The 251,116-nt window shown below is 36.4% G+C and overlaps 1 protein-coding gene across 2 annotated transcripts; it reads right to left on the bottom strand.

Moving 5' to 3' along the window:
- Window positions 1–77,147: 77,147 nt before the first annotated feature.
- On the bottom strand, window positions 77,148–216,134 carry LOC106843326 (sodium channel protein type 2 subunit alpha). Of its 2 annotated transcripts, none has more exons than XM_014860312.3 (27): window positions 215,893–216,134; window positions 161,355–161,672; window positions 160,330–160,448; window positions 151,574–151,663; window positions 150,708–150,836; window positions 150,050–150,141; window positions 148,900–149,172; window positions 146,026–146,089; window positions 144,358–144,499; window positions 144,010–144,216; window positions 142,140–142,427; window positions 137,177–137,524; window positions 133,157–133,289; window positions 128,291–128,529; window positions 122,358–122,531; window positions 119,820–120,176; window positions 114,467–114,946; window positions 105,859–105,979; window positions 101,653–101,807; window positions 99,888–100,061; window positions 95,308–95,430; window positions 92,679–92,960; window positions 91,059–91,112; window positions 87,995–88,132; window positions 87,526–87,630; window positions 82,438–82,708; window positions 77,148–80,549 (listed from the first exon to the last, which is right to left on the bottom strand). In XM_014860312.3, the coding sequence occupies exons 2-27, from the start codon at window positions 161,619–161,621 to the stop codon at window positions 79,354–79,356; spliced, it is 6,021 nt and encodes a 2,006-aa protein (XP_014715798.1). In that variant the 5' UTR covers window positions 161,622–161,672; window positions 215,893–216,134; the 3' UTR covers window positions 77,148–79,353. The 2 variants fall into 2 exon arrangements, with proteins under 2 accessions (XP_014715798.1, XP_044624717.1); XM_044768782.2 differs by lacking the exon at window positions 150,050–150,141 and adding an exon at window positions 150,234–150,325 and having other exon boundaries at window positions 215,893–216,109.
- Between the last annotated feature and the right edge of the window lie 34,982 nt (window positions 216,135–251,116).

The raw sequence follows: 251,116 nt of genomic DNA, 5'->3' as shown, positions 1-251,116 counted from the left end.
GTCCCAAACCACTACCCCCAACATCCTCTTTTATCTTTAGCTGAAGAAGGTATTTAGGTTGTGGCTTCAGCCATTTTGGACAGTTACTCAATTTTCTTGGGTTTCTCCTGTGTATACATGTTATTAAACTTTGTTTGATTTTCTCCTGTTAATCTGTCTCACGTCAATTTAATTCTTAGACCAGCCAGAAGAACCTAGAAGGGTAGAGGAAAATTTCTTCTTCCCCTACAGTGAAATTGAACAACAGCTGTCCTGTCCCCCTAACTCCCATGCCTTGGTAGCCACCATTTTATTCTCTGTTTTTACAAGTATGCTTTTTAAGAGTCCACATATAAGTGATATCATACAGTGCTTGTCTTTCTCTGCTGACTTAATTTTTAGAACCCTGTTGTTGTCTATTGAATTTGACTTTTAGTTCTTGGTGAACTGAAAGAAAACAGTTTCAGGGGAGTAGTTGAGGCAGGAGGCATACTGAAGTGGTTTTAAGAATGAATGAGAAATAAAGAAATGAAGACAAGTTCAGTGCTTCACAAACACCCAGAACAAGGATTTTCTAGCACATTGCTCACCAGGCTGTTTCTTCAGTCTGAAGAATCTGAATATGAACAGAGGCATAAAGTGGCCTTGTGTGCTGTGGCAGGTCTCTACCTTGACCGCTCTTCTGACAGAAGTGATGGGGATAACAGAGGATGATGGTGAGAGAGAAAGATGCTTTCCTAAGGACCAGTGACAGTGGGAGCCTTGACCACGGGAACTCAGCTGCATGTTACCAAAAGCAAAGGGAACACACCTTCTGGGAGTAGTCTCAGTAACTTTAAAAATCTTTTATGACAAAGAAATCTTGTAAAATCTCTAAGGTTAAATACCATTATTAAATAATTGAACAATTCTTAAAAGCTGGAAAATGAAGATAACCTGAAGGAGTAAAAGAATTGCCAGCAGGTTGTAAAAGGAAGAGACTTCAATATTTTATGTATTAAATGAGTGAAGATTCCTCCAGTTGAGCTGTAGAGGTAAGGTTCTAGGATACTACAAATGACCACTAAGGAAATAGATGAGGCTTGGCACAGACCAAATGCTTAAACAAAAATTTCTCGTGCTTATCTGGCTAAATAGACATCTTATAAAACCAGTATTTTTGAGAGTCAAGATCTTGCCAAGTGAATGGAATCGAGATGATCTTGGGGAGAGGTAGTACACATGTGTCCAAAATTATGTCGTTCAGGAGCAAGAAAACCCTTGCAAGGAATCAAGCTGTCAAAGATAAAAGACCTTCAAATATATTAACATAAGCTGAAGGATCAGTGGAACTATTTCATGTCTGTGGTCTCATAAAAATATCAAGGAATAGAAAAAATATAGAAAGTCATTTTTTCATTCCAGTCTTCACTGAGGAAACCATTAAAGAATTCCTAAACTGCCTTTTGAAAATGAGATTCAGAAGTATCAAATCAAAAGGTGATAAAGAGTACTAAGACAACCCTTGAGCTAACTGAGCCACACATGTCAGCAAGACTTGTTGGCAAGCCCCCAAAGGTTTAAGAACTCAAGGATAAAATTTGGTGTAAGTGGCCAAAGTATTATGCAAGTTGCTATAAATTGTCTGGGTGCCAGGAGGCTATTAGACCATCATTGTGGCCTCTGCCCATGTGAGAGGAAAGCCAGAATAATCATCAGACAGCAAGGGATGCTCAAAGACACAATAAAATCACTTAGGTACCAACGCAACGTAATAAAAATCTATTCATTAGTTGCCTGTAAGAGATTAACAATGTACTTCTACAAGTATGAATTCACAAATATTTATTGAGCATTTTTATGTGAAAGACACTGTTCTTGGTATTAAAATACTGTGATAAAAAATGATTAAAGAAGACCATTTAGGGGGCCGGCCCGGTAGCACAGCAGTTAATTGCTCACGTTCTGCGTCAGTGTCCAGGGCCTCGCCAGTTCGGATCCCAGGTGCAGACATGGCACCACTTGTCAAGCCATGCTGTGGTAAGCATCCCACATATAAAGTAGAGGAAGATGGGCACGGATGTTAGCTCAGGGCCAGTCTTCCTCAGCAAAAAGAGGAGGATTGGCAGCAGATGTTAGCTCAGGGCTAATCTTCCTCAAAAATAAAGAAGACAATTTAGTTGATATAAACAAACTTTATTTACCACTTCATGAAGTGGACAATTTCAGTTTGAAGAACTGCCAAATGGGGCAGAAGACAGGAAGATTTTACAAGACAAAGAACCAAGAACAGGGGCCAACCCAGTTGTGGAGTGGTTAAATTCTCATGCTCTGCTCAGGGGCCTTGGATTTGCTGGTTCAGATCCTGGGTGTGGACCTACACACTGCTCATCAAGCCATGCTGTGGCAGCATCCCACGTATAAAATAGAGGAAGATTGACACAGATGTTAGCTTAGTGACAATCTTCCTCAAGTAAAAAGAGGAAGATTGGCAAGGGATGTTAGCTCAGGGCCAATCTTCCTCACCACAAAAAGAAAACAAAAAAGAATAAAGAGCAAGGAAGAGAAAAATAGAAAATATATGATTGGCCTAGCCCACATACCTTGTTAGGGTGAGAAGGTGCAAAGAAATAAGGATAGAGCCCACAGTTGGCTTGATGTTTCTGGACTGACTGACTGGATATACTCTGTTTCTGGTCAAGTGAAGAATTTCCAGGGATGCAAAAGTTATCTAAGTTTCGGTTTTCTGGTGTAGCACCCTGGGCAGAAGTGGCTTCATCTTGGGCCTCAAAAGTTATTTTAACACTGCGGTACAAAACGAAGTCTCTGACTTTGTGAACCTTCCATTCCAATGAAGCAAATTATATTCTCTATATATACATTCATGGTCTACACTACAGAACTGGAGTGCTGAACTAGTCCATGTGTAGAGCCCCAAATTAAACCACAGATGTAATTCCTGCCCGTGATGCATCCCAGCAGACTGCATAACAAAGAGGAGGATCATGAACTATAGCAAAAAGTAGGGGAGCAAATGTAACAAAGTATTTTTGTGAGAAAAAAATGTGCTTTATGATCTCTTTGTTAAAGAGCTTTTTTCTTTCTTTTTTAAGATTGACACCTGAGCTAACAATTGTTGCCAATCTTTTTTTTTCCCTTGAGTACATAGTTGTATATTGTAGTCGTGAGTGCCTCTGGTTGTGCTATGTGGGATACTCTCTCAGCACGGCCTGATGCGGAGCCATGTCCGCACCTGGGATCCCAACCAAGGAAACCCTGGGCCGCGGAAGCCAAGCACGTGAACTTAACCACTCGGCCACAGGCCAGCCCCTGTTAAAGAACTTTAAGAGTATAAGGTTTTATGTGGGTAAGTGATCCTTTAAAAGATTGCTTACAAAACCATCAAAAAGTATGACATTTCAGTTAGAAGAGGCTCTGAAAATTGACGTATCAAAAATAAAGAATTTGCTGGGCTGCCCCATGCTCGAGTGGTTAAGTTCACAGGTTAAGTTCGGCATCCCAGGGTTTCACCAGTTCACGGATCCTGGGCATGGACATGGCACCACTTGTCAGGCCATGCTGAGGTGGCGTCCCACATAGCACAACCAGAAGGACCACAACTACGGTATACAACTATGTTTGGGGGGCATTCAGGAGAAGAAGAAGAAAAGGAAAAAAAAAGAGATTGGCAACAGTTGTTAGCTCAGGTGCCAATCTTTAAAAAAAAAATTTAAAGAAAATAAAGAATTTGCCTAGTAATGAGATGCTCTCGATAAAAATAAGAATGATAACAGTGGTTTTCTCGGAGATTCTTGCCAAAAACAGCTGTGATTAAGACTGTTAATTTTATAAAAATTAAGCAGTATTGATAAAATGTTCTTGAGGAACAGTAAACTGGTAAGTGTTCTGATTCCACTCACATATCCTGGGGAGGACCACAATAAATAAATGAGAATCAACTACAGAAAACTCTACAGGTCAGCATGAATGGACAGTAAAGTAGTAGGCAATTTTCATTAGGGGTAGATACAAAGTTATAAGTTAAGAACGAGTAATTCAAACTTTAAAATATGATGATGTTTGAACATCAGTTGTAAATTGGGAAAAGATTGATATCACTTTAGACTGGTTTTTAAACACATTATTTTATGTTGCCGAAAAGTGCTCACAAACCTGCTTGCCTTCCGGAAATATAGTAAATGAGAAATTGAAAAAGAAGTGTGCATTTATTTTATATAAAAGTGCAGATTGAAACATGGTTGTGACATATCAAGAAAAACATAAAATAACTAAAAAATATCTGGAGAAAGACAAGTCAAGTGATCATTGGAATTAAGGGGTTTCAGATGAGTTTGACCCTGAGAGTTGGATATCTTGAAACTGGTAAGACGAAAATGGAAAAAGGACATGATCCAAACCTTTAAAATAGTAATGATTATGGATAATGTAAACAAAAATTTCTTCACCAAATGGTAGGCAGCTTGAGCATCTGAGAAGAAATCATTTTATGATCAATAAAAATAAGGAATTGTTTCCACTTCCTCTCCTCCCAAACATTCTACATCTTAATTATCCAACATGGATGGGAAATGCGATGATTTAGACTGGACTGGTTTCAAAATAATTTAAGGTTTACCTTTAAGATTTGGAGATCCTGGAAGAACTGTATTTTAATTAATATTTAAATATGCAAAGCATAGCACAGTGACTGGCAAGTAATGTGTTCAATAAATGTGGGAGATACAAATCCACAGGAAGAATGGGAGTGGAGTCAGGAGAAAATGTGGAGAAAAAAGGAGAAAACAAAAAAGATTGAGAAAAAGAGAGAGAGAAGGAGCATGTGCAAATCAGCACTATACAGATAAATGGATCTTGTCTTAAATTTGCCTACCCTTTAGAATTATATAGAATAAACATTTCAAACTCTATCAGTAATGCCAACTTGTGGAACAAGGAGGTGAGATAGAGATCTTAGAAATAAACAAGCAGTAACAGGCTCGTGAACCAGACCTGAAACTGCTACTCTCCTTTGGTATTCATCTATCTAATGATTCTCTGTCCGGAATATTCTGAGATGAATAGAAGTAGAGGAAAAGCAAAATTATGCCAAACTCCTTAATAGGAAACAATTTGGCAGGTGATAGTGAGAGAGAGCCCAACTAACACGGAAACATGCAAAGCATCTCTAAGATCCCTGCTGATTTTTTGGTTAGGTATCTGAGCCAAGAATTTGAAAGGATGCTTGCATTTACGGCTGGTGAAGACTACAGAGAAAGCCTTTACTAAAGTGTGAGTTGGCTTTCCCCCAAACATTACATTACCCTTGAATGGAAAATTGATCGGATGACATATGGTGATAACATCTGCCACCCATGGATAAAGCCGTAGTGCCATGTGGGTGGTAATGGAAGCTGTAATAGTGAGGGTGGAGAATTTAATGACAGTATGTAACGTGGAGGAAAGTAACAGCAATCTGAAAGAAAGGAACAATTTGTGTAAATCTCTACGATGGGTACTACAGAACTATACATCCTGTTCTTCTGCAGTCATTTCAGAGGGAATGATAGAAATGAAAGATGCTTTGTCATTTCATTACCTCAAAGTTGATCTCAGCCATAACCCCCAGGGAGACATTTCTCCCAGACAGTATTGTGGGTAGGCACTTCTTCCTTATCAGTAAATAGATATTTATTACAAATAATAGCAAGAAATCATAGCAATTTAGGGCTATTTATATTAAAGACAAAATTGAGGGCAAACACATTACTTCTAAGAATTTCTGAAAAATATTATTTAAATGTGAATTTTCAGGAAGTAAAAGAAAACAAGTAGCAAAATAATTAATAATGTTTTATAAATGAAATATTTAAGTTCATTTGTTTTGTCCTACTCATACCGGAAGAAAATAAATGTATCTACAGCTGTGCATTGCAAACAGAAGAGTTTTATTTGCACAACAGAAAAAGAACAAGGAAAACCTTGCTATGGTTATACAATAATGTGAGGTTTGGCTGAAGTTTTCTATGGAATTCAAATATTTGAAACAACAGCAGGAGTTCAGACAGACTTGGGCAGTAAAAATTTTTCATGTGAATTTTCTGGGTCTCGAAATGGCCTTAAAAACTAAGAATTCTAATGTAATTTTTAGAAGTGTTCTTGATTAATTCAAAGGTAGTTCTACGTTTCCTTGAATTTCAAAGAATGGCTTTTGGTTTTTCTCTTTCCGAAAGTAAAAGAAAGCAGTGGCTGGTTTCCGGTGCAGCTCTCATTCTCAGCAGACTCCACGCTGACTCTGTAAAGAAGTCCACAGGGGACAATGGGAAGCCCGGGCCAATTTTTTCATCCAGTTTAAATTTTTCGTTCAGTTTAAGCCGGTCCAGTTTAAATGGCTACGTTTGCTTACCGCTCACACACACATGTATAGTCCTTTCAGTTTTTCTCCCTATCTCCATTTGTGGGAACAAAAACAGCATCAAGATTTTAAGTTCTGATCTTGCCAAGGCAGATGCTGTGGGGTGCTTTATTATCATCGTTTTCTGATAAAGATCAATTTGCAGTTGTGAACTTATTTAAAGCAAAGGATTAAAAATAAACTCTTACACTTACAAAAGGGTAAAAATGAATAGGGTATGTTTTATGATATTTTTCTCATCTAAGTGTTTGAAGCAAGTCGCAATTGATTGATGAGAGGCGTATATAATCAGCCTTAAAATGTCTCTGCATTATACCTTGGTTTTGTGGATTTCAGGAAAAATTCTTTTGGATTAAGGCATATACACTCTCTTCAGGAGGAATAAAAGAAGTTACTATGTTTGAAGATCTGTCAAATAAAGCACTTGTACTAGAGAAATAGTGAGAAAAACAGGAATAAATGTTAATTGTTGTCTAGTTGTGAAGATGAAAACACAGCTTAAAATCGCAGCAAATCTACATGCCAAGTACTATTTCATACTTCAAGTTCTGAGGAGACACAAAAGTGTATATTTTTGGTAACCTACATGAGAAGCGTTTGACACCTAAACTAAAAACAAATTCCTGTCTCTCATCTCAGGCTTGCAGAATGAAAATCATGGAGCCTTTGGCCCAAGATCTATATTCTCATAAGGTAAATTACGGTACATTCTTTAACTTCTTATTAAAGATAATTTCAAACAGATACAAATTTAAGAGAATATATAAAATAACTCCAATGTCCTCATTACCCAGCTTCAACAATGATCAAGTCATAACTGTTATTGTTTCATTCATACGCCCATCCACTTCTCATACTAAAGCATACTGTCAATGTAAATAAGGAGGTAAACTGTGGCAAGCTCAAATTACCAGAAATTGAGTTTATTTGGGAATAGTAGAGGAGTTATAATTCAGGAAATGCATGCTTTAGCAAGCTACAGGCTGGTGCATTGAGGCTTTGGAGTGGGATGTTATGGACAAGAAGTGCAAACAGGGAGAAGTCCAGTCAGAGTGCAAGCAGCAAGTTTATTGGCTTGAGGATGAGGAGAGATTCTTGGCAAATGTTCATTGATCAGGAGATGATTCTTGGTCTTCTATGTGTCAGGCATTCATGGGAAATCATTCTCTCAGTTCTCATGTTCCATTCTTCGGGCATGTGCATGAGATTCTCCATTTCATCTCCTCCGGTTCCATATTAGAGTGAAATCCTCTCACAATAGAATAGTGTAGGGGAGGAAAAATAATTTTCCCTCTACCCTTCTGAGTTCTTGGCTGAGACCCTTGTAAAAAAAGACAGATTAACAAAAGAAGAACAAACAGAAGTTTATTAACAAGTATCGCTCATGTATACCTGAGAGATACCCAGGGAAAGAAAGGTGTGAGGAGGCGGTTCTGGGAAGGTTTCCAGAAAAGCACAGTAAACAAGGGTAAGTCTTTGTGTGCAGATTTGTTGGTGCCTTCTCCATTGACAAGAGTTTCTTGTGATTTAATCATCCTCTCTTCCTGGTATGGAGGGGGAGACATTCTAATAAACGGAAATTTCCTTTTTAAATGTAAATTTCCTTTATGAAAGGGTAACTTCTACTGTTTTTAGAGCTTCTCCTGTGTCTGCTGTTTCTCAAAATAATCAGCCCAAAATAATCCCTATGCCAAAGAGGCATATTTTGAGCGGCGTATTCTGCTACCCTTCATTCTCAGCCTTTGAAACTTCCCCAAAAAGTTTCATAGTCTAGAAGTTGAATTGGTGGATCGCCCCATAGCTCACCGAGCCAGTCTCTTCGTCCTGAGAGTAGGTCAGTTCAGTTAAGCAGTTGTGTCTCATTTCAGAAGGTGGTGATGCAGGTGGGCTCCCAAAGTTGGGTTTATACGGTATGAGCAATCAGGTATTTAATAGGAGACATTTCTATGGAAACAAAAGAAAAACAAAAGTTAATAATTGTAGCCAACTATAAACCCAGTTTGAGTCCAGAGGGCACGCAGTCGAGATTTCTAGATGTTGGGTTCAAATCTTCTTTTGCTGTTTGAATGCCTCTGTGATGTCATCAGGTATTCTGGTGAACTTTCTGAGTGGGCCACACAGCAACAGGCATGAAGATTACCTATACATGAACTCTTGTGATTTCCCTTTATTTATATCAAGTTGTCTAATTTCAGCTTGCAGGGCTTTGAGAAAAGAGAAATTTTTGTTCTTAGTTATTCCAACACAGAAGGGTGGGAGAAAATTGGAAATGTTAGTTTGGAGAGTCACAACCAGATATTTGAGGAAACTAAGAGAATTCGGGATCCAGTCTGGCTTACTAGTAAGTAACAAAACCTCAAAGAAAATGCACAGCACTAGAATCTGATATCCACAAAAGTGTACAATAGTTTTCCAATGAAATATATTTTTTCTGTCTACAGTCATCCCCATTTCTATCAAACATAACCACAATAAGACTAATTTTTTTGCAAAATAGTCTCATTAAACTTGGCGTGACTAATTACACAAGTGCAACGAAAATAGTGATGACCATATAGGATTTTTTAGTGTCTGCTTTGCTGGAGTTTTTTATAAGTAATCTCAGATTGGACTTTTAAGAGCCTCTTGAGGGTAGGAAGCCAAGCCAAGGACTCACCATCAGACTTCACCTATAATACCTATAGATTTGAGCGAATTTCTCTTTTCAAGATCCCCAAAATATCCTGAGGTTCCTGGGCCTGCCAAGAAGTGATCTTTCTTACTCACCTCTAAGGGTGCCAGAAACTTGGACAGCAAGAGACTAGGCAGTTTTTTTGAAGGGGGATTTATTGACTCAACCTAGTTCCTTAAAACTGTCTGGTCATATCTTATTCCACATGCATCACTCTCAAATATGACGTTCCAGTCAAAACCTTGGTAATATAACCAACACTTCCAATTGTGTGCTGTTACAAGGAGAACAGATTCTTATTGAACTAATGCAAATAACTATATAGTGTTATTATTTTTTTTTTAAGATTTTATTTTTTTCCTTTTTCTCCCCAAAGCCCCCCAGTACATGGTTGTATATTCTTCGTTACGGGTCCTTCTAGTTGTGGCATGTGGGACGCTGCCTCAGTGTGGTTTGATGAGCAGTGCCATGTCCGCGCCCAGGATTCGAACCAACGAAACACTGGGCCACCTGCAGCGGAGCGTGCGAACTTAACCACTTGGCCACAGGGCCAGCCCCAACTATATAGTGTTATTTAACATGTGTCTCTGTTACTTGGATCTAGAGGTTTGATAACCTTCAGGCTTTTACTTCCTAGGTTATGTATGTACTTCTATCAGTATAAGGTTAGGTTGGCTTTTTCTATGTGATATTAGGTGTTCATAGTCATAACTTTGTTAAAAACAAGACAACAGGCCCAAAATGGAGTCACTTATGCTAAGCCTCATGTCACGAAACCAAGGCTTAACTTACAGTTCAGCTCTTTCAGAAATGGAATCTTAAACCAGTCAATTAGGAATCTCCTAATTAGCACTAGTTAGGTAATCTGCCTAATAGACCCCTGCCATCCCCTGAAGGAATGTGACTTTGCCATAACCCGTCTGATTTTTTGTCTAGTATAACTTTCTTGTTCCTGTTCCCTTCTCCCTATAAAAGTCTTTCATTTTGTACTGCTCCCTTCTATCTGCTAACTTGGATGCTGGCTGATTCCTGAATTGTTAAATAAAGCCAATAAGATCTTTAAAATTTACTCAGTTGAATTTTGTTTTTTAACAACTTAATTCATTGCTTTATTAGAAACAGAAAATTAGTGACAATCTAATCCTATCATTCCTTGTACATTTATTAATTAGAATCGAGAGACTTACTTTCTTGAGTTTTTACTCTGAGTTAACAGTTCATATAGGAAAGGCAGGATAAATCTTATTTTTCACTTTATTGACCACTTTTCAAAATAATGAGATATAATAGGTTAAAGATTATATGTGTGCAATTTTGCCAGAATTTAACAAATTACTTAGAAGCTTCTGCCGTTTTGTACCACCACCAGAAGCCATGTTTAGAGTGTTTGTTTTGCCATATCCTTGCCAACAGAGTATTTTGTCAAACTTTTGAATTTTTGTCAATCAGACAGGTGATAAATGAAATACAGATTTTTTTTTTTTTTTTGGTGAGGAAGATTAGCCCTGAGCTAACATCTGCTGCCAATCCTCCTCTTTTTGCTGAGGAAGACTGGCCCTAAGCCAACATGTGTGCCCATCTTCCTCTACTTTGTATGTGGGATGCCTGCCACAGCATGGCGTGCCAAGCAGTGCCATGTCTGCACCTGGGATCTGAACCGGCAAGCCCTGGGCCGCCAAAGTGGAACGTGTGCACTTAACTGCTGCACCACCGGGCTGGCCCCTGAAATACAGAATTTTTGAATATAGAATTAATAATACATGATTAGATCTAGCATATCTTAGATATTTTCCTGAAAGAGTTGAGATATGTGCTGGAAATTTAAGTAGAATGGGATGGAAGATGCCTTTGGTTTCTGTGATAGAGTTTGGGAGATATGTTCAAAGGCAGAAATTGAAAGAAGCTAATTGTAAGAAATGGTAAGAGATAAGCTTAGCAAAATCTAAAGATCAAAATCTATTTCCTTTTAAAAATGGGGTTTTCTCCTTAAAGGAATATTACTCTCATTAAAGAGAAGAAATGGAGAGGCGTGGATCTTGGCTTGCAGATGAAGGGGAATTTCTCCCGGGCTGTAGGAATAAGGGAGCAGAGGCAAAGGGAGCCAGGGCGGTTTCTGAACAGCTGAAGGTGTGGTTGGAGCCTCTTTGGACTCAGGCCATGGCTGCTGTTGCAACTGGGCAACAGGGTATAAATAAGTTAAGTCCTAGGTCATTGTCAGTCTCCGGGACCTCTACCTGACATGGATCCCAGACTAACCTGTTGGTCCTCTTTGCTTCTGACCTACTCATTTGGCTCAAATAGCTGCAAAGAGAAACCTTTATCTTGCCTCTAACTTCTAGGCCTTTCCTTAGGGTTACCCAAATATCAGTGGTCATGTTGTATATGGGCATTTTAAGAGATCCTTAGTTCTACATCCCTTCCTTTGACCATGCCCTTCACTTCTACCGCGACGGATCTGATCCAACGAACCTACTCACAGTTGTATAACAGACAACACTTCTCATTTTTCTTTCCTAATCATTCTGTCTGTGCCTCCTCTTCCAACCAAAGTGGGATCTTGGATTGGAAATTCTGAGAGTTCCTCTGGAAAACCTGATTAAAATTTTTTTTCTTCAGCCTGCCAAGGCGCACATTTCATGAGCTTCCTAGATAATTGGGCCTGAGAAATAACTTTTTGGCATAGAGTAAGTTGGTCTTTGGCCAATACTGAATCTCCAGGAAAGATTGCTTAAAAAGGAAATTCCAAGATAGTTATAAAGTGGGAGTGGTCAGTAACCAAATAGGCATGTTCCCCTTTAAACGCCATTACTAGTATAGAAAAATATGCATTTGTCCACAGATGAAAACACTGTTATGTCATGGTTTACTCTTTTTTTAAGGAGAGAGAAAGAAAACCCCACTCCATTTTCATGAGATGTTGCCCAGTGTGTTCCATCCTCTACTTTAAATTCTGATGTGTGAAACAAACATTCATAGCCAGATATCTCCCTAGTTACCACACAGGTGCAGCTGCTGAACATAGCGCTATTGCAACTAGTTTTGACACCAGCCGTTTGTGCTTGAAGAAATGTCTAATTTTTTGCTTCCCTCAGATGGTTTCACACTCCTGTAGCAAGCGGGGGCTTTTATTATAACACTCGTTTTGGGTCAGACTACAACCATTTTTGGGAACCCACCAATACAAATGTTAATGATATGCAGATCTGGCCTTTCCTAAGATGGCATTGCATCAGCCAAACTTCATTTCCTGGGAGGTTGCTAAGACAATTCATAGATCTTGCCAAATTTCATTAATGTGCTGAGTAGACCCGACGTTATCATATGGGTGTTTATCAAGAGCCAAATCTCTGTACATACATATTGATCATCTTTTTGTGTGTTTTCCCTGACTATTAATTTCCATAGAAATAGAAAGTTTGGGGAATTGAAATGAGCATTCCCTTTTAACAATATCCATCACAATATTTTTACATAATTTCTCACATGAATGTCAAATAGCTTGCCATCCTTAGGAAATAGTCTCATGATTTAACCCAGACTGGTTTCTGTGTTGGTCATAGGTCCTCTGTTGTTATAGCTCATGATATCTACCTCTGTGAAAAGTAGATTTCTCTTCAAAAGTCAACAAACTAGACACTTCCATCTCAATGTCCCACGGCTGCATACCTGTCCTGTCTTATCACTTGCCGTGGCTTTGTTTGTTTTCTTAAATTCTAAGTTCATCATAACTTTGTAATTATGCAAAACTCTGATTTCTCTGCATTCATGCATTTTATTTCCTCTGTTCTCTTCCATTAAAAAACCTGGCAAAGTTCCACTTGGCTGTAGAGCCTCAGACAAGACATTGCCTGGTCTGAAGCTTTTCCTGTTTCTTTCAGCGGTATTTGGGAGGTCTCTTTTCCCTCTGCCCCTACTGTCTTTTATACTACTCTCCATTATAGAAATGATGTTATTGTCTGGCAATTGTTTGTCTCATGCCTTACTCATGCAATATGGGTATATATGGCTTATTCTGCTTATACCCACCTCCCAATGCAGAAAAAAACAAACCTAATCATAAAAATAAAGTGCCTCCTTATAAGGAAATTAGGGGTTAGAATTATGTACACATTTTCTACAGAAATATGGATAGGCATCATCATATTTGTTACGGACTGAAAGTTTGGGTTCCCTCCCAAATTCATATGTTGTCATCCTGATCCCCAATGTGGTGGTTTTAGGAGGTGGGGCCTTTGGGAGGTGATTAGGTCATGAGAGTGGAGACCTCATGAATGATCTAAATTCCCTTATACTAGAGACCCCAGAGAGCTCGCCCATTCCTTTCACCATGTGAGGACACAGCAAGAAAATGGCCTTCTATAAACCAAGAAGCAGGCCCTCACCAGACACTGAATCTTCTTGTGCCTTGATCTTGACTTCCCAGCCTCCAGAACTATGAGAAATAAATTTCTTTTGTTTATAGGCCACTTGGTCTATGGTATTCTGTCATTAGCAGCCCAAATGGACTAAGACAATATCTATACTATAACATATACTAATCTTGAGGTAATATTTCAAAAATTATAGATCAAAAATATTATTGATGCAAACACTGGATATTCCAAATGGATAGGGTTAGCCAAAAATTCTACGACCAACTAAACAGGTAATGAAAATAAGCTAAAAGTAATTAAAATTTAAAAGTAATAAATAGCTTCAGATAAAAACCTCAGATAACTCAAGACATACTTATAACAAAATGTTCTTCACAAAAATTGAAAAAACTTCAAGTATGTCTTTGTGTTTATGTGCAGTAGGTCTGCAAAATTGTCAAGGGTTTTGAGGTAAATAGAAATTTTTGAAGCTAAAAATCATTGAATGGATTTCTAAAGCTCTTAGGAAAAGGACAAACATTCCTAACACTGCCTGAGTGGTCCAGCACAATCTGGCTTTAACACGTCACGGTTTTCACGCCAGTCTCTCCGTTACTAGAGTGTCTCAGTCACTTAGAATTTCCTTTAATTCCTCCAAACTCCCTCAGCCTCATGGCTTTGCTCTCTGTCTATGACTGCTTTCTTTGAACTCCAACCCCTTTTCCATTTCATTCATTGATTCAATTCTTGCTTATACTTTAGAAAGCAGCTCAAATCTAACTTTTTCAGGGATGTTTCCTCTTACCCTGTGAGGTTATGTCATGTTCCCCATTATAGTTTTGTTCATTCTAACATCATGTATTTGCACTTCCAAGTATGTATTAATATTTGTGTTTATATATTTGTGTGCTGACTCAGTTAATATCTCTCTCCCCAACTAGACTGAAAGCTCTGTGAGGTCAAGGGAAGTGCTCGATTTGCTCCTCATTCAATCCTCAATATCTAGTACAAAGTAATTAAAAGCATGGGCCCCACATACAGAGCTTTGATTCCTGTCCTGGCTGTATCATGTAAATCTCTCTAAACCTTAGTTTCTTCTTTTGTTTAATGGAATTAGTAATAGTACCTTATTGTAGGGTAGTTTTTGTGTTTAAAGAGACAATATTTATATTTATAACATTTGTACATGTGTCTATGTGGTACAATGCACATAACAATTATAAATAAACTCTAGATATTTCAAAAATAAATATTGGCTGAAAGAATAGATAAGAAAATGTTGATATAGATTTTTCAGTACATATCAGTAGCCCGCTGATTTTAATTTATAAATATTTAATTTTAGGAACCCTTAGCAACTCAGTTTTGAGTTTGTAATCTGACCCTTGGGTGTATGTGAAAGGGAAAGCCCATGGAAGTTTCTGTCATTCTCCCATCAGATGGGAGGAAACAGTTTAGCATCACTTAGCCCTGGAAGCTCCTGGAGGGCAGGGACTTTTGTTCATCATCAGGTCCCCATTGTGTAGCGTTGTGCCAGATGTGTGAAAAGGTGTTCCAAAATATAATTAAATAAACAACACTACTCTATGTCAATTTACATGGTGGTCTAAGACCAAATATATAGTTTTATTCCTATCAGTTTATCTCAATTTATAGGAAACAGGGAATTTGTTCAATGAGGGTAGGTAGGTAAAAGGGGTTATTATATTGACTACTTCAATAAAGTAACACAAATCCTTGCTAGGCTTTGAAATCATGGAACAGAGTCTAAATGCTTACATTTTTTTCTGTCAAAGTTCACAGAAAGGCAGAACCTAGTAAACTTCATGAACCAGATACAATAAGCAGCAAACTGAATTTAAGGTATATATTAAATATAATACTGTAGTCTGAATGAAATTTTCTTTTTCCAGAAGTGAGAATAAATACACTTAATAGAAAGAATTTAATAACAGAAATGAACACTTAATAACCAAGTAGTATCTGGTGAATATTAAGAGCTCCATAAATACTCATTGAGGAGAGGAACAGAATGTATTTCTTTTGACCTCTCTTTTAAGTGCTTGGGTCTTGATGTTACAGCAGTAGTGAACAGTAAAACAGCTTGAGCAAGTACAGCCTTAAATAGTAAAACAGCTTGAGCACTACAATTTGCACAGTACCCAAGGTAAAAGCAGACGTGTTTAGCACAGAAAGCAGAGATGAAAGTTGCCACCTACTAACTTCTTCTGGAGACATTTAGACAAGCCCACCTAGGGGAAAAAAGGAAGAAAGAAAAAAAAAAAAAGAATATGTCTGGTATTAGAAGAGCAAGCCTGGCAAATAGAGATTAACCAATTCCCACCTAGCTGGGATTTTTTTTTTCTTATTATTTTTAAAGGGCAGAGAAATTTTGAGAAATAAAGAACTGGATTTTTTTTAAAAGATTTTATTTTTTTCCTTTTTCTCCCCAAAGCCCCACAGTACATAGTTGTATATTCTTCGTTGTGGGTCCTTCTAGTTGTGGCATGTGGGACGCTGCCTCAGCGTGGTTTGATGAGCAGTGCCATGTCGGTGCCCAGGATCCGAACCAACGAAGCACTGGGCTGCCTGCAGCGGAGCGCGCGGACTAAACCACTCAGCCACGGGGCCAGCCCCAAGAACTGAATTTTGTGTATATAAAATCGTGTACGTTTATACGCATACACCAAGCACACACATTTGCTTCTATGCTAAGTCAAGATCAGTGGTGTTTTCTGTTTAGTAATATGACTGATAAAGAAACCACTTCTGATAAAGGTAATACGGTGAATCAATATAGCATTCCTTGCATACAATATCCTCCTGGGGAAACTTAAAAAGATGTGTGTGTGTGTGTGTGTTTACTAGTGAGAAGGGATAGGAGATTTCTTGCTTTGTTCCTTCACTTTCTGGATAGGCGCAAACAAAGCTGTGAGGCTTGACCAGTCTAGACAATAAAAAGCTTTGTCCGAGCCAGCCCTGATGGCCTAGTGATTAAAGTTCAGAACTCACTGCTTTGGCGGCCTGGGTTTGCTTCCTGGTCATGGAACCACACCACCCGTCTGTCAGTTGCCATGCTGTGGCAGTGGCTCACATAGAAGAATTAGAATGACTTACAACTAGGATATAAAACCATGTACTAGGCTTGAGAAAAAAAAAAAAAGAGGAAGATTGGCAATGGATGTTAGTCCAGGGCAAAACTTTCTCTGCAAAAAAAAAAAATGCTTTGTCAAAGAAAAACAACCTCTTCCTATTATTACTCAAGCTCATGTGGAAAGCGTATGGAGGGTGAGCTATCAGAGTATCATCTCTGATTTTTTCTTGCAAAATCAGAACAGTGTATACCATGAGCACATGGTGAATATCAACAGAAACTGAAATGGCATATTCATAACCCAGCAAGACTTATTTCATGACATCATTAGTCTGCCAGGTAGAAAAGGATAAAAGAGAGAGAAAAAAAGAAACAAGCATCAGAGGAAGACAAAAATTGTAAGGATGTCTGGTGCTTAAAGTCAATGGATCAAACATGGTTTACCCATAAATGTGCAGTTCAATAAAGTATGTTTAAGTATTTTACACAGTCAAAGATGTATTATTTACTCATCTACTTTATTGATGTAAGGAATCATGGATTACACTTCTGGAAAAGGGAAAGATCATTTAAATAAATAGAAAACAAACTCCTGGTGCTTTTACAAACCACGAGGTGTAAAAGCATGATCTCGTTTAATTCCAATGATGCTTCAAGGTAGATATCATGACTTCCAATTTACAGGTGGGAAAATGAGATCAGAGAAGTTAAATAAATTGCCTGAACTAACTCAGTAAGGAATCTGAAGACAGAAACACCTGGCTTTCAAGAATATATCACTAACATCTTTGAAAAACCTTGAAATCTATAGTCTCTTGCCAATAAAAGACATACATGCAATATTTTGCACACAATGCCTGTCCATGGATGCTCCCAGCCCCATCCAAAGTCAGATAAGAAACCTGTGCAATATCAGCCTTCCACATCAAACAAGTCATCATTTTTCTTGCTCAGAATTGAAAACTTAGAGGTAAACACAAATTTTTGTATTGAGTACTTAGATAAAAGTGGCTTACTATTACATATATATATTTTTTAATATAAACAATTCAAAGAGAAATGTTAAAATGGTTTAAGATTTGGTGATGTCATATACGTTAATATAAAACATGAGAAAAATACATTAAGGCTCATATCTTTTTGAACATATTAGGATCTCAAGCATATAGTATCAAGCATATTGATGAAATGGAACTGGTTAATAAATAATAGAATACTGTTCTGCCATTTAAGTGACTGCATATTCACAGTAAGAAATGTATTTAAGGACATGGAAAGAATTCATAATATGTACCTTATGAACCAGCCTTTTAGTGTTGTGTGTATATGTGTGTGTATGTGTGTAGAAAGAATTCTAGAAAAATATATCAAAATGTTCATAATTTTATTTGTGGAAGCAGGGTCATGTGATGTAGGGTTTTTTCTCTTTTCTTTTGCTTATTTGCATTTTTAAATTTCTTTATAGTAAATACGCACTATACACAATTACTTAATAGGTTAGCCTATATAGACATTTTCAAACTTCTTTATAGTAAATATGTGCTACATTCAGTTACCTAATAGGTTAGTGTAGTACATCATTGCTCAAATGTCAAAACTTCACGAACATTAAAAACCCTTTGGTTAAAGCCCAAAATTACTTTTATAACTTGGAATCATTTTCAACACACAGATATTCCACCAATTTAGGTTGGGGGGAAAATGAGAGTTCCCTGCCAGGAAGGAGAAGGCACTTTTCCTGCTCGTGTATTCTGTTAGAAAAACATTCATCCTGACTCGAGAGTGGAGTGACATCTAGTGAACTGTTTCTGCAGACAATTACCGGGTTGTCTCCTCTATGGCTCCCTCTCCTGCCTCTTTCCTTTCAGTACACAGTCCTCTATATCTGTTCTCTTATAAAGCATGCATGTTTCCCCAATGTAGAGAAGGAAATATTTGAGTCATGCATACAGATAAGAAGAGTCTTCATTTTGTGCACCTTGGGAAGAGAGAACTGTTCAGTTTGCTGTGTAAATAATACACACCTTTTTCTCTGGAAAACAATGGTAGAGCTTCAGACTTTGGATTATGACTCATCTAGCTTGTTATTAACTACGAGTATTTGTTAGTAGTTAATAAGACGACTTCATTTTTGCTGAGGCTTGGGACAGGCAGCAAGACAGTGTCTACAGTCAGTCAATAGGTCACAGACCAACACTCCACCTACCAACAGGCTTGAATTTACCAACAAGCAGACAACTATGCCTGTGGGGTGCCAATAGAGGCAAAACCAAGGCAATTCCATAATCACTGGGTTCAAGACAGATAAATTAGTTATCAGTACTGAAGTTCAAGACCGAGACTGGACTACCAGGACCTACAACTTAATGCCAAGTTATAGATTACTGAAATGGAACCTGATCTCTAAAGTCAGGATTGGTCCTAAAGAACAGAGTAGATAATGGTCAAGTGGCTTTGGCAATGGGGAAAAATACTGTATGCAGAGTTTGTTGTTATATGAAACAGTCCTCTGTAATGATCTCACACAATTTAGTCTAGTCCCTCTCAGTATTGATTTTGTTTTATTGAGTTCATTATAGTTTACAACATTGTGAGATTTCACTTGTACATTATTATTTGTCTGCCACCATATAAGTGCCCCTCTACACCCCCAGTGCCCACCCCCTAGACCCTTCCACTGGTAACCACTGAACTGTTCTCTCTGTCCGTGTGTTTATCTCCCACATATGAGTGAAATCATCTGATGTTTGTCTTTCTCTGGCTTATTTCGCTTAACATAATACCCTCCAGGTCCATCCATGTTGTTGCAAATGGGATAGTTTTTATCTTTTTTATGGCTGAGTAGTATTCCCTTGTATTTATACAGCACATCTTCTTTATCCAGTCATTGGTCAATGTGCACTTGGGTTGCTTCCATGTCTTGGCTGTTGTGAATAATGCTGCAATGAACATAGAGGTGCATACGTCACTTTGAATTGTTGATTTCAAGTTTTCTGGAGAGATACCCAGTAATGGAATAGCTGAGTCATATGGTATTTTCATTTTCTTGAGAAATCTCCATACTTTTCCATAGTGGCTGCACCTGTTTGCATTCCCACCAGCAGTGTATGAGGGTTCCCTTTTCTCCACAACCTCTCCAATCTGTTATTTTTTGTCTTAGTGATTATAGTCATTTTAACGGGTATAAGGTGATATCTCAGTGTAGTTTTGATTTGTATTTCCCTGATGATTGGTGATGTGGAATATCTTTTCATGGGCCTATTGGGCATCTGTATATCTTTTTTGGAGAAATGTCTGTTCATATCCTCTGCCTCTTTTTTGATCAGGTGGTTTGTTTTTTTGTTGTCGATTAACCTCTTGTCAGATAGGTGATTTTCAAATATTTTCTCCCTTTTGGTGGGTTTTTAAAATTTTGATCCTGGTTTCCTTTGCCTTGCGGAAGCTCTTTAGTGTGATGAAGTCCCACTTGTTTATTTGTTCTTTTCTTTTACTTGTCTGAGAAGACATATGGTATTCGAGAAGATCTTTTTAAAGATAGAGGTCAAGGAAAGTACTACCTATTTTCTTGTAGAAGTTTTATGGTTTCACGTCTTACCTTGAAGTCTTTGATCCATTTTGAGTCTATTTTTGTATATGCTGTAAGACAGTGGTCATTCTTTTGCATGTGGCTGCCCAGTTTTCCCAACACCCTTTATTGAAGAGACTCTTTTCTCCATTGTATGTTCTTATCACCTTTGTCAAAGGTTAGTTGTCCATACATGTGTAGTTTTATTTCTGGGCTTTCAATTCTGTTCCACTGATCTGTATGTCCGTTTTTGTACCAGTACCGTGCTGCTTTGATTACTATAGCTTTGTAACAAATTTTGAAGTCAGGGATTGTGATGCCTCCAGCTTTGTTCTTTTTTCTCAGGATTGCTTTAGCTATTCTGGGTCTTTTGTTGCCCCATATGAATTTTTTGTTCTGTTTCTGTGAATAATGTCATTGGGATTCTGATTGGGATTGCATTGAACCTGTAGATTGTTTTAGGTAGTATGGAAATTTTAACTATGTTAATTCCTCCAATCCATGTGCATGGAATATCTTTCCATTTCTTTATGTCATCACTGATTTCTTTCAATAATGTCTTATAGTTTTCATAGTATAGGTCTTTCACCTCCTTGATTAAATTTATTCCTAGATATTTTATTCTTTTTGTTGCAGTTGTAAATGGGATTGGATTCTTGAGTTCTCTTTCTGTTAGTTTGTTATTAGAGTACAGAAATTAAACTGATTTTTGTAAGTTGGTTTTATACCCTGCAACTTTACTGTAGTTGTTGATTATTTCTAATAGTTTTCCAATGGGTTCTTTAGGGCTTTCTATATATAAGATGACGTCGTCTGTAAACAGTGAGAGCTTCACTTCTTCATTTCCTATTTGGATTCCTTTTATTCCTTCTTCTTGCCTAATTGCTCTGGCCAAAACCTCCAGTGCTGTGTTGAATAAGAGTGTCGAGAATGGGCACCCTTGTCTTGTTCCTGTTCTCAGAGGGATGGCTTTCAGTTTTTCCCCATTGAGTATGATGTTGGCTATGGGCTTGTCATATATGGCCTTTATCATGTTGAGGTAATTTCCTTCCATCCCCATTTTGTTAAGTGTTTTTATCATGAATGGGGCTGTTGGATCTTGTCAAATGCTTTCTCTGAATCTATTAAGAGGATCATGTGTTTTTTATTCCCCATTTTGTTAATGTGGTGTATCACATTGATTGATTTGCAGATCTTGAACCAGCCCTTTGTCCCTGGTATAAATCCCACTTGATCATAGTGTATGATCTTTTTGAAGTATTCCTATATTTGGGTTACCAATATTTTGTTGAGGATTTTTGTGTCTATGCTCATCAGCAATATTGGCCTGTAGTTTTCCTTTTTTGCATTGTCCTTGTCTGGCTTTGGGATCAGGGTGATGTTGGCCTCATAGAATGACTCAGGAAGTATTCTGTCTTCCCTAATTTTTTGGAATAGTTTGAGGAGGATAGTTATTAAATCCTCTGTGAATGTTTGGTAGAATTCGCCAGAGAAACTGTCTGGTCCTGGACTTTTATATTCTGGGATGTTTTTGATTAATGTTTCAGTCCCTTTACTTGTGATTGGTCTATTCAGATTATCTATTTATTCTTGATTCAGCTTTGGGAGGTTGTAAGAGTCTACAAATTTGTCCATTTCTTTTAGATTGTCCAATTTGTTGACATATAGCTTTTCATGGTATTCTCCTATAATCATTTGTATTTCTGTGGTATCTGTTGTAATTTCTCCTCTTTCATTTTTTTCTTTTAAAGATTGGTACTTGAGCTAACATCTATTGCCAATCTTCTTATTTCTTCTTCTTCTTCTCCCCAAAGCCCTCCAGTATATAGTTGTATATTCTAGTTGTAGGTCCTTCTAGTTGTGCTATGTGGGACACTGTCTTGACATGGCTTGATGAGCAGTACCATGTCTGTGCCTAGGATCTGAACTGGCGAAACCCTGGGCCACTGTAGTGGAGCATGCAAACTTAACCACACAGCCACGGGTACAGGCCCTCTCCTCTTTCACCTCTAATTTTATTTATCTGAGCTTTCTTTCTTGTTTTCTTTGTAAGTCTGGCTAGAGGTTTGTCAATTTTGCTTATCTTCTCAAAGAAACAGCTTTTTGTTTCATTGATCCTGTCTACTCTCTTTTTTGTTTCAATTGCATTTATTTCTGCTCTGATGTTTATTATTTCTCTCCTTATGCTTATTTTGGGCTTTGTTCATTCTTCTTTTTCTAATTCAGTTAGCTGTAGTTTGAGATTGCCTATTTGGAATTTTTTTTTGTTTATTAAGGTAAGCCTATATTGTGATGAATTTCCCTCTTAGGACTGTTTTTGCTGCATCCTATATGAGTTGATATGGTATGTTTTCATTTTCATTTGCCTCCAGATGTTTTTTGATTTTTCCTTTGATTTCTTCAATAATCCATTGGTTGTTCAGTAGCATGTTGTTTAGTCTCCACATCTTTGTCCTTTACTCAGCTTTTTTATTGTAGTTGATTTCTAGTTTCATAGCATTGTGGTAAAAAAAGATGCTTGTTATTATTTCAATCTTCATAAATTTATTGAGGTTTGCCTTATTTCCCAACATATGGTCTATCCATGAGTACATTCAACGTACACTTTAGAAGAATATGTATTCTGCTGTTTTTGGATGGAGTGTTCTGTATATATCTATTCAGTCCATCTGGTCTAGTTTTTCATTTAATTCCACTGTTTCCTTGTTGACTTTCTGTCTGGATGATCTATCCATTGATGTGAGTGGAGTTTTGAGGTCCCCTACTATTATTGCATTGTTGTTAATATCTCCTTTTAGGTTTGTTAATAGTTGCTTTATGTACTTTGGTGCTCCTGAGTTGAGTGCATAGATAATTATAAGTGTTATGTCTTCTTTGTGTAGTGTCCCTTTGGTCATTATACACTACCCCTCTTTGTCTCTGTTTACCTGTCTTATGTTAAAGTCTACTTTGTCTGATATAAATGTTGCAACACCTGCTGCCTTTTGTTTGCCATTAGCTTGGAGTATCATCTTCCATCCCTTCACTCTGAGCCTGTGTTTTTCATTGGAGCTGAGATGTGTTTCCCAGAGGCAGCATATTCTTGGGTCTTGTTCTTTAATCCATCTTGCCACTCTGTGTCTTTTTATTGGAGAATTCAATCCATTTACATTTAGAGTGGTTATTGCTATATGAGGGCTTAATGCTGCCATTTTATCACTTGTTTTCTAGTTCTGCGTTTTCTTTGTTTCTCATCCCAGGTATTTCATACTGCCAATTTAGTTAGATAGTTTTTTTCTGCTGAATTTCTTAGTTTTTTTCTTCTCATTATTTGTGACTCTGATCTACTTTTTGTTCTGTGGTTACCCTGAGGTTTGTATGCAAAATCTCATAGACAAGATATTCCATTTTCTGATGACCTCTTATTTCCTTAGACTGAGCCGATTCAGTCCCTTTCTTCTTCCCATTCTAAGTTGTTTTTGTGACATCTTATTCCATCTTGTGCCATGAATTTGTGGTTAAAATGACAAAATTATCTTTGATTGTGTTGTTTTCCTTCCCTTTATCTTTAATGTTTTCCCTGAGTATTTGCTAACCTCTTCTACTGGATAGCTCCAATTTTCTGATTTTATTTACCTACTCATCTTCTTTCTTCTTCTTTTTTTTTTGAGGTAGTTTTGTTTTTCTCCATCACTTCTGAAAGATACTTTCACCAGATAGAGTATTCTCGGCTGAAAGTTTTTGGCTTTCAAAGATTTGAATATATCATTCTACTCTCTTCTAGCCTGTAAAGTTTCTACTGAGAAATCTGCTGAAAGCCTGGTAGGGGTTCCTTTGTAAGTTACTTTCTTCTGCCTTGCTGCCCTTAGTATTTTTTCTTTGTCATTGACTTTTGCCAGCTTCACTACTATATATCTTGCAGTAGGTCTTTTTACATTGACGTAGTTAGGAGATTTGGTGGCTTCATTCATGTGGATTTCCATCTCCTTCCCCAGGTTTGGAAAGTTCTCTGCTATTATTTCTTTGAACACGCTTTCTGTTCCATTCTCTTTCTCTTCTTCCTCTGGAATACCTATAATTCTTATGCTGCATTTCCTAATTGAATCTGATATTTCTGGGAGATTTTCTTCTTTTCTTTTTAGTCTTAGCTCTCTCTCTTCCTCCTTCTGAAGCATTTGCATGTTTCTATCTTGAATGATGCTGATTTGTTCCTCAATGTTATTAGCTCTACTATTCAGGGAATCTATATTCTGCTTCATCTCAGCCATTGTGTTTTTCATCTCCAATATTTCTGATTCTTTCTTCTTTATAGTTTCAATCTCTTGTGAAGTAGCTCCTGAACTCATTGTATTGTCTATCTACATTCTCTTTTAACTAATTGAGTTTTTTAATGATAGCTATTTTGAATTCTCTGTTATTTAGATTATAGATTTATCTGTCTTCAGGATTGATTTATGGGTACTTGTCATTTTCCTTCTGGTCCAGAGATTTAATATATTTTTTCATACCACTAACAGCATGTATTTGTGCTTCCGCATTGTGCTAGTATTTGATTGCCACTTCCACCTTTCGCCACTCTGTAGGGGTTAAGAACTGCATATTCTGAGCCCACTGGGATCCACAGGGACAGCTCCAAGGTGCTGGGCTGGGGTGCCAGGTGGGGAGAGGGGTGCTTTCTTCTCCTACATGATTTTGTGGGCTTCATGCTCTGCCCCTGCTATCTACTCTCTTGCAGTGTTGGCTTGATGAAGACATCCTCACAATAGCTAGTCCCTTCTGTGGAGGGTTTTCCCTGTGGCTGTGAGGGACCTCAGAGATCTATGGTGTTCCCATGAAGGGCTGCCGCTCCCTCCCCACTTTCCTCCTAGAGGCTGCAGGCACTCACTGGGTTGCTGTCCTTCAGGAAAGAAGAGAAGTGTTCTCTTACCTCATTCCACTTTCTCAGAGGGCTGGGGGCTCCAGCACCTCCACCTTCCTTTGTAAGGCTGCATGTATCTCTCAGACGTCTTTTATGTTTTGTGGATGTGCTCTGTTGGAATATGAATGTCCTTTTTGCTGTATCTTTGAGAGGAGAGTTTATGGGGAGAGCTCATTTGGCCATGATGCTGACATCACTCCTGTTTGACCCTCTCCTTATTAATTTAAAAATTATCAGATCCCATTTAAAGACTTGCCCATGGGTGTAAATTATTGATATAGGTTTGGCATCATGACTCTTCTGGGTTTTAAGACAAAGTTTGACATTGCAAAGCTCTCAACCAACCATAAACAGATATTTGAGCACTGGATATTTTGTGGTATCATTTTTATACTAAAAAAATTTGAGATTCACTAAGCTCTATAAAGTTCAGAGGGTAGGAGCGGGGAAGGGAAGTGGAGAAAGCAAAGGGTTAGAGTCATATGACAAAATTTGCTAGTCATCCTAAAGAAGCAGTTATTATATATTATCAATGTGTTTTAAAACGTAAGGTTGACTGGAGATCCTACAACCTGGAAATTCAAATTCTAGTCAACAAATATCAAAGAGTAGAATAAACGGCTTGCACAATTGCATAAAAATAAACAGAGTAAACCCAATACTCAAAAATCCACAGCATTCTGGAGATTAAGTAAAATTGCCCAGGCAATTTTAAAGTACCTGTGTGTACCCATTTAACTAGCAAAAGTAATAAAGATCCATTGGTGGCAGGTTAGGGTGAAAAGGTACACTTGTATATTTTAAGTGACATTGTAAATTGGTTCGAATTTTCTGTGGAGCTGTTTGTGACAAAAGGTATATAGTGATTTTTTTCCTTTGGCCTAGTAATTTCACTTTGGGGAATATGCTCCTAGAAAATAATCTAAAAGCAAGCAAGTAATTTGTTCTAAGCTGTTCATACGAAGATGTTTATGAAAGGGAAAATTTGATAATAACTCAAATGTCCAATAATAAGCAATTGTTCAAGGAAACTAGTGTTTAATACCATGGAATACTAGCTGGCCTGTTAAGTTGTATGGACTATGTTAGTACAAGCCCATATTTATAGTAAATCATTACATGCTGTAATAACAAGATCTATATGTGAAACCTGAGTAGAGTCATATAAATACATATGCCTTGCATGAAGGACCATCAGAAGAACTCTGAAATGAGGAGAGGGAGAGAATTGATTTATTGATATACTGAGGACCTCTGTGTCCTGAGGTCTGTACATAACTCATCTCTCTTGATCTCAGATCAATCTTGTGGGACAGATATTATTTATTCAATTTCTACTTAAGAAATTGAATAGTTTGCACAAGGCCACACAGCTGGACCAGTGAAAGAAATGGAATTCAAACCCTGTGTGGGATTCCAAAATCCATATTTTCTGGTTTATCGTATTGAACACATTTTCTGAAGTTCTTTTTTAGAAACATTGATCTCATCACATGATCCTCCAGAATTGATTGATTGGTTGAATAATTTTGAAAACGTGTTAAAATACATCCTCCTAATGTTAATTGGCATGAACTTTTGAAGTTTTAGAATAAATAAGCCAGTTTACATTTGTTTAAGACAGAATTTCCCAATCTAGTAACTCATGCCTGCGTGTGTGTGTGTTTACACCCATACGTGAGTGTATGTGCGGCAACTGTAACAAACCATAAAACTCAAGATCTGCAGAACACAGTTTGGGAAATACTGATTTAAAGTTTTGCACTCACTAAACATACTTTTTTGAGGATAAGTATTACAACTTAAAGTTTTAAAATTAAAACTTACAGGTATTAAAGTATTAAAATTTATGAAAGGTAGTTACCTGTACTGTATAAACCTCTATCTGAAAGCACTCAGAGGATTAAATGCAAATTAGGGAATTGCTCAGAGCTTAAAGGTAAATAAATGTATACACCCATATTTTCTCTCTTCCTTAAAGTGATAAGTGGCAACTCTTTAAATACTGGCACAGAAAATTACCATGGAATCCCTGAGGTTAGTTTCTCTTGGAGGAACAAGTTTGTGGCAAATTGTCCTAGTTATCCTATAGATAAGGATAATAAGAATTTTGATGTTTTGAGGGCAAAAAATTAGCTATCAGAGTGGACATTGAGGACGAAGTAGAAGATGAGAATTCTGAGTCCGCGAGGTGGTGTACTGGAAACAATATTGACCCAGCACCCTGGCAGGTGTCGGTGAATTTAAAGAAATGAACACTAGGAACTGTAACCCGCTGGCGTCAAGTCTAACCAGGAATGAAGGCCTCATCACTGAGTGCGATTCAGAGGACTGATGTTTTTCCCAAAAGCATCACTTTAAGGTCTGTGGCAGTGGCCATACTAGAGGATTCAGCCTCCTTCTCTGGGCCTAAACTTTGTGTTCAAGAATTGTTTTAACATCTAGTCATTCTAAAGTCATCACAGGAAGCACAAATAGATGGCTGGGGTATGTGGTTAATCCCACAATCTTCATCAGCCTCTCTTGGCTCCACTACTTCTTGTATTGCAAATAAACATATCACCTAGGTAAAACCAGTGTTTTTGTTTTGTTAATGTAACTTTAAGACAGTTTTCAGATGGCTGTGCTCATCCCTGCCAGCCAGAGGTCAGCCTCCTACATAGAAATGTTGATGCTACCTCTGGAATGCTCTTACATCTTCTGTTAGGAGAACTCTACTGAGACCATGTATCTGAGCATGTCCTGTAAGTGGTGCTTGGTTCCATCAATGCCCTAATCTCCTCTGCTGCTTACCTCTGAGTCTCCAGATAATTGAAAGTTCTTTAGTCTTACAGACACAGGCCATTTTATCTGGGTGCCCTTCTACTGGACAGGGAAAATTGACAACTGAATGGCAGTCATGAACTCAATCGGCTTTGGCACTTAGGATGAAACTAACCAAGGCTCTAGGTTCCCTTTTCAGTAGTCAGCACATCAATATGGGACTGAGATGGATTTGGCACTCCTCTCTAGATACTGATGCTGGATATCCCGATGCATGACAGATGCATGTGAGGATTCAGAGGAGGATTTACCCTAATTCTGGACCCATTGCTATTTCCACCATTTGATGGTACCACTACATGGAGACAGACTGGGATAAGATATCTATGTGCCCATTCCCACATCAATTAAATCAGAATTTCTGGTTGGGCATTGGTATTTTTTTAACTTTCCCAGATGATCTGGGCTGAGTCACTGATGTAGAAAGTCATCTTTATTAAACATTAGAATGTGCCTTGTGATTTTTTTTTTTGTAATGTGGACTTTCCTTAATCTTTGCAGCCATACTCTCTTCAGATTTTAGCCATTTCTGGACTGGTTGATCCTGTTTCCAATATTGTGTAGTTTGCGAAACAAGGAGCAAGGCATTTTGGGCCATCTGAATATAAAAATGTCATCAGTGGCCAAAATTTTATCTAAGGAAATGGAAATCTTACTTCTTATAAAAATGGTATGCTTGATACTATCAAAGATCTATTGGAAGTTTCTTGAACCTTTAGATAAAAGGCACTTTTAAATGCAGAAAACAAAATGCAATAAATGCAGGGAAAGAGATTATTCTTGCAATTCTGGTAGATCATTTTCTCATTCTCTAAATTACAACTAATCCCTAAGGGATCCATCAAAATAATAATCTAGTAGAAGCAACATAGAATATAGCAATTCCCTTGTCTTAGCAAAACCCTAACTGAAATTCAGAGATTGCTTTGTTTTTCTGCACAAAAGAGGTCGGAGTTGTAAAATAAAAAATTCAATGAACACAAATTAGACGTTACTATCTCACCTGACTCTCAGATGTTGGACCACATCACCTACTCTAACAAAGGCTTGTGGTCACTTCCCCATCCACAAGCACAAATGTATTTTTGCTTCCATGATCAAAGATATAAAACAGTTCCCAGAGACTCCATCCCACAGAGGACATGCTTGCAAGCTTCCTTCTTGACTTGTTAAGGAAATATCTGCATCAAGTCACCAACATCTATGGTTGAAGAGCCCTGGAATTTTTTGTCTAAGATCCATGATGATCTTAGGAAAGTGTTTGTATCAATCTGAACCTTGGTTTCCTCATCTGTGAAATGAAGAGTTTGATCTGACTGCATTTTGAAAATTAGCAGCTCATGTACTAATTTTGGCTTGAAGAAATGTTTTATTTGACAGGCAGTACTTTCTTTGTGTGCATCAGTTACCAAGATTTAAAAATTGTGACATTTACATAAAAGTTTACTTTTGGATTTTCTTGAAAAAATTGGTAGAGCTGGCCTGCATTCTCGTTTGGTAATAATGACTAGAGTTGAGTCTGCACTGCTCTCTTTGGTCTGGGCTTGTGTTCTGTAAGACATCACAGCCCCCAACAAGCCCACTTCACTAACTGCAGCACTGCCTGGCTTCAGCAGCAGTAGAAACTGGAGTCTGTGGTCTAATAGTCTCTTAGGTCCCTTCCAGTTCTGAAACCCTATGATTCTCCTTTTCCTAAAAGGCCAACACATAGAACAGCAAAAGATGAAAGGTGGGTAGAAAGGGATAGAACAGGATGAGGCGAGAGGGGGCCTTTTTGCTTCCCTTCTAACTGAGTGTGGATGTGTAATTTCTCTTGGATAAACAGGCTTAATCCCTTCAAAAATTTGATCCATAATTTCAGAGGGAGTGGAGGGTGAGAAAAACATATAAACACCACAGTCATATTTATCAGGTAATGTGGAACTGAGAGGAACACCAAGGCAGAAAAGTACGGACTGAATTTCATTTCTGCTATTTTAAAACTTAGATTAGTTTCCTTACAGATTGTAAAAACCATGTATATTAATTGTAGAATACTTGGAAAATTCAGAAAGGTATAAAGCAGTACCGGGTAATTCAATTCAATTCAATTCAAATCTACAAGGGGAAAAAACATTTTATTTCAATTGATTATAACAAGCATTTATTGAGCACCCATGTGTGTGTGTTAGTTACTATAGGGATATAAAGAGAAACCAAAGAAACAATATTGACCTTCAGGAAGCACGTAATCTACAAGGAGGAAATGATACACATACACTTATGCATACCACTGATACAAGGCGAAAAGGTACAACTGGTGAAAGAAAAATGCCAAATACAATAATCTCAAGGTCTATAATTCAGAGAAGCTTGCCTATGAAAGAATATAAAGAATTTTATATTTTCCAAGACAAGCAAAAAATAAAATATGTTCAAGTTTTCATTGTTATAACAAATAATGCAATTCAAAAAATAAAGAATTGGTTAAAATAGAACAATCGCCTACCACTGTGATGCATATATATGATTATGCTTAGTCAAAATTATTCCCAGACAAAATATATTAAAGCATTGCAAAAACAAGTAGAAAATGGAGCCTTTCCCTAATCACTGTTATAGTAGAAGAAATGGAGTTAGATTTCACAGCTTACTGGATGAACATTGTACTTTGACCCAGACTTCACGGGACCTAGTACTGAAAGAAATTACCACAATTTAAAATACCTCTGTTTGAAAGGTTTTCATTCTCATAACAGTCATAAACCAACAAGAACAGGATTTCAGTATGTTATGAATAATAGTTGAGAGAAAAATTATCATGTCCAGACAGAGACTGGGAGAGCGAAAAAAAACTTTCTCTTGATTTAATTTAAAAATGATAATTGGTTCATTTTTCAAAGGACCTTAATTCTGAAAATGTTTTGCCATTGCATTTTTGTGTATGTAAAATCTAATGATACCCTAGATAACAAGTTCCCAAATGAAATTACAAAAAGTTAGATGCTACATATATTGTTTTCAAGTCTACAATGTTAGTAAATTATCATTGCTTTGCAAATTAATACGTGCTCTCATTTTTGGAGTAAGTGACCAAGGGAAAATAAGGCTCAAAATGAATGTAAAACGTAGAGATGAATCACTAAAATTTGTGGCTATTTTTCCCTAGAATCTTTTCCTCCTACATGAAAAATACAGCTTATAATAATAATAAAACATTTCCCCCAGCTTTTTATAGTCTTAAAGACTGGTGCACTTACCATAGGATCTTCATTCATCTGGAAAATTTAGTGGAACCAGCAGACTGTCCACTGGATAAAGCATATATAATAAATGTGATCCTTCAAATTTACTGCTGATTTATCAAATGTACAGATGTCAACCTAATCAATTCCTTTGATGGATCAACATTTCCATTACTAAGAGAAAATGTACACCTCTGAGCTGTATACTATTCTCTGCAGATCAAAAAATGTGGTTGCCATGGCAACTGCAAACCGTGGAGAGTCTGTCATGACCCAGTAACAGGATAATGGAGAACATCTGCCGGGAAATCATGAACGGCACAAGGTCTTTGGGAGGAAGTATTTGTGAGAATTTAACCTTAAAAGATTTCCTCAATTCTGATCTCAGACTCTCCCAGTGCAAATATTTAAGATGGTGCTATTCTTGCCAACATTTGCAGCACACAACATAAAGGGAAATACAGCGAGAAAACATGAGGTTTTATTCATTGCCAATAATACAACTTTCAAGGAATTAAGTTAATTCTTGAATATGAAATTATTTATTCTAACTCCCCTCTCCTCTACCCAAAAAAGATAGGACAAATAATTTTCACTATTTGACCTCAATCCGTGGTCTCAAACTTAAGCATGCATCAGAACTACATTCAGGGCTTGTTAAAACGCAGATTGCTGGGCCCCATCCCAAAGTTTCTGATTCAGCAGCTTGGGGTGGGGACTGAGAATTTGTATTTCTAAAGTTCCCAGCTGATGCTGTTGCTGCTAACCTGGGCGCTGCATTTTGCGGATCACAGATCTAAACCAAGAACCTCAAAGAACTCTAAAAGCTTGCTAGCAATAGAATCTTGAGAGGAATAGGAAAAATGTCAGCTCTTATTACAAACCTCACTTCAACAATGTAGACTGCAGTGGTTTCTATACCTGGTCCTGCATGAGAAATCATTTTAAAAATGCAAAATTCCAGGTCCTACCCCTAGAGATTTAGTTTTAGCTGGTCTTGGATGGAATCCAGTGTCTGGATATGTTTAACAAGCATCCGAAGTTAATTCTGATGTAAACCTGTTCCTCTCCTTTGCTTGGAAATCACTGATTCAAGGCAACTTGTCACTTTCTGGTGTTCAGTAATGACCTGTAAAGCTTGTTTTAAATTCTGATCATTGCCCCAGCTACTCAGATTCAGTAGGTCTGGATGGGACTCAGGAACTGAAATTTTATCAAGAACCCCCAGGACTTGTTGAAGGTGATGACAAACGTTCGTCTTCAAAGTGAGTTGTTCAAGACATTTATTGAAGATGGGGGAAGAAAATACTAGAACTCTTATTTTTATTTTTTAAAATTTTTGTCTGAAAACTAAGAAAGGCATTAAGCTTTACTCATACTTTGGCCTTCATAATGAGTCCGTCTTCAGGGTCACTCACGGGTCACCTACTGTGGGAAGAAAGGTGGGCCTTTAACATGGAGGAAGGGTTGACAGCCATATTTTCATTCAAGTATTATTACAACACATAGCAGTTCACTGGGGCTTATTTAGGTGGACTTACGGATTTTTTTTTCCCCTAGTTTTCACTGACCCAAGCCTTCAGAAAATGGATTAGTGGCTTAAAAATAATTGCAATTGATTGAAGACATTACAAATAATGCAGCCACAAGTGAGCTACCTGAAAATGACACAGCTGACACATTTCCTACTCTTAGTGCAAGCTGTTTCCCAACCTAATTAAGAGAAACAATCTCCTAAGATCCAAGAAGTTGATCAATAAAAAGAAAATAACTCTTTTCTGCCAGAAATGCAGGCTGGGGAAAAAGCATTTTGAAAATGGATGTTTCTATCATTATATAATTTTGTTGCCAAAAATATGCACACTTAAAAACGTGGACACAAAATTTTCCACTTTGATTAAAAATCTTCAAAAGAGTTTCAGTAGATTTTGAACCATTATTTAAAGATAATTGTATCTTATAACACTTGCTTAGTTAACAAGAAAAACTGATGGACTTCAGGAAATATTGAAACTTGCTTGAATTTCAACAAAAATCGTTAGTGGACAACACAGAGAAATGAGTAGAATAATATGGTAAACAAAATCGAAAAACAGACATGTTTATTTCCACTTGAATCTGCATCTTTTTTTTGTCACTTAGGAGGGGCTACTAAACCGGAGTATCTAAGTAAGCTGCACTTAAACTCAGCCTTACAAATCTTTATATTATGAAGTATTTTATAAATAATGAGACATAGTAAATATAAATTTTGTCCCCTATTATTTTTAAAGAAAAAGCATTTTATTCCTTTTTAAATTAAAATAGTTTTAAGAGAATATTTATGCTATCCCTAGTTTACTTTTAAAAAAATTCTTTTGGATTCTTTGTAATATAAGGAATTTAGGAATATATTTCTTTATAATTTATAAAGAAATAAATATACATGTACTGGGGATATTTGCTTGAAAATATCTTACTGATTTGAGTATGCAAATAAAAATGTTTGGAGATCTGGCTTTTGAAAAGCTGGATTAGAGAAAATACTTTTCCTTAGAGATCTAGTGAATAAGTTAGAAATCCCTTTTTTCCTCATCTGTGAATTTAGGGGTAGGTACCAATTGATGATAATGATGTGAATATTAATTATCTAAGTGGTATTATAAGCATTGTATTAATCCCACCTGCTACAGACGTTAAAAACTTTTGTAACTATTAAATAATTATTGGGCTAAAAGTAACTGACATTTATTCCTTTTGTGAGTAAGTAGCATTTAGTGTCAGAAAAGGTTATGGCATTATAGTTGAATGGATGCTAATCAGGATCTTGAAATTGAAAGTCATAGAAATAAAATGAATATTTTTAACTAAATTGTATTAACCATCTTAGGAAATTGGTGAAGGATTCATCAATAAAAAAAATGTGATTTGATTTTCTATTATACACTGACTAGCCATTGAGTACTAAACACTATAAATACTTCTTAAATGGTTACAAAAATATACAACACGTGCTCCCCCTAAATGGAATGTGCAATCTAGCTGGAAATATAAGACATAAAATTGTACCCCGTACATCTTTTCACTTGAAGGGGAAGAATATCTAGCCTAGAGGTCTAGATAAATATCTAGAATAATTAGGTCTTGACAGTTTCCTCTACAGTTGATGGTGTACACTGTGACTAGCGAGTTCAGTTCTCACCACTACAAAGGTACGAATAGCACTGGCAACAAAGAAATGTTTTGCTGAAAGGTTATGTCAAAATTAGCAGAATGGAACTTCAGCACCTCCTCTAAACCAGCTGATTAGTTTTGTATTGCTGTGTAACAAATTATGACTGAGTTAGCAGCTTAAAACAACATCCATTTGTTATCTCAGTTTCTATAGGTACAAAGTCCAGGCGCCATGGTACTGTATTTTCTGCTTAGAGGCTGCAAAGCTGCAAACAAGCTGTCTGGCAGGATGGGAGTCTTATCTGAGGCTCAGGAATTCCCTCCTCCAAGCTCAGGTGGCTGTTGGCAGAATTCGTTTCTTTACAGCTGTAGAAGTCATGGTGGCTTCTTCTTCAAGGCCAGCTTGAGAACAGTTCTGTTAGACTTCACCTCTTTTTAAAGGGCTCACCTTGATTAAATCAGGTTCAGGAAAGATAATCTCCATTTTTATTAACTCAGAGTCAACTGGTTAGTAACCTGCTCACTGGAGTGCTGTGCCATTATATTCACTGGTCCTGTCCACACTCAAGGGGAGGGGAGTAGGTAGGATGTGTACATGAGGAGGCAGCACTATTAGAGACTATCTTAGAATTCTGCCTTCCCCGGCAGACACGGATACGATCTTTAGTCACCAGGTCTTTGGGAAGAAATAGCAACTTATTCACACATTTTTTGGCTTATATTTAGTATTGTTCTTTCAGTTATGCACTATTTTCAAGAAATTATTTCTTCTTTATAGTCAACAACCTAGTTTAGGAAAACCTTAGTCTATAACAATTTCAGTTAGTTTTTCAATCAAAAAGCAAATCGTACACTTCTTGGCAGAGAGACTTTAATGAAAATTAAGTTAAAGGTTCTGATTCCACCCTTATTTTGGAAGGATAGTTTTGCTGGTTATAGAATTCTAGGATGTAAGGGTGTTTTTTCTTCTTTTTTTAAGTATTTGAAGATATTACTCTATTGAGCTTCTGACTAGCATCTGCCATCATTCTTTTCTTTTGTCCATTGTATTCAGTCTATCTTTTTTCTCTGGCTATTTTCAAGACTTCCTTTTTATGATTTGGATTTGAAAAATTTCTTGATGATATACCTATCAAGTATATCATAATGTGATACACTTATTATTTTATGTTATTATATAATAGTTTTTTTTACTTTTATTCTGCTTGGGGTTGTTAAGCGTCTTTGAACTATTGATTCATAAGTTTCATTAAACTTGGAAAATTTCAGCCATTATATCTTCAAATATTTTTTCTGTTTCTCCCATCCTCCTTCTGGGACACCAATTACACATAAATTTGGCCAACAGGTGTCCCATAGGTCACCTATACTCTATTTATCTTTGTTGTTGTTGTTGTTTTAATCTTTATACTGTCTTTACCTATGATCACAGCTCCAATTAGCCAGTCCTTGCACCATGTCAACACTCGGTAGCTTTGATTTGGCTGCTTCTGCCAACCATGTTGACAGAGTAGCAGATAAAACTTCTTTGCAGAAAGGGGCTGGCGCCGTGGCGCACTCCACTGCAGACTGCCCTGTGTTTCGTTGGTTCGAATCCTGGGCGCAGACATGGCACTGCTCATCAAACCAGGCTGAGGCAGCGTCCCACATGCCACAACTAGAAGGACCCACAATGAAGAATATACACCTATGTACTGTGGGGCTTTGGGGAGAAAAAGGAAAAAATAAAATCTTTTAAAAAAAAACTTCTTTGCAGAAACAAACAAACCCTGTTCACTGAGAGCAATAGGACTGAGAAATAGAGAAAGAATATTCTCTGAACTCTTGACTTTTTTCCATTTCCTGAATTCAGCTCCTTTCTAAGGTTTTGTAAGTTCTCGTCATGGGAGTAACAGGCTCAATTTTTGCCCACATTTTTGTCCTTGGTTTCTGATAAATGCCCACTTTCTTTACAATAAATCATCTTTACCTTGCTTAAACTAGCTAAATTTAGTTTTCAACAACAATCCTTACAATGACAATTTTTCATTTGTTTGTTTCAGCAGTGGAAAACTTTTTCCAAAATGAATTATGTATGGAACCCAATATGTAAAGAAACAAAAATAGAAGTGCTCCAGTTTTTCAGGTGTTAAAGGGCTCTCTGAATATCCAATTACTTAACATTTCTTTCCATTTATCATGGCACTTAATTTACCTCCACACAACCTTAGGGCTTCCTGGAACACAGTTTGACAACCATTGTCCTATAAGATCACTCTTACTACTCATCAATTTCTGTACATGCCTTTTGATTCATCCTCTCTGTGTTTCAGCCCATGCTATTCATTTGTTCTGTAGTGTTCTTTCCCTCAACCTTTTCTTTATCTATGCTCTGGCCACTTCTCAGGGTCTATGTTGCTTAAATGGCCAATCATTCTGGAAGTCTTCCCTAATCATTCTTCTGTCTTCTGAACTCCTATTCTATCTAGTAACTCAAGGCAATTGCTCTGTTTATATTATAATCTAGGCTGTTTAGGTTTCAACTACATTGTGTAAATTCTGTGAGTGAGGATACCCTATGTTATACAGATCCTATTGTGGCAACTTATACTTGGAAGATACTTGATACATATTTCTTGATAATTTTCACCCCTTAATTACCCTTCTACATTTCTTTAGAAAAATCTTAGCATTACTTATAACACTACTCAATCTGGCACAAAATAATCAATTAATTGCAGTTACTGAGCTGTATAAGCCTCAATGACTGAAAAGCCAGTGTTAATCGAGCGTTTAAAAAATGAGTTAGTTAATATCACTTGAGATATGTAATATGAAAATAAAACTTCTCTTAAACATACATAAACATAGTGCAAAAGAAATTTTATTTTCATTCTTTTGTTCCTTTGGCATAGACATATTGATATACAGAAAATGAGATGCCACCTATTGCAATCATTTTCAGATTCTTTTCTGCAAAGTCTTTGGAGTTCTTTGGAGCCCCTTTAAAGGTCGCAGTTGTTGGTGGGCATAAGGATTTGTAGATAGAGAAGTGAGGACAAGCCAAGATTTGGCGTTGTTTTCACAAAATGTTCCTGGTTAATTTTTTCCAAAATGTTTGAAAACCAATTATTTAATTTCTCAGAGAGAAATGAACCAAAATAATCTCAGATAGATGTTATCTAATCTTTGTCATACTTTCTTTACAAAAGAAAACAACTACATGCTTACTTAAGTATTTGAACAGAAAACTTCCAGAGAGCAGTGTTAATTTTGTATATTTACAAAGGCCACAGAGCTATATTTCTAAAAGACTGTCAGAATTTAATGCTTTGAAAATTTCATGTGAAGCCTTACTTTGTCACATCGATAAGGGAATAAGAACGGAACTAGTATTGAATACACACTTACTATATACCAGTTGATATGTTAGATTTAATTTTCAAAAATCTTTGTAACATAATATATAGTCAGCTTTCTAAATTTTTGCAGTGGTTAAGTTGGGGAGACAGAATTCAATTGAATTCAGTTGTTAAATGAAACAAACAAGTAAAAATAATCCAGCACATTAGAATTTTTATGTTAACTTTTGCTTGGCATCCTAAGGTTTTTTATGTATTCTAAATCTGTTCTTTTTAAAGAGCAAAGGTGCTTCTAGCTAGTGTTTATTGTTAGAAGAAATGAAATAAAATTCTTGATTTACAGCAAGAATTGCTTCTTCCTAAAGGGTGTTTTATAAATCATACACATCTTATGTAAATCATTTAATATCAACACAGATCTTCAAGTAAGAGCAGGACATATCTTGTATGTGATGGCAATTTTGTGGTTGTTAGGTAACATATACCTAGGTTTCAACTGCAGACTTTTTCTTTCATTTGTTAATCAACATCAAAAATACTAAAATAGATGGTATAGTATCCTGTGTGATAATGGTTAGAGAGATGGTCTGTGCAATTATGTAGAAACATGTAAAATAAAATATCTGTAGACTTAGGATAATATAGCATAACTGCCAAACGATAAGCCCAATTATTCCAAATAGTGATAATTGAATTAATATGAATGTCCCATCTTTTATAAAAATATATTGTAATAATCATCTTTGGATTGTTCAGCCATCAACAGTACCTGTTAAAGCTTTCCAAATCCCTTAACAAATCAACTTCCCAGTCTGCCTGCATCTTTCAAATACAATTGTCAATATTAAAGATTAGGTGCAGCCACTATGGAAAGCAGTGTGGAGTATCCTCAGAAAATTAAGGATAGATCTACCATATGATCCAGCTATTCCACTGCTGGGTATTTATCCAAAGAACTTGAAAACACAAAGGCATAAAGATACTTGCACTCCTATGTTCATTGCGGCATTATACACAATAGCCAAGACTTGGAAGCAACCTAGGTGCCCATCAAGGGACGAATGGATAAAGAAGATGTGGTATTTATACACGATGGACTACTACTCAGCCGTAAGAAATGACGAAATCCGGCCATTTGTGACAACATGGATGGACCCTGAGGGTATTATGAGGGTATTATGCTGAGTGAAATAAGTCAGAAGAAGAAAGTCAAATACCATATGATCTCACTCATAAGTAGAAGATAAAAACGGCAAAAAAAAAGAAAACCACATAGCATTGGAGATTGGACTGGTGGTTACCATTGGGGAAGTGGGAAGGAGGGAGGGCAAAAGGGGTGAGTAGGGTCACATGTGAGGGGATGCACCATAATTAGTGTTCGAGTGGTGAACATGATGTAATGTATACAGAAGTCGAAATACGATGTACATCCGAAAAAAATAAAAATTAAAAAATAAAGATTAGGAATGCACAATTATTAGTAATAATATCAGGTGTGGAATTATGCTTTGCATTGGGAGAGATATAAATACAGCCCTTTCTCCAATAATTTGTAAACTAAAACATTAAATCTAAGAAGACAAAAATATGAAAAAAGTTCTGAGATCCACAACAATTTCACCATTACAGTAACACACAATGTAGTGGCTGGTTCAAAAGCTCAGTTTTTAAATGCAAGTTGTTTAATTTTTGCCATATTAAGTACTTACGGAAAAGGAATCTACAAATGAGTTTCAGGAAGCCCATAAACCACTTGAAACTGCTTGCAAAATATTTTGGAGGAGGGAGGAAGCATGGACATTTTGCTGGAAAAAAGGCATGTGGTTTTTATCAGATTCTCAATTAGTCTACAGCCCCTAAAAGTTTTGGAACTGTTAATACAAAAGGTCAATTTGAGCACTATTTTGTTGTCAAGGGGAATTATTGCTGTTTTTGTATAAGGTTGACATAGCAAAGGTCTGCTGAAATAAAATTTAATGGTATGGATTTAGATTTAGCTCTGTTTAGGATGATGTTATTCAGAATTTAGCAAATATCTTTCAGTTATCTTCAGCAATCTGATTAAAACTGGGAGACACTGACTCAATTGTCTTCAGAGACCAGGAAGACGTTAAAAATATGCAAAATGTAAGACAAACATGTAGGACACGAGGGAGTAGTGGGAATGATATAAAACCAGAGAGTACAGGCCTCCCCTAACGGTATTCAAATTTACTGTGTTTCTTTTAATACCATGGAGCCGAGGAAAACACCAGATGCGGAATGACCCCTGTTAGTTTGTAACCCTGAATAGCTACAGAATGAGGGTCAAGTAAACACACTCTTGGTGCTCCTGCCACCAGTCCATCCTTCCTATGGCTTTGCTGATTATGCCAAGTGAATTCATCTCATATTTTGTCAAAATTTTTATTAAGTAAATAAATGTATAATGGTTAAATCATACTAATTCTGGTTTGGATATGTCCACCATTTTAATACCAATTCAGATTGCCTCAGATTTGATTAGATTAAATATTGTAGACAAGCCAAAAAACTTTTCCTCTACCTATGTTAAGCATTTTAGGCCCTCTAATTAAACTGTCAAATGGCAAATTAACAAGAGAACAAAAACACAAATTTAATTATATATGTACACATGGGAGTTCACAAAGAAATGGGACTCAAGGAGACAGTTGAATTTGGGGCTTATATAGCATCTTAACAGGGGATGAGGAAGAGCAGAGTGGCACTTTTGGGAGAACAAATTATTTCATAGAAGCGGGTAAAAAGGACACTTACAGAGAAACAAATGACCTTTTGGAAAGATAAATGAGCCTTTACGACACTAGACGGGAGATATGGTAGTTTTGTAGCAATGTCTGTTGGGGTGTGGTACCAACTTCTGGTCTCGAAGGAGAGGATTAGAATTGCTCCTGGGGAGGTGATTTATGACAGTTGGGTTCTTTGGGAGGCTCTGTTTTTAAGCAGATAAGGGATTTCAGGAACTCGAATGCCTTCAGCTCAAAATAATTTTTACACCACATTGGCTTATTCTGGATCCCTTTAACATGAAACAACAAGCTATGAATATATGAAAAAACAAAGACTCCTTTCATTGTGAAATTGAACATCTGAGGCTTCTTAGATCATCTGTACCAGACTTTTATTGAAATTCATATTTTTGCTAAGTGTAGTGAGTTAGAACCACAAAATAGCAGCTTAACAAGCTTAGAGAAAAACACCTTTATTTCATAATAAAAAACACCTCTGCATTGCCAAATCACAGATCACAGACAGGTGAGCTGAAATAAAACACTTATAGCAAGTCAGTGGTTTATCCTTCTACTCTTTAAAGATCAGAGGCTTTAAAATGTTTTTCTGAACTCGTATGAATTTATCACCAACAGTGATTTAGTAGTTTTACTTTAATTAATATTATTGGCAAAAAGCTGAATCTGAGCAGAGTAATCTAGATTCTAATAGGTAAGTAGTTTTCTTCAAGAATGTACACTTTTTAAAAAATTAAAAATAAAATTTGTTCTGTTTTTCAGACAATATAACAAACCATGGATGTTCCAGAGCAAACCGCTTGTGCCTTCTATAAGCATCTTCCCTCTGCTGCTTTCATTCTTCCTCATCCTTCCCGGTACCCCTTTCTTCTCATCTTCACTGTCCTTCCTTCTTCTGTAGGAGGATAGGGATGAAGTGGGGTTTTGTTTTTCTTTCCAGCGTAGAGGAGGAAAGAACTTTTTCTCTACCTGTCTAAGGTCTTCTGACTGGTGTAAGAATTAAATTGAAATGAGATAGATGAACGAGAGAAAAAACAATTTAATTTCATATGTATAGGAGTCTCGCATAGGCATGAGAGGGTTAGAGAAGTAACCAAGGCAGGCAGCTTCTATGTGGTGTTTTTTTTTTTTTTTGGACAAAGAAACAATAAATTTTGTGAAGAACTGAGAAGACAAAGACGCTTAAGTTTGGGTACATAATTAGTGGACAGAGTGAGCAGAGTTTGTTTACACAGCCTTCTCGGCCCTGAATTCTCTATCTCCAGCAATAAACATGTCTCTTTACCTCCTGGTGCAAGGAGGGGACCTTTCACGTGGGAGATTTATTTCCTGCTTTCAGGGGGATCGAGGGGGTCAGGGTGTCCTTCTTGCACTGGCTGTTTCTCGAGTAACTTTAATTCAAAATAATCAATATGTGACTTTGGCATATTTTGGGGCAGCCTGCTCTGAGCCCCAACACCAGAAATGTTTTCATCACCCATTGACAGAATTTTAGAATCACAAAACACTGAAGGATCAGAAATATGTGAACAGCTGCTCTGAAGATGCTGAAAACGGGAGAAGTGGATGAAGTGATTTTTAAGACGTCAGATCAGTGCTTTCCAATCATTAACAAGCATGCAAATCTCCTGGGGATTTTGTTAAAATACATACTTTGGTGGTAGGACATGACATTTGGCATTTCTAACACGCTCACAGTGATGCTACTGCTGCTGGTCCATGGACCACAGTTTGCTGCAGGACAAGGAGTTGGACTGTTGTCTTTATGAATGTACTCTTTCTTTGAAGTTTCTGGAAAACACTGAGGAATTAAACTGCTTTTCATGATTGTTCTTGCTTCTTTATTTTATTTTATTTTTTTTTGCATTTGCTCAAGGCAGGACTGAGCCACCCATTGCCGGGATTTATATAACATTTTGTGAAATCTACACTTTCTCCCAGGCAATAAAACTGTACTGGGGCATGTATCAACATGTATCTGTAGGGTAATCATAAGATAAAACAACTTTGCTGTGATTGTCTCAACAGGATAATAATGTTGCCTTTAAAAAAAACCCCCAAAGACCACTTGTTAATCATCTACTCTGTTCCAGGCACTGGACCAGCTGTGGGGGACCAAAAGTTAAAAAATTACACTGTCTCTGCTGGTAAAGATCTAAAATTCATTGTGATAAGTGCTACAGTCAAGTATGTATAAATAACAGGGGGAAACAGATGGAAACATGACTTGCATATGGGGAAGAGTAAAGACCATAGAGAAGAGGTAAGACTTGAATTAAGGCTTGATTGACAGGTAAAGTTTTACCTGTCAGGAGGGGGGAGATGACATTTGCTGCAGAGAAAACAGTGTGTACAAAGGTGTGGAAGCACTTGCCTTTGCAGCATGGCTTTTGATGGCGGGTGTTATGCACTCCATCTGGCAAGTTCACTGCTGAACAAATAAAATTAGAATTGCAGTGAGAAATAATATATTATTCACAGCAACTCATAATTGACATAAGAAGCAGGTATTTCTGTTAAAAAGAAGTGCTTGAAAAGGCAAGTGGACATTAAATGTTTTATAATTACCCTCCCCACTGCCTTTTGAAAGGAACCTTTTGTAAAAGAAAGAAAAAAATGAAAGAGTGTGTTTTGCCTCTTCTGTTACAGAGGTTGCCATGGAGAAGTTGGCCCTCCAGGTGGGGAAGTTACTAGACCATGCACAGAAGCAACTTCTTTGGCTTTCAGGCACAAGACAGCTCCCCTATGGAATTAGAGACCATCTCATTTGACTATGTAATTTCTAGGACATCTCCACATGTAAGGTAAGCCTTTTAAGAGACCAGCTTTATAGAGTCTGTTTTGTGTATTGTTTTGTTTTTTCCTATCAGTCAAAGTAACTGATAGACATTTATTAGAACATTAAGAGCATAAAGTGCAGTTCAACTTAAAGTATAGCTAACATTAAATTTATGTGTTTGTTATATATAGACATGAGACAGGAACCAACCTAACGAGACAGGGCCATCTTCAAGGGCTCTGGACTAATAAGATAAGGCCCTTAACCAATCTGCAAGCTAAGAGAATCAGATAGAAGCCACTAAGATCCACATTCTGCATCCCCCAGACTTTCCTGGGCTTACACATGCGCCCTAACACCCAGGAGTCCACTGAAGGTGACCGTAGCCTCATTACCATACTAAAAATCACACCCAGTGGTGGAGAGCTAACATGCTAATGATGCATACATCGCATGTAGTAGCATGCTTCGAGACAGTGCAGGCACAAGCACAACCCCTCCTCTACATGCCATGATGGAAGACACATCCTCTGCCCCATCCTGATAAAACCCCGCAGTGTGGCTATTCGGGGAGCCACTCGCCTTTCTCTCTCTCCCTTCTTGCTTTTTCATGATTGGCTCCCTTATGCACAAGCTAAAAAATTTTCTGTCATCCCACTCTTGCTTGTTGTCTCTCTCAATTTCTATCCTGGGGGATGACAAGAATCCAGGGCACCACTAACAGGCATAACTTGGGGATATTGTGGGTTTGGTTCCAGACCACTGCAATAAAGTGAACATCACAATCAAGCAAGTCCCACGAATTTTTTAGTTTCTCAGTGCGTATAAAACTTATGCTTACACTATACTGTAGTCTATTAAGTGTGCAACGGCATTATGTCTAAAAAATGTACATACCTTAATTAAAAAATATTTTATTGCTAAAAAATGCTAACCGCCATCTGAGGCTTCAGTGAGTCGTAATCTTTTTTGCTGGTTAAGGGTCTTGTAAAAAATGCAATATGCGCAATAAATGAGGTATGCCTGTACATCTTTATTTTGCAATATCTTATGCTGAATAGTTTTCTAGGTTTTGAAAGTAAAATGAAAAACAAGACAGGCAGTACCCATGACCCCAGGAAGCATCCCTGACCCCAGGAAGCTTACAATCTAGTGGGAGCACGATTAAGCAACAGGGAGTTCCATTTGATCAGTAGTTCTCAGGGACATTTGGGGGTCCCCAAGACCCATTCAGCAGGTCCATGAGGTCAAAACGCTTTTCATAATAACTCTAAGACATTATTTGCTTTTTCCCCCCACTTTGTTGACATTTGCATAGAAGGTGGAGAAATAATGATGCGTAGAAGCAGCTGGCGCTTCAGCACAAATGCTATCAGTGGCATCCAATTTTTCTACATTTCTAGTCATTGTTTTCTTATTGCCATACACTTGCAGGAGAAGGAAAGAAAAAGCCAGTGTTACGAATGTCCTTAATGGAGCAATAAAAATTAATTTGATCAAATCTTGACCTTTGAGTACATGTCTCAAATATTCTGTGTGACTGGAAAGAGACAGATGTAGGACTTCAGCAACATGGCAGAGTAGCAGACTCCAGCTTTCACCTTGCCTTAAAGAATGATAATTAGACAGCTATCCATGAATGAAAATAGCCCTGGGAGAGCTCAAGAGTTTAGTTAAGAACCTGCAGCAACACAGTGGAGCAAAATAATGGAGAATAACTGCACAGAAAGAACTGCTGGGGAGATGGGCATAGCTGAGACATACGGAGCAGGCTAGAAACAAAGAAGAACGGCAAGGCTGTCAGCATCAGTATCAACAACGTGGTGGGTTCCGATCGCAGTCCCAGCTGCCTGCTCTGTGGAGGACCCTGGCAGCCTTTGCTGCTTATGATCTCAATAGCCCCAGAGACAGCTGCAAACTCCCTGTAGCTTTCATGGCAGAGGACCCCATAGCGTTCCGAGGCAACCCCAGTAGCCTGCTCTTCAGAGAACACAGGCAGCTTTCACAACTGAGATAACCTACAACCATTACTGCTGGGGAACCCTATGGGGAAAGAAGGAGTTGCTGTTGTGCTGCCCCAGGACCAGGGCTGCCAATCCCCCTCAACTCTGTGTAGACTTGGCACCCCAGAGCTGCAGCAATTCTGCACATGCCTGAGCTCCAGAGCCAGGTTCCTAGGACCCTCCAGGTACACTTATGCTCCAGACCCTGGCTCCACAGCTGCTCCCTATGCACTGGAGTCTCAGGCACAGGACCACTCCCACTGCAGACTAGACAGCGTCCCCAACCCCAGTGCTGCTATCTTTTCATATGCGCCAGTGCCCCCAGATATCAGCTCTGTGGCTGCTCCATGGGTACCGCACATCAGATGCCAGTGCTGCAATCAGTGCAGGGCATGTACAAGCCAGATGTGGTGCTAAGAGGAATCCTCTCAGCCACAATATCCATCACGGGAGAAAAAGAGATCAGGAGGTCCTCAGAAGGTTTTGTCACCAAAGAACCCCAAACTCACCACCACAGCAGACACCTGCTTCCTCAGCCCTTGAGGACCCTGCAATCCTCACCAACACTGACCTGGGCTGCATGGTGACCATGCCGCTGGGCTTTTCCTGGAGCTGGAACTGCCAAACTCCATACAGCTAGTACCCTTGCACCCACCCACTGATACAAAGCTCTTTCTCCAACAAAACCAGTCAGTAAAGTCTGGAAGAGGTGACTGCTACATCAAATGTGCAGATATATATATATGTATATATGATGGGATATTTTTCAGCCATAGAAAAGAAAGAAGTCCTGCCATTCATGACAACATGGATGAAACTGAGGGCATTATGCTAAGTGAAATAAAATAGAAAAATACAAATACTGTATGGTATCATGGTATCACTTTTATGAGGAATCTAAAAAACAAATTGAACTCATAGAAACAGAAGGTAGGATGGTGGTTGCCAGGAGCTGGAGGGTGAGAGAAATGAGGAGATGTTGGTCGAAGGTTATAAACTTTCAGATATAAGATGAATAACTTCTAAGGATCTAACGTACAATGTGGTACACAATGTGGTATGTATATGTATTGCAAATCATCACATTGTACACTTTAATATATATATTATATAAATATATATATATATATATTTTGTTGATTATATCCCAATAAAGCTGGGGAGGTGGGGGGAAGATGTATGCCCTAAGCTATAGTGAATAATTAAGGTGAAAAGTAAAATATATCAATCACATAATGTCCTTTGAGATTATACGGGATGAAAAATAAAATGTAATTCTAAATAAATAAATAACCAATCAAATAAATAAATAATCTGAGTAAATGCCATGTATGAATAAACTACCCTGTTTCAAATCTAAGTATGATTGCCTTAAGTAAAAGCACTATACGATTGTTCAAGTCAGGAGCTAAAAAGCTACTTTTATTTTTTTCATGGAAAACCATTTTTTAATTCCATTTTTACTTGAAAGAATAACTGGCACACAAACTATGGTTTTTCAGATTTGGGTATTTGGCAGATATTTTCCCATATATGAACAAAGTGAGTCTGTTTTCTTCATTGTGTAGCACAATCCCCAAAATCCATGTTTTTTTGGAAAGGGGTAGACTTTTGGAAAGGAGTAGATTTTAGGAACAGTCAATTACTTCATCAGAAGTAGTAGGTGTGGAAAGACTGTGAAAGAACCAGTACTGTACTGTACAATGCAACATGCCATGCCCAAGCAGTGTATAAGGGCAGAACTCCCACCACATAGACATGTAATTGTAAAAGGGAGGAGAGTGTTAATAGCCTTTTCAGATTATTGTGGATATTCTTTTTTATTATTATACCAAAAATTGACAAGGGATAGTTTTCAAAAGGATAGTTGTAATGTGAAATCTGAAATGATATCAGTGAACTTTTTGTTCTCTGCTACAATAGAATCTATTGGTCTCTCTCACCTTGAATTTGTCTTTCACTAATGCCTAGTTTTGTAACAACATGAATTGCTCATTTAGAAAATACTCATTCACTGAGTTAGGTAGATCTTCCAAATGTTGACACATTTTATTACACAAGATCAAAAATCACATTTGTTAATGTCATTGTCAATTTCACCATAAAAATCCTTAAGTATTGGGAAGCTCTTGAGTTCATGATGGTAGAAAGAAATTTCTGCAATCTTAATTTTACTTGAAAGCTCAAATTTTATCATTGGCAACAAATACCATCCTCACCAAAAGAAAAAAAAAAATCCTCTCTTGTTGGGAAGATATGTGAAAATAGGCAAACACATGTAAGAGCAGATAGCTACAGACTTTAAAAAAAAAAAATCTACTAATAATATTTTTAAAAATCCATGCTTGTGGAAAAAACAAAATCATAAAGAAGAATATAATATAAAAGGTAAAAGTTTACAGCCCAACCTCTAGCAACCTTTTTTTTTTTAAGATTGGCCCTGAGCTAACATCGGCTACCAATCTTTTTCTTCTTCCCTCAAAGCCCCCAGGCATGTAGTTGTATATTCTAGTTGTAGGTCCTTCTAATTCTATTGTGTGGGATGCCACCTCAGCATGGCTTGATGAGGGGTGCCACGTCTGCACCTAGGATCCAAACCAGCAAAACCCTGGCCTGCTGAAGCAGAGTGTAGGAACTCAATCACTCAACGACAGGGCTGGCCCTGTCTAGCAACCATTTTTACCTGCCAGAAGTAACGATTCTTAAAAGTTTTGTGTAGGAGTGACATCAGCATCATGGTGGAGTGAGGTCTCTCAGAAATCTTTCCCCTCCAATATACAACAAAAAATTATCCATAATCCAACAGAGGACATCCAAACATAACACAAAAAATGTCAGAGAGACCCACGCAGTCATATGATAGAGGGTGGAGAGACTGGAGCCTCCCTTGGAGGAGGTGGAATGAGATAAGAGAAATCTTTGCTCTCTCCCCTTAAAGACTGGGATCCGGGACCACAGGAGGCCTCCAAGAGGGAAGGAAGGGAGGAGGGGACGTTAGTTCATGGGAACATCAAGGACTCTCAAGGGCCCTTGCAGCCTCGAGGGAAGCCCTCTACTGGAGTAAATGCTTTTGTGGAGGGTGACCTTATCAAGCCAACACCCCAGGAGAGCAGATAGTGAGAGCAGAGGGAGAAAACCCAAGAGCACACAGGAAAAGGCACCCCTACCCGGACCTGCTCAAAATGGCTCCAGCCCCTGGGATTTCGGCTGAAAGTGGATGACTCAGAATATGTGGCTCTTGACCCTCACCCAGTGGTGATAGGGGGTAACTGCAACAAAATAATGCCAGGATGATAAAGAACAGAGCCACTCCCTATAGCAATATCAAACATTATATTAGCTCTCCAGACCAGAGAGAAAATGACAAGTACCCAGAAATCAGTCCTGAGGACACAGAAATATGTAATCTAAATGACAAAGAATTCAAAACAGCTATCATCAAAAAACTCAATGAGTGGGGCTGGCCCAGTGGCATAGCAGTTAAGTGTGCACTTTCCACTTCAGTGGCCCGGGGTTCACTGGTTCAGATCCTGGGTGTGGACATGGCACCGCTTGGCAAGCCATGCTGTGGTAGGCATCCCACATATAAAAGTAGGGGAAGACGGGCATGGATGTTAGCTCAGGGCCAGTCTTCCTCAGCAAAAAGAGGAGGATTTGTAGCAGTTAGCTAAGGGATAATCTTCCTCAGAAACAAAACAAGACAAAACAAATCCAAAAAACTCAAAGAGATAAAAGAGAATATAGAGAAACAATTCAATGAGTTCAGGAGCTACTTCACAAAAGAGATTGAAACTATAAAGAAGAATCAATCAGAAATATTAGAGATGAAAGATACAATGGAAGAAATAAAAAGTTTTGTGTATATCCTTCCAGAATATATCTTTTATGCATGTATATATTTTTTTGCACAAGTGAACTCATACTAAACATGCTCTTTCGAACTTTATTTTCTCACAGCAACTATCCATTTCGGTTAGTATAAATCTGCTCCATTCTATTAACAGCTACGTTGTATTATATTAGGTAGTTGTCACATCATTTATTTAACCAGAACTCTACTGATGAGTATCTAGGTTATTTCCAGTTCTTTGATTTTTCTGAATGATTCAGTAGTGAGCATTCTTCTCTATGTAGCTTTGTGTACTTGATTGGATATATTTATAGGATAAAGGTCTAGTAATGGATTTGCTGAGTAAAGGGGATCCCTTAATTTAAAATGTCATACATCTTGTGAAATTACCACCTCAGAATGTTTCAATTTACAAGAACATTGTATTAAAAAACCCTCCTATTTTCCCACACCCATACTAGACTGCATATTCTCAAATCTCTTCATCTTGGTCAATGTGATGAGTTAAAAAATGCTGTGTTGTTTTAATTTGCATTTTTTTCTGCTTTATCTCCCCAACCCCCGCCCCCATACATAGTTGTATATCTTAGTTGTATGTCCTTCTAGTTGTGGCATGTGGGATGCTGCCTCAATGTGTCCTGACGAGCAGTGCCAAGTCCACGCCCAGGATCCAAACTGGCGAAACCCTGAGCCACCGCAGCAGAGCTCGTGAACTTAACCACTCGACCAGGGGACCGGCCCTCTAATTTGCGTTTTTAACCATTAGTGATGCCAAATATTTTATATTTATTGGTCATTTGTATTTTGTTTTCTATGAACTACTTATTTTTATTTTATTATTTTTATTTTATTTACTTATTTATTTAAAGATCGGCACCTGAGCTAACAACTGTTGCCAATCTTCTTCTTTTTCCTTTTTTCATTCTCCTCCCCCAGGTGTCCAGTACATAGTTGCATATTCCAGTTGTGAGTGCCTCTGGTTGTGCTATGTGGGATGCCACCTCAGCATGGCCTGATGAGTGTACTGCCTGCTCTTTGGCATCGGTCTTAGCAGCATATTTTCAAGTCCCATGTCTAACTGGGCAAGGGAAACAAAAGAAAAAATGAACAAACGGGACTACATCAAACTAAAAGGCTTCTGCACAGCAAAGGAAACCATCAACAAAATGAAAAGACAACCTAACAATTGGGAGAAGATATTTGCAAACCATTTATCAGATAAGGGGTTAATATCCAACATGTACAAAGAACTCATGCATCTCAACAACAAAAAGACCATCAACCCAATTAACAAATGGGCAAAAGATCTGAACAGAGATTTCTCCAAAGAAGATATACGGATGGCCAATAGGCATATGAAAAGATGCTCAACATCATTAGCTATCAGGGAAATGCAAATCAAAACTACAATGAGGTATCACCTCACTCTCATCAGAATGGCTATAATTAACAAGACAGGAAACAACAAGTGTTAGAGAGGATGTGGAGGGAAAGTAACCCTTGTTCACTGCTGGTGGGAGTATAAACTGGTGCAGCCACTATGGAAAGCAGTATGGAGTATCCTCAGAAAATTAAGAATAGATCTACCATATGATCCAGCTATCCCACTGCTGGGTATTTATTCAAAGAAATTGAAAGCGCAAAAGCATAAAGATACTTGCATCCCTATGTTCATTGCAGCATTATTCACAATAGCCAAGACTTGGAAGCAACCTAGGTGCCCATCAAGGGTCGAATGGATAAAGAAGATGTGGTATATACACACAATGAAATACTACTCAGCCATAAGAAATGTTGAAATCTGGCCACTTTTGACAAGGTGGATGGTCCTTGAGGGTATTATGCTGAGTGAAATAAGTCAGAGGGAGGTCAAATACCATATGATCTTACTCATAAGTAGAAGATAAAAACAAGCACAAACAAACACATAGCAATGGAGATTGGATTGGTGGTTACCATAGGGGAAGAGGGCGGAGGGCAAAAGGGGTGATTAGGCTCACATGTGAGGGGATGGACTATAATTAGTTTTTGGGTAGTGAACATGATGTAATCTACACAGAATTAAAAATATATTACAGTGTACGTCTGAAAGCAACCCAATGTTACTGCAATTAAAAAGATTAAAAATTTTAAAAAAAGAGTGTACTGCCTATATTTTCTTCTAGGAGTTTTATAGTTTCAGGTCTTACATTCATGTCTTTAGTCCATTTTGAGTTAATTTTTGTGTATGGTGCAAGATAACAGTCTACTTTCTTTCTTTTACATGTGGCTGTCCAGCTTTCCCAACACCATTTATTTAAGAGACTTTCCTTTCTCCATTGTATGTTCTTGGCTCCTTTGTCAGAATTTAGCTGTCCATAGATGTGTGGTTTTATTTCCGGGCTTTCAATTCTGTTCCATTGATCTATGTTTCTGTTTTTCTGCCAGTACCATGCTGTTTTGATTACTATAACTTTGTAGTATATTGTGAAGTCAGGCATTGTGTTGCCTCCAGCTTTGTTCTTTTTTCTCAAGATTGCTTTGGATATTTGGGGTCTTTTGTTGTTCCACATAAATTTTAAGATTCTTGGTTCTATTTCCATGAAAAGTGTCAATGGGATTCTGATTGGGATTGAACTGAACCTGTAGATTGCTTTCGGTGGTATGGACATTGTAACTATGTTTCTTCTTCCAATCCATGAGCATGGAATATCTTTCCATTTCTTTATGTCTTGTCCAATTTCTTTCAATAATGTCTTACAGTTTTCACTGTATAGGTCTTTCACCTCTTTGGTTAAATTTATTTCTAGATTCTTCATTCTTTTTGTTGTGAGTGTAAGTGGGATTATATTCTTGACCTCTTTCTGCTAGCTCGTTACTAGTGCATAGAAGTGCAACTGATTTTTGTAGGTTGATTTTGTACCCTGCAAATTTGCTGTAGTTCTTGATTATTTCCAGCAGTTTTCTGATAGATGCTTTGGAGTTTTGTACATATAGAATCGTGTCATCTACAAACAGTGAGAGTTTTACTTTTTCCTTTCAAATTTGGATACCTTTTATTTCTTCTTCTTGCCTAATTGCTCTGGCCAAAACCTCTAGTACTATGTTGAATAGGAGTGTGAGAGTGGACATCCTTGTCTTGTTCCTGTTCTCAGAGGGATGGCTTTCAGTTTTTCCCCATTGAGTGTGATGTTGGCTATGGGTTTGTCCTATTTGGCCTTTATTATGTTGAGGTACTTTCCTTCTATACCCATTTTATTGAGATTTTTATTTTTTAAAGATTGGCACCTGGGCTAACAACTGTTGCCAATCTTTTTTTTTTCTGCTTTATCTCCCCAAACCCCCCTGTACACAGTTGAATATCTTAGTCGCATGTCCTTCTACTTGTGGGATGTGGGACGCTACCTCAACATGGCCTGATGAGCAGTGCCATGTCCGCGCCCAGGATCTGAACCCTGGGCCGCCACAGAGGAGCATGTGAACTTAACCACTCGGCCATGGAGCTGGCCCCGAGTTTTTTTTTTTATCATAAATGGATTTTGGATCTTGTCAAATGGTTTCTCTGCATCTATTGAGATGATCATATGATTTTTATTCCTCATTTTGTTAATGTGGTATATCACATTGATTGATTTGCAGATCTTGAACCATCCCTGCGTCCCTGGTATAAATCCCAGTTGATCATGGTGTATGATCCTTTTAATGTATTGCTGTATTTGATTTGCCAATATTTTGTTGAGAATTTTTGCATCTATGTTCATCAGTGATATTGACCCATAATTTTCCTTCTTTGTGTTGTCCTTGTCTGGTTTTGCTTTCAGGGTAATGTTGACCTTATATAATGTGTTAGGAAGGCTTCTGTCCTCTTGAATTTTTCGGAATAATTTGAGAAGGATAGGTATTAACTCTTCTTCGAATGTTTGGTAGAATTCTCCAGAGATGCCATCTGGTCCTGGACTTTTGTTTTTGGGAGGTTTTTGATTGTTCTTTCTATCTCTTTACTTGTCATTGCTGTATTCAGATTCTCTATTTCTTCTTGATTCAGTTTTGGATGGCTGTATGAGTCTAAGAATTTATCCATGTCTTGTAGGTTATCCCATTTGTTGGCATATAGTCTTTCATAGTATTCTCTTATAGTCCTTTTATATTTCTGTGGTATTCATTGTAATTTCTCCTCTTTAATTTTTAATTTTATTTATTTGTGCCTTCTCTATTTTTTTCTTAGTGAGTCTGGATAAGGGTTTGTCAATTTTGCTTATCTCTTCAAAGAACCAGCTCTTAGTTTAATTGATCTTTTCTATTGCTCTTTTAGTCTCTATTTCATTAATTTCTGCTCAAATTTTTATTATTTCCTTCCTTCTGCTGACTTTGGGTTTTGCTTGTTCTTCTTTTTGTAGTTCTGTTAGGTGCAGCTTAAGATTACTTATCTGAGATTTTTCTTCTTTGTTGACGAAGGCCTGTAGTGTTATAAATTTCTCTCTTGGTACGACTTTTGCAGCATCCCATAGGAGTTGGTATGTTATATTTTCATTGTCATTTATCTCCAGATATTTTTTTATTTCTCATTTGATTTCTTCATTGATCCAATGGTTGTTCAGTAGCATGTTGTTTAATCTCTACATGTTTCTGCCTTTCTCAGCTTTTTTCTTGTACTTGATTTCTAGTTTCATAGCATTGTGGCCAAGAAAGATGTTTGATATGATTTCAATCTTCTTAAATTATTGAGACTTGTTTTTTTTCACAACATGTGGTCTATCTTTGAGAATTTTCCATATGCTCTTGAGAATAATGTGTATTCTGCTCTTTTTGGATGGAATGTTCTATAGATATCTATTAAGTCCATCTAGTCCAATATTTCCCTTAAGGCCATTGTTTCCTTGTTGACTTTCCTTCTGGATGATCTATCCCCTGATGTATGTAGGGTGTTGAGGTCTGTTACTGCTATTGTGTTGCTGTCAATTTCTCCCTTTAAGTCTGTTAGTAGTTGCTTCATATACTTCGGTATATAAAGTTGTATATGTTCCTGTGTTAGATGCATCTATGTTCATGATTATTATGTCCTCTTGATGGAATATCTCTTTTATCAATATTTACTGCCCCTTTTCATTTCTCATTGTCTTTTTTATTTTGAAGTCTGCTTTGTCTGATGTAAGTATGGCAACACCTGCTTTCTTTTGCTTCCCATTTGCTTGGAAGATTATATTCCATCCCTTTACTCTGACCCCATATTTGTCCATAGAGTTGAGATGTGTTTCCTGGAGGCAGTATATTGTTGGGTCTTGTTTTTTAATTCATCCAGCCATTCTGTGTCTTTTGATTGGAGAACTCAATGCATGTACATTTAGAATAATTATGGATATATGAGAACTTAATATTGCCATTTTATCCCTTGTTTTCCAGTTGTTCTATGTTTCTATTGTTTCTTTTCCATTGTATTTCTGACTGCCAATTCAATTTTGTGGTTTTCTGGGATGGTTTCCTCAGTTTTATCTTTATTTATGATTTGTGACTTTGCTCTGATTTTTTGTTTAGTGGTTACCATGAGGTTTGTATAAAGATCTCGTAGGTGAGATAGTCCGTTTTCTGATAGCTTCTTATTTTCATCAGCCTACGCAGGTTTCATCCCTTTCCTCTTACCCTTCTGAATTATTGTTTTCCAAAATTATTCTTTTTTGCGTTTTATGTTTGTGGATACATTGAAGTGTTTATAGTTATTTTTAATGCTTTCTTTCCCTTTATCTATTATGTTATGAAGTGTTTGTTAACCTGTTCTGATAGAGAGCTGCAATTTTCTGATTTTGTCTGTCTATTTGTCTCCTTGCTCAAAGCTTTGTAAACCTTTCTCTTTTTGTTTTAGGTAGGAAGGCTTCCTTCATCATTTCTTGCAAGGCAGGTCTAGTGGTGATGATCTCTTTTAGCTTTTGTTTATCTGGGAAAGCTTTTACTTCTCCGTTGTATCTGAACTATAATTTCCTTGGATAGAGCATTCTTGGCTGAAAGTTTTTGTCTTTCCATATTTTGAATATGTCATACCATCCATACCATTCTCTCCTAGCCTGTAAGTTTTCTGCTGAGAAATCCACTGAAAGCTTTTTTAGGTTATTTTCTTTAGCCTTGGTACCCTTAATAATTTTTCTTTGTCATTGACTTTTGCCAGTTTTAATATTATATGCCTTGGAGAAGGTCTTTCTGCATTTATGTAATTAGGAGCTATATTGGCTTCATGTACTTGTAAGTCTAGATCTTTCCCCAGGTTTAGGAAGTTCTCAGGTATTATTTCTTTGACAAGCTTTCTGCTCCTTTTTCCTACTCTTCTCCCTTAGAATACTTATAATCCTTATATTGATTTTCTTGAGTCAGCTATTTCTCTTCATTTTTAAAAAATCTTAGTTCTCAATCCTCCCCTACCTGAAGCATTTCTACATTTCTATCCTCTAATTCACTAATTCTGTCCTCTATAACGTCATATCTACTTTTTATTGTTTCTAGATTATTTTTTGTCTCATTAATTGTGTTCTTCATCTCCAGAATTTCTGTTTGGTTTTTTTTAGAGCTTCAATCTCTTTGGTGAAGTATTCTTTCTGCTCATGAATTTTATTCCTGAGCTGATGAACTGTCTGTCTGAGTTTTCTTGTAACTCATTGAGTTTCTTTCTGACAACTATTTTGAATTCTCTGTCATTTTGATTGTAAACTTCTGTGACTTCAGGGTTGATTTCTGGAGGTGTCATTTTCTTTCTCCTCTTTAGAGTTACTGTAGTTCTTCATGGTGTTTGATGAATTGATCTTCTCCTGGGGCATTTGTGGTAGTGCCAGATTGCAGATTCCACCTGCCACTGCTGTGGGGAGGGGCAGGAGCTGTGCTTTCTGATCCCACCCCATCTCTTGTAGTTGTGCCTGTAGGCCCTCTCTGCATTTGCATGGGCTGGCCACAGCTGCTTGGTGGGCTGCACTCACGTGGGCAGTGCCTCTGCACTCAGCAGGTGGGTCACTGTCACATAGGCAGGGCCACTGTGTTCCGCAGGAGACTGGCTGCTGTTGTGCTAGGTGGGAGGGGTGCTCATGCTTGCGAGTGGTTCAGCTGAGCTGCAGGGGAGCTTTTCTAGGGCTGGGGCTGCTGTGGCATGGTGGGTGCTCCTATGTGCCAGGCTACCACTCTGAAAACGTTTCTGTGCAGTCCTGGGTGCCCCCACTTCCACTTACAGTTGCACTTGGCTGCTGTGTGAGGATCTGAGACAGATCGCTGCAACCAGGGAGGGGGAGGGATGCACTCACCTTATTTCGACTGCTTCCTTGGGATCCAGTCCACTCACCTTCAGATGTATGCCTGTGTGGATCTTTCAGTTGTGCTGTTGTGCTGTTTAGGGAATCCTCTGTTGGTTAATGAATGTCTGTTTTGTTGTAACTTGAAGGGGAGAGACAAAGGAAACAACTCACTCTACCATAATGCTGACATCACTCATGAATTATTTATTTTTAAAGAAATCAATTCTTTGTCATCTGTGTTGAAAACATCTTCTCATTTTATATTTTTCTTGTGGATTTATTTATGGTATGTTTTCCTGCGTATGCATATCTTTTAAAAATATTTATACATATTCAAGAGTATCAGCCATTTGCCTTGGGTTTTTGTGATTTTTATATATCAAGAAAGTCATTTCCCACTCAAAGATAATACCAAAAAATATGATTTGTGTGTTCTTCTATACTTTTATGGTTTTATTTTAATATTTAAATTTTGATAAATCTGGAATTTATTCTGTTTTAAAGATGGAGATTGGGGTCCACTTTTTTTTCCAAGTGACTATAGAGCTGCCCAACTACATGCATTAAATAATCCATGTTTTCCTAATGGATATGAAATATCATCTTTCATTTCACCCTTGCTTTCTGAGAACAACTATAGGTTCTAAGCTATACAGAAAAGAGTTATCACAGCAGGCCTGAGGTTGCTCTCCTTAGAAAGGCCTGTGTGATAGGTTGGCCCTTGGCTGCTGCCTGGGACCCTAACTTGTAAACAGTTTCATACACTGATATGTAAATTTCCCAAAATGACCAGAATGGCTCATTGTGCTGAAAGCTCTTTTACAGACAATGTAGTTTATGCTGAACAGCTGATTTCTTTTTGGGATTCCACAATTTTGTACCACTGTATGCTGAGTCCTGTGAACCCTTTTACTGAGTCTCCAAACCTGGCATTGGTCTTGGGACCTACAATGCACAGGCTCACCTTACATTTTTCCTGATGTGAGATTTGGTGCCAACTGTCTTCCCAAGGTTTCATGATGTGATTTAGTGAAAATAGTACAAGTGACAAAATTCTGGGTTCTGAGAGTACCTTTAAAAATGATTAATGTTGGGAGATAGGATGACACCAGTAACTAATTCTCCCCTTGCCTTAGTAACTGAGGGAAAGCTAGAGTTTCTTGGGACTATCCTCTCATACTAATGCTTTCAAATTACCAGGATTAAACCTCTCTAATAAAAAGAAAAATATTGTTTAAGTATAAGAATTTTTCAAACTATATGTATGTGTTTATGTATGCTGCTACCGAATTTGATGCTTCCTGCTATGCATTATTGTACAAACCATTTTCTCCAGTTACCCTGCTGAACAGAGCTTTAGATATTATCTATGCTTACCCTCAAGGAGCATTTATAATGTATCAGTTATTGCATTTTAGGCCATGAGAGACTAATAAGATTCACCTACAAAGCAAAACCTTGGAGAGTCCATAGAACAGTGTGAGGATTATCATTGTCTTCTTTCCGTTCTCCTCTTGGTTCATCTTCACTGGAAGCCATCTGGAATCAACTGCATGTTTATTGGTTAGGATGATCTTCCCTGTCCAGCATCATCAGAATAAAGTATTTTGTGTGTTTAAAGTAAGACTTCTCAACTTTCTCCAAAGGACCACAATTTTAGGGTTCAAGGTCTTAACATCTACAACCACTAATATTTGAACCTATTTAGGCCTTAACACCTACAGCTACTAATATTTGAATGTATTTACAAATTATTCCAGTGGTGGCAATGGAGTTTTTTTCTGTTGTGCTTTCTTCTTGTTACATCATTGATAATTTCCTTTCCTAATTAAAAAAATGTATAATAATTTGCGTTTTCCATTATACCTATTCAAAGACTCTTCCTATTTGTCCCCCACCTCAGTTATACATTTCAATACCATGATATCTCAGGTCGCGTTTCTTCACTCTATCCCTAGCCTGTGCTTACTTACTCTTTGTATGTAAGAAATAATTTCCTGACTTGCTGGACCAAAAAAGCATCAAGAGACATTTCTTCAGAAACACTAGATAGAAAAGTAAAGTTGCGCAAAGCAACGGGCATGTTAGGTAAAACAGGCCCTGGCTTCATCGTGCGCTGTTGGAGATAATTAAGCAGTCTGAACTAAACCAGTGACAAAGGAATCTAGGACATTGAAGGATTTCTGACAAACCTTTAACCTAATATCAATTGTTTAAAGGCCCTAGAGAGTACACTTGAATAACTAATAGGAGACGTTGGAGACATTTGTGAGAATTATAATAGAACATTTGAATGTCCATGGAGGCTTTGATAGAGTTGATCAAACTCAAATTGCAAAGAATCAAAAGACAGATGAATTGTAGTACATTTTAGTTACAGTTCCATAAGTATATGTATTATACCGAGTACACTGTTGTTGTTATGTCAGAGTTCTTCATGTAACTTTATACAGAGTACCAGGAAGTGATTAGAGCAGATCAACACAGGGGTCACAGTGTGCCATGAGGGTTCCTCCAGTTTCCATTTTGAAATAGTGTATGACTCTATATAGACGAGCTCTTCCAATATTACTATTCTATTGTTATCAAGTATTAAATATTGACTCTTCACAAAATATCGCAAAAATAAACTATAATCAAGTTTTTCATAATATCAATTAGACAGTCAGGTAAGAAAAATCTCTGAAACAAGGAGTCAAAATTTCTCCTTTTTATTATACTATCATTTTCTACCTTTTATTTATTTATTTATTTATTTATTTATTTTTGAGGAAGATTAGCCCTGAGCTAACTACTGCCAATCCTTCTCTTTTTGCTGAGGAAGACTGGCCCTGAGCTAACATCCATGCTCATCTTCTTCTACTTTACACATGGGATGCCTGCCACAGCATGGCTTCTGCCAGGTGGTGCCACGTCCGCACCTGGGATCCGAACCGGCAAACCCCGGGCCATGGAGAAGCAGAATGTGCGCTCTTAACCGCTGCTCCACCGGGCCGGCCTCCTACCTTTTATTTTTAATTAAAAAAAAATCTTTCAAACTTGGTTATTCAGAGCTTTCACTGAAGGCTGGGTCTGGAGCCGTTAAGCCTCCTTGGAGAGCCAGCAGCCTCAGAGCAACATTCTAAAAGCTATAAAAACTTTCTCCTAATACTAATTTCCAGGTAGATATCTTTGTCTAGTTATTTCTATTTGGTCTCAAGTGCAGTAGAGTCAATAACTCCAGCTTTATACAATGTTGTTTCTCCAAGGAGGTGATGTGTTGGAAATTTTTTAAAAATTCTCTCTGAAACAGGAAAAATGTTATGCAGAAATGTAAGACAGAGAGAGAGAGAGAGACAGAATATTTCAGTCAACAGAGAACACTTTGGCTGAAATAGTAAAATTAATTCATTATTATTTCTAAGTTCATTGATTTTACCACTTTGGTTTAGTTAAACATAATGCCAACAAATGTGATTATAAAGGATCTACTGCTAAGAGCGTTATGCTGGAGTTTGTAAATATTCACTGGTCAATTTATAGTTGCAGCCCATGTACAAAGATTATACTGCCTGACCAGATGTATACACTTGATACCCATGAATACTGACATTTAAAAATAGAGAGCCCTTTGCAATTACAATGATGGAGTTTTCTATTTCCACTTAAGTGGTTTTAACAACTGTCTGAAGAGGTGCCTTTCCAAGAATGGCCAACCATTTTGTAAAATCCCACAATTTCTGAACGCTGAATCCTAGGCTCATCATCTCTTGATACCTTTTGTATAAATTCAAAACATGAATGTACAAAGAGAGTTTTTTGTTTATTGGTTCATTTGTATTGCTTGGTTTTCACTTATAAAGAGAGAAAAATTGATCTGTTTATTTTAAATAGAATTGCTCATTATTAAAATTTTAAATGCTGCAAGTGTAGACACCCAGTTTTCATAACTCTAAATCTTTTACTCATTTGTAGTTTTCCCTTCTCTTAATCCTTCAGAGGAGGTTACTGGAATTATTTCCGTTTCCAGCCCTTTTTCTCTCCCTCCTCCATCTTTGATGAAAGCTGGCCATTGTGAGTGTCTACAGCAAGGCTACACACTAATAAATTCTAAAGGACTTCTGGGCTCATAATCATAATTTTTGTGGTAATGAGTTACCATCGTTGATTTTTGACACATCCAATATACTGTTATGAGGCTGTGGCCATGTAAGAACTTGGGTCTCTATCTGATCACCACAGCCTCCAAATCTTGCAGTTGCTTTCCATCTAGATGAAAGAAAGAAAGAAACTCAAAGGATTCCTTTAACCCTCTGCCTTAGCAGCACCTAGTGACTTTACAGTTTCTGCTCAGAGCTGGTTAACTGTGCCTTTTCACTCTCTAAACAGCCCATCACCTTCAGAGATGAACATCCCCATATCCTCCTTAGAACTCTTGGTGGCTTCTAACCTCTTTCCCTTTCCTTCTCTTCCTTCTTTCCTCCCTCCCTCCCTCCCTTCCTTTAGGAGTCTTTTCTGGATCTCCTCTGGACTTGTGACCATTTGTCTCCAGTGTCTAAGGATACGCCCTTTCCTGCCTTCCTTTCTCCCACCACCCTTTTTGGGAGCCTACACTCACTCCATTCATATGTCACATGGTCCAAAGGGATGAAAGCTGATAAAGTGCTACTTTTGAATTCTACAAGCTCAGGTCAGAAAATCATGTAAACTAGACTCAGCAGCCTCACCCACGTGATCCATGACTTTCGATAGGAAATGTCCGGGTAAGATCAACCAGAGAACATTGTAAAATTTACATTTTATTGCATGTCTTCCTTTACACACAACCTCAAAATGGTTGTTTTGAGGTTATATCTCCATTTCTGGTTGTATTTATCTTTTATTAGGGGAAGGAAAAAAGGGACAGGAAGGCAGCTAGGGTTTGGCAATTAAGTGTAATATAGTAGATGATCCCATCCTCTCTCTCTGGCACTATTCCAGGCACTGTTTCTCCTCCATACAGCTCTTGCAGGGACCATAGTCTCTGTCATTACTCCCCTGGGTATGCTCCACCATGAGGTACCAGCGATGTCCTCATAGAACCAAGGTCAGGCGATAGTGAATTGATGATGGGGCTGGGGAGGCATCTGTAAAGTGGGGATATGTGATATTATAGGAATCCTAAAGCACTATTTCTTGTACCCAGTGTTTCACAGAATTTAGAGAAATGGATGTTTTAGTTTTTACTCATAATTTGCTCTTCCCTACCAAACATAGTTTCAAGGGGCTCCACCCAGTGTACATTTGAGGAGAGTTGCTATGATGCAGACAAAATCACTGTTTCTCCCTGAGACTTTATTCTTGGATAAGCTAATCCTACTGACTGTTTGATCTCATAGTTGCTTTTGAGGAGTTGCCTCATACACCTTGCAATTAGATTACCATGAGCCAGCCCATTTAGTATACAGTCATGGCCAGGAACACCCAGCCTCCTGCAGAGAAATGGCTTAAATTCCGTGACTTTCACAAATAGACTACTCTTGGGATGGTTGGTATCATGAGATGCTGAATCCATGTACCTGTATTTTGACTGGTTGCCTATATGAGTTGGAGGTTCTTTCCCCCTTGGTGTGCTATTTATGTATGACTATTTAAACGCTTTCATGCCCCCACTTTGTAAAGCATTTCTTGTGCCCAAATTCTTATGTGGCCATATGTCTTAGACTTGCCTCAAAAACCACTTTTAATAGACAGTGTCTAGGAAGCATGCTGGGTTTAGAGACAGACAGACTCAAATGAAGGAAGGGCTGGTTCATCGGTAATCCTCAGTCGCTAGGATATAAAGCAAGTGCTCATTCAGATATTTGCTGAATGAATCAAAGAATGAATCCAGAAGCAAGTCTCTGTTGTCACATTATTTCAACCTTCCTTGTTCCCGACTCCTCAAAAGTTCTAGCAACTATAAAGACACTTGGGAAAATAACAATTTTTCCCTAGGATAGTTCAACCTGAAGGAGGATGTTGGCTGTTAACAACGTTGGACAGTGAAAAACTGTAGAAGTGCTTTGACCTATGTGGTTGGATGGAGCCACTGAATAAGTTAAGAAATTGCTTAGACAAAAGGAGTTGCGTAAAACTCACATATGCAGCACATTTCAGTGAATAAGAGCTTGGGTCACACTGCCTAAGTTCAAATCCTGGCTCTGCTACTCAGCTTTGTGATGTTAGGCAAGTTACCCAGTCGCACTGTGCCTCAACTTCTCCACTGGCCATGAGGAGAACATTATATCTATAATTTTGATGAGAGAGGTAAATGAGACAATTCATGAAAAATGCTTGGAAGACTGTTTGGTACATCGTGTGACTCAATTAAGATTGGTAATAATAAAAGTACTTTAATATTATGTATTTAATTATAATATAATTTAACATATAATAGTTAATAATATTATTATTATCATGATGATTCTTCCTAGTTGGGAGGTGGAGATGATTGTGAAAGAAAAATCTCAAGGAATGTTGTAGGGAGATGCCTCATAGGAAAATGTTTTTTATGAGTTCACAGTGGTAATTAGAAACTATCCTCAGGAAGATTAAAGATTATAGACAATATTCAGGCTTCTTCCTCTTTGATAGTAAAAGTCACTCTACATTTTTCTCTCTCTCTTCTAGTATTTTGTCTCTCACCAGCTTTAAGCCATTACCCATCACAAGCTTCACTCCCTTTTTCTTTCTCTTTGACTTGGTTTTTAAGCTCCAGACACGCAGGGTCCACAAAATTTTCCCTGCACCTCTCAAATGAAATGTATGCGGCAGGGGGATCATGCGGGCTAAAAGTCCAGGCTGAAGGACGTCAGGAGGGCTGACTCATGTAGAGGCATAAGGCTAGGGAGTCAAGGAGTGGACACCAGTGATTGGTATTTTAGGAAATGAGACACCAGGAATGCTATCCAGAGGACATGACACGAGACCTAGATTGTTTAGGAAACAGTTTGTTTCTGTCACGTTTCACATTACCTAATTGGAAGAGCTACCCATACCTATTCACAGCAGAAAGTCAAGCTTCCCCACACGACTCTGCTTATTCAGCATCTAAGCTACTGAGTAAGCATCATCTGTGTACCCGGATGATCACCTAGCGGTGACAAGATCTCAGACTCTGAAGTTTGGGCTCGTTGCCAATTTGCATGTGCAAATGTATATCCTGCTTCCTTTCACTACTGAGCTTGGTTTGAGAGATGAGTGAAAAGAGGAGACTTGAATCACTCCTCTGTGTTGAGCTGAACTGTGGTCAGAAAAAACGTAGAGTGAGACTGAGCAATAACCATAGGGAGTGCTGTCACCAATGAGGGCAAAACAGGAACTGAGGCAGCCAGCCCCATGTGGCCCATGACAACATGGCAGGTTGCAGAGGGCTGTGCTTCTGTGATACTGGTAATTGTTATTTCAATGACTAAGTACTAACTACAGCAATAACTTGAAAACACCAGTGTACACTATTGTTAGTTTTTATTCTCTGTAGCCTATTTGCAGTTACATTTTATAGCAAGAAAGAGTGAGAATCAGGCAAATATTATCAATCCAATTGTATACTCTCTAAAACAGCTGAGTTTCATTGTAGGTTATACTTTAAATATACATCTTTTATAAAATATTTTAAGCGTATTGAAAAGTATAATGGAAAATATCCAAAAAAAAGCAAAGCAGGCTCAAGTTTTCTTAAGAAAGATATAGAAATTTTAAAATATCATTCAATAAAAAATTTTTTAAAGAGTATTGTGTAACCCTTTGTTCTTCACGGTTCTCAGGGTTCAGCAAAAGATACAATATTACAGCACTTTTAAAAAATAAGTGTTAGAGAAATTTTAAAATACTATTCAATAAAAACTTTAAAGAATACTACGTGTAACCCTTCATTCTTCATGGTTCTTGGGGCTATATGGTTGTGAAAAACCAGCAAAAGATACAACGTGAAAGGGCAAACTGACATATTTTATTAATTCTATGCATATGTTCATGTAGTATTATATGCATCTTGAAGCAAACCAGAGTCAGACAATGTATAAACTGTGGCTCATAAATAGTAAAGCTACATGGAATGCTCAACAAAATTGTTCAGTGGTACTGAATTTCTTCATGATCCTTACAATGCATCTATTACTTTCTTTTATGTTAAACTATTTCTACTAAGAGTTATAAGTTTATATTCCTGCCTCTCTCTTTCTTTTTTTTTAAGTGAGGGAGCTCTTGTTGGCGGTTTCAATGAGCTATACAAAAACATTTTCCAGAGAATAAATTTATCTTGGTTTAAACCTACTGTATCCCTAAGAGCCTGTAATTTGAGGGTGGAAAGGGAAGCTATTATATGCTTTTAAAAGTTTTAAGTTTGCTAGGTATCTATCATGCTTGAAGTGAGAAAAATGAGGAAATAAGGTAATTCACCCATAGATGCCTCATGTCCCTTTCTTTGGCCTCCAGCACATTTCAAACTCTATTGATGGTCTTTCTTAAGACATCTTTGGTTGAAAGTAATATAATCTTCCAAGTAGCCCAAGAAAACAAAAATAAATGAATGAAAAGGAGATTTATTGAAAATATATTTGACAGAATCCAAAGAAATGATGAAGAACCAGACCTCAGGGAGAACAGAGGATCTTCCTAGCTCCACCACTAAATAGTCCTACTCCCAATTCCAAGCCTCTGTTCTTTAGTCTGGATTTTTAAGAGGAAGAATCCAATTGATCCAGCTGGATTTTCTTCCTTGGTCCAATCCACTGGGACCAGGAGGGTGTGGTCACTGAGTCAGAAGAATGGCTGCCAATTACCCTTTCCATGGGGTTTGGTAGGATATTCTCATGGGAAAGGCATTAGGGCTGCACAGACTCCTATAAGGTCCCGGTTGTCCCGACCCCTTCAAAAAGGCTGTATAAAGATTGCCATTCACTCAGTTTTCCAGCAATATTTAATAAATACTTGCCAAATGCCTGGCACTATTTTCTACATAGGAGTGGTGGAAACATACTCTGGCACCTTGCCTAATTTTGGCACAGATGGTTTATTATTCTTGAACAACTGACAGTAAAGTTTTCCAAGGAGGCCAAGATGCTTTGATGTCTCTACAGCTGATAACCATCCCAAAGGTAACCAGTTTGAATTCCTAGACATTCTCCCACTTGTGTAAAGACAACAACACTACTTTTAATCTGCAACAGGTCGTTTATGTCATGGGACACCTAAATGATAACCAGCTTTGTTTGGTGACAAGACTTTCTCAGTATCCGGATTCATATCAAACTCAAGTCTTGCACTCAAAGCCTTAAGCAAACATCTGCTGATTGGTTGACTTGATTGCTTTATCATTTCTTTCTTTCCCTCTTTTTCTTTTTATCCCCAAAGCCCCCCCGATATATAGTTGTATATTCTAGTGTTGAGTGCCTCTGGTTGTGCTATGTGGACCCCGCCTCAGCGTGGCCTGATGAGCGGTGCCATGTCCACGCCGAGGATCCAAACCAGTGAAACCCTAGGCTGCTGAAGCAGAGTGTGCGAACTTAACCACTCCGCCACGGGGCCGGCCCCTATCATTTCTAGTAATTAATTAAACCAGGACTCACAAGTGTTCCTCAAGTAAGAGTTAGATTTCAGTTTCAGATAATTATTCCAAATGGCATAAATCACTCTTGTGGCTAAGAAGTTATACAAGATCATACAGGCAGGACTTAAAGACGACCTGTAGGGTTGTTACCTCTACAAGCTTTCTCCAAGGTCTATTTCTCCAAGATCTTTACTGCCTCACAGAAGGCTCTTCAAACCTAGCATTGTTTTAAGAATATCCTTACTCGTTACTTTTTCCTGTTGCTTTGTAGCTGAAATATAAGGGATGTCTTTTTTGTTTCTTCTCCCTGAAGTTCTGGTTTTTCAGGCATGGGGTTGTGTAGACTAGCCACTTTTCTTCATTACTGCAGTAACCAACACTTAAATGCCAGATTATTTCAGTATCTTCCTGAGGACACAGTCATGTGCAAGGTTAAGTGATGTGAGAATGAAATCATGGTGCATTTCTTACAAAATAGGATAAATTTCAAGAAAATTCCCCAGGGATTCCTCACACTCTGAATAAGAGAGCTAAGTCTGAAAATAGGACTACATAAATTCTACTAGACAAAATCTACTTGATTTCCCTACTGGGTTACTGGTAGAAATTTAACTTCAAATTTTAAAATTCAGGCTGCATGTTTCTAAGGGAAATTTCCTTTGTTCAGGGACAAACAATTAATTATCAATGCTTAGCTCATTGACTAATAGGGAAAGATAGTTTATTGGAGTGCAAATGAATGAGTATGCTGGTGTGAAGGATGAAGAGTGATGACTGTTTGTATTTGTTGCTTGTGTAGCGTATGTAGCCACCCAGACGGAAGGAAGTCTTATTACTCTACAAAGATAGAGGGTTGCAGAAAAAAGGTGCTTTCTTGTGGCTTGTCCTCTGTGGGCAGTATAATTTTGACTAGGATAGTCAGGTTTCATTTAGTTCAGCTATCTTTATATATGGCAGACACACCTAGAGTGACCCCTCAAAGAGCCACTGTGGTGTAATTCCCTCTACCTAAATGTGTGTGGAACCTGTGACTTTCTTCTACCCAATAGAATGCAGCAGAGGTGAAGGAATTTTGCAGCTGTAATGAAGGTACCCAATTAGTTTAATTTTATTTAAAAGACTATTTGGGGCTGGCCCAGTGTTGTAGTGGTTAAGTTCACATTCTCCTCTTTGGCGGCCTGGGGTTCGTGGGTTCAGATTCCGGCGCGGACCTATATTCCGCTCATCAGGCAATGCTGTGGCGACATCCCACATACAAAAAAATGGAGGAAGATTGGCACAGATTTTAGCTTGGGGGCAATCTTCCTCAAGCAATAAGAGGAAGATTGGCAACAGATGTTGGCTCAGGGTCAATCTTTCTCACCAAAAAAAAAAGAATATTTATTTTTAGAGCAATTTTTGATTCACAGCAAAATTGAGGTGCAGTGATTTCCCATGCAATTCCTGCCCCTACACATGCATAGTCTTTTCCATTATCAACATTCCCCACCAGAGTAGTATATTTGTTTTGATTGATGACCCAACATTGACACATCTTTATCACCCTAGTTATGGTTTACATTAGGATTCATTCTTGGTGTTGTACTTTCTATGAGTTTGGACAAATGTATAATGACATGCATCCATCATACAGTGAGCTCAGAGACTTGAAGCAGCAAAGACTCTCCTGTCAGCCTTGAAGAAACTAGCCACCATGGGTACCACAGCTTCAAAAAACTGAATTCTACCAACAACCACATGAGCTTTGAAGAGGATCCCAAGCATCAGATGAGACCCCAGCTGTGGCCAACACGTTGACTACAGCCTTGTGAGACCCTGAGCAGAGGACCCAGGAAGCTGTGCCTGGATTCCTGATCCATAGAAACTATGAGGTGATAAACATGTGTTGCTTGAGCCACTACATTTGTAGTTTTTTTGTTACTCAGCAATTGAAAACCAATATGCCGTAGTAACAATATCTGAAAGTTATTTCATGGAGATGGCAAAGAGATATTTCATTTGTGGTTTTCAGAATGACTGAACTGAAGCACCTTAGGAAAATCTATATATGATTTATGTATTGACTATAGAGTAGATTCTGGTATATTTCGAGATGGTTCTAAGTAAAGACTTACGATTAAGCTTGTGTTTCCGGATTTTTGGATTCTTTTGCCAGGCCCTACATTGAATCTTGTCCCAAACTATCTATTCTGGAGTGCCTGCTTTTTGTTTCTCAGAGGACTTACTAGTGATATCGTTCTGATTTTCCTTAGAGTATGGTCTGAATAGTCTTTATCAGCTGATTCCTGAGGAAGACTTTGCTTCTTGTTAGTATGCCTTGGAAAATGCTGACTATTGACTATATAAATTAACCCCAGAATGGTTGTATGTTGCGATAATTATATGGTACTAACCAGAGTGTTTGGATCAAATTTGTTTTGGCGACCTTGTTTTCTTGGGCTAATTTTCTCTGCTGCAATTGGGATTTGTTATATACAGTATCAGGAAGACATTCTTTTTGTAGGGAGAGTAAGTTATTGCATGATTTTGGAGATGAAAATAAAGATTCCACACGTGTATGCATGACACTTCCTGTCTTACTTTGTTAAAACTCATGGGCACAGTGGTTCAGAGAGATTATGGTCTAATTATTTTATTCCCGATATGACTTCATTAGATTTATTAACTAATAAACTTTGAGCAATTTCATGAATCAGAGAAAGGACTTAAGACATAAGCTGAGCTGGATAACGAAATTTTACTATGCTCATGAAAATATAAGCACGTTTAAATCCCTCTCAAGTAGTTACAGTAATAATGAAAAATTATTTGAAACTCTGTGTTGATGAGTACTCGGACACTTCGCTCATTCAGTTTTATGTGAGTCTCCAAAATGCTTTTCATTAACCTTTTCTTTAGTTTCATAATTTATTTATGTTGGTTTGATTTTTGAGCTAAGGGATCTTCTATGCTCAAGGAAAGAAATCCTTTCTTAATACAGATGCTTCACTAAATTTTTCTTGAAAAGGTACATTTGAATGTAAAACACTGTTTTTTCAGGAGTTTTTCCAAAATGTACATTTGCATCTATTTTTTACATCTAAAATAGATGCAAAAGAAGTGGAAAGTATATTTGCAAGGCTCTCTCCTTCTACTCTGCCAAAAAAAAAATACTAGTCATATTTCTTAAAGGAAGCAGAGCCCCCTAGTGGATAGAGTTGTAATAATGTTAACTATTTTTTTCATATAAATTTCTACTGAGTTGAAATTCACATAATATAACCATTTTAAAATTTACAGCTCATAGTATTTAGTGTTCTCACAACGTTGTGCAACCACCGGCTCTCTCTAGTTCCAAAACTTTTAATCACCCCATAAAAACACCTCATAATCATTAAGTAATCTCTCCCTATTCTGCCTTCCCCCACCCCCTAGTAAACTCTGATCTGTATTCTGTCTCCCAGGATTTGCTTATTCTGGATTCATAACAAAAGGAATCATACAATACGTGACCTTTTGTGTCTGGCTTCTTTCATTTAGCATAATATTTTTGAAGTTGTAGTATGTATCAATACTTTACTCATTTTTATTGTTGAATAATATTTCATTGCAGGTATATACCACAACTTGCTTAACTATTCATCCAATGATGGACATTTGGGTTGTTTCCCCCTTTTTGCTGTTAAGATTAATCCTGTTACAAACATTTGTGTACAAGTTTCTGAGTGGATATATGTTTCCATTTTTCTTGGCTAAATACCTAGAAGTGGATTTGCTGGGTCATATGGTAGTCCTGTTTTAACTTTTTAAGGAAATGCCAAAAAAAAGGCCAACCAAGACACATCAGAATATGGTTTCCTAAAAAATTGGTATGTTTTGCAAGAGAATGCTTGTCAGTGTGGGAAAATAATGGCAATAGTTATAAACCCACTCTTAGTTCTTTCTAATAATGCCAGTCCTTTATAGAAAGCCTTTCTAGAATTAAGCATAAGGTGATAATCCCTCTTACCCCCTAAAGATTAACTCCAATAATATACTATAATATTTAGCAATGAAAAATATGTATGATGTATTTATGTACATCAAGATGTTTGAGTTGTCCTCTATCAAATTTTAATTTATAAGTAAGTTTCTCCTTTTCTTGAATCCTTTCCATCATAAAGACCATGAGGCTTTTTGTTTTAAACAATAGGAATTCAGATACCAATTACATTAATAATGGAAAAAAACATTGCTTACTTTCAAATCTGCTATTTATAAATCCATAGTAATGTTGAACTTTCGTATATGGAGACTCGAAGTCCAGAGAACTGAAGAAAGTATAGGCTTTAGAATAGGAAGAACAGAATATTATATAAGGAAAGTTCCTGCCTCACAGAAAAGGAAAAACACTTTCTGTTGCTGGCCAGTGGAGAAAAGGATGAGAAAAATTAAGATAAAGGGATCAGATATGAGTAACCTGATTCTTCCCCCCACCTCATAGTTGAAACTAATATTGGTGGTGGTGGCAGGGTCTGGGTGGGTAGACTACCACCATTCAAAGGAAGATTCAAGCAACTCCCAAGCAAGGGGCACATTCTGCACTTTTCAGAACATAGCCCAAGAAAGGTACAAGCTGTTTAGAGATGACCCCCATTCGGCATAACCCTGGAGCAATGTGATGCTGTCATATAGGTATAGGAAGAATCTGAGAGAGTGGCACAATGTCACATTGTCTGCTTCTAACATGTAAGAGGATCTAGAATTTCTTTGGAGCTCTGACATGAGAGCTGTAGAAAGCAGAGTATGAAAGAGCCAAAACAGTGGGTCAGAGACGTCTGGAGACATGTGGAGAGAGGGGATTTGAATCAAGAGGCTGCAGCATCTCTGTTCACATGAAACCATCTGTGGCCAGCAAATGATTCCTGTTCGTGGCAAAGCGAATAAAAGTCATCATGTAGAGATCATGGGTCTCTGTAAGTCAAATTCTCATTTAATCTTGCTGTTTGGGTTCTTATGGAATGTCCCGTTAGTTAATAAGTTAAATGAAATCTTTGATATGTGTTCATTTTTGATTTGTATGAGAGTCATGGTTTTAGGTGTTTTTTTAAAATTATCATTTTATAGAAGACAATGAATATCACTCTCAAAATACTAAAATAGAAAAAAATCATTACTTTAAAATTCTGTATGTAGTGAAGATATCCTGCAGGATTAGAAATAAAAGAGACACTTTTGGGCAAATTGAACTTCTGAAACTCAATAGAACAAACTGACAGTAAAGGAAATATGAAAAGGACATTTCTTCAGGCAGAAAGAAAAAGATCCATAGGAAAGTAAGGAAATTCAGGCAAGAATAAAAGGCATAAATATTTTGGGAAGTATAAATGCGTATTGACTAACAATAATGTATTGCAGATTTTAAAACATACATAAAATGAAAATATATGACAATAACGGCACAAAAGATGAAAGAGGAGAAATGAAATAAAAATATTCTCATGTCCTAGCAATGTACAGAAATTGGTAAAAATACTAATTTATTTTAGAATTTAGTAGGTCACAGAACCATGTGGTAATTGTTGGGGTAACTACAAACATAGTAACAAAATGTGTGAAATGGAGTAATACAAATAATCTAAAAGAAGTCAGAAATTTAAATCCAAATGTACTGTGTGTGTATGTGTGTATATGTGTGAAAGATTGTCAGACTGGATGCAAAACAAAACTCATCTATATTCAATATTGAATGTGAGATTACAGAAACATTAAAACAATGAAAAAAGATACACCATATAACCACCATCCGAGTGAAGCCATTGTAGGTATAATAATATCAGACAAAGTGACCTTAAGGCCATCATTACTAGAAATTAAGGACCCATGTCATAATGATAAAAAGGTCAATCTACTATGAAATGTAGCAATTACAAACTTTAGGCATCTAATATATATCAAATAACCAAATAAAAATCAAAGTATATGGCAAAAGTTAACAGGACTAAAAGGAAAACTGAATTTTTAATGGGAGATTTTTATACACCTGTCTTGGTAAATAATAAAAAAAATAGAAAAAGGAAATCAATAAAGATATAGTTTGAATGACATGATTAATAAGCTTGATCTATTAAACATATATCAAACATTGCATCTACCAACTCAATAATGCACTTCATTTTCAACTACACACGAAACTTATGTTACATTTGACAGCTACAAAGCATGTCCCATAAAATGTTAAATGATTAAAATTATTCAGAGTGTATTACCTGAAGAAAGAGAAATTAAATTAGAAATCAAAACAAATATATCTAGAAAATCCCTCATGTATTTGGAAATTTAGCAATTCTCCTCTAAATTTCTGATAAGATAAGAAGAAATCACAACACAAATTAGAAAATAATTTTAAGCCCTGGCGCAGTGGCCGAGTGGTTAAAGTTCCCCCTCTCTGCTTCACTGGCCCAGGTTTGTGAGTTTGGATCCTGGGTATGGACCTACTCTACTCACCGCCTACCCTGTGGAGGTGTTCCACATACAAAAGAAATAGAAGAAGACGGGCGCAGGTGTTAGCTCAGGGCTAGTCTTCTTCAAGCAAAAAAAGAGGAGGATTGGCAACAGATGTTTGGCTCAGGACAAGCTTCCTCAGCCAAAAGAAAAAAAGGAAAATGATTTTAACTGAATGCTATCAAAATAAAATATAACAAAATTTGTGGATGCTATTAAAGCCATGCTTAGAGAGAAACTTATAGCCTAAGTGCTTTTACTAAAAAAAATAATAATAATAAAGGCTGAAAGTCAATTTCAGTAATTTAGAAAATGATGGTAAATTAAAACCAAAGAAATAGAAGAAATTATAAATATAAAAGTGAAGAAAATAATAACGAAATAGAAAAGGACATAAGGTAGAGAAGATGAAAAAAGCCGAAAATTAGTTCTTTGAAAGATCGAATAAGTAAAAAGAGAGAAGTCACAAAATACTAATTACAGAAATTGAAAAGGGATCATTACTACAGATCCTACAGAGTTTTAAAAGATAATACAAAATTCTAAACAACTTTATGTGAATAAGCTTGAGATTTTATTTCAAATGGGCAACTTCCCAGAAAAATTAATGTTACAGAAACTCAAACAAGAAGAAACAGCAACTCTGAAGTGTCTTCTATCTATTAAAGAAAATAAATCATAATTAAAAACTTGTACACAAAAAACAACTCAGCCCCAGAAGGGTTCACTAGTTAATTATCCAAATAATTAAGGAAAAGTTCACGCAAATCTTAACCTCTCCCAGAGAACAAAAAAAGAGAAAAACCTTTTTCAACCTCTTTTAAGAGGTTAGCATAAACTTATGATCAAAACATAACTGCATATTTAAAGAAAGAAAAATTATAAGCCAAACTCTTTCACAAACACAGGTGTAAGAATATGAAACAAAATGTTAGAAAACAAAACACGGCAATATATGAAACTAATAATGTAAATGACAAAATTCAATTTAATTCCAGGAAATAACTAAGATTAACATCCTACAATCAATTAATGTTATTTACCACAATATCAAAATAAAGATGAAAAATAATATGATTATCTAAATAAGATGCAATAAAAATTTAGTAAAATTCAGTATCATTAAAAATGTAAAAATTACTAGAAAGTTAAGAACGGAAAGGATCCTCTTTAAGATGATAATGGGGGTCTATTTAAAAAACCTACACTAAACAGCACACTCAATAGTGAATTATTGAAACCTTCCCTGACTCAGATTGAAACAAGACTAACCATTATCATCATGCCTCTTCAATGTTATAGCAGATGTCTAGCTAGTCCAGTGAGGGAAGAAAATGAAAATGGTGGTAGTAGGATTGAAAAGAGGAGAAATCACTGAAATAGAAAACTGAAAAATGTGGAGAAAATCAGCAAACCAAAAGTTAGTATTTTGAATACATTTATAAAATTGAAGAACCCCTAGATAAGCTAATAAAGAAAAAAATAAATTACAGATTTTCAATACCAGAAGTGAAAGCAGGATATGACTAGAGATGCCACAGATATTACAAGCATAGTAAGGGAATAATATGAACAATTTATGGAGTAAATTCAGTAACTTAGATGAACAAATTCTTAGAAAAATGCAACTTATCAAATCTGAAAAAAAGGAAGAAAAATTTTAATAGCCCTATATCTGCTAAAGAAATTAATACCTTTGATCAGAAACTTTCACACAAGAAAGACTCAAGTTCCAGATAGCTTTACTAGTGAATTCTATCAATATCTAAGGGAGAAATAATTCAACTCTCACAGAAATTCTTTCAGGAATGAACACTTCCTAACTTGTTTTATGAAGACAGCATTATCCTGATACCAAAAGCTGACAAATTACCCAGAAAGAGCATCAAAAATGAGAGAGAGACATTAAGAGACACGGAAGAAAGATTTATAAATTTTACCACATAACCCTCAGGAGTTCCAGATGGGGAGAATAGAAAAATATAGGATGAGAAAATATTTATTATGCTAAAAGCTGAGAATTTTCCTGAAATTTTCTGAACTAAAGATATTAATAAATGTGAATCTTCAAATTACACCAGTATAAATTCTGAGTCAAATTAATAAAAGTAATTTCATCAGTAGACTAAAAAAATTGGAAAACATCAAAATAATTAGAATATAAGGTAATCTCTTAAAATGTGGCTAAAATAAAGCCATTTTGTGGGGAAAAAAACGTCTGTAGGTTGCTATCCACAGAACTTACTAATAGAATCCTCATATATTTCAAGAAGGAAACAGAACACAAAATGAAGAAGGCAGAAGGAGCAAATTTGAAGAAAGGAATTAATATGTTAGTCTAAATAAGTATTGCCTATACAAATACGCAATAATAACACTGCTTAATTTATTGGGTGTCAGGTAAGGTAGAATTAAAATAGTAGACAAAAATAAAGAAAGAAGTCGGCAATGATGTTAATCAGAATGGGAAACTTTATTGTTCCAGATAAGGGTATACTATTGATTACATTTCGCTAATTAAGTATTCACGTTAAAATTTAAGAGTAATTACTTATAAAAAGAAGCAAGAGAAAAGCAAGGAAGGAAAGAAGAAAGGAAGATAATGTGTATCTTGTCATGTGCATTTTGTCAACCAGCAGAGATGGGGAAAAGAAAAGAAAATTAACACAAAAGAGGACAAGACAGGAAGGAAGAAACAAAGAAAAAAACTTGAAAAAATCAAAAGCACAAAATAAGGTGACAAAAATAAAATCAAATATATCTGTATATAAAATAAATGTAGGTAGATGAAGATAGGCTATTAACAAAAAATGTCAGATTGATTTTTTTAATTTAGGTTTTTTAAAAATATAAATTAAGTTTTAAATTAGGTTCTTTTAAAAATATATACTAACATAAGAACACAGACATATTTAAAAATAAAGATGGGAAAATTAGATCTCTAAAATAGCGGAAAAACTGGCAATGCAGGCTCATTATTGTCAGATTAAATAGGTACAGATGTATCCAATTTTACTGCTCATTCTACAGCTCAGGAGCAATTAATCCCGCCTCATTGCCAATAGAATACATTCCAGACTCTTTAGCCTAACTTTCAAGGTTCTTCACCTCTGGCTACAACCTTCCTTTGGACAGTTATGTTCATCTGTGGTCTCGCAGCTCCTATCAAAATGCTGATACATAGTAGACACTCAAATATTTATTTAGTTCAGATGAAAGGAAATAACATTATCCATGCAACCACTGTTAACATTTACATTTACAATGTAATAATTGCATAATGTCCTCTTCCTCTTTTTCATACGTATTTTTTCTTTAAAAAAAAATGAGAAGAGAAATATGCATACATCGTGGATCTAACATCTGGACAACTAAGCAAAATTTCTTTCCCTCATGCCTCTTCCATCCTCCACCATTCCTGCAGATACTAACAGCAATAGACTTTTTTTCAGAAGATGATTTATGAAATATCCTCTCCCATTTCTTGTACGACCCTCCTTTCCTCTACTGTCCTCTGTTGTTCTTCCCTCTCCTTTCTTCTCTCCCTTTTCAACCCCTTCTCTCTTCTCAGCCCCTCCCTTCTCTTTGTAAATTGATCTGCATTGTACTGAGCTTAGGAAACTAATGATGATAAGAGGTGCCCAAGAATAGAGAACTTGAGAATGGGAATCTTTCCTCTTTAGATTTGTGACTTGATAATGACAAATGGAAAGCATGTTTTCTGGTGGCCAATGTGAACTGCCTCCCATTGGCCCAGATTAATGATTCTCACCCAACAAGGCATGTAGGATTCACCTGGGGGGCTATTTGATGAATCCATATTGTTTCCTAAACCACCCCACATTCATCTCATGCAGTATGCACTAGGGATGGTTGGGGTGCCACATTGTGGGGGTGTGTGTGTGCGTGTATGTCTGTATAATTTGATAAAGCTCTCTAAACTATTCTGATAGAATTCCCTTTCCACCAACTATGATCCGAAAAGAAAACCTCTGATATAAATGGATCAATGTCACACTACAAGATAAACACACCAAAAGCCATCATGTTGGGAGCCTGATTTTGTACATGATGAGTTGTATAATGATTCTCTGAAGGGGACAGGTGGATTTTCTGTAGAGTACTTTTTTTCCCTATTGGGCAAGGATATCCTACCTCACTGGCTCTCAACCTTAGTAAAAATCAGCATCAGGGGGGAGCATTAAAAAAAATTGGATGCTTAAGTCTCATCCCCAGAGATACGAACTGAATTGGTCTCGTCTTGGTCTATGAATGGGCATTTTTTCTTCAAGCTCCTCAAGTAATTCTAATATGCAATCAGAACTGATACACATTTCCCAAATTGCTTGTAATTAAATGAGAAAACCAAATGTGTCGTTTTGGAATTTTGTTTATACATTATAAAAAGTTGAGATCTAAGCTCTCTTAGAATTTTTGCCAAGTAAATTGTAGAAATGAATATAGAGACATTCCATGGACTTGTCACAGGAATAGCAGATTATTAGGGGCAGAAGCGCACAGAGCCATCGCCTACAGACTGTAATAAACAAGACATTTGGTGAGCAGAAAAGAAACAAGAGTGTCCTGAATGAAAAATCCCTGGAAGCCCAAGAAAGGGATGAGAAAGTATTTAGAAATGTAGATCAGGAATACATACAGAAGGAAGTAAAAAGCCAAAGAGAAAAACAAAATAAAATAGTAGGTAGCCAGGAAGGAGAAAGGATGCACAACTTAAAATGTTAGTCAATTTTTTATTAATTTTTGTAACTTTCCACTACTCTACTCAATTCCATATCTAGCTTTTTGGCCAATATTAAAACTAGATATCCAGTGCACTCTTTTTAATTAATTTCCATTCCATGAAAAAATTTAAAGATGAATTATTATAGTTAATGCGTATTCTTTATATTTTTTCTGATAGATCATTTTTACATGATAGAAATTTACCTTTAAATGGCATTTCAAAGATAGAATCAAAGACAGAACAATTAAATACAAAAACAAAAGCAAAACCTTTATTCTTTTGGCTTGATTGTAATGTGGTTTACCGTTCTTTGTGGTAATAGCATTTTCCTGCATGCATTTCACCAACACACTACAAGTCAATAGCTTTAGTATAAAGAATCTACATTTATTGTTGCTTGTGAAAGAAACACAAAATGTTTCGCTGTAACTGGTAATATAATTTCACTACCTGGTTTGTGGGGAGGAAAAAAACTTGGATCCTATATCATATCTGATACAGTTCTAAAGCCATATGGGTCAATAAGGATAAGATCTATCTGTGTAAACAGACACTAGAAAAGACTGATGATTTACTGAATATAAAGACTAGGTGGAAACATCTCATTCAAGCAATGCCAAGAATAGCAAGTGATCTTTCCTTAAGCCTCTTTCAGTGATAGGGCATTACTATTTGGAATCAAATAAACGTTGGACTCAGTCTGAGATTCGTTTTACATTGAAACGTGTGCAAAGTTTACAGTACCAATAAAAAAGCAGAAACCTACACTGCATCTTAGTCTTCGTTTCTTATTTCGTGAAGTGCTTTAATTTAAAAGTGCTAGGAACAGAAACTAACAGTAGTGACTGTGACATCAACCTGAAGATACTTTTAATTTCTCATTTTATGTACAAAAGGCTGAAAAATAAAATAAAATGAACTTTTTACAGTATTTATATTTTCTTAGAAAACTCTAACCATATATTTTCAACAGATTTAAGCAGCTTGCAACATGTTTGTACAGTCGGCTTTTCACCATACAGCGTTCAATTAAGATTGGAAGAATAAAAAGCAAGAAGCTCTTCATTGTTTGCTGCGATCTATTGCTTAATGACATGAAGAATGAGGTCTTGATAGAACAATTTGTTTCACTTTACCACTGACATATGGCTTCCCATATTAGACTTCTGAACAGTGGAAGGAGTAAGATACAGCAGCCTAGGCAAGATAAACATGCAGCAGTGACAGCTTCAAACTCTAATGGAACCAATGACATCATATTACCTGTTGAAAGCTTGCAAACTATACTTACTGTGGTACATATTTGATGCAATAAATACTGTGCTTAAGTCATCATTTTTGTTTGCTCAAACATGCACCACTGGGTAAAATTACTATTTACAAAGCAGACTTGTATTTTTTAAATTGACATATACTATGTCAACCTTACCAAGAGCAGAAGATGGCTAAACGATACTGCAGGAAAAAGCAGAAGTAACTTTATAAAGTGGTGGTGGGGAACGCTTTTTGGTCAATTCAGGTCTTAGAAAGGACTTGATAGGATATTTTTATTTTATGCCAAAGGACACTTATCAAAAATGTTATAATCATGCTACTGGGACACTGAACGACTATGTGATGGTGGGTGTGTCTCTGTGTGTGTATACATATATATGTATAAACACGCACATATACATATATACATATATACATGTACATATAATGGAATATGTAAAAATAAAACAGTTCTTTAACGTTTGTGAATTCTATGGAACATTTACAGGCACATTAAAATTTTTCTGGATGAGACACCTTAAAACATGAATAGCTATTTAAGCACCTCAAAAATCTAAAAACATCCTGAAACAAGAAGTAAACTCTTTCCTTTTGTGATGTGATTTTTTTCACGTGTGAATGAGAAGTGCAGCATGCCTTCATTTAAAATATATCCAGTTATACAATAGAGAAATGTAGAATTCCTACCTTTAATCCCTCTCCCCAAACACAAACCCATTTACAAAAATAGTCACATATAATAGTAAACAACCTGTGAATTAAAAAAAAAAAGTGATAAATTCACAGCATACATTTTGTAAAAATATGGCAGGTGTGGCAGTTAACACATAAACAGTGGTGACAATTACCATTATCAAGTGTCACGTGTTGACTTTACATAAAAATTTAACTCCCCTCCCCCCTTTAAGTTGGTTCCTATAGTCTGAGTAGCCATTACGTCTCTGCTCTTCAGCAGTGTCAGCTGGTTGTGAAAACAGAAACCTCCTGGCGATGCTGATTTTCTGGTTTATTGAGTTCCAGTTTGCTGACCAGAGGTCCCTGTCTTGTTATAGGCACTGACCTTAAGTATACATTTGTAAAAACAGTCAGTTTGGCATAGACGTCCTGTGGGAGTCCTGTTGACACTAACACATCACCATCACAGGCTGTAAACAATTGATCACAAAATGGAATATTCTCTGTTTCTTTTTACTTTTTACTTTCCCTGATATCTTTCCCTTTGTCTTCCTTTTCTGATTTGTCTTTTTCAAATTTTTCTTTTTCTGGCTTGGTCACACTATCATAAGAAGGTGGCGAAGTGGTGGAAGGTGTTACATCGGTTTTCTCCGGAGTTGAATTCTCATTTAGTTTATCAATGAGGATATCTTCTTTGATAGGTGTTCCATCACCTTCTTTGACTTTGTCTTTCTTATATATACATGAAACCTTTTTAACTTTTTGCTTCAAGAGGTAGCGTCTATAAGCCCTCTGGATAACAATAGCAGACACCTCCTCTTGTTTGCGTTTCAAAGTGGTTGTGATGGGCTCATAGGAGACTTTGGAGGGATTTGATGCCATGAATCGCTCCTCCATCTGTATTCGAAGGGCATCCATCTCTCCACTCTCACCCAAAACACGCTTTGTAAAGGCAAATAAAATGTCAAGGCAGTGGATCCGGTCCCCACTGACCATGGGCAGGTCCATGGCAATGAGCTGGACTTTGTTTGGTTTTGCTATGAGAAGAGGAGGATCCAGGGCAGCTGCAAAATCAGAGAGCTTGGAGAACTCTATAAACTGAGTGGCATCAGGATCAAACTTCTCCCAGACCTCGTAGAACATCTCAAAGTCATCCTCACTCAGGGGCTCTGCACTTTCCTCAGTAGCAACACTGAAGTTCTCCAGGATGACGGCGATGTACATGTTCACCACAACCAGAAATGATATGATGATGTAACTGACGAAAAAGAAAATCCCAACAGATGGGTTCCCACAGTCTCCCTTAACTGAGCTTCCAGGGTGATCTTTTTCAGGGTCACAATCTGGAGGGCCACTGTTGAGAATAGGTGCTAGCAATCCATCCCAGCCAGCAGAGGTGGTAATTTGGAACAGGCAGATCATGCTGTTGCCAAAAGTTTCGAAGTTGAACATGTCATCAATTCCAACTTCCCTTTTAACATACGCAAAGTTGGACATTCCAAAGATGGCGTAGATGAACATGACCAGGAAGAGCAGAAGGCCAATGTTAAACAACGCAGGAAGGGACATCATCAGAGCAAAGAGCAGCGTGCGGATCCCCTTAGCTCCTTTGATCAGACGGAGGATTCGGCCAATCCTGGCAAGACGGATCACTCGGAACAGGGTCGGGGACACAAAATATTTCTCTATCAGCTCAGCCAGAAACATGCCTATGGAAAACCAAGATACAACAACAAAAATAGTATTACATTTAATAGCAGAAAATAAAAATTTACACAAGTAAGATAAACACTAGTTTTATAAAATGTGGACATGAGAATTAGGTTTATATATACATACGTACATTTATATACATATATATACATACATAGACACATATACATACACACATACAACCTGCAATATTTGTTCAGCAAAATGAAATGTATGTTTGTTGTTATAACATTAACACCTTTATACTAATTGGTGTTAATGGTCACTTTTGACCATTGAAAGTATCGATGGTTATTTTTCCTAATTCAAGAAAAGCATCTATCAAAAGAACAACTGAATTACTGAAGGCCTAAAGATGTCACAAAGCATATGGCAGCCAAGCATAGAAATGGATTTATATTTCTAAAATATTAGTTCTAGAATTTGGACAAGAACTAATGGATAAAGCATGTGATTTTGGATCATGAACATGAGAGTTCTTATTCTTCAGAGATGGTTGTGATACATTTTATTTGGGAGGTGGCAGAATGGTGTGGAGGAGAGAATCCATGCTTTGGAGACACTCATACTTGGGACTCATTCTGGTTCTTGATTTTATGCATCACTAAATGATGATAATACTTAGGGGTTTTTTGGTATTTTTGTGTGTTTTTTCCTAAGGAAGATTAGCCCTGAGCTAACGTCTGATGCCAATCCTCTCCTTTTTGCTGAGGAAGATTGGCCCGGAGATAACATCTGTGCCCACCTTCCTCTATTTTATATGCGGGATGCCTGCCACAGCATGGCTTGATAAGTGGTGTGTAGGTCTGCACCCGGGATCGGAACTGGTGAACCCTTGGCCGCTAAAGTGGAGTGCATGAACTTAACCACTACACCAAGGGGTAGGCCCCAATATCTAGATTTTTTGTTTCTGTTAAAATTAATATTTACTGAGTAAATATTACTAGGCATAGTGTTAAGTGCATTTACTTACATAATCTCATTTAATCCTGACAACATTTTACAGAAGTATTCCTTGGAAAACCAGGGATTGGGGAGGTGAGGTAGCTTGCCAAAGGTCAGAGTTGGTAAGAAGTGGATATAGTGAAGCTCCAGACCAGGTCCGTATGACCCCCAAGTCTCATCCTTAATCACTATATTATTGCCACATAGCACTGTCGTGAGGATCAAATGGAATGGCACATTGCTTCAAAATTCTACTTTATCAGAGAAAGTGTATAAATAACGGAATGCTGTGTTTCTCTCTATGTATATGTTCTCTTTCCTGAAATGGGCAGAACCTCATGTTAAATCTCTTACATTTACTTTTAGTGCCTCATTTAATGTTCTGTACGTAAACACTTAATATGCATTGATGATAATGAGTCTGTTTTGAATTTTTGCACAAAATGTCTACTTCTGAAAAAGAATATTACCAACCATAGAAAACTAGCTGAACCCAAAGATAACATGAAGCTTATATGCGTGTGGATATACATAAATACATATACACTCTATTCCAGTTATCTAGGAGATCTTATTTATGGACTATTTGACTACTTCTAATGATTTATATGTGTACATGTGTGAATTGTTTATCAAAACAATACATGTCTATACTTCAGGGGTACGACTGAGTACAGGAGGATTATGCCAAAGTTGAAGTTACTGTCTTCTGAAATGAGACAAGATGATAAATGCAAACTGAAAGATGTAATTTTTTTTTTTTACACATCATTTCATGCACAGCACACAATTAGAGAAATGACAAGCTGAACAATGGACGATTAGACTTTTACTTGAAATTTGTGGATGAATGAGAAAGATCAATGGAAAACATTTTCAAAGTTTTAAAACGCAAATTTGCATTAACTTCCTTAATTAAGTAAAAGCACCTCTTCTTACCTACAATGGAGAGAATAACCACCACAAAATCAAAAATATTCCAGCCAATGGTAAAATAGTAATAACGAAGAGAGATTAGTTTCAGCACACATTCTCCAGTGAACAGAACAATAAACACTAGATTAATCCAGTACAAAATGTTTGTCATTTCTTGACTCTGGTCATCAGTTTCCACCATCATGGTGACCATGTTGAGGCAGATGAGGATCATGATGCTGATATCAAAGACTTGTTTGGTTACAAAATCAAAGACCATTCCTTGGAATTTGTTCTGGAACAAAGAATACATAAAACTTCATTTAGAAACTAGAAAAAAAATTCAAGTTCAACTTATCTGATTTTAACATAGCAATATGAAAATGCAGCTTTTATAAAAGCACCATGTTTGTTTATACTTGGAAGAAAATTTTGTATATTGGAATATCCAACTCTTTTCAAATGTATTTGCTTTATTTACAGTGTTCATAATACCAGATTTTATAAACTGACTCTATGTCAAAAACCACCGATTATGTTCTCAGTGCCCAGAACATCAACATGTGTATGATGGACAGTCGGTAAATAATTGCCACTATAATAAATCTTTGATATCCCATATGTTGGGTGTGGGTATCAAAATTAACCTTTGAGAGTTAATAAATAAATACTTCTCCAGCTTTTTCTGTCATTTTTTTTCTTGTTTCTGCCTTTATATTCTCTCTCCAAAGCCACAGCATCTTAAATTCTACCTTAAGGTTCAGCTGAGAAGATGTTTTAAAAATTATAGTTTAAGAAAAGGGACATTCGTGGAACAACTGGTGAAATCCAATTAACTTCTGTATTTTATCTAATGGTATTGTACTAGGTTAATTTCTTAGTTTTGATAACTCATCTATCATTATCTAAGATGTTAAAGTTAGGGAAAGCTGGGTGAAGATTATATGAGCTAACTTTTGTAAGAATAAAATTATCTTTAAAAATATAATAGTTCATAATTCAGGTATTAAACCTTTGCCCTCTTCAGTTTGGACCTTATTTCCAAGCATTTAGTGGCCTTATGTCTTGCTTATGAAATTAAGTCCTTATCTTATAAACCAGTTCTGCTTTGGACCCCGTTTTGTTCTTTTTGCCTGTATCTGTTTAGTATTTCAGGCACTCTAGGGCTTGTGCCCTGACTTCTGCTAAGCTGTCCTTCTCTGCCTTCTCAACTAGCACAACTGATGTTCTGTCATCTACATACTTCAGAGTCTGCTTTTCCAGATGGACACGTTTATCGGTTTGGACTCTCTATATTAGTGCTCTGACCTCTCCCTGGTGAGAGACATCCATTACTGCCTATTGAAATTCTTGGACATCAAACACTAACTGTTTGTTACATTTTGCTCTTTTCTCTGAATACATATCTGCTCTGCTAGACTGGACTTCTATTGCTTCAGCTGGATCTGTCCCCCAGAGCCTCCTTCAACCTAATAAATGTGTCTAGTCACAGTTCCAAACCCTCCCTTCTTAGTTTTTATTTACTGCAGTTTACTTTTCCAAGTCTGGTTATGTTCCCCTTATTTCTATCTTTCTGCTATTTCCTACCACTCTTCTACCATATCATTTTATCTTGTTTATTTGTCCCCTCTGTTTAAAACAGACTTCCTCCACTCCTTCGTCTGGTGAATTCTAACTCAGTTTTAAGTTTTAAGCTCTCTGTGCTTTCAGAAAACTTTGTGCTTACATTTGTCATAAAATTGATGACTGTGTATTGCAACTGGGTTGCCCTTATTTAATTTTAATTTTCTCTTCAGTTGTCTGGAGGCTCTGCAAGGACAGAGCAGTGTCATTTTTCTCACAGATATATCACCTAGGGTGTAATAGGTTCAAAACTGCTTGAAAACAGAAAACTGGTGTTTATTTTCCTATCAGCATGATTAATCAAAAGCTCCTTAGATTCCCTGACTATATAGTTTTCCAGGGGGTCACCTGAATGTACAACTCAAATCCCCAGTCACTGATCACCTGCTCCAATTGAAACCCCGGTGTGCAGAATATGCTGGAGGAAGCTATATAACCCTGGAGGCCCTGTCCACCAAAGATTTATGCTCTCTCACCCCGTCTTGGCCCTTGACAACGATTAGCAATCCTTTGTCCCTCACTTGCTCCCAGGATAGTTTCAAACTTCTCAGAAACTTTTCATTCTCTTGCTCTCTATTCTTATTTCTTTTTTGAAAACATTACAGTCAATTGGTGTAAAGAAACTCCTCTGATTCCTTTTGCATATCATATTATCTTGATTTCCACACCTATCTTTTTATATAATACTCCAAATTCCTTAGAGGGCTCAGTCCCTTTTCCTCTATAAATCTAACCTAGACCACACTGTTCCTGAGCCACATTCTGAGAGACTTTATTCTATATTTGTTTTCTCTCTTCAATCTCTTCCCCTCCAGAACTCCTGAATTGCTTCAAACCTAATCTCGCAATCTTAAGAAAATTATTTTACTGTTTCTTCTAAATATTCATTCTCTCTCAGACTGCCCTCCCTTTGATCGATTGTCAAATTCTGCAAACTAGCATCTCCAATTTTCTTTCCATTCATGTCCCTACTTCACAACCTGCATGACAGCACTGTTCGTCCAGTGGTATAAGGCAAAAAGTCATAAGTCCTCTTTGTCACCTCCTTCTTCACTTCTCATATTCAATTAGTAGACAAACCTTTTAATTTCACTCCTGTGATAGCTCACAAATCCATCTGCTTGTGTTCGTCTGCACACCACTCTGATTCAGGCTACCTATCGTCTCTGAAATAGCTCCAAACAAGTCTACGATGCATACACACCACCTCCGTCAATACTGGCTGAGTGATCTTCACAAAACCTAAACTGATCAGGTCCCCTTCAATGGTTTCCCATTGATCTAAGGATAAAGACAACTCTTGAACATGGCCTTCAAAGCCTGGAAAAGTCTGGCCCATCCTGACCTCTTCATTCTGAATATGTACCAAATGAATCCCCATTCCCTACACTCCAGGCTCGGTGGCCTTCCTACCTCAGGGTCTACACATATGCATTCCCCTTCTCATAAAGAGTGTTCTTATTCCCACTTTGCCTGTTGATACTTTCTCTCCTTCTTCCATCCTCAGCTCACGCACCACTTCAGTAAAGCCTTCCCTAACTTCCCTGATTAATGAGGCCCCTCCCCATTATCAGCTCTCACGGGCAAATGTATTCTTTCCTTCTTGGATGTTTCCCTTTGTTAGTGTGACTTTCTGCTTACTATTTGCTGTGCCAACTACTCTATGTTGTTTAATATTTAATTCCAAATGCTTAGCATAGTAAATTGTTAATGAATGACTGAATGGATGGATTTCACCAGATCATTTCCTAATTTGCCAAGTTGTTCCTAATAATATTCTAGCTAAGTGCACTGATCTTTTCTCATACATTCCTACCTCTTTCCAGGTAAATCTTTATGTCACCTGATGTAATTAGACAGCCTCTTTTCTTTTGAAATTTTCTCACACACACACACACATACTGCCTTATTGATTAATTTCATTCCCTCATTGACTTACCTTTTCCTACAATGGTGAAGCACCCAAGGCTTCATACTCAGCACATTTTTTTGGGTCTAATTATCTTTCAAAAATGAATCAATGCTTTAGAGCTCAACTGAACTTTGTCTGACAACTCTAAAATCCTTATCTCAGTCTGACATCCCCTAGGACTTAAACCAGTATTTCCAAACGCCTCTACAAGACTTTCATTTATGTTAGTGGAACCGATAATTTCACAAAACATCAACTGTTTTAGATTCTCCATTATTTATATGTCCTCCCTCTTTTCCTATATTTTATAGCTGCCTCATCCCGTTGAATCTTCTTATTGGCTCATTTATCTCCTGTTTTCCGGTCCTATTGGCATGATCCCATATTATGGACTCATCTTCTTGTGCATAAGGGTTCATCTTCTTGTCTAAGGCTCAGCATTATCTTGTCTCTAATATCTTCTCATACCAATCTCTAAAATCTCCTTTTCTTCACATTACTATACTGTTCTCTTAGCTACATTATACTTGCATTGTTTAATTAAGATTAATTTCTGCAGATTCATAGTGGTAACTTTAACTCATTTAACCCAGAAAACCTTGTGTCTACTACTCACTAACTCAAATATGTGCCAAATATTTCTGTGGCCTTGGAGTATACAATTTCTTATATAGGGAATGTACTCTGCGTTTCTTTCCATCGATTCACATTGTATTATTTCTCAAAGACTAGGCTCAACTTTACATTCATTATGTTTTATCCAATGTAGCTATCTACTTTCTTTGAGCTTTGGCTGAGTTACAAACTGAACACGAGCACGGCCAGTTTTATATTGTTACTAATGATTTCACAAAGTCTTGATTCCTGGGGAACACTGGATTGCCTTGCACCATGTATACCTTGGGGGAGGAGTTCTGAGACTTAATATCTGAGCTGTTCCTCCAGGAGTGCTGGAAGAATTCAGAGACTCTCCTGACAACAATTCCCTGCAGCAACCAACAGAACCAGAAGCCACTGGCAAATATACAACTGGAACAACCATAGAAAGTCATAAAAAGAATGATGTCATCTGATCTACGGGCAAGATGCTAGGAGGAAATATGAGGTTTTATTAAAACCAAAAACCCCCAAAGAACTATGACCTGGTTCATTAATGATCCCATTCTATCTGCAGAGTTGGACAGAAAATGGGACTTATTTGAGATGTATCAATTATTCTGATCGTCCCCACTGCACTCTGAGAACATTCAGTACTTCCACATATGTATGTATGGATATGTTTTCTTCTCTACATTAGAAGCTCCTCAGTGACTTCAATCTTATGTAATACTATAGGCATATAAGTGTGAAAATTTTCATTTATATATATTTTATATCTTTATATATAAAATATAGTACATAGTTGATATATATATATATAAAATATGTATACTTAGGCTATCTAAGATAGCTAGTCACATTGCTAAGGTAAAAACTCTGTTTTGCAAATTCACAAAAATACTAGTATCTAGCAATTTGGGCTATGAAAGTGATAGATAACATAGGTTTTATTGGTGATGAAAGTATGTTATTCTTACAGCAGGTCGAGGTATGGGTTTTTGTGGTTTCTTTGAACCCAGTTTTTTCATTGCATTGTAGTATTTCTTCTGTTCTTCTGTCATAAAAATGTCTTGACCTCCAAAGTAAAGAAATAAAAGCAAAACTCGTTAAAATCATGTTCTTTGCTAGCTATAAAACTCACCTTAGTAATTGTGCGAAAATTGGCTCCCAAGTTTTATTCTAATGTTGCTAATATCTGTATTTATGGAGATGCATATACTCAATACATAAATTATGCCATATTAATCACGTTTCTACACTAAAAATAAAAATACATGCTATCTGAATTATCAAATACCTAAAAACATATAAACAATTAAGTCTCTCAAAATAATCTCCGAATTATATATTTTTTCTTTTTGGTGATTGCATTTTGGAGCCAAAATAAAACAGTGTGACATTTTTAGTTCACATTTTAGAGTAAAGATGAAGTTTTAGTATACTTATCTTCTTTTTCTGTTGATTGAAGTTATCGATGATGACACCAATGAAGAGATTCAGAGTAAAGAACGAACCAAAAATAATAAAGATGACAAAATAAAGATACATGTACAGATTGTCTTCATACTTGGGTTGTAATTCTACCTACAAAATACGAAGAATGATAACTATTAGAACAAATACTTGTTTTATAAAAATGGCAGTGAATGCTCACTTCTCAAATCACGTCTTAATTGCTGGGAACGAAAAAAGTAAACGTTAAACAGATTTTATGACACATAAATCTAACATATTTATTAAGAGTCCTGCAAGATTATTCACTGACTTTAGAAAATGAAACTACTCATAAAAAGTCTGAATAATTAAAATTAATTTCACCTAATAAATACCCAGATTATAAACACACTTTCCTTTATAAATGAAGACTCAAACAGGGCATTCAAAGTGAGGATTTCCTCTTTCCCCAGAAAACATGCTAGAGTCACACCATTCTATGCTAAAATGTTTAAGATTTACTCCTCTAAGTCAGTTCCTCATCTGTAAAATGGAAATAATAGAACCTAAACCTCATTGTAGTTGGGAAGGTTATATGTATCAAGGTATGAAAAGTACTTGAAAACAGTGCTCGGCCAATTATAAGAGCTAAGTATAAAGGTTTGACTCCTATTGCACATCTCTTTTGGTAGGTTACAAGCATTATTGTATCTGTGGATATAGGTACATGGCTAGGACCTTTCCTTTCTGAAAATAAGTCTATTGATTCATTCTACTCAGGCCTTTGGCACTGTTTCTGCAACAATGATACACTCTCTTGTCCAGCACACTTTCGGTTAAAAAAAAAAGTGTGCTAATTGGTTTGAGCTTTGGCTGTAACCTACAGTTCAGGTTTCACAGGATATTGTTCTAATCAACTCAGTTAACCTGTCATAAGTAGCAATGGATGCACGTAATGACCCTGAGTGTCGTGAAGTCAATTTAGAGGGTCAGGGCTAACATGACTTTTTTTTCTAACAAAATAGAGTAAAATAGAAAACATTGGAAATATTGTAAAAGCACCTATTCTTTGATGAGACTTTTATTTCATTTCTGTGTGTGTGTGTTGGACAGTGATATAAAATGATATTTTTAAACGTTTTTAAATTAAATATAATACATACAGAATAAAATATAGCAAATTGTTATAAAGTGACTCTCACAACCCAGGACATTGTCAGGACCTCAAAAACCCTTGCTGTATTCTTCCAAACATAAATTTTACCATTTCTGTTGCAGGCAATCATCCTGACTTTTCTAAGAATTTTGTCCTTACTTTTTCTTTAGAGTTAACAACTAAGTGTGCATTCTTAAACAATAAGGTAACTTGTGTCTACATTTGGACTAGTAGACAGATTTATTACAATTCTGTTATATTTTTAAGACTCACCCATATTACTGGGTAGACTGTATTCATATATCATTTTCATCACTGCTTCATATTCAATTATTTGTCCATTTTTGCTACTTTTGAGTTGTTTCTAGTTTTTTGCTAGTGCAAAAAAAGTTACATTCATTCTTATACAAAGATTTGCCTATACCTGTGCACAAGTTTCAGCAGGCTATATTTATAAAAATGAAATCTCAGGGGGAAAAGAATATTTTTTACTTTATTGAATAATGTGATAATGTCCAACTTTTTTTTAGGAATATTTATCCATTTTTTCCCCACCAGCATAGTAGAAGAGTTCTTATTGCTGTTTATCCTTGGAAGCACTTAATGTTGTCAGACTCTTAATATTACCAGTGAGGTAGGTTTATAGGTGATAACTTATTTTTGTTTAAATTAGCATTTCTCTGTTGATTAATGAGAGTAACAGTCAGCAAATTTTCATAATTTTAGTGGCCAATTGACTCTATCTTTTATAAAGTGCTTGAATGTCAAGGAGTTATGTATCAGACAGTGTATGCTAAATTATTAAGGAAGAAACTGAAAGTAACTTTCCTGTCATTTAAGTTAATGATAGGGAAGGTGGAAGGAATTTTAAACAAATTAATCAAATTGGTAGGAAACTGCTGTAGAAAGTAGTCATGAGCCCATTGTTTGTGGTCAGGGTTCAAAAACATGTTCTACCACTTAACACATTAAGCCCCTCTTTCCTCCAATGGTAAAATGCAGTTAATATCAACTATGTGATAAGGTTATTATTTAGGATTAAATGAGATAATGTAAGAAATCCCTTAGCAGAGTGAGTGGTAATAAATCATAAATCTTTATTATTATTCAAAAAGCTCATAAGTGGGATTCGTGATAGGGCTTGCAGAGTTACAATGCAGGGTGTTTAGCTCTTGTGCTCTCTCTCTCTCTTCTTTTAATAAAGTGCAAAAAAAAAACCCCAACTCAGGAATTCTTTCTGAGTTAACACCTGGTTATTAGTGTTAGGGAAATAACATTTGAGCTCAATTACTATGCTCTGGCAATATACCAGAAGCCAATCTTTATTTTTCAAAATGTGACTTCCTCCCTCATTGTGAAGTAATGAGAAATTAATGGAAACTGTACAAAAAAATTCCAAAGTACTGATGTGTATAAGGTAGATTGTTAAAGCTCCTTTCCTCTACCACACACTCTCACTTCCCAGAGAGAAACACTATTAAGGTTTTGTTTTGTTTTGTTTCCTGTTTGTTTTTTGCTCCATTAGTCAGATCCTTCCTATTACAAGGAAGATAAGAAGCTGGAAGAAATCTGTGACAGATGAAAAAAGTGCCTGTGAGGACTTCTAATGCACAAATGGCCAGAATTATCAGAGCCAAAAATAAAATGTCTCATTTTGAAAACACTCAACAAATTTCTACATGCCAGGTGCCACACTAGATACTAGAATAGAGATGTTAAAAGATTCACAGTGAGTAGAGAAAAACATTCAAATCAAATTTTGGAAGAAATAATATATGGTTGAATATTTTATTTTTGTAATACCGATGTGCTCTATAAATTGGCCAATAGCTTTATTTTATTGACGTTATCACTAAATTATAACAGTGTGGAAATATTCACTGGATCAAATTAAACAATTTTCCCTCTAAATAGACTTACATTTCGTGAATCGACAGCTGCATACATGATGTCCATCCATCCCTTAAATGTGGCCTGTAAAAAAGTCACATTATTTAATTTCTTTTTCTCCCACAAATTATAATTTTAGAAAAGAAATTAAGTATCAGATTAATTGACCGAGATCCATTCCAAAAACAGGTATGTGAAATAGTTTGGGGTTGCGGCCAGCCCAGTCACATAGTGGTTAAGTTTGCGCTCTCTGCTTCGGTGGCCTGGGGTTTGCAGGTTCAGATCCCAGGCACAGACCTACACACTGCTCAACAAGCCATGCTGTGGCAGCATCCCACATACAAAAGAGAGGAAGATGGGCATAGATGTTAGGTCAGGGACAATCTTCCTCACCAAAAAATGATAAATAAAATAAAAAAATAGTTTAGGGTTAATATTTAAACTTTTTGGGCAAAGTTTTATGATACATGAATTGAAAATACTTCAACTTTATATTCCTTATAACATTTTTATATGTATCTTTAACATCTATAATTAAATCATGATAAATGATAACAGTATGCTATCATCAAAGCAATTAACAACCTTGACTCTGTCATGCCTATAAGAATATACCATGAAATTTGATGAAACAATTTCATGTATACAGTACTAGCACCAGACAAGGTGAAAACTATGTTGCATTGTTTGATCTTAACGCCTTCTTTTGTACTTATTCTTTTCTAAATGATATCACCAATCACCAATCATGATGGTTGTTCTTGAAAATCTCCTCAATATTGTTGAACAAACTGTTTTGAGGCAGTTATTCTATGAGAAGAAGCAGTTTCTTAATTGGAAAACAAAAATTATATTCAACTGCAATTTATTCTATTAAATATTTATTTTTTGTTATGTGGACACAGCAATCCTGAAAACAAAATTCTTGCACGTTTTTCAGGTCCTCAGTGCCTCAGGCTCTGTCCTTCCCCCTAATATTCATCCACTGTTGGGTATTGAGTAGGAGGGTTATCTCAGGGAGCATGTGGACATGACTGAGTGGGCAGTTGAGGAGCCGAATGGATTTTTATGAATTTATAGCAGACGTAATAGTCTGGGTTGGAGGTTTTGCATTTGCAAGGGAGCAAGCTCCCTATCTGAAAGTGTTCACCCAGCAGGCAGAAAGATGAGAATTGGGGTTGGAGTCTGAGCTAGGGGTATAAAGGTGGGGAGTTCTGGTTATGGTGATGGTGAAGGTTGGTAAGTGGAGACATGATGAGGGTTTAAATATTGTCTGGTTGCTGAGAAGGAGTATAGAAATCTACCACATGCCCCCCTGCCCTCCGAAACACACACATCTTTCCAACCCGACCCTGGGGTCAGTACCTCTACTTTGCTTAGAGTAGGAATGAAGGAAAACAGTGGAAACCTAAATAGAAGTCTTAGTAACAAATGGATTGTTGCTGGAATACCTAATACATGATCCGGGAGACTATAAACTTTGTAGAACTGTCTAGTGTCTAACGTGGTGCTGAAAGATAGTTCAGCAATGACTGAGGAAGAATCTAGGCAGATGGGCCAGAGGAAGCATGTATTTGCAAATAGTGAGAAAGAAGAACTTGAGACTCATTTCAATAATACATCACAGAGAATAATAAAGTGGGCACTTACTACTTGAAGCAGAGAAAGATATCCAAGTCCCACATTATCAAAGTTTACTTTCACATTTTTCCACCTGGCAGTCTGATTGCTCTCTATGAGGGCTTTGCACTCGCTGTAGTTGTTGACCACGCTTACGTCAAACATTTCTCCGGTGGTGTAGTTAATACAGTGATAAAACTTGCCCGCAAAGAGATTCACTCCCATGATACTGAATATCAGCCAAAAGATCAGACAAACCAGAAGCACGTTCATTATGGATGGAATGGCTCCTAAGAGAGCGTTGACAACAACCTGGCACAGAAATGCAAAGGAAAAAGAAGTGAAAAGTCAGCAACAAATATTTATTTATTTTTACCTATTTTTAAACACTATAAAAACAACAGTCAAATGATAGAAAATATACATCTATTCTTAAATTAAATATTGGGCAGAAACCAATCTCTGGTAGCTCCAACTAAGAATTTTACAATTATACTTAAGAAGGATGTATAAAAATAAATTTTATATTAAGGAATATTTTCTCAAGAGGTAAGGATATATATGCAGCAAATTTTCATTAATGAATGGAACTAATTGTAAATGCAAAGATTGGCTAAGAATACAAATAGTGACATGACTATAGAAGTCATGTTACCATGTGCACATTACAATTTTTTTAAATCACGCAAACGACACAATCTACTATTTAAAATTTGAGAATAAAAGAGAACACTTGGGGATCTGTTTCCAAGATGAAAGGGAATACTGATAATAATTATTCTGAGAAAGCAAATGTCAACCAGGACGGTCCAAGCAATGTAGTATAGGGTCAATGTACGTACAAAAGATCCGCAGCAAAGAGACTGGAGCTTGGAGACTGCACATGTGATGAAGAGAAAAGGGTTTGCAAGTCTGGAGATCTGTATTCAGTCCCTATCACAAGTGAGCTGTGCGCCTTTGGGCAAGTTATTTAACTTTTCTGGCCCTAAAAGTCCTCCTTTGTGGAATCCCTTTCAGAAGAAAATTCTCAAATTATAAATTGAGAGATTACAATAATCAAAACATAGGCTTGGCTATGAGTGGCTTTGTTTTCAGAAAATAGGGCGATCTGAGTCCCAGGGTTTTGCTTGATGGCTTGGTTACTCGAAGCTTTCTCAATTAACCAGGGCTTCTAGGGGACTTTTTCAGGACATTTCTTAATTATCCCTGAAGTTGATATTTAGCTAAATTTCTTGCTCTGTACAAGCACACCTAAACCACATCAGAAAGAAACTTTATCGATGAGTAGACATTGAAAATATGAGAAATACATTAGCTTTCTTCAAACCCCTTATGAGATAAAAAGCATATACACATGCATCCATACGTACATATAAATATATGAGCAATGATATCTTACAGCAACAATACCAAATGGGTACTTGGCAAAAGGCACAATTCAGCTGTAAATTGATACCTGCAGCCTATTCAGTGAAGGATAACATTTTAACGTATTTTTAAAGGAAAGTAAGTTTTAACGAACTTATAACAGTGTTAAGTTACTACTAGAATTTCAAGTCTCTTTGATAATTCAGAGGTGCTTTTAGATTTGACACTGCACTTTTGAGTTCACCACAAGGAATGCTCCACAATGCAAATGTGAGCCGGCCCTGGTTAATAGAGTTCTGATTGGAAAAAAAAAAAAAGCCGAATTTCAAAGAAACGATACATGTGTTTTCCAAGAGTGTCAGATCTATTGAAGGACTAGGAATTTAGGTTCTTACATAGGCAAATTCCATATAGAAAATATGAAAATTATTCTATTACTGAAAGTTTGAATCTCTGTTTTTAAATTAAACCTACTACTGCAAAAACAGTGATTTTAAATTGGGAAAGTGAAAAGAATTTAAAAGCTAACAATTCCTTTTTGGCAACCATGTGCACACGCACCTACACACACCGTTCATTTCTGGTTGTGTTTGCAACATTTAGAGAAAGTCCTAAGTAACTATTTTCAAATGTCACAAGAAGTATCATTTTCCAAAAGTTCCTTTTGAATAGCTACATCCATTGAGACAGGATCATCATTTCCTCGGTGTTGAGGGTATGTGGTCTCAGGTTTTGTGCCCCAGGGGGTGACAAATGGCAGTACACATTCCTCCCTGTTCCTTTGTACCACCTTTCTAAATGAACGTTAGATTTCCAGTTGACCTACTTTTTAGCTATCTCAGCCTGTGTTTGAAAGCTACAAGGCCAGATTCAGACTTTAAAAGGCTCAAAACACATCATATGGAGCAGCGAAGAAATGATGAGGAACGATTTGGTGGTTTTAAATTACAGTGACTGGGATTTCCTGCACATTTATAAGTGGAATGAACATCGCTAATCTTAACTCATGTCAGAAGCCTACACAACATGACAGAGATTTCCCACAGAGTGAAAAATCTAGTTAGAAGCAATCCAATTGCTTCTAATTAGAAGCAATCACTCAGGCTTCATATTCTGTGAGGTCTCCAACAGTTTCAAGTGTATGGATGTCTGACAAATATTATTGATTGATTGGTTACGTCAGTATGAACGTTGAAGACACAGATTCTCCATGGATTTTCATTTCTAAGGTACACAATGTCAATCTGTTCTCAATTATGATTCTAACAAACTCTAAAGCATTTGGTCTTACCCTCATTCCTTCAAACCGGGATAAGGCTCTCAGTGGCCTCAGAGCTCTTAGTGTTCTGAGGGATTTGATGGCACCGAGTTCTGAGTAACCCAAGGCATTCGCTGTTAAGCTAACCAATGAGACCTATACAGAAAAAGCAACACGATTTTCTTATTTACAGACAAAAACGCTTACACAGTTCAACCTTGCTCGAGGCAAGAAACCAGCAGTTTTCAAACTTTAGTGAGTATCAAAATCACCCTGAGGGCTTGTTGAAAGCACAGATTGCTGGCAGAGTTCAGTAGGTTTGGTGTAGGGACTTAGAATTTGCATTTCTTCAAGTTCCCAGGTGCCCTAATGATACCGGTCTGTGAGTCACTTTGAGAACCACTGTTATAAATTTATGAAAAAGAAGAAAATATACATGTTCTCTTTTCAAGATTCTCGACAGAAAAAGAATGACACAGATATGCAATCTTTATCTACAGATCTGTAAAACTTGATCACTTCTCATATTATTTAGCAGACCTGAAAGGGAAATTAAAACTTCGTACAAGTATACAGCTACGCAAACCACAGGTGAACCAGAACAAAAATACATTCAGAAAGATCCAGGCCTCTCCACGGTGGCTTTGTCTTTCTGTAAATTTCAGTGTGAGGGTATAAAATTAATAATTAGGTCAAATTAAAATAATTAACTAAAAAGAAGTTGAGATTTTAGTATAACTAATTAGAAATTGCTGGAACAATGTTTTCTTTAGTCATTTATATAGATGACTAATGTAGATGATAAAAGTTCTAAAAATCTCAGCTAGAAAGGAAAAAACAACAGTCATAGGTGGCACAGAAATGTCTGCTCTCCTCTGAAAATACATAGAAAACTTATTAAAATTATGTAAGCAAAGAAAAGACATTTTCTCCTGAAGTATACCTGAATTTCAAAAGCAGATGAATGAAAACAGATGTGTAATATAGCTTTTAAGAGTATGGCGTTAATGGATATTTGAAAAATATATTTTTTAAGAAAAATAAGTGAAGTGCATAGAAAATTTTCACAACAAAACTTGACTTAATTGAACTAATTTTGCACATATAATCTGAAAGAGTGAAACCTGTAAATTTGGAGAAATTGGAACTATAAAAATTTATCTTAAGTGGTTTATATATTTTTCCTAAAATCTAAACTTTTAGGCTTTATAAGTCCCATCTTCACAGACAATTGGATAATAAAGTTACTGAATTATCATTTATTGTGAAGATTTTCTGTATATAAATATGAGGACCTGCAGTACTTTTCTTCTCTGCAGACAGAACCAAAAAGAGAAAGGCATAAATTAAAGGATGAAAGAAAAAAGTTAGACATGAGAAAAAATTCTGAACAGGGCAACATTGATTGGCTAATTAAAAGAAGTGGTAAAATATTCAACTTTATATGACTTGTGTAGCTAAATGTGAAAAGGAGATGCATTTAGGCCTTCTCTTTCTGGAGTAACCTCCTAATTAGTCTTTTGGCCTCTAAATAATCCCCTTTCTATTCCCTCATTCACACCTCCACCAAATTTCTCTGCCTAAAAGAGTGAACTTTTCTCGTCACTCTCCACAGATAATTCCTCAGTGGCTTCTTCTTTACTAACTCGAGTCTAAATCTCTTTGGATGGCCTCCCAGCTTCTTCCAACTCTTCTCCAACTTGTCTTTCTTACCTTATCATCCAATTACAAAACGTTTTCCCTCACCTTGTGGCACTGTGCTTACCCTGTAGGACTACTTGTTTCTAGAACAGGCCCTGCTTTGCTTTCATCAGTGTCTTAATGCTTTGGTGTCCCTCCCCTCCTCTCTATCTGCTAACACTCTCACTCCTCAAACTCTAGCTCACACTGCACTGCTTTCACGAAGCCCTTCCTCCTCCCTCAGTGAAGTCAGTGGCTCTCAATACAGATGTCCTCATCTCAGTGCATATATATCTGTCCTCACTATTCAACTGTAAGCTCCCACAGGCCCAGAAAAATGTTCACATTTGTATCTCCCATAACAAAATGGATGGTAAACAAATATATTTGATAGAAAGCAAAGCATTGATTAGTTTACTATATTATCATAGCAGTTTTCTTAAATCTAAGAAGGTAAACACCAGGATACGCTGGTACAGATAGCCACCGACTTTCAAAAGCTCACGTTATGCCACTTTGCATTTATGAAAGACATACATTAGTATCTGTTTTCACTAAATGAAAGAAATCTGAAGAGGATTTTCACTTCTACAAAAAAAAGCAAAAATAGCGTTCAGTGTTTGTTTTGCAGAGAGCCATTATGCAGGCTGTGTATTTATCATATCTTTCCTGCTCTTACTATATGTTAGCGTAATTTTAGCTTTTATGTGTTATTTGGTATGATTTGGTAGGTTATTTTGGGGGTCTGAGAATGCTCAAAAATTCTCCCATTTATGGGGCTGGCCTGGTGGTGTAGTGGTTAAGTTTGCATGCTCTGCTTTGGTGGCCAAGGATTTTTGGCTTTGGATCCCAGGCACAGACCTACACACTGCTCATCAAGCCATGCTGTGACAGTGTCCCACATACAAAAAAAAATAGAGGAAGACTGGCACAGATGGTAGCTCAGGGCCAGTCTTCCTCGCACACACACAAACTTTTCCCGTATAAATTAATGATAATTGCTTCTTCCTTTAATGCCATTTCAGCTTAACAAAAGATTTCATGGAACCCTCTACTTTCAGATAGTGGGGAAAGCCTGTAATATGTGCATCAGCTGCCAGACAACTAGATTTCTCATAAGAATTTCTTTGTATTCAGGTAGTATTGACTTAATACCTTTATTATTACATAGCTATATTAAATATCAGATATTTTTATTATAAAATTACCAATGTATCATAACCACATACAGAAAATAAAGAGAAAAAGTATCATACACAATCTCATCATACAAATAAAAGAATGGTTATTCTTGGTATGTTTTTCCATTGTTTGTAATATCCAAAGACATTATTTTTAAGTATTACTTATTGTATCATATTTTTGCTGTAAAACTTTTGATGTAATTCTGGGTGTAGCTTTATATGTTATATTTAACAGTAGATTTGCTTTGGGCAGATTAGAAAAAAACTAAAATTTCTTATATTCTCTTAAATTCAAACAACTCTCTTTGTCTTATAAACTTTTTCTTCTGTTTGGTGATTAGAAAGCTCACACTGGATTAAAAGTTGATATGTTTTTTCACCTCAAACTGTGAAAAATAATCTTCTCCATGAAGGGGTCTACCTTCTTCTTTTGCTAGCATAAAATGTAAATTTTACATATCAAAAAGTCTTTAATTGCCAAGAAACTATTACAATCAACAGAATATTATCTTTAAAATGCACTATTTAACGTATTGTACTTTCCTGCCAATTCCAGCATCTTCCCCATCTCTATTGACTGTGAGCACCATCCTGTCCTCTCTTCCCACACCCCCAGCCTCTGTCCCCACTGGCTCACCTAGTCTTTTCTAAACAAAAGGCTTTTAAGTTCCTTTCTATCCATTCTGAATGAACTACTAACTTAAAAGGGATTTAACAAGTAAATCTTGGGGCCAGCCTGGTGGCATAGTGGTTAAGTTCAGTGCACTCCACTTCAGGGGCTTGGGTTTGCAGATTTGGATTCTGAGCATAGGCATGCACCACTCATCAAGCCATGCTGTGGCAGCAACCCTCATATAAAATAGAGGAAGAATGGCACAAATGTTAGCTCAGGGCCAATTCCTCAAACAAAAAGAGGAGGATTTGCAACAGAGTTTAGGTCAGGGCCAATCTTCCTCATAAAGAAAAAAAAAAGATGTAAATCTCCAAAACTAAAGAAAAATGATTTTTAAATTTTTTGTTCAGTTAAGTTCTTATATTCGTGAATAAAAGGTGACATCTTCCTCAAAATTCTCCCTCAGAAATCAGGGAGTAACCTCATATTCAGCTTTTTAAAGCCTCTTATATCCTGGTACTCCTATTACTTTATTTTCAACACCAATGCAGTTTAATAAAACCTTTAAATAACTGGATAAGTGTTCCATAGCCAATCTGTTTCTACCATCATACAAATCAAGAGGTGTCTCTTCTATTTGGACTTTCAAATTTCTTTGTAATTAGTAATCCATCTGTGAGACAACACTTCCCAAGGGCCTCTGGTGATGACAGAGATACTAACATCAAAGGTGCCTGCGAAGAATTTAAATACAGTTATTACGTGAAACGTGAGAGTGAAAAAGCAAAGCTTCATCATTAGTATATTCTTTTGTTTAACTTGGTGTTTTAAATATTAATTTGAAATTAAATCAATACATATAATAAGGTGGCATTTGACTGTTTCATCTATGAAAGTATATGCATTTAAATAGGCAAAAAAATGTTTTGCTAAACCATTCTGATCTCAATAAAATTACCTGGCAAAAAAAAAAAATGTTTTGGGGCATCTTCCCATTGGGAAAATGGGGATCATCATTTGTATTTGGGCTCATGCAGTATTTACTGAGAGCCCACAATGTACTAGGCATCATTGCTAAGACTAGCCTGTACCATCACATGCCGACGGAATGAAACAAGAAAGTGCAGAATACTCACATCGACAATCAGGAAATCTAGCCAGCACCAGGCATTGGTAAAATACACTTGAAAACCATATGCAACCCACTTGAGAAGCATTTCCAGAATGAATATGTAAGTGAAAACTTTGTCAGCATATTCTAACATGGTCTTAATGGTTTTTCGCTGCTCAATATATATATCTTCAAAGGCCTGTAAATGAAAAAATTCCATTGAATTTCATTGTTATGAACTGTCTCCAATTGATGTCTTAGAAAAAATAAGCTGCCAGCCTCTTCTCAGGTGCCTAAGGCTGGAAAGCTTCCTGTTTCCCACAGTGGCATTTTGCTCTATAGTTATCTGTACACAAATGACTATTGACTGGGCATTTCAGTCAACCAATGAATTCAAATAATTTTTAAGTTTTGGTGTCAGGGTGTCCCAGAAGAGCTTAAGATTTTCCAGACACTGACAGCTGCTTCTCTTCAGAGCAGGAGGCAGAAAATCACCTGCAAACGGATCCGTTTTGTTCAGTGCAGAGTAACTGGAATGTACCTTCCCAGCAATGCAAATGTAAGGCCAGGAGCCCCTCAGTCTGGGGAAAGGGGAACAGATTCTCATCTTTCACTTCTCCCTTTACCTCTCTTGCGCAATTTGGGCATGTGTGTGGGTGTATGTTGGGAAGTCCCCTCTGCCATCATTTAGCAGAGCTTTTTGGAAAGGGTGGGGGGACTCATTTGCAGGAGCCCCTTGGCCTTCTGCAACGAAAAGGCCATTTGTCTAACTCAATTCTCTTATAGGAAAAACTATCAGGATAACTGGTGGTCTGGATCAAGGACAAAGGACATTTCTCTCTTTCAGAGATAAGGGGGATCTAGGTTTGTGACCAGAGCTCAACACAACGGACTAAAGTCTTGTCAGCTTAATTTATAGCTGAAGCCGGAAGCCCCTGAGAGGCCAGCCGTTGTGCCAGCATCCTGGTGACTTTGGGGAGTTCTGACCGGGTGTAGTTGAGAACCAAGAGCTACTACAGCAAGGACACTAGTCTCTGAAGAGACTTCACACTCCTCCCTCTACTCAGCATTAAAACGCAAGGCTGACGCTCTTTGCTCTGAGTACACGACAGGATGCAGGATTCTTAGCCAAATCAGAGGCGGGCTGAGAGGCCTCCGGATACAATTCCAATAATCCTCCTCTGAAATCAACTCACCAAACACTCTAGTGACTAATCGAAAAAATAAAAGAAAGGCAACCACATTTGGATAACCAAATCAGAAAAGGATCACACTCTTCATTACATCAATATTTTAAGCAAATTGACCATTCCATTGAATAAAATCAGACATAAATTAAGTTTATAATGCTTTTACTTTGCTATTAGTCGGTAATTAAGTTAGTCTACTATTTGCCATTCATGCGGTTGGTCCTCGTGAAGCAGCATGAACGAGACAGGTGAGTTCCCTGCAGGGATGGAGCTTAGTTAAGCAGTTTGATATATTAGATGATAAGCCCCTATCGTGTCTACATAGTCATTCTTAATAAGAACTGTCTCTGATGACTAAAAGTCAGAAAGATCCTTCTTTAAATATTACAAAACACCATACTGATCGGAGTTTGATTCAATCTGAGGCCTATTCCAGAACAATAAAAGTTGCTATTTATTGAGCCTCTCTCACTGAGCTAAAAATATCACACGTCTCTCATCCTCACAAATACCTTATTGTAAAATCACGTAATAGGAGGTTCACTAAGGGGAAAGGTAAAGGGTTTCAGGTAAGGTAAAGGAGCAGATCACGTCACCTACCAGCGCCCCACTGCTGAGCAGAATCATGAAGACGATGAAGGTTTCGAACCAGTTATGCTCCACTATCTTATAGCAAGTTTTTCTCACGTTCCACCACAGTTTCCCTTTGCCTTCCTCTATGCTTATCTGACAACACTTGAACTTCCGTACACAGTCTAAAATAGGTCAAAGTAAATGAGGAAAAAAAGTTACTCTTTGATTATGTACATTTGTGTTGGTGGGAGGTCCATCTACATTATTACTTGATCCATTGTATAACTATTTTTTAAGATGGTTTCCACTTATAGAACTAGAAATCATCTATATGGCTTTTTAATCATTCATTCAACAAATATTGTTTTCATGTTTTGGGGACTGTTATAATGGATTATATCACATTATAAAAACATATCATAGAAAAATAAAATCATCAAAAGTTGATATCCACCCTATCTTTATACTGTGAGTGTGATTCCACGCATACATGAACATTACATATATTTGAATTCTAATTAGTTCACTTAATGGTATACGATAAACATTTCCCTTTTTATAACAAGTAAGTAGGATTTTGAAAACTTTCACAATACTTCTCTACATAATATTACCAGACTCAACTAGAATTTATATAACTATTCCACTATTATTGAATATTTATGTTGCTTTAATTCTGGCTATTATCAGCAACAATATAATAAACACCTTTGTGTAATTTGTGGATTAACTAGATCAAAGGCCCATCAACAAATATTTATTGAATATCTGCTGTATTCAAGGAATTGTAGTGGACAAATTATAGAACTAGAAGGTGTAAAATATGGCCTTGCTCTAAAAACAGTGTGCATTTTAGGTAGGGGAGATTTGTCCACAGATTCTATAGTTATAAAAAGCAACAATTATCACAAAATAAGGTATTGTGAGAGTTCATTGGCAGAGATTAATTTCTGATATTGAGCTTTACAGAGGAAATGGATTGGAAGCTGGAGTTTGAAGGATGGGTAAGAATCAAGTCTAGTACACAGAGTTAGCTGTAAAGGAGGAGAAACAATGATAAGTAAAATTTGATGACAGAAAAGTCTGGAGAGAATCATGTCATGGAGAGAATTAGGACTCAAGACTAGAAAAGATGCTTAAAATCAATCTGAAAAAAGAACCTGAATGAGTCAGTTAGAGAAGCTGGATTTTATGTGCTAATGGGCACAAGATTAAAGGATTTATTTGGGAGTTATAAAGAAGATGTACCTGATAAGAACACTGACGTAGAATTATCTATTCCTATACAAAGCATTGGATGGATAGAAAAAAGAAGAGGAAAAGGAGTTAAGAGTCTATGAGATTCACTCAACGGGACATTAAACAAAGTGAAAGCAAGGGTAACAGTGGTGACGGTGGTCAGGAATCAAAAGATACTGCTGAGTTGACAGGACCTGGCGGCACGTAGAATATAGGGGCGCTGGGGTGTGGGAGAGAAGGAGTCACGAGACAGAGTTTTAACCGTGATAGAGGGCCCTTGTGCAATGAATAGAAAAATGGAAACTTCATCTTGAAGAAGCATAATATTTTACTCCATAGATATTTATCAGATGCTACTTTATAATGTCAACCAGCCAGATCATATCCTTTGTTTCATGAAAATTTAATGAAGTGTTATTAAATGTTATTAGTTTCCTTCTTTAAGAAATAAATAGCATATTAGTTTTTTCTTTCTGGGCAAGACCTTTTTCACATTTCTGTTTCTCAAAGGATCAAGAAGAATTACATGCCCTGAAGATACTTATTGTAATGGATTAAATGGGATTGTATTTAGTTTTTATTTCCCCCTAAAGAGGATATGAGATGAAAAAACACTGTTTAATAGAAAAAGATCAATGCTAGGGGGAATGCTCAATGCCAAATTTGAGATACTAGTTTACCTTTGAGAGGGAAGGAAGGGAACGGGATAAAGAAGAGATACAAAAGGGGCCTCATGTGTATCTGTTTTATTCTTAAATAAAAAGTCTGAAGCAAAAAATGATAAAAATATTCAAGTTGTTAAAGTTGGTTGGTGGGTATCTGTGTTATTATTATTTTCTATAATGTTATGTTGGTAATATTTCATCCCTTAATTTTTTTAACTTTACAGAGCACAAATGTTGATAGCATCATAATTATTATTATGCACATATTGTGACCCTAAAAATAAGCTAATTGTCTGGGAAAGAGTAATAATTAATACCACAGAAATTACTTTTGTGATATACCACCTGAATGGTTTGTGAAATCATAAATTTTTTCATAATCAAATAACTGCACTGATAGGTATGCAGATTTTTTGAAGGAAATAGTAAAAAAGTAGCTTCCTTCAAAACTCACGCTGAACAAATAGCATAATTTGAAATTATTTAAAAATTGACAATTCATATTTAAATATTTCTTTTCACCAATGCATTTAAGTCCAAAATCAATAGGTGTATGCACATAATCTTCTGTAATAACCTTGAAAGAACCTATTGACATCAACGGTGATTTCTAACATCTATATAATTACATGTTTTTAAAATTAGCTTAAGCCAGTTCTCATGGTCTAGTGGTTAAGATTTGCACTGCAGCCTGGGTTTGTTTCTCAGACAGGGAACCACATCACCTGTCTGCCTGTCTGTCTTACTGTGGCGACTGTGTGTTGCTGTGATGCTGAAAGCTATGCCACCAGTATTTCAAATACCAGCATTGTCGCCCATGGTGGACAGTTTTCAGCGGAGTTTCCAGACTAAGACAGACTAGGAAGAAGGACTTGGACATCCACTCCCCAAAAAACAGGGCACGAAACCCCTGTGGATAGCAGTGGAGCATTGTCTGATATAACACTGGAAGGAGAGAGGATGGCACCAAAAAAAAAGACAGGGCAGGGTTCCACTGCTGTACGCAGGGTCACCGGAGGCAGAACCAACTCAACAGCGCTAACAACAAAAATTAGCTTAAAGCTTAAATTAAAACAGCTTTAATTTCCTTAATGTAAAGATACATCACCAAAATGAAACATTTTTAGAACTAGTTGTAATAAAACAGCATTACTAGTAACAATCTGAGACAGTCATTTTTATTAAAATAAACTTTTATTTAAGCAATTACTATATGGTATTGAATTTGGGGCTAAGAGTAAGAATTATTAAATAGCTGTTAACTAAAAACTGAGCTAAAAATGAAGTGATTCCTAGGGTTTTAGAGAAATGTTTCTGTATCTACAGCAGTGGTTTATATAAGAAATGTAAAGAATTGCATACCCTGTGGTATTGCACTAATTTTTATGTCTCGTTGTAGCGTTAGTAGTGCACCCCCATGCTGAATCTGGGTTGACCAGGTGAACAGGACAGGAGCAAACCTGACGAGGCTTGACAAGCGCTTCGCATTTAGGCTTCCTCTCTGCTCCTCTGCCTTCACCATGACAACAAGCCCAGGCCAGTGCGTAGAGGACGAGACAAGAGTGGAGTGGAGCTGAGTCAGCCCAATTGTCTCATGCGAGACCTCATTCAGACTTAGAGAGCCCAGCCAAGATCAGCAAAACCAGCTAGCCCGCCATGGTCTTATGAACAAAAATACATGTTTTTTGTTATATGCTAAGAAATTTGGGGCGGTTTGATACACAACATTATTGTTCAAGAGATAATTGATCTATACTTCAAACAACATAATTTTAGCTTTCTTCAGAAAATCCTCTTGATATTACACTAATGCGTGGTGCCCTGTATTATACAACTCAAAGTATATTTTGGGGTTTCCTTATCTATTATCATTCAGAATAAATAAAAAATATTTGACCTTGACAAATACAAGTAACTCTTACTCATGGACAGTTTTAAATGTACATTTATCAGTTAGTACTCTTTATTATTTGACAAAACAGTGAACAATAAATTAATTCTTTGACTTAAAAATTTTTTTCTTTTATTTTTAAAGCTAAGGAGAGATAAGTACCATTTGCTTTTCTCTTTTATTAGATATTCTAGAAGCCCACCAAAAACTCAGATAGTTAGCATTTCTCAGAGGAACAGGATCCACAAAAATAAGAATATCTGATTAGACAAATTAAATCTTACCTTTTTAAAAATCATCTTTGCTTTGATATAGAAAAAGTAAAGAACAAACAAAAAAATGAGCCGTTGTTAGCTATAGATGAAGAGAGAGGGGAGAGAGAGAATAGGCGGATGGACGAGAGAAGTCTAACGAGCTCATAGGCATTGTGTCGATTACCTTCTGTGAAACAGGCTTCAGGTTCGAGCGATTCTTCAGGTTCAGCCTCAGGTTGTTCTCCCTCAGCAGGAGCTCCTATATCCACTGTGCTGCCTTCAGATGAACTAGTTGCATTTAGCTTCTGAAAATCAATTCCACAGAAAAGCTTTTAAAATATTTTCTTTAATCTATAACATAAAAATTCAAAAGGCGTGCCCTCAAGTCTTCTGTATGCATTTCCTTGATCTGTAATTTAAGAATATCTTAAACATAATGCCAGTCCGCTTTAGTAGACGTGGGGGGTCACAAGATTAGATACAGCACCACAGTATTTTTTTTTCTTTAATAAAAATATGGTGCTAACAACTTAGTTTTTGAGTAAGCCCATGTATAGAAATTCTGAAATAAAATCCTGCAGAGAGCTTATGTAAGCTGCCAGAGTCATGATCGTCTGTGATCTTGCTTTTGCAAAGTAGTTTGCAAATGGTATCTTTTGTTTTATTCTAAAATTGTGACCCAACCAACAAAAGCTGCACAAATGTATTTTCATGTCAAATGTAGAAAAGATTTGATCAAACGCAAATAAATAGCAACAATCTAAATTTATCCACTTTTCATTGACATGAAAACATTTACCACTGTTTGTTATTAAATATATTCTAGTTTTCTAATTCTGAAAAGAGCAGCACATTGTTAGCTTTATAGCAAGAGCCAATAGTTTGCATTCTCTTTGGCCAATGCACTCCTGTATTTCATTGTGCATTTGGAAACTACTTGTTACTCTGGCACTCCTACCTCATCCTGTTAACACAGGCAGAAATGAATCTTTGTTGTTTTGTTTTCTTTTAGGTGAAATCGAATACAACTAAAAGAAAAATATACTAGAAAGAAGTTGTTTTAAACCTTGATATCCAACAAACTTTAGCCAGGTCCGGTCATTTATGGGATCAGTGTAAATGAAGGGATCCCAGGCTTTAACCTGGTCTTGAAATGCTGCAGAAATGACACAGGGCTAGGTATGAGTGCCACGTGGAACCAGAGTAGTTTGGGCCACAGCATTCTCGAACCTGTTACAATGTTATTACCAGTAGTGCATAACATTAGGAAATGGCGGAGCTGATAAGAGCTACTTTATAAAGGGGATGAGGTAAGCACATGATAAAATGAACACTGAAGTATGTTGAACTATTGTAAAATGGATGTTGTAGTCAGTACTGGAGACATTCTACTCATATTTAGGCTAAGGATTATATGGATTTCCCTGGGAAAATGGTTCCTTTACTGTATGAAAATAATTTGTTTTTATAAAATATTTAATTGGCATAGTTGTGCTGATGAAGTAAAATATTTGTATATGATATATATGAGATTGATAATGCTTTTGTCTTGTGTAATTTAACAAACATCCTAAATGTCTGCCTTCTAAGAACTAGTTTCAGTATTATTTTTTAATTTGACCAAATTACTTAAATCAAGGATTCTATATTATAAGATGACTGAAGGTTGTTGATTTCTTTTTCTACTCATCAAGTACATCACAGTATTAGAAAGATTCAAATATAATATTTTTGCCATTAAACATCGAATATATTTTGTTTTAAGATGAAATATCAAAGTGAGAAGATTTATTACAAATATTCTAATTTTTCAGACTTTTTCTAATTTCTTATCCTTTGTCTTTCACTTAGATTCTTTCTTTGATAAGTGTAGCTGTGTTAGATACATGTAATTGACTAAGAAATGACTAAATTATCCTTTTTTTCCAATCCATCTGATTCACAAGAAGTTGTTACATATTAGGGACCCGAAAATACTGATCTTATCATTTATTTAACATAACATAGGTAATCAGAAAAATTGAAGCTTAGTCATATCTGACCTAACTAAAAATAGTCCACAATAAGAATTGGAAAATATTCCTTTTAGGAAAAAGGATCACACTGCAAATACAGATTGGGGGAAGACCTTGGGGTGGGCCTAAGGAAAAAAGGAGGATCTATATTCAGGATGCTCCATAAGGTCAGGCTGGCATTGGTGAATGACTGCATCAGAGCCTACATCAGTTCTGGGTATCCTGCACGTACTCAAAAAGTATTGTTTAAAAAAATGAATGAACTTCTTCATAAGAGAATGAAGCTTAGCCATTGACAGTGATTAGAAGTCACCAGACAAGGTACTCCAGAGAATCTTGGTTCAAAATGTTCAAAAGTTTCCAGAAAATCCCTGTGACGTCAACCACCACTCCTTTCATTTAGTGCAGTGCCTTAGTATTGACATAGAATTAATAGATGTATTTTTATTGGAGTCAAATATTTATGTATTTAAAGGTCATATTATTACTTTTTCAAAAGCACAAAATAAAAGTTTTCTGTGTTTCTAGAAAATATATCTCACCAGACTTAATCTTTTGAGGCAAAGATCATGCTCTTGCCATATTTGTATCTCTAGTACCCATCACTGATGGTTGTGTTTAACAGATGTTTGTTGAGTAAATGAGTGACTTGCATGGACTCTTTTGTTCCACTATCTATTTCTAACACTTCCTATTTAATACTTACTTTCACATTCAAGGAAATACAAAAAATATTCTCACTTAAGTGTAGAGTAAGGCAAGTCCTTCAAGATTCTGAATTGTGTAAGTAATGACCAACAATTCTTAGAATTAGGAGTCCTGTCTTAACACTAGGTTCCCAATTATTCAGAAATAAGAGAAGTCTATGAAGTAAACCGTAGTTCAACTCTGGAGTCAGGCAAACTAATACTGAATCATTCTGACAATGTTGTCTCTCTTTCCACTCTGTGTACATGGATCTATAGCCCCAGTGGTGAATGGAGCCTCTTTAAGGAGAAGCAATCTCATCCTTCTCCATCTTTCCCCTGATGTGGAACAGCACAGAATCTACCTGTCACATATATTACTTGAATAGCTTTACTTGGGTTATAAGTAAAGAATCTAAGCTGCACACTAATTTTCAACATCAACCAACTCAGTGTCTATTTAGAGAAGGAAATGTGGCTTTAATCGTTTTGTCGAAAGTCGTAGTGAGTCAGAAGCTGGATTCTAGGTCTTCTGTACACCACTTTGCCAGGATACCCTAGAGAATTTCTTTGATGATTTATAAGTAAACTCAACCTTTATCAATTTAAAACATTTAGTAGACGTAATACATAAGTAAACATTATAGTTTGAAAAGAGTGCTTGTGATATTGTTGATTCTCATGTTTCATGACCATGAACTTAGTATTAGTTCAAGTTATATTCATATTCTTATGTGTATTAATGTAGAGTAGAGCTAAATACACGTTGGAATATTTTATGAACAAAGAATTTACTTTAAACAATAATCCTGAGACGTAGGCAAGAAATTCTGACTTACAAAACTTTCCTAGATAACATCAATCGAGTGACTTTCTTAAAGTCACATAAGAGGCAAATATCATAATATTATAAAATATGTTGGCTAAAACAATTAAAATGCATAAAGAGCTTAGAAAAACCAAATGAATCAAGTTAAGAATATAAAACTTTAGCTTCAGATAAGGTCATAATTATGATCAAACATAACTACAGTGCAAATTCACCAATTAGAAGTGTCAAACATACATCATTATATGGAACTATTTGTACTCATACACTTAAAGAAGAATTTTCATATAAAAGTTGCTTGTCAATGCTCCAATCTAGGCATCATCCACTACAAAATGCCACACGAATAAGAAACCAAAATATTAACTGGGTAGAAATAGAACCAGTTCTATACTTCCAAGTTCTACACTTGACAAGTTCCATACTTCCCTTTGGTAAAATTTTGGTGCTTAGTTTACCTTTTTATAATCTGTGATTATTTATCGGGAAACAACTGGACTGAATGATATGTTAGACTAGCCCTTACCTAGTTAAACTTTAATAAACTATGAATGAACGATACCAGCATAACAAAGAGATCAAGCAGGAATGGTGAATTTTTGTTTGCTGTGAATAGCACTGGCAATCATTGACCACTTTCAGGTAGAAATATTTGTTGAACATTGTTTTTAGTGAAAACCTCATATTATAGGGCTCTTACTGTTAAAAATCTGCTGGATTCTTCTAAGTGCTGGATAATTAGTCATAGGAGTTTAGCAGGGCAGAATCATATTTTGCTTAATGATCTAATAAATAAATATCGAGACAATATCTCACTGTGTTTTTAAACACTATACTGTTTTTGCTTTCCACTTCATTGATAAATTAGTATTAAACATCAACATACTAAACTAATAGTCCTTCTTTAGAAAGTAAAAATATATTTAAAAATAATTAACCACAACAGAAAAAAGGAGAGAAACCATTGCTTCCTATTAAGTTTTTCATAGGCACACTGGTTTCTCACTATGAAGTTAAGATACATTTTTAAGAAAACGTAACTAGTAAAGATTGTACATAATTTGAAAAAAGAAACGCATATTCTAATCTGAGTCAATGAAAGAAATTAGGCGTTTTTAGAAAGAGATAATTCAAATATAGATTAAATCAAGTATTCTATATTTAATTAAAATTTTGGTCTCCAAAAATGACAATCCTTTGTTCCACATGGATCCTAATTCTAATCTGTACTGAAGGAGCTCTGGGTCATTTTACACGAGAAATCTTAATACTGGAACAATGAAAGTGATGGTCGTCAGGTTTGCTTTGGGATAGGCTTAAGGCCAAAGTGACAGATTAATACTAGAAAAGATTTGGTGTTAGCTTCCTAATAATGAAGATGGCAAAATCAAAAGTATCATTATCATTGTACTACATTATTTAGAAAATCACTTTTGTCTTTATAATGGATACATCATAAAATTCTCTAATTCATAAATAGCAGGATCTTAAATATCTTTCTTGAGATGGTAAAAGTAACCCTTATGTCATGCTGACCTATCCCTCAGCAGATTACCAGTGTCCCAAAGACACATATGTTTGGCCCATTTTGTTCTAACTTTAAGGATGTTTAGAGCATTTTTTTCTCTTAATCATTAACCCACTGGAGAACTTTCCCTTGAGGACTACACCTTCTCCAGGATAAAATCATAGATGGGTTCCTGTTGAACCCATCCCACCACTGCTTACACAAACCTTCCCTACACAGCTTTCTCCGCCTTCCCACCTCTTGTATTGGAATTCAGTGTACTCTTTTAGGGAACAGACAATGTTTCCTGATCAGAGACACATTCAAAGAAACAGGAAACTGTAATAATGTGAGGGTTGAGAACAAATGAAGTCAATTTAAATCAGGTCCTACTTAGTTTGTATTCCATCACACTTACTCCAGCTGAATCTCCTAAATATACTGGTAGATAATATACCTGATTGTCACTTTCCCTCTTATACCTCTCTACACAGGAACTTGGAAAACGGAATAGTCAAGGAATAAGGAAACCAACCTTGCCTCTTTCTAAGAAACTGGGAAAAACAAGCCATTATCCAAAAAGTCACATCTCATGCTTTTCTGAAGAATGAATACATAATAGGAAAAAATAAATAATTCTCCCTAGTTCCCATGTGTATGTGTGTCTGGGTTTAATTGTGAGCAATTATACATCTTAGGTCTCATTTTATATGACATCATTCCTCTAATACATAAGGCATTATCTTTCATAAATCTAGAATGCCAGTGACTAACTCTTTTATTCCCAAGTATAAAAACATGCTCCAGGAATGGCATGATCATTGTTTCTTCCAAAGAGCCAAATATGCTTACATCCGGGTTGTTTTATAGTTTTAATGGTAGAAGGAGAAGAAATTGAATCTAAGTGACACAGTATTTAATTAACATTTCTTTAAAAAGTAATTAAATTGGATTGAGCAAATTGGTTGACATATTTTAGCACAAAACTGTGCTTTCAACATCAGGAAATGAAACGTCCAGCAAACGGAGCCCATAGGACAGGGTTACGCTCATTGCCATAGTCACATGACAAGGGAGGTCACTTCACTGAAAAAACACCAAAGTAGCAAGAGCTCACAAGGATTCTCCTCCTACATAGGAGTTTGCAGTGCATCATATATTCAAATAACATTCTTCAGGAGAAAGTTTCCCAGTGTGTCTTATGAAATAGAGGGGAGACAAAAACACAAAGGACAGAAGAACAACAGGATGAAGAAGGTAGATTCCAGATCTATTTTCAGAATGAACATACCACCTGTAAGACTGTCTTTCATATTTTTTGGTGTACAAAAGACATTTATTTCCTTTTTTTCAGTCTTAGGAGCTTAGGAGATAAATATCAGCAGAATCTCCAAGAGAATAATATTCGAAATGCAAAATACCTTTGGTCAATTGCTAAATAAATTGATGCCATTTTCTCTAAAATGAAGCACATAAAAATTGTACCCATGCTGCTAGCAGCCTAAACATAAACATACCAATTCATTTACATTATTGTCACATTAAAACATCCTTTAGGAAGTTAGCACATGAATAGAGGATTGCTTTAGTTTGCAGATTACCCTTCAGGAAAATTTAACATGATGCAACAAAAAATTACCAACAGAGTATACCTATTGGGGCTGTATATTTTTTTTTGAAAAAGGGCAGGGGAGAGAAAGCTTTTCTGCAAGAGTTTTTCAAAGAACTCCTACATTTCTTCTTTAGACCCTCAGCATGTTCGAAACTCTGTAACGCTAAATGGAAATTAAATAATCCATAAAGGCATGCATTTTTGCTTTTCACCGGATTTAATTTCTATTAAAATCTATGTAAGAAAATTAGCAGCTAAATCACTTGTTAAAAAAGTTAGGGTTGCCAGACTTGCCTGACCATGCTTTATGACTCAGCATAAGAGCAGCTGTGCATGTTTTTATTTTACTGCCAATGGATGGACAAGGAATGTAGCTGAGTAGCATGCAGGCCAGTCAAAATTCATTTAGAAAGTAATTGTACATGTACAACTTGCTTGGGTAACCTGGGTAAAAGTGGTGGCCCGAGCCTGTGGCTGGTTAAAAAACACCAGAGCAGCTTCTTGATGGCTCCAGCTTGATTTTACCCCTGTGAGAAGTAAGAATGGTAAGCAGTGAAGGTCACTATTTTGTACTAGTAAATTTCACTTTGAAAGATAATCACTCAGGCTTGGCTTCAACATTGTTAAAATTATACAAGAAAATTCAATCATTCAAAATCGCAAAATATAAAAGGAATTACATTAAATATAGTCAAAATAACATAAGAATTAAGGTATATCTGATTATGACATGAATTTAAAATGATATACTCTGGAGAACTACAGAAAGCTATCAAAGAATCACACAAATTTGGTAAAGACAAAATAGAAGAGGATTTGTTCAACACCTAAATAACCTCTGGGTCCAGTTGATTGCTTGCCCTCTGAAAAGGAATTCATTTAGGCATTCCAAAAATTAAAAGGTGCTCCATTTTTCTTTAATTTTTTTAATCATTTAGAAAAGAATATATAAGAATAAGCCTCATCCATTTCTTTCTAGTCTACATACGATATTTAACTGCACAATCTCATCTCACCGGTTAAAAAAAATGACCAGACAAAAATAACTTGAAGATAGAACACTAAAAATACATTTCAGATGGGAATACTTGGAATTCTTGGATAATTGTTTCAATTCTCTTTTGCTTTCTACTGTAGAGCTACCAGGTTAAATACCCAAAGATTAAAACCTGCACGTATTCCTTTCTTAGACTACTGCCCTGGTCCTTTATTAGTTTATGAGTTTACATTTAGGAAGTTTGATATAAGGCCATAATTGAAAATTTCTCCAAATAATAAATTTTAACAACCAGGTAACAATCTCTATTTTGGGAAGGTATTGAAAGGCCTCTATAGCTAAACCTGTAAATAATTAAACACCAAGGGCTTAACGTCCTTCTTCTCTTTACTCCCAGCTCTGCATTTATTAATCTATAAACAAACCAAAAACATACTCACTCTGGTACTCATACTCTTCTGGTAAATCAAAGAATACTTTGAACTACCCAGATTCTTACTCTAGTTGGTAAATTCAGAATTTTATATTCCATAACGTATCGAGGCTTTTCGTTTGTTTAGACAGCATGCACTGGGCTCAGTAGAGTTAAAACATTTTCAGCATGATTCCTCATCACTACCTACACTTCCCTAAAAAAATTATTTACTTCAGGAAACATGAAACTACATGTAAATATCAAGCCAAGATCCCAATCAGATTTTCCATGAATAAATATGACTGTGCAAACTAAATAAGATCACATTTTATGAAGTATTTCATAAGAGCCAAGAACGGAACAAAATCAGAATAGGAACTACCCTCTCACCAAGTATTTTTCTAGTACATACAAAAAACCACCTTTATGGGAAAATTATAAGGAAGAAAGTGGATAAACAGAGGCATTTTCACAAATCTAAAATTATTTTTAAATACTTAGAAGTATTCATTTTAATCTGTATATTAATATGATCAAGAATTCACAATGGTGAATACTTGAAAAAATGAATCAGCATATCATTTGTCTAGCTATATTTTAATCTATCATCAATTTTGCCATAGAACTGTATCAACAGTTATTTCCTGTAGAAAGAAAACGTAATTTTAAAATAGTATGACAGTTTAAAGCATACATAATACCAAAATGTCTTCATATTTAAAAATTCCTACCTCTTTGCTTTCCTCCATATCTGACTCGCTGCTGAATTCTTCAGTGTTTAAATTTTCAAAGTCAGATTCTCCAACAGCAATTGGGACAGTCACAGTGAGGCTGGGGTTGTTTATAAACGACATGTAATCACTTTCATCCACGACATATTTTTCTACACTGCTGCCTATGCCACTGGTAGTTCCATTTCCATCTTTAAGATAATTGAGGTCTTTGCCTATTTCTATGGTGGTGTGGTTGGAAATACAGCTGTCTTTTTTGTTATTTAGATCTTCAAGAGGTTTAATTTCATCTAAAGCTTTCTGCTTTCTAACAAAAGCTTTCTGAATAAATTCACGTAGTTTTCTTTTAACATAATCAATTCCTTTCTGCATCCTTCCCACAGCAATCTGGAGATTGTTCATTTCATTATCATCATCAGTGGCAGCAAGATTGTCAGAACTGAATGAACTCAAGAGCAAGGCCAGGAAAAGGTTCAGAACCTAAAACACAATAGGAAAATAGGTGATCAAAACATTCTGTTGTTCCAATTGCTCTTGATTATAAACTTTCCAAAATTGTTCTTGTATCTCGCTTTTTGCTAATAGGTATTTCTCCTAGTTCATGATAAACTATCCTGAAAAAAAACTGGATGAAAAAAACACCTGGCCAATATCAAATACTACTATTAACAGTATTTCCTTTTTAGTCATTGCAAAATTACTAAAACCATTGTTGCATGATATTTCTATATTAAATTCAAATCCAAAAGAGAAATCTTAGTTATCTAGATAATTGTACGACAAAAAAGAAAAAAAACGTTTTATTTGGGATGCTAAGTATTTTGCCCATGTAACCCAGATTTTTCAGTACACTAATTTTCTATAATTTTGTTCTTAAAACCAAAGATGATTCCAATATATTTAAATATTATTTGATTTTTATGTATTTGTATAAATTTTGCACTGAGATAGCTTGCTAAATTAGGAAAAATATGCCTATTGCTAGATTGAAAGTCCCTATTTTTGATTTTTTGGTTCAGAAAATCATGGCCACTAGATTTTTATACAGTGGTTGGAAATACTATAAAGAAATGCTTATTATACAATAATAATGAGGTTAATGTTGAGTTAAAGATTGTGGAGTCAAAGTATTGCCATGAATAAGACTACTAATTAGTCTACAACTTGGGTCTCCAAAAATAGGCCCTGCTGGTATGAGTGAGTAAAAAAATTAGTGCCTATAAACCCATTGCGTTCACAAGAACAGGTAATTTACTATGGAACCAGGCACTCCTGTGGGCACACTTCTAAGTTCTACAAATTATTTCAGGATTTGATTGACAATGTCCATGAGTCCCTGATTATTCAGGCATCCAGAACCAAAGAAGGCAATGGCAGTGAAGGGAGCCAAAGACAAAAAGTAAAAGGTACAGAAGAGGAATCCTAGGGAGATTTTAAATAAAATTCCAATGAAAAGGATGCTGCATTTTTGCTACATTCCTATATTTCCAATAAGCTAATGAGGCTTAGAGCTCCTCTGTCCAACTATTTACAACTTACTCTAACCAGTGGTGGTAAGAAAGGGAAAAACACAGAAGATCCAATAAGGACTGCACAGAATTTTGTGAGTCTGTGCTGACACCTTTCTCAGCTGCTCTGCCATCACTGCTGGTATTCACAGTAGGACCTGCTCCTTTACCTCTGGAATTGACCAATAAAGTTATATTTTACTGTGGTTTGCTTTTGAATTTATTATTTGGATAAAAAGCAGATGAAAGAAAAAAATGCTAAATTTTGGGTTTTATCCATAACAAAACTGAACTTTGCTACCAAAATAGTTTTATAGATTTTATTTCTTAAGGTTTATTAGTGCACTGTCCTTATCTATTAGCAAATTTTTCTTGATATACGTCAATCAACTCTCCCAGAGTGTGATTCAATCTATATTTCTTCTTCAAAGCATTGGGGGCAAGTATTCTACTGGTAAAAGTGTCATTTTTGTTATACTTTTATGGCCTGCTCCTCTTTCTCATTGGAATTAGAGCGCTGAGTAAGAATCAAGTTTCTGTCAATTAACACATGGCTCTAGACTAGCAAAACTGATCTGAGCCTCAGTTTCCTCATTTGTAAAACAAATATAATAACTTTCCCAGTGCCTAGCTTACAAGATACTTGTAAGGATTCAACTAAAGAACCCATGTCGCTCTCACACAGCTACTGGCACATGGTAAACCCTTGAGAAAGTTTAGCTATTACATGTTATGACCCAACCTACCCTCTGCAACATTATCTTTCAATTTACCTTATTTTCCTAGAAATATTTGTGTTAGCCAAGCTATCCAGACCTCCTTTCTTACCAAAGGGTATCTACATAACAGCTGACCAAGGTACTTGGTGTGATCAAAGGCAATCTAAGGGAATACAGTTCGACAAGCTCACTCAGGGATTAAAACCTGAATGCTGTTTCAGAAGTGTTCAGAGACAGACAGCTGACTCAGTGAGTGAAACATACTCTTTCATAAATCCCCCAAATTAGTCTCTTGGAATAAAAATTTTACCACAATTTCCATTTTGGGTCCAAGATTAAAATATGTTTCATACATCAATACTTTCTCTCTTCTGATTCCTAATTTGTGAGAACGCAAAGCTCTCACATCCTTTCCTGTGTGCTAATGCCCTGCCTCCACTTAGAGAGGGAGGAGACTGGGTCGGCTACTTCTAAGAAAGTAGTAACCTTCGAAGAGTCACATTCTCTTTCTGCAGTACTTGCCTTGAACCTATAAAAGGATCTCTGGCCATAGTGTCAGGAAACCAAGAATGACTCATAAAAAAGTCCTGGCCTGGGAAGAGCAGTCTGTGGCCCCACCTGCCTGTGGACCCGGTATGGCAGTGATAACTCACACGTCTTGTGGTAAAGCACCATATGAAAATGATGTGTGTCAACAGGGGGTTATGGCAGCTTCTCTTTGGGAGACCTTTGCCTCTCTGCTGATGATGAGAAAGAAGAATTGTAGGAGGCACTACATCAAATTCATTCAGTCTTATTTAAGCAAATATAATATGAACACATTCCCTCAATAGTGGTAAACGTGACAGATATTATTATTACCTTAGCTCCTCCAGAAATATATCAAGGATATCACAAAAGTAGGTATAGATACTTCCTGAAATTCTCTTTTCAATGTGGATCCTTTGAACAATTACATCTTAGAGAGACATGTCTTGTTTAAGTAAACTAATAAATAATATTTGGTTTGTTGTTTCTTTTTAAATCTACTCTGCATTTTCCTGCCACATAAATTTAAATTTTACTGAAATACCACTGGCTTATTATCACTTTCCTGATAAAAAGCCATCTGTAGCTTTGAACTGCCTACAGAAGAAATCCTATTTTGTTACGCATAGTCAGCCTTTCCACAAATTAAACTCTGCACAGTTTTCTGGCCCCAGCTTACTTTCTACTACTCCCACTATGAATTCCCTGTTGCAGTCTGATCTGCTCATTTATTGTTGTCATAAGATTCTGTTTTCTGCCTTGTCTTCTCCATGACCTTTTCTTTGTTTCTGTTCTATGTAACTCTATGACTATTTCTCTCTGTTCTATGCAATCTTGTACTTTTCTGAAAGCAAGTAACTTGTGTTGGGGATTGTGATGACTTTAAAATATATCTACAAATTATTTGGTACTCTTCTCTTCAAAAGTTAAAGCCTAATTCCTTCTTCTTAAGTGTGAGCTCTTCCTAGTGACTGTCTTCTAATGCACTGAATATGGCAGAAGTGGCAGTGTGTGACTTTAAGAGGAGAACAGAAAGAGGGCTTTCTCCCTGCCCTTTCTCTCATAGCACCTGCTCGGGGAGAAGCTAGCTGACATGCCATGAAGATACTCAACAATCCTATGGAGAGGTCCTCATGGAGAGGACTGAGGCCTTGTACCAAAACCCAACAGGGAACTGGGACCTCCTGTCAACAGTCATAGGAGTGAGCCTTCTTGGAAGCTGATCCTCCAGCTTCAGTGAAGATAACAGGGGCCTCAGTCAACATCTTGACAGCAACCTTATGAGAGAACCTGAGCCAGAACCAGCCAGCTAAGCTGCTCCCAAATTTCTGACCCAGAGAAACTACGAGATAATAAATATTTGTTGCTTTAAGCCACTGTTCATATTCCCGGAGTGAACATTGTTCATGTTTATCGTTATATCAAGAAGAGATCAGAATTAGCTAAGCTGGTACTGAGGAGGCTGACATCTGGGAATGAATAGAAATAAAATGACAATCTTTTGTCTTTTTTCCCCACTCCCATTTTTCCTCATTTGGGGAGTTGGAGGTTAATTTTAAGTGAACGTAAATTAAATTCATAAATTACATACTTTAAAATATTGGTTATGACAGTCCTTGTTCCATTCCACTGACTTGAGACCTAACCAAGCAACTCAGTATAATTACTCTATTTTTAATGCATAAGAGCCTGATCCCTCCCACAGAGTCCATTGTCCTCTGTTCCAACCACTGGGTCCACTGTCTGTGGTTTGGTCTACCTTTCTTCCTGCAAAGCTAAATCCTACATCTCAGTAAAAGATATTTCAGGTCCAAAGTCCTTGACAAACCTTTCCCTGATCATCCTTGCCATTGTAAAGCAATGTTTCCATTTTGTGAACTTGACATATGGCAAATTTTTTGGTTCATATTAGATACTTCCTATTTTTACTTCCGTTTGAGTAAATGTCATATCACTGTGCCGTATATACCTATCGTCTTTCCCATGACCACAGGACTCAGTACAGAGGAGCTGGGCATGGTTCATTTTACAAAGTAATGATAATAAGTGATTCTCGAGTCAATGTTACTTGCTCATACTATAGTTTCTAGGCAGCAAAGACCCTGTGTGCTCCTAATGGCCTGAGATGACCACTAATTTTTTTAACTCTAATTTGTAGGAAACCCAAATTTGAAACATTTTTAAGTGATACTCTTGTCAGCACATATAAGTAAAATGAGTGACTGTCTTAGTAACACTTCTATGCTTTGTACAAGAACGAAAAGATAAAAGCCAGAAGTGGCCCTCTCCATGAAATAGTAAGAGGCATTAGTGATGAAGAACGACTTTGGCTCAAAAGATATTTTAAGAGTTTATATGTCAAATATATCTCAATAAAACTGAAAAAAAAATAAATAATTAAAAAAATTTTAAAAGAGTTTATATAGATTTCAATAGTCTAAGCTATACCTGGCTCCTGCAATCATGAATAATCAAGAATTGGGAATGGCCTTGATATGAAAAAAACAAAAACATATTAAACATTCCTTAGTGGACCATACTTTTACCTGGTTACATTATCTTTTACTGAAAATGAGGAAAATGTTTTTTACTACATACCACTAAGTTTCCAATCACCATGACCATCATGAAGACAGTAAGGCACATCGTTTGGCCAGCGACCTCCATACAGTCCCACATGGTCTCTATCCACTCTCCACACAGCACGCGGAACACAATCAGGAAGGAGTGGAAGAAGTCATGCATGTGCCAGCGCGGGAGCTCACAGTCATTGGAAATCTTGCAGACACATTCTTTGTAGCTCTTACCAAAGAGCTGCATGCCGACCACGGCAAAGATGAAGACGATGATGGCCAGCACCAAGGTGAGGTTACCCAAAGCCCCCACAGAATTGCCAATGATCTTTATCAGCATGTTCAGAGTTGGCCAAGATTTTGCCAACTTGAAAACTCGAAGCTGAAAACAAAAGCAAGAAGGCTGTTACTGACCTGCCTTCTAAAGAATCTGTAGATTTATTTACAGGGAAAATCTACAGTGGAGCAATTGTAGAGTGCTGGAGTATTTGTACGCCAAACTATTATCTAGCAAATGAATCAGTTTCTTTAATACCATGGAGATATTTTCCATTCTGAAATAATCTATATTGTAAATAAAATAATTATATAGTTATTTATTGGCATTTAGTAATAAGATACACCAAAATTTCCAGAATCCAACATAAGCACATGTCATATAATTCTTGTTTTCCTGTATGGAATTGAGATAAATAGGATTAATGCTGATTAATTAGCAAAGACTGTTTCAGAGAAGTAGAAGCTCTCATTATTTAAAAGCCCAAAATGGATATAGTTTTCAGTGTACTTGAAATATCATGCTGAAATGCACAAGAGCAAATAAAATTAACACAAATTATACAAGGTACAAGAGAAAAACAAACTAATTTCTTTAAATCTTTAGATTGCTTTCATCTTGCTATATCTTTAACTTGCTGTAATATCAGGCTGTATTTTAAAGGAAATTTATTATATTCAAAGAAGAAATACTTAGACTTAAGTAAAAAGCTGCATTTTGTCAACCTTTATGTCTTCAGTGACTTAACCAATCAATTCATTATAGCGTGTAACTGGCTCTCCACCACTGTGCTGGACCCAGGGTTGTATTAGTTCACAGAGGCCTCTAAAGTACCATTTACGGTTAAACAGCAGCAGCATTTTATTTCTGATGGTTCAGTAAATGTCAGGAGAAGAGCAGTGCATAATTTAATGGTATCTAAGTGACCCAAAGGAGTGAATACAAGCACCAAAATTTTTAATTTATTCCCAGAGAATAATTAATGCAAAAGAGCCAGACATACAAAGCAAGACACTAATGATATTATGCTTCCTGTTTCCCCAGAATGCACCACATCACCAGGAAGATTTACTCAAGACTGTTTTAAAGTAGTTGCCCATATTTACTTGTTATACAATCATTTCTAATTTTTGTTCTGTTTTTTGCATCCTTCTAGCTTCAAATTAGAGCCACACTTATCCGTGAAGACTGAAAGTAAACCACAGCTCTAAGGATCCCAACTCAAATGTGAACTTTGAAAGTGGTAAGGGAAATTCAAAACAGACTTCACAACAGAGTTTTGAGACTAGTTATCATTAAGATAAGTTATCCATAGGAACCTGTCTTTGATAAGTATATACGACCTCTGTTATCTGAAAGTAAATCACAAACAGTTACAGCCAACTCAAGAGTTTTTGTTGTTGTTAGTGCCGACAAATCAATTTCGACTGCTAGCGACCCTGTGTACAGCAGAGTGGAACTCCGCCTGGTCTTTTTGCACCATCCTCTCCTCTTCCAGCGCTGCATCAGACCATGCTCTGTTGCTATTTACAGGGTTTTCGTGGCCAATATTTTTGGCAATGGGTGGCCAGGTCCTTCTTCCTAGCAACTCAAAGTAATAGCAAAATAAAACATACCAAACTTTAAATGGAAATGTGTCAAGTGATATTTTGTCTCTTAATTTTAAAAGGTCTGTAAACTTATGAAATATACAGGTCAAATGAAAAGACCCCTTCTTTAAAATTAACAAAATATGGTGCAGGCAACTCTTCTCGGAAAGTGGATTTTGTGACTTCCTGGTCTGGCTGCAGAGGCATACATGTGGGGAGCTCTAACCTCTTTCCTTGTATGCTCTACCTAGTCCTGACTTTTGGCTTCTTTGGGGGCAGAGTGGGCAACTGCATAATTCCTGAGCCTCTGAGAGAAAGGTGGGCCCACCCTAAGTCCCCACCAAGCCTTCTGCATGATTAAGGAAACCCCACTTAACTGAAAGATGGATATTGAGTTGTTTAGTTGTGCTTTGGGTTTATCTATGACTCCCTTTTTCTCCCCCTCCATTAGCCCTGCCATTCAATTACTAACACGAGAACTGTTGGCTGTTCATTTGAATAAATTCAACCTATCCATTAAAGCTATGATGGAAGAAATTACCATCCGGTTGTGGGGCAACCTGGTTTGTTTTAGAAATATATTCAAATATTATTATGACTATGGAAAACCTTGTAAATATTACTAGATAAGAGTGAAGACTAATTAAATTACATAACTTTACATGTAAAAATATTATGGATTCTCCAGTTAATTTACCAGTCGAAATGATCGGAGAACTGACAATCCTTCCACGTTTGCCAAACCAAGTTCCATTAAACTAAGGCTCACGATGAAACCATCAAAAATATTCCAGCCCTCTTGAAAGTAATAATATGGATCCATAGCAATGATCTTGAGAAACATTTCTGCTGTGAAGATCCCAGTGAAGACCTAAATGAGAAATGTTTTATTACATGAGTGAATATTTTTGAAAATATAAATAATTACTGAGCAATTTAATTTACTCCCAACAAATCACAATTAAATTCTGAATTTTAAAAATTGGTTTAGGTCCATTAAATCAGTACCCTCGAATGGTTTGTATTCAATTCAATATTTGTTTACTATATTTAAGATTTACCAAGTGATGAAGAGTGTAAGAATTAAGACAATAAAATTACTATTCTTACTTTTATATACTTAAATGAAAGGTTCAGCTAACTCATTGTGGTCAATTGTTTGGCTCTGCCTAAAAGTTGGTCCTCTCCCACGGCCCTGCAGACAAGGCTGGTGCTAAGAAAGCTCCATACAGGCTGTAATAAACTTGGTCACCATTAGCCCTACAGATAGTAAGAATGCTAAAAAAAAAAAAAAAAAAAAAAGCTGATTTTCCTGGCCAAAGAGAAGCAGCATTCTCCATTCTCCATTTTTTTTCTACAACTATTTCAAACTTTCTCCTCAACCTATCTTCAACCGTTTTTCCTTATCGTCTACTCTCAGTACTTCTGTGTCTTGGAGGTAATAGAAGTCAGCCAATCTGAACTTTCTCAGTTTCCCTCTATCTAACACACTACTTACACCCATACCCATGGCTTTGCTATTCCTTCTTGTTAAAAATGAAAGAAGTGTCCTGCTTTGCTCTAATTTCTCCAACTATGTTATGTGTCTCCTTTGGACTTCTCAAAGAATTCACTTTCTCAATTAATCTGTAGTTTCAACCTCTTCCTGCTACTGACTGCTTCCTATTGGGATTTTACAGGAAGCAACAGATACTCAGTTCTTCTCCACCTTGAAACCACCACCAGTGTCATCAAAGAGACTCTCCTTGCATTCTACTTCCCCTGTTAGTTACCACCTTCTAGCCTCTCCGCATAGCCTAACTTCTTTAAGACATTGTATATTTGTCTATACTCACTAGTTCCAGTTTTTCAACTTACTCCACAACCCACTAGTCAACACAAACTGCTGTAACCAATTTCACCAACATAACCAACATCACTATTGCTAAATTCAGTAGGAACTTTTAGTATTTATCTTGCTTGCCTCCTTAAGAATTTTTCACATTGTTTCATGTTCCTTGTTCCTTAAAATATTTTCTCTTCCTGGGATCAGTGATCCACACCTCCCTGGATACTTGTCAGTGGCTTTTTTTCCTCCAACAAATTATTCAATATTGGATTTCTTCTCTTTGTTCTGGACCTTCTTACTCTAATTTTCCTTTTACAATAAGTTTACATTTTGAGATCTATTTTTCCATTCGAGCATACCTCCTGAGCTCCAGAACTATATACTCATCTGCCTATCCAACACCTCCACTAGAGGACTATCTCACAGGTACCTCGAATTCAACAGGTCCAAAATTCACCTTACCACTCTCTCTGCACAAACTTGCTTCTCTTCTGATATTTGCCAACTCAGTAAATGGAAGCATTCTCTACCTTGGTGGCCAGCTTAGAAACCTGAGAGTCTTACAGATTTTTCCAAATGTCTTGAATACTTCAAGTTGAAATTCACCCATGCATGTATTACCAGTTTATTCTTTTACTGTTGAATAGAATTTCATTGTTTGAACATTCTGCGGATATTTAGATAACATATAGAACTTTTTGTTTCTTTTCCAAGAAATCTTTGCCACTCCAGTTACATGTGCTAATCTTTTCATATATTTGACACATACATATACGCTATAAACCCTTGCTTTAAACAATTAGTTGTCTTTTAAAGAAATTAAGATGAGGAAAAAAATAGCTTTTTCTGTTTACCCACATTTATTCATTTCAAGTGACCCTCATTCTCAGATCCAAATTTCCATCTGATATTTTTTTCCTTTCTGAAGGGAAAAACTAAAGGACTTTCTTTAGCATTTCTTGTAGCATAATTCCAGTGCAGCAACTTCTCTTGGTTTATGTTTAAAATTCTTTATTTCACATTGCTTTTGATAGATAGTTTCAGTATAGAATAATAAGTTAACTTTTTACTCTTGTCTTTGTTTCATCAGGCCATTTTCTTATGCACTGAATTCTTTCTGATGAGATGTTAGTCCCTTGTATATAATAAACACTTTTCTGCTAGCTGCTTCCAAAAGTTTCTTTTGTTTTTAGTAGCTTGACTAAGATGTGCCCAATATAGTTTACTTTATATTTATTCTTACTGATGTTCACTGAAATTTTATAATTTAATATTAAGGTGTCTAAGTTAATATTTCTCAAAAATTTTGAGAAATTTTTGGCCATTATTTCTTCAAATATTTGTTTTGTTCCATTCTCTCTCTTTTCTCCTTTTGGGTCTCCCTTATGCACACACTAGACCACTTGATATTATCCTGCAAATTAGTGAGATTCAGTTCATTTTTCCTTTTAGCTTTTCTTTGCTGTTCAAATTGGATAATTTCTACTGACTTGCTTCAATTTTAATAACCCTTTCTTCTGATAGCTGCAATTTTCTTTTAAATCCATCCAATGAATTTTTCATTTTGGAATTTGTATTTTTCAGTTCTAAAATGTCTGGATGACTCTTTTTTATAGTTTTCTTTTTTTCCTGCTCATATTCTCCATCTGTTTATTCATGACCATTTTTTTTCCTTCAAATTGTTAAACATATTTATAATAGATTCTCTGAAGTCCTTTTATGTTAGTTCTAGTGACTCAGTCATCTTCATATCTAATTCGATTGATTGCTTTTTCTCTCAACTATGAGTCACATTTTCCTGTTTCTTCACATAACATGTAATTTTTTATGTGATATGAACGATGTGTTATAGATAGTTTTGATTCAATTATTTTCCTGGGAAGAGTATTGATTTTTGTTCTAGCAGGCAGTTAAATTATAGGTTGGCCACCTGGCAATTATAGTAGCTTGGCTTTACTCTTAACCAAGGCCAGGATATTTTGGCTTGCTCTTTGTCCTAGTTGAATCTTCTGGTTCTCTGATATAGTCTTTACTCCTAAAGCATAGCTCATGTGGGGTCTCAAAGGAAAGCTTAACATGTTTGTCCAATTTCTGTATCTTGACTGGTTTCAAATTCCAAACTCTCTTGGGAGGTATTCCTTTCTATTCTATTTTTTGGAATAGTTTGTGAAGGATTAGTGTTAATTCTTTAAACATTTGGTAGAATTCGCCAGTGAAACTCTCTGGGCTTAGCTTTCCTTAGTGGGACCATTTTTTGATTACTAGTTCAATTTTTACTTGTTACAGGTTTTTTCAGATTTTCTATTTCTTCTTGGTTCAGTCTCAGTAGTTTGTTACTTTCTAGGAATTTTTCCATTTCACTTAGGTTATCTAATGTTTGGCATACAATTGTTTACATTATTCCTTATACTCCTTTTTATTTCTGTAAGGCTTATAATGATGTCCTCTCTTCATTCTTGATTTTAGTAATTTGAGTCTTCTCTCTTTTTTTCTTGGTAAATCTAGCTAAAGATTTCTGCTGATTTCTCAAGGACAACTTTTGGATTTGTTGATTTTCTGAAATGTTTTTCTATTCTCCACTTCATTCATTTCCACTCTATTCTTTATTATTTCATTTCTTCTCCTAGTTTAGGGTTTAGCTTGCTCTACTTTTTCTAGTTTCTTAAGGAGGAAGGATAGAGTATGGATGAGATTTTTCTTCTTTTTTCACTATAGCATTTACAGCATAAATTTGCCTCTAAGCACTGTGTTAGCTGCATTCTGTAAGTTTCAATTTGATGTGTTTTAATTTTTATTCATCTCAAAGTATTTTCTAATTTCTCTTCTGACTTCTTTTTAACCCATTAGTTATTTAGGAGTATGTTTTTTAATTTTCACATATTTGTAAATTTTCCAAGTTTATTTCTGTTATTGATTTGTAATTTTATTCCATTTTTGTCAGAAAAGGTACTTTATATAATTTCAACCTTTTTAAGTCTACTGAGGCTTGTTTTATGATCTAACACATTGTTTATCTTCAGGAATGTTCCATATGTCCTTGAGAAGAATGTGGATCCTGTCTATATATTTTCTACTATTCTGTGATTCACCTCAAATACAAATTCCACCTTCCTTGACACATAAGACAACTCCCACTTTGAATAGTCCATTGCTGTTTATGTCTTTCCAGCATCCACTCTCTCTTCTTCTGGTAATGACAGACCTAATTTTCTTCTTAATAATTCCACTCATTTACTCTGTTGCCAGCGATAAGACATGGTTCTTGTTTGGTCAAACAGGGCATTCTAACCCTAGAACCAGAGTAACTGACTGGCTTAGAAATTGTCATGCGACACCACCCAGGCCAATGATATTCACTTCGTGGGCCTTTGTTAAAGCTAGTAGTCTGGAAGCACAATCGTGCTCAGGGAGCTATGTTGGTAGGATAAAAGTTGGCAGAATGTTGCCATCAATAGAACACCCAGTCAGAAACAAAGGATACATAACGGGAAGAAGAACAAGAAGTGACTCCCAGTGACATTGATTGAGAACCCGAATCTAGCTAGGTGAAAACTTGGAGCTATGCCCAAATGGACTTTAGTTGCTTGAGGTAATGAATTCTCTTTATTTTTGCTTAAGCCCATTTCAGTTGTTTCTTAATACCCTCTTCCATAAAGCTTTCTTTCATCCCTTGCTCATTTTTTAGAGACAACTTTGAAAAGATTCCTATATAGGTAAAAATTTGGACTAGGTAACGCAATTGTCCTTTCCTACGCTAAAGTTCCGTGATTTTTGACCACAGCTTACAATAGTTTTCAGAGTCTCTGATACCGTGTTCAGATCTTCCATTGCTCTGTCAATTTCTCATGGGTAGTTTCCCCAACTGTAAAATACAGACGATCATAGTATCTACCTTAGAATTGACTTTGTGGGAACCTAGAGAGAGGACTTTCATGTAAACCATTTAGTACCGTGCTTGTTACAAAGTAAGTGGTCAGCATATGTTAACTTTATCACTGGATTCAGTTAAGACCTATCTGGAATATAATAAAAAAAAAATAGTGGTTACTTCACAGCCTAAAAATATTGTGCATTATACTTTAGCATATGTTACTTACTGTCTATATACAATCTGTTTATATGTTCATTTATCAGGTTGGGAGGTACATAAGAATTTAATAAGCCTCTATGTTGTACCAATATATTTTTGTTGCCTGAATTTATTCATTTTATTTCTCTGTATAAGACCACTTTACTTTCATTTCTATCACTTTACCATGTATCCAGTGAATGTTAATATAAATTTTTAAGTGAAAACATATGCCAAAAATCATCATTTATAGATTCCTAAATTTACAGGAGAAATTCAAACAGAAATAATAACCTCTATATGATGTTTCCCCCTCAAAGAATCCATCTTCAAGTATTTACAAGTGATATTTCAAAATTATCTGGTTTGGTATATTGTATAATTCATTTGGCGAATGTAGACATGTCCTAAAGAATCTATTCTAAATCCCTGAGAAATACATCAGGATCTTGTTATCATAGACCAATGCCCTCCATAAGTCATGATCATCTTTCTAATGAATGGGCAATTTAAATTTACTTCTAAATCAAATTGCCCACAAAATCTTTGAATCTTTTGCACTGCTTCTTGTAGCAATATATTTTTGTTGTTAAAAAAGGAATGTTAAGCTTTTGCTTTGCAGGTATACATGGCCAATTAATTAATATTTAATTTGAGAGTGAGATGTGAAATTTATTAAGGCAATCATGAACTCTCTCAATGGGAAGAGGAACTCTCGGGGAGCCTTACTCACCAGGTTCCCGACCGACAGCACACTGCTGAACTGCTCTGTCATGGGATAGTGCTCCATGGCCATGAAGAGTGTATTTAAAACAATGCAGATGGTGATGGCCAGGTCCACAAATGGGTCCATCACGACCAGGTTGACAAGATGTTTCACCTTTAACCATGGTTTACAGCAGTCCCAAATTAAACACATGTTAGCAAATTTATACCAGCAGGGTGGGCATTTCTGTCTGGATTCTTCAAGTTCTGGAAGAAAAAAGTTAGAATATTCATGAAAACTGCTTTCTTTCTATTCGGCAGCCATTGGTTTAAATTGAAAGTGATTTTCAAAAACTCTAAATTTGTTCAAAGGCATTCTGGGTTCATCTGACTGTGGAGCAGGAAAACACTTTTAATGGGTTAGCCGTCATGGAAAGCGTGGGCACAGAAAGGCTAGTAAACTTTCCAAATTTATCTTGGCTAAACATAGTTTCCAAGATTCTCTGTGCAATATTAAACTCTCTGACAATTGCCTTCAAGGCTATCAGAAACTAATGGGTAGGACTTGCATTAATTATACTTAAAGCTCATCCACCTTCCATATAAAGCCAGACTCATACGTATTATCAAAGAACTCCTCTCAGGGGATGTCCTAAAAAACTTTACTAGTCATGCTGGATCACAGTTTTTTAGATTAGATACGTTTTTTAGGTCTTTTAATGAGATAGTTTTGTCAGTGTCATCAGTCTTAGTCAAAAAGCTTCTAGTTTAAGTTTCCTTAGATATAGGCTCATATATTAAACTCATCAAGATTCCTTTTCTCTGCATTTCTTAATTTAACTAGAGGTCACAAAAGAAGAGGAAATATCCACCCTAAGAAACTGGGATCCTCAGTGTTAACATAAATGAATGTTTCACAAAATGGAACTCATGTACTAGTATACTAGTAAAATATAGGAGAATTTTATGTGGAATATATGTAGAATTCATAAATTTTCATAGTATGCATTTATTTTAATGTATTAAAATGTAAAAGTATCATTACAAACTTATGATATAAAACAATATTAAAATACATTTACTTAAGAAAAAAGTACAATGATTTCAAGAATTTCAACTAAATAATAAGAGAAGACAGAAATGCATACATCTTTAAGATGACACTCACAGTACTGGAACTTGGTAAACATTGGCAAAGATTTTTGGGGAATAAGGATGGGTGAAATTACCTACTATCATCCTTTGGTAAAATGATCTCTAAACTCTTGGGTGGGAAAAGGGTGCAGAACCTGTTTTCTGCCAATACGAGAGCTGCATACCCTATTACCTGCTCTGCCAAATATGAGACCACCACTTCACAGCTCTAAGACAGAGGAAAACATTCTTTTTTTCATCCATGGCATAACTGATTCTGGTCAGTCACTTTAGTATTACTACTCTAGTGACGGGAATATCCCTCCAAATTTGCTACAATTTACTAGGAACCAAACTTTATACGGGAGGAAACAGCAGATGGAACGGACAAACATGACCATAGGTAATGATTTTTTGTTCTGCTGGCAAACATTCACCACTAACTAATGCTATAAAGTTTATCACTTCCTTAAAGTAAAATAATTTCCTGATTATTTTGTTGTTGTTGTTGTTCAACTTTTTTGCTGAGGAAGATTGGCCCTGAGCTAACAAACCTGTTGCTAATTTTCCTTTTTTCTCTTGAGGAAGAGTGGCCCTGAGCTAACATCTATGCCAATCTTCTTCTATTTTGTACGTGGGTCACTGTCATGGCATGGCGTAAGCCACTGTAGGTTTGCACCCAGGATCTGAACCTGTGAACCCCAGGCCACCAAAGCAGAGCATGCCGAACTTAACCACTGGGCCACCGGGCCAACCTCAATTTCCTGATTATTTTAACAAAATTCCATTAGAGGTAGATTCTTCAACTGTCTCTTTAGATATTGAAATTCTTCAAGTTCACAGCTTATTTCCATTTCCCTTCATATGTAATTTTGTAAACAATAAAGAATAGTTGAGTTGTACATCAGAAGAAAAATATAAATATAATTATCATTGCACTAGTCATTTTATAGATGCTTTTAAGACTGCCAAATAACCTCATGTTTATGCTGAAGATAAAAAGATATTATCCTTTATAAGAAATAACAAAAGAGAAACCAAAAACATCTCTCTCTGCCTGTGTACAGTCAGACTAAGTATTTTTTTAAATTCGACTTGTCTTTTAGTAGATAAAGAGAAGCAAACAGGATTTGTGTAGGAAAAAAACAAATCAGAGAAAAGTTCCAAAGGGGACATTCAGCTGGTGTTGCCCATCTCGACACCAGGAAAAAGTGGAGCAAAGCTGTTTAAATTCTAAAATAAAATCATTCAATTATTCATGCCAAAAAAAAAAAAATGAAAGAGAATCTTAGACTTTGAAACAGAACAAAGCACTCAGGAACCACAGCCATCTCTCCATTATTCCTGTGTGGGTTATCCACACTGGGAAGCATTTACAGCCCAGGTTAGATCTTTCCGCTGGCTCTCCTCAATTTCTCATGTGCTTCTAACTCAACCTCCCCCTCTCCTTTCCATGGGTGTGACCAGGAAATAAGTCTATGTGGTTTTTGCATTTAAAACACTTGAAAAGCAAACAATTTATTTGTGCTCATCTCCTAGAGTTTCATCAAGTCAGAGGCTGTTCATTACCCTGGACAATGGAGACTTGGCTGTAGTTCAAAAGAAGGAGAACAAAAGTTGCCAGCTGGATCAGCGAGCTCGGTTCACGGAAAGGGAAGGCGAACTAAACCACGATTAGACTCAGAAGAAAGGATCCCCAAATAAACAGATTACGTCAACCTAAGAAACTTTTCCACCATGAGCAGGAACAAAAAAAAAGGACTATATTAAAGACAGCTCGAGTTGCGTGTGTGTGCTAAGTAACGACAGCCAGCCTCGATCCATGCCACATTCAAAGTATAAAGATATAACTGAAAGAAGAAAAAATAAACTTTTCATTCTATACAAACAATGAAAAACGGAATGAAAACTTAGCCATTGTCCGTCACAAAAATATAAAGTCAAAAGCTCTGCAGACATTATAACCAAACACTCAGTCCCCTGCTTCCTAAGTTGTACTTATTTCTGAAAGGACATCCTTTTCATCCTAAACAACTCCAGGAGACGCATTTCCATGGCGGGTGATGTGGGTGCACTCATCTTGAACTTCGTATGCTAATTAGCGGACAAGTCCCCTCTAGTGGTGGGTTGATGCTTTTAAGTAATTTCTTACGTTAGCTCAGACTTAATGCTATCAGAAGTGCAAAGTAGGACTGTTGATTTAGACTTACCCTGTCTCCTTCTCTACTTCTTGCTTTAGGGAGCAGACATGCTGCTGACATCGGTAGCAGAACCACTGGCAGCTTCCTCTCAGTGGTTTTGCTATGGCAAGGAGCAGAAGACCAGAGAATCTTCAAAAGATTTACCTGGAGGGACAGGGAGGAGCAAGCTACTGGCAGCTGGGGGGGAACAGGGAGTGCAAGCTAATGCAGGCGAGGTTGGGGAAGAACGTACTGAGTTTAATATTCCGTAGAAATCAGTGAAAAGATTTCTGATACTGTATTAGGACATTACAAAAATTGGGTCTTGTAATACTGACATGGCTGTGATACACACAGCCATCTACACTGTGAGTTTTTTTCTGGCTGTGACTTTTAGGCTTTTGGTACTGGTATTAGTATCCTGGGATCTTTGCATTCAGACTGGAAAAGACTTATTCCAAGAATCTATCCAAATCAAGAGAAACTATAAATAACAATAATAAAGGCATGTGTGCATGCTCTGTCTCATTCTCTGTCTTTCGTTTTCCCTTGACACATCTATACACATACAAGGGCGAAAAGGGAGAGGTTATAAAAGAGATAGGGGGAAAAGGGGAAGAGAGGGCAAGGGAGGAGGATAGAATATATTTTATATGAAAAGTATTTTCCAAGTAGTTTAAATTGATAGTTGATGTCTGAATTCACTTATGAATTCAGCATGGAGAATTCTTGGCATGGAGAGGCACAAATATGTGAATTAGCAAAACAACAAAAATAAAACAATTGAAAATGACAATATTTGTTGATTGCCTTCTACAAGCCAGGTATGGAGGTGCTTTATATGTCATGCCTCATTTAATCCTTACAACAACTTTGTGCCTACACATGATTATCCACATTTTACTGGTGAAGAAAATGAAGTTTAGAGTCATAAACTAACACATTTAACTTGTGGTAGAGCCAAGAATCAATCACAGATCAAGCTGTCCCCAAAGTCTTTATTTTGGCATTATAAGATCCAGACCTCTAAATAATATGTTAACTACTCAGATATCATCTGCAATGAAAGAGAAAGCTGATAGATTGTAATCCTCTGGTCAGAGAAAGGCAAAAGTAGTTCTACAACATTTTAAAAACTTTGCTTCAAAGAGATTAATATCAAACCCAAATTCATATTTTTCATTTATTTTTCTGGTTACATCAAAGGATTTTATAACTTGTGTCTCAAGTAGTTAATACAATTCAAATGAGTTAGGTTCATTATAAAAATAAATATTTATCATTACCCTCCTTTCAATGTCATGCACATGACAAGCTTCAACAGTCTAGAATTTAATCTACAAAAGTAGTATTCCAAGTGTACCTTGAATTTGCAGCAGCTTCCTGGTGGTTAAACGTAAAAATCTATACCAGATAGTAGAATCCATGTGTTGCACATGCATTTTACTTTTATTTTGTAAAAAACATAATGATAACGTAGTATCAAGTCAGGAAGAATTTTATTGGAATTTACGGAAGCATTTTCTTTCATCATTACCAAAGGCCCACCAAGTAACTATACTGTAAGACTTTTGACGTACCTTCCATGGTGTTGGTCAAAATACTAGCCATACTCATGGCTCTTTGCCTTGCTGTAGGATCTTCCAACAAATCCATGGAAACATGATAAGAACTGGACCGTCTCTTTCGTATTTCTGTTTCAGTAGTTGTGCCCTAAAAATAAAATTTCAGATGAAATTAAGGGCAACAAAACCCAAAGCATTCCTACAATATGTGCTACTTTAAATGTTCACTCTGCTTTCTCAGAGGAGAACGGCTCATTAAGACTTTGTGGGAATCATCATTCCTAGGAAGTATTTGAAAGCCCATCAGATACTCAGCTTTCAGGGATGCCGAGCTGTGCATCTTGGAGCTTTGGGCTGGAGAGACCATGCCTACTATTGGATAGATAACCTTGTAGCATTTCAACTGATCTTACCTAGGACTTCAGAGTGAAACATATTGTTCCTTGATTTACTCTCACGTTGAGTTATTACATATTTATAGATGCATATTCAGGTGGTATAATGTATGAAAATAATTCTTACGGTTTCTAAAATATGCATCAGTAATAGCTCCCTAAAATGTGAACTCCACTTGTAAAATCCTTTTGTTCATTATGGACAGGTAAAATTTCCCAACATCCTTAATAATAAAACTAAATATTAGAACTAACCTATAGCTTTGTCTTACATTCACAAAACAACTCCATCCACAAAACAACTCATCCTTGGCATTGAAACTCTAATTTAAAGGCAATAACACCAATTCGGGGGTCTTTGATTTTTAACAATGATATCATGATTTGCTACTTTTCTATTCTAAAATAAACTCACCAGAATTTCAATATAGGCAGAAACTTATTCCTACCTTAGAAGATCAAACAATGAAGTTAATTATCATAAGAAAAAAGGGCCAAACTCAAGCATTTCACATGGAGGTTGAAGTGCTAATAATGAATAAGAAGTCACTTTTAGTTCTGTGAGGATTTTCTCTATTTCTAATATAGCAATATGAGTCCTGTTCGCGTACTTTGACCTTTTTGTGATATGAGTAACATTGTTTTTATTAACCTTCATATCTCTAAAGCAGTCATATTCAAAAGCAAAGTTTTCACTCAATTGATGGGATTGTCATTAATGGTGATAAACATCCATATAGGTCACTCTAAAGTTAATTTTAGGGTAAAAGAGAAGTAAAATTAATGAGAAAAGAAATAATTCATCTGTGAACTAAAGCTCTTTAAATCAAAAGGTTGTCTCTCAGAATTTAAAATATTTTGCCTGGTCAGAGAGAGGCAAAGTTTTTTGTTTTGTTTTTTTTTTTTTCCTCTTTTTTTTTTTTTTTATTAATGTTATGATAGATTACAACCTTGTGAGATTTCAGTTGTACATTTTAGTTAGTCATGTTGTGGGCACACCACTTCCCCTTTGTGCCCTCCCCCCACCCCCCCTTTTCCCTGGTAACCACCGATCAGATCTCCTTATCAATATACTAACTTCCACCTATGAGTGGAGTCATATAGAGTTCGTCTTTCTCTGACTGGCTTATTTCGCTTAACATAATACCCTCGAGGTCCATCCACGTTGTTGTGAATGGGCCAATTTTGTCTTTTTTTATGGCTGAGTAGTATTCCATTGTGTATATATACCACATCTTGAGAGAGGCAAAGTTTTAAGAAAAAAATAGCGTTGCTTACAAGTCATCTAGTGCTTTCTGCTCTATGCAGAACTAAATGTACAATCCTAGATCTGTCTAATTTTTTTTTTTTAAAGCATGAACACTTTTTTTTTATTTATTTATTTTTATTATTTTTTTTAAAGATTTTATTTTTTTCCTTTTTCTCCCCAAAGCCCCCTGGTACATAGTTGTATATTCTTCGTTGTGGGTCCTTCTAGTTGTGGCATGTGGGACGCTGCCTCAGCGTGGTTTGATGAGCAGTGCCATGTCCACGCCCAGGATTCGAACCAACGAAACACTGGGCCGCCTGCAGCAGAGCGCGCGAACTTAACCACTCGGCCACGGGGCCAGCCCCAAGATCTGTTTAATTTTTAACGACAGATTCCAAAATCTCTCATGATATTACCGAGGAAATTCTTTCTTAAGGTAAATTGCTTCAAATTCAAGCTACATGCTTGAATTTACATGTAAAGTCCAAGATATTGTGTGCTTTGGAGGGTGTCCTTTGCCTGTAGCTGTTTATTTTCTTTTCTCCTGTCCCCTCCACAGTCTCTCAAAGCCACCCTCTTCTGTCCGCGCCTTCAGCTCGTGTCACACCAGAGTGCGGTGCCCTGCCTCACAGCACCTGCCGGTGAGTGAAGGCTGGGCAGGAGGGAGCAGGAAGTGAAGGGATCACACCAGCCTTGGCTTCACACTGGCCCTGAGTTGCCCCAATCTCTTCAGAGATTTATCCCATCTTCTCTGATAGGCCTTGAGTTTTATGTTAATTACTGATAAATGCTAATTATTTTCCGACTGATATTCTCTTTGTATTTATGCAAACAAGTTGTGGATTTGTTTTTGTTTGCTCAATTAACATTTATCAAAATCAGTGATGCTCATACTTTATTATGCATAAGAACCATGTGGGATGCCTGTCAAGGAAGAAGATTCCTTGACTTGTTCTCACTGCCCTTTTGGTCTGAGTAAGCCTGGATTGACCCAGGAACCTCTACTTTTTCTTTAAACCACTTTATTGAGAAATGACTGACATGTAAAAGCTATAGATATTTAATGCACAAAATTCAATGAGTTTGAGGATAAGTATACACCCGTGACCTATTACCACCATCAAGGCCATGAACATTTCTATTGCCTTCGAAAGCTTCCTCTCTTGCCCCCTGCCTTTATTATTATTACTGTTGTTGTTGCTATTTGTGATAAGAATACTTGAGATAAGACGTACCCTCTTAGCAAATTTTAGGTATACAATACAGTATTGTTAGCTTTAGGCACTAGGTCTCCAGAACTTATTTATCTTGCATTACTGAAACTTTGTACTCTGTGACCGTCAAACTCAGAAGCAGAGAGTAGAATGGTGGTTGCCAGGGGTGGGAGGAGGGGGAAACAAAGAATCTCTATTTTTAAGAAGTACTCCATTCCAGGGAATTCTGACATAAGTAGTCTGAGGGTGAAGTATATTTTGAGAAACACTGGGTTAAAATGAAAGTATTTATTTTCTTAGCCATTTCTACCTTTTAATGTTTGTCCAACCATAATAAATGGAATTGTGTGACAAAAATCATACAAAGAAGATTTTAATATGATTCAGCAAAGTATAAAATACAACCAAACGACATGGCTAGAATACTTTTATATTGGTAAATGAAATCCTACTTAATACCAAAGTTAAAAAGCACCTTACGTTTCACAAAGGAAATGTCAATAACATGTCCCTGTGAGTATCTGGTATTTAGTTGAAACTCTTCCCCATATGCTTGATTTAGGGTCACTTTGTTTACAAGAAGAATTCATGACAGTAATTTAAAGAGTGAAATTTGCTCTAAAAATTACAACACGATTTATCAAGTACTTTGAGTGACTTCTTCATCACACAGATGTACAATGGCTGGGGTCATTTGAGAGGGTGCTAAAAAGTGTTATTGCACTCTGACCTGCAAAGAGGAAGAATGTTGCCCTGCAGGATATCACATAGTTAGTAAGAGTACCTACTTCAAGAGGAAGTATCAAATTCTCCTTTCAAATGAACAGAGGTAAGATCCCTAAGATGAATATTTATTTCTTTCTTGTATTTAATTTGATTATATTAAACATTATGCTTGATAAGTTGTTGCTGTGCTTTTTGGCAAGTTATATTACTGTAGTAATAATGACGAAGAAATACTTCTAATTAGTATATTCTACAAGACCCATCCTATGTTTTTCATTAATTTGTAGAAAAATCTGAACGGAACTGTTTGACAAAATAAGTTCATAGCTTGATTGAACAAACCCTGGGCCTTTAAGCCATAGATTCAGCAAAATTTGTAGATGTAGAAATCAAAAACCACCCCCACCAGCCACAGCTCCCTTGCCAACAGCTGCATTTTCACTGGCCTCACCTCTGGCAGGAGCTGCCCAGCAGGAGACGTGAGGGCAGAAGGGCCTCCGACCAGGGAGACCACTCCATTGCAATCCACAGCGCTGTGCATCTTCCCGTTCATGGGCAGAATGGGGAGCACCCTGGAGGCACGGCTGGCCTGGCTGACGTTGCTGTGGCGCCGCTCTCCATGTCTGTGCGGCACGAACAGAGAGTCTCTTCGGCTGTCATTGTCTTCAAAGGTGCTGTGCTCGTCATCAGCAAAATCATTCTCCGAGCCAATATCCTTTGCTCGCCCTCTGAAGCTGAAAAGGCTCGCCCTACTGTTGCGTCTTGGAGAGAAAAGGGAGCCACGGATGCTCAATAAAGACTATGGATAACAAGAAGGGAAACAAAACCCACATGATCAGAATTAGAGCTGGCATCCTGAAAAATATGGGACTGGATTTGCTGTTTCATAGTTGGTGATTTACCTAAGGGTAAGTCATCGGACAGGTGGAATCAAGGGGTCATGTGGTAACTGCTGGTGGTGTTCTGGAACTCTCTACTGGGTTCACCTCTTTCATTTTACTTTCCCTTTTTCTCCCTTCTTTCATTTTCATCTTCTGCTCTCTCATTTTCTGTCATTTTCTTCTACTTTACCATGCCTTAAGATAGTCACATACCCCTCAACATTGTTTGTCCCATTTCTGACACCTAGAACTGAAATTTTTGCTAAACTCTTCTCTGGAAGCTAATCTCACTTAACAATCCAATGGAAAGCAAGTAAGAACACACGTACATTTAGATCCTTTGAAGCCAAAAATATACCCAGTAAGAACATACCCTCTAGGGACCACAACCTGATGCAAATGTTACCACAGAGGAAAATAAAATCAATCTTACTAGTAGGTCTGTTTAATTATAGTATAAGGAGCAGTTTCGCTCCCTCTCTTTGCATATTTTATAATGGTCTTCATGAATAAATTACACAAATCAAGCTGAAAGAAATGTATGACTCATTCTCTGATTTTCATTCTCCTATCTGTCTCAAGAAATCTGAACAGTACCATATTTACAAAAACCTGGTTTTCACCAAGTGTCTGGTCACAATCGTTTAACAATATTCTAAATAGCTACACTGCCACTGTCATCATGCAGTTTACTCTGATTCTTAAGCACAGTAGCACTGAGCACAAGGAATCACTTCCTGTTTATTACTAGTCTACTTTTATAACCTCACTCTAGTGAACACTTGTGTTTGCTTGTCCAGTATCCATTTCTCCTTCTTCTGTTGACAGCATCCTGCTTATCTCTGAGAAATATTCCTCAGGCAAGACCATGACTCAGGACTAGTCAATGACTGTATTCCACACCTCTGACCACAGAGAATGGTTTAAAGATGGACAGGAGACCCTGTTTGGTCCATTCACAGCCACTTCTTTCTTTTAGAATTGTTGCAAAAGAGGTGCATTTTCAAATTGGTGTTGCTAAAAATACTGAATATAAGTTTGGAGCTACGGTGGGCTTCTTGCCACCACGCTGGAGGAACCTGGGCTGAGATGTGGAGAAACACTTAATCATGATAACAAGTTTTGAGCCCTTGGATCCGCCTTGCTTAAAGCTACTCATCAGTATTATTTATATGATCGAATCAATTCTCTTTTTCACTTAATCTGGCTTGAGTTGGATTTCTATGACTACTCACAGAAAAAATACTAAGTGCATCATTTAAACATTGTTAGTTTTGTCTTTTTCTCTCCAAAAGATTTAAAGCTAACTAAAATTATTTTGTACCTATATTTTTTTACATTTCCTGACTAATAAGTATGCTTCTAATTTTCTTTTCAGGTAAAGAATGAGTTTTCTCAATAACACCCATAAACATCTGTAAACCACTATCGTATGTTATGTGATCCTGTTCATTATTTACAGAAAGAAGTACATCTAAGAACACCAATCTGCTCTCTCAACAGATGTTATTCCTGCTTTTTCCTGTGTCCATTACCTATTATCCATTTCTATTATCCTATTATCAATTATCCTATTATTTCATGCTATTATTTCATTAGTAAGATTCATTTTTTTCCTTTACTATTTTCCACGCAAATTTTTTTAAGTCTTTCCTAGACTACCCAATTTCTTTCATGTCTCTTTTCACAAGCGACTTTGAATAGTTACAGGATTTGTGATCTACTGGTTATTATTACCTCAGAAAGAAAGGCAGACAAGAAAAGCTTGGCAATAAGAAATGAAATAGAAATTATGGGTATGTTCACTCAGTAAGAGTTTATATTTTAACTATAAGTGCTCTACTCAATTACAGTCGATAGAAGAGTTGGAGGGAAAAAAGTTATGAAATTGTACACAATGTTTCTTAAAGTTCAAAGGTGAATTGGCCATACAAGAGCATAGTTTACATGTGACAACTATATGAAAAATGATTGTGCCCCATCTGTTAGCATCAACTTCCACTGCTGACATTAATTGCATAAATCCATAGCAATCAACACTAGTTTATCACACTAGTTTTAAAAAGCAAAACTCCTGGTTTATCACAAATAGGGAGGGAACTAATAACTTAAGAAGGTCAACAGTATCTTATAAAGGTTTCAAAATAAAATACTCAGATTGTCTTGAGACTTGATTAGAGATTGCACTCTTGACTTCTTTGTCTCCCCTCTCCGACGCTAGCAAGTCATATTGAAGTCTAAGAAATATTTCATACAGCCTTCCTACTCTACTGAAAAAATTATAACCTTGTGGTAAAGGCCTACATTATGTCTTCAACAGTATGAAAGTAGAAATTGTTACCAACACAATCACCTTTCCATTGTGTCGCTACAAAACCATGGTTTTCAATATGTTTGGGTCTTGGACCCTTGAAAAGTCTAACAAAAGTCAAGGACCCTTCATCACTGTACCCAGGCTGAAAACTTCTACCTAGGTTGATATTTTCAGTATTACTTCCAGGGGCCTGCAAAGTGAGATTAGTATTATTTCAGGATCCCTGCCCTTCCCTCTCTCTGTCTTTCTCTCTCCATCATCTTAGTTAACTGACTAATTCTTTATCAGATAAAAAAAGTCTTTAGCTCTATTTTTATTCAAATATCACTTAAGAAATGATCAGCAGTTTGAACCAGATATTCCATATTGCATAAGTCAGTGACCTCTTATAATGCTCACAAGTTAGGAAATAGAGGCATGAAGAAGAGAATATGGGGAAAATTTTTTGAGCAATGTTTCAGAGAGGTGGGACAGAGCCAACGCTTTCACGCTTCACTATTTCGCCTAGAATTAGTTCTAGTGGATTTGAAATAAAACAAATTGGAGACCAGCTGAGGTATGTGCTGATTTGCAGTTTCAAATTTAGGCAATTTTCCCTCAGGTAACCTACCTTCCTTCTTTCCTCTTTCCCTCCCTCCCTTCTTCTCTTCCTTCTCTGTTTTTCAAAATGATCAATGATGTAAAAAGGAGACAATTTTACAGGAATTCACATTTATTAAGATTAATGTCTCCACTAATGGAATCGTAATGATGTGACAACAAAAGTGAATGAGAATGAGCAAATATCGATATTTACTTGAAAGCAAATTCTATTTTAAATTTGAATTCAATTCCACTAACCCTTAATTTATCCCATCTCATAATTTTATCTGGACTTAGAATGAATCAGGCTGACCTATAAAAATTTTGCACATATTACACGTAGGGTTATGTGAGACTATGTTTGCTGTAAAATGTACAAAGAACAAGTATAACCTTAAATATATGTACCTTTTAAATGAAATCAAATCATAAATTTCCCCATCAGTTTTTTAAGGTGTTCTTTCTAGTCAGCTTGATGAAGTGGAAAGTTCAAGAGTTTCAGTGTCAGGCCAAATTTGAACATCACCTTGGCCCTTGCCAAGGACATTGAGCAATTATTTAATTTCAATGAGCCTAAAAAATAGTGAAAATAATACTGTGCAGGGCTGTTAGCATTAAGTATGGTAATGTTAAAAAGAATGCCAAGCATAAAACAGGCACTTGACAAAGAATTCAGTCCTCCCCTTCTCTTCACATCTGTAGCTTGGGGATGATGATTATAGTACCTACCTAGGACTGCAGTGAGGAGCTGAAACGAGTTTCTTATTACAAGTTGCAATGTACTATGTAAGTGTTAGTCCTTATCATTGCTATCAACGTTATCGTTCTAATTGTTATTGCTACGTTACAGATATTAAGGTTGCACTACTGGTGAACTTGTCTTCTGAGAAACTGTATTTCTGCTAATTCTCTTGGTAATTTCAACGATGATTAAGGATCCTAAATTTCAAAGTTTCAGCAGCTGGTGTTGGTACATAAGCCAGAGGCATCCGGTGAACAATTTCTACACTATATAAATCATGGTATTCTTTCAATGCAAGAGCCACGTTAAACATGAGACAGAGATAACCAAGTGCAATTACATACTACTGCTTAGTGTCATAAATCTTCCTCAGTGCATGTCTACCTAAGAATTTCGGATATACTTTTAGAAAAATTTTGCTTCAGTTCCCCTTGAAACAAGGGCATGAAGAATGCACTCTTCACCGGAAGTCTGCGTGTGGTTGGAAACAACCTCACAGACGGTCTGAAAAAGTTCGCAGTTCACTTCTAGGAACCTACCACTTAGAAAACCCACAATTCACTGGGGCTGGGCACAGTAGCTAAGAAGGGATGGGAAACATCTGTTGATAATTTCTCATGTGGAAAATTCCCCTGAGATTTAACAAAACCTCAAACCACAAAGCTTCCCAAGCCTACTGGGATCGATGTTCTAAAAATCTTCCCTGGGATTCCAAAAAGTTGAGAAAATCACAAATTCTCTGAGGGGATAAACAAAACATGTGATGATCTTTACCATTCTGAAAGCATTGTGCTATCCAGGCAGAAAGCAGTTTTATAGCTACCAAATTCTGGCATATCTTAAAAAACAATGTGTTTTTTATGAAAACACAATTTATTTAATCTAATATTTTTACCTGGTGTGGAGAAGAAAACCTCTTTTCATATGTCAGCCTACTTCCTTCTAAGGAAAAACGAAAACCTTTTCTTCTTATGCTGTCTTCAGATTCAGATTTGCGGACTCCATCCTCCTTCTCTTCTTCTCCAGACTGTTCTTTCTGTTTCTTTTTCTTCCTTCTGTTTTTCAGCTCTTTTTCACTCTTAGAGCTCAACTTTGATGCTACTGAAGAACTCTCTGAGAAAACCCCCACTCCGCCAGCACCACTGAAGTCTCTTGATTCAGCAGATGCTGCTGCAGCTGCTGCCTAGAAAGGTACAAGGTCAATGATAGTTGCATACGAACTTTGAAAAAGATTAATCTATGTCACTGCTTCATTTATCTTTAGTATCACGAATATGATCGTGAAAGATGATTCTCCATCCTGGTCTATATTTTGGAGAACAATGCATTGTCACTAGACCAATTAAAGTATTAACATCAACAGACATGTGGAAGATGATACATGTGATTTTGATGAAATCCTTCAAGGTTTGGCCTCACACTATGCCTTTTTTTTTTTTTTTTGAGGAAGATTAGCCCTGAGCTAACTAACATCTGTGCCCATCTTCCTCTGCTTTATATGTGGGATGCCTACCATAGCATGGCTTTTGCCAAGTGGTACCATTTCCGCACCCGGGATCCAAACCGGCGAACCCCGGGCCATCAATCAGAACGTGCGCACTTAACTGCTGCGCCACCAGGCCGGCCCCAACACACTATGCCTTTTAATTATCGAATAATATGAACAAGACACTCAAATACCATAACAATGTTTTTTATGATTTAAACAATATCTTAAGAAGGCAAGAAGTTAAAAATGAAAGGTTTTTTATTTTAACCTGATCCATCACATTTCCACTTCACATTGGCTTTTAGTGCCAGTCTAAATTATTAAATTTAATTCTGTCAAACATTTTATTTTAATAAACTTCTTTTTCCTCTTTGACTTAAATTGAGTATTTCACTAAGAAATGCAAAACAAAAACATATTACAGGTTATATATAAGGGAACCCCAGATCATGGCATCTGAATGAATTTGTAAATTACAATAGTACAATTTTTGGAAAGATATAGTATTTAATGTTGTTGCTACCCCAGTATATTTTATTTATCTGACTTTTAGCACATATTTACAGTACTCAGTGTTAAAAAGGAACCGTAGTCAAGATCCAAGAAAAAGTTAAAATAGGCAGTTGGATTAGTTAAGGCCATTAAAGTCAAGTAAATATAATTAGAGAAATTCTTGCCTTATTTTGAAGCCTTATCAAGTCCACATTAAAGAACTTACAGGGTAGGAGGCAGAGAACGTAGTGATTTAGTATGTTTACATACCAGTGTTTTCCTTATGCAATCCACAAACTTGCATTTAAACACTCTTCAAATAGAAAATAAACATTAAATAGGTCTTTGTATTTCCAGATTCTATGAATAATCTTCTCAGTTTGACTCTGGTTTTCTGAGCTTTCCCACCTCTAATGACACTAATGAAGAAGCAACTATAACTGAATTCCTTTTCCCCAGAAGATTAAGAAAATACTTTGAGGGCATGAAGTCTTACCACTTTGTGGGCCTGAGTAAATGAGGGGTCACAAGGGAGAAAAAATGTCAATAAAGCAGTTATAATTCTCCATGTTTTGAAACCATTACTTTTGACAGTAATCATTAAAATAAAATAATAATCTCCTAATAACCAAACAGGCTCCTAACACTTACCAAACATATCTGCCATGTTTTGAATGTCAGTTACCACTGCCGATTTTGCATGCTAAACGCCACTGACCCCACCAATGTGGTCGGAGAATTGAGATAAACAAACACAAAAGAGCTCTATGCTTGTTGACTATACCTGAGCTTCTTCCTGTTGTTTTTTTAACTGTTCAAGCATCTGCTGGAATTCAGCTTCTTTCTGTTCAGCCTCTTCAAGTGTTGCCTGATTCTGTTCCTCGTAGGCCATGGCCACCACAGCCAGGATTAAATTGATAAGGTAGAATGAGCCCAAGAAAATGACCAGCACAAAAAATATCATGTATGTTTTCCCAGCAGCACGTAGTGTCTGCAAAAATGGAAGAGAGATTTTATTAAATTTTATATAGGATGTTACCAACTCACACGCCAAGTAATAAAGTATTTTACAGCAATTCTCTTGATCGCAGTATTTCCTGCTTCCCAGAAAACTCCTTTTATCTGTTCTCACCAGTTGATAAAGGTTTTCCCAGAAGTCTTGAGTCATGAGACGAAACAAGGACAAGAAGGCCCAACTAAACGTGTCAAAGCTCGTGTAGCCATAGTTGGGATTTCTACCAGCCTTCACACAGATGTATCCTTCTGGACACTGGCTGTAATCAGGTTAAAAAAAAAAAAAAGGAGTCAGTAACTGTAAGTGTTGGCTGGTTTACCTGTTTGTATAGATGCCAATGTCTGTTTTATAGGACACAAGGGAGACAAGGGAAGGCAGATTTCTCTCACCTCACCCAGTGCTTGACCCAGATCCATGTGGACTGGTTTACAGCATAACAGAATCTACTAAGTCTATTTGTGGATTCCTCTATGATTCACAAGTGTTGTTATTATATTGACCATATCTCTATATAAAAGCAGTCATATCATGACTACTATCTTCTGGGACTTATGGACATGAACAGAAAAATAAGTCTACAGAGAAAAACTGAAGACGCAGCAGTGTGTGTGTGTGGCAGTAGGGAAGAGGGGTGAAAAAGGGATGAATGGAGAGGAGGGAATGACTCTGCACAGTGAGGATTTCATAGTGCGACCTTCAAGATCAGGCTGCCCTGGCCTAAATATTGTGCCTCACACTTCAGGGCTGCTTGATCCTGGGCAAGTTTCCTAACCTTGCTAATCTTTGGGCCCCCATGTATAAGAAAGAGCTAATAACAGAACCTGCCTCGCAAATGTGCAAGTGTTGAATAAGATATTGTATGTAAAGCATTTAGTGCAGTATAGACAAGGAATTAAAATCATTCTGTTTTACTTATCACTGGGGTCTGGAGATAAAGGCAGCATAGTCTTTATCATACGAGCCAAATGCAAAGCATGTTACCATTGGGAATTTTGCTACAGGGATTGGTTACTAATGTCTACAATATCATCTTCCATAGAAAGAACATTAGCTTCTGCCTATGATTCTAAAATCTTGCCAAATAAGATAAAGGTAACTATTTCTCTGAATTTCCTAGGCTTTAGCTCCAGGTACAATATTTCTTAATTACAAGCATTCATGTGATGTCACTCATAATAATTAAAAGCATTTATTGAGTGCTGTAATAGCTATATATTCATTAAACAATGTAATTCTTACAGCAACCCGATTACTATACCCATTTACCACATGAGAAAACTAAGACAAAAGGAGGTGACATTATATGGTGGAGTCAGAGTTTGAACCCATGGAAACTCTCCAGTCTGTGCTTTTAACTACTTAGCTAAAATATACTAGACATACACACACCATGCCTCAGATATAGACATTATCTTCAGAGATCTTACATTTTCAGCCATGGAGAGCACATCAGCATATATAAAATATCACACTTATAAAAGTACATGCTTATGAATTCTGTTAACTTAAGCTTCTTACGTATGTGCACTGCTTTTCTCTCTATTTTCCATTGAACTAATTTGGGAGATTAGCTGTGACCTAGTATGGAAAAATAATTGCTGCATATGAGTGCGTGAAGGAGGTGAGAATCCACACTTATCCCAGCTATTTTGAGAGTCAGCGTGAAGTAGAATTTATGGAGGGCTTTGAATGGGGAGTGGGCGGAGGCCAGGTGGGTGGGAGGTGGCGGGTTATTGAGGCTGGTGAAGCGGTGTGGACTGAAAATCAATACGAAACATCACTTACCCTGCATCTGAGCTGTTGCCACAAAGCAGTGCATCATTTTGCCCTTCCAAAAAGTAAAAGTGACCTATTTAAAGAACAAGGAATAAAAAGAACCATTTAAAAAGCCCTCAAAATACTTCAGCCATTGTGTCTGGATAATAAAGCTTAGAGTTTTTTCCAACCATAGTGAACTAGACAAATAATAAATATGTATATGGCTAAATGAAAATATTTTAATAACAATTAAATACTAACAACATTTCCGATTGAACAAATGTTTAGAAAATCTGTTTTAAAAAGAAATTTTTTCTAAAGGAATAACTATTTTAGCATTTTCATATCAGCATTTATTGAAAATATAAACTTAAATTGCTTGGGATACTTCAAGAAAGAGCCACCAAATTAAGGCTGTTTGCTTGGCACAAAAAGTAAGAGAAAGGGAAACCTTGCTGCTTCTAAATACTTCCACACAAATAAAACTTTGTCTTACAAATACTTTTTGCCTGAATTCAAAATAGATTAAGATATTTTTTCCTGCCAATTTTACCTTAATTTCCTGTGAAAAGTGGGCATGGTGTTTGTTCTTTCTATGGTGCTGCAAGTAAGTGTTGTTTTGGGTTCTGCCTTGATTGTTTTCTTTCAAATGAACAAGATAAACTTGTTTCTTTGGAGATATATATTTTCTAAATATATCTAGTTTCTATTCTTAAGGAATACCTTATATATGACTTTAATAAGTGCAAAGATAATCTCAGGAAACATACACATAGATAAACACGTATTTACAAATTTATATACAAAGACATACACACACATATCCCTCACAAAAAAGTTATTATAATTGCTTTTAGGAATACTTAAAGCCTAAACTTAAGGAATACCTTAATATATATCTGGGTCATATTTTTCTGAGAAGTTTTAGATCCTTACCTCACAACATATATCAAAAAATAATTCCAGATTTTTAAAGGTTAAAGATTTAAAGACAAGTCCATTTATATGTCATAAAGAATTCACAGGGTTTTAAAAATATATGTATAGAATATATAGGTGGTTGCTTTACATGTAGAATATCTAAGTGAATATTTTTATTATTCCTGAATGAAGAAGCATTTTCTAAACTTAAATATAGAAAAAATGAAAACAAATCTGATGATTTGATTGCCTAAAAGTCAACATCACTAGGCATCAAATATAAGCAATAAGGTAAAAAATTAGCTGGAGAATATATTTGACAAAAAACACAAATGTTAATATACTTGGTAAATTAAAATGTTCATATGGATCCTCCAAAATATAACATCACCTGGTAGAATATCAGGTAAAAATATCAACAGATAATTCACATTATATGAAATATATAGCCTGTTAATAATACTAATGAACATATTTTAAAAATTCTACAGCATTAATAATTAAGGAACAAGAGGATACACGTTTTCTTCTACCAAAAGATTTTAAAATATGGAAATAGCCAATATTAGCAAGACTTCAGTAAGATGACCACTACTGTAGGGGGTATATATTGGTACGATCTCTCTGTAGAGCAATCTGACACTATATCTCTATAGCCTTAATCTGGTCATACCCATCAACCCAAACAAATTCCATTAATATAAGTCCAGCTGAAGGAAACAATCAGAAATAGAGAAAAGATTTACGTGCAAAGATTGTCACTGTGCTGCTATTATAATTTTAATAAATGAGAAACCCCATAAATAATGGGATAATTTGTTTTCTTTATTCATTTATCCAATGCATCTTACTTTCCTCAGTATAAGTCTTCATGAGAATGCTAAGTCTTAAAACAGTAATATAATGTGAAAAATGATAAAATTTCATATGGTTCTAAAAACCATGAAGTTTCTAACCTCAGAGTAAGTGTCCCAGTGTAGTACTGATAATCAAGAGGTCAATAGAAGTTGGCTAGCTAATTGTACTTAGACAGGGGTGGACTCGGAAATCCAAATGACAGAGGTGTTGGCTTCAATGATAACAAATTATACTGAAGCATATGGCATCATAAGTGTCCATCTCTAAAATAAAATCAAACTAGTTATGTGTCACATAACGACATTTTGGTCAATGACGGACCACATATATAATGGTGGCCCCATAAGATTAGTACCATATAGCTTAGGTGTGTAGTAGGCTATACCATCTAGGTTTGTGTAAGTACTCTATGATATTTGGACAACAAGAAAATTGCCTAACAATGCATTTCTCAGAATGCACCCCCATCATTAAGCCCTTCATGACTGTATATGAATGAATAACTCTAATACAATGACTGACACCAAAGGGATGAATTGAAATAAGAATATCATAAAGGTAGGTTTTGGATTTATCTTCCATCATCAATAAGTGAATGGCTGGATTGAGGTTGTTCAACTTTCTGATGAGTACAGAAATTCAGATTTCATCTTGGTGAATGGATTCTCTATTTCCAGATATATCATATGCACTCAACACATACACTGAGCCAAACAAATAGGACTAAATTATTTTTCCCCAGTCTTCTTAACAAACATTTCAGTATAATACACTGAATAGTTCAAACTACTGACTTATTTATTAAGATGACTCCTTTAGATGAAGTGAAAACTCCTGATTAATGTCTACTAAACAAATATTTTTGTTTAGATAGTATGAAATGGTATTGCTTTCAACACCGGCTTAGGAAAAGATACATTTTCAAACGGTAACTTTTATCATGTTGATTGATGATAAGGAAAAAGAAGTAAGATATTTGATTTCTGTATCACGTATTAAGTAATCTTAAATTGGTCTAAGTCATTTGGTTCATATGAAAATAGAGATAATTTCCACTTATATATATGTATATATTTTAATATTTAAAGAACTAAACTTAATGGCTAAAAAAGTATATCTTACTTTTATCTTCAATATAGTCATCCCAGTTAAACATGCTCACTGTCCTATTGAAAATGGTACCGTTCCCATCCAGTGAGTTATTAAAGAAGGAAGTGATGTTGATTTCAAGGGAAGAATTATCTGGGGGCCATTGCAAACATTTATTCCGCAGGTTGCCCATAAACAGCTGTAGTCCTATTAGTGCAAACACGCTCAGACAGAACACAGTCAGGATCATTACATCTGAAAGCTTCTTCACCGACTGGATCAGGGCCCCCACGATGGTCTTCAAGCCTACAAACAAAATCAGAGGGAGGAATTTAAATATACTATTCAACAGCCACTTTACCGACAAAAACATCATGAGCTTGTCCTGGAAAATAAAGATGTCATGCAGAATGCCAACACTATTAGTTTAATGTTTGTGATTGTATAACATTTTTATGAGAAGCCTGCTAGCTGGTGAAAATGAATGAAAGCAGAACTTGTATGTTCATTAGAAAACCGTGAATGGAAATGAACCAAAATTGTATTTCCAAACACTCCTTGTAGCAAAAGAAATGATTTTGTTACTCATGCTTAAACATCAACCTCGTGTAAATATTTTGCTTTTATTTGCAGATGTCTTACTCCCTAACCTCTTATTGATTTTAGAAAAATCTATATGAATAGAGTAGTAAGAAATCTTGAAGTCATTGAATTATGAAGTTATATATTTGTGAATTCTGCAAGCTTGAGTGTGGGTTAAAAAAGGAAGACATCTGAAAACTGAGCCCCATGCAGCCCTCATGCTATCCCTTGCTCTTTCATTTATCTGCATTAAGAAAATTACCAGTTTTCGACCTAATGGTCGAATTTGCATCAGTTTGAATGTCTCATAGTTTAGCTTCTATGCAAAAAGCTTGATGTTATAGGATGCAAACCATGTAGCCTGTTACTGCAAATGCCTCATGCAAAAACTTGTTAAACTCAAAGGCTGATTTAGAACAGTTTTAAAGAAAGCAATTAGTAAAAGCCAAGAATCAAATCCATCCAAAATATGACGTACTGATTCTTGCTTTTTTACATATTTATTTGCAACAGGTGACAAGCAACAAGGCTTAGGCACAAAAGCTGTGATTGTAGCACCAACGGAGCTAAAGTCAGCCTCGGTGTTTAACCTCGCTCTCACCTGGAATGACTGAGATTGTTTTCAATGCTCGGAGAACTCTGAATGTTCTCAATGCTGAGACATTGCCCAGGTCCACAAACTCTGTCACATATCTGTAATAGGGAGTTCACACACAAACACAATAACACACAAGAAACAGTTGGAGATATAAGGGGCCTACCACCTTATACCAGTTTCTTCTTACCTGGAATTACAGAAATAGTTTTCAAAGCTCTCAATACTCTGAAAGTTCGAAGAGCTGAAACATTGCCTAGGTTTACAAATTCTGTTACATACCTGTAGAATTAAATCAGAGTTATTCAGAATTTAGGGAAATCTGAGTCTAAGTTGGTCTTTCATCAAGACCTTTTCAACTTCAATGAGTGCTGCCACCAGATTTCCCAGTTAAGAGAAAAATGGCATTGTGATCAATCATAATTTCTTTTACTTAGGAAAGTTTATTACTTTACAGCGCGAATTGAAACCAAAGTCAAAGAATTTATTATGAGAGTTCCTAATGTCTCCAAAGTTCATAATCTGATTGAAAGAAAAATATTCTAAATTCACATAACTAAGAAAAGTGCTTGATCTGTGAAGGGAAGCCACCAAGGAGAAATATCGCGTAGGTTCCCACCAAGGATTTACTCTTCCAGGATGGAAAATATATTAAGATACTTACGCAAAAGTAATAACTGTGAAATCCAACCAATTCCATGGATCCCGTAGAAACGTGAAATCTTCTAAACAAAAGCCCCTTGCAAGTATTTTTATAAGTGATTCAAAAGTATAAATTCCTGTAAAGGTGTACCTGAGAGAAAATAGCCAAGCCCACATTAAAGATCTGGTAGGTAACTTACATGTACATATCTTAAAGGAGACTTAACAAAGAAAAATTAGAGGCTTCGATCTATATGGGTCTCCCCAGGCTGCAGAGCTTAGGAAGGGCTTAAGGCAAAAAGAAATGTTATATTCTGAAAGACATTCTCATTGACTAACCAAATGAGTATGTACTTGCTACATTAATTAATTTGAAGACTCGGATAAGATAGTTCTATATGAAGATATTGTCTAAAATACACCAGCTTTTGGTCTGATTTAAGCAAACAGGTATTAATCCAAAAATGAATGAAGCATTTGTGTTTAATAAAATATGCAACATTAAGAGTCATGAAATAGATACTAAAAAAACATAGCAAGGTGATAGGCATGAGAAAAAGAACAAACAAACTAGGTATAATTTTTATCATTGAATATTAGTAATCACTGGTGGTCTCCGAAAGATTGTGAGACTCACAAGGAAGGTAGACAGCTACAAATATTAGCAGTCAAACCAGTGCAGTAATTTGAGCAACTGAATGAGCCATGCAAGCTTTGTCCTAAAGGAAATTCCTGATTGAAATGAACTTGAAAGATTGTCTAACTTGTCTGGTTTGGAGTAGCTAGTATGATTTGCCAAGAAACTGGTGAGACCTCAAGATGTTAAATGCACAATTTGAAATCTAAAGGACCGACGATATTGAAAGATACCCTTTATTTTCTACTTACTCCACATTCTTTGTCCAGTCTGGAGGGTTACTCATGGTCATAAATACACAGTTGGTAAGGATAGTGCACATAATGAGCACATTGAATAACGTAGAATACTGTCAAGGAAGACAAAGTTCAACAGAAAATCTCACTTTCATACACCACCATCCCTTTCACCATCATGAAATTTAGGACTTTTATGCCCTTATTAATTTATTCTTGCTTGTATTTTCCATTTCTGCAAATTTTTTTTGGTGAGGAAGATTGGCCTTGAGTTAACATTCATTGTCAATCCTCTCCTTCTACTTTAGGAAGATTGTCACTGAGCTAACATCTGTGCCAGTCTTCCTCTATTTCATATGTGGGATGCTGCCATAACATGCCTTGATGAGCCGTGTGCAGGTCAGAGCCTGGGATCCAAACCTGCAAACTCCAGGGTGCCGAAGTGGAACCCACGAATTTAAACACTATGCCACCAGGCTGGCCCCTACATTTCTGTAACTTTAACAACCCCATATCTAGGCCATGTCAGGCCAAGCCATCAACTATTTTGAGGCTAGTTAGGAGCTTTTAGTAATTAAAAAGATTAAATGCAAAGAAATTAGTTCATAGGTAAATAATTTGCCAATTTAAGTTTTTTAATGACAGACAACAACTGAACTGCAAGCTTAGCATGTATGTAAACTCTGACAAAAATTCAGCAAGAGAATTCAAGTAATTAATTAAATGCATTATAACTCCATGCTAAGGGTCACCCTGGTGGAATGTTTCTAACATCCATTCTAAGTGGAGTGTATAATATACTGTAATTGCTCATAAAATTTTGAATAGTAAGAGAAGATGGCTTGTGTTAGTGCTGGCATTTCTTGGGTTTGTAACTGTGGCTATATTACTTCTTAATTTCCCTGAGCCGTGGTTCATTTCACTATAAAAGCGAGAAAAAATAACCATTTCACAGGATTGCTGTGAGGATCAAACTAGTTAAAATATGTTAAGCCTGTTACAACTTAAAGTGCCTGGTCCATAGCAGATGCTCAACAAATGGCTTTCCTAATTTCCCGAATCACAGAGTACACTTATAACGAACATCTGGTTTGTTTCACTCTACCCCACCTTGCCTTTGTAGACAGAGCCAATGCCCTTCACTTTCCTTTCTATTGAAAAACAACAACAAAAGCTCTTTAAGAAATGTTCATTACTCAGATAATTGAAATGACTTTCATATTTAATAAAAAGCACAAGAAGGATTCAATTATGCAAAACAACAGCCTTTATCAATGTAAGTTTAGACACAATTATAAAAATCCCAGAGAGTGAATATGTGTTATTCATAACCCTTCTCACTCTTTATTTTTATTATAAATCTTCACATTACTTCCACATAACGAAACATCAACATAATTTTAAGTTCAGTAAAAGAGGACAGTGAGTAGCCAATGTTGTGTTAATCTATAAAGGAAGTTCCTTTTCACCTACAACTGGTTTTCTCAAAGCAACATTGACTTTTTGTTTTTACTAGCAGCGATATAGGGGGCATGCTCAATTCTTAGCTTGTTCAAAGGCATGGACATGAAAACAGTCATAAGTGAATGATGTGGATCAGCCACGTGAGGGCACTACAACCTAGAGAACACAGGAAAATATCATTTCAAAGATGAAATGTGTTTTTCCTTTATTGCTAAAAATGAACAAAAAATAAGATAAAATTAAAGGTGATTTGCTATTAGTATATAAAACTAGAGGATCCTCTGTGTCTGCTAGCCTGCTAGGCCCTCCTGGAGAAAATAACTCCTCCTAGCAGATTGGCACCATTCTAAATGCATGGTTCCCCACCTCAATGGTCCTTAAGACAGGTCTGTATATCTCCACTTTGCTCCATCTCCTACTTTCTGAAAAGACAATTTCAAATATTCTCCACTCTCCTTCGCCCTCCAACCTTCTTCCTTCCTTCCCCACCTCAAGGTGATGACCTTATTCCTTACTTCACTGAGAGAAGAGATAGCATCAGACCTGCCATATCTCTACTTCTCACCCTTAAACTGACAAACATCTCTGTATTGAGACCTATTTTTCCCCCTTCCATTTTCAGTGGGGGAAATTTTCAATCCCTCCACTCATACTCTGGACACCTTCTACGCTTCTAGAATACTTCAGAAATCTCTTACCTCTCTTTTCTCTTATCTTTATTATCTCCTACTCTATTGGCCTCTTCCTATCAACATAAACTTGCTTAAGTCTCTCCTATCTCAGGGGGAAAAAATAATACCTTCCTGTAACCCACTATCCCCTTTAACTACTTACCACCCTAACTCTTTGCTCTATATCACAGGCAATTTCTTCAAAGAGCTGTTTATCCTTTCTTTTGCTCATGTATCTATCACATCCTCAGCCTACTAGCTTTTCTTTCTAAAAATGACAAACTCTCCATATTTTGTCACTGAAAACAAAAGTATAACGTTGAGTTCTTATCTGACTTGCTCTCTTGACAGCATTCCACAAGGATGGTTCTTCCCTGTTTCATTATATTCTCTTCCCTTTGCTTTTATGAATTCTTAATTCCCTGCTTTCTTCATTCCTCATGGGCAACAATCTCTTTGCATGCTTTGAAATGCTGTAATTCCTTGTATGAAAAGGACATAGGATATCTAAGCCACAACCTTCTCCATCTGTACTCATCCTAGTAGAGCTCATCAACAAACATGGCTTCAAGTACCATTTATGTACCCATGAATCTCAAATATTTCTCTCTAGAAGCTAAACCTCTCTTCTGAACTCCACACACCCATTGTCCATATGACATCTAAACTTACATATCTCATTGACACTTCAAAATCATTTAAAAGATTTTGGGTCCTAAGACTGAACTAAAAATCTTTTTATCCCACCTCTCTACTCCCCTCCCCCCAAATACTGCTCCTTTGACATCTCTGTATTTTAGAAGATACCCCATGACATAGCCAGGAACCTAGGGGCAAACTTGGATTTCTCTCTCTCCCTAAACCTCCACATTCTACTTAGCACCAAATTTTGTCAATTCTACCTCCTATCTCTTGACTCAGTGTACTTTTTTCCACGCCCACATCACTACGTGGTTCAAGTGTCCATTAAGTCTAACCTAGATTATTGCAGTTTCCTCCAAACTGGTATTTCTGAATCCATGTTTGCTTCCTTTCAATCAATTCTGCACACTGTGCCAAAATGACCTTTGTAAATGTAATTCAGATCATTTCAATAGCTTTCCACTACTCTTAGGAGGATGATCAAATGTCTTAACATGGTCAAGATTCTAGGGAGTCCAACCCTTGTCTACTTGACTAGTTTCATATTCTTTACTCTACATTGTGCTCTCCCCAGTCCAATATCACTGCAATTGTTTTATATCATCAAATGAAATGTTTTTTTTCAAATCAATGTCTTTGCAAATGCTGCCTCTTTTCCCTAGAAATGCTCTCTACTTCACCATAGGTAACACATACTTTTTCTTCAGTACTCAGATTAAAAGTTATTTCTAGTAGAAAGCTGTTCGCAGTAGCATCTTACCTGTTTCGATCTGCCAGTTATATTTCCCTGTAGCACTTTATACCATTCCTCCAATGACTAAATTTAATGTTGATCTTTTCTGCTAGACTGTCAGCTTCACGAGGGCAGGGACCATGTCTGTACTGATAACCACTATACCCTTCCCATTTCACAGTGTCTGTTGACTACTGAATGAAATCAATTTTGCAATTCATTTATTCCTAAATAGAATATTTCTTTTTAGTGATTTTTGATTATGTATTTATTAATATGAAACAAAAATACAGCATGGAATTTACCTTCACATATATAGAGTACACAAGTTTCTACAGTTTTTTTTTTTTTTTTACAGGGAGGATAGAGGATAAATATAAGATGAAAATTAATAGCCTCAAGAGATTTACTTTACATAATGGACTGAGCCATGGTTTTATGACCCTTAAAAAATATTTACTCTTTATAGTGGTAGAATTTAATTATATATAATGAAGTAAAATATATATTTCAATATTAATAAACACTGGAAAGAATGATTATTGTCCAGTAAGTCATAATTGATAAAGCATTATGCTCAAATAGGTGTTTTCCACATTGCACCACTATCATTTTAATAATAAAAAATACTCTTAAGTTAAAGATCCTGACAGACACTCAAAAAAGGAAAGCAAATAAAACTATTTTGCTTTTAAAACAAAATAAAACATAACTAGAGTCAGGTTTTTATGCTTGTGGTTTAACAGGTGCCTCTAAATAGAGAGTTTCAAAATCTGTTAACTTTTAAAAATCACTGTGGATTTAGTTTATCAATTACATACTTTAAAAATTCCTAGAGTTTGGTGAGTGACTAAAATAGTATGATTTCAGATAATTATAACAAATATCCAAATACTAAAAAAACCAATGTAGGTATTGATTTTGTATTGGTGACATCATGCACTGAAAAGGATAGAAACTCCACATCTAGGCAGATTTCAAGGGTTAGAACTGGGAACAAAATGGTTACATCCTGTATTATTTTCTAAATATATAGGCCAAGACACCAACTAGAGTACATTTTTCAAAGGAAGGATATATCCCAGAACAATATCTCTTTAAGAGCTTTAGTATAATAAATAAAATAAAAGAGGCAGACTAACCTTATATAATATCAGGAAAAAAAGATCTTTTTAATCTTTTAAATTTTTTATTCCAGGTATTAATAAAACTGTGCTAACCTTTTGATTGATATTGTCTAACAGGCATCTCAAAAATAACATGTTTAAACCCAAGCTCAAGTTTACCCACCATACTGCTCCACCTGAAGTCATCCCAAGCTCGGTCAACAGCAAGCACATTTTTCTTTCTTGGCCAAACTAAACACTTGAAGTCATCCTTAGGTCTACTGATTCTCTCATACTCCACATCCAATTGCTTAGCAAATCCTGTCAGATCTTCTGCAAAACACATCTAAGTTTGGTGACATTTTGCCACCCTCATTTCTTCCACCACAGTCCAAGCCACCATCATCCCTTGCCTTCATAATGGCAGTAGGCTCCAAATCTACCTTCTTGTTTCCACCCTTCTCCCCCGTGCAGTCTATTCCCCACATAGCAGCCAGAGTGACCTTTTAAAAATGTGAGTCAGGTCATGACATTCTTCTGATGAAAACCTTTCAGTCATTTCTCCCCATCTCATTCAGAGTAAATCTGGTGTCCTCACCATGGCCTACCACCTCAGCCCCTCACCTCCACTCTCACTGACTACCACTCTCTGCCTCTCCCACTCTGCTCCAATCACTCTGGTCTCCTTGCTGATCCTTGCAATTCTACCTTCATTCTTTGCCTTCATATTTGCTATTCCCCTTACACTTACTTTTCCCCTAGGTTTTCATGTCTCACTCCCTCACTTCCTTTGGATCTCTGCTCAAATGGTAACTTTTCAGAGAGGACTTCCCTGACCATACCATCCAAAACAGTTCCTTGTGACTCTTCTCTTTTTACACTGCTTTATTTTTCTTAATAGCACTTAGTACTAGCTGACACATGATTTATTTTTATTATCTTTCTCCTCCCAAACACACATACACACACATGAATGTAACCATAAGAGAGCAGGAACTTTGTTTTGTTCAATGTTGCATCCCAATGCCTAAAAGAATATCTCCACATAGTAGGTACTCAATAAATATTTGCAAATGAACAAATGAATGAGTAATGAATGCAAAATAAAAGAGAGTGTTCATATTAAATTAAAACAATAAAAACTGACATGAAACATAATTAAAACTCTGAGAGAGAATCTTAGGAATATGCATTACTTTTAACTTGTTTACTATCTGGAAAATAGAACCATATTTTATTTAACTATCAAAACAAGATACTAGGCATATCAAAAGCATTTTCAGTTTTCAAAATATATTCTGGCAGAAACACAGTAAGCATAAGTATACCTTATTCTGCCAAAATCAAGACACAAAGCTAATTGGATGCGCAACAGCTCCTAATGAAGATGACAGCTCTTTACAAAACAAGTCAGAATTTCCATTGGAAATAGAGGTAACAGTTTAGTGTTAAAACACAAATTTCCTTATTGTGAATGGCCATTTTCTGGCTTATAAATTAATGACAATAAATGCACAATAACCTCTTGACTGTACCCAAATCCACTGTGACTACCTCCAAGCATTTTTAATTTACAGCAAAAAGCAGGGTGCTTGAAGTCAGAAAAGCAGGATTTGAGCTTAAGGTTTGTGTTGTGAGGAATCAAAGGCAAAAATCTTTGGAAAAAGCAGTTGCAAACTGTATAGCATTACATACATCAAAGTATACTAGAATCTCAAAATCAAGTGCACCACTATCACCAAAAAATTGAATTTATCTTAGACTGTTAGCTCACCTGCCTTTCTTTCCTTATATCTCTACTCCCAGGTGAGACATTTGAAACATAATATTTTAATTCAAACAATTAGAGATTTTTAAAAATCTACTTTTTTATGTTGGAAGAAAGTTGTGGCTATAAGCCATTTGTGAGCTTCTAGGAAAGTCAAGAGTTTATTTTTCCAAATCTTAATGGATTTACCCAGCTGCCTTCACATTTCAACTTGCCTCATGGCAGGCCTCCTAAGAACTCTGTCGCTTGGAGGTTTTCTTTCTTTCTTCTGGGAAGTAAGTTCAAACCTTCAAATTCAAGTTGTATTTTGGTTCCTAGAGAGCACCCACCATAAACTATATTCTAAATGCCAAGATTCTCTGATCAAAACTTTTCAAACTGCCCTTGTCTTCTCCCACTTGGAGTCACTTTTTACAGAGGGTCATCAAACGGGACTCACAGGTTCCCTAACCTCTCAGGATTTCTTGGAGTGGAGACAATAGCCTTCATGAGATTGTCAAAGAAATGCACTCTCTCTCTAGAGAAGTTTTACCACACTAAACTGTCTCTTTTATACGGGGTTTCTTAACTCCGTCTCATCATTCAGATTCAGGACAAAAGAGATTTTTCTGACCTATTCAAACCTTCCATTTTGTCATTTGTTTTGCATCTGATTCTCTAAACTTTGATTCATTAGTCACTTATTTCTTCAACACATCCCCTCCCAGTGTCCACTATGAACACAGCATTGGATTATGTCCAAATTTTCCACATTATTTTATACATAAAGTATGTTTATATAAGTGATATACAATTATTTTTAAATAAAAGAAATAATTTATGTAAGATTTATTCGGTGCACAGATGATAAATACTCAGAACATAATAATAAACCAAAATTTATGATTCAGGAGACCCCAATCTAAATCTCAACTCTATTATTCATTTCTAATGTTAACTCAAAGACGTATTTCCTCCTTGTACAACTGAGTTCCCTTATTTGAAAAACAAAGTAAGGAAACATTATTGTTTAATTCACAAGAAATTATTAAATCTTAAAACATAAAACATAAATATAAAATTAATATATGTTGATGTCTATACAAAACTTGAGGTAGGGGGTGGCATAGATTGAACTAGGTTAAAAGGACACTGAATTCCAGAATGCTATGTTTCTAAAGGCATCTAAAGTAATCCAATCTAATTTAATCTAATCATCTAATACCTAATCTAAAGACATCTTCTCTAATTCAAATATTTTCTGGGCCTGCCAGGTGCAGTGAGCTTTTATACTAGAAGCCTTAAGGCAGGGCCTGGGCTGACCATGCCTTAGAATCTAATTAAGAAACAACATTAAATGTTGTTCTGAGACTTTGCTTAAATTTTAATTTTCCCTCCAGGAACCTCACCTCTTGTCCTTTTTGCATATCAGTCTTCATCCCAAGGCTTCAGTGTTCTTCCTGTAAATGCCCCTGCCTGGCACAGCCCGAGTCTTCCTAACCTTTGCTTCCTCATTTTTTTCCAGGGCTGGCTGTCAACCAGACCACTGTCCCTGGCCTGGAATAAAACCTCTCATTCACAACTATGCTATTTAACTTCCAGGAGTAAATTAAATGACCATCTCCCACCAAGGTGTCATCAATCTCATTTCTAGGAAGTAGATACTTCAGTAAGGAGAATAAAAAACAAAATGAGGGTGTATATGGGTAGCCAGACAGTAAGCCTTTGAAGAGAGATAAATGTGGTAGGACCTGTGACTTGAAAAAAACTAACAAGCAACAAAAAAAGGAAGGAAGGAAGGAAGGGTGGAAGGAAAGAAAGAAAGAGAAAGAAAAAGACAATAGAAAATCAATGGGAATGCTGTTGGGAAGAGAAATATATGAAAGGCTAATTTTAAACAGTCACAATTGTAAACATTGACTAACTCCAAGCTTTCAAATGCTGAAACAAAAAGCAGAAAGTAGTAAAATTCAGACCGAAGTACATAAAATTGTGCAATTCAGAGTATGTGTATATTTTCCAAATGTAAAAGCAATAAAGAAAATTGGCTCAAGGAGTTTACCCTTAGATAACACCATAAAATTTGAAGACTTGTAAAAGGATAGGCTGGTAACACAGTCAATGTTAATGAAGAAGTCTTGGATACAGCAAGCAATTCAGAAGGGAGCAGCGGAGGAAAGAAGAAAGACAGAAGCAGTGAGTCAGGGAGAGGAGAAATACTTAGAAGATGGGGAAAAGTGGTTTACTTACTTATGATCCCATTTTGCAGTATGCTATCTGTCGAGTAAGAGGAGAGAGAAACAAGAGCACATAACATTGCCAACCACATATATTTTTGAAAAATTCCCGGCTCAATAATTCAGTCAAAGAGCAAAATCATATCAAGTGACTATTTGAAAAAAGGATATGAATGTACCAAAATCTTAATAGCTAACTTTCGAATAGGGTTGAAGGGAGTTAAAATGTACAGGGCAGAGGTGGCACTGAATCGAGAGATTGCTTTCCCTTTATTCAATACTATAAACGTCTGAAAAAGAAAACAACACAGAGAACAGAATTTAGAATCTTAGTATTAGAATAAAGAACATTTTAAGAGAAAGGTGAGACCATTATTTAGAGATATAACTTTATAAAATAATATAGCAATGTACTAATTACTACCATATGACATGGTGATAGGTGCTTTTGCCTTTTGAGCACTACAAACTCTCCTAAATTTGGTAAGTGACATGAGGATTTAAAGAAGAAAATAAAGGAAATTTGTAGTTACTGCCATAGGAATTCTTAGCATCTCTATCGAGTTTTGATATCATAATTTTTAAACTGTATTTATAATTCATGAAAAGCACAAAAGTGAGGCTTTGATTACTTCTTCAGTGACATAAAATTTATTTTCATGAGAACGTCAGGGTTTTCCAGGTGTGTTTTGGGATCAGACTATTTTCTGGGCACTTACAAGTCCCCTGCTAGTATTCCGTCTGCAGAGGGCCCTGGGAAGGGCAGAGTCTATGGTCTGAAGTCATAAACCTGCTGAAGATCAAAGTACTTCATACAGAGCTCAAGATTGTAAAGGGGAATTTAGATACTACTTCTGGAAATATAATATACAAATGTACATATATAAATTATATACTCCTTGTTTTCACTTTTGGCTTCACTACACTGCAAGGTGAATAGACTTTTGCCCTCCCTCCATTTCCCCACCACAGGATGCCTCTTCAGTTCACTGCCCGTCCCGGAATGTAGGTTCAAATGGGTGCTTCCAAAAGACTTCTAGGGTAATGGGTCCAGACGTGGCTAGGCCCACCAAGCATCCTGGTGATACTTTAGACAGAGGAGAGGAGGCACAATCTTCTTCACCAGACATCCCTGGGACTAGTCTAGAACCAGTTAGTAAGTAGAGGAAGTAAAGGCAACTTGACTAAGAACTCACTTTTTTATTGATATAGTACGGGTCCAGGTCCTCCAGGGGCTCTGACACCATCTCTGGAGGAATGTCTCCATAAATAAACGGAAGGGATTTTCCTGCTTCCAAGTCACTATTTGGCTTTGGGCCATTTTCATCATCCTCATCCTTGCGCTCTTGTTTGGGTCTCTTAGCTTTCTCTTCTGCAATGCGTTGTTCAATAGCAGCAAGGGATTCCCTGGTAAAGAAGCGGAAGCTGTCAGGTCCTGGCGGTACCAGCACTGACTGTGCCATCTTTTCATCCTGCTCCTTTAATCACTGTTTAGCTCCTTGCATAAGAAAGTGCTATGGAAACAAGAGACAGAGAGAGAGAAAAAAAGCAGTGGCTATTAGGACAAAAAAGTGACTGTGGCAATTACATGATATTGAGATAAAATATATAAACCAAGCTATCTATAATATTTTACTAAGGAAGCTGTATTTGGCATCCGGGGGATTCTCATGCATGCATTCATTTGCTTGCATGAAGATCTATATTCTATATTCAGTAGGTGTCTATGAGGTAATCTCATCTCCCACTCCCAAAATGTATGAAGTGAAAATATCTAGTTCAGAGCTCAGAAATGGAGGATACTGGTTTGTGCTTGCTGTTTCACTTGTGTGAATATTTTGGCAGCCATCTTTTCCAGCATCCTAGTTGAAAAAATTTCAGAGATCCAAAACAAGAGATGAAAAATCACCCAAAATTGTGGAACCTGGGCTATGCGAAGATCTTGCACGTATCTCTCCATTTTTTTCCATGTTCCCTTTGGCCCACTTTTCCACCTTTAAAAGCTTATTCAAAATCAACGCACCTGGTAAAGAGCTCTGGAAATCCTGAAATGCCAGGCTATGGAAACACAGGTAGGCACTGCTTGAAAGCAGGGGAGAGGGAAGGAGCAGGGGATGCCCGATTGCGTTTGGAACTGCTCGGAAGCTACACAGGAAGGGATCCAGTTCCTGCCAAACTGGGCAGGAAGTCACCCACGTCAGAGGTCTGGAGCTTGGACCCCCTGGCTTAGCAACCTGCTGCTAGCTAGTGTAATTGCTTCTTAAATTAACAAATTTGCAGTACCTTAGGAAATGCTGTAGAGATAGCCCATTTTCTCAAATAGTGCCCATTTCACATAGCAGATTTGGACTTGAAAAAAATAATAAGTTTAACATAGTTTGTCCTTTAAGCAAACTCTATTAGGTTGGTCTGTACGTTAGCATAAATGGAGTTTTACTGGTATTCTAATCATATTTTACTAGACTAACATACATAACTCAACAGAACACACCAATCCTTCCCAATGTTATCACTGAGCCAGTGGCAGGAGTTTTATGTTTTTTGAAACAATACAACTAAAATCTGAACTCCTGAATGCTATCTGTATGAAATCACTTATGTATTTTTCCTTCTTTTAAAAATATCAATCCATTTAATCCCCCACCCTACAGGAATGAGAGTTGCCATTTAAATATATGAGGTGCATTTTCTGAGTATAAAATGCATTAACATCCAGTTCATTTGTGCAGCACATGCCAGATAAAACAGAGGGAAATCTAAAATAACATAAGCTATTGTACCATTCCCATAATTTTTCTTTTGAAGTAGACTAGGACCTTTCAGCCACCAGCTAGCAGAATGCCCTCTCAGTATCACAGTGCCTCCAAACATCAATCATTTTCCTCACCCATCCTCAGAAACCCTTATGCCTAGCGACAGGCATAGGCATGGAGATGGTCCTTGAACATTCCGGGGAGGAAACTGCCATGCCTGGGTGCTCTAATAGAAGAGACATGTTAAAACATGCAGCCAGCAGCTTCAAAATGAAAGTGGTCCTCTGCAGATTCCCCCAAAGACTCTACTGTAAAGGTAGAGAAGCATTACAGAGAATAAGCATAATAAGAATATGAACACATTACCCCTGTAGAATCTTTTACACCAAGAGTTTGGGATTGATAAGCTGGCACCAAGAAGACTGCAGCTAAAATTCCATCATGCTTTTTTTTCTTTTTTTAATTTTTTTTTTTTTTAATTCTCCTTCAAAGACCACACCTAACTTCCTGTAAAAGGATTCTGGTAACTGAAGTAAGAACAGGCATTTCCTGTGCGGGGACTACAAAATGGCATGATTGTAACTACCGCTAGAGGGCGGGGGAACTGCGAACAGAAACGGCTCCCAGCGTACACACAGACGTAAGTTTGAAACAGCCCAAAGCTTTCAGTAATGGAGCTCTCATCTTCTACAGGCTTCTCTTAGGACAAAACGTTAAGACTTTGCTGATTTCAATTATTAATTTTGTTAACCTATAATGCTTCTGTTCATGGCTTTTATTTGCTAAGCCGGAAGTCATTCAATCAATACAAATAATTTGAATTAAAAGAAAAAAAGTAAATAATGAAGAGTTAAAAACAAAAACTCATAATGCTCTAATCATATTAATGAAAGTCTTACATACAGTGGGATTTAGCATCAGCCTCAGCCCCAGAGTATCTGGAGTCTGATAAAATGCTTTGCTAATTCAACAGAGATGTCCTTTGTGCCATACAAGCTAACTTTCTCTAGAAATAAAATTAACTTGATGAGACATCAATCTTATTCTAGCTATGATTTAAATTACTGAAAAGCAGCCAGAAGAAAACTGAAAAGCCAGTGGGATCCCAAAGGCCAGTCTTTCAAACTAATAACATAGTCAAGATTTGAGGGCTTAATATATACCAGTCACTGACTGGGCTAAGATGTCTACATGCACTATATCATTTCATCCTCCCCACAACCCCATCAGATAAACACTTTCACGATCCTTACCTGAAAACTAAAGAAAGGAAGTACACCGAGGTTAGGAAAAGTCACCCAAGGTCGTAGGGGCAAGATTCAAAATCAGTGTCTGACACCAAAAATCTGTGAACTTTACTCAGTCATAAAAAAGAAACACCTGCTCATGCAACTAAAGCCTAAAATAAGGATAAAATAAAAATCAGGCAGTCGCACCAGTTATAATCAGAAAGTCATAATTATTAAATCAATTTATTTTGCATATGTTTTAGCTTCATCATTTTCATTAGAAAATGTACTTGTGGGAAATAAGCAAAGAGGAGATATAGCCCAAAAAGAGTTTAGACACTCTAGTAAGTCTCTTTTGATTATTAGAGAAAAAAGAATGATTCAAACTGGCTTAAGAGAGAGAAAGAAAGAAAGGGAGGGAGGGAGGGAGGAAGGAAGGAAGGAAGGAAGGAAAAGGAAGAAAGAAAGGAGAAAAAGGGAGTCCATTGGTTCAAGCTTTATCGTCTCAGGCTAGCTTTAGGCATGGGATGATTCAGGAGCTCAATTGATGTTACCAGCACCTGGTTATGCTGTATTCTTTGGCTCTGATTTCCATGGTGATAGCTTTTCTAGAGATTCATCCTTGATTGTAGTAAAATGCTATAGCAGCTCCAGCCTCCCAACCTCCCAGACTTAAATCCAATAGGAACAAAGACCCAAAAAAACTCTCATTGAAACTCACTGGCTCCAGTTGGGTCACAAGTCCCTCCCTGAAGTAATCACTCTGTCCAGGGTAATACTGTGTTTTGTGCTTTGATTGGCCTCCCTAAACCAAATGCCTACTAGGAGGGAACCTCACTTAAAACCTATAAACGGACAGGGTTGTGGTGGTGATATAGAAACATTCCTCAAAAGCAGAGTTGGAGTACTATAAATGGACTATAGGACTAAGGGGGGATTGATACTGGTCAACAAAAACAAACAAGTATACACTTTAGTCACATATTGGTCATATTTGTAGTGCCTCAATACTTAGAGTAACATTATGAACTTCAGGAGATAGATATATATCACCTATTTTCTAGCTTCGCCGTTTCTATTAGGAAAAAAAAAATATATATATATATCCTCCATGTATACCATCTTAAAGATTAGAAAGCAGGCAGGATATTTAGAAGATTCCTTCTCCAAAGTAAGTTGTCCTACTGTAATCAAATATTTCACAAATCTCTATGGCGAGCATTAGCTTCATTTATGAAATAAATATAAGAATATTCTGGTGTCACTTTACAGATATGCTTAACAATAGGCTAACTTGTTATACAAAAGGTTCCAATTCAAAAAATAAATTAAGGAGGCAAAAATTTACCAAGTGATTTTCCAAACATAGTTTTGAGGGGAGACTAACTATAGGAATAATGCATAGTGCTTACTTTTCGTCAAACACTATTTTAAGAACTATGAAACCATTTAATTCTTATAAACAACCTGATGAAGTAGATACTGTGATCACCCCCATTTAAAATGTGAGGAAACTGAGGCATCAAGAGTTTAAATAACTTGCAACATGCATAAGTTCTCACAGTTGTCAGTAGGAGAGACAGAATTTGAACTCGTGCTCTCGGGCTACTCAATCCAAGTTCCTAACCATTATGCAACGCTTCTCAAGCCTTTTTCCTGAATCATTCACTATCAGGAACACACCAACGCAATGAAATTTCTTTGATATTATCTTAGTTGTAGGGTTGCCCCTTTCTCTCTTTTTGATCCTAGCCAGTGAACATGTCTTAGGATATTTAAAAAGGTGAACATAAAATGTTTTACCAAAATATCCAAGACATAAGATGAGCAACACCCGAATATTATTTCCGTCTCAAAAAGACTTTTGTGAAATACAGATTTGAAATACAAATCAGTCTTTTGTTTCTGATTTCCCAGGATGAGGTCTTCAGAAGTCATGCATAGTAATTTTTCTTCCATTTTCTCTGACTCTTGTTAACACCATACTGATATTTTATGAGAATGATAAATGACGTATATTTTGTGAAGTTTTTAAGCTTCATTCAGTTGTATTACTTTTCAGACAAAAGATTTTGTATTACAACTTTTAAGGCCAGACATTATTTTTGGAAGACCCATAAATAATGGGGAAGGCAAACACTGTTATTTTAAGTAGTCAGAAAGCAAAGAATATTAAGAATTGGATTTCTAAATTCTGATGACAGTTCTGTTTTGCTTTCAATGTATTCTTTTATTTTTCTCATTTATAAAAGAGGAACACATTTCTAAATTAAAATATAAAAGAAAAATTAAGCCATGTTATTATATATAGTGACATCTACAAAAAAGTAGTAGTTACAGTTATATGAAAGATAGGGCACTAACAAAACAAAGATATATAGTAATAAATAGTATATGTCTCTAATTTCTTGCCACAAAGATCCACATTTATAATTATAAGTGCTCTGAAGTTAAATTTATGCTAAGAAAATTATTGTCTTGTTAAATCTCATGGATAAGGAAATAATTATATAATAGTTTATATTATAATTAATGATAGTGCATAAATGCTCAAAAAACAAGAGAATTTTATACTTAAGAATTAATAAAGCTGAGAAACACTAAGGAATGTCTTTTTCTGAAAGTGATCTTTTAATCCTATTTTACAAATGTAATTTTTAGTTTTCTTCAATACATTAGAGTAATACTGGAAACATAAACAAGAAAAGATTTGCTAAATGTTCTCTGAAGATTTATTTTATGGATTTTCTAGTTTCCTTTAATCTGTAGATTTGAGTCTATTTTCTCATGAACTTTTTGATTGTCACTTACTGTGTTTGTGCATATCCTTCTCTCTTTAAACTTGATCCACTAGCTCATTTCAGTAATTAACAATTTCCATGAAAGCGAGAAAGTTCTGAACAACCAGACTTACATGTTTTTCCACTATAGATTAGCAACAGACCACAATAAAAAAATGAAAGACAGGCTTAGTACGTACTGTTCAAATAAAGTGTCATTTTTTGTTAAATGCTAGCTAGGTTTAGTTCCAATATGAAAAAAGCTTATTTTCAATATTCTATATTCATATTATATTTGTTGAGCAATATTCTTTATAAATGTATAGCTATTCCTTTAAATGACTGTTTTTTAAATACATTTTGTTTTTCTTAACAGAAATGCACACCAATGTTATCCTAATGATCCCTGGGAAACATTATTCAATATACTGATAATCAATTTACATTCAGCTTCCCACAGAAAAAATAAGTTATATATAATGAGATATGCCTATACCTTTATACAAACATTTTTGTTTTATTGCAGGTAGACTGGCAACCCATTTCTACATCTTTTCTTAATCTTCAGATGTGTTAAATGCATGTTAGTAGACATCCATAAACTACTCCAGCCCTTCCTAAATGACTTATCAACTGGAAGGCCACTTCTAATCTGATTACATATTAGTCTGTTTTCGATGGATAGATTGTGATAGAATCACAGAATTCCACTTCTGGATCTTGACAGTCTGTATGGTAAGGAACAAAATTTCCTAAGGTGTGTCCTCCCCGTGAAAGTGAGACATTTCCATTTATTCCATATGCCTGAATATTTTCAGCTCACTTTTCTTCATTTCTTGTGTTTCATTGAGGACTTCTGCCTAAAACTTTCCCCCTCAGCCCTCACCCTGTTCTATGGGGTAGAAAGAAGCAGCCTCTGAACTCCTCAGTCAAGTAGCAGATCTGAATGTCTGGGCATCTTTGCCAGGAGAGAACAAGCAAGCAGAGCCAGGAGCAGGAATGGGAAACAATGCCCAAAAGATAGCTACATTCCAGCATCCGAGATAGACAGTTTGTGTGTGTGTGCACATGTGTGTGTCTCAGAGAGTGAGAGAGAACTAGAGATGAGAGAATGAGAGCATAAGAGGTTATAGATTTGCTGCTTCATGACATGTTAACATGACCTAAATTTCAGCACTCTACTTGGTTCTTGATATTAATTCTCTCATTTATCCTTGCAATATTTTGTGAAGAAAGTAGTGTTGTTGCCACTTTTCTAATGTGGTGGTGATCTGGGCTTGTGGAGTCTGCCTAACTTGACATTGCCACACAGCCAGCATTTAAACTCACGTGTGTCTGATTTCAAATTCTAAATACACTTCATTGTCCCATTTTCCCTCAGAACTGAGAACTGTACCATTGATATGCAAGTTGAGAAGGATAATGTGAAATAGTTCTGATTTTTAAGTCACAGGATCCCTATTTGTACCTCAGATATCTGTAGATACCAGAGGCCTACTACTATTAAAGCAACTTGTGACCCATTAGGAATAACTGTTTTTCCCATTATAGTCTTGCTATTGTGGGGTTAGCTTGACTTCTTTTGGAATAAGACAAAGTCTTTGAACCTTAATTTTTTCATCAGTAGAAATGAAGGCTCATTTTGAATTTTATTAAATAAATTTATAAGAAAAAGCAAAGCACTATGACTGGGACATAGTCGATGCTTGATAAATGCTGTTTCTTTCCCTTTTTTCAGACTCCTTAGTGATGTTTATCATTTCTACCTTTCATTAAAGTTATTTGTGCAAAGCCTATCTGCCCTATGACATCATCTTTCTTATCTTATCCCATCTGTCTTTGTAGTTTCCACAATGTCCAGCATCGTATCTCACCTTAGATTAACCATCCAGTAAATCATTGATGAACTAACAGCTGTCACCCTATATTTATTCAGGAGCTTTCTTGTTCTTTTCACTGAGGACACTTTCCTTTCTCTGCAGTATAATTTATGTGTCATGATGCCAGACTAACTCTAGGTTTCTGATTTTTTTTTGTTTCAGTTATACAGAACTGTACACGTGACTGCGTACATTATGGTACCTCCACAGCTTAAGCTCACCTTACCTTTCCGAACAGATGCCCTAAAGAGAGTAGTCAGACTACCCTCTTCACTGTCTCTCCTCTCCATCACACACACACACGCTTCACACATGCCCACATGTGCTCAAGTGCATATATACACACATATGCTTGTTTCCGCCTCTGGAGCTTATTTCTCCAGCCCAGAAAGTTCAACATTCACGCATTTGTCTTTTCCAATCTTTTCAATTCTTCAGTACAGTCCCTCTGGAAAGCTTTCTTTACGGACTCTCTTCTTCATTTTCTGAATTTCCATTATACTTAAAGCGGAAAAATAGTGTGGTACTAAGCTTATCACATCCCTCTACATACATTTGCTTTTTGCTTTAATTCACCCTCCAAACTACTTCTAGGTCGATTTTAATGAAAGTACAACCTTACATTTGTCACTCTCACCCAAGCATCTTCAATTATTCTCCATTAGAATCCATATAAAGTACAAATTCCTCTCCCTGACATTTAAAGAATGCTCCAAATTTCCTTTCCAGTCTTATCTCCCATGAACCCCTACCAGTACTTTATGGTAAACAAGAAATAATTTCTTCAAATTTTCCTAAACTTGCACCCTGATCTCCGCGTTTCTACCTCCAAGATATTGCTTACGCTGTTTTCACAACCTGAAATTTACTACATCAACCTGATATGACAATAGCAATTTTAAATCTCAAATACTATATTTTCCACGAATATTTCCACATCCTTCCAGCTGGTTATGTCCTTTCACTATTTCAAGCTTAATAGCATGTATTTTTCACACACTGTTGTATTTGTGTAACTGCCTTGAGGTAAGGCTATGATGTGCTCTTCTTTCTAACTCTTGAAGTACATAAAACAATACCTTGCACAAAGTAGATGCTCAATAAAAGAACCGAATAACAGAAGATTTCAAAGAGGCACAGTATTGAACAAGCCGTCCTGTTGAAGGGGGCCTAGATGTGCAATAGGCTCTTGTGACTCCAGAGGGCAAATCTAAGATAAATATGGATCCTACAGGAAGGAAAACTTTGATTCAATACAAATAATAATGTTCAAATTCTTAGACCTGCATAAAACAAAACGACTATTCTTTAATAAGAAATAATTCTCAATTACCAGAGATATTCAAGCAGATACTGTAGAAGGGATGCTTGTCTGGGCAAATAACTGGAATGTATAATTCCAAAAATATTTCCAACCTCCAGATTCTATGATTAATGAAAAAAACATAGCATCAAATTATCTTATACTAAAGTAAGAATAATGAAGACAGAATTAAATTAATTATTAAGATCTTCTACATAAATTCTGGATTAGAGATATGTCAACATCCCCAAAATGGTCATGGAACATTTTATCTCTCTCATCAGTGGCTGCTCCAACTTAGCTGTGAGCCCCAAGAGAGCAAGGAGCTTGTCTGGGCTTGCTAACCACCTTCCCGTATCCAGGGTTTATTGTATCATGTGGTTTCTCCATAAATATGTGGTACTGAATTAAAAATGAGACCTTATTTGCATTTGCATGACTAGATCAAAAAAGTCAAAGAGAAGACAGTAAAGAAAGTCTTACCAATGAAATCGAGCTTGTTTTAAAAATACAATTAATTACTGCTTCTTGGACTGCAATAAGAAAACATTGAAAAGCAATGGTATGAAGTTCTTCTTGCTTCTTTTTAGGATCAAGAATGAATCTATTTGTTATTGTTGGGTTCACATTGTAAACAACATCTTTTCAGCAAAGATATCAAAATATGTGCCCAAATACATGTTTCCCTTTTTAAATTAGTTACCTTGGAGCTCCAGGCACTTACCCCAAGAGTGCTGACTCTAAACAGTTTTGGATTTCCTTCTTTTGGAGTTGTCGCTCATATTTTTAGGGGGCTAATTTACAGTTCCTTTTTTTTAACAAGCGTTTTTGGCGCTCTGTTTCTAGCTACACCTGATTTATGCAACATCATTCATTTTGAGGGGCTTTTATTGACTATTATTTGGTGGGCACCAGGCTCCTGAAAAAAACACAGTACTTATGGAGCCAGACAGAACTGGTTTGCGTTCTGCTAGTTTCTAGCTGTGCTTCTTTGGGCAAAGGATTTAGATTATAATGAGGATTAAAGGCGATAAGTCAAATACCCAGTACACATAGCTACTTATCTGCTTTTCCCCTATGCCCTTCAGGCTCTTACACTCAGCATTGTACTAAGCAGAAGGAATAAGACCAAATATAAAGCTGGAACTCTGATCTTTCAAAATTTACAGTGCAGTTTATCATTTAACAAACAAATTTTTACGTGGTAACCAAGGACCAGCATTCTTCTAGATGCTTAGGACACAGTAACCAAACAGACAAAACTCTGCCTTCATGAAGCTTATATTCTATGTATTCTGCTGCTACAGATTATGTACAAATAAGTTAGATACAGACTAGAGCAGGTGGTGCTAGTTGCTATGGAAAAAGATGATGCAGGAAACAGAGGAGAAATATCAGGGTGCGGGATGGGGGAGGAGAAGGGTGTGTGGTAAATGTAAATGGGGTGCTCAGGTAAAGTCTTGCCAAGGAAGTTACTTTAAAGCAAAAGCCCTCCAAGGACCCAATGAAGCCAGCCAAGTCAGCAGCCTTCCTGGATGACAGGGTTCCAAGCAGAGCAAATGCACGAAGGGAATTGCAGAAAGGTATTCACATTTGGAAAGGCCTACGGAAAGGTAAATAACATTGAAAGACTAAAATGACAACACAAGGCAATAACACATCAACAGGAAGAGGAAAGTAGAGCAGGTAGCAGGGACAATGAGTACAACAGCAGATGCTGCCAACCTCAGTTAGGCCTGCCATCTGGTTTCCCAGCAGTTTCACCGGTGACACCTGTGACATAAATGTCAAGATCAGAGCCCAAGCCAGACCCTGAGAAGCAACAATCATACGAGAAATAAAGGAAAGCTCACTGCCACTCAATGTCCTGGGCCTGAACACAGAAGGGGGATTCTGAAAGCAGGATAGCCATGCGTGGCCACTTAGAAAAGTCTAAACCTGGTTGGCTGTCTGCAGGGTGGACCCAGGAACAGCCCTACGGATATGGAGAGTATGGCAGCCAAACTTAGCAGCTAGAAACAGCTCCACGTCAGAGAAGCAGACAAAACAAAATGTTGCCTATCCTTAATGCCTAGAAATATTGGTCGAAAGTTTAAAAGATTAGAATAGGGATAACTCTTTTTTTGGACCATGATACAGTTTTAAGAAGAGACAATAGCACCAATTAAGAGATACAGATACAAAACAGATACTGCTACAAAACTTTTGTTTTCATGTGTAAAATGTGTTGGCAATGCATTTGTCTGTTCAACATGTTGGCAGCTCCCCTCATTAGCACATTCTCTTACTTCTAATCACTCCTAATACATTTTAGAGAGAACAAAGAGAGAATTAGCCACTCTGTTCCTTGGTTCACGTCATCTCTTGACTCTTAGGCTTTTTCCTCTCTAATTTTTTTATTTTCCCCTCTCTTCAGGATAAAGACAGTTCCTATCTTTGTTAAATCTGTAAGGTTGCTGTCGGAATGACTTCTGATTATTTGAAGTAAAATGTTTTTTTGAACCGCAAAGCATTATAGCATTGCTAATTCATTTTCTTCTTTTTCTTAATATTATTGAAATATCAACTTTTGCCTGTAGGAATGAATGGAGAAAGGGTATTTTAAATGAAAAGAAATGATCTCTTGCATTCTGTATTTAAAAGCTTCCCTATATAACTCCACGTATGTGAATTAGAAAAGTATGGAGAGCTCATAAGAGTGTTTGGTTTTGAACAGCTCTCTATCCATGCACATAGACGCAGAAGCCCTCATACGTCAGATCATGTGATTCCCACCCCATCACATTGCTGCTCTGGTTTCATCTGCAAGCTAAAGCAGGAAAAACAGCAGGCTTGAGAAGGGAAAAGGGCAAAAGGCTCAGGAAAACAGATGCCTCCCCCCAATAAAGTGATCATTTGCCTTCTACATATTTATTTCGAGGCTCATACTCGTGAATGACATTTCCCATTTATTTTTCTCACTGCCAACCAAACAAAATATACTGAAATCATTAAAAGCAATGACTGATCTGTAAAAGCAGCCTCGTCACTTGGAAACTATCAAAGGGCAAGAAATGACTCACACATTTTTTGAAAAGTTCAAATCATGATCACAAATTGCAAACTGAATTTTCTTTTGGTTTCTCATGAAAGAGAGAGAGAGACAGAATGGTTTGAGTTCTATAAAGAAAATATTCTTCCAAATAAAAAAATTTATAAATTAGAAGACATGACTTAGATTTAGAATTAAATCTCTACTTTTCTTTATGACATTGAGCAAATTTTCTTCTTCTGCTGGTACTATAACCAATGCCAATTAAAGTCATAGATTTTGGGTTTGGAAGGGGGCCTCCCAAGACATCATTCTGTCAGGCTACTTCTATTCATTAAGGATAGAACTGAAATCAGAGACAGATGGTTTTGTCTCGGATCTCAGAACAGAGATTTCACAACTTTTCTTGGTTGTCTTTTCAACTCTTTAATCACCATCTAACTTATCCTTTAGTTATAATCTTTGTCAATATTAACATTATGCAGACTATTTCGGTTAGTGTTTCACTGGATGGAAACGGAAGCATCATACCCAACCCTACATGAGATTTATAAGGGGAAAATTGTCAACGCATTTATTTAGCAATCTGTTGGCACTGAAGGGATATTTACTTAGTTCAACCAAGATCCAGTGACTTAATTACAATTGTAGGAGAATAAAAACTTTGGCTGATGGTGGGCATGGTCACTGTAGTTCCCAGCCTTCAGTCTGCTTTCCGACCATCTCCTTCCTCAATTCTTCTGAGGAGAATGGAATGTTAATTTGATTAATGAGTTCCTGAGACAACAGAATGGTTAAAAGCCATGAACACACAAGATTTTTAACGTCTTGTATTCTAATTGCCATTCGGTATAGAACATTTTCTAATTTTCCTTATGATTTCTTTTTTGATCCATGGATTGATTATTTAGAAGTGGGTTGCCTAATTTCAAAAAAAAAAAAGACCTTTTTTTTAGATATCTTATTATTATGGGTTTCTAATTTAACTCCATTGTAGTCAAATACTCTGAAATGAATTGAGACAATTTATGGCCTAGCATAAGGTCTTTGGTGAATGTTCCATGTGCACTTGAAAAGAATGTATATTCTGCAGTTCAGCCTAATATTCTATAAATGTCAATTAAGTCTTCTTGTTTGATAATTGATATTACTCAAGTCTTCTATATCCTTACCAATTTTTTCTACTTGCTCTATCAATTATTGAGAGAAGATTATTAAAATCTCTAACAATAATTGTGCATTTGTCTATTTCTCACTTTATTCTGTATTTTTTTCTTCTATTTTAGAATTCTTTGATTTTATCATACACATTTAAGATAGTTATGTCTTGTTACAAACCGGCCCCTTTTCCCCTAGGAAATGACCATTTTTATCTGTCTTAGTATCCCTTGCGAAGTCTACTGTACTTGATATTAAAATAGCCATATCAAATTTCTTTTGCTTAGTGTTTACATGCTTTACCTTTTATTTTTATTATTTTTTCTCTTTTCTTTTTTTTTTTTCTGCTTTATCTCCCCAAACCCGCCCTGCACATAGTTGTATATCTTAGTTGCAGGTCCTTCTAGTTGTGGGATGTGGGACATCGCCTCAACGTGGCCTGATGAGCGCTGCCATATCTGCGCCCAGAATGCAAACCCTGGGCCGCCGCAGCAGAGCGCGCAAACTTAACCACTCGGCCACGGAACTGGCCCCATCCTTTTATTATTCTTTTACTTTCAATCTGTCTGTATAATTATACTTAACATGTGTCTCTTGAAAACAGCATATCATTGGATCTTGCTTTTTATCCAGTCTGCTGACAATCTCAAGAGCAGTGAAAATATACACCCACAAAAAGACCAAAGACCTATACAAGAATGTTGATAGCAGCCTTTTTCATACTAACTATAACCCAGAAACCAATCAAACGTCCATCAATAGGAAAATGAAAAACAAATTAATTTATTTGCCCAAGAGAATATTATTCAACAACAAAATGTTATGAACTACTAATACATGCAACAAAATAGTTGAATCTAAAAAAAAAAACCATTGTGTTGAGTGAAAGAAACCAAGAAAAAACAGTACATACTTTATGACTTCATTTACGTGAAGTTTTTGAGGAGGTAAAACTAAGCTTTGGTGATAGAAATCAGAACCGTGGTGGTCTCTGGGGCAGGAAGGATTAACTGGGAAAGGGCACTGGGGAGATGGAGATGTCTACATCTTAATCCAGATGGTGGTTACAAGGGAGAATACATTTGTCAAAACTCAAACTAATGTGCATTTTATTTTATGCAAATTATACTCCAACTAGAGAAAATGGCATGAACCCAAGCTCTACGGCCTTTCTTCTACTTCCTGTTTTCCAATAAGTCTGTGTGACTACCCAAGCCAGACCTGGGTAAGCTGAGACAAGCCAAGCATCTTTGTTCACTCTCTTGCTGACCCTCTTTCAGCTGACAGAGGGTTCCTATCAGATATCTTCAATTTACTATCTCCATGTGGTTAGGATAAGAATATAAACTTCTCTCATATGGATTCACACTTTAAAGGGAAGTACAAGACCAATTATACATCTAAGATAACTGGCTCTAAGATAATTGGGAGTTGGTTGTTTTTTGGGTCTTTGATCATAATACCATCAATATTCCCTGCCCTTAAAGAATTCAAAACCTAATTAGGTAGTTAAAATAAACACATGGAAATTTAAATAACAGTACTGAGTCCACTAACAGTATAAGAGCAATGTACAAAAACAATACAAGACAACTAATAAGATACTATATGATTTGTTTGTGGTAACAATGACAAGCTGGAATAGATTTTTTTAAATTTTACAAAATGTTTTTATATACATTATTTATTTATCATTTACAACAACCCTAGGAGGTAGAATAAGGAGGTATGAATAGCTTCATCTTATAGATGAAGAAACTAGGTTTTTAGTCAGCATATGTCACTGACCACAGGAAGCAAACAAAAGATGCAAGGCTAAAACTTACATATTTTGATTCTTCCCCCAAAAGGATTTATTCTATACCCTTTGCTGTTTATAAAAAGTTAAAGGCATTGAGGGCTGGAGTGGTGAGCAATAGCTTCTTGTATGAGGTGGGACATAGGCTGAGTTTTAAAGGCTGGGCCAGAAGGGAAAGAGATTCCAATTGGAAGGGAAACCATGAGCAAAGGCCCAGCTCCAAGCAGGGCCTGGATCTGACCTCCAAGAGAAAATAAAGCAGGTCAGGGCAGTAGCAAATGAAAAGATCCGTTGGACTGGAGTGGAAGTTTTTTTTTTCTTAATTGTGGTAACATAGGTTTATAACATTATATAAATTCCAGGTGTACATCATTATATTTCAATTTCTGTATAGATTACATCATGTTCAGCACCCAAAGACTAATTACAATCCATCACCACACACATGTGCCTAATCACCCCTTTCGTCCTTCTCCCTCCTACCTTCCCCTCTGGTAACCATCAATCTAATCTCTGTTGCTATGTGTTTGCTTGTCATTGTTTTTATCTTCTACTTATGAGTGAGATCATATGGTATTTGACTTTCTCCCTCTGACTTAGTTCACTTAGCATAGTACCCTCAAGGTCCATCCATGTTGTCACACATGGCCGGATTTCATCATTTCTTATGGCTGAGTAGTATTCCACTGTGCATATATACCACATCTTCTTTATCCATTCTTCCCTTGATGGGCACGTAGATTGCTTCCAAATCTTGGTTATTGTGAATAATGCTGCATGAACATGAGGGTGCACATATCTTTATGCATTTGTGTTTTCATGTTCTTTGGTAAATACCCAGCAGTAGAATAGCTGGATCGTATGATAGTTCTATTCTTGATTTTTTGAGGAATCTCCATACTGTTTTCCATAGTGGCTGCACCAGTTTGCAATGCCTAGATCAAATTGCAGTTTAATCAGGGAAGGAAGATAGAGGCCAGATTGGAGAAGGTGTTAAATAGAATACCAAAGGTCAATGGCAGCTTGTTGAAACTTTTAAGAAGGAAAAGTGGAGTATCAAGAAGAAAAGAGTTGATAACAAAATATCTTAAATATTATAAAACATTAATATAAAAATACTAATACATATTTAAGATTTGAATTTTAGTACAGTAGTGAGAATGGATAAGCAACAAATGGGTTATAAAGAAATAAAGGAATTAGGTACATAAAACTTCTTCAAGAAATTCACTGTTAAGGGAAGAAAAACAGGGACATAATAGAACCAAAGATTTGGTTCACATTTTTCAATATGAGAGAGCCATGCTTGCTTGAAGGCAGAACAAAAGGAGTTAATGAAGAAGAAGAAATTAAAGATATGAAGAGAGTACTTGCTTAAGGGGACTTTCTCTTGGAATATGAGGATAGGATGGGGTGAAGGACTCATCAAGCTTTGAAATCATGAGGAATAACATTAAGTACAGGGAAAAGTCAGAGTAAATGGATGAAAATACAGTTAAATTAAGTTAGCAGAGAAGATCAGATTCACCTGATCACCTCAATCTTTTGAGCAAAGTTTTGTGTTAGATATTGTCAGAAAAAAGTTAGAAGAAAAGAGTTGGGATTGGAAAATTCAGGAAAGAACAATAAGGCCATTTGAATTATCACTGATAAGAAATGGATTTTGTTGGATGTTTACAGAAGAAATATGATATTATAATAATAAAAAGACAGAAATCGTAGAGACTTGATTTTAATAAACAATAAATTTAGATAATAGTTCATACATATATAGTATCTCTATTAAATTAGCAATTTTTTTCCCACTTGAATAAAAAAAGATAATATGAAGTCCTTATATGAGGTCAACTTTGGCTTAAAATTAGGAAAAATGTTCTGTCTAAATACTCAAGAAACTTAACACAATAGAACATCATAATAACCAATTTGGTTTTTTTGGTTAGTCAACAAAAGATAATATTGGTTGAAATCTTACTAAGGCCAAGTACTGTTCTAAATGTTTTACACGTACATTCTTTTATTTGATCAATCTCCACAATAATTTGTGGGATAGGAACAATTATTAACCCTATTACAAGGAGGCCAGAAAAGTGTATTTCTTGTCCAAGGACAGATTAGCAAGTAGGGAAGCCAGAATTCAGATGGGGCAACCTGATGGCGGAGTCCCAGTTCTTAACCACCATGTTTGCATGGTGACTAAAATCATCTATGGAAACTGTAAACTGTTAGTCATGGCTCTACTTCCTGTTACAGTGATAAGATTTCAAAATTTTATTTTAGGTCTACTAGCACAAGGTCAGATTTTGACACTGTCACCTCCCCTCCCTTTATATCCAGTAGAACTTCATGCAGGAGTATAAACTCCAGGGAGTAGAGTTGCCTCGTGCAAATTAAGCAATGTAGATTTTATAGTAAGGACACAGGGAATCATTGGGGACCATTATGCAAAAAAGCAACACGATCAGGTTTCTTCCTCTCTTTTTTCCCCCCAGTGTTGTCAATCCCAGCTGCCTTGCAGGCCCCACATTGGCAGAAACAGAGTCAAAGGCCAATCCTTGCAGACTGAATTTCTACTCTGTGGACTTTACAGAGCTGTGGCCCCGACCACATTTTCTTTCACATTTTGTTTCCCCTTACACTTGAAACCCTCTCATACCAGCATATCCTCCTCCCAACTACCTCTGTGTTAACATAGATGTGCTAGGAGACCAACAACACTATCTTTTTTTGTGTGAAGTAATTTTATTGGGATTATAATGGTTTACAACATTGTGTAATTTCAGGTGTACATTATCGTTTATCAATTCCTGAATACACTTCATCATGCTCACCCCTAGTAGTCTAATTTTTAGCCATTACCATACAGATGTGCCCCTTTGTACCTTTTGTATACTCCCCCAACATCCTTCCCCTATGGTAACCACTAATCTGTTCTCTTTATCCATGTATTTGTTATTTTCCACATATGAGTGAAATCATACAGTGTTTGTCTTTCTCTGTCTGGCTTATTTTACTTAACATCATACCCTCAAGCTCCATCCATGCGTTGCAAATAGGACAATTTTGTCTTTTTATGGCTGAGTAGTATTCCATTGTATATATCTACCACATCTTCTTTATCCATTCATCTGTAGAAGGGCACTTGGGCTGCTTCCACATCTTGGCTATTGTGAAGAATGCTGCAGTGAATTCATACAACTCAGCAAAAAACCCCCAAACAACCCCATAAAAAAATGGGCAGAGGACATAAACAGACATTTTTCCAAGGAAGATATACGGATGGTCAACAGACATATGAAACTATGCTCAACATCACTATTTATTAGGGAAATGCAAATCAAAACTACAATGAGGTATCACCTTACACTGGTCAGAATGGCTATAATTACCAAGACAAAAACAACAAATGTTGGAGAGGATGTGGAGAAAAGGGAACCCTCATTCACTGTTGGTGGGAATGTAAACGGGTGCAGCCACTATGGAAAACAGTATGGAGATGTCTCAAAAAATTAAAAATAGAAATACCACATGATCCAGCTATCCCACTACTGCGTATTTATCCAAAGAACTTGAAATCAATGATCCAGGCTTATTTCTTAGACATTTCTCTGATAGCATGGAAGAGGTCTGGAGGCAAAGCCCTTTAGGGCAGGAGAAAAGATAAAAGTCCCAGACAAAAGACAATGAATGTCAAAATGAGGCAGAAGCAATGGGACAAGGAGGAGATGATTTGAGCATTTCTGAGATTGCTTCAAGTAAACGTTGAAGCTTAACTGCACACACGTGGAGAAGGAGATGCAGAGGCTGAAGAAGACTCCAACGTTCCTGTCTGGGGGACATGATGCACAGGAAGCAGATAACATCTCTGGCTTTCCCAGTCCTCACTAATCTTCTTCTTCTTTGAAGTCTAATTCCATGTGAAGCCATCCCACATTTATGGAGGAAAACAGAATGACAGTTGTGTTAAAGAAAATATAGTCTGACCTGAGACACTGGAGCAAAAGAGGAAAATTAAAATCAAGGAAGCTAGTGAGGAATCTTTTGCAGGAAGAAACCCAAGTCAGCTGGTAACTGAATTGCAAAATGGAGAAGAGCGGGGCAGCAAAGAATGAATATTTCTGATTAGTTCATAAAAATATTTGAGTGAAGTTCAAATGGCTAATAAACATAGCCTTTATTAATGCAAAGATATATATGCTTTTTAAGAGTAGGTGAATATTTCCACAGTTCATTAGACTATCAAAAGTCTTTTTCTATAACAAGGAGTAAAACGACGATCTTTTAAAAAAAGGGGTTGAAAATTAGATTCATTATTAACTAAAATGAAATATGCAAAATTATTATAGTAAAAAGAAATGTAATAAAAAAGTAAGAAATTACCTTTTTCCTTTATTTAAATTTTGTTAGTCTGGCTGAAAATGAAAATAGTATTAAGAAAGAACATCTTGGGGGCTGGCCCGGGGGTGTGATGGTTAAGTTTGCACATTCTGCTTTTTGGCAGCCTGGGGTTTGCCTCTTCTGATCCTGGGTGCGGACGTGGTACCACTTGGCAAAAGCCATGCTGTGGTAGGCATCCCACGTATAAAGTAGAGGAAGATGGGCATGGATGTTATCTCACGGCCAGTCTTCCTCAGCAAAAAGAGGAAGATTGGCAGTAGTTAGCTCAGGGCTAATCTTCCTCAAAAAAAGAAAGAACATCTTGATATTTTAAGCAGGCACTCAACATAAAAAGTGAATGATTTGTAAACATTTTCTCCCAGTTGGTGGGTTGTCTTTTCATTTTATTCATGGTTTCCTTTGCCTCCAGAAGCTTTTTAGTCTGATGTAGTCCCATTTGTTTATTTTTATTTTTGTTCCCCTTGTCTGAGTAGACGTGGTATTCAAAATGATACTGCTAAGACCGATGTCAAAGAGTGTATTGACAATATTTTTTTCTAGGAGTTTTATAGTTTCAGGTCTTACATTCAAGTCTTTAATCCATTTTGAGTTAATTTTTGTGTATGCTGTAAGATAATGGTCTACTTTCATTCTTTTGCAAGTGGCAGTCTAGTTTTCCCAACACCATTTAATGAAGAGAGTTTCCTTTCTCCATTGTATGTTCTTGGCTCCTTTGATGAAGATTAGCTATAAAACCACAGATGTGTGGTTTTATTTCTGGGCTTTCAATTCTATTCCATTGATCTGTGTGTCTGTTTTTGTGCCAGTACCATGTTGTTTTGATTACTATAGCTTTGTAGTATATTTTGAAGTCAGGGATTGTGATACCTCCAGCCTTGTTCTTCTGTCTCAAAATTGCTCTATTTGGGATCTTTTGTTGTTCCACATAAATTTTAAGATTCTTTGTTCTATTTCAGTGAAGAACGTCATTGGGATTGCACTAAATCTGTAGATTGCTTTAGGTAACATGGACATTTTAACTATGTTTGTTCTTCCAGTCCATGAGCATGGAATATGTTTCCATCTCTTTATGTCTTCTTCAATTTCTTTCAATAACGTCTTATCGTTTTCATTGTATAAGTCCTCCACCTCTTTGGTTAAATTTATTCTAGATACTTTACTGTTGTTGTTGTGATTATGGGATTGCCTTCTTGGTTTCTCTTTCTGCCAGCTCATTGTTTGTGTACGCAAATGAAACTGATTTTTTATGTTGATTTTGTACCCTGCAACTTTGCTGTAGTTGTTGACTATTTCTATCAGACAAGAGGTTAATTTCCAAAATATATAAAGAAGTCATATAATTCAAGAACAAAAAAATAAACAACCCAATCAAAAAATGGGCAGAGGATAAGAATAGATATTTTTCCAAAGAAGATATAAAGATAGTCAACAGACACTTGAAAAGATGTTCACATCACTAATTATTAGGGAAATGCAAATCAAAACTACAATGAGGTATCACTTTACACCTGTCAGGATGGCTATAATTAATGATAGGATGATCCAGCTATCCCACCACTGGATATTTATCCAAAGAACATGAAATCAACAATTCAAAGAGATTTATACACCCCTATGTTCATTGCAGTATTATTCACAATAGACAAGGTGTGGATGCAACCCAAGTGCCCATCAATGGATGAACAGATAAAGAAGTTGTGGTGTATATATATATATATACAATGGAGTACTACTCAGCCATAAAAAAGAGAGTGATGCAGTGACTAAAGTGATGGGCTGCTCAGAAAAGGTACAAGGGGAGGCAATAGAACTACAGCACTATTCTCTGTTAGAGATAATTTGCAGCAAAAAAGATGCACATTGGGCATTCCCTGAATCACTCTCACCTCACAGGTGTACCCCCACTTGAGGTAGTTCAGCATATTTTATTTCTACAAATGGTACTAAATCAACAGGACAGAGAAAGTTAATAGGGCAAAGTCAAGGGTAAACCATTTAGCAGCATACTGGTTATTGACTGTGTAACTTCTCTGTTTTCCTAGTAATACAGAACTGGAGTATTGAGCAACCTCTTGTCTTCTAAACAAGGAAATAACCTTGTCCATCCTTGTTGATTTACTTTACAGCTCTTTAAACATGGATCTCGTTAGCAATGGTTCCATTAATACGGACCAGAAGAAGTATGGGGCAGAAGGCACTTTGGAAAAAATGTGGTCCATTTGTTTCATTTTAACAGTGATAAAATTGAAGCTTATAGGATTTAAAAGCATAGGTAGGTAGTGTCAGATCTGGGACCACAGCTATGATTTTCTTACTCCTAGTCCAGTCCTCTTTTCACTGCTAATAATTTTTCTCTAAAGAAAAGAAAAAGCTGTGAGATTTTTAAAAAGAAAGGGAACAAAGTTTGTTTGAACTGAAAGATAAAAATGGGAATTGTTTTCTATTAAGTAAATAAAAATACATATTTATTAGAGTCACTGAGTACTTCTCTTACATATCTTTCCTTTATTCATAAGTAATCTTAGGATTTCAAGGCATTTGTTTTTGGGTAAGAAAGTCTCTCGATCACAGATATCTAATCCCTCTCCTTCCACTTCACCACCCTCTCATCTGCCAGATGCAAGTGAAAAGAGCATTGCCTACTCTGAAATGAGTCGAGGACGGAAAATGCGTATCATGGCTGGAATATAGGAAGAGAGAGATGCACATGCCATAAGTGTCTTTTTCTAGATATAGGCCAGCTGGAGCAGACTGAAGGAAAGCCAAACATATGCAAGCCTGCGGGCATAAAGAAGATCAGCTTCACTCAGAAATCTATGAAACACGTGCCCGTAGAACAGCATAATCACAACTGGATCCCGCGGCAAGAGGTGAGGGAAGGATAAATTCGGCAGCACGCATGGGACACTGCGGATTTCACCAATATTTCTGAAATGTTCACTAGATGGCAGAGTCTGTGCCCAGCTTACAACAGGTGCAAGCAGCCACGCCAGACAAAGAACAGAAATACTGCTCCTGACGAAGGCAACTGAGCTCAGGAAACCACGCCCAACTCCCAAGATTCGGTCCTGGCTGCCGAGCGTGCACAGTCCCTGCTGTAATTAGCTCCTATCTTCCTTAGGCACCGGACTTCTGAACTGGCTGAGTTTTAACAACTGGGAATTTAAAGCTTTCTTTTCTGCCTAAAAGATTTTTAGATGTTTACAGGAAACCAATGATACTTGATAGAACAATTTTAAATCCCAATGTTATACAGCATAGAATTTTCTCTGTGAGGATAAGTAAGCAGAGAAAAATCACCAGACATATAAAAAGATGTCGCTGTTCAAAATAAGAGGCATGTTCTTAACAATCGGTGCAGATACCTCCTTATAAAACAGAATTACTACAAGAAGCAGAAGAGGACATGTTAATGTTGAAATATACTCTGATTAAGATTAAGAGGGCATTTTAAATTTTAAAGTAAAGGTGACAGCAAGAGAGTCCAACTGGAGACTGCAAAGATACTTCTAAAAATAGCTAAATTAATAAATACAATATAAACAGTAAAAAGAGGTTTGAAAATGCAGAAAATCAAATCCATTAAATAGAAGACAAACTCAAAAAGTTTCCACAGATCTAAGAGGAAAAAGAAAATGAGATAGAAATAATTATTAAAAATATAAAAAATGTATGAGGCAAACCCCCGGAGATGCTATAATTAAAGAGAGTAATTTCAGAAGGAGAAACTAAAGCAAACATAGTAGTTGCAATAATTTCTAATCTCAAGAAAGAATGGTATCTTTATATCAAAAGAGTCTGTAAATCAAAAGGGATTAGAAAATAGCATGTAAATTAATGACAGTAACCCCAAATTTAGACATATCTGTTAATTTAGAAAGGCTAAAAGATAAAGATTCAAATCCTTAGAATTTCTGGTAGGGAAAAGTGGTTGGTTTCCAAGGAGGGGAAAAATAGAAGTAAAATTCTGGCTGCATCTAACCTTCCTCATATTAGATGTCAGAGAATAAAAGAACAAGATATTTTCGAGAAAAATATGTGTATACCAACTCAAATTATCAAATTGTCATTCATAGATGACGACATTAGAAAAACATTGCCATATATCCACAGGTAAGACAATCTCATCAATGTATCCTTCATGAAAAGATGATTTTAAGGTATGCTTTAGCTCTACAGAAGATGATGGAAAAAAATGGAGAAATTGAAATATAAAAGAACTCTCAGGACATGAAGTTAAACAATAGGGCTACATTTAAACCATTGTTGTTAAAATGGTTATAAAACAAAACACTTATGAAGAACATTTCTTCAAATTAGTATGAAATACCAAATTATATATATTTTTAAAAACTAGGAAAGAGTTGTACAGGGAAGGAAAAAAATTAATATTTTTATCTTACATGAGGATAGTTAATAGATACCATTTTATATATGATGCTGACACAAAAAATATAATGGAATGAAAACAAGGCTATATATGCATTTGAAATAACTCGAAGAAGCAGAGGGAGAAAAAAGAAAGAAGAAAAAACTATAGTTGGTGTAATCCAATAGGCAAATCAGGAAAAATAAATAAAAGTAGAAACCACAAAACAAGTTATCAGAAGAGAGACCGAATATACCTAACATTTATAATAATAAATTGAGAATTATTTTATTCACATTAAATAACAAAAAGTTCCAAATTAGATCACAAAGCAGAAGTTGAACAGATGCTGTTTATTTAAAAGAAGCATGGAAAAAATTGCAAAAATTAAAAATAAAATATGGACAAAAATATATCACGCAAATACAAACAAAAATGTAGGTTTTCTAATGTTATTTGAGACAAAATATATTTCAAGGCAAAAATAAATGGATAAATAAGATAATTTTATACTTCTAAAGGCAAATCTTCCAATCAAGATATACTAGTCATAAATTTATACAATTAATAGTAGTACATTATTATGCAAAACAGAAATTCAACACAATTGTAGAAGACAAATTCACTTCTCTCAGTTTTTGAGAGGTCAAGTATGAAAACAAAGTAAAGGAATTGAAGAATGTGAATAAGATAATTCTTACTGTTATTTTAATAACTATGTACCAAACTTTGTACTATCCAGAGAAAACTTTCTTTATAATTTCTAAAATTAATCAATTCCACAGCAACAAAGCAGCAAGCAAACAAACAAGCTATTAAACAAACAAAAAAATCCTGCCACAGTAAACTCTAGAAAGTAGAATTGGGAGATCTTAACCCACATTCTTTGACCACGATACTTTAAACTTATAAAACATTTTAAAATTTATAAATCTTTGAAATTCTCTATGAAATGGATAACATGTATAAAAATGAAATTATCAAAACAAAAGTAGAAAATTTGACCAGGCAAATTGTGAGGAAATGAATTGAAAAATATGTAAAACTAGATTAAAATAACAATAAGCTATTGTGTCATGGAAGAGTCACTGATATCTTCTAGAAAATTAAATACTGACCTTATCAGTACTTTATTTCCACATGTTTAAAACTGACCCAAAGCATAGAAAATAGAAAATTACTCAAAAGATTTTTCAGAAACAAATATAAATTTGATAGTAAAACTTTACGAAAAATGGAATCTACAGCCATTGACACTAATGAATTTAGATATAAAATCTTAAATAAATTCATCAGCAACTTAGTAAAATAATGCACCAAAAAATGTCCAGAATAGTAATGCAAAAATGATACAATATTAGAAGAAAATATATTTATGAAACATTATGTCAACGGATCGATAAAGAATATGAACTATATCCAGATGCTAAAAACGCATTTAGTAAGTCTCACATTTATTTGTAAATTATTATAAAATGCTCTTTGTGAAAAGAAACAAAAGAAACCTCCTTACATGATAGTCTACCTGTCAAATCAAATTTACATCAATACAATTATATCACTATGTAAACTGATAGTGATTGAAATATACTGATGTAAATATAATTTAGTGATAAAACATTATAAATATTTATATCAAAGTAAGGAAAAAGCTAGAGATTTTCATTATTAATTTTTCCAGAAAAGTCAGCTAATGTACTTAGGAGAAAACACTGATTATAAGTAAACAGAGGGAACACTGATTAGAAGTAAGTATTGGAAAAGAGTAGATATAATTGCAACAATTATTAACAGACAAAATTATACACCTAGGAAAGCTAAAAGAATCAACTGAAAAAATGGTAAAATGAATAGCTTTATCTGTAATGGAGATATACTGATACATTTCACTGTATAAGACCATTCACCCAGAAGCTTAAATACCGTCAAACACCAGTACTTTGCAATTGTAGCGAATGTGAGTATATAGGCCAGAGGTCTGCAACTCACATTTTTTAGGAGCCATTTAGTAAATGTTTCAGGCTTTGTGGGCCATATGGTCTCTGCTGCAACTATGCAACTCTGTTGTTGTAGCTTGAAAACAGCCAGGGACAATACACAAAAAAGGAGCATGGGTGTACCAATAAAACTTTATTTATGGACACTGAACTTCAAATTCCATATCATTTTTACATGTCATGAAATATTCTTCTTTATTTTCCAACTATTTTAAACAAAAAAAGGCTATAAAGACCATAGCTTGTTGACCGTTGGTGAAGCTATAAAATGTCTGTGAGTGATGTCATCACACATCGATCTGCTATATATTATGCAGATCAAAATGGCTGTTAAAGTCTATATCATATCCTGAAGAATTTCATAAACTTCACGGAAGAAAGATTTTATACTACCAGATATATAAGTGTGAAGACAATTCTGAATATAAAAGTTAGGAGGGGCAAGTAGGAAATACTGAGGTGTTTAAAAAAAACAGTTGTCATCTACCCTTCCAGTTTTTATAGATGGAATAACAATAAATTCTGATGTCATTTTTGTCACACCCTTATGTGAAGATCAGCAAGAACTTCCCAGTAAATAAAATTTTCATCTTTTTGTTTTAATTGCATGATGCTTTTCTAAAATTAAAAAAGTCAATTAAAAGAGACAATGAATGTGCATTTCCAGGGAGATAATTAGTTAGTACAATGCTTTGATTGACTTTACATGAACAAATCTTTAGGGATTTAAGTAGTATTTTTTTCATCTTTAGTTCATCTGTTCTTGATCACTGAAAAATGATCACAGACAGCAAATAGATTGTTTCAATTAATTTGTATGATATATTTTTATTAATAAAAAGTCTTCTTTGTATATTGGAGAAAATGCTGTCCCTCTCATTTATATTTTTCATTAGAATTAAGATACTAAATAACATTCTGCAGCATTCAGATATGCAGAATGCACGTATAGAATACTTCCAAAGCCTGATGTCCGTGTCTTCTGTGTTTAGTTTTATTACCTACGAATTAAATTTTTCTGACTTGTTTTTACCTATTTTGTTTTTTTTCTTTACTGAAGTCTTGTCTGTAGGATTTATATAAACACCAAAAAATATGAGATTATCTTTAAAAGTATATTAATTAATTTACCACCACATCTAAGCTCAGCTCTGGAGTAAAATTCCCTGGATTCCATTTCAGCTTAGACAGTTCTTGGCTATGTGACCATCAAGTTGTTTAAACTCTGTTTTCCATTATCTTCATATTTTAAATGTGTTCATAATAGCATCTAACTCACATGGTCATTGTGAGGATATAATAATCTGATTCGTGTGAATTGTTTCAGTAGTATCTCTATTAAGGTAAATAATCTTAGCAGATATATAGATGACACCAAGAATTTAATTGAAGATATTTAAAAAAAATCACAAAAGTGTGTTAGTTAAGGTTAAGGGAATCTAACAAAGCAACGGTACACCACCCCAGGACTAGTGACAGTATGAAGAAAGAGGAAATGACTACCGCAATTAGGAGGGAGTTGGGGCCTCTTGGAAGGCCTCCACATTCTACCACAGCAATCCGACAGGGCAGGATCTGAGGGATAAATACCCTAACTTCATTCTCTGCCAACCTCCCAATCTCTGGTGGTGCCTATCTTTGGCTATCCCAGCCAGAAGCCATAGGCAAAGAGTGCTTCCTGATACTGTGCCAGCAAAGAACCTCCTAGGTCTCAGAGCGCACGGTGTGGAAGAATAGAGGAACAAATGACATGTATCCAGCACAGCTACTATTCCATCAGCATTTTTCAAAGTATCTTTTTTGTTTAGAAGTGTGACTATGACCTTTCATTACCAAGTTCATTTGCCACTCCAAACCACAAACATCTCAAATATATTTCTAGACAATAATAAGAAATACAAGAGTTGAATGTGAATAACCCAACCTATGCCTTCAGCTCACTTGACAGCCATCGTTAAAGCTGAAAATTAGTCTTCTTCCTTTGACTATCAAGTTGACAACATGCTTCTAAAATTAGCTCTTAAAGAATAAATAACAGATGCTCCCTCGTAATATCTGGTGTACTCCCTTCCTTTAAATCATCAAAAATTGACTCACATAGAAAAAATACAGGTTATTGGCATGAAGGATTCTAATTTACTGAATGCCTTAGTCATCTCATAGTTCATAACACAGTGGATTAGTTTCCTATGGCTGTTATAACAAATTACCACAAACTTGGTGGCTTAAAACAACATAAATTTATTCCTTTACAGTTCTGGAGGTCAGAAGTCAGAAATGGGGCCCACCCTGTGGCCAATGGTTAAGTTCATATGCTCTGCTTTGGTGGACCAGTATTTCGCCAGTTCAGATCCTGGGTGTTGACCTTGCACTGCTCATCAAGCAATGTTGAGGTGGCATCCTACACAGCAGAACTGGAAGGACCTACAACTAGAATATACAACTATGTACTGGGGGACTTTGGGAGAAAAAAAGACTGGCAACAGATGTTAGCTCAGGTGTCAATCTTTAAAAAAAAAAAAAAGAAGTCAGAAATGAGTTTTACTGGCTGACACCAAGGTGTTGGGAGGGTCACACTTCCTCCAGAGGCACTAAGGTGGAATGTTTCCGAGCCTTTTCTAGCTCCTGGAGGCCACCTATGCTCCTTGGTCTGTGAACTCTTCCTTGCATTATCCCAACCTCTTGCTTCTATATACACATCTCCTACTTGTTCTGTACTCAAGTCTCCCTGTGTCTCCCTCTTGTAAGATCTCTTGTGATTATATTTAGGGCCCATCCAGGTAATTCAGGGTAATCTCCTCATCTCAAGATCCTTAATATAATCACATCTGCAGTCTCTTTTGCATCTAAAGTAACATTTACAGGACCCAGGGATTAGGGCATGGATAGTTTTGGGACCATTCTACAGCCTACCATAAAAGGCTGTGTAAGTTCTTAGTTTACAAACTGAAAATCAAACGCTAAAATCCATATGCTCTTCAAGTTGTCTCTCTTCATTTAATCTGTTCCTTTTCTCCCAAGAACCACTATGTGTAAAGCTAAGACATATTAATTTACATTACAACTCAAGAGAAACACAGTTGAGAAGTTAATCTTTCTATGCAATCTAATACAGTTATCAGTGGCTAGTCTAAGTAAAAATTAAGGCTTCTCAGATCGGTTCTCATTTGCTAAGCCCTTAGGGCATGGAGAGGTATGCCATGCAAGTAATAGACTCACTGGGTTGGAAGACATCCAACACATCAATATATGCAGCACTTTGCATAAAATTCCTGAGACAAAGTGTCCTCTAAATGTAAAAATATACCTCCCATTGACGTTTTTATTATTATTATTGTTATAGTTTGTTTTGTTTTCTCGTACTCCCTTCTAGAATCACTAATGTTGCCTTGGTTCTTACCATCTGTACATTGGAACATCCAAGTATGTGTCCTTTCTGACACCATGTCTACCCTCTAACCAGTGAATACTTTCTTTTTTTTTTTTTTCTTTTCTTTTCCTTTTTTTTGGAGGAAGATTAGCCCTGAGCTAACATTCATGCCCATCTTCCTCTGCTCTATATGTGGGATGCCTACCACAGCATGGCTCACCAAGCAGTGCCATGTCTGCACCCAGGATCCGAACTGGTGAACCCTGGGCCACCAAAGCAGAATGTGCAACTCAACTGCTGTGTCACTGGGCCGGCCTCCATTTTTTTTTTTTTTTTTTTTTGCTAACGCTTTCTTTAGTCTGTTTCTGTTACTTGCTGTAAAGAGCACTAGCTCATAAAACACCACTTCTCTTCATTTGCTAGGAACCTTGTCAGAAAGACTAAAGATAGTCTATATTCTGTTATACAGCCAAAATCAACTCATATCTTTTTAGAATGTTTTGAGTTATAAAATGTACTATATTGAGTTATTAAATCATATATTTTTTTCATCTATAACTCACTCTGGTCATTAATAATGAGCAGAAGTTTAATGTCAATAATCTGAGAAACCAGAAGTTCAGGTGAAAACAGTGATCTACATGGGATCAGAGATCAAACTTTTTGGCTGAGCAAGGTGTTGTCTCAAGTCTGCAATTAAGAATTTGAGATATCCTACAAAATATACATCTTCCACTATCATAATGTCAGAAGAGTGTTGCAACCTAAATTTCACTTCTTCCTATAGAAACTAGGTCATTTTATTTTTTAGGTTATGTTTTTAAAGATAGATAATGATTGGAGGGAATAGATTATGAGTATTTGTGTGTGTGTGTGCTCATGCATGTGCATGTGACTATTGTTAATTAATTCTATTATTGGTTATAAAAAATACTCATGCAGTAGAAAAATTCCTTATGAATGAGATTTGGAAATAGAGATTCTGTGTGTATGTGTGTGTGTGTGTGTGAGAGAGAGAGAGAGAGAGAGAGAGGAACCTCTCTACGATTATATTTATTATTTAAGTTTTCTTTGAAAAGGTTATATATACTACAGCCATATTCTTTTACAAATTATCAGTAAGTCTGCTAAAATACTAAATTTAAAAGCTATTTAAGGCAGTTATATTAAAGAAAACTATTGAGAGCTATTTTAACAAGTCCCTTGAAGTATGACATAGTTATGTTGTGAAAGTAAGAAATTTCAAATCGTATGCTGATTGAAATTTTAAATGACTAGAGCTCAGCAGACAAATTGATCATCTCCTATCAAAGGTAGTATATGTAGGTACTAGGTAGCTTGGCAAAACTATAAACACAATGCCTATCCTTACATAGTGCAGAATTTCACATGAGAAATGATGCAGGTGCACATATATCTTGTTAGCCCATTTTATGACAAGCTTAGAGATAGCTGCAGGATGCAATGGAAGTACAGGGGAAAATGTGACATTGCATAAGAAAACATCAAAGAGAGCATTATAAAGGAAATGACATTTGAGTTAGATCTAATTGGGAAAAAAGTTCACATATACTTTCTGAAGCACTAGGCATGATAAAAAAAAATTTCACTGGAACCCTGGAATCTATTGAGGACAGAAGTATATTCAGTGAAAATTTTTTTCAGTATATGATCAAGTGGAAATGATACATTTTCTAATAGTGAATTGGCATATTTATGTTAGAACTTTCTACAAACAAAGTAATAAAGACAGGCATTTAACAAGGACAAATATTTAAGCTGAGATCTAGAAGAAGGTATGCATGAAAATTCTTTAGGAGAGTGAAAGAGGGTAATTCTAATTAAATACTAGTGTTTTAGTGAAGTGACATCAGCATCATGTTGGCATAAGACATCCCTCATATTTCCCTCCCACCCCAACAACACAAATTCAGAATCCATCCACAAACAACAGTGCCTCTGTGGGAGTTGTGGGATCCAGTACCATATGCCAAGGGACTTAGGAGGAATCTCACCCATCTCTGCATCAGGTAATCGGAAGACAGACCTCAGCACCAGCTGTGGTACCTGCAGAAGCCTGTGAACTGATTCCAACCCATGTCAGCTACAATCTGAGAGCACCTGGAGAGCACTGACATGGGCAGTCTTCCAAGGACAAGACAGCCTTTGTGGAAGTCCAGGTTTCCAAAGGAGAATTTCCAGCACTTTGGTGGAGCAAAAAAATATGAGTTGGGACTCTGTGGAGTAGATAAGAGAAATAGCTTGACTTTGCCTACACCATCACTCTCCCAAGGTGGCACAGCAACTTAGGGCTAAATGAGACCTTCTCAGCCATGATTTCTCCTGTGGGGGAAAGGGAGAATGGGTGAGTGAGTGCCTGGCTTCCCCAGCTGTGTGGGATGCTGCCAAAGGGACTCATTTCTCTCTTGCAGAATCCAGACTACGAAATTGGAAGCTCCATCACTTGGAGGAGGGAGGAGATCAGGAGAATGGTAGATAAAATTATTAGAGGGCTTTAAAGGGACATGGTCCCTGATGGCTGCATTGTGGACTCTATCAGGAAGTCTGCCCATGAGCTCTGGGCAAGCATCACCCCTGGAGCCCTGCAACTGGCATGAGTGCCTCACCCACACACCAGCCCCTACCCCTACTCTGCAGTTAGCTTCCTGTGCAGGCTTCCAAGGGCAGCAGCAAAAGGGAGCTTTGCTAGATGGCTAGGAAGTACACACAAAAGAAACAAATAGAAATTCTGCAGCTGAAGAATTCAATGAAATGAAGTAAAAAATTAACAGCAGAACAGACCAAACAGAAGAAATAATCTGTAAGCTGGGAGATAGGAAGCTTGAAAATATCCAATTAAGGGAGAATAAAGAAAAGAGAATGAAAGAGTGAAGAAACCCTATGTGATCTATGGGACACTATTAAAAGAAACAATGTGTGAATTATTGGGGTTCCAGAAGAAGAAGAGAGAAAGAAGAGTGCAGAAAGCTTATTTAAAGATATAATGGCTGAGAACTTCCTAAACCCAGGGAGAGATCTGGATATCCAAGTTCATGAAGCTAATAGGTCACCTCATAATTTCAATTCAAAATGATCTTCTCCAACACACATTATAGTAAAACTGTCAAAAATCAAACACAAGGACAAAATACTAAAAGCTTCAAGAGAAACGAAAATTGTAACCTAGAAAGGAATCTCCATCAGGCAGTCAGTGGATTTCTCAGCAGAAACCTTACAGGCCAGGAAAGAGTGGAATGATATATTCAAAGTGTTGAAAGAAAAGAAGTGCCACCCAAGAATGCTCTATTCAGCAGAGTTATGGTTCGGAAATAAAGGAGAAATAAAATCTTCCCCAGGCAAACAAAAGCTGAGGTAGTTCATCACTACTAGACCTGCCTTATAAGAAATACTGAAAGGAGTTCTTTAATCTGAAAAGTAAGGATGCTAATTAGTAAGATGAAAACATAAGAAAATATACAACACACTGGTAAAGGTAAATGGATAGTCAAATTCAGAATACTCTAATATTGTAATATGGTGGCATGTTAACCACCGAACTGTAATATAAAGGTTAAAGGATGAGAGTATTAAAAATTGCTATAGCTACTATAATTTGTTAATGAATACACAATATAAAAAGAGGCAAACTGTGACATTAAAAACATAAAAGGAGAAGTAAAAAGGTAGAGTTTTTGTATGCATTTCAAGTTAAGTTATTGGCCTAAAATAGACCATTATAAACATGTGATATTTTATGATGTCTTACACCTCATAGTAACCACAAAACAAAAGCCTTTAACAGATTCACAAGAGTTAAAGAAAAGGCAACCATAGCATATCACCACTATGGAAAATCACCAATTCACAAACGAAGAAGCAAGAGAGGAAGAAAGGAACAAGGGAACTTCAAAAGAACCAGAAAACAATAAGATGGCATTAGCAAGTCCTACCTATCAATAATTACCCTAAATGTAAATAGATTTAATTCTCCAGTCAACTATATGCTGTCTAAAAAGACTCACTTCACCTTTAAGGACACACATAGGCTCAAAGTAAAGGGATAAAAAAAGATACTCCATGTGAGTAGGAATCAAAAAAGAGCAGGGGTAGCACTGAACTTATATCATACAAAATAGACTGTAAGCCAAAAGCAGTAATAAGAGTCAAAGAAGGTTATTATATAATGTTAAAGAGCTCAAGTCATCAAGGAGATAAAACAATCATAATATATAGACACTCAACATCGGAGTACTTGAATATATTAAGCAACTACTAACAGATCTGAAGGGAGAAATAAACAATACGGTAATAATAGAAGATTTCAAGACCCCAGTTCAATGAAAGATAGATCATCCAGGCAGCAAATCAACAAGAAAACAATGAATTTGAACCATACTTTAATCCAAATAACCTTGAAACAAGTGAAAATGGAAACACAACATATCAAAACTTGTGGGATGTGGCAAAAGTAGTTCTAAGAAGGAAATTTATCATGATAAATGCCTATATTTACAAACGAAAGATCTCAAACAACCTTACTTTACACCTCAAAGAACTAGAAAAAGAAGCATAATCTAAGCCCAAAGTTAGCAGACAGAAAGAAATAACAAAGAGCAGAGCAGAGAAGAAATAAAGACCAGAAAAACAATAGAAAAGATCAATGAAACTAAGAACTAGTTTTGTGAAATGGTAAAAAAATAAAAAATAAAAAAAACCTGACAAACTTTTAACTAGACTAAAAAAAAAAAGAGAGAGAAGACTCAGAAGTGTATAGATATATAATTAAATAAATAAATAATAAATTTAAGAGAAGACATTACAACTGATACCACAGAAATACATAGGATCATAAGACTCTTGTGAACAATTATATGCTAACAAATTCCATAACCTAGAAGAAATTAACGAATTCCTAGAAACATACAACTACCGAGACTAAATCACACAGAAATAGAAAATCTGAACAAACTGCTGTCAAGTAAGGAAATTGAATCAGTAATCAAAAACCTCCCAGCAAAGAAAAGCCCAGGACTAGATGGTTACACTGGTGAATTCTACCAAACATCTAAAGAAGCATCCAGTCTTTCCCAAACTCTTCCAAAAACTTGAAGGGGAGGGAAAACTCCCAAACTTATTTTACAAGGCCAGCATTACTTTGATACCAAAGCCAGATAAGGACACTACAAGAAAAGAAAACTACACACCAACATCCCTGAAGAATACAATGCAAAAATTCTCAACAAAATATTAGCAAACCAAATTCAACAGCACAAAAAGAGATCAAGTTATGATCAAGCAAGACTGATCCCAGGGAAGCAAGGATGGTTCAACTTATGCAAATCAATAATGTGATACACCATGTTAATAGAACAAAAGGTGAAAATCATACGATCATCTCTATACAAGTAGAAAAAGCATTTGACAAAATACAAAATCCTTTCATGATAAAAATCCTCAACAGATTGGATATAGAAGGAACATACTTCAACATAATAAAGGCCATATACACAAACCCACAGCTAACATCATACACAATGGTGAAAGATTGAAAGATTTTCTTCTAAGATCAGAAACAAGACAGGGATGCCCATTCTCACTACTGTTATTCAATATAGTACTGGAAGTCCTGGCCAGAGCCATCAGGCAATACAAAGAAATAAAAGGCATCCAAATCAGAAAGAAGGAAGTAAAACTGTCTTTGTTTTGCAAATGATCTGATCTTATATAGAGAAAATCATAAAGAATCAACCAAAAAGCTGTTGGAAGTAATCCATGAATTCAGTAAAGTTGCATGATACAAAATCAACATACAGAAATGAGTTGCAATTCTATGCTCAAATGACAAACTATTTGAAAAAGAAATAAAGAAAATAATCCCGCTTACAATAGCATAGAGAACAATAACATACATAAGAATAAATTTAGCCAAGGAGGTGAAAGACCTGTACACTGAAAACCACAAGACTTTGATGAAAGAAACTGAAGGAGACACAAACAGAAAGATACACCATGATCATTAGTAGAAAGAGTTAATTTTGTTAAAATGTCCATACTACCCAAAAGCATCTATAGATTCAATGCAATTCCTCTCAAAATTCCAATGGCATTTTTCACAGAAATAGAATAAACAATCCTAAAATTTGTATGGAATCACTAAAGACTCTGAATAGCCCATGTCATCTTCAGAAAGACTAAAGCTGGAGGAATCACATCCTCTGATTTCAAACTATACTAAAAAGCTATGGTGATCAAAACAGTATGGCACTGGCTTAAAAACAGACACACAGATCACTGGAACAGAATTGAGACTCCAGAAACAAACTCTCACATACATGGTCAACTAGTATTTGACAAGGGATCCAAGAATACTCAATATGAAAAGGACAGTCTTTTCAATAAATGGTGTTGGGAAAACTGGATAATCACATGGAGAAAAATGAAATTGGACCCCTATGATACAGCATACACAAAAATTATCTCGAAATAGATTAAAGACTTAAACATAATACCCGATGCTGTAAAACTCATAGAAGGAAACGTAGGGAAAATTGTCTTGACATTGGTCTTGGCAACAATTTTTTGGATATGACACCAAAAGCATAAGCAACAGAGGCAAAAACTAATAAGTGGGACTATATTAAACTAAAAAGCTTCTGCACAGCAAAAGAAACAATCAACAAAATGAAAAGGCAACCTACAGAATGGGAGAAAATACTTGCAAACCACATATGAGATAAGAAATATTTAAAGAACTCATACAAATCAATAACAAAAAAGGCAAATAATCTGATTTAAAAATTGGCAAAGGACATGACTAGCAATTTTTCCAAAGAAGACATCCAATAGTCAACAGGTACCTGAAAAGGTGCTTGACATCACTGATCATCAGGGAAATGAAAATCAAAACCACAATCAGATATCACCTCATACCTGTTAGAATGGCTATCCTCAGAAAGATGAGAGATAAGAAGTATAGGCCAGGATGTGGAGAAAGGGAACACTTGTGCACCATTGGTGAGAATGTAAATGAGAGAACCACTATGAAAAACAGTATGGAGATTCCTCAAATAACTAAAAATAGAACTATCATATGAGTCAGCAACCTCACTTCTGGGTACACATCCAAAAGAAATTAAAATAGAGTATTGTAGAGATCTCTGCATTCTCTTATGTATTGCAGCATTATTCACAATAGCCAAGACTTGGAAACAATCTAAGTGTCCGTCAATGGATAAATGGATAAAGGAGATGTGGTGTATACACAAATACAATGGAATATTATTCAGCCATGAGAAAGAAGGAAATCCTGCCATTATTGACAACGTGGATGGGTTAAGAAATTATGCTAAATGAAATAAGTCAGACAGAGAAAGACAAATACTGCCTGATATCACTTATATGTGGAATCTAAAAAAGCTAAACTCAGGAACAGAGAGTAGAATGGTGGTTACCAGGACCTAGGGGGTGCGGGAAATGGGGAGATACTGGTCAAAGGGTGTAAACTCTCCATTAGAAGAGGAATACGTTCTGAGGACATAATGCACAGCATTGTGATTACAGTTAACAATAATGTGTTATATAATCAAAAGTTGTTAAGAGAGTAGATCTTAAATGTTCTCACCACAAAAAAGCAATGGTGATTGTGTGACATGATGAAGGAGTTAGTGATACTACAGCAGTAATCATTTTGCAATATATAAGAGCATCAAATCAACATACTGTACACCTTAAACTTACAATGTTACATGTCAATTATATCTCAATAAAACTGGGAAAAAGTCCTAGTGGTTCGTATAAATTAAGTTTGTAAATAATTTTATAACAGTTAAGGAATTAAAATGACAAAATACGAAGTCAATTTTCCTGACTTAATTGAATGGCAAAATAAAATTAATCATATATTAATCACAAAGCCCAAGATTTGCTTCCATCCAACTAAGAACAAAAACACAACATTCCCAAGAAATTTGGCATTGCAGACATTACTTCCAGGCATCTCTTAACAAGGGTGTAGATTTCACTTTCCAGGATATGGTCACTAAAGGTTAGACAGTGAGGGTGCTGAAATCACTGAGAAAGAAGGGAACTCTGGGTCAAACACTGGCTTTATTGCATCTGTAAAAATTGTACTTCCTCCCTCAGGATTGCTATAATAATTAAAAGAATCCACATAGAGAAAGCTCAGGACATAGAGCATACATTGCATCAATATTAAAGTTTGTGCATTTTCATTCAATGATCAAACTAGCATATTTTGAAAACTTATGTGCCAGGCACTGGGCTAGGTGCTTGAGAGACAGCTATGAAGATCAAATTCCTGACTTTGAGAAGCTCTCCATGTAGAACAATGACAAATAAACAGAGAATAAAGCCCCTTGAGAAACATATTAAATGCTCCATAAATCAGGAATAGGTCATCAGCCAGTATTTGTAATGTTTACTCTCCCAGAAGTTCTAATTTCATAACATTAATACACATTTCACACTGATTCGCATAAATACTAAGTTAAAAATCAGGTAGATTTTTCTGGGCATTTATAAGTTGAATCAGCCCAATAAAAGTGAAAGAAGAAACATGCTACCCTTTCACATGATTAACGGAATACAATTTGAGTTTCTAAGATTCGTTCATTTATTCAACAAATATTACTTTAGTGCCTTCTATACGTCAGGAGCCATTCTAAGCACTTGAGATACGTCAGTGCACCAAACATAATAATATCTGCCCATTTGGAACTTACATTACCGATAAAGGAGACAGAAACTACACAGCATGCTAGAGGGTGATAGAGTTGCAAGAAGGGAAGAGAAAGAAAGACAGGAAATGAAAGGATAGAAGAGTAAAGCAAAGAATGAAAAGGAAAAAAATGTATGACAGAGTATGGGGATCAGAAGAATGGGACAGGAGAGGGGGCTGAGATTTTAAATTGGAAAGTGAGAGTGGGCATCATTTAGAAATAACATTTGAGAGCACAGATTTGAAGCAGATGAGGGAGTTAAATTCATGCAAATATCTGAGGCAGAAGCCTTCTAGGGAGATGTACCAGGCCTAAAGTTGTGAGTGTTCCTGGAATACTCAAGAAACAGTAACAATGAAGAAGGGACAGAGAAATTGGAGATGAGGTCAGAGAAACAATGGAATGAAGGCCAGATTAAATAGGGTCTTATTGGAAATTAGGTAGTTTTTACTATGAGAAAAATGGGCATTACTTAGAGGATTTTGAGCAGAGATGTGGCATAACCTCACATCTGTCTGCTCTGTTGAGAACATATTGTGAGGAGGAGAAGTAGAAGAGTAAGTCCAGGTAAGAAACTAAGACAGAAATCCAAGAAAGACTTGATGATGACTGGGACCAGGGTAGTGGCAGTGGGGATGGCAGGACATAGTCCGATTCTGGGTATATTCTGAAGATGAAGTCAACAGGAATTCCTGAAGGACTGGAATATGGGATATGAGAGAAAAATTAATCCTCAGAGGTGATCCTATAGCTTTCACTTTAGGATCGGGAAGACTGGAGTTACCTCCCTAACAAGTAAGATGAGGAAGACTAGGGGTGGAGCATATGCATCAGGAAGAGAGAAACTCAGCAATTTAGTTTAGGGCATGATAACTTTGAGCTATCTATAAGATATCCAACTCAACCTGTCAAATAAGCAGCAGACACTTCAGTCTTTAGTTCAGCAGAAAACTGGAGGTAAACATTTGGAAGTCACCATTATTTACATGGCATTTAAAGCCATGAGATTTAATGGGATCATAAGAAAGTGATGAAGATAGAGAAGAAAAGAGAATCAGAGGCCGAACCAAGGAGAATCCCAAATAATGAAATTTTGGAAAGGCAGAGTAAAGAGCAAAGTAAATGTGACCGAGTGAACAGTGAGATAGGAGACAACCAAGATCACGTGCTGTCCTGGAATCCAAGGGAAGGAAGTGTACCAAGAGGAATGCAGTGATGCACTGTGTCCAAAATTTCTGGATGGTCTATTAAGACGAGGACTGAGAATGGACCACTGGATTTGACAGTATGGAGATCACTGGATTGGCATCAAAAATTGTTTTGGCAAAATGGTGCAGTGAAAACCTGACTAAAATAGATTTAAAAGGGAATGGAAGGAGAAAAATGGAGACAGAGGATACAGTAAACATTTTTTGTAAGTATTTTTGCAAAGGGGAGGGAAGAAATGGAGAAGTAGTTGATGATGGGAGTAAATCTTTTTTTTTTTTTTTGAGGAAGATTAGCCCTGAGCTAACTACTGCCAATCCTCCTCTTTTTGCTGAGGAAGACTGGCCCTGAGCTAACATCCATGCCCATCTTCCTCTGCTTTATACGTGGGACACCTACCACAGCATGGCATTTGCCAAGTGGTGCCATGTCCGCACCCGGGATCCGAACTGGCAAACCCCGGGCCGCCGAGAAGCAGAACATGCGAACTTAACCACTGTACCACCAGTCTGGCCCAGTAGATCTTTTTTTAAATATAGGAATAATAATAAAATTATTGCATGCTGATATAGTAAAGGGTGAAAATCACTGATGTAGGAGAGAGAGCAATTGCTGAAGTGATGCCTTTGTGTAGGTAAGAAGGAATAGGATCTAGCACACAGATGCAGGGATTATTTTAGATGCAAGCAGGAATAGTTGATTTAAGGTAACAGGTGGGCAGTCAGGTTATGTGGGTGCAGAACTTGGTGGGGAGGTACATAGAGTGATGGGAGTCTGCAGGTAAAAATCTCTTCTGATTCTTTCAATTTTCTCAGTGATGTAGGAAACAACATTGTCAACTGAGCGTGAAGATGAGGTAGGAGGTGTTGGTGGTTTGAGGAGAGGAGAGAGGGTGTGAATTCCAAGTCCAGGAAAGTGGGACAGTGAGTGGCCTAGGGAACTGGGGTGTGACTGCTGGGCAGCAGCCAAGGCCCACTCGATGTTTGTGTTTGAGTCATGCTGCAGGAGTGCAGGCCTGGAGCAAGGGGAGCGCTGGATATAACTAGGTTGGGGATTTTTCCAGATAGTTACAAAAAAACAGAGGAGGGAGAAGTCTGTTAAGTGTGTATATGTGTGTAAGGAGTGATTATTATGAATGACCATGGAATTTAATCTATTTAATAAAAGGAAAGAGGACATTAAGTAAGTGAGGGACAGTGAAATGTGGTAAGATCAATGAGTTGGAATCCCGGTTGGGTTAAAGGATTGTTCCAGCTGGGGTTTGAGATGAAATGAGTTGGAAAGATAAGTGGTGTAGCATGCATGAAGTGGAGATCATGAGCAGATCACAGTTACTGGCAAAGAAGAGATCTAAGCTAAAACCATGATCGTTAAGTGAGGAGGAGTAAAGAATACAACCATTGGAGAAAAGAAATTTAAGAAACTTTGAGAGCTAACTTGGCAATTTAGGTTTGCATATAGATAATGTGTTGAAAGATTATCTACACGCAAACTGAAATTACCAAAATTTGGGGGCAGGGGTCACACTAGAGAGAGTGCCAATTAACTTGGAGCTAATTTCCTATTTTCAAAGAATAACATATTTGTGAAAACTCCTAAGAATATGTATATCCAAATGCAGAAATACTTTGATTCAATATTTTATTCTGTTTTTACTATTAGTTTTGAATAGATTTATGATGCTAAAAAGAGAGAGAAAGAATAAAACACATAAAATAAAACCCCTGCAGGAAAATCTCACTTTGGTTAAAGATTATTAAAGTATATCCAAGCAGCATGGATTTACAATAAAAAATAGTTCGAGGGGCTGGCCCATCAGCCTGGTGGTTAAGTTTGGCATGCTCTGCTTCAGTGGCCCGGGTTCATGGGTTTGGACCCCAGGTGTGAACCTACACCACTCATCAGCCATGCTGTGGTGGTGACCCACATATAGACTAGAGGAGGATTGGCATGGATGTTAGCTCAGGGCTAATCTTCCTCAAGCAAAAACAGAGGAAGATTGGCAACAGATGTTGGCTCAGGGCTAACCTTCCTCAGCAGAAATAACACAACCCAAAAAATTTTGATATAAATTATAACATATACACATCAAAGGAAAAATACTATCTTGTCAGTTGCTAAATAGCGGAGAATGTTTCATTTGTATTTTTAATCTATGAAAGACATGCATGATTACTATCAAAAATGCAAACTGAACGAAGGGAAATAAAATGAAAATAAATAGACATTCTATGTACCAATCTCCCCATAGGAGTCTGGAGTCCCAAAATAACCACTGTTAAAAATTCCTTGTATACTCAGCCAACGTTTCTAAACATATGTAAATACATATTAGAAATTATAACAGTTTTCTTTTCCTTTCTTTTTTTCCATAGATAACACCATACATAGTGTTATGGAACTTGCTTTTTTCACTTCACAATATTTCTTGATCATTTTTCCATAATAGTATATAAATGCCTAAACTTATTTTTAACATCTATGTAATGTTTGGTATATATAAGCACCATAACTGATTAAACCTGTCCCTATTAATGGATATTTAGGTCATTCCCAGGGTTTTTACTTTTTACAAACAATGCTGTAATGAATTCCATGTGTGAGTATAACTATATGACCAATTCCTGGAAGTGGAAATATTAGATCAAAAGATAAGTATGTTTTAAATGTTGATAGACGCTGTCAAGTTGTCTTCCAAAAAGTGCTATTTCTCCTCACTCATACTAACACTGGGTATTAGTTAACTTCATAATATTTATTAATATAATAACTTAAAAAATAATTTCTTACCAAGAATATTTTGATAAGGAAGAATAATAGGGGAGCCACTCTCATTAGATATTAAAATACATTATAAAGTTTCATATTTAAGTAAAATTAAATAAATTAGCCATCCATATGAAATCAAATGCCATGAAAAGGCTCAAGATTATTAAAAACTACCATATAATAACAATGGCTTTTTTTAAAAGATAAAAGTTATATTACTCAAAAAGAATTGTTTTGAAACTATTGACTAATTATTAATTTAAAAAATTGGATCCCTAGCACGTGCTATTTACTACCATAGACACCAGATAAGCTAAAACTTAAAAAATAAAACACTCAAAACCCTGAATATTTATATAGCTTGGGGGGAGTAGTCTTTCTACTATTGATTCAAATATGGGAGGCCATAAAAATTTTATATTTATATAATAATATATAATATAAATAATTATATGTAACATATAAATAAAACATATATATAAAACTATATATAAAAGTATTAAAAGGCACTAAAAATTGGAAAATCATTACAACCAATATGACAGAGGATTTGTTTTTAAATGATGTTTTAAAACATAAAAATCCTTATATAAATCAATAAACATCATCACGATAGGAAAACCTGGGTGACAGATATGACAGCAATTCATAAAAGACACAAAGTCTCATAAAAAAAAAAAAGGCAAAATTTTTAACTTCACCACCAACCAAGCAAAGAGATTCCATTTTCAACCACCAAATTTGAAAAATAAATTAATGCTTCCACCCAGTATTGGCATATCCACAAAGAAATAGGCATTTGTATGCAATGCTGATGGAAAATGTAAATCACTACAATTTTTCTATGCGCATATCCTTTAATCAAGCAATTCATGATCTAGAATTTATTATAAGAATGCAATAAAAATGTATATAAAAAGTCAGCTAACGTGTTTTGCTTGTTGAACTATTTGTTACAATGGAATATCAAAAAAAATCCAACTGCTGAACAAGATTTTCGTTAAATAAATCTTGGTGCGCTCATATAATAGAAAATTTGTAGTCATAAAAATGACACAAGAACATTTAGTAACAAGGAAAGCAAAAAAGCAGTTAAAAAAAATCAGCGAGTATAGTATGAGCACCTGTTTTGAAAAAATTAACCAACAAGCTGAGAAACATATTTCTGATAGAAAATATAGGAATAAATTATATGTCCTTTCGTTTCCTTGTGTTTTCTAAATGGACTCTAATGAATATATATTATCCTTCTGGTAAAGAAAAATTCAAATTATTTTCAATTTAGTCAGAAGAAGCAATAGACATTGTGGTCCAATAGAAGTTTCATTGAAATCATACTCAGAAACTGAAACTGTGCAATTAGTGCTATAGCCAGGGATAGTTTTTAAGGAACTACCCTTGAGTCTTTCGTTGACTTGGGACTACTTATGAAAAGGAGATTTTCCCTGAAGACTTCTCCCACCATCACTGAGAAGCTGACAGATAAAATTTATCCCCCGCTCTTTCACCTTTGACCTCATCACTCAGAGTCAGGTTTACTGTGTCTATTTACGAGAGTCCTTGAACTCTGCTCACATAGCTCCATCACCACTGCTACCAGCTAGTCTAAACCAGCATTGTCTTTCACCTGGATTACTAAACTGTCTCACGAATGATTTCTCTAATTTCATTCCTGCTCCCCTATAATCCGTTCTCCACTTAGAGTCAGAATGATAGTTTACAAACACAAATCAGATTATGTCAGTCCCTACTTAAATCCTGCTGATGGCTTCCAGTTACACTTGGAATAAAAATGAAGCCGTTATAAAAATTTACAAACTCCTATAAGACTTAACCCGTCTCTCCTTAGGACATTTGTGAGCACAATTTCTTCTCTTTGAAACACACAACCCTGGATCTTCGCATGGCTGAAAACTTATTTCAACTCAAATGTCAGCTCCTCAGTGACATCTTCCTTAACCAACCAAAGCTAACTGTCCCCTTCTCATCTAACCATGTCCTTTTTTTTATATCATTCTGTTTTCTGTTGTTCATTACATTTATTACTCTCAGATATTATCTTGTTCATTTATGTGTTTTGTAATTTGTTATCTTTATCAACTGAAATGCAAACTTGATGACTGCAGGAGTATTCCGTAGTCCTTCCTTGTACCTCGAGTCTCTAGAACTGTGACTAGCTGAGAGAAAGTAATTCACTGGAGACATACAGGTATAGGAAATCGTCTTGGCAAAGAGAGTTGAGAAGAATTACCAAATTCCCCAGCAAATTTGAAACCATTTTCACAATTCTATTGTAAGACATTTAATTTTAGCTTTATCTAATTGTGTAAAAAATGTTGAAATACCCAGTGCCCAGATCTTTGTTTCCAATACCATTCTCCAGTAAAAGGAAACAGAGCTCCTTACAAATATGGCTGATTGTAACACCAGGGCAAAAAATACATGAGATAAACCTGGAACATCTTGTAGTGCCAGAATATAAGGAAGTACTCAGAGAAGAAAAATTCATATTAACGGGGACGTGTCAAAGGTGTACAGGAACCAACAGAAAGAGCACCCATTGGCTAAAGATGGAAGAATCTGAGTAACAAAATAAAGTTAAATTGGATTTTAACCCAAAGTATAAAATAAATATCCAAGAGTCCATACTGATGTAAATGAACGATTGAATAAATAAACAAATTGGAGAGAAGTCTCCTGTGCATAAGATTCCTAATAATTTATGTAGATACTCTGCCCTCAATTCTTGAGAGAATCATAAAGTTTTACTCCTTAGTTGTGGGCCATGCATAGTGACTTTCTTCCAAAGAATACAGTAGGGAAAAGGGAAAAAAGAGAGTAATTTTATAGTGGAGAAAACAAACACTTCCTTAGCCAGGTCATCAAAGTCAACATCAACAGTGATAAATCATATTGGTAATATGTATTCTTGACATGGTGTGATGAAAATGGCACTTTCCCTCTGTGATATTCCTTCTCAAAATCCATAACCCCAGCCTAATTATGAGAAGAACATCAGGCAAATTCCAATGGAGGAGCATCCTACAAAACTTGAACAGTACTCCATAAAACTGTCAAGGCCATCAAAACAAGGAAAGTCTGAGAATCTGTCATAGTCCAGTGGAGCCTAAAAAGACGTGTTAACTAAGGGATGGTATTATGGAACAGGGAAAAGCAGACATTAAATAAAAAGTAAAAAATCTTAATCAAGTATGTCTTCAGTTAATAAGAAAATATCAATATTGCTCAATTTACTGCAAGAAATTTACCACACTAATGCAAAATCTTAATAATGGGAAAACTGGATGCAGGAGTATATGGGAACTCTAGACTAGCTTTTCAATATTTCTGAAATCTAAAACTGTTCTAAACAATAAAGCCTATTTTTAAAATCACCAAATATCAGTTTGTAACTTTAGATTACGAAAAGATCACTACAGAACTGTTCTTCCTTGTCATATCAATTTCGATGACATTATATCCACTTTATTAAATAACTACTGTGCTGAGTAATGAAAGAACAACCCTGAATTGATAGTTTTGTTTTATGTAAAATTCGTCACATGAACACTAAGAATTTTTCCATTTACTCTTCTCTAAAATATTACAATGGGTTTACCTTCTGTAAAAGAAAGTACAGCTATTATAATGTTGGTGGTGGAAATTTCGACTATTGACTATCTGCTCTATAGTCAAGGGAGTGAGACTGTCAAACAGGATGTATTTTAAATTTATTCACCAATCTACACTAACACGTGTAGATGAAAAAAATACATAAAGATGCTCATAGAAGCATTGTTTATAACAGTAAAAAAAAAAGTGGTAATAATCCAGATACTCATCATTGTGGGATTGTAAACAATTTGTGATACATTCCTATAATGGAAAACTATACATCAGTTAAAGTGATGGAACTATATGTCCATGCATCAAAATGATCAATTCTCAGAAACATCATATTGAGGGTAAAAAGCAAAATGTAGAAAGACACAGTAGGATACCACTTATATAAAATTTTAAAAACACATATAAAACAATGCTCCACATTATATGTGTGTGTAAGTTGTGTGCAGTATAATTTTAAAATATGAGTGTAAAGATTGTGCATGAAATTCAAAATAGCTGTTACCCGAGAAGGGAAAGATAGGAATGGGACTAGTATGGGGTACAAAGGAGTCTTTCACTGTGCTGTATTTTCTCTTTTTTAAAAAAATCTGAACTAATGTGACAAAAGAAGTCATGATGAATTTTTAAAAGCAACCAATGAACAGAGATACACAGTCTAATAAATACATTTCCAAAGTTAGAACCAGTCCCATTTTGCCGCTTTGAGTGCTTTAGGTAGGCTTTGGTTGGCAATAAAACCACAGGAGCAGTTTTAAGTAACTTGTTCCAGAATCACCCCATTTGGTCCATGTGTGCCTCCTTCCATTTCTGGCCATTCTGCTGTTGCTCATTCATTGCTGTCTCTTGCTTAGGCTGCTCAACTGAATATACATTCTTGCGTCTTACTATTGGTTTCCTTTACTGCACCTCAAGTAACACTTGCAACTTTATGTGTTTTTTTATACTAATAAATCTCAAATAGTTAAAGAATCTTTATCTGGGTTTGAAGACAGAAAGTCTCATCATTTGTTTTATGCTTCTTCTGTCCCAGGAAACATGTCTTTCATCAGTACTGGAATTTTCTGTACTATCATCTTTTCAAACATCAAATCTCCCACCATCATCTCAATTATCTCTTTCTAGAACATCTGTTTGATGTTGTTGAACCTTTTAATTGTTCTTATGTTTTTTAACATTAAGAATACCATTGATGCATCCTGGGTAAATCTTCATATCTATCTACAAATCTTTAATTTTTAATTCAGCTGTGTATGTGTATATATGTTAAAACCCATTCAATAATTTTGAATGCTAATTCTTATCATTTTCATTTACAAACTTTTATTTGGTTTCTGTTTTCAATATCTACCTATTCTTATTTCATAGTGTTTTGTTTTTATGGCTTAACACGCTTATCATTTTAAACATGCTTTTTTATAGCTTATTTCAGATTATTTTACTACCTCAATTTCCTGAGATGTTAGTTCCATATTTTTTTGTCATGTCTGCTGAATATTCCTTGTAGTGGTTTATTCCTCATGTAGTTTGTAATTTTTTATTTTGAATTTATCTTAAGATCTAAGGTTTGAGAAAATGATTTTATAATCATTTACAATGATATAGATTTACAATGATTTAGCAATTTGACAATTGCTTCTGCCAAGCATTCCAGGATATCATTGGCCTGACACTGATTTCTATGTTAATTTAAACACTGAAGAATTCCTTTCCACAAGATAGTATATGTAAGATTCTAAAGCGACTTGATGCAGTCTTAGAGTGTTAATTCTTTCTAAAAGACTTTTTTTTTTGTTCTAAATGCCGGGACAGAGACAAGTTTCCTTGAATTTCTGGATCAACAGATTACATTTTCTAATTCTCATTTCAGTGAGAGTACAATTCTTTAAGGCTCTCCGCTCTACACAGAGGTTCTCAGTTTCAACTCCTCATATTACAAAGGTCAAGATCTCAGCTTTATATTTGCACAGATTTTAAAACTAAACCCTCTGGGAATTTGGATCTTTTTCTAAATATGATATACCTCCTTCTACTCCTCAGAGCTCTGGGTCAGCTTTCATTTTTATCATTGAGGATTTTAGTTATCTCTTTATTTCTGAATGCTGAATACTTTATTTCTGAATATTTCTTATGAGTTTACATATTTAAAAAGTATTTTTATTGTGTTTGATCTAGAATTTCTAAGTGTTGGTAAAGGAGTTCCATATTCACACTGAGTGAGTGAACATGGAGCTCCAAGTTGCCAGAATTGAAAATTCTTATAGGTTTTGTGTGAATTATTACTTGTATTTTAGTAGGTCTCACTTTACTTTAAAATTGCTGGGGATGTTGGCAGTTCTGGCTCTGAAGATACAGGACTAGTGCCAGAAGCCATCAATGCAGGTCCTTTCCTGAAACCTGTGAACAAGCTGTATCAAGTGCTAAGCGGTTTCTTATGCTCTGTTTCTTCTGAGTCTACGTTAGTAATAACAGCATATATTTACTAAACAGTTGTTTCTGCAGACAATTGACTTCCCTAGGAAGTCAGGCTCAAAATTCATTTTCATAGACTTATGATATTCCTGGTGACATAAATAAGGATTCAACAGGAATCATTAGAGATTCCAGTTGGTGGATTTATCAAGGCCAGTAACTGGGCAGCTTATCTGCCTGCTCTTTACCCACCTTGATGGGCCATTTTACATTTTCACTTTCTGACACCTAGGCACCTAAATCATGGACCATTTACTTGGGTAGACTGATCAAATATAAAACATGACCCAGTCCTTTTCTGACTTTCCTCTCTTCCAACTGTTAGGAATGAGGTGAGAATATATCAGCCTTTGCCTTGGACAGTTCTGATTTACACCTGTTGTTCTGGAGAAATTGTTAGCAAACCACATCCTGCTTCAGATGATATACTTTATGGTCACCCTGTCTATACAACTAGGTTCCCCAGACTTCTGGGACCCCTGATGAAGGAATTAGCAAGTGTAAGTCTGAGCGCTTCTCTATCTGGCACATCTTAGCTGCCTGACAATTTCTGGGCCACCACATTTGCTCAGTCCAGGGGAAAGGAGGAAAAGGTCTAGCTGGTAATAGAGATTCTATCACAACTGTCCCCTGACTGGCTTGCTTCATGCCTTAGAATGTTGCCTTTGATATCAGTCATTCAGAGAAGGAGACAGTGCAACTCTTATCATAATTTTATCATAAATTCTCTCTCTGTTTTCATGATATTCCAACCATCCACTATCCTTCATAGGAGCCTAATAGGAACTTTGCTGTTCGATTGTCACTCTCCCATACATATTATCCAACACAAGAAGTAGCAGGGCATAATTAAACAATCACATAATTGCATACTTATTTTCTAATGCCACCAAGACATGCTCACACTGAAAGCATGTTATAATTCCAAATGATCTAAGATACCAATGTAAGACTTAATCATTCTAAACTGTAATAATAATTCAAATAATTCAAAGCATTTCTTGAGGGTGATTACTTCCTAAAATCATTTTATTTCAGTACAAAATTATTTTTTAACAGGTAGAAATAAAAAGTTAACTAAAATTATGATTTTATTACCCTCAAAAATCTTTTAAACATTCTAATAAATAAAAAATATTTAAACACCCTTGATTCTTAAACTATTTCTCCCAAAATTTTCACAAACAGCAAAAAGTCCTTACGTGACAGAAAACGTTTTCTATTATTTATGCGGTTAGTAATTATATTTTCTTTCAAATAAAGTTCTTGATTTAAAAGTTTAATGGAATATTACCAGGAAAAAAAACATAGTTTTGATTTGCAACGTCCACCTCCAGCTCTGCTTCCACCCATCTTCAATTTCTCTAAACTCAAATGCAATACGGGGGAGATGTCACTAATGTATGAATACTATAGAGAGAGAAGCGAGTAGCTTTTACTTTTGAGTTTTAATATGATTTCATCTCATGTTCTTGATGAACACCATCTTTTCCTACACAGAAATAATATTTCAATAGACACTACTATATCGCCAATGGGATTCATCATTATCATCAAAATGAATATAAAATTCTAATGCCTTTTAAAATCAATATAATACGAAGTTGCATTTTGGTGATTAAATATCTTATTTGCCTTCAATAGCATTATGATTTCTGTTTTGAATTCTAAAGCAACATCTCTTGTCAACATAGGCAAACCATCTTTTCCATAAATCTTACTTTTATTATATTTAAACAAAATTAGAGAAGATTTTATTAAATTTATATTCTAAAGATAACAGACACGAAGTAGCTGTTGGCAAAATTCAAATCTACAATATTTTAAAATGCAAAACTTATATTCAAATCTCTTACGTTTTTTTCCAAATTGGTGTCCCTTTGAAATAAACTTGTTCGTAACTATCATCAACACATTTAAAGTGCCCTGAAGAAAATGCATTAGTAATTTATAGAGCAAAAAATGGTAAAACCAGGAAAAGTAGTGGGGATTTTTTTCTGTTGGCAACACCTGAAAGTGGTTTGGAGTTGATATTAAAAATATTTGTGACCCTTCTTAGAAAAATTTTTCAATAGAAATTTTAGAAGACCTTAATGTATATCTTCTATCATGTTTGCTTAGAGCAGAAATTCAAAAAATGCTATTCTCAGAGCTGCTTTGTGTTTTTATGGCCCATGATAAAATTATAACATTATAAAATGAATGTTTTTCAAGGGGAATTAATAACAAAACCAAACAGAATTTAATGCCTTTGAAAGTATGCTGAGGTAAGAAGCGATGACCTAGGTTTGCCATGTGGCTAGCATTCACCTCAGAAACTCTAGTACCAAGTATTTCCCATGACGCTCCTGTGGGTGCACAACAGCTGTTAATGGAATTAAACCTGAGTCAGTGTTTCTATTTCAAAGCATCAGCCAACCCACCCACATCTTCAAAAGTGCTCACACTGGGGGTCAAGAAAAGATGGAGACAAATAAACATCAAGTTCTGAAATGGATAAAGGTTAACAGTTCTACAGCTGCCAGTAATAACCCCAAATTTTCTAATAGCAACAGAATAAAAACAAACACAAATAAAAGCTAAATTCTAACTTAATATTTTAATAACTGGAACTGAAGTTAGATAAAGATGCTCTCATTTATAAAGCTTAGTAGCCAAGTGAGGTAGTTATGAGGATATCTAGAGGTGACCCCATGAGGAAAAGACAGGAGGGAAGAAGAGGATGTCGAGGGCCAGGGGGAAATCTGCCTTCACGGTGTTGCCCAAGGTCAGCCCTGAAGATAGGAAAGTCGTCGGTATCTCTTTTGCTACCTAAACGGCTACTTCTGCCCTTCTCACTCTGAATTGTCAGGTTCGCCACATAGTGGGATAGATTCAGGTCTAGAAACAAGGAAGTGATGTTTCTATCCAACCAATTCTGAACTGAATTGAATTAATCTGAACAGAGAAAGCAGCTATTTCAAAGGTTTCACTGTGAAGGGTGGGACTCTTCATCATGCCTGTGCCTTCTTTGGGGCTTCACATTCCCAGCCCATGGAACTCGAGTACAGGGGAATGTCTAGAGGAGACTGGCTCTGGGACTGATGCATGAGGATTCTGGAACAGTCAGTAGAAAAGGAGAAAGAAAGAACTTCTGGTAGGAAGCTTCTCAAAGCAGGTTACTTTGCCTAAGGGAAGGAAGTCTGTAATTAAATAGACTTTTTTTTATTCTCTTTACACATATCCTTGTGAAAGTACCAATGAAATTGAGGGAGGAAAAGGCAGGAGCTTGAATAATTAATTCAGATGCTGGCAAACCAGCCTTTCATAATCAAACTAGGAATGTATAACAGATATGTGTTGGTCTAATCCTATGCAAGTTTAAAATAGAACTTATTTTTAAACTGGTCATTCTGAATAAAAAATAAATAACTGAAGTAGGTACAAGAAGCTTAATGCAAAGCAGTGCTATTAGTTTCCAATTCAAGGATTAATGTAACTAAAATATGCTCTGCTGGAAAGTGTTTTGCTACTGAGAATTAATTATTTCTTCCATAAAGTCCATATGCCACAAATAGTCTTCTCTGAGGAACCAACTGATTTAAATAGAAGAGATATTTTATCTTACAGACAAGGATTTAATTTCCAAGAACAGGGCACCTAAAGTGAGTTATATCAGCTCTCCGTTATATCATCTACCCCTTCTTTCTGTCTCAAAGAAGAAACATTCTTGAACCTTCCCTCTCTTGTCTCCTGTAGGACTTTGATTTATATTTTTGTTTTTTCTTTCCTCAATTCTCTCTACTGACTTCCTATCCATACTCTATGAAGGGGTTTAGCTTTCTCTAATCCTAACTAAAATCAAATTTCCCTCAACAGTACCTTCTCTCTCAAGATAGAAAATGTTATCTCCCTTTCCTTTCACTGACAAATGTCTTAAAATCTAAAATTTCTCTTCAACTTTCTTGTTTCCTATCTAGTCCTCAGTCTGAGGCCCTGTGTCTGCAAATCTACTAAACCTCTTCTCTTAAAATCCACCCACGACTTAACAGTAACGAAGTCTGTCAGCTCCTACCCTATTCTCTTATTAACCACTTTATGGCTTTACTAGTGTTCCTGAGTCCTATTTTCGTAGTCAATTTACCTGCTTTGCCTCCTACGACATTGTTATTCCTCCAGCCTCTCTCATTATGCTTCCACAATTAATTAACATCCTTTCTAGACTCGTTTTACTCCACCTAATCTTAAAGTTATACCCCAGGCAGCTTCACTCCTCTTTTATTCCCCATGGATGTTCATTTATGTGTGACCTACTTCTTGTCACAGCTCCATACACATCCATAAATGTAGTTTTACCTTCTAATACGGTATCTGACATAAAATTTTCACCTTCTCACAGAACATCCATATGTGTGGGTATGTGTTAGTATGTCAAATGCATAGCAGCAAAAGCTAAATTCATTATCCTTACTTTCGCTGCTCCAGAAAAAAAATACACCACCCTCAGGCTTCAGTCAGATTGGATTATTTACCATTCTCTATATTTTCCCCAAATAATGTCCTATAGTTCCCTATTTCCTTGTATTTGTTTGCCTCACCTTTGGACCTGGAATGAGGAACTTTCTGTTTTTACTTATTTATACCCAATTCACCCTTAGAGATCCAACTTAGCTATCACATCCTCTTAAAAGCATTATCTCTGGGTTCTGAGGTCCTCGTGGACAGAAATTGTGAATGTTGGCTTATTCTGAATCTCAGGATGTAACAATGCCTGCCACAAGACAGGTGCTCATATGCCTGTTCCATTCACTGTCTCACCTTTCTTCATTCTTCCTTTTTGATGTTTATGATATTTTGAGCTATAGTATTAGCTGTATTTCCATGTTAAACTCCATGAAGTAAACTGCCTGCCTTTGTTTATGTCTCAATCTCTATCAGGGACAGTTCTTGGTAGGTGCATGGTACTCCATAATTATTGTATGTGGAAGTGACACATTTTAATTCCGTCCTTTTTTCAAGATATTGAAGAAGCAGGATGCAGCCCGTGTCCAGTAAGCGAAAAAAAGAGGGAAGGCCAAGACATGAGATAACGTTGTCGCAAGGGTCAATAAACTAATCTGTATGTACAGTTCGTTCCGTTAGGTAGGAGGAATAGAGTTCTGAGCTAGTATGTGACCATCCATATCACTCATGGGCATAGAGTAGAATAATATACTTCATCAAATGGGGAAAAGAGAACACTAAGAAACAAAGAGTCTCCATAGCTGTTGTTTTTGTTTCCTTGGTTGCCTTGTCAAGAGCCCTGAGAAAATTGAAGACTGCATATAACATCCCATTGAGTAACATGCACACTGAAGGAAACTCGATTGCATAGAATTCACCTAGAGACACACTCACACACAGTCAACATCAGCACATCTGGCATATGCCATTTGGATATGTTCATACTAGGGGTAAACTGTGTTACTGCTATGAAAGACATTGAAAACTGTCAATCAGTCTTCTAGCCTTGCCTCTGATTCTAATTTTGTATGTGGCTCTGGGAAATTCACTTAATGTCTCAGCCACAGTTGTTTTTCTTTAAATTATGAGTTAGATCAACACTAAAAAATCTGTGATTCTAAAAATTCCTATGTATATATAGAACCGTGTGGAACTTAAATCTCTTTCTAAATCCCACATTTCAAAAGAACCGATTCTTTCTTCTCGGTAGTTCAAACCATTCTGTAAGATCATTCCCCATAGCTTTCACAACCTCTGACACAGCACAGCTACCTCTTTATAGGAAAACGATGAGTAAGATAGAATCATCCTGATGCACCCCCACCACCTGCCACATCCACCACCACCATCACACACACACAAACATACACACACATCACTCTGTCCAAAGAGGAGAGAATGAAGCATTTAAAAGCAATCTTACAGAAATAATTTTTAGATATTTTAAAATTTCATTTTAAATTGATCCAAATGAAAATCAGGACTTTTAAAAGCAGGATTTCTAAATTGCTTTCTTCCTGCTAATTTGATAATAATAAAAAGAGGATTTAGGGGAAAACGTGAGAAGCAATAGAGAAAAGCGAGGCTGTTGCATGTAATTCTAGCTCCTGAGTCATTCCACAATTTAGCACAGCTAATGTCACATGACTGGAAATAATTTAAAATGTGAGCACCTTTACAATGTCAACTATTTTAAAAGGCATCACAAATCCACCAAAATCTAAGAAAATTCCATTTTCTCAGCAATTAATCTGTTTCGGTTTACTCCTTACATCGATGCTGGGGGCGGGGAAAGGATCTGTACTATCATTCCGAGTCTACTAAATATATTACACAAACCTTCCATTCATGTGGGAGAAATGATATATATGTTTTTTCTAAAAGGGAACAAAAGCGTAAATAATCTGTACCATCATTACTGGCAGGAATTGCTCAGAAGGCCTTTGGACTCAGGATGTGGATGTGCCTCTGAGGCTGCTATCAGAAGGCTCAGCCCTGGGCTTTGCAAAGCCACTGCCATGTTAATCTGCTTCATTACATCTCTACAATTTGTTCACCACATTAAGGAGCACTATTTCCCTTGTGAGAGGAAAACCCATCCTTCACTTTGAAAGCTTTACCTTCAAAAGGTACACAAATATGGCCACAGATGGACACTAACAGCCAGAAAGCCAAAGAAATATTAAAATACAGCATACTAGACCCAGAGCTCGTTTCAATATAGGAATACTTAAAGATGCAGAAAAGCTAGAATTAGAGCTTTTGAGTCTTTTAGATCTGAATCCAAGCTTACAAAGCACACATCTTATCTTAAGTGTTATCATTAACATAGAAAACAGTTCATTAATAGGCCAAAGAAAGCATCATGTTGGCTTACCTGAAATAAAGGGAATTGTAAATCATAGCACAGAATCCATATACGTGTTGAATATAATAGTCTCCAATGCAGTTCTTCAGAATTTCGACTAGAGCAGAAAGTAAAATCTCACATGTGTTCCATCCTCATTAAAAAAGAAAAAACAAGAAAGGATGACTGAAGCATCCTCTCTGCTTCTGCCTTAGCTTTCTGTTCTGACACTCACTCTATGGTACCCACTGTCTGTTAGAAAGCAGCATGCTAAATTGAAAAAATAAATAAAGAAATATAAAGCAGCATCTTACATGATAGCTCCATCTCCTGGACAAAAGTGGAACCATTGAATTTAAGATCCTCCGGCAATGCTGCATTTAGCAAGTTGGATTAAGTGTATATAGCCCATAATTCCACTGTACTTGAAATCAACTACCTTAATTAATTACGAATTAAACATTTATAAAGCATTAAAGTATGAATTTTTAAAATTTGTAATTCTACTTTTGGGGTTTAGTTAAATTTATTTGTATTATTTTAAAACTAAATGGAAGCTTTTCCTAGCATCATTAAAAATGTAATGCTTAGCTTAAGACTTATTTAACTTTATTTACCACCAGAAAAAGTAAGGCATCTCCTACAAAATAATTTTAGATGTTAAATTTATCTTTACTGGGCATATTTTTGTGGAGAAGTTGTATGAGTTTTTGTTATTAGAGAAGTTCTGCGCTATTTTGTCCTTATTGTTATTTGAGGGGATGTTGGAGGATTAAAGTTAATCAAGGACAATAAAATTAGGAAAAGACAAACTAGAAAATCTTTATTCAACTCAAGCTTTTTAAGATATTTCAAAATATACAGATATCAAATTACATGCTATATGAAATTTGATAATTGTACTGGACTACAGTGTGTAGCTATATCTTATTGGCAGATAAGAGCAACATTGAGTTATTATGAGAATTTTTTGGTAAATAACACCAGTTATATTAAGCATATTATGTGCTCAATATATATTTGTTTAATTAATATTCCCATGGTCAATCGTGAAGCTTTGATTCTTTTTTTGTTTGTTTTTTGGTGAGGAAGATTGGCCCTGAGCTAACATCTGTTGCCAAACTTCCTCTTTTTTTTGTCTCCCCAAAGCCCCAGTACATAGTTGTATATCTTGGTTGTAGGTCCTTCTAGTTCTTCCGTGTGGGATGCTGCCACAGCAAGGCTTGATGAATGATGTATAGGTCCACACCCGTGCCTATGAAACAGTGAACCCTGGGCCACTGAAACAGAGCACGTGAACTTAACCACTCAGCCAGGGGGCAGGCCCCCATTTTTTAATTTTGAAATAAAAAGACAGACATTCTTCCACTTTTTCACAATACCATTTAAATTTGGGGAGGGGAAAATGAGCAAAAATTCTCCCTGCTAAAGTCTTGACAGCCTTTCAGTCACTGCTATTGCAGCAATGCTGTAACGCTGTCCGTGGTGCTGAAAACCAATTCCAGAACACAAAGGATTCCAGGTCTTAAACAGGTCTGAAACGTTGTCTTTGTAATATTTGATATAAATTTTATTTTTAAAAGTCCTATGTCATCTGGAATAAGTGATAGTATCTAAGATACATTTTTTTGTTGATGGAATATGTAGTATATACATATTGACCAGAAGTCATAATGCTGATGAATCTATTTAATAAAAATATGATTATCAGTCACACTTTCTTTGGATCCTTTATGCAATATTTCACTTTATCCTTGTTGAGGTTGTGTTATATACATTATTCAAGCATTAGTGCCCCCGTTGAATAAATGAGGATGCCTAAACCTACTCTTCAGTAACTTGTCCGGAGTTCATTAATAAGCAACTACTAAGAACTTACTTCTCTAAATTATACTTTATTACTATTTCTACAATATCATTGAGATATATTTGTATGGTTTTAAAAATAAATCATTAACATTGCACAAACAATTAAAGTGACTTGGCAGATAAATTACTTAAATATGTACACTCAACCATTTCATCTCATAAATTTTCTGTAAAAACATAGGATACTGTTATAAACCCTCAGGGCATGTAAATTATGATAATTTTTCTCAAATTTTCCAGCAAAGCACCCCTAATGGCTTAGAAGCTTGAACTCATAATATTAGAGCCTATGTTGCCACAAACATGGAATATCATTGAAGCCTCACTTTATCTTCAAAATCAGGAGAATCTTATAATAACATATAACATTTAAATATTTTCCTCAAAATATTAATTATTTTCCCCATCATTTTGAAGCTAAATTTTATCCTTTAAGAAGATGTGTCTAACTTATCCTGGGATTTTATGTACCTCCAGGCATGCTACCACATGCTCCTAGGGAGACAATGCCCCAGTTAGAAGATCATGAGATTATGTGACATAAAATCAATTTATCTCAGCAAATAGGTAATTACCTAAAACATTTTTTATATATTCCTTTCCAAGATATAACTTCAGTTTTGACATCACAAAACAGAGTTAAATATTAATAAGTGATACTTTTTAAAAGTAATAAAATACATTTTCATTTTTAGCATACCCTTGGCAAAGTCACGGTGGTAAATTGTAACCATTGCCACAATATTTTTCTCCTCCCCATGTTCATGCCTTTTGCAATGTGACTACCACTAAGAGACAGAGACTATTTTTGCATCTTCACCTGGGCTGACCTTGTGACTTGGCAATAGAATGTAGTGGAAGTGTTATTGTTCTGGTTTCAAGTCTAGGCCTCAACATTTTTTGCCTGCTTCTGCTTACTCTCTTGGAACCCTCTCTGACCAGCATATGAACAAGTCTGAGCCTCCACCATCATTTCTGATGGAGGACGTGAGACCACCTGGAGCAAAGACAGGTTTCCCAGCTGTGAACTTCCAAGAACAGCTAGCCCCAAACTGACTTGGCAGCTGATGCAGGTGAATGAGCAAATCTAACTAAGATCAACCAAGTCAGACTAGGATCATCATAACCAAAAAACCATGAGCTAGCTAAATGTTTATTTGGGGATGGTTCGTAATGCACCAGATCCAACTTCTTCATGCTAAATTCAATGATACATTTTAAATCATAATATTAAAAAGCATTTGAAACATCTGCTTACTTCCTCCTTCTTGATAAACTTTCTTCACTTGCCTTTACTTGGCACCATCCTATGGTCTAGTTCTTCTCAACATGATTGCTTCTTCTTAGCTTCCTTTGCTGGTTTTCTCCTCCATTTTCCTATCTTTGAACACTGACATGCCCCAGAAAATAATCTTTGACAATGCCCAAATTACTGCTCTAGCCTGGCCCTCTCTCCTGAACTCCAGACTTATATATAAATGCCATTCAAAATATTCACTCCCTGTTAACTTAACGTGTCTAAAATGAGCTTCTGCCCCTCTGGCAGTATTCACTGTCCTAGGTAACAGCCATTCTATCTTTTCAATGACTTAGGCAAAAACTTTAATATCGCCTTTGCTGCTTCTCTTACTTTAATACTCCACATCTGATCAGTTTGTGAGTACTGTCAGCTTGTCCTTCAAAATGCATCCCTTTACTATTTTCATCTTGGCATATGCCAGCATCCTTTCTATTTCGTATTTTTGCAATATCTTCTTAACTAGTTGTTTTCTCTACTTCTTCCCTTGCCTTTCTATTGTCTAGTCTTAATACAGCAATTGCAGTAATCCTATTAAACTGTAAGTCACATAATGTATTCCTTTTCTCAAAACTTTCCAGTAGCTACCCATCTCCCTCAGAATACAGCCAAGGCCTACTCAACGTTCACAATGTTCTGAACAATCTGGGCCCCTTTACTTCTCTGATTTATTCTCTAATTACCCTTGCCCTCACTCACTCTACTCCAACGACTCTGATCTCTTTGCAGTTACTCAAACATGGCAGCAATGCTCCTTCCTTGGGAAGTTTCCACTGTTTAATCTATGCCTGGAATGCTCGTACATGGGCTCCTTATGGCTCATTTCCTCTCTCATTTTGGTCAGGGATCAGAGCCACCTCCTCAGTGAGGCTAGCCCTCACCCCTAACACCATGCCCTAACCCCTCCTCTGTTTTTATTTTTCCGTGTAGTGCTTAGCAGACATACTATACTTTTTTTATTGTCTGCCTTCTCTAAGAAAATTGTAAGTTCTATGAAGGCAGAGATGTTTGCCTGTTTTATTCACTGCTATAAACCTGGTTCATAAAACAGTACCTGGAACATAAAAGCTGCCCAAATAATAAATGAATGCCTTAGACATAGAATATGCATATCAGTTCTATTAATAGACCATAGAAATGTTATTTTTATGTGTGTATTCCTATGTTCTCATTAATATGTCTGTCATAGAGTGTGAAATCAATGAATTAAATAGCATGTTCTTCGATTAAATTATTACTATCTAAACAGAAAGTTGCACACGCAGTGAATATCCAATAAATATATTGGGTTAATTGCATAAATGTTGAAATTAGATCACTATGCTCTTGAATTGTTTTCAGTGAAAAACTTCTGGTAAAAAGTCACTAAACAACTCATTTCATGTTAGCACTTTTTCCCAGACTTTGAACAGACTTTGAAGAGACTGTTATAATTTTACGTTTTATTTTAAAAAGTTTATTCTCATGTAGAATATTTCTAATTGTTTTAAAATAAATTTTAAAAATATAAGCAATGTGTCTAATGGGGTGTGTGTGTGTATATGTACATACAGGGAGAGAGAGAGAGAATATATATATATATTCTGAAATCAACTTGAGTTGACATTCATTTGGTTAGCAACAATAAACCAATAATATATAATTTATCAATGATGTATCTCTCTAGTAGTGCTTTAACCAGAAAATCTGCAGTGTTATTTTGGTAGCTTGCTTTTCAAAATTACTTTAAATTTCAAGGATTAAAGGAAGTGTGCAGGTTAATTTTATGTGTCAACTGGCCATGGGGAGCCCAGATTAAACATTATTTATGCATGTATCTGTTAGAGTGTTTCAGTATGTGATTAGCATTTGAACTGGTGTACTCAGTAAAGCAGATTGCCCTCCTTGGTGTGGGCGGGCATCATCCAATCTGTTGACAGCCTGAGTAGAACAAAAGGTGAAGGAAGAAGGAATTCATCTCTTTTTTTCCCTGCCTCCCTGCTTGAGTGAGACATCTCATCTTTTCCCGCCGCTGGACTGGGACTTGCACCGTTGGCTCCTTTGATTCTTAGGCCTTTGGACTCAGATTGAATTACTCCACTGGCTTTCTTGGGTCTCCAGCTTTGTGTGTGTGTGTGTATAATATATATATATTTATATGTGTATATTATATATTTTTAAATGTTTATATAATTTATATACAATATTTATATGTAATTATATATTTTATATGTTATATATCCTCTATATAATACATTAATAATGTAATTACTATTTTATATAATATAGTAGTTATATATTATATATATTTGTGAGCATATATATATATATATACACCACATATACTATATATATATACACACACACACTCACACACACACACACACATATATATATACCCTATTGGTTCTGTTGTACCTAATGTTTGTACCTACTTCGTACCTAATATTTGTTTACATTTTTCTTGTATTACTTCTTCTCATGTAAAATATCTGCACTGAAGAAATGCAACCAAGCAGACCATTGAAAAACAATTTAATTTATACAGTTTTAGCAACCTTGAAATATACTAACCTCTTTAAAATTATCGGTTGCCAACTTGAGGACAGTTTTAAAAGTTGATCTCCATATCTAAAGTTTCTCCCACAGCATTATCATTAGGGCATCGCAGATCTTCAAGCTAGAGGAGGCAGATTTTTCAAATCATGTTCAAAGACTTATAATACTGATGAAAAGCATAGTTTATCACACCGGTTCCAATTCGTGTGAACTGACATTTATTAGTATGTTATCAAATGATGGATGAAGAAACAAGAGGAAAGAAAAAGTAGGTTGGCAACGGCATGTAATTTCCAGAAATAAAATCTGACAGAATATTTGCCATAATTCTTTGCAAGAGGGGGTGTTACAAATAATTTCAGGAATAGCTAATATTTACTGAGCACTTTTTATGTGCCAAGCACTTTGCATAGATTATCTCATTAAATTCCCACAACAAGTCTGTGAACTAGGTTTTTAATTTTTCCCTCATAAAGATGAGGAAAGTAAAGCAAAAATCCCTCGGCTAGTAAAAGATATATCTTGAATTCGAAGTCAGACCTCTATTCTCCATGTTAAGGTTCTATCTGAATTGTAATTGAGACTCAGGAGATAGAAACTCTGAGGAAACTATTCCAGAACCCTTTAGAATTTATGTGCTTTTTGTTCTTAGCTCCAGGTCTTCACCAATTATGTAGCCAACAGGGTAAGATGGAAGTGAAATAGAAGGATGATGTTCAGGTGTGCCTCTCTTCACTGTGGCATTTTAGAGCGGGTGATGGGTTTGCAATGGATGAAAGAACTAATCCAGGAAGACAAGAAAGAGGAAGCAGGAAGAGAAATAGAAGGAGCCAGCATGATTAAAGAAAATAAATCATCAAGAGATTAATGAGTGGGAGAAGAGGGCAGAGTGGTGAAAGAAGAGAAGTTACAGGACCCTCGGAACTCTGCCAGAGTCTCTTTTCTTTCCAGAAGATAGACCTCTGAAAGACAGTGCAGGTTTCCATGAGCCACTGAACAATGAGAAGTTCTCATACATGCTAAAAACCTCACATGATCCTGTTACTTACACCAGAAATATATGAATGCTGGTTGGTGGCTCCCTGCTGGGGGTAACAAAAATACAATCAAGTCGTCCTGACGTCACCAAGGAGGAAGTGCGCTTTTATTCTAAAGCAAAAACTCAACCAACATGATGAAGAACCACTTAGACGCAGTGACACTCTGAACCCTAACCAAAGTATGGTCACTTGGTGTCCACAAAAATCCCCCTGATAGGCACAAGACTGATCGCAAACTCCAAATCCGTTTTTATGGTTCTTATGGTGGTCATTTTACTGTTTTTTCAACTTTCCAAGCTTATTACTACTAATAATGGTATTTATTAGCTGAAAATTTTTGATCAAAAACTGCATTTGGTAAAGTCCTAATTTTATTTTCTGACAACTGCACCTCTCAGTGGGGTAAATAACACAAGGTAGGGAACAACAACCATGCTCTTAATTCAGTCCAACAAAGAATTTGAGGAGGAACTCACTGGGATGATTATGGGATGGAGTGGAGAGATCATAGATGATTGTAATTCTGGGGGCTGCACCCGGCAGAGAGCCATGCTGCCCACCTATCTGAAGTGTGAAAGTTTAACTAGGGAAAGGCAGACAGGAGAAGCCTTAATTACTAGAATCAGCCCTCTCTCTGTTTTTTGGATTTATTGCACCACAACAAGTTATAGGATCAGAATCACATGAGAAAATTCCAGTACGGCAAATAAGAAAAGTGAACTCAAAATAAAACCCTAGAGTGATAAGGCTTGAAAAATGCTAATCTTTTTGTGGACGGAGTGGGCAGAAGATGATGAACTTTGGAGAAATTTCTCAGTGTCTCCAGGTTCACCATACAGTGGGGCTAAGGACTCTCTGGTAAGTTTCTGGAGATAAGATGTGACATTGCACATCTTTTCCCTTGGTCCATGCTCATCTCAACGTACCAGTTACTTAAAGTCACCTCTATCACATTGTAGTTCACTGGGAAGATGAACACCTATTTCCTCAACCCAGGAAAATCATTGACTTATAGAATATAAGGTATGTCAGGAATGGAGGGAAAATCTAGAAATGAAATGCCACAGAATAACTTTGCCACGTGGGCACCAAATATTGTTTCTTCAGCATCCAGCACCATTGGATGATGCATATAAACGCAGTAGAGCGGCAGCTTGTTCTTCTCTTGGATTTGGCTCCACTGGGTATCTCCTTGTTCTAAAAATTAACTGGAGACACAGAGTCCTCTGGGTGGACAAACATTGTTTTAGGCATGTAGCCAGTCACTGAGATGCTAAAGTAGAGAGGAAGAGTGAAATCAGAGTAGGAGTTTAAATGTGTCCTTTGAAGGAGTGAAACACCACCACCAGAATATTATTATCTGAGAAAAACAGTGTAAGGTCAGTGATGGGGAAGAGGTCTAGGAGGCCCTTGAACAGCCCAGTCAGGTCCTCAACAGCTGTGCAGGTATAACGTCATAACTGTTCCTGTGACCAGCTGGGGTCAGTTAGTGACACAGGCAGAATTCAAGAAGATGACCCCAAAGGAAAGTACTCAGGCTTCAAAGGGGATTTCATTGGTTAGTTCATCTTATTACTTGATAAGGACCAGTTACCTGGAAAGACATAAATGGGATGGATTGTTCCTTGGGAAGTAATAGCTTCCTGGCATGCTGGCGTCATCAGTATTTCCAAGCCAGCTTGCAGAGCAGAAGTCAACAGGATCAAGGCTTCAGTTCTAGTCGAAGACTATATGACTCTTTGCCCTCTTGAGATCATTAATTGTGATTGTGACAAACAGTGGAAATATTAGCAAGGACCCATAATCAGTAACTAGAAAACCCTATAAATGATAATATATATTGATCAAACCAGGATCTCTCAGAGTGAGTCCATATGCTTTGTGGTCATGTAAACAGGAGGGTCTCATTGTATTGCCAGGGGAGACTTGAAATTCCCATTTTGATCTTTACCTTTTCACCACTTGAGGTCTGTAGACCCAGGAGAAAATGTCTGCATATTTGGAAACATTTAACCCGTCTCCTTCTTGGTTAAAAGGAGAATTGGAGTTGAGAAAGAAGAAGTTTCCATATGTGCTATGGAACAAAAAAGAGCAAAATTGTCCAACACAGCATAGTAAACCAGGTTTATAACAGAAAGTATATTCACATTATCATGAACAAAGGGAGTAGATAAGGACAGTGAGCCAAGAATAAAAGATACAAATGTTGAGATACAAAGTGAGGCCACACGTGAGGAAGATAAATCTGCCAGAGGATAGCAAATATTCAGCAGTGAGTTTTTCTGTTCCCCAGGACTCGTGGGCAAAGTTGTTGGAGGAGTGGACCAATAGAGAAACAAACACTTGCAGATGAGAGAGTCGAATAACGATATATAGTATTCGAACAATTGTGAAGAAGATAGGTGGAAATGACTCAGTGGAAAGGTGAATCATGCTGAGGGACTGTCCATAGATTCACAAGTAACTCAGGAGAAGAGGAAGGACTCAAGTCTCTAACTCCATCTGTTTTTACCACTGCGCTTTTACTCAATATAAGACAGAACTTAGTGATAGCTGTGTGACAATGGAAAGAGTTGCCTTGCAGACAGGAATTTCTTTGAGTTCCGCCAGAGTTTGAATACCTGTCAGAAGTGCTGTCAAATGGATTTTTGTACTGAGGGTTTTTGTGCTGATGTAGGAACAGCTGGCTCCTATGACCCATTTTGGCTCTTAAATAACAAGATGCTATGACCAGGGGAAATATCTAAACACCTCTCTTGTTTTATTAATCAGGAAATTGATTTATACCTCAGATTTACACCTCAGAAAAGGTAAGTGACTTGACAGAAAAATCACCTCAAGAGAGAGAACTAGAAGCCCTCCTACTTTATCCCCAGCTAGTTTTCTTTCCACTAAACCAAACAGCTGCTCCCCATGGAAAGGATGTGCAGTTTCTCATGGGAATTAGTCAGAGTGGTCTCAATGCTTTGCCCTGCTCCACATGGAAGCATTTCGTGTATTTCCAAAAGAGAATGCAACTAAGGAAGTGAGTCTGACATTTTTCAAACTCCAGGGTAGCAGAGATATTCTCTGTGTTCACCAAACCATTTCGTTTTCCTCTTTAACACACAACTAAGCTACAACCTCAGTTTCCTGGCAGTTTACAGGACAATGTGACTTAGAACCAAACCAGTGTAAGCAAGAGTGATGTTCACCTCTTGCAGGGCTGCCCCCTCAGTCTTTTCACGTGATCCTTGATAGTCTCTTTTATTCCTTGTATCCTAGCCAGGTCCAGAGGACCCACTGAAGGATTCTGAAGAGCCATTAGATAGATGGAATTCGGGCCTGGGTCATCAATTAGAGGAGTGCCAACCAGGAGACAGAGCAAAGTCATGCCTTAAAGCATGAGGTATTGACTAAGAAATCAGAATTACAGAATCCTTTGACATGGTCTAGTGTTGCCTCCAGTGTGCTTCCCAGAAGTTTAGCTTTTCAAGATGTTAATAGTTTTTCACACAAAGGGGAAGGTAGTTTCTAGGTTCAAAAACAGTTTAAGGAATGCTGAGTATCACAGGTATAAGCTGAGATATTATAAAGTTATACCCCTACTCAAATAGGACAGAAAACGATCTCTCCCATAAGAGTCTAGTGTATGCAAGCGGGCTCTGCTTCACAAGGTTATTAGGGACCCATTCTGTTGTTCTGTTCCCTCCTGGGTCATCGTCCTCATCTTCATGTTTCAGGTTGGTTGACATTTATGTCCACATTCTGTCCTATGTGAAGGAGAGAGGACATGAACAACAAACAATTTCCTTCTAAGAAAATAATGCAGAAGTTGTACATATACTCTCAGCTACAATCCATTGGTGAGAACTCAGTTGCATTGCCATGCCTAATTTCAAAGGGAGACATTGGGTGGCCATGTTCCCAGGCTAAACTCTATAACTGTGGAAAAAGGTGAGAACGTATTTTGGGGGAAAACTAGCAGACTATCACATTGGATAAAAAATATTTTAAAAATTATTTCTTTACTGAAGGACCTCTCAACGTGCTTAAAGCACTAATGTATGTTACGATTCTTTAACAGACAGATTTTTGTAAGAAGCATTTGACATAATATTGGGCTACAGAGCCCTTTTTTCCCTGGAATATCTCTGGAGCTAGTATTCTATAGAATGTACCCTCAGAAACATTGGCCTATCAAGCTCTTCTAGCTATAAAAGCAGGGACCCATCTATCTCACTTTCCCCTGAAAGGATAAAAGGATCTCTGAAGGAAACTGCTACCCCAATCTCCCAGCCTCACTTCTAAAGCTTTATTGGAATAAACTAATGATGTGGAGCCTAGAAATATAACAGTTTCTATCCATAGATTCCAAGAGGGAAACAACACAAATCAAAATAACTGTGGAGAACTGATCTCACGCTCCCTAATTTGTGTATGTGCTTGGAAATAAGCACAAAAGGCTTTCTTCAATAGAACTTTATGAAGGAGAAAAATGCTTTCCCACACATTTAAAAATTATCCACAGACTACAGTCAGTATTTTTAACACTTGTTAGTTCAGAGTCATCCAGCCTTGTAAGTTTAGAACAGAGTACCAGCACAGAAGGCTTAAAATATAAGAGTGGGAGTTTTGCTGTTGGGATAAATTTAATGGCAGTTGTGGTTACAGCAACAAAGCTCAGGTTTTCTGCCATGTGCCAATAATTCCAGGTCTCTCTCCTGGTTCTGCATCTAGTGCGCTGATTGCTCTTTGACCTTCCTCCTTCTATTACCATTTCTGTCTGATGACACGCAGTGTTTTAATTATAAATGGCATCACATTTAAATTGATAATAATGATAATGGGTTACTAGTTGCAAATGATCACTTTTTATTTTTTATGTGTATTTATTTTTTTTATGAGGAAGATTGTCCATGAGCTAACACCTGTGCCAATCTCCCTCTATTTTGTATGTGGGATGGTGCCACAGCATGGCTTGATGAGCAGTATGTAGGTCTGCGCCTGGGATCTGAACCTGTGAACCCCTGGGCCACGAAAGAAGAACAGGCAAACTTAACCACTACACCATCTGGCTGCCCCTAAATGACCATTTTTAATTTAATTTAAAGTGTATTTGAGATTATCCTTATAATATCATGAGTCTCACTCACTTCCATTCAGAGAGGCTTTCTTAAGAAGGGAAGAAAGACAGATTCATAGTTAGCAGGCTGGTAACAGCACTTCAGGTGGGTAGAACCATGGAATTGGACCTCAAGTATGAACAACCTATGTTTTGAAGCAGAAAAATATTGCATACCTCTGTTCCAGTCATGAAAAACTTTGCTTTTTGAACAATTTTTACTAAGCACAGAACTAACCATAGCTGTCTCCTGCTAGAAAACATTCGATGGCTTACTACTGCCCAGGGATGAAGTCCTAGCCCCTTAGAACAGCAAGCAAAATGCTTTGTGATGTGATTTCTGCCTGCCTTACCTTTTCAGGTTTACCTCCACCCCCTCTCTACCATGTACCATTAGCTTCCATAGTACTGGATATTCCCAATGACAATATACATTTTTATGTCTCTGTTGCCTCCTTCACATTGTTATCTCCACTGAGAATCTTCTTTGTTTTCCATCACCTGCCGGGTAATCTACTAATCTTGGAAACGTCAGGGCCGGTGCAGACCTTGCCAACCATCCAAAGCCGATTCATCACTCTCTTCTCCCTTAACTTAGATACAGCATTATAGCTCTATCATTCAAATTCATGAAATTGTTATAAGGATCAACCAAATGAAGTCCAGAAGTTATTTCTGAAATAATAAACTGCTACAAAATAATTTCGAAGTTATTAGTAGGCAGTGCTGGATAACAATCCCAAGAGAACTTTTGAGCATCTTTCTCTCCCTTGGCATTGATGTAAGATGCCATAACACTGTAATATCATGTTTATTTAATTTTGCCTTTGCGGCCCCTCCTTCTTTTAGTCTGTCTCTGAGAACACAAAGAGCAGACTGCTAATCAGAAGAGCCCCAGCTGGAATGAAATTGACAGTGTGGGTGCTGAACAAAGTGTTATTAACACTGTAGGCAGAAGCAAAGGATCAGAGAAAAGCTTTCTTCCTAGAAATAGCTCCTGGGCTCTCCTCCACCTTGTCTGCACCCGTAAGTGTTAGTCATGTGGACTTAAAAAGATAGGACAAAACATTCAAACCTGTCCTGTCTCTTTAAATAAAGGCAATCCCAAATGTCTGAGCATATCCAGACCATTGTGCAGATCCATTTAATTGGATAAATGTCTATTAGCAGGCCCTGTGTTAGGTGCTGGGGATGCAAAGAGGAAAAGGCAAAGATCTCTGCTTTAAGTAGTTCACCTTCTAATAGATGAGAAGGAAAATGAAACCAAGATTAACACCTCTTTAGGATACATTTCATAATACAGGCAAGTATAGCAGATGACAGAGTTGACAGATCTTCCAAGGTCGGAAGCAAGGAGGAGATCAAGAGAGATTTCTCAGGTGAAAAAATAACAAAAGTATATTTACCAGTGTACTTATACAACTTTGCACCAAAATCTATTTTGGTTTCTTGCCCAGCCCTTCAGAGCATATGTTCTATGAATTTGTCACTTGGTCAAATATCTTCCAAATTTGGAAATGTGTTATAACCTTCATTTTGAATTACCAGTTAAAGCACTTCCCTCTCTTGCCTTCCATCCAGTCTAAATTTTAAATAAACTTGATTTTTTTTAAGATTTGTCCTGAACTAATACCTGTTGCCAATCTTTTTTTTCTTCCTCTCCCCAAAGCCTCCTAGTACATAAAACCCTGGGCTGCCAAAACAGACTGCATGAATTCAATCACTTGGTCACGGGGCTGGCCCCCATAAACTTGATGTTTATTTAGACATAACATAATTTTATATTTAAACTATTACTCTGCATATTTTTTCTTACCAAGAAATTTTTTATAGTCAAATATTTTCAATTTTATGGCACTCAATGTCATAATCAATTATTGACAAGTTAAATTTCATTTTAAGTTGACTTCAATTTTAAGTCACTTCCTATTCCCTATTGCTTTTCATTGCAGAAACTATTAACACTTTCTGGTGCATTGAACAGATTGGAGACCCACTTATGAACGCAGAAGATCATATTAAGTCCCATTAACATATTCAATAAGGCCATTCCAGACAGATATTGCAAGGTCAAAGCAAGAACTAAGACAGCACTGAACCTTGAGCAAAGGGCGATTTTATGAGCAATTTTGACTAGATTGCTTTTTTATAAATTTCAAGGAATCTTGTAGCATCTTTCTTTATAACTTATTCAATAAAAACTAATTATCTCTACTGAAATCCTACAGTAAATGCAACAGATAGAAATTTGGAAGTAAACCTGGTGCTTATAAAAATTTTTAGAGGAAAGTGATTACATAAAACCTAAGTGGGAACTAAATCCTCCTGGAAAAATCCTCTAAAAGATATAAGATGACCTTCATATTGCTGCTCCCATTTGATAGTTGTCTTGTGGGCATGCATATGAGCTTGTCTGATGACAAATTTCATGACAAATTTCAATATTAGAACCCTGCTTTCATTTGAGTCTGGTCATCAGTGAAACAGGCAAAAGCTCTCTTCTGGCTGTGCACTGGCCCAGCTTAAACTAGAAGGAAACATGAGAAAATATAGTAAGGCACTGCTTTTAAAGAAGAAAGCAGTGAGGCTAAAAACAGAATGAGAGCCAACAATCACAGTGTGTCTCCTAGGGTGAAGAGCTAATTTAATGCTGCTCTTTCACAACATGCACAAGTAAACAGTTTTCATTCATGTTTTAATTAATCAGATTAATGTAAGCACTAGTTGGATGGAATAAATGCTTGTCTTTTCCATTCTTGTGTGTTATGATTTGCTTATTGGTATCTCAGCTCCATTTCAGATAGCTTAGAGGAATAATTCTGCTTATTCAAGCATGCCAGCAGAGCTGGTTCCAACAAGAAATATCTCTGCATCTCAGAGTATGGCTCAAAGGGATCTGCAGAGAAAATACTATTTCTATTAAATCAGGCAAGAACATTTGTCCCAAAGAGATGAATCAAAAAAGCAATCTTTCATAAGGCCCAGACTAAATGTTTTAAGAGAGTATTTTCTTATGCCATGCTCTTTATGGTAGAACAGCTCTACCATCTTTCTTACATCTTTTCGTCTTTTCTTCTCCATCATCCTCCTAAGGGTCAGCTAGAGAATCACCTCTTTCTGAACCTGTCCTGACTACCCAGGCCCACATTGCCTCTTTTCTCTAAACAATGCATCTTTATTTTTTGCATTGATTTTGAACAGTTAATAATAGAATAAGCACATGATTAATATTTTGATGTGTGCCTAGACTAGGAAAGAAATGTGGGCTTTGGTGCAAGACAATCGTTGGGTGAATCTCAGTTCAAATTTAACTTTTCTGTGACACTTGTGTAACTATCTTGTAAAGTTATGAATATGAAGTAAAAAAAAATGTGTACCATACCTAGAACAGAAGAGATATCCCACAAATGTTATGGTATCTATACAAATGATATACTATGATAAAGAAAGTGTACTCACGTTAATTTTATTTTTGGCTAGAGACACACATTTTTAGTTAACTAGGATTCAAAATCTATTTATTTCTATGAATCTTCCAGCAAGACTATATCCTAAATATTCCCAAATAGACCCTTCTGAAATACTAGCAGGTTCATTTACTTGTCTCTTGTTTAAAAGACTCTCTAATGCTTGAACCCAAAAACAAAATACAAGAAAATCAAAGTTTGCCATCCCTGGCTCTTCTTTGCTCTACACAATTTCATTGTCATATCCCAATGTCCCAGCCTCTCTCTTTCTCTTTGATAGGATCACTTTCATCATTTCAGGTACTTAGTCCTCTCCTCAGGTTTGACTTGCATCCTAAAGAACAAATCAAAAAGGTGGTTTCTTACATTCAAGTCTTTGATCCATTTTGAGTTAATTTTTGTGTATAGTGTAAGATCTACACAAAAACTGAAATTTATATGATATTATAAGCCAATAGGACCTCAATAAAATAATTTTTGTTGAAGGGTGATATACATGGATGCTATTACACATATACATAAAAACACACATACGCATTCACAAACACTATACGCATATACTACAGACACATATATAGTGTATATATAATATATACTATATACACACATATATATCTCCTAATCCTAATGAGAATAAGATCCTAACTAAGGCAGAGGTAACAGAAAGAAGAGTAGATAAGAGAGAGATTAAAAATTTTTAATGTAGAGTATTTAAAAGCAAGTTAAGACAAGAATGCCAAGAGAATTCATTAGGCTTTTCCACAGATGGTGCTGAGTCTATTGGCTATCCACATACAAAAGAATGACGTTGGAGCCCTTCCTTACACCATACAGAAAAATTAAGTCAAAATGGACCATAAAACTAAATTTAAGAAGTAAAATTACAAAGCTCTTAGAAGAGAACATAGAAATAAATCTTTATTACCTTGGTCATTACCTTGAATCCAGATGTCAAGAATTTAATGATTTCTTAGATATGACACAAAAATCACATGTGACAAGAGAAAAATAGATAAATCAGACTTCATTAAAATTAAAAACTTTTGTTCTTCATAGAACACCAACAAGACAATGAAAAGACAACCCACAAAATGCGATAAAATCTTTGAAAATCATATATCTAATAAGGAATTTGTATCTGGAATACATAAACAACTTTTAGAACCCAACAATTAAAAAACAAATAACCCAAGGTAAAATTGGGCAAAGGATTTCAATAAACATTTCTCCAGTGAAAATATACAATGGACAATAAGTACAGGAAAAGATGCTCAACATCATTAATCATAAGGGAAATGCAAATGGAAACCACAATGAGACGCCACTTCATACCCACTAGATGGTAAATAATAATAGCAATAAACAGATAAAAAGACAAATGTTGGTGAAGATATGGAGAAATTGGAACCTTCTACATGATGATGGGAATGTAAAACGGTGCAGCATTTTGGAAAACACTTTGGCCGTTCCTCAAAAAGTTAAATATAGAGTTACCATATAACCCAGCAATTTCACTCTTAGATATATACAGAAGAGAATAAAAAATAAATATGTTCACACAAAATCTTGTACACGAATTCTTATAGCAGAACTATTCATAACAGCCAAAAAGGGGAAATAGCCCAAATGTCCTTCGACTGATGAATGGACAAATAAAATGTGGTATAACTCTACAATGAAGTATTATTTGACAATTAAAATGAATGATACATGCTTCATGCTACATGATGGATGAATCTTGACATTACTATACTAAGTGAAAGGACTCAGTCATAAAAGACCACATAACATCAATTCCAATATATAAAACATCCAGAATAGGTAAATTGATAGAAAGGATATTAGTGATTACCCAGGGCTGGGAATGCAGGGGTGGAGAGCTGGAGAAAATGAAAAGTGACTGTTAATGAATATCAGGTTTCCTGTTGGGGTGATAAAAATGTTCTAAAATTGATTGTGGTGATAGTTGCATAATTCTGGGAATATACTAGCTATTGCATTGTACATTTTAAATGAGTGAATTGTATAATTATTTCTCTATAAAGTTGTTTAAAAGTCAAATTAAATGCATTTGGCGAAGGAATTTATACGAGGGATAAATTTAGGCTGACTATCAGTTTCCAGCCGGGATGATAGAGACGGAAACCAAGGACTACCGAGGTAGAAAAGTCGTTAATGAACGATATCACCAAAGACAGCAGAGAGTAGAATTACATGGAGAGAGAAGTCAAGAGTGCAAAGTAACACAGCAATATGAAGTAATGTAAGAACAGGAATATGTCTTTACATTTGGCAATTTTAGGACAATGGTAACCCCAGGGAAACTGGGTCCTGAGGAGCAGTTGGGGTGGAGTCAAACTGCAGGAGTCAAGGCTTAAACCAGGAATTTATAACCCCTTTTACCGTGTCTGGTATTAGAGTAAGAGAATACTCAGGCCAAGCACAACATCTAGATGACATTTCATCTTCTTTCCTTCTTACCCAAACTTATTATTTTTGCTCCCCTTCCTCTGCAGCATTGTATCCAAATGTCAAGAATTTAGATGCCTTTCTTCCTATGTCCTTTCCCAGTTTGCACTTGCCATCTTCAACTTAGAACTGGATCATAAATCCTGGCTCCAAGAAGTCTAAGTGTGTGTCACCTGAGTGTGGCATTGAGGATGTGTAGAAGCCCTTGAGTAGAGAGGACTATGACAGAGAGTAAGGAAATCATTGAAGCTTCGTTAACCCCAAGCCATGGAAGAGGGGTGGGCAGAGGGATAGGGAGAAGAGAATGTAGAGATTATAATGAGTTTACTACGTGAAAAACTAGACTTCAAAATATCTCAGTACGCCGAGAAAATGAGTTAAAGCTTACAAAAACAAAAGAAAACAGAATGGTTAACAGAATTAAATATAAAGCTTTGGCCCTGCATATAAAAATCCAACTTTAGGATGAGCTGGATCAGGTTGAATAAAAAAGTATCTGAAAAAGAAAAATGTAGAGTTCTGGCTACTTAAGACAGAATAAATCTCAAACTAAAACATTACGGAGACCATTCTCTTTGACTCTTTCTATATCCCTGTGGTATTTATGCAAAGCAAATTTAGTTTGAATGAAATGGAAAAGTCCTGGAGAATATTTCAGATGCAATAATAAATGGGAAAACACCTTTAAAATCGCAAGTTCTACTTAAAAGTAATTTTTTATTGTTTTAGTCAGAGGTATTGCAAGACTTAGAAAGACACTGCCTAAGAGTGAGAGTGTCTGTGAGAGAGCTTTAGCTAAAAATTGATCTGAATTTGAGCCAGGAAAGGCAGCTGTCCACTTATTTGGGTGTTCAAGTGCCACAAATATATTCCCTACAAGACAGCATCTTTCAAGGAATCATTTTCAGAAAATGCAATTTTACTGGCCTTTAGCTGTCCACCACAAGATCCTCTCCTTTTGCCTCACCGTCCTCTTCCGGGATGGACCGGCAGGAAAAATCTGTAGTGGATACTTGCTGTACTTGCACCTCTGCACACATTCCCTCATCTACTTATGCCTGCACATCAATTTTTCTCCAGAGTCTTTCTTGCCCAAACTCTTAGTGCTCGTAGTCCATGTGACAATGACACTGCCTTTGGCTTCTGGTATGAGTATGTAGCTTAGAATTGATCAAGTCCCCATATTCCTCTGGCCACCAAGCCTGGTTCAAGATTGGACATGAGTCTCAATTAGAGCCAATGGATTGAAATAGCAAAACTTTGGAACTGTTTGAAGAATGGCACACTGCCTTTTCAACTGGACTAGAGTTGTGAAGACAGAAAAATAGAGCTCCTGCAGGACATCTTAGCATGAGAGACGAGAGCCTATCTATGAATAAGGCCAATAGTGAGGAAAGAAAAGGAGATAGCTGCAAGAGAGATTGAATCCAGATGATTTCATTTGATTCTCTGGGTGCAGCCTTGCCTGAAGCCGTATTACACTCATAGACTTTCCAGTTCTAGGAGCCAATAAACTTTCTTTTTGCTTAAGCCAGTTATGGGTGGGTATTCTGTCACTTGAAGCCAAATAATCCTGACTGATTTTTACATCACTGCTTCTAAAATGCCTGCCTCTTGGCAGGCAAAAGAAAACTAGGCAGTCTTTTTCATAGCCAGCTAAGGCCCTTACTTAAGCGTAAATCATAAATTGAGGCTGGCATAGCAAATATCTTTTCTTTCCAAATGATGTTGATTATTAATGTGATTGATCTAATGCTATAAAATGCATAAATGGAATAGCACTATATTAAAGAAAGCTTTTTAATTTGCAAGTGCTCAGGGAAAACATTATCAGAGATGTGATAGCTCTCAGAAAGTGGTTTTAGTTCTAGCACTTGAAATTCTTGTACTCAATTACAAATTTGGTTTATTAAATGGCAGTCTTGTTTTATTTCATCTTATCAAGCACTGGGTTTTGCTTCTGCTAATGCTTAGGACACACCCTGTGAATTAAGACCTTAGGAGAATGCCTTCAATGCTTCCTGCAATTGACATCCATATTTAAAATGGCATGAAAATTGTCCAACAGACATACTGTGTTACCTAAATTCAATGCCTTCAACTTGTGAAAGAGACATGACAGACAAGCTTGCATTGTCACCTATTTCCCCTAAGTTTATGACCTATAAAGTGGAGTCTTTCAATGCTTTCTTATTCAAGAGCTGGCTTGCTATTGTGCAGTGACACATAAAATTGTAGAACTGATGTTTCCAGAAGTTATTTAAATATTTCTCCCTAGTTATAAGTGTGTTTGTGTGTGTGTGTGAGTGTGTGTAATTGGAGATTGTCTACAACTTAATCATTAATCTTTCTCTATGTCACCAATCCATCATAATCAGGATAGACTTTTTTTCTGGTAAATCTTTTCTGTCTAGATCACTGGGAGTGATCAAGAATGTAACCGATTGCATGTTTTTAGTTATATCAGACTCTGGATTCTGGGAGTGGTACTTCAGGAGATGAGAACTCTGGTTTATGATTATGACTGTTTCTTGTACACCAAGTTGTCTACCTTTTATTTAAGGCTGTTTACCATTCAATTACTAACGGTAAGCAACTAATTTAGGAAGTAAAATCTACTTCCCTAATCTTCATTTGTTCTTAAAGTCACTGCTAAAAGTTTGGGAATTTGTAGAACTAATTTCTAATTAGTGAAGAGAAACTGTTCATACTACTCAATCATAAAGAAAACAAACTGAACTGCATTATTGACCATTATCATCATTTATGTCATGCTGCTTGTCAGTGATGATATAAACAATGCTAGTCCAATTAATCTACAAGGACGCTCTTCAAACAGAAGAACACAAGAAGGAGAAAATCTCTGGGTGCCTAATCAATTTTGCTGGTAGAAAATTTGGTAGATTACAAGGAGGTTGCAAAGCAAATAAATCAATGGGACCTTAGACAGATGCAACAGCAACTACAAAGTAGGATATGGAGTGATGAAATGAGTGTTGATTAAACAGAATAGGTGAATCAGGAAGTTTAAATTGGAAGTTTCAACCAAAGAACCAAGAATTAATAAACGCAATGCTATGTTCCAAAGAAAGTTCCAGACATCCATATCTGAATTGAAGTTTCATGACTCTCACAACCCTACATGCACCTCAAGGAAACAAAATTTGGTCTTTAGAAATTAGAGGGAATTTTCGAAGATATTTTTATACTTCTACTGATTATTCAAGTAGACTAAGAGAGAAGGGTGGAGGTAGCCCCATTCTCACCTCAAGCATGGTGATATGGGTTTCAATAGGATCAATCATGAAGTTTGATACAAGTCCCCAGCATTGAAGCAAGCATAGGGCACAAACAAATCTAAAATGCTGCTTTGCAAACACTGCTTTTGCAAAACAAAAGAGAAGTGGTTTCCGCACCAGGATTGGAGTCCATCTCCAGAAATTGTTAGGCAAAAACATGCAAGAGTTTCCAGAAGGTAGAGAGAGTTAATCTGGAGCCAGTTTTAAACCTTTTCAATTGTCCATCTGTAAAGGCAATGAGATGTGGACAAATAATCTGCGTGAAGTGAGTCACCAGAAAACCAAGAGCTGAGGGAGAAACACTTTGCAGGAGGAAAAAAATGCATCGCCCTTGCGAAGAGAAGGTTGGTCAAATATTCCCTCTAAAGAATCACTTTTGAAAGAATCGCCTCTACACATTTGTCAGTTCCTGAGATGTACAGATGACAAAGTCATTTTACAACCTTACCAGCAAAGTAAGAACTTTCCTTCTTACACTTTGCATCTCCTCCTGTCTTTAATCCTGTAAGGATCAGAACCCAAGAGTGGCATGCTGGGAGAGGAGAGGTGGACTCTTAAGAAGAGGAAAGAGAGCACTTCATTTCTATTTCTATTTCCATTGGAAGGAGAGAAAATTTTAAGCTTAAATCAAGTTCAAAGTTTTATTTTAAATGGGCCTAGGTATAGGTCATGAACTGAGAATATGTTTGTGACCAAATGAGACCATAAGACTTTGTATTACGTAAGAGTGACCCGAAAAACTACTGGGCGTGTCCAAGATTTGAACTGTGAGCAGGGGAAGAAATTCCTCCCCTGTATATCTTTTTTGAAAATAGTGGAGATAAAAATACAGTTGCCTTTGATATCAAAATCTGTAAGCCCTGCCTGTTCAATATATTATTTGGCTGTGAATATTTTGTAAACAAATTGACGGTCCAGTATTTAAATTGTCACTATTTGTATAAGGATACTTATTCGTATTGGCTCCTGAATGGGAGTGGCTGCATATAATTTGTTCAGACATTTGTCTAGCTACCTAGCTACCAACAGAATGATGATCTTATTTCAAAGCCTTCCAAACAATGAAATAAGTATGACTTTTAAATGATAAAAAATAGGCAGTAAAAAGCCATTGAAGAGTCTAGAGGAGTCTAGAGGAGTCTGAAAAATCCAAATCTTAATTTTCTTGGAAGTCTGGGAGGCTGAATTATCACATTAGATATTAATACTTCTAAAGTTTTCTATGTGTATATGAGGTAGAAATAACACAGTGTAAAGACATCTTTATATAAAGTTCAGTAGAAATATAGGCTTCCAAAATAAAGTTGGCAAAGAAATGCAGTAATAGTTTACAATTTAAAAACCATATCGTCATTTTCTTTATCTTGTCAACAATCCTGTGAGAAAGATCAGACCAGAAAAATTATACATTTACAGATGAGAACACTGAGGCTGAGAAAGTTCAAGTGATTTGCTTAATATCACACAGATTTTTAGTAGCAAAGCTGGGCTAGAACCTAGGGTTCTTTCCATGTTCTGAAACAGAGATGTTGATTTCAAATACAAATTGGAAATTTCCTTTAATAATCTATTAAAACAGAAAATCTTTTGGAGGGTAGCTTAGGAAGTTGGAGCAAATTTATGCTAATTTTTAAAAATCTGAGACAACAATGTTTAACACTTAAAAACACTTGGGTCTATGATTATCTCAAAATAAAAAGTTATTTAAAAAGAAACCCATGAGATTTTGGTAGCTGGTTTCCCAGCAAACATTTTCACTTCCCCAGTTTCCCTCTCACCTGCTCTCAGTCCACCTGAACTGGGTGAGCTGATTTTATTCCCTATTCTTCGGCCTTTTGAAGCGAACATCCTCCTGGCCCCTGTGATTAGACAGAGTTGGGCACTTGACCCAATCGGAGGTCATCAGAGCTGATCCTGGGATGTCGGCTGGTGCACTTGGTAAGGAAGTGTACTCATTCGCGCTCTTCTTGAGTCTGGTTGCACATAAGCCAGGACCTGCAGGAGGACACCGTGTGCAGGCAGCCTGTCTACAAAGGGAGGCAATATACAAGAAAACTGAGCCAAAGACGGTGGGAAAAGTTCCAGATGCCATCATTTCAGGAGTTGGACCCGGATGTGTCCTAATCACCTCTAGCTCCTACAATTTTTAGTCCGAGAGGCTGTTATTGCCCCTTTTGTCTTGAGTCCTTTTGAATAGGGGTTCTGTCACAGTCCACAGAGCTCTAAAATGCACATGGTATCAATATAGCTATACGATGTCCTTTGACATAGTTTTCTAGAAGCACCCATTAACACACTTCAAAGAGACCATTCTGTATAAGGTGACTTCAGAATATTTACACATTTTAAAGCCTGCTGTGCCATTTTTGCAGCTGTTTCAATTTCACATGGAAAAGAAGGAATAACTTTTCCCCGAAGATCAGTCCCAGTCAGCTGTGCCGCAGCACCTGTGCACACCTCCATCTCCAGATGTGCAGAGTGTCGAAACTGCTGTGTTGTCAGCGCCCCTCCCAAGTCTGTCAGCCCCTTGAGGTCAGGGACTGGGTTTTATTCTTACTCATGTCCCACCACCCAGCCCAATGAGTGGCACATCTTAAACTTTCAATAAATACTTGCTGAGATTTGATATTTTCAAAACATTAAAATTACTCTCACAAATTATTCCTTGAACTTTTTTTTTAATGATTCTTTTCGGTGATACTCCAACTATCATTTTCCTTTCTTTTTTTCTGCTTTACCTCCCCAAATCCCCCCAGTACCTAGTTGTATATCTTAGTTGCAGGTCCTTCTAGTTGTGGCATGTGGGACGCTACCTCAATGTGGCCTGATGAGTGGTGCCATGTCCACGCCCAGGATCTGAACCAGCGAAACCCTGGGCCACTGCAGTGAGCACACGAACTTAACCACTGGGCCACGGGGCTGGCCCCTCCTTGAACTTTGAAGGTGAGGTTCTCTGTCTCAAGGTACCCATCAACAGTGGTCTGACATGATTTTTCACATATAACACACTGAGTGTACCTCTGATCTGTCATAATAATCAAATAGCGCAGATGAATGGCATGATTCTTACCTTGAAGCTTCCACCCTTAAGAGATAAATAGGCCATACACTTTTATTTCTGTTTACAGACCTACCCAGACCAAGTGACCTGCAGCCTTGCTTTAACATGGCTGCTGCTTCCTCTGCTGTATTCTTCGTTTTTTTGATTTTAGTTTTCCTTTTTCTCCCCAAAGCCCCCCAGCACATAGTTGTATATTCTTACTTGTGGGTCCCTCTAGTTGTGGCATGTGGGAGGCCACCTCAGTGTGGCTTGATGAGTGGTGCCATGTCCGCCCGAGGATCCCAACCGCGAAACCCTGGGCCACCCAAGCAGAGCATGCGAACACAACCACTCGGCCACATGACCAGCCCCCTCTGCTGTATTCTTAAAACTGAATAAATAAATAAATAAATAAATAAATAAATAAATAAATAATGGGCTCGATGGAGTAAATTAGTAGTATCTACCTGAGGGCTGGGAAACTGACACTCTTAAAACAGTGAGAATAAATCAACAACTAATATTTATCCAAGTGCTTACAATTGTCCAGCTTATGCAGAGCACCTGCCTTGATGTTAACCAGCATTTAACTACTGTGTGAGCGGCTGCCAGGTCCTGCTTACTGCCAGGAATTATTTTAGAATCTAAAGTCTGTGTTTGCATTATCAGCCCTTCTATTTGGCTCCCTCCCGGGCCTCCCCTCGGCGCTGCCCGCCTACCCACTCAGCGAGACTGCCTGGCTCAGGAGCAAAGCACTGTGCTAAGTCCATTTATGTCCTGCGGGACAGCCCACCTTCATCCCACCTGCTCCATTTGAGGCTGAACAACTGGGTCCACGCGTGCAGTGACCCATAGCAACAGGGACTAAAGCCAAGGCAACCTGTCTTGCTGGGTAGCAGAAGGAAAGAGTTTTCGAGAAGACTACACACTGCCAATCTGGGGCAAATTAATGTCTCTAGCTAGAGGAACACTTTCCAAGGGAAGTAAAGTTGCTATTATTTTCCAGATAAAGATCTAAGAAAAAACAACTTGTGTTGCTAGAGATAACTTATTGCAAGAAAAATAAATATGCAGCCGTCCTCCAAAAGGTTTTAAAAGATACTTAGTGTTAGTTATCAAACAGGAGACAAGGACTGTTTGGATCTGTGCATACAATTGAGTAGCTCTATGGTAAATTTTAGTTTTTCTCCACAGAACGGAACTTTGTGCGCTTAAAGTTACCTCTTTTTTTCTCTGTTCTCCTGGTTTAAGCACTAACACAATTTACATTTCCCTATGGGATTTATACTCTCTTAACCATTGTGCCATTACCACCCTTTTATTCGGGTCGATTTTGAGAATCATTATCTGGAAACTCTGCATCCTCCATCTTTTTAATTATTTGTCTCCACACTTAGTAATTAAAAATTTCTGATATGAGTACTCCTACTGTCTGTGGTTCCTAATTTTATCACTTTTTTTTTTCCAAGTTGCTTAATTAGGTCTCAGACTAGAAATGTGGCAGCATTACAAAATGCGTTACCTCTTTTGTTATCAAAGAAATAATCATTTCTCTCAGAGATATTTTGTTGTAATTTATGTTATGGTTTTGTCCCATTTGTTTCCATAATTATTCAAAACAGAAACTATTGTATATAAGACACCACATTAGAAAATTTAGAGATTACAAGAATAAGTAAAATATTTATGCTTTCATGAAACTTACAACCTACAAACTTATCTAAGATATTTAACAATTATAATACATGTCTACACATAATAAAAGCTGAAAGCAAGCAGATCAGCTCTTTCACCAAATCCCTTACTGTAAGAATAAAAGCTCAGTGACCACTGACATTCCTATCCCAAATTCAACAGCTGTGTGATCTTGGTCAAGTTATTTGACCCTGAAACCTTAATTTCCACACCTTTAAAACAAAGACAAACTCAATACTTACGTCATAGAGTTGTCAGTATACAATGAAAAAAAATCTGTGTGAAGCACTTAATACAGTGCCAATCATCGTGCCCAATAAATACAAGCCATTACATTTTCATTGTAATGTATTTTTATACCAAACTATCAAAGAAGTAAATGGACAGATAGACAAATCAATGAAATACTGAGAAGTAAATTGTTTGGCTAGAAGACTAATGACATTGGGTAAGACTTGGAAACCTCACTTCTGGTGATGGGGGAGGAGGGCGATAAGTCCTGAAAATAACAGTTCGAATTTTCTGCCACTTCATTGAGATGGGGCAACAAAATCTAAATAAAACACATTTGCAGAATGTAAGGAAATGCGGTATTTCCTGGATGCCAAAGTTGTGGACTGTCAATCAGACTTACTATATATGGTCAAGGTTGATGCCAGGGAGAGCTAACTCCCTGCCTTTCTGGGTTGCATCATCTAGCCACTCAGCTGCTATTCAGGAAAGTAGATTCTCCACCTTGCATGTTGTGATGTTTGCTTCAAGTCTAAAGGAGGGAAACCTGGTCCAGGTAGCCATCAAGCAAAAGAAAGAAGGGGATGGCAAGGGATTCTGAGAAAACACACAAGGCTTATAGCAAATGCACCCCAAAACTTGTCTCTGCTACTGAAGCTGGAAAACTGGGTAGAAAATAGTAAGTTATAAAATTACAGCATGAAGGAACAAGAAGGAGGGTAGAGTTTGAAGGAATGAGGAGAAATTTAGAGAAGCAAGAGACAGTGAGAGATTTCTGCAGTAACCCATGGAACTGGCACATAGATTGAGAGCAGGAGGTACTTAAGAAACAGGAATCTGTGTCCTCTTCTGTGGTAGCAGCCTGGAGAAGGACCAAGACCTTAAAGAGGAATGGCTGAATTTTACATCAAAAAGATGTGAACTGAGGCACCAAGATTCCCAGACACATAAAAGATTTTGACAAAATTTGCCAAAGACGTGAGTCATTGCTTAAATGTTATCATCTTAATAATTCCTTGTATATGATCACCCAGCTTAAAATTACAACCCACCACCCCATCCAACATTCCAATTCCTTCTACTATGTTGTAACTTCTTTACTTAGCACTAATCATCTTCTAACATATCATGTAACTTACTAATTCATGATGATTACTGTTTATTGTCTATCTTTTCTCCACCCCTAAAACATAAGCTTCATGAAATTGGGGATCTGTTTTGTTTACTGATATGTTCCAAGCACCAAGAAGATTTCTTGGCAAAAATTAGATGCTCAATAATATTTGTTGAATAAATGAATCCCTGTAACCTATGCAAATATATGACCAAATATTGACCCCTTCACCTCCACCTTCATGCTCAGTCCTATGCAAGACTCTGGAACTTTGATATGAGGGGTGGAGGTGCCCTGGTAATTACTGAAGTTGAAATTACTATCAATCTATTATTTTTCACACACCTGATCGTAGATTGAAATTCATATGTGCAATATAAATTCTCATATCTTTCAAATCCATATACTTTTATCTTTCTCCCTTCCATTAACTTATGCATGCCATCATCTTCCTCCCAGGTTCACTACAATAACATTCCATGTTTCTCCCTGCCTTTCCTCTTGCCTCCTTCTAGTAGATGGACTCCCATAATAATGCAGTCCCTTGCTTCTTTTCTAGCTTTCTATTCATTAGCGTCTCCCAATTCCTCCCACATTCCCTGACCTTCATACTTTTCTCAACAACCCTCCTCTCTGCACACAGCACATTGGAAATTTGCATTAATTTATTTACTCTTGTATACTTAGAGTATTTTCTGAAATATAAACACATAATAATTTCAATTGTGATTAAACTGATTAAAAAGTAATTCCTTTATTTTCTCCACCAATCAAGTGAACTTACAAAATGTGAGGGATTTTTTTTAGCTAAATTCATCTTTAAAATAGATAAACTAAATAAAAATACATCTTACATAAAACAAGAGTTTCAAAGGGTTACATTCTCTAGACTTAGAAGATGTGTGTCTAAGCATGATTTCCTATTCATTATGTTAGAATTAAATAATGCTAAAGAAACAGTAAAAATGTAGTGTAAGTTCAAGTAAATATTTCAAAAAATAAAAAAGAGCATATTAAGTTAAAATTTTAATTAAAAATTCTTCTTATATTGACCTAATGATGCATAGATTTGGACATAGTCACTTGCATATACCAAATTTTAGAAGATAGAATGAGAGATTGTTTAAGTGATTGCTTATAATTAGTGATAGATGCTAAGGGCTCATGGAAAAAACAATGTCTTTTTCCCTTTAGCTTAGCTGATCTGAAAAGCTGACAGTGTCACACTAACAAAGTTTGTGTAGGAAAAAAAAGGGCTGTTGCTTAGTCGCAAAGCCCTAGAGTGGAGAGTGTGTGTGCTTACGGGTAAACAGATTATCCAGCAATCTTTCCTGAGAGAAGCAAGGAAGTGTGTTCCAGCACCTGACCTTATCTGCTTCACATCTGTCTTTTTCTAGTGAAACCCCACGGTAAATAATGGGCATTTACGAGCATCTAAGAAGATTTAATCATTTGAATAGATGGGACATTCCCACTTCCAACGATGTGTATAGTAGTATGAAAGGTAGTATTGAAAGGTTATAGTTAAGCTGACACTTTGCACTCAGGTATAGGTTCCCACAAGTTGTTGCACTCTTGGTGAGGTGGAGTAAATTTGCCTACCTTTAACAAATAGAGTAGAATCTTGTTCTAACTCTGGTGTTAGACCGCAAGGGTTTTCTCATTCCTGGCTTTCTAAATGGAAGAGGTAAATAATACATCAATATATACACAGTAACACAATACCATCCTACACATAGCAGATACCTATTGAATACTGACTGTGTGCCAAACATTGTGTTAAGCAACAAAAAAAGGATATAAAAAAGTATAGTACTTGCTCTCAAAGAACTCATAGTCTTGTATAAGAGAGTGTTGAAGAGGATGGTTGGAAACAAACAAGACAACACTTACAATGTAGTATGAAATATACTACCATATAATATGATATAATGTAATATAAGATATAATGCTACGGATATATTCTGGGGAATGCAGAGGAGGGTGTCTAAGGCATTTATGGGGAGAGCAGGACAGGATAGTAAGCTCATTATCCTGAGTCTTCAAGAATGTTGGCCAGGTGTTGGAGGGACATGGGGATGAGAAGAGCAATAATGGAAAGTAATTTCAAACCGAGGGAATAACAATTCAGAAGGCATAGTGGCCCAAGATACCTTCGGAAGACTGTAATTACATAGCTGTATAGCAACAACATGGAGGGTAATCTATATTGGAAACCAGATGGAAATGGAGCATTTTTTACTGCATTATTCTTTTATAATAAAGGTAAAGAAATTTAATATTACCAAATTGAAGCACACCTAATAAGTAATATTTTGACAGTTATTATATCTAGAATATTGAGTCCTTGATATAAAACCATGTTGTCTACTGAATAGACTTCAAACTGACAATTATCCTGTTTTTTAGACCAATTTTTAGCACCATGTAATTTCTGCTTTTCTGTACCAATTTTTCTCAGGTGAAAAATGTGAAAAATATCTACACTTCTCAACTTTCAGAGATGTTGTAAAGGAAAAAGATGTAATAGATGTGAAAGTGTTCCATTATTTTTTATTGGAAGAAGATTTATTCCTTTTTATAATTTACAGCCCCTTATATATTAAGCACTGGGCAAAAGTGAGTTAGTGTCAGTATTTACCAGAAGGCAATTCTGATCTAAGAAGGACTACAGAGGTGTAAAGTTACAGAGAACAAATGCAAACTACCTTATGTTTACTTAAATTAATAAAAATTAATAAAAATAAATGTAAGCACAGTGACAGGAAACTTTGCTATCAAGATGACTAAGGACAGAAGCGTGTGAGCTGAGTATCAGCACGAATGAGACCTTCTGGAAGAAGACAGATTTCAGAATCTCTTCAAATAGCAGAAAGGATCTATTGTAAGACTCAACACAGAAAGGGAACAACTGAGGGATAAATAAGTATGAAGGTAGATATTTAATGTATTTTTAATATCTTAAATGTATTTTTTAACTACACTAATAATACACATGTACATAACTATACAGGGTTCAAATAGAATACAAGCATACAGGGCAAATCTTGAAATTTCCATATATTGCATCCTTCCTTCCCTTCCTCTCCTGAGAAGTGACAACTGTCAAACCCTTGATATGCCTTTTGTGTGTGTGTGTGTGATTTCAGTATAACCCACATATAAAAAAGTGTCCAAAACATAAATGTTTGGCTTAATGAATTATCATGAAGAAAATTCCTGTGTTACCTCCACCCGGGTCAAGAAATAGGATCTATCAGCCCTCAGAGTGGCCCCTATCTGAACTAGTGCTTGCCAAAGATTACCTTATCTCAAGAGGATACACTATTTTTACTTCTAATATTCGAGTTCATTTTATCTGCTTTTAAATGTAACAATAAGACTCATAATGTTTTGTTTATATGTGTCTACCTTCTTTCTGTTCAGTCTTTGATTTGTGAAATTCATTGTGTTTCATGGAGTAGCTGTAGTTTCTTCATTTTCGTCTCTGTACATTATTATACATAAAAAATAAACCATAATTCTTTTATCCTATTGGTAGATATTTAGGTTCCTTCTTGTTTGAACTATTTTAATAACTTTTCTATGGACATTCTTGTATACATGCACAGATTTCTGTCAATATGCCTAACAGTAAAACTCATTGACTTGAAGGGTATGCTTATGTTCAGCCTTAGTTGATAGTGCTAAACTGTTTTTCAAAGTGGTTATACTAATTTCTGTAGCTCCAGATCCTCACCAACACTTAGTATTATCAGCCTTTTAAGTTTTAGCTATTCTGGTGGATGTATAGTGGTACCATATTAGTTCAGCAGGACAATAGTATACCTCAAAACACTGTTTTGGAAATAAGTGGTCTAAAAAACAGGGAAGTGAGGCCTCAGTCTGGGAATTTTATCATGAAGTTTATGGATGCTATGAAAAAGCATTATTTAGCTCTGATGCCTATGAAATCGAAATAGAGCCAACTAGAGTTCTAACTCTACCCACAAAGTTTTTCTCAAGATCTTAAGGAACGAGGGGCTGAAGGGATAAAGAGACCAACTTAAAAGTCCTCACCGGAAGTTATTAGCTCTGTTCTACTCTGAATTTCTATGATTTATGCAGGATATGTTTACAAAGTATGGTCAGAGATCACTAAGGTTCCTGAAGCCCTATATTTGCAGCCAATGACTATTTCACCTAAACCTCAGGATTCACTTCCTGAGGGCCTGAAAATTACTTGTTATTCCGTCTGCAGAAGGAAACCACAAAAGCCACAATGAAGCTAGAATCATAGCAAAGGATATCATCCTTCTCGTCACTTTTCTTTTTTCTTTTTTGTATTTACAATGATAAATCCCATATAAAATGAATTTCTTTAGCAACAAAGTGTAGAGATCTCTCTGCTGACATTTACTTATTTTTCTTTTTGCTATGAGATATATTGCCACAATAATTATCATTCATTTTTCTTGTTTTATTCAAACCAGTTATTAAAATGTGGCCTAGATTGGTTCAACATTCAAAAATCAATTAATTCAATTCATCACATCAACAGGCTAACAAAAAGGAATTAATCATCTCGCTTGTGTTTGATACGTACATTAGATTTCCTTGGTAGGTGTCCTTTGTTTCCATTTTGCAAGCTAGACTGGTTGCATTTTCAGCCTCCACAAGAATGCTATCCTGGGATAGGATGTCACTCCTCAACCAGGCAGGATTCACAGATGAATCTGGATGTTTTCTGGATGGCAGGTCTTTGTCTTCTTGGTTTCCTCCCTCCCTCGGTCTCCCTCGCTTGATTCCTTCCTTTCCCTGGAGTATAAGGTCAAATGACTTTTTAAAAAAAGACATAGAGGAGCTAAAATCTTAGAGTTTAGATTATCTGAAATACCTTTATTTGTTTCTCATATAAGATTTATTTTGTTTTCCAGGTTGGCTGGGAATAAAACTATAAAACAGTGCTCTCACACTTTTTGATGGCTTTTCTTCCTTGTTTCCTACTATCAGTTATTGTTATTAATAGTCAGATGGTGATCCAATTCTTGTTTGTTCTCTTGTCTTTGATGTTTTGAAATCTTATGATGCATCTCAATGTGTGTTCTTTTTCATCAAGGGAACACTTGGTGAGCTTTCTCATTTCTGGAAATTTTTCTTATAATTCATCTACTTGATATTTTACTTCAGGGATTGATGCTCTTTTTTTCCTATCACATGTTTATGTCCTTGTGTTTTGTTCAACTTTCTAAAAGATGTCTTTAATTTTTTCTTCCAAACTGACTACTGATTTTTCTCCTGCTTTTTCTATGATACATATAATTTATGAAAGCTCTTTATTATTATTCCTCAAGGTATCCCATTCTCAGTTCATAGATGCAATGTACTCTTACTTCTCCAGGATATTAATGATAGTGTTTATATACCTTACGTTTATATGCCTTATTTATATACCTTAGCTCCATACACCATCTCGATTTTTCAGATTTATATTTATACTATTTTTGTGTTTGGACCAGGCCTTGGGAAACATTGTTCCAAATTGTAAGAAGGCAATGAGAGGGAGACATCTAGGAACATTTAAAGGAGAATTGCTAAATTAAGTTTGGATATTTGGAATAATAATTGTCACTCATTAACAGATCTAGTGGAGCAATTAAAAATATTAGCAAGGAATACATGAATCAGAGGAGACTAATATTTCCACAACAACATGAATTCTGTCCATTAAATTTGGTATAATTTATATTTTAATTTGTATTTATATTTATTATAATTATGTAGTTCTGTTAAATTTGTTTTAAATGTCCGTTGATTTTGTTATAGAGCTGCATTATTTTTCTTCCCCAAAATTTCATCCTATAATAATTCTCCCTCATGGTCCTCAGCATAGAGTTTATACTTTAAAACACACACACACACACACCCCCACACACACACATATATACACATACACACATACACATAGCCTAGAATCACCTAAAAAATCAGTTCCTCAGAAAACACTACCAGGAAATTTTTTGAGTATATGGATACCCAGAAGTGGGCATTAGAATGAATATACTTTTAAGCGTTATTTCTAGTGGAGAAATTAGTATGGAATGCTAGGGACTGGCACAGTTAATGAACATTTAATCAAATAGTGGTGAGCATGAATAATTTAGCTGTGACTAGACAAATAAGGTAAAAGTAACTGGAAAATAGAAATGTTTCATGACAGAAAACATATTCAATGAAACATAAAAAGTCACGAGTTTTCACTAAATGTGTGAGTAGCAGTGGTCTAAATCAGTGGATGCTTATGTCTTTTATGCTCCTCCAGTACTCGGTACATATTTGTATCATAACAGTTATCTTACTCAATTATAACTGCTTGTGTGGTCGATGATACGTGAAGTATTAACTGATGTGTTTTTACTTCCTTCCGTATTTCATGTTTCATCTGTAAAATGTGTATAATAACACCTTTTATAGGCGAGGGTTAAATGAATATACACAAAGTGCTTAGAACGATGTCTGGCACATTGTACTGAATAAATGTTGGTTTTTGTTATTGTTGTTGTTATCGAATTTCTTTGCTATTACCTGAGGTTCTTCCAGCCACTCCCCTCAAATTCTGGCTAGATACCAAGGCTATTATTTCCTAAGTGGAATTGCCATAGGAAACATAAAACAATCATCAGATTCTTGTGTTTTAAATTTAAAAGGTTTCAGTCTAAGTGTTATGAGTTGAATTGTGTTTGCTCCTTACAAAAAAGATATGTCAAAGTCCTAATCCCCAGTACCTCAGAATATGTCCTTATTTGGAAGTAGTCTTTACAGAGGGAATGAAGTTAAAGTGAAGTCATTAGGGTGAACCCTAATCCAAAATGACTGGTGTCCTTATAAAAAAGGGAACTTTGGCGGGGCTGGCCCCGTGGCCGAGTGGTTAAGTTAATGCACTCCACTGCAGGCGACCCAGTGTTTCGTTGGTTCGAATCCTGGACGCGGACATGGCACTGCTCATCAAACCACGCTGAGGCAGTGTCCCACATGCCACAACTAGAAGGACTCACAACGAAGAATATACAACTATGTACCGGGGGGCTTTGGGGAGAAAAAAGAAAAAAAATAAAATCTTAAAAAAAAAAAAGGGAACTTTGGGCACAGAGACGGGCATATAAGAGGGAAGATGATGTGAAGAGATGCAGGGAGAACGCCACGGAAAGATGGAGACAGAGATTGGAGCTATACCATCACAAGCCCAAGGACTGTCTGAGCTTCCAGAAGCTGAGAGAAGGAAGGATCCCTCCCCTACGGGTTTCCGAAGGAGCGTGGCCCTGCTGACACCTTGATTTAGGACTCCTAACCTCCAGAACTGGGAAATAGTACATTTCTGTTGATCAGAGCCACTCAGTGTGGGACTTTGTTACAGCGGCCCTAGCAAACTAAGACTTCAGGTATAAGACAGAAAGATTTGAGAGGAAAACTTGTAGAGCCAGTTGACTAGCAGCACAGAAGGAAGCTGTCCGAGCAAAATACTTTGGGGACTGGAAAGAAAGTTTGTGAGAAAGCAAGGGAGCCCAACCCAACAGGAGTCTCAGATAAGGGCGCCCTACATAGCATGCCTGCCTAGAATTAGCTGAAAAGGTAGAAAGATGAGAAGTTGGAATATTCCAGTGTAGCAGAGATTGTGCCTTACTTGTCTGAGGCCCGCAAGCACCTTACACTCCATGGGATAGAAATAGTAGAAAAGAGATGGTGATGTGGGATATCGGGGCCGTGGGACTTATGTCAGCCAATACCAGCCCTCAGTGACCCTGGAAAGCTGCTACACGTTTCTCTTCCCTCTTCCCCTAAGGACAGGAACCAAAGCCACCTGAGAGGAAGAGCTCACAAAACCTGAGGGTACTAATGGTCATGAAGAGGGGATGCTGCCACACAAAACTGGACGGATGAGGCTTCTGGGGCCAGACAGGAATGTGAACACATTTGTAGATGTTCGTGTGGAGGAATGATGATGCCTAAGGATTCTACAGGATTCTCCGTCTCGTTGGATGATCACATAGAAAAGTGGGAGGTTGGGGGTCATAGTCTGCTTTCTCCTTATGTGTATGCATCCCTGGACTTAGC

Source organism: Equus asinus, chromosome 4 (assembly GCF_041296235.1).
Source record: "Equus asinus isolate D_3611 breed Donkey chromosome 4, EquAss-T2T_v2, whole genome shotgun sequence".
In the NCBI taxonomy this organism is placed as follows: Eukaryota; Metazoa; Chordata; class Mammalia; order Perissodactyla; family Equidae; genus Equus; species Equus asinus.
The sequence above is the reverse complement of the archived record's forward strand: the minus strand, read 5'-3'. Positions and strand labels throughout refer to the sequence as shown.

Bases quoted from the DNA above. Each gene is read 5' to 3' on its own strand.
- LOC106843326 (XM_014860312.3), bottom strand. From the start codon at position 161,621: ATGGCACAGTCAGTGCTGGTACCGCCAGGACCTGACAGCTTCCGCTTC. The intron at 160,449-161,354 runs GTGAGTTCTTAG...TTTCTTTTTCAG, and splicing joins CGTACTATATCAATAAAAAA to ACGTTTATAGTATTGAATAA. The intron at 95,431-99,887 runs GTGAGTATTCTG...TTTTCTGTATAG, and splicing joins TAGATTTCCTGATTGTCGAT to GTCTCATTGGTTAGCTTAAC.